The sequence below is a fragment of the Cavia porcellus genome, unplaced genomic scaffold (assembly GCF_034190915.1).
Source record: "Cavia porcellus strain 051 isolate PalLab524CR breed Dunkin Hartley unplaced genomic scaffold, mCavPor4.1 scaffold_1, whole genome shotgun sequence".
In the NCBI taxonomy this organism is placed as follows: domain Eukaryota; kingdom Metazoa; phylum Chordata; class Mammalia; order Rodentia; family Caviidae; genus Cavia; species Cavia porcellus.
In genome coordinates this window covers 65265439-65553796 of record NW_026947484.1, presented here as the reverse complement: position 1 = coordinate 65553796, position 288358 = coordinate 65265439, and the positions used below count along the sequence as shown (strand labels likewise).

The 288358-nt window shown below is 43.0% G+C and overlaps 1 protein-coding gene and 1 long non-coding RNA gene across 14 annotated transcripts; one reads left to right on the top strand and one right to left on the bottom strand.

Moving 5' to 3' along the window:
* Positions 1-73753: 73753 nt before the first annotated feature.
* LOC134476191 (uncharacterized) lies at positions 73754-108591 on the bottom strand. The gene is made up of 6 exons (XR_010047749.1): positions 108122-108591; positions 90366-90416; positions 89639-89763; positions 88466-88539; positions 80243-80379; positions 73754-78993 (listed from the first exon to the last, which is right to left on the bottom strand). It is a non-coding gene; the product is annotated as an uncharacterized LOC134476191 (long non-coding RNA).
* Positions 108592-116448: 7857 nt separating this feature from the next.
* On the top strand, positions 116449-256117 carry Tle4 (TLE family member 4, transcriptional corepressor). Of its 13 annotated transcripts, none has more exons than XM_063249486.1 (21): positions 116449-117184; positions 117659-117756; positions 118875-118938; positions 120073-120117; positions 149732-149794; positions 163123-163197; positions 185856-186060; positions 187318-187334; positions 188018-188053; positions 231305-231424; positions 232263-232316; positions 232782-232934; positions 233466-233598; positions 233919-234112; positions 234579-234655; positions 248119-248368; positions 249312-249559; positions 251617-251764; positions 251986-252136; positions 252465-252541; positions 254306-256117. In XM_063249486.1, the coding sequence occupies exons 1-21, from the start codon at positions 117140-117142 to the stop codon at positions 254411-254413; spliced, it is 2361 nt and encodes a 786-aa protein (XP_063105556.1). In that variant the 5' UTR covers positions 116449-117139; the 3' UTR covers positions 254414-256117. The 13 variants fall into 13 exon arrangements, with proteins under 13 accessions (XP_063105556.1, XP_063105577.1, XP_063105576.1 ...); XM_063249488.1 differs by having other exon boundaries at positions 116450-117184; positions 185859-186060; XM_063249490.1 differs by lacking the exon at positions 116449-117184 and adding an exon at positions 117370-117423.
* Positions 256118-288358: the final 32241 nt, after the last annotated feature.

Sequence of the window (288358 nt, the reverse complement as noted above, 5' to 3'; positions counted from 1 at the left end):
TGTAATTTTATACTATAACAGCTATGTAAAGACTTAAAATGACAATTAGTGACTTGTTGTGTACTAAGCAGACAATTCCACTACCTGCAGGTTAAAGAAAGACTCAAAAAGAAACAGAGAAAACACACTGTTCATCAGAAGAATTTAGATACATCTGATTCAAAATATAAGAAAAATTGATGTGTATCTATAGATAATTCATAAAATAAACTAAATTTCTATGAACTAGAAATGGGACTCCACCACTGTGGTCAGAATCAGAATGATCATACCACATAGAGATTTCACTAAAGTGGATTAGAGAATAAATTGTCATCTTTATTAGTATGGCTTTTTCACACTATTCCCCCAAAGTACTCCACCTCTATTACCTTGTCCAAGATGATGGCAGCCTTCAGCCACATGTTTGTTATACTGGGAAATAGTTTGGACATCCCGCCATTCTCGTCAGCTTGCCAAGAGAGACAAAATTTCTTCTACTTTTGACTAGATCTCTGATGCTCAGAGGGGATTCAGAATGTCTCCTCTGCAAAGAGTGTATGAACTCTCAGGCATTATGATGGTTTGTGTTTGGGTGTCCTCCCAAAGCCTCATGTGGCCATGGGGGGGTTGGTCCTTTCAAAGGCAGCTGAGTCTAGCATTTGTGATTGGTTCATTGTCTAGCACTGGGATTGGTTGTGTGACTGCTGCACCTGCTCATGATCGGGGAGCCAGTATACAAGGTGGCAAGGAGGCATGCTCTTCCCTTTTTGCTCCTTTTGCCCTTTTTCACTCCTGTTGCTTGCAGTGGCCATGAACAGCTGCCCCTCAGTTATGCCACCCTGTGTTGGAACCAGCGGAGTATGGACTGAAACCTCCACAAACTGTAAGCTAAATAAACCTTTCCTTCCTTCATTTTAGGGATCAAGTACTTTGTCTCAGCAATGAGAGAAAAGTAACCAAGACAGGTGGTATTTTATTCTACTTTTTGGCTATGAAAAAAATAGTATATTTTTCTAAAACAGTGAGAAGCTGGCTATACAATTCGCCTTGATGGGTTTATCAATAGTCATGGACAGTTATATAAGTAATGTAGGTCCCTCAATTGTACTATTAAATAAGAGGTACTAGGGAGAAAAGTTACTTGCAGCACACTAAACTTTAAAACTGTCTCAAAGCAGAAGGAAGCAGAGCAGCACTTTACTCCCAGCTCTTGCTGCAAGAATTAACACACTTGCTTTTTTCTAAAGCTGAACAGTCTGATTTAATGTGTTTAAACAAAGAAGATTCTGCCAAACATAGCTCATTTGAAGCTACTGTCTGGGTGGCAGTAACAATGGCATCAATTACAGAAATGTTCCTGACAACAAAAACATTCAATTCACCAACAAAGGTCAGCAGTAAATCTCTCTAAAATATGTACAGCTCATAAAAGTAATGGGTGTGCACTGCGATTGAAACAGATGTTCATAAAATCAGCATTTAAACATGAAGACACTGTAAAAATAAATGAAGATGAGATTAATTTAACAAGTTAATTCCAAAGCTGAGTGGGGAAGAAAATTAGCAGACAGGCAGATGACTCAGATAAGCCACAGTGCAGTCAAAGGAAGGACCAAGGCAGAGGCTGACCGAAGGGCCTGGAGTCATTTGAATATACCATACACGGTTCCTTTACTCTGTTCTGAAAGTTGCTTCATGTTGTTAGAAATACACACACACACGCACACGTACACACATGCATTTGATCGGTTTACTTTCTTCTTCAGTTGGAAGGGAGAAGTTTTATCTCGACTCACTCAATTCAGCTAGGGAAGTTTTAAGGCTGGTGCTAGCAAACAGGTGCAGGTAATTAGCCCAGCCTCATAAACAGGTGCCTCTGCGGCCTGTAGTCCTGGGGGAAAGCCTCCCTGCTTGTGTTTTGTTTCCACAATAAAGGGACAGCAGGAGGTCACTTCTGGGGCAGAGAGGCCCTTGCCACTTTCCATATCCACACACCAAGCCTGGCCCTGGACCCCAGACATAGTCCTTTGTGCTCCTGAGCTTGAGGTAAATCGTGAAGGGCTTCTGAAGGATGCTCTCCCCACTCCTGAGCAGTAGGCAGAATTGGGGTGGCCTTGCTGTGTCTTGGTTGCCTACTGTTGGCTGTGATTTCTCTTGTAGAGACTGACAAGGAGCATAAAGGTGACACTGGCTCTAGTCGAAGGACGGCTGTGACTGGAGTCTTGTCTGGCCTGCACATGTAGGTGAAAGGGGACAGAGAAGCGAGTGCTAGGCTGGGTCAATGGACGTGGCTGGTGAGGAGTTTCCTGTCCGTGCAAATACTGTAGATAGATGCTTAAATCAGCTTTTGGGGTCCACCTACGAGTGGCTTCTCCAAAGACTCTAAATCTGGCTCTTGCCAAAATGATGGTTTTGCTTGGGGATCCTTTGTCACAGTTTAATGGACACAGATGCAAACCATCAAACAGTGAGGTGCCCTTCTTGAACAGGAAGTCAGATCTTTGGCCAGACGCTGATAATTCAGCATGCTGAATCCCTCAGTCCTGCATGTTTGATTGGCGTGTTTAAGCATGGTTTCACCATATAGTTGACTTCACCAAGATTGAGCAAAAATATCAAACAGAGTTTTCAGGATAGCAGTCTAAGTCAGGGCAGTAATCAGCGCCTCTCCATGTGTGTGTTGGTTTAGTGCTGTGCACGGTCTGCTGCAATACATCATGGAGAGGCAGAGGGAGGACAGAGCGTTAGTCACTCTTGGCCTTGGAAGCTGCTCCCATAGGTGTGGGAAGAAGGAGAGAATCTACAAATACATGTATATATATATATATATATATATATATATATATATTTGTTAATATTTTAAAAACCGTTTTTAGGCCTGGGATATGCCTGCTTAGTGAAAGAGCACTTTCCAGCACCCACAAGATCCTTCGTTTCATTCCCAGCACCCTCAAAACAAAGCAAAGTTTTCTTCTGATTTTAATGTAGTAGGGCTTGTTGGAAACCATTTGTAATATATAAATACATTAAGAGAAAGAAAATTAAATTACAATACCACCATCAAGAAAAAATATTTTGGTAATGTTGTTAAATAAACTTTTTATTTTAAAAACAGTTTGAGAACCATAAGTAATTGTGAAGGTGATTCTGAAATTGCTCACATAACCCTGGACCTAATTCCCATCTGACTAACATTGTATTAGTACGATGTACTTCTTACAATGAGTGGACTGATACTGTTATATCATTATTAACAAAACTCCGAGCTACATTCAGATTTCCTTAGGTTTAACCTAGTAATGTTTGGCTAGCCTAGACATCTCACCTGAGCCACTGCATTACAGTTACAGATCTTCTTTTTCTAGGCTCCTCTTCCTGTAACACTTTTTGAGATATTCCTTGATTTTGATGACTTTTAAGTTTAAAATTACAGCTCAGGCATTTTGTGCAATGACCTTCAGTTGAAAATTACTTGAAGTTTTTCTCCTGATTACTATTTTGCAAAATAACTATTTTGCAAAAGAAGGCCAAATTGTGTCCAATGTTACTGGTGAGGAGCTGATGAAAATATATATGCAACCAATGTAACTTACTATTTGCTATGGATGGGTTCAGAATGTCCCCCAAGGCCCATGTTTAAGGCTTGGTAACTATGGCACTACTGGGGGAGGGCGGGACCCTTAGAGAGTGACACCCAGCAGAAGGACACCAGGTCATGGACTGGCATAACCTCCAGAGTCCTATACTGCCTGCAATAAAGTATTCAGACTCCTGTACCACACCCTCTTCCCCACCAGGTGCTTACTCACCACAGACCCAAGCAAGAGGACCAAAAATCGTGGACCGAAACCTCTGACACCAAAAACCACGAGCCAAAATAAATCTTTCTTCCTTTTAATTTGGCTTTCTCAGATACTTTGTCACAATAATGGAATGCTAACCAACATATCAGTCTTTTTTTCCTAATGTATCACTCTTGATGTTAACCTTGATTATCATGGGTAACATGTTATTTATCTGTTTTTTCGATTCATGAATTACTCTTTTCAGACTGTACGCTTCCAAAAGAAGCCACCATGATAGCTGCACCTAGAGAATGGGAAGTTATGCCACTCTACCTTGAGGCATTATTTCAAATTATTTTGCATGAAATTAGTTTATAATTTCAAACAAAATCTTTTAACTTGTAAAGTAGAAAGCTTGTTTTGTCACCTTCTCTAGTCCATCTTTGATCACCAAACTTTCTAAATGATTGTTTTAGATTTGCATTCCATTAGGGTTCACTCTGTGTGCTATAAACTTTTCTAAGTTTTAAGTTATATAGAATGCATAATGTCAGCCAGACATGGTGGTGCACTCTTGGAATCCCAGCATTTGTGAGGCTGATGCAGGAGGATCATTGTAAGTTTGAGACTAGCCTGGGCTATGAAGTAAGTTAAAAGCCAGCCTGAGCTGCATAGTGAGAGCCTATCTCAAAAAAAAAAAAAATTCATAATGTCGTGTATCTGCCATTGAAGACTCTGAAATACAAATACTATTGTAAAAAAAACTGCATGTTTCACCCACTCGGCTCCCTCTCCCCTAGCACTGATCTTTTACTCTATAGTTTTTTCCTTTTCTCAATAATCATATAATTGAACTAATAGATTTGTTTTATCATACTGACTTATTACAGGCAGTACGTAGTTAAAATCATTCTGTGATGTTTCTGGTATAGACAGTTAGTGTCTTCTTACCACTGAAAATTATTCCACTGTTGGAACAGTTTGTGTACCCGCGGAACTCACGAATTCAATCACCTGCTCATTTTGGTTGATCCTTGTTTGGGCACACATGAAGAAATCTGAGTGCACATACAGAGTTTTGTTTGATCTAAGTCTTTAACTTAAAGGATGAGCATCTTTCATATCTGTGCCTTCTTTGCTGCAGCACCCTCCAGCATCTCTTCAGTATTTTTCAAACTGCTCTACAGGATTTGCCTTTTCAAAATCAGTTTGTCAGTATCTATGAGAAAAAAACTTAATTCTTGTTGGGATTTCACTGAACTATGGAAGAAATTGGGAAAAAACTTGATATCTCAGTATTTGAGCTTCTGATCTCTGAACATAGATTACCATTCCACTTCATGAGAACCTTTTCTTTCATCATAGTGGAATAGTTTGTAGAAATAGCTTCAAACTGTTTATTTTACATTTTTGTTTACTAGATCGATTATTAAGGGAATGTATTTATTATTTATTTAGGGATTTCATCCACCCACTTGTATCTTTCATGTAAAAATTGCAAATTTATTATCCATTGCCTATCGAATATTTTTTACATATTGATTCATAAAATCTCTCAACATATGCACTGCCATTTTTTTCCAGAAGTTTACCTACATTGCCTGTAAGTTCTTAATTTTATTCATGTGTTTTAGATATACAGTTTTTGTATGTAATCAAAATTATTTTTGCCTTCCTTTTATGCTTAGAAATACTTATATACTTTCAAATATTAGATGTTCATTGTGTTTTTTCTAAACATTTAGTAGTTCCATTTTTAATATTTAATGTATCTGGAATCTATTTTGGTTTAATGTACAATATAAGGTTATAATTTGTTTCCAGTTTTTAGCTAGTTTCCTAAAAAAATTAAATAATCTTTTCTTTTTCTCATGATTTGAAATGGTGACTTTTAGATATAATAGATTCTAATGTATAAATTTTGTTTCTCTGACATCTATTCATTTCTATGACTATATTTGTTCATGCACCAGTACACATTGTTATCATTAACTACACAGTGCTTTTTAACAACTACAAATTTTTCTTCTATATATAAATTTCTTTGCCCTTGTCTATTTATTTCTCTATATTTACTTTAAAATCTAATTCACCATTCTCCAATTTGCCTGGAATTATATTCTTAAACTAGAACAGAAGATCACTCACACACTGTTAAATCTCAGGTCCAGGAACATGAAATGGTGCTTATATTAAACTCTTCTTTACTATTAGAAAACATTTAGTTATAATAGATGATTGACTCAAAAAACAACTTCAAAATTTTAGGCCTGTATTCATAGTAGTGTGTGTCTCCAAGCCACTCTAAGGTAGCCATTAAATTCCAAGGTGTCAATCCCAGATGGTATTAGAATCATTAAGCAGTTTTTAAAAGTAAGAAGGCTTTATTCCCAGGATGATTTCAAAAGGAGCCTTGCAAGTGAAGACGTGGGGAAATTGTAAAAATTTCCACCCATGATACCAAGAAACCAAAGCTAGAAACCACTATCTTAAGTAATTATTATTATCATGTAAAATAGATTAAAATCCTATAGGAAGTCACATTAAAAAGTGGGTAAAATCCTACCCTGAGTGCTCAAGATAGTTGCATGTTAAGCCCCAGGAAAGATAGCCATGTGCCTGAAACGCTGAGCGTTAGACAGGTAGGTGTGCATCCTGAGTTTCACAGGCCCACCTCCAGCTCCAGTAGTTATTTCACGACATTCAGCTGAGTCTTGTTCTTCTCACCTATTGTGTAAGTGGGATGAACTAAATTATCCCTAGCAGAAATGTTAAATTCAATCATTTAAAAACATTGTTTCATTACTGAAGCATAAGAGTAAATAAAATAAACAAAGAAAGAAAGGAAAGGAGGATTGCATGGAGGTATATAAATAATAGTATTCTATGCTGCTCGATGGTGAGCTTCAGTGTAGCCTCAAACCCCAATGCCTGTAGGGGACAAAAAGTCTCACATCCATGTGTGAGACAGCTGGGTCTGAGTGTGGATCTGTGATGAGACTCCTGTAACATCTAAAAGGCGATCAAATTCAATTACATAAATGAGGAGGTCAAAGTAAGGTAAATACAACTAATTAGATACATCAAATGATCCGTGGGGCTTCAATAAAGTAATAAGCTTCATTAATATATATTATGTTTGTAAAGAATAATGTAAGTTTGTCAGCTAAAATATTATATTGGTAAAGAATGTGCAAAACTTTTTCGCTAGTTTAATACATGGTCTTAAAAAAGTGTTCATGCACTATTAATATAGACCAGATTGTGTGTCCTTCAGGAAGCCATGGTCAATTCTCTGATGGTCAATTTCCTCAACTACCAAATGGAAATTCCCAAGATAAATGTAATTATTATGTATCAGAATCATTGTCTTAGTTGCTTTCTTCACTGTTGGAACAAAATACCCGACATTCACAACTTAAAGCAGGATAAGTTTATCCTGACTTATTCAGAAGTTTCAGTTCTTTGGGAGCTGGCACTTTCAACGGCAAAGAAGAATGGTGGAGGAGAGGTTCCCTGCACACAGGAGACGGGAAACAGAAAGAGAAGGGACGGGCGGGGGTGGGGGAATTTGGCCTTTCAGTCCCCCCACCCCACCCCAGTGACACTCTCATTCCCACCAAATCCACTCCTAGTGGCAAGTCAGCAATAATCCAGTCATCTTCCAAAATCCCCACCTGTGAGAACACAGGCTGTTGGGGAACATTTAGATATAAACTGTAACACATACACATAAAAGATAAAATTGTATCATTGTTACAGTTAATTAATATCCAAATTAACTATGCTGTGACCTACTAACATTATTTTTATCTGGCCTTCTTGGTTCAGATCCCTCTGCCAACTTGAGATTGTTAATGTAATTATTTTTCTAGGACATAGTCTAAACATATTATCCTGCTTAACACACTTGTTCATACACTCACATATGTACATGTATGCACAGATCACTGATTTCTTCCTCATTGTCTGGAGAAAAAACTCAGTAGCTAACTCAGCAGTCAAGACTGCTTTCAAGCTAGCTGTGAAATTTATATCCCTTTGTTTATTTCTTTGGGGAATCCCCCCTTGTGACTGGTAATTCTGATAGATCAATTTCATTGGATTAAAAAACACCTAGTAGATTAGAAAGCCACACCCCTGGATATACTAGGGTAGGTGACAGAGAATGGCCTTGGGTGTGCTACCTAGGCCTGAACCCATTCTTCTCTAGCTCTGCTCTCATGCTCTGATCCTCAGCCACCACAAACTAAGTCCCTTTTCTCCCCCAGAGGAGCCATCATGGTGTTTCTGCTCTAGAGCTAGCTAATTATGGACTGAACCCACCAAAATCCTGAGCTCAACTAAACAAGAGATGGAAGAAGAGGAAAGGAAAAAAAGATTGTAAAAATAATTAAAAGTGTACATGCACGAAATCTTCATGATAAGTATATTCATTATGCACTAAGAATATGTCCTAACAAATAAAAAATATCCTCTAGACTGCAGAAGGCAGATATTTTGTCCAACAAGAAAACTAACACAGAACATTGTTACCAGAGAAGATAAGGGACTGGTGGTGATATGGTTTCAAAGCTTTTAAAATAGATGTGTGGGATAAATTTGGACAGGTTTGCAGCTGTAGGTTAGAGAAGTTCCAGAATGTTGTGACCTGATGCTGCTGGCTGTTGTGGTCAGACCTCAGAAGAGCAAATGCCATTAGGAATGTGGACAACAGAGGCCAGGCTCAGGCTGCTTCAGTTGGGAATGAGGATTGCATCGGCAGTTGAACTAGAGGCCATGGGTGTAAGACTTGGCAGAAAATTCCTCTGCATTTTGCTTCTGTACTAAGCCTCTACTAGATACTAAGGTTAAGTGTGGGGGACTAACTAACCTACCCGAGAAAATTCTAAGATACCATGAGACTCAAGCTGTGGCAAGAGGACTGTGGAAATCTTTTAGCCAGTTTTATAGTGAGAATTGGGGAGGGGACAACAGAAAAGTCTAAAAAACTTCAATTTTGGTTCAGTATGAACCACATGTAAAATGAGGCTAAAAGAGGAGTGGCTGCTGAGGAAATTAGTGCCATTACAGAGAAATTGAATGCTTTGTTCAGAAACAAGATGTCTTCCTCTCAGGAATCAACAAGATGCCACCCATTGCCTGCCCAACAGTGCAAAAGTGTAAACTTTTTATTTAAGGAAATCCCTGGGGTGCTTGCTGGAGATAGGTCTACTGTGCATTTGGTTCTCCTGGATTCATTTCACTGAGTTCAGCTATCTAGTGAGCTTGATATTTATTGTGAAAATCAGAAGGAGGTAGAGCTAGTCTCAAGAGAAAGAGAAATAATAGGGAGGCAAATAAAATAGAGGAGGACCACAATGCCCATTAAAATAAAAGGATTGGAGACCACATGTTGGACAGTGAGGTATGGGGTGGTCCTGCAGGCACTTGGTGATTCTTGGTCTTTCCTTCTCTTACAATGTCTGGGAGCTATAATCAAAAATATGTGAGATCCAGGATTTAACATTCTACCATTCCCTGTTTACAAACACAAAAATATGTTTACATTTACACTGTTCAATTATAATGTATGCATGTGTGTTTAATCATAGAATTCACAGGAAAACATTGTACATCCTTTATACTTGGAGCACAGGGAACCCTCTACACTGATCTAAATAAAATAAGTGCCATTTGAATGTCTGAGCAAAGGTAAAGCAATTACCCTCATACTGAAGAAAGAAATAGATATTGCAGATGATAGGTTTTCCTGGTTCACCTTTTCACCTCTTCTGTTTCTCAGTGGCACTGAGGTTTGAATTTGGATTAGATTCCCTTATGTGAGGACACACAGGAGTTTCTTCATTTACATAGTGACTGTGTTACTTTTAAGAGGCCATTCAAGAACCACATTCTATAAAATAAATGATTTGAAGTAAATCCCAAACCATCCGTGTGCACAGGAAAACTGAGAGGAATTTCTTCATGAAGTAAGGAATCATTTGGTGAGGAAAAGATACTTGTCAGTGTCTGAATGATAAAAGTATATAAAAATCAGAATAACCAATTATACAAGTAATAATTAATTAAATAATTTAATGACATAAATAATTGATTAAATAATTAAATAATAATCTATATAAACTACTAAGAAAATCATAACAGTTCAAAAAACACAACCATCTAAATCTATATGCTCTGTCCTTTATGGTAGCCACCAGCTATATGAAGCTATTGATCCTGGAAATAAAACTCACACAATTTTTTTATTTTAAAGAGAAAAACCAATAATAATAATACAAAACTTCAAAACAAGATAGTAAGAGAGTAATGATAGTTACAACATTGCATGTTATTATCTTCAAAGTAGTTGCTCATATTACAAGATATAGTCATGAAAAACTAAGCAAACAATAAAGGCATAAACCTTTCTTTGCAATGAATTAATAGAAATTAGTGGTATAACTATCTTTTGATATATTGTTAAGTGTAATATAGGCTTTCAAAGACAACGTCAAAGAAAATAAATTCACATGAGTAATTTTTATATTATATCTCAAAATTATACTTTTATATAGTGGGTAATAAAATACATTATTAAAATTAATTTTATATCTTATGATTTTTTCAATGTAGCCACTAGAAAATTTGAAATTATATATATGGCTTGCTTTACAGTTCTATGGAAAATGTTCATTTAACTAAAGACCTTAAAAACAGTTTACCTGGAGTAGACCATGTGTCTCTATGTGTGTGTTCACTGTAGACACAGGAAGCTATCAGTGGAAGCTATCGATTCTGAGTGATTTATTTTCCTATCATTTGTCAACTATTTCAAAGTGAATATCCAATTTGGAATAGATTTCCCCTGATGACATTAAAAAAAAAACACATCTCTTTCTATGTGATTAAGACAAAAAAATGTTGTCAGCAATGTTAAAAGCCTTCTTCATTAAAAGACTTTCTAGCTCTGCTTCATCTGAGCTTGCTACAGCCTGCTTAGGAAAGGAAGTGCTTGAAGTAACAGAAGATGCAAAAACAGATATGGAAAACATAGATGTGGCTTCAGTTAATAGACAATACTTTCCTGCTTCTGAAGTCAGAATGCTCACACTATATATTGCATGTCTAGAGGTAGGACTCTTAATCTGGCCCACAAATATTTCCTTTCATTGGAAACAAACAAACTTTCTCTAGAAAAGCTCTGAGCCTGTTGCTTAAGAAATTATCTAGTTTAACTTAAATGTATAAATTATTCAAGGGCATTAATATTCTTTTGTGCAACACTTTTGAAGTGGGACAAATACAAAAATACATAAGGCTAAAAGTTTTAAATCACTGAGATTTTTTTTTTCCAAAAAGCCCTGGATCTGTAACTAATTTAAAATCAGACATGTCTACAGAGTCAGGTTCACAATAAAATCGTCCCAATGGCGAAGACATTTTGAAGACAAAACTTTGTTTTTCTTTTTTCCTGTTGTTTCCTTTAATGTCTGGTAATAAAACAGAAGGAAATACATTTTAGCCCTAAGACACATCTGGAAACAATATTTCAGATAATTCTCCTGTGGTTCTCTCAGAATGGAGTTCAAGCACCCTGGTGACCCACTTCCGTTACCTCTGGAAACTCTCTAAATGAAATCAGGAGATTATTGGCAGGACTGTGATTTCCTTGAGATCCAGGGAGAATAAATACACATTCCTTGCCTTTAAAACTCAGCAGTAGCTACACCCATTTTAATCATAGCACTATTTACAGTAGCCAAAGGTGGAAGCAACCCAAGTATCTATCAATGGATGAGAGGTTACATAAAATGTAGGGTGTATGCACAATGGAATCACACTCAGGAAGGAAATCTTGACCCATGCTGTAACTTAAATGAACCTTGAAGACATCACGCTAAGAAAATAAGTCAGCCACCAGAAAGACAAATAATGTATGATTCTACTTACATAATGTTTAGGATTAATCAGTTCATAGTACCAGAAAACAGAATTGTGTTTCCCAGGATCCGGGGTAGAAAGGGAAATGAGGAATTCTCAGTTACTCACGGTGAAACAGTTCCAGACATGGATTGCACAAATGCGTGATTTTAGTTAACACTACTGAACTGTGCTCTTAGAGTCAAGAAGGCAAACTTGATTATATGTCTTTCAACCATAATTTTTTTAAAAATTGTGAATTAAAGCAAAAAATCTCCAGCAGTAGTACTTTCTTGCTTCAATCCAGCTCTTTGGCTGTTTGAATTAATGATACTTGTGGTATTCAGAAGACAGCAAAAATCCACGGTGGAAGGAAAGTTAATGAAGTATTTGATGTTAGAATCAAGGGCCTTAGAAATAGCCCGTCCACAGTTGCACAAGTGAGGAAAAGTGAGGCTCAGGGTGGCAAAGACCCATGCTGTAACTTAAATGAACTCAGGGTGACCCAAGACCATGTGGTCTCCTGGCCGTTCACTCAGGATGCAAAGCTAAATCCCTGTGTATCACAATATTCTGTCCTCCCACACCTCTCTAAGACTTAGCAAATCATCCTGAACATGCTGTCATGAAACCTGCTCTGAAAAACCAACTTAGGTGTTAGCCACTAATGAAGTCTTACTTTGGCAAAGTGATGGCTTGTACCAAAATTCTTCAGAGAACGTGAAAAAGAGTGACCTAGAGAAATGATGTGGTCTTATTAGCATACACCTTCTCTGAAGGCCTGGACTTCCCTAATTCAGTTTTTATGATATGGATCTTCTTCACCACAGTGTGAACAGCTATTCAATCATTTGTTCAGAGAGCCTCAGAAGGCTGGGATAGAGCGTGGTGAGGTCCACGTGGCCAGCATGCTCAGAAGCACAAGGTCTGTAGGACTTGTGGTTGACCATAGTGATTTCTACATACCATGCCGAGTGTGTCCCACTAAAGCTTCTACCTGGTTACTTAGACCTTCCTGAAATGTATCTCTGTTTTGAAGCTTCTAGGGCGGCTCTCCAGCGTTCCCCATTCAGCCCTCCAGAAGCCATCACGGATGTGACTCTGCAGCTCCATCTGTATCACTGAGAACCACAGCACAGCGCCCCGCATCCATGGCACACACTTTCTCTCTCTTGTCTAACTGTGCTGTGATTCTGAGAACACACTCCAAGCAGCTTTCCTTTTAATGTGGCCTGGCTCTTGAGTACAGTATCTTGATGATACTGTTATATTTGCTCAGAGATAACAGCATTACAACTCTCAGAACCACAACTCCCAACCTGTCCCCAAGCAGCCTGTGTGTGCTGCTGTGAGCTCAGAGGATAGCCCCAGCCACTCACAGAACCCAACAGTTTCTCAGCCATAGTCAGTTCAGATCCAAGGGATGTGACTAGGTCTGGGGATTGAGTAGCTTTATCATTAAATGAAACTAAATTTCTTTGAAAACATCAGATTTTTGTGTAGCTGAGTATTTGGCAGCTGATGTACCATGAATTAAATGCTGTGCAAAAATTAACATGGGCCAAGAAGTGAGGGTATCATCGGTGTTTATTGTAATTCCAACACTCAGGGGGTGGGGGTAGTGTGCAATGGGGTATGTCTATCCCATAAGTAAGTCACTGTACCTACTTATAAATGAAAGTAATATTTTTATTTCAATATATGTATTATTTTTTCAAATGGTTATTAAAGTTGCTACAACATAAATATATGTTGACTTGTTTAGTTTAAATATTCAATAATAATTTTAGGTGGTTTCTGTTGCTGTTTGTGTGTGTGTGTGTGTGTGTGTGTGTGTGTGTGTGTGTGTTTTCTCTGCCCTGGGAACACCATGAAAAAATTTTATAATGAATGGACAAAATCTGGGAGTGTCTGCTATACCAGATCCTAGCGTGGATACTGTGGCTATTAAAAGTGATTTGAATGGCTGCTATGGAATGTCTGCTTGCTTTGTGCCAAATTATTAATACTCAACATTTCTTTTAAAAATGATGCCAAGGAAGAATCATATTACAAGAAAAAATTGGGCAAAAGCAGGGAATTTAAATTTACTCGGAAATACTGATGCTAAGTAACTGATGATGTCCCTCCAAATTGAAAGCTGAATAAATTTCTTTGTATAAACGATGCTTCTAAGCCATGCTGAAGAGTCAACTATCAGTTGCTCCCTTTCTTGCCATATACTGAGTCATTCTCATGCTATTTTAGAGTAAAAAAATGCACAAGAGCCCTACACAAAATTCCCTATAACCTTGACATTCCCTCGCAAATGCATCAAGGGATGGATGTCCCTGGTCCACCTGCACCAACTGTCTGTTGCTGAGGCTCTCTGGGGGTAGGGGAACTCAGATAACAATTCTCATTGCCAGTTAGTTTCTGCGAGCAGAATCGTGGTTATCAGAAACTAGGAAACGTAGGGGAGGAGAGGATAGGGAGTACACAGTGGCTACTGAAATAGAGTCAATTAGATTCTAGTATTCTACACTAGAACTGAAATGGCTACAGTTTACAGCAATGTGTTACACATTTTATGAAGAATTAGGAAAAAGAACTTTGAAAACTTTAATCACAAAGAAATGATATATGTTTAAGGAGGTGGAAATGCTAAGTATTCTGGTTTCATCAGTACACATTGTATATATGTACTGAGTTATCACACATTTATTATATGTCCACTTGAAAATTAATTTTAAAAATAATTGTCATTACCTTATACTTTTGTTTTCCAGCATCCCAAATTTGATTACAAGTTTATGGTGAAAATCATACAAAGAAGTCATGCACAGATTTCATAAATTATTATGAAAAGCAAAAAGTAAGTGATTTTCACTTTCTATATACAATATTATTAAGTATTCTCTTGATTTGAGATAAACTTGTTTGTTGGAAATGCCCCTGATTTGAGTTTAAATGCCACCTGTTTCAGTCACAGTTTTCTACCAGTTGGTGGCAGTGTGATGGGCTTCAGACAGTTACCACTTCTGGCCACATGTAAGTTTTGTTTTTCTAGTCCAATTTTACTAGAAATCACATAAAATACCTAGGAAAATAGTGAAATGATGCATTCTAGTAAAAAAAAAAAATTATTGTGAAACTTATTGTTGTTTCCTGGAAGCAGCTTTGCCAGAGTAGTTGGTTTCTTATCATTCAGCACATCCCTACATGCTCAGCAATAAGCCGATTTATGGGGCAACTTTTGGAGACTTGTCTTAATTACCTTCATCCATAATTAACTAATGACCAACAGACAAATAAGTATGCATCCTAGATGTCCCTTTGCCTCTATCTGGTGTTAATTCATTGCACCCTAAGAGACTTTCCTTGTTAAGAGCCATGTGGCTGGAACAGATGGTCAGCATGTGTCACCAGCATCTTTATCAGAACCGAGGAGAGTTCTGTCCACGTGACTTGACAGTAGAAGAATCTTCAGGAGTCTCTACAGCCATCTGGCTTTGATTTTTCAACTACAACCCCTGAGGTTTCATGAGTGTCTCAACATGAAGGAAGTAATAAGTCTCTGGCCATGGCAATTGCTAAGCTGAGTGACCAGAAAATTCCTTGCCTGCTAATGTAATGCCAAAATGATCTTGAAAAAGAAGAAATCTCCTTTATAGTCAAAATACCATGCAGTTCAGCTCAGAGCTCGTATTGTTTGGCAGACATGCAAATTCAAAGCTAAGTAAAATCATAGCCCTGGAACTTAGCACCAGTGAAAGCCTAAATCACAAATCCCTTTGACTTCAGTTTCCTTGTGTGTAAAATGGGAATAAAATTAACCCCTAAATCACAAGTGATTGCTTTGCCAATCTGCCAAGGGGACTTTTGCTCAATTTAAGGCAGAAATCACAAAATGATCAAAGCTTAGCTCTTTGTTTTAATGTTATCATCTCATTTTTGTGTTACCAGTACTTGATGTTACCAGTTTAACCTTGGGTTCTTTTCCTTAATTTGAGATAGAAATCATAAAGAGGTACAGGGCATGATGTACACACTTGGAATTCTGGAATTCTAGGAGGCTGAAGCAGGAACATTCCAAGTTCAAACCCAGCCTGAGTGGCTCTGGAAACTAGCAAGACTGCCTGAAAATAAAAATAAAAGCTAAGCCTGGAGATATAGCTCAAAGTGAAGGCTCTCCTGGGTTCGATCCCAGGAGAGAGAGAGAGAGAGAGAGAGAGAGAGAGAGAGAGAGAGAGAGAGGAAAGACAGAAAAACCAACAGACAATCTGAATAAGGCTTTATTGTGCCTTATGCTAGAAGGGGGATAGATAAGGTAGCATTTCCGGACTGGCTCTCTGAGGACACAGGAGTAAAGATTATACAGATAGGGGCACACACTTGGACAGGGGCGTACTCAGCTGTGGCACATGATCTCAAGGGTCTTTGCTCTCAGCCTGAGTTTGTACTTGACACTGAGTGTGCTCATATGCATCAGGTGTCTACCCTTGGACTGCAGAAGATGGAGGGGTATGTGCTACTGTGAACCCCAGATGAGCATGTATCAGTGAATTCGGCAGATCTGTTCATGCAGAGCTTGCCAGGAAGTTTGAGGGAGGAGACAGAAAGTCCTGAACTGTCACCAAGGCCAGCAGTATTTTGAAAGTCACTGGTGTTAGGTGAAATACCTGGAGGGGCAGTCAGCCCCTCCCCCTCTGTCTCAGGAGAGGAAACAGAGTGACCCTAGAATAAGTTACCATCATTATACAGCGTAAAACTGTTACAAATGCAGTGGGTTTGAGAAACTCAATTTTAGCATTTTTTTTTTTTTTTGGTTTGAACTTTTTGTTAGAATTTTATTGATTGTGAGTTTCTGTTATTCTTGGTGGCTCAAGAATGTTTTGCGGTGATAACGTGCCTCTGTCAGTGTGGGTCTGTTTACAACCATTTCAGTGTAACAGGTGAGCCCCTGCACACCGGTACTGTTAGCATAAGCCTAGGGGTCCAGGTAGCACCAGTATCATATTTTCTTTTAACCCTGGAAATCAACCATCTAGAAAACTTTAATCTAAATTCTTAATTTGCAGTCTAAATTCTCTCTCAAAAGCAGTGTATATTTCCTAGATTTATTTTTCTTTGGTTGCTCTTAATTGGGTGTCATGAGTAGAACATTCTTTAAAAATCACACAAAAACAAAGAAAGAAGCCTTCTGAGGGCTCAGCATTTCCCTCTCCACTTGCATTCCTGTGACACACCACTCCCGGGCAGGCCCTGGCCTTAAACATTTCCAGTGGGAACTATCCAGTCCTGGCTTTGGCTTGGCTTGGTGTGGTTTGGTTTTAGACTCAGGTCTGAGTGAGTCTGAGGCCCACTTTGGATGCCACAGCTGATCATTCTGCTCCTGTCAGGATCTGGAGAAAAGAGGGTTTTCCCCTCCTTACAGTTAATCCACCTCATTTACATGACCTCCTTCCCAGCTCCTGACAGCACCCAGCAGTTGAAAGACAGGGATGAGGCCTGATTCCCCACAGGTGAATGAAACCAAGAAGCTTCCTCACGTTGACAGCAGTGTAAACTCACAGCAACATTCGACTTAGTCTTAATGAATGCTTTCTTTCTTATGCCTAGTCCCAGATCACTTAATCTATCTTTTTAATTTTAAATTTTCATTTATAAAGAATAGCCTGACAATGCTTCTACTGGCCAACTACTGAGCAATTATTAAGGCAAGCTATACACAAAATTGAAAATCTTTCCCCCACATGCTGACTGGAACACTGCTGGGTTAACAGCTTGACTTGTTTGCTTGGGGCTACCTCACTTTCAGCCCTGAAAGACCAGCCTCCCAAGAAACTCCCACTCCCAAGCAAACTAGGATAGTTAGTCATCTTAGCACACTGAACAGTACAATTATATTGGCCGAAATTTCCCTCCTCAGAACCATAGCTTGCTCTGAGATCATTTTTGCACAAAGGCCCTATTATAGATACGAGATCTGCACTAAACAAGTTCAACTTGTTTAATAGTGACTTGAGGTCAGAGAACTCTTTGCAAGGGTGCCCTTCATTTATGAAACACTTTCTTTCTTCTAATTCCTAGCATCCTAATTTTATCCCTTTTCTCTTTGTATTCATGTGCAGCCTTTGGAGGATTTTATAAAATGTGAACATTTGAACTTTGTTTTTATGAATTACTTTGGTTGGTTTTAACTTAGGCAGTAAGTTCAAAGAAAAATACTGAATAATGCGATTTAAAATACTAACGAGGGACTCAGAGTACAGCACTGGGTGGTTTTATGCTCTTCTTCCTAAACCTCACTCTGCTTGTGTTACTTTTTTACAGAACAAATTTTTTAAAAGTAAATATACACAAGATTTTCAATCATTTCAGTTAAGTAAAATTTGTAATGTTCACAAAAGGAACTTGTTAGAAACTCATTGGTTCTTCTCAAGGATGTCCACGGGGGCACAATTCAGAAATTACCAAGATATTCTGCCCAAAATATTAGATTAGATAAAGCCAGGATACAAGAAACAGAACAGGAAAGCTGGCGAATTCTGGAGTGAGTCAGCCATGGGACAAACTGACGAGGTCTGTGGAAGAGAGAATGCGGTACAGGAATACGTGTGTAATATTTGTTAAAATGAAAAGTGCTGTGGCTAAAAATACTCTAAAATAGAGAGATGCAAGACAGGGTGCGCAGAGCTGGAATCTCGAGGTGAAGGGAAGTGAAGGAAGGGTTGCATAGCAAAAGGGATTCAGAACGGTGTCTGAAGTCTGACACGTAGATTATTAGATCGAACATTAATACCAACTGGACCTGATCAGTTTGAACCTACTTTCCTCCAAATACATCTGTTCCTATTTGTCTTTCCTACATAATGGAGAACAAGGCCTGGTGTGAGCAGTTCACTGAACATGATAGCAGGGAGCTCCTGAAAAGTGACTGTCCGCAGACATCATGGAGCAAACCGTTTCCATCATGAGCTGCGATGAGATAAATCAGCACTTCCCCACTGAAGCAGACCCACGGGAGAGATTTCTGTGCTTTACTTTTAGTTTATTAGCCCATGTCTGCAGTGCATAATGATCACACTCATCCTGGGGGTGTGCACATGTATGTAACGCATCCTAATTCTGTTCTGACTTCCCTTCCCTTCCTCTCCCTTGATTTCTTCTTCCCTTCCCCATGTACAAAAGATCCATGCCCACCTCTTCTTTCAACTCTTTTTTTCTCTAAATCTCTTTCCCCTACCCTCCCTCCCCTCTCATCCCATCTCTTGTTCAGTTTCCATGTGAAAACATCTTGCTTCCTAATATATGGCCCGCATTTTGCTCTTTATTTGTATTTTGGGTTTCTCACACAAGTAACATAATGTAATATTTAGACTTGTGGGCCTGATACACTGCATTTAAGACTAAGGTGCAGCCATTTATCTAAGAATGCCCTGAGTTGATCCTTCTTTGTGGTAGTATAGTATTCCACTGTGTATAAATAGCATGTTTTCTTTATTCATTCATCTGTTGGACATATGGACAGCCTCCAGGACTTAGCTATTATAAATACTACTGCTCTCACCATGGGTGTGCATGTATCCCTGAGTTATGATGACTTTAACTCTTTTGGGAAGATATTGAGAAAGAAATCACTAGGTGAACTAAATCTCTAATTTTAGTTTTTTGAGGCAGCTCCACACTGATTTCGATAGGGTTTATGCCAGTTTACACTCCCACCAGGAATAGAGAAGCACACTTTTCCCCAGTCTCACCAGCATTTACTGGTTAATTTCTTGATCTTGGCCATTCTTTGTGGGAGTGAGGGAATCTCAGTGTTGTTTTAATTTGCATTTTTGAATGACCAGTAATGCTGAGCATTTTAGCATGTTATTTATCGAGAGTCTGGACTTCTTCACGTGAGAAATATTTATTTATTTCAGATGGTCATTTTCAGATTGTGTCTGTAAATTGGCAGGATCTATTCCTTTCTTTCTCTCTCTCTTTCTTTTGTTTTCTTTCTTTCTTTCTTTCTCATTGTTTATATAGTCTATATATTAGTCCCCTATGAAAAGGGTAACTGACAAAATCTTTTTCTGTTCTATAGGTGTGTCTTCACTCTGTTGGTAGTTTCTTTTGTCATGCAGAAGCTTTTTAATTTGATGTGACACCATGTGTTGATTCTTTGTAATATTTTCTATGAAACAAGGGCTTTGTCAATAAAATCTTTGCCTGTACCTTTATCTTCAAGGAGTTTGCCTATTAAGTCTCACGGAGGAGTGTTTTGGTTTTAAATATTTAGATCTTTGACCCATGTTGATTTTCTGTTAGTGCATGGTGAGAGATCAGATCCAAGCTCAATTCTCTGTGTGCAGAACCAGCTTTCCAAACAGCATTTGTTACAGAGGCTGTCTTTCCTCTAGCAAAGGTGTTTGGCCTCTTGTCAAAGATAAGGTGGATGGATGCTCCTGGAGCTGTTTCTGCATCCTGTATTCTGTTTCACTGTTCCACAGGTTTGTTTTTCCATATTGTGCTATTTTCATCATGGTACCTTTGCACCATAACTTGAAGTGTAGGGATGTGATGCCCCTTCCTTGTCCTTTTTGCCCACAGTTGACTTTGCTATTCTAGGACTATCTTGGCTCCCTACGAATGTTGGTGTTGTTTTCTCTAGTTCTATGAGGAATGCTGTTGGTTTGGGATGATTTTGACTCCTTTGCATTTATTTAAGCATTCTCTGTGTGTACTATGTGATCTATTTTAGAGAAAGCTCCATGTGCTGCTGAGAATGTGCATCCTGCTGTTATTAAGTGGAACACTCTGTAAATATCTATTAAGGTCATTTTTTCAAAGGCTTGGTTAAACTCTGATATTTATTTGTTGACTCTTTGCCTAGTTGATTTGACTATTTGTGACAGAAGATATTAGAAAATGTAAAGATAGCCCCTCTCTATGGATAGGCAGGATGAATATAGTGAAAATGACCATACTTCCAAAACATATATATTACAAAACTTCAGTACCCATCAATAGTCTGTATGTTTGAAGTTTTTGTTCAACTATAATATATATTTGTTGATTATTTTATGTAGTTGCTGTCTATTTGTGATAGTGGAATATTTATGTCCCTCATTACAATTGTCTTGATGTTTATCTGATTTTTCATGTCCATTAGTGTTTATTTTATGAAGTTACATACATCAGTATTTGGTGAATATGTATTTATGATTAGTATCTATTCCTGTTAAATTGTTTCTTTGACCAGTATGTACTATCTTTTTTTTCTTCTGATCAATCTTAGCTTGAAATCCACTTTGTGATTAGAATAGCTACTGTTGCTTTTTTCTGGGCTCCTTTTGTGTGAGGCATTGTTTTCCATTTTTTTATTCTCTGCCTTTTGGGATCACATGTGTTTCTTCTTTGTAGCCTATTATTGACTCTTGTTTCTTGATGGATATTGCTAATATGTGCTTTTGATTGGTGAGTTGAGATCATTGACATTGACAGTTATAATCAAAAGGCATGACTCATCCTTCTCACTATATTTTTCCTGCTGTTCGTTGATCCTTCCCCTTTGTTTAATTGCATGCCTTGCCTAGTAGATTAATTCTGTTGGGCTTCTTGGAATTGTTATTTTTGTTGTCTCTTTCCAGGGTATACTTGAGAGGCTTTTGCAGAATTGGTTTGGTGGTGAAGAATTTTTTAGATGCTCTTTACTAAGGAAGTATCTCATTTTTCCATCATTTTAAAAGATAACTTTGTGGGATACATCAATATAGGATGAAAGTTGTCCACATTCTCCTTGACTTTAGGGTTTGTTTGGAGAAGTCTGATGTAATTCTGATATATTTTTCTCTTTAGATGATTTTTTTTCTTTTGTTTTTTCTTTAACAGCTCTTAACATCATATTTTTGGGTTAAATATCTGAAATATTAAGTGTTACATATCTTGGTATAGTTTTCTTCTGACTATGACTGTCTGGGATTCAATGTACGCCTCACTTATCTGCATGTCAAATTCTTTTTTGCATGTTTGGAAAGTTTTCACTTTTATTTGTGTAAACAGGTTTTTCATGCCATTTGTTGTATCTTCTGATTGGTCCCAGTTAATCTTACATTAGCTTTTTTTGTATCCTCTAGCACCTGCTGGGTTGATTTTTCATGTTCCCTGATATTTTTAAGGCATTTATCACTATCTGATCATCAATCACAGCTCTGTCTTTTAGGTCTGATACTCTGTCCTCTCATCATCGATTCTGCTGTGTATACTTCCAAAAGTTTTTAATCTCTTGATTACTGTTTTAAATTGTTTATTTAACGGTCTCAAGTTCGTCTCTGTGTTTGACATTCATGGTCTGCATAGCTTTTTTAGCTTCCTTATTTATTACATTAAGTCCCAAACTTATGAGTTCCATTCCCGGAAAACATTTGTAAGTCAGATTCTTCTGAGAGCCCAACAAAGCGAGCTTTACACACCTGTGGCACAAATATCCAGTGTCTGTTGCTGTTCACGTCCTAATGGTCCCTCCACATCACCACTGCTTTTCCTCTGGCATCCAGACAGCCTGCCCTCTGACTGAGCACTGTACAGCAGCATAGCTGTGACAGTGTCCAGCAGACACATGATCTCCTTCTGTGACTCGTTTGCACCTGCAAATGTTCATAACAGTAGGTCCATTTGTACTTGTGAACATTCACAACTTGAATATCCATAAGTCAGGGACTCACTGTGGTATCTTCTCTAGACTCACTAATCATTTGTTTTATTGGGTGAGTGTTAAATCTTTAATAATCTCTGCAATTACTTTTCTGATTTTACCACCAACTGTTTTGTTGATCTGTTTTGTTACCTTTACTGGTGCCATTTCAGATATTTCAGCTCTGTGGCTTCTGACTTGTTCCCACACGATTCCTCCCTAGATTTGCTTTGGGTGAGTTGGGAGCTCTTGGGGACATTGTGCTTTCATGTTTTCTCATTTTTTTGGTGGGTACTGTTATCACTATTTTCAAGACCTCTTTAGGCAATGACTAATTTTCAAATTATGTCCTATAGGCTGTTAACTATGGGCCTTTGGGTCTGTCCCAGGATCCAACCACTTCCATTTATTGGGATGTAGATTTACAGTTTTACAATCCAGTAATCTGTTCTTTCATAATGGGATGCAGTATTGTTTTGAATCCCAGTTAATCTAAATAGTGACATAAACAGAAAGCCAATTTGATAGCAACAACTAAGCTACCTTGACAAAAGAAGTAAAATCAGCAACAACAGTATCAAATACAAATTGGAAAAGGACAGTTCATGATCCTAACACTGAGCCTCCTTTAACTATAGGAAAAAGTCCCATACTTATAGTATGATTAGCTACTGATGCATAGTAACTATCCAACCGTCACTTCACCTCCACTCGTAACAGAACCATGTTTAATGATAGTAAAATAAGATTAACTACATACAGATTCCTAAGGGTAGGTGATTGTACTGGTACAGGTAAAGTGTGGGCATGGGAGGGTGGAGAAAAAAATAGACTTTGAAAAACTTAAGCAGTGGAAGAGGAAGATGGGAAGAAAGTAATAAAATTGATACAAAAGATCCTTTTAAAGAATAACAGAAAGTTAATAGTATTGTCTAACAGTAACACAGAAAATCAACAAAGAAAGAGAAATATAATACAGAATGAAGATTAAACTAGTGGAGAGAAGAAATACAATAATAAAGAAATTAAAATAAAGGCAGCAAGAAGAGAGGGGAGCTAGTCAAACGAATTAAACCAAGTAACATAAAAAGAAGAAACAAGAAAATGGATGACAGAGCGCCAAACTCCACCAAAAAGAGTAATTCAAAAAAAAAAAAAAAATAGCAAGTTAAGAGGAAAAAAATGTAAGTAGGTTAGCAGCTGGGCAAGGTATAGAGGAGTCAAAGACCTCCAGGGCAGGATGGAGGGCTGATAAAGGAGAGTCAGGTGACTGAGACAGGAGGCAAATTAGAAACAGGAAGTCTGGCACTGTTAATATTCTCTCTGAAGAAGAATTAAGACATTTGCTGTGGGAGCTTGGGGTGGAAAATTTTGGAGAGAGACGAGGGACAGAAACTAGACAAAAAAAAATAAAAATAAAAAATAAACAAAAAATTGTTTTAAAAATTAAAAAGCTTAAAAAGCCAAACCAAACAAAACGATACAACCCCTAAAATCCACACTTCGGGAGGTGCACAACAGGAATTCAGTGTGCTTCCACCGGAGCGCACACACGTGATTGACAGGCGCGCCAGCCAGGGGAGGTCGGTGGCTGCTGGGCCGCACTGGGAGCCTTCGCAGGGTCTGCGCCCAGCTGGAGCGCGGCCCCCTGCCCGGCTGTGGGGTGTGCACCCCGGATGTGGGGTGATTGGGTGCTGGAGTGGGACGGTCAGGTCTGTGGGGCTGCAGCTGAAGGGCCAGGCCCTGCTGCAGGCTCTGAGAGTGCCTGGGCTGGGTCCCGAGCCTGCTGTCCTCTGGGCCTGCAGCTGTGGACCCTACCCCCACCCCTACCCCGCCCCTCCGCTAACAGAGGCCACGTGGCTGCACGTGGCACTGCCCAGAACTGCGGAGCCCGGAGGAAACCACGCGTGCAAAATTAGAGTAATTTCCTGTTCCGTTTGCTTGTTTTGCTTTTGGTGTGTAGCTGTTGTTTTTGTTTACCTGTGTAGATTTTTTGTTTCTTTTGTGTACATTGTTTTTAAGTTTGGGTTTTCTCCTTTCTCTTTTCCTTCCTGTTTCCCTCTTCAGTGGGGCTTTGGGAATTTTTCTTTGACCTTCATACTTGTTTCTTGTTGTTATTTGCTTTTTTTTTTTTCTTCTTTATTTTTTCTTTTCCTTCCTTTCAATTTTTCCCCTTTTAATTTTTCTCTTATTTTTATGTCCTATATAGTTGCTTCTTTTTCTCTATCTTTTTCTTTTATTTTTCTATTTCTGTTCAGTTCTTTCTCTCACCTTTACCTAATTCTGTAAATAACCTTATAGGCCCCATGTAGAGTCCTTGTACCACTTCTCTCTTCCTGCATTCCCCCACTCCCAAACCCTGTCTTTAATAGAAAAACCACAAACGTTTGTTAATATTTTGGTAGTTAAATCTCTAAAATTACTGTTGAGTTACTTTTTACCACTAGTGGAGACATAACCAAAGCATTTAGTACACATTAGGTGTGAGTCAATACTTGCATTGTATTAATGTTTACACCATAATCATGGATTTCTACTCTAGGGTTAAAAGTGGTACACAAATGGTTCTTATGGGATGCTAATATCCAGTGTGTCTTAAATGATACTTCTTTATCTGATGTGCTGGATGTTATCAGAGTTGCATCATGGTCGCTATTGCTCTGTAAGATAACACTCAATTTCTTTTGTGACATGAACAGCATTAGAGAACATTTCAAGAGTACTTTGTTGTTGGGATAACACTGCATCTTTTCCTCCCAAATTAACAAAGGTCCTCAGATCTTGGGCTGATGTTCAGGACGGTAGTTGCCCAAAATGTATCACTGAAAAGCAGCTAAAGAGATCTCTGTGCTACCAACCACTTCAGCATGAAACAAAACAACAAATGAGCAGCAATGGAAAGGCAGGAAGACAAGACAACAAATGTCTCCCAAGACTCCCTACTCCACTGAAGCCAGTGTTATCTCAGGAATGAAAAAGGTAACAAACACAGAAAGAATAAATACAATAGACATACCCTAGGCGTCTCTTACCACAATGAGGAAAGAAAGAACCCAAATCAATGGAATTAGAAATGAAAAAAGTGAAATCACAATGGATGGATCATCTAGAACTACTTTGAGAACCAGTACTCAAATAAAATGGAAAATTCAGAAGAGATGGATATTTTCCTAGATACATGTGAACTACAAAAGAGGAACCAAAAAAGATATAAAAATGCTGGATAATCCAGTATCAGCCCATGAAATGAAGTAATTAAAAAAAAAAACCTGCTAACCAAGAAAAGCCCAGGTCCCAATGGATTCATTGTGGAATTTTTCAAGAACTTCAGAGAAGATCAAACACTAACACTGCTCAAACTCTTTAGTGAAATCAAAAGTGAAGCATTACCCTCAAAGTTATTCCTGGAAGCAAGATTGTTCCCTAATTCCAAAACACCGAAAAAGACCCAGCCCAACAAAGAGAACTACAGGCCAATTTCTTTAATAAGCATAGATGCAAAAGTCGTCATTAAGATACTGGCAAATAGAATTCAGCAAGACCACAAAAATATCACACACAACAACTGAGTAGGATTTATTCCAGGGCTGGAATGGTTCAACATTTGGAAATCTGTAAATGTAATACAGCATGTATAATGGTTGATTGACTGTGTCAATTTGAGAAGTTTAGAAGCTTAACTAAATTGACTTGGTAGTTTCACACCCTCGGCTGTATAGGACCTCACCTGAGAAGGTTCCCTGCCTGGACACCTCACCTTGGACGTCATCTCCTGGCTTCCAGTATGGACTCTTTTGCATCTGCCTTGCATCCCTCAGTCTTCTGGCATAGACCCATCAGCTTTCTGATACAAACCTACGCGGGACCCCGCGGTGTGCTTCAGACCTTGGACTGACACCTTCAGCCTCCAGCATGCATACGCCCTCTGCAGGTCTATGGCTGGTCTTCACAAGCTGATCTTATAACTTCTTACACATTTGGATACCTCTGGTGATATCTATTTCTCTAGAAAAACCCTGGCAGATGCAGCTCTTGGCACCAGGAGTGGCCCTAGAGAAACAGAATTATAATGATGCAATTCTTTAATGGCTTTAGACTTGCCTGGAGCCTCTCTCTAATTTGATGAGCCTTAAAGACGCCATGGTCTCGCCTTTTATCCTGTGGGGAATACTGATAATCCTCAGCGTGAACTATTTAAACTAATGTTCCATGTAGATCTATTTGATTATCCTAATTCACCACTTGTAAGATGTCAGGAATTTAGTGACTTCAGACATGAAAGTTTTGAAAATCTTTCGGAATAATAAGCACAATGATGCTGGCTAGTCAGTCTTAGCATCCCTCAAAGGGATGTGAAGGAAACAATGACCTCAGAGTATCCACAGAAAGCCTCACATCTTCTGGCTGCGAGAACAAATTAATAAGGGAAAATAAGGAGCTCAGAGATTCCAATTCCCATCTCCAGACACACATAAGAAATTTAAGAGTTTCTAAAAGTGTCCTGAAAGAAAATCTCAATTAGTCACAGGGCCAAGCTTGCGGAAACCCAGACAGGCCCTCAGAGTTCGATGGGCTGAGCTACAGTTTAAGTTTAATGCTCAGCCTCAAAGCTTTTCTGAAGCAGAGTTTAAAGCCCTGATTGGAGAAAAATGGGATCCCATAAACTGTTTTGGAGATGTGTGAGAGGACCCAGAGGAAGCTGAGGATGTCAAGTTTCTCAAGCTGATGAGATTGTTTTTTCAGGGAAAGAGGCATCACCACCTCCACCCCTGCAGTGTCGGCCTCTCCAATCACCTGAGGAAACCAGTCTTATGTTGACCAAGCAGGAGGACGATGCTCCTCAGAACCCAATCTTACTGCTCATTTTTGCCTACAGGCCCACAACCAGAATCAAATCTCTGAAGGCTGCTAAGAGTGACCCATGCAAGGTCCACTATTCTCCCAAGAACTTCCTGACTTTTCTAACTCTCATAATGAGAGGCCTAGTGAACAGGTGTGGGAATGGACCTGGTGGGTGTGGGATAATGGTAGTAAAAATATAAACCTGGACCAGGCTGAGTTTGTTGACATGGCCCATTAAACAGGGATTCTGAGTTTAATGTTGCAGCTCGTGGAGTGAAGAAAAGTGTTGATAGTTTCTTTGGCTGTTTGGCAGAGGTATGGACCAAAAGGTGACCCATGGTGAATGAGTTAGAGATGCCTGATACCCATGGTTTACTACTGATTAGGGGATCCAGAGACTCAGGGAAATGGGAATGCTGGGGTGGATCTGTCAAGTTAAACCTGATCCTCCACACTGGGATGACCCAGAAAATGTGCCCTTCACCAGCACCTTGAGAAACAGATAAATGGTGGACATCAGTACCCCTGAAGAGCCCTGTCATTGCTCTTCTCTGTAGGCCAGACCTTACAGTGGGGACTGTAGTTACTCAGTAGGGACATTTAAGGGCAATGGCTTGATTTGATCCCAGAGTAGCACAGGCCATGTAGCAGCACTCAGTCACCAAAAGCAGGGTCATACTCACCATAGTGGACAGCATGAGTAGAAGAGTGACCAGAATAATCTGATGTGCAAACCTATAGCTTGGCCCCATCAGCCACGATGTTCCCAAAAGTTAAATAAATGAGGAGCCTACAAAATTTTTACTAGATTTATATGATCAAAAAATTTTAAGAACAAATGAACAGAAACCTACTTCAAATCATGTTAACAGGAATCATATTCCCTTACCCTGTTTCTAGATTTAAGCCAGTGTATAGACCCAGAACCCTTCAAATGATGGGGAGGCTAGGTCCCCTGGGAGAAGGACCCTGATACACCAAAAATGTATACAGTCAGTGTTTCTCTCTTCCTTCCCCAGAGGGACCTAACACCTCAGTGACTGTGCCTTGGGGAAAGGACAATGATCAGACATTTCAGGGGCTACTGGACACTGGTTCTAAACTAATGCTGATTCCAGAGATCAAAACATCACTGTGACCCTCCCATAAGAGTAGGGGTCTATGGAGGTCAGGTGTTAATGGAGTTTTACCACAGATCTGGCTTCCAGTGGGCCCAGTGGGTCCTGGAATCCATCCTGTAGTCAATTCCTCAGTTCCAGAATGCAGGTTTGTGACAGATGTACATAATACTTGCAGAATCCTTGTCTTGGCTTGCTACTCTGTAATGGAAGGACTATTATGGTTAGAAAGGCCAAATGGAAGCCATTAGAGTTACGTTTGCCTGTAAAATTGTAAACCAAAAGCAATGCAATATTGGCGGGGGATTGCAGAGATTAGTGACACCATCGAGGACTTGAAGGATGCAGGGATGGTGATCCCCACCACATGTCGATTTAATTCTCTCATTTGACATGTGCAGAAGAGGGACAGGTCTTGGAGAATGACATAGATTACTGTAAACTGAATCAAGTAGTGACTGATTGCAGCTACAGTGCCAGATGTGGTTTCCTTCTTGAGCAGATTAGTACATCTTCTGGCACTAGGTGTGCAGCTATTGATCCAGCAAATGCCCTCTTCTCCATACCTATATCTAAGGGCCATCAGTGACAGGTTTCTTCAGCTGACAAGGCCAGCAATATGCCTTCATATCAGGTCTGTATGAAATCTCAGCCCTGTGGCACAACTTAGTTTGTAGGTGTTATGGTTTATGTCTGCCCACACACAACATCATGCAGTCTTGGGGAGAGTGTTGGAGATAACTGAATCTAGAGATTGTGATTGGTTCATGGTTCAGTGCTAGGATTAAGAATATGAATGCTACACCCACCTTAGGGCAGATAGCAACAGAAAGAGGCTCTGTGGCTCTCTGTCTGTCTGTCTGTCTTTCTCTTGTTCATTTGCTGTCTTCCATCTCTATGAACTATTGCCCCTTTACCGTGGGCCACCCTGCCTTGGAGACAATTGATTATTAACTAAAACCTCTACAAACTGTAAACTAAATAAACCTTTTTGCCTTCAATTTTGGGTGTTGGGTATTTTGTCTAACCAAAGAGATAAGTAATAAAGACAGTAGTAATCCTGATCACCTTTCTCTGCCACAACTCTCCCACAGGTATCACATTGAGTCCGCAGTATGGCATCATTCCCCAGGTGATCAACCTGTGACCTGGTGACAGGTTGCTTGTATTGGACCACTGCCATCATGGGAGGGACTGCACTTTGTCCTCACAGTCATAGACAGTAATGCTTCTGCCACATCTACCATCCATGGACTCACGGAATGCCTTATGCACCATCATAGAATTCCCCATAACATTGCCTCTGACCAAAGAACATATTTTATGGCTATCAAAGTGGAGCAATGGGCTCATGCTCATGGAATTCACTGGTCTTACCATGATGCTCATCATCCAGAAGTAGCTACATCGATAGAAAGGTGGAGTGGCCTTCTGAAGACACAGCCACAGTGCTGGCTAGGTGGCAATAGCTTGCAGGGGTGGGGTAAGGTACTTCAGAAGGGTGTATATGCCTTTGGATCAGCACCCATTGTATGGTACTGTGTCCCATAGACAAGACTTGCAGGTCCGGGAATCAAGGGGTGGAAGTAGGAGTGGCACCACTCACCATCACCCTCAGTGATCCAGTAGGAAAATTTTTGCTTCCTGTTCCCACAGCCTTATGTCCTGCTGGCCTAGCAGTCCACAATGGAGGAAAGGAAGAATATACATGAAGTGTATGAGATCCCTCAGGGAACCTCTTAGTAGTACTGTTACTGAAGCCAGTGGAAAACTAAAACAACCCACTCAGACAAAATAGCAAGTGTTCCAGAGCCTTCAGGAAGGAAGGTATGGGAAAGGAAGTTACCAGGGAAAGAGCCAAAACCTGCTGAGGTGCTTGCTGAAGGCAAGAGAATGTGTAGTGGGAAAAGATAGTTCTACATTCCGGTTATAACCCTGTGATCAGCTACAGAAAAGGGGGCTATAATCATATTATTTCTCTCCTTATATGTTCCCAATGTAATATAATGTTGATAGACTAAAGACTAGTCCTGAAGGATTGTTAAATCTATAATGTTCAAGTTAGTAAATGATAAAAGTAAGTATCACCCAAAGAACACTTGCCATCTATTCTGAGGAAGGAATTAGTGTGTGTTCTTTGTATTCAGGAGAGTTATAACATGTTAGGCACTTAGAAGTGAGTCTCTGTGTCTAGAGACTGGCTTAAATAACTGTGTCTGGATGCCAATTTAAGAAGGGTGGATTGTAATGGCTGATTCATTTGTCAATTTGAGTAGCTTAAAAACTTAACTAAATTATTCAGCAACTCTTCATCATAGGGTATAGAGGACACACCCTAGGATTGCTCATAGCCTAGATGCTATAAAGGGGAAACGAGGAAGGATAAACTTGCTTCTGTTCTGCAGAGGAGCTCTGGTCTTCACCTTCAGTTCAGACGTGGTCTCCTGGCTTCCAGTGCAGACTCTTCCTCTTTCATCTCAGACCCTTCAGTCTCCTGGCACAGAATTGCCTGGGACACTGCAGGGAGCTCCAGACCTTGGCTGGAAAGCCTCAGTGTGCAGGCGCCCTCTGCAAGCTTCCCAACTCTTTGGCTGGTCATCGAGAGTCACAATTTCTTATACATCTGCACATCTTGTGTTATTGCTTTGTCTCTAGTAAAACACTGACTGATACTCCTTTAACAGAAGCAGGGGCAAAATCACATGATGATCTCAACAGATGCAGAGAAAGTATTTGACAAAATCATGCATTCATTCATGATAAAGAAAATAAGTATAGAAGATATTCCCTCAATCTGATAAAAAGCCATCTGTGGTAGCTGGATAACTGGTGGCCAACTTTTAATACCAGCTGAACTGATTTAGCATAGCACTGTGTATGGATGACCCACCTGCGAATTGTTGCCAAGATAGAAATCACTGGAGAGGAAGAGTTTATTGTCATTGCTTCTCCCTAGTGGTGTTGGTTCTCCTGTTCCTACTGGCTTTCCTGGAGGAGCTTGTCAAGCTTCCTCCCTGATATGAATTTAGCTGTTCTCATCATCAGAGGAGCTTAAGACCTTGTTGTTGCTGAGAATGGCTGCAGTTCACTTTGGGGGAGCTCTGGTCCTTACTTTATTGCTTTCTGGCTCCTGAAGGGAAGATGGTGTGCTGTTCAATCTCCAGAAGAAGCTTGTCACGCTGACTTCCTGATATGAATTCGGTTGTTATCGTACGAGGCACTCAGGACCTCTGTGTTGCTGAGGATGGCTGTGGCCCCTCTCAGGGGAGCCCTGGTCCTTATTTTGAGCATCACTTCCTGGCTCAAATGCAGAACCCTCAGCCTCCTGGCACAGATTCTTCTCCCTGCTGGCACAGACTTTCTAGCTTCCACTGCTGATCTTTGGGTCTTCCCAGTACAGATTCATGAAACAGACTTGCATGAGATATTATTGTGGGCTCTAGGTCTCCAGGTGGATAATTGGGGTACACTGTCTTGGGCTGTAGGTCTTCACCTGGACTCATGCAGGTCATTGCCAGGGGATCCACACCCCCAGCTGGATTCCTTCGGTCTCAGTGTGTGAACAGATCTCCTGCACTTTTGATTCTTTGGGTGACTATTTTAAAATAATACCATGAATTATGTGTATTGTATAAATTGTCTTGCTTTCTTTGTAACCACTGACAATACCACCATCTATGATAAACCAATGGCTGACATCATAAAAAATGAAGAGAAGCTGAAAGTTTTCCCTGTAAAATCAGGAATAGGACAAAGATATCTACATACCCCAGTATCATTCAATATAGTTCTTGAAACAATTAGACAAGAGAAAGAAATTAAAGAAATAAAGAAGCTGAGTGGTCATTATTTACAGATGACACGGTCCTCTAAAGACCCACAAAACTTTAAAAGACTAGAATTAATAATCAAATTCAGTAGCACAGAAGGATATAAATTCAACACTCAAAAATCAACAGCATTCCTATTCACCAAGAATAAACTCACTGGGAGAAATTAGGGAACCAATATATTTCACAATAGCATCAAGAAAAATGCAATACTTATAAATTAACCTAACCAAGGAAGTAAAAGAACTTTAGAATGAAAACTACTGTACTCTCACAAAGGAAATCATAAAGGACATCAGAAAATGGAGAATGGAAAGATATCCCCTGATCGTATATTAGCACAACCAACATCAAGATGGCCATATTTCTAAAACTACTGTAAAGACTTAATGCAATCTTAAACAAAATAAAACTAAACAAAATGCAATCCTAAAGTTCATATGGAACCAGAAAAGACCTAGAAGAGCTAAAGCAATTTTGGATAACATGGACAAGGCAAGATCACCATAAACTTGAATTTTAATTTATACTACAAAGCCACTGTGATCAAAACAGCATGACATGGGAAAATGGACTTGTAGATCAATGGAACAGAATAGCGAATGCAGAAAAATCTCCAGGAAATTCAGCCACCTAACTTTGAAAAAGGAACCAAATAACTTCACTGGAGGAAACTAACCTGTTTACCAAAAAGTGTTAGAAAACTGCCTTTCCACATGTTGAAGATTGAACCTAGATTCATCTCCCACCATGCACTAAACTAATCTAAAATAAAAATGAATCACAAAATCTAAATATTGAAACAGAAACAATTTGTTGGAAGGCAAAATAGGTAAAACTCTTGAAAATTATGTGTAGGCAAAGACTTTCTTAACTTACCCCTTCTAAATACCAAGAATCAACAAATGGGGTCACATAAAATCAAAACTCCTGTATAGCAAAGAAAATACCAATGGAGTGGAGACACAGCCTACAGGATGAGAAAAAAGTGTTTGCCAGCTATTCCTCAAAGAACTAATACCTAGAAAACATAAAGAACTCAAAAAACTGAGACCCCAATCCAGAAATGAACATCTGAAATGAATAATCACTTCTCATATGAAGACATATAAACAGCCAATTAGTAGGTGAAAAGTGTTCAATAGCAATAGCCATTGGAGAAATGCAAATTAAAACAATGCAAGCATTCATCTTGCTCTAGAAAGAATAGCTAACATCAAGAAATCAACCAACATCAAGTGCTGCTGAGGCTGTGGAGAAAAGGGAACTACATCTTTATTGTTGGTGTGAATGTAGACTCCTACAACCAGTATGGAAACTTGTATGGAGACTCCTTATAAAACTATAATCAGAAGTTCCATTTGACCCTGCTACTTTCCTCCTAAGTATCTTCCCAAAAGAGTTAAAGTTCTCTTATCACAGTGATATAAACATATCCACATTTATAGCAGCATAATTTATAATAGCTAACTCTTGGAAGAGGCCTACATGTCCATCAACAGATGAATGGATGAAGCACCACTTTACCAAAAAGAAGCGTACACTGTAGTTATTTGTAGGACAATGGATGCACCTTGAGACTGTAATGTTAAATGAGTAAATCAGACACACAACCTCAAATATTACATTGTTTTTCTTGTATGACAAAGTTGATATATGAGTAAAATTCAAAATAAAAGAAAGACCACAGGGAAAAGTAGAAAAGAATTATTTTATCTAAAAGTGTACTTTGATTTAGTACAATTTTTGTGGGTTTTACATGGTTTTGTCCTGTTAGTTTAACTGTTAATCTGTATTTAAAACAATTAACTTGATAAAGACTTGTAAAATAAATAAATAAATAAAGATGAGGGTCACAAATAAATTGAAATGATTTTAAAATATATAGACAAATTAAGTCATTAAGCCAATACTAACAGGAAAGTCCTTTGAGGAGAAATGTTATGTCACCAGTGACCCCCACATCTTATAATGTACTTAAAGTTTCTTCTTTAAAGCATTCAGTCCTGGACTTAGGAAGGATGCAGAAGCACAGGTATCAACAGGCTGTATGAATGCATGCAAGCAGGGCTGACTGTAATCATAACTATACCCACATGCGTTATGAAAACTTAGTCATACATCTTCTGTTTCTCTTTATTAAGAAAACTAAGCTTCCCAGAGGAAAAACATTCTATAAATTTTACTGCTTAAAAATTTCTGTGTTCATTATGAGAAGCTTAATTATGGTCATCTTTTTAAAAAAAACCAAAGTCTTGTCAAAGAATTCACAATAATGAATGTATCTCATTAAAAATTAATGAACAAGTGGCTTATTCTGAAGGAATGAAGTATGTGGAAGATCATAATTTTCCTTTCTTCTTTAAAAGAATTAGTATTCATGTAAATTAGTTTCACATCATGGCAGTTTAGGTGGTTACTTAGTACCACGGACTATGAATTTATTGTTTATCATAGAAACTGATTATATTGGTCAGTACAGGCTAGGCATACAATGATAAACAAACCTTGAAATCTCTGTGCTTTAATAAAACAGTGACTTCTTTCCTGCTCATGCAAAACAATGACCTATGTCGGAGTAGCCATGCTGACTTCTCCCCTCTCCAGTGACACAGCGGACCTCGCTTTCACTTTAAACATTTTCAGCACCCTGGATCACTGCTGTACCAAGGAAGGCAGAAGGCTGTTATCATGTGCTTAATATATAGGAGCTGCTGGAGTTATCTGCATAACATGGGGAGGAGGGAGAAAGAAGAATCATCCAAAACACAGCCCCAAACAACGCAGTGTCTTGAAACCACAGAAAGTGAGTGACAATTCCCATTGCAGCCACATGATCGCCTAGGTACTACCACTGCTCACAGCCTAAGATGGAGCAGAGCATCAGAGCAAAAGACATACTAAGGAATCCTTTTCACTAAGAAAATGAGGGGAAGCAGATGCTTCTGGGTTTGAGAATGCAGGTATCATAGCAAAGCCCTGCTCGTCAGCATGAAGCACTGGTCTCTGAATCCTCAGGAGCGCTGTCTTGTCTGGATGAGTGAGGCAGAGAGACAGCTTTCCTGCAGAGGAGAAGCTCTTCATTCAGAAGTCTTGTTTGCGAACACACACAATTGAACTTCACTTTCTTCTTCATTCCCAGACTAACATAGCAAATAAATGAAATACCAAGTTAATTAAAAGCATTTTTAACAGCATTTATCTGGCATTGATTGGTTGAGGCCACTTACAGTGAAGGATGGAATGGTTAACACAAGTGCTGGCCATGTCCTCGAGGAGGTGACCTCAAGGTTATATACTCATAGCTAGCGGTAATTTATTTAGCTGAAAATGAATATGTTCTCAATTAGCTTCGTCGGGATTATGATAGCACAAGTGGGATTTGTATTTGTTTATGTCATGGCTGCAAGGGCTTCTTGGATTCTTCTGCCTGTATTTAGTACCGTAATTCATGATTCCTCCCAGTAATGCCTGGGAGGTTTCTTTGTGCTGATGAGCAGGGGCCGATCCCACAATGAGATAAAAGCCAAGGCTCACAGTAGATGGCAAAGGAGCAGACACAGCACAGATTCCAGAAGATAGCATCATCTGGTGGGTCCTGCTCTAAAAACCAGTTCTCCCAATAGAGACCCATCAGGATCCTAAATTGGCCATAAACATTGATAATTAACATAAAAACACACCACCACTAGAGCACTTTGGGGGTTTTTACAGGATTTGCCATACTGGAATTCACGCTGTGCACACATCACCTTCTCTATTGGCTGGTCAGGAAAACTGTGATTCGTGGGGCTCTCTCCTAGAATCTGAACTCCTGCCTTTCTTTATTCAGACAGAAGAATGAATGCACTTTTACCACTCCTCAGTGTGAAGGGCCGTTTACCAACTGTACCCACCCATACCTCTGTGGATCTTTCAACCTTTATACACAAACCAAGCCTGCAGTCAGTATTCCATCTGACAAACACAACAGTTATCCGTACTGTCATTTGCAGACATGCATCACATAATGACATTCTAGTCAATAACAGGCTGCACACAGCACAGTGGTCTCACAAGTGTACAGGTGCTCATGATGTCATAGTGCAGACAAGGACATTCTGTGAGATCAGCCTGGTGATAAAACTGCCAAAAGATGCGTTTCTCGAAATACATCCCTGTCCTTAAGCCACACATGACGGCTTGTCCATGGGAAGGCTGGCCAGTGGTGAAGGTCCGTAGAGGCTGATCTAGAAGCTGGGGACTCAGCCTGCACATGTAGGCTCCCTAGGATGCAGTATCCAAGGCCCCTTGGGAGGATGCTGGGTCTCATTATCTAAATATAGTCCGCTTGCTAAATGTATGTTTTTGTCCAAAATTTTAAAGTCTCCGTAATAGGAAATCTGGCACTACCTAGGTTTCAGTTCACACTATCACCTTCAAAACCCAGTCTCCATTTAGGTCACCCAATAGGGTCTCACAGTGCATTCATTCTACCGATGGAGAGAAGATGTTTATTACTCAAGCATAAAAGACAAGCTATAGGCAACCTCGCCTCTACTGAAAAACAGAAATGAATTCTCACATTGCCATCCACTCTGCTGTGCCATGCAGGCTCTCACTGGCACAGATTCACAGGGCTCATGAGTAACAGGGAGGATTTTACTTCTTCTGCCTGTTAAGTGTGTAAGTGACCAAAACTGTGAAACGTGCTGGAGATGAAAACTGTCACCAACTCAAGAAAGGAGGTGTATAGACGTGTACTCCAAAGCAAAGCACAAGTACTATTAACTCATCCTTCTTTTATGTATTCCAACCCAGAAAAGCATTCCCTTCAGGTGCATCCCAGTGTTATCAGGGTCAGATGTGAGAAGTTTGTACTTCAGTGTTGCATAGCCAAATTTCAGCCATGAATACAAGGATGCTTCTAGTTCAGGAAACACCATCCAGCAGACAGAAAGTAGGGCTGGACACTAGCAGCTTGTTACGGCCAGTTCCTCCTTTCATTCTCTCTATGACCTTGGCTTACTTGACATCGCTGATCTTGTTTAGTTTTCTTTGACATGGGAACAATGAAATTTGTTCATCAGGATTTGTTTGATTCACACTTAATGGCTATTTATTATTTTTTTCTTTTCTCATTGATCTAACCAACAGGAAGTCTAAGAAAAATGTGTATATATTTAAATTGAAAATGGAATTGAGGGCCATTTTCAGACTACAAGGGAGAAAAACAAGAAGCCAACAAGAAGCCAAGCCCTCCCTGCGAGTCAGTGCCATGTGCAGGCCCCTGAGGGGAGAACCAGATGCCAGCCCCCTCTGGCACACCGGCAAGGAGACAAGAAGAGGCAAAGTTCTCCCCACCTGCTGTAAGCAACTGGCTGATGCAGAGAAACACAGGCTGTGGTGATAGCTATTAAGGTAAAATGTAATGTAAAACTTATAGCGTTTAGTGTTTCACTGACTTTGCAGGTCTAAAGCTGGTAGTCTGATCATCTATTCAGAGGATAGCAATATGCAGTGTAACACCTAGAGGGATCTCCTTCTGAAGTTGGTGACCATTGTTGATTCCCTATTATCTTGTTTTGAAGTCCTGTATCATTCTTATTGTTTTGTTGGGTTGGGTTTTATTCCATTTTGCCTTGTTTGATTTTATTATATCCCCTGGCATGGGCAGCTACTTCAAAGATAAACAAGATATATTATGGTAGTCATTTTGGATTTATTATTATCTTATTTTTGAAATCCTTTATTGCATTCATTGTTATGTTTTTATTCTGTTCTATTTTGTTCAACTTTTACTATGTCTGACGTTATATATAGCTATTTTGAAGACAACAGGAGATAGTATGGTAACCATTGTTGATTTCCTACAATCTTGTTTTGAAGTCCTGTATCACTTACAGGTTTTTGTTTTGATTGGCTTTATTCTGTTTTATTTTGCTTGGTTTCATTCTTTAAAATAAGACTTGCAAAAAATTACCAAAAAAAGAAAGAAAATGGAATTGAGTAGCTAAAATGAAGCTTCAAGATTCTTAAGAGTACATTAGAGATTTTCACTTACCTTCTTCATTTCACCCTTTCACCCTCTTCATTTCTTTGAACAAGCACACAAGTCCAGAGTCAAAAGGTCAGTGCAGGTTCTATAGGTCAGATTGTTCATGTAAGCTTTGGTATGAAAGCCATTGGTTACTCTATACTATGTAAGTTACCCACTGTGATAGAAGTAGGACTTTTGCCTCAACAAATATGTATTGTCAAAAGCAAAATGGAATAGCTCCTCTAGCCTACCATCCATCATGTGTTCAGTCTTATGCTGACTGAGAACCAGAGTCATATCTGGCTTTATGCTGACAGAAAGAAAGTTCTCAGGTTAAGATCCTGCCTTCTAGTAGATCGCTCCACCCTGAGAGGAGTGTCTCTAGAAGAGTGTCTGCAAGCCAGCCATATGGTTAAACTCAACTGTCTGGATTGAGAAGCTCCTAGAGGGGTGAGTCATGGGGTGCTACAGTCCTCAGTAACCTGCACAGCTGAGCATGCTGTTAGGAGGTGGGACCAGTTGCAGCTGGATCCCCGGGAATCGCTCTTCTAGGAACTGTTCCCCTGCTCTGCTTTTGGGAAAATGTTAACTAAGCAGCTTGGATCATCCAGGCTCCTCCTCTATGAGCTTTCTCCCTTGGAGCCAGCTCTCTGTCTAAGGACTGAATCCTCTGAAACCATGAGCCAAATGAACCTTTCCTCCTTTACATGGAAAATGGCACAGGAAAGCTGCCAGTGAAACAACTGACACATTGGACATTATTTAGAATTTAAAACTTAAATGAGACTCTAAATAAGAGAATTCTCCATGCCTAAGGTAATGACAAGCTTTTACAGGATGTTCTCCAAAAGAAATTATTATAACAGATGGACCTCAGTTGATAAGAGCAAAAAATAAGTGGGCAATAAATGGAAGAAGAAGAGGTAACACATTGTGTACCAAGAATAACAAGGAAAAAAGAAAACGAACTTTTTGGAAGAAGTTGAAAATGTCTCCCTTACTTCACTGTAAAATAAGAAGTATATGGAGGTTGTGAGTACAGAGTACAGAGAACACACAAGTCCTTTATTCTCTGATGGTGCCATCGTCTTCTTGGAGAGCAAGAGGAGGACAGATTGAGTGTAGTCAAGCTTGCTCTAAACCTGAAATCCCAACTACTCAAAAGCCAGAGGCAGGAGGATCACAAGTTTGAGGCTTGTCTGCACAACTAAGAGAGACCCTGTGTTAAAGTAAAAATCTGAGGGGGCTGGGGATTTAGCTCAGCGGCATAAGCACCTGCCTTGTAAGCAGGCAGTCCTGAGTTCGATCCCCGGTACCGATAAAAAAGGAAAAAGACAAAAAAAAAAAAAAAAAAAATAGTAAAGTAAAAATCTGAAGAAAGGGTAACTCTGCCTAGCATGTGTGAGGCCCAAGGTTCCACCCCAGGTACTAGGGGTAAAGATTAACTGTAACTTGCTCCAGATTAAAATGTATCTCAATCCAGTCTTTAGTGAGCTTCTTCAGTGCTGACTCAGGATCTCTGTGTTGACTTCCAGAGTGCTTTTCCTTGTCTCCAGTTCATTCTTCTCCAACCCGCTCTTCCAGGATCCCTGTACTATACCACAAAAAACTTGCGACAGTGTCTCCTGTCTCTTCTACAGAAAACCAAACTTTGCAATGTATCCAGAAAACCTCTAAAGACAGGAGAACCAGGAACTATTTCGATGACCTCCCAACTGCTTCAGGCTCCTCTCTCCCCCTCGCAAAACACTGGTCAAAAAAAAAAAAAAGCCCTGCCTGAGCAAGTCAGATTGTTTTCTTTTATAGAACAACATCCCATTCTTCCTTAAGTATATGTGTTTACAAGACAGAGTGGGACAACCCATCAAGGAAACCAAGAGATCATTCAAAAATATACATGTTTCTGATTTTAATCATAACTACAAAACAAAAAATAGAAATGATACAGAATTTCAAAAAATAGGAAATTAACACTAGTTAATATATTGCATACTGTTATCTTAGAAGGAGTTGCTCAGGTTACAAGATATAGGCGTGAAAAAAGTGGCCGAACAATCGAACAATGAGACAGTGAGAGCACAGGCTGCTCTTTTTGATGAATGTACAGAGAATAGCAGTATAGTTCTGTGTCTTGTACACACACACGTATATGTGTTTACCTATATACATATGATCTTTGCCCTTTTTCCTTTTCTGCTTTCCCCTATCCCAGTTGTTCTTTCTTTTTGAGCACATTCTTTTCCTTTTACTTTCATAGTTTCTATTGTGCATTTTGGGTATTTTTATTCTTTCAGGTTTTCTTTTTACACTAGGAAGACAATACTATATCTATACGTGTGAGTTTTATTTATGTCACTTATGAGTATGGTCTTAAGTTGCATCCATTTAGGTATAAAAACCTCAAGTTTACCTTTTAGAGCTGAGGAATACTCCACTGTTTAAATGCCACATCTTTTTTTGTTATCCATTCCGTAGTTGATGGGCATTTGGGTTGTTTCCAAGCTCTAGCTTTTCCAAACAGTGCTGGTATAAACATGGGTGTACATATACTACTGTGGCATGATGTATTTTTTAAAAAAGACTAAACTAAATAACACTGCTAGGTGTCAATACTGCAGTCATTTGTGGGCAGATGGTGTGAGAGGCACTGGCAGGGGATAAGGGAGCTTTCTGAGGTCCAGGGAGTGGTGCCGCCTAATTCATGGACATATCCATTTATGCTTTAAGTATTTATTTGTGATTCTTAAATTAGACAACATTTAAAAAATTCAAATAGTTTTTAAGGAATCTTACAGTTCTAAGAATAAAATTTTCTTCAGGGTCTCAAAAAATATTATATATGTTTCAAAATTATGCAAATAAAACAAAGTTCTGACATGTGTGACTTCAGAGTACTTTTTTAAATTCCTCTTTGCACACTACAGAGGGACTTCCATCAAGGTTCCATCTCTTTTGCAGTTTAGATAATCAACCAAAACGTAAGATCCCTCCACTCTCATTGTGTCATGGGTTTGACTCCAGAACAACATCTACAAAGAGGCTAATTTTACATAGAAACATTTTTCTTTTCTGCAGTGGCAGGATGACCATGTGAAATTCACACCTGATGCAGTGAAGATGCTACCTGCCGTTTTAATCCACTACACACTAAGGCTGTCTCTCAAGATTCAGCTGAGAATGTGTAAGAGTAGGTAAAACAGGCTCATCTTACCCCAGGCACTCAGAATAGTACCACTTTTTTTTTTTTTTAAGTTTCCAAGAGAGAAAAGCATTGAGGTGCACGTGACTCTGAAGCCCTTGTACTTTGTGTCTGTAATTGCTCTGCTCTGGAGAGAGCCAGAAACTCTGTGGAGCTCTGTTGAGCCTGGATCACAGCACTCATGGAGCCCCAAGCAGAGGAGGGGCTTCCCGAGGAAGAGAAGAGGCACCATGTCCTGCAGCTGTGTTAGAAGAGCCTGGGATAAACCTCATGGACAAGACAAGGCAGACGTGCAAAGTCAACATAACCGAACTCCATCTAGGGATTTTCTTGTAGCCGCTCTCTTTGCTCTTCTTGTGCATGTTTTGACTCTGTAACAGTCATGAGAGCTAAGGAAGACAACTTTTTGGCCAGTCTTCTTACTTTCCCTCCAATTTTTCTACAGTGATTGGTGTTTGGGCAAGGCAAAGCATGTAAGAAATAATAATGATATTTGCAAATGTTTCTAGGTCTTAGATTTTTGCCAAACATGTTTCTATAATGTGGTCAGTGAGCCTGGAACTGATAAATCTGGGTAGAGGTTGTAAATTGGCCTTTTGGAAAAGCAACCGAGGGTGGTTGTGAAATATTTCTTTTCTAGCATAGCAAGTTTGAATATTTCTACCTTCAAAATCATTGCCCACTTAAGGACTTTTAATGGTCATGCACTGTTTGGAACTTGCTAGGATACAAGGGGGAAAACTGTCAAGAAATATCTATTATTCAAATACAGGATATCTATGAAAGTCTGGAAACTGGTGAATTATGTGTAATGCCACAAAGGACATCTCTAAACTGTAAGAAGAATAAAATAACATATCTCTGCAAATGCCAGTAAATCTTATAATACTAATAAAAAATACGACTTTTTTCACTTATTTTTATGGACGCCTGTATAATATAATCCCAAACATACTTACAATTGTGTATAGTATATGAACATATTTAAAACACCAGAAAATTACACAGCAAAATATTAACAGTGATTTTCTCTGTAAAACAAGGTTGTATCATTTATTTTCTTTTGTGTTTCACTGATTTTGCCAGTGTTTCAGTGTGTGTTGCCCTTACGTTGATAAAATTTTAAAATAAAAAATAATGGATTAGGGCCTGGCCAGGGCCAGGCCCTGCCTGGCAAGCATAAGGTCATGTGTTTGATCCCCAATACCCAAAATTATAATAATAATAATAATAATAATAATAAAATGTATATCCACATCACCACTATGAAACACAAGATAGATAAGATATGCTCTATAGAGCATATTTAACTACTTGGAATAGGGGTAAAGAGACACACATTTAAAAGATGAATTGCATATTTCAAAAATTCAGATGTGAAAGAAATGAAGGATAAAGAGGAGTGAAATCAGAGAAACACATATCTGTCTCTTAGGGCATTTATAGTACCCTCTGTTCAATAATTTTCTTCCAAAGTCAGAGCTCTCAGAGAAGAGACAAAATGTGATAAAGTGATTTCTTCACCTTCATTTTTGTATCCCCCTAAGTACCAAAAATCTTCTAGAAACACAGTTAAAGCTCCCTAAATGTTTGTTACTTGAAAAATTATGTAAACTGTGCTTTTGAGAGGCAACCAGAAAGAGTAGCATGTATTTATGCGTGTATGAGGTATTTTCAAATATAAAAGGGGGTTCGTTCATGCAGTAACAGAAACAAATTGTGACTGAGATTCCTGAAGATTAACAGAAGGGAAGCCACTTGTGCTCGTCTGTAACCAGCCCTTTTGCCTAGTGTGAGAGTGCTGAGGTGGAAAAACCATAGTGACTTTCAGCAGCCTTAGCCTGAGCTCCTGCCTCTGACACAGTGCTGGTGACACGGGGCCACGGCAGGCGGTGTGCACCACTGAGCAAAGGTTTGCATCACTGCTTCGCCAGAAGACTGATTGATTACACAACTGGGTAACTTCAGGAAAATCTCTGCCGTGAACCTGAATGTGTTCGGCGATTTTTCTGTGGTTCAGGCTGCTCATAGGTTGTTTTAGCTGACACAATTTCCATGGCTTTACAAAATTCCTTGTGCACTCCACCTGTAGATGTGAAACTTCCCCTGTGAGGAAACCCACAGCTTCCCATAACTTTAATGACAGAATGTAGTTTACTGTTCTCTAATCTTTGTGGACTATTTCTAAGACCACATTCACAATACGACCCAGGACAAAACCAAAGTTCTGCAGGGATGCAGAGAAGGACATCCATTCCATCGCAGAGCGCAGACTTTATGTCTCAGGGGCAGATGCTTCTCCTGGTTTCATTAAGATGACTTGCAGGCTGTTAAAAGGACAGTTTTCATTCCGTAGCGCTGGCACTGGCACTGGCACATAAAGTCCTAACTGCCCCCCCACACACACCAGAAAATTCCCCAAAACCAAAAATACACCATAGAAAACATCCCTCCCTTTACCCACCTGTGTCTGAATTGCAAGAATGCCACATACGGTGTCACCAGCTACCTCGGTACAGTTTTAATAAAAATTCTTCCACCTCGATCAATCCATGCTCTTCAATTTAGAGCAAAGATTAATTTTCCAAGACATATTACGGTACAGTACTAACACTTGAAGTCATCTTATCACGGCTTGCTTTCATATTTGGCATAACTATTGTAGCACCTTAGAAACCACTTCTATTGACCTTTAGATTAAAAATATGTTGGATTATCATGATTGACACTTTTAAAATGACTCATGCTTGCCAAACACAGCATAACAACCTTTAACACCCCCGTCCTCTACAGCTACCTCCACTTTCATTATGTGGAATACGGCTGGATTGTACACCGCCTCTCGCTGCCTAACATGCCCTTTTTTTCTTCAGATTTCAGGAAGATTTACATTTGGAGCTAAATGTTTCAGTGATTGCTCTGTTGGGTTTCATTATACTGGAGTAGTTAATCAAAGCAAGCCTGGCCTTGCTGCCATGATTCATTGTATGGTTTTTTGAACTTCATCATTTACACAGAATGAATATACACATTATCACCAGGGCTGGATTTCTTTAACAGCCTGCATGACACGGTACTGCAAAGCCTTTGTCAACTGCTGGCTCCCAAGACTCCACCTCGCTTGCATTTTTGTTCAGACATTTCATTGATGAGCCTTTGGTTAGAAAACAGGCAAAGAGGAAGCCCCTCAGCAGAGCTGCGAAGAGCAGAGGAGGTGCCCACTGATTCTCCTTATCTCTGGTTTGGGCTGACTGGAGCCTTTCATTTGTACATAGTGTTTCTTTTCATAGCGTGTGTGGCCTCCACAATCCTAATTAACAAGTAACCTTTCTTCACTCTCATTCCTAATCCCATCAAAAATTACTGCCTGTTGGCATCTGGGTGGGGTTTGGCAGACCTTAGATTTTAAGGACTGCCTAAGGGAACTATGAGATTGTTGTTTTAAACTGAAGAAGCTAATTGTAGAAATAGTAACATATGTGAACCTGGCCTAGCAAGCCTTGTTACGGCGGAGCTAACAGCTGTGCCCCTGAAGCAACAAACTGCTGGACAAAACAGGGTTCACAGTCAACTGGAATTCAACTGTGGATTATTCAGGAATTTTACAAGTTGTGGGTAAATATCTATGATTTAAAATCAAAGGACATAACCTTTCGATTTAATAAATCACAATTCTTTTCTTTTTGGTATCAGGAATTGCACTCAAGACCTGTGCCACTGAGGTATATCCCCGGCTTATAAATCGCATTTTTAAAAGATCATGCATTCTTGAAACTGATCACTTCCTCAGATATCACTGGAATTTGCTGTTGTCTATCAGGTTGAAGGTATCGTCCCTGTGAGATGAAAATCCCATGAGATGATACACCAGGCTCGCACATCTGGTCCTCCTCTACCTCTGGGAGTCTTGTTTTGCCTGCACTAAGGTGGATGTCACAAGGGCTGTGAGGCAGGGCTCAATCTGATGTTCTGCATCCTCCTCATGCATGAGGGAAGTGTATGTGATTCCCACATCTCCAAGCTGGGTGTCTGTAGGTTCAGCCAGCCCCACTGTACACCATGTAATTATACCTGCAAAGGCTAGGTCTGTCTGGCACGAGTGTAGATGCTGGTGCCCGTCACTATTCCCTAACCTAACCAGTAGACAGCTGTTGACACAGCACTCACCTGCACTGGGTTTACTTAGTCATCAGGGGATGACTTAGACTAGAGAAGAGGCAGGTAGGTTACCTGCAAATCCAGCACCACCTTCTGCAAGGGGCTGGAACATGGGGGTGGTAGGTCCCGCCTTGGGGAAGCCCCACCTATGAGAACACTGCATCTCAGAGAAGTTCTTTATATTGGCTTGGTCAGGGCTCTTTGAACTTTGAAATATATTCCTTTGAGTCCTGGGTTCCGTAGCTACCCTTTGGTGGCCTTTCTTCCCACGGCTGCACGGCCACTAACAGAAACTCTCAGTGGCCCTAACTAGTGTTTGGTTGCTATTCCCTTGGAGTGGCATAGAATCTCAGTACATTTAAGCACACACCCTTCCCTGAAGAGTTACCAAAATGTTTCCTGGCGCTTTGCTCTCTAGACCTCCAGATGGGAGCCACGCGGGAAAGGCCAGTCATGGGGCAGTGCCCTTAGCATTTGGCCTCCACAGCCCCACTGCCCATCTTCAGTGCCACATCATAACACATTGAAAAATGTTTCTCAGAAAACATTTTATTTCTGGTCCTAAAAATATCCCAATCACTAGAACATACGAATTGTCAACCCTTGCTCCTCTTTTCCTACCATTCCATAAGTAAGAGAGATTTCACAGACTCCAGCTTTTGTTCTGACACCTCCCCAAATGTTCTTTTTGTTATTCAAACACACAACACAAAGGCTCAGAAGCAGCAAGTGAAAAGGAAACAGCTACACAGACAGGAAAGGAAGGGTCAGCCCAGCAGCCCAGCCTTAGGATTTACCTTGTGGGGCACAGGGTACAATCTCTCCTAAGGAAACCTAAAGTAATTCTTCAAGGACTGTACTCTGATGCGGGATGAAAGAAATGCATGGTTTAGCGGCTGAGAAACGGGCGGGGTGGGGTGGGGGGTGGTACAGGTCTGGGGAAATCAGGCAGGGCCTGCAGACATCTGTTTCAGATTTCCTTGGTACTCTTTATGAGGCTGCAGGAACAAGCAGTGGGAAGTCACTGCGTGTGCACGTGTGTGTGTGTGGGGGGGGTGACTGTGGGTATGTTTAACACCTTGCCAGCTTCGTCTGATATGCAGATTTTGTGTGGTGGTAAGAATGGAAGAGACCCACACTTTAATGGCACACCCCCAATGGGTTACTTCTCCCTGCCTTCTCCCAGAGTTCTTCAGATGGTGATCCAGAACTCTCACGTCCGACACACTTTAGTCTTTTTGTTTCATGTTGGTATCAAACAGGCAGTAAGAATTGCCTTCTGCTTTGTGCACATAAAGTCAAAACTGCCTCACAGATGTGACCCCGTGGTACCAAGTTTGTTCCTTGAAAACTATACTTATCATGTGGGCTCCATCATCAGTGTTTGTGTCTATTTAGTAACTTCTGATGGAAAGAAAGGACAAGTTTCTGCCTCACTGTTTATTGGAGATTGTTCCACAGTTAGATACAAAGTTTGCAGTTAGATACAAACACTAACTTCCCATGAAACTTTACTACTAAATGAAAAGAAAGAGAAAAAGAAAAGAAAAATAACAAAAGTTGTTTCAGCAGTTACAAAATTTCTATGCAAAAGTGGTATCAAAGAAAGTAACAGAATTATTTAACTAAAAATTAAAGGACTGAAGACAAGATGGGTGAGGTGCCGCACACCTGGGATTTCAGGTATGCAGGAAGGTAAAGAAGGAGGATCACAAATTCAAGGCCAGCCTGAACAATGTAGCAAGAACTTGTCTCAAAATAAAAAATAAATTAATCCGTGAACGGGACTGGGGATATGGCTCAGTGCTAGAGTGGCCCTGGGTTCTATCCTGAGGGTTAAAGCACAAAACAAAACAAAACCAGAACCAAAGCCCCAGCAGGCTGTCAGTCAGGTTTGTCAGTTGTTGAGATTCCCCTTCTGTCTCTTATTAAGCATGCACATGGGTAACTTTTCAGCCTTTACCGTGCAGGCTGTAGGGCTGAAAGTGCTCCTCTGCTAGCTGGTGGGATTCTACAAAATGACTCATTAAGCAGCTGCTCCCACCTCAGAGTTTGTCCTATTAACACATAGGTTTGGTGGTGCTAAGCTCCTCTGGTATTTAAAGGCAGCACGTCAGACTTCTAGTCTGTCAACATGAAACTGGGAACACAGGTAAGATGTCTGGAGATTTGACCTCTGCGTTGTTTTATAAAGGAAAGTTTCTAGTTCACTTTCTTTGAGGCTGAGTTGGAAGAAAAAATAATAATCAGTGATTGCATGCTGTAAATCTTTAGGAGAAAAAAAATTAACAATGTGCTTGGGTGTAATTCAGTTTAGTTGAATGAGCAATTTCCATTCTGGGGTTTGGCTTTAGACTGCAGATGAATTTTGTGACTTTGGCCAAGTGACTTTAACTCATTCACTATCAAATTTATGAGAAGTAGGAAATAACCCTTGGTAGAGATTTTTCCCAGAGTTCCAGAGGGTGAAAATTCTGTCCTTGATATCTACAGGTGCTCAGAGGGCTTGCCTAGGAGGTTCCAGCTCATTCCTGGTGGGGCATCGATGGGGGAAGTTATTCTGAAGAAGAGACACAGGCACAGAAAGCAGAGTTCTCCCCACACAAGGCATCCCAGCCTCATGAGGGTCTGAAACCCTCCAGTTCACTGGACACAGATGAGCCAGACAACTACCTACGTCTATGCACTGATCTGTGTGCTAGGGTTTCACATGTGAATTATTGTGTACCATTTCCTTTACCCTAATCCATCTGCTAAGGTTTTTTTCCTGCAGTGCAGAAAGAATCTGAAAAAGAAATGTGGCTTTAACTGAGAAGAGAGTAACAGCATGACATAGTTAGCACCACCTGCACTAAGAAAGACTCAAGATGGTATTTGTCAAATATTGGAAGATGTGTGTCTGCTAGCTGAGGGATAACGGGATGTTTTCAGAGACTGTTTTAAAGTACTATGGCCAAGAAAAAAATGCTGCGTTTGCTTCTCATAATAGTGGTTATCATTCCCCTTGTGAAATGTTTGTCTACTGATGATCTCACTACAGCTTCCTTTGGATTGTCTTCTCATTTTATTTTCTCTCACTACAGAAAGCAAACATCTTGGTTCTTGTCTCTTTCTATTATAAGTCCTAAGCATGTGCAGAGTTAAAACAAAGGCTGTACATTTCGAAGGTACTGAATAAGTGCAGTCAAGAGGATTCTGAGGGGAGTGGCGTCATGGTTTGGGCAGCACTTAAAACCAAGGCTTGCTGATTCTAGAAGAGGTGGAAAGAGAGGATGGAGACTGGGAGGAAGAGTGTGGAAATGAGAGAGAATAAAATACACAGAAAGGTGTAGTTTCTGAGGTGGGTTCACAAAACATGACTCAGAACAACTCGGAGCGCATCAAAGATCCTTATTTATATCTCATACTTAAACGTTGTCTGCTGAAGTCAGCTGGTCTGCAGGCAAGAATACATGAAATTATATATATATATATATATATATATATATATATATATATGAGTATTTTAAGTTGTTAGTCTGCAGATTTGTTATTCAGAGGTATTGAGATATACTTGCATCAAAATATTGTATTTTGAGCTTTGCCAAAGTATTTTTGTAGCTTCATTTTTCTTTTACTCATATTAAATATACCATGACAGTAATGGAACCATGTTGCTAAAATTTTGTAAATTAGAGAAAATAGGGACAGAAAAGTCCAAAAGGTAACCCACCACTGTCATAAAAATGTGGACATATGCCTTTGCCTTCCTTGTGCTTCTCTTTTTGTTTTGTATTGCTACATAATTATAATTATTTATTACAAATTCAATGCTTTATCCTAGTTTCTATAACATTATGTATTTGTTGTTCTTATGCACTATATTTTAAAGTGAAATTTAATGATTGCATATTATTTTCATGTAGATTAAAATTTATCCTGACACTAACTCCTTAATTTTGGGGGGGTGGCGGTACCAGGAATCAAACTCAGGACCTCGTGCTTGCCAGGCAGTCGCTTGGGCCACTGAGCTATATCCCTAGCCTCAATATTAATAAATGTTACCTCAGAACCCAAGATTCAAAAGGAAATAGTTGGGAAAGGTTCATTATGTTATTTGCTACCTCTACCTAGCTGGGAAGAGTTCACAGAGTCACTTTATGATGACAGTCCTCCCACACTGGTATGCACCACGAGGTCCAGGGCAGGTGCTCATGGGGCTATTTTCCTTACACCCAGTGAAACAAGGGATGGCTTTCACCAGAAGCCTTGTACAACATTGCTGCTCTCCACAACACACTTTGCAAAACAATGGCTTAATCATTTCCTTCTTCTTGGATAGCTAGAGTGTCATGGTTTATGTCAGTGGTCCCCAAGCCTTATGCAATTATGGTCTTCTGACTGGTTCATTTTCTAGTGCTCTGATTGGTGGTGTGAGTGCTATACCCGCCCAGGGGTGGAGCCAGAATATGATGTATTGGTGAGAAGAAGGTGTGTCTCTTTCTTGGTGGCTGGCAACTTGCTGTTTGTGGCATCCATGAATGGCTGTCCCATCATGCCACACTACCTCGGAGCCAACTGAGTGTGGACTGAAGCCTCCAAGAACTGTAAGAAATAAACCTTTCCTTCCCTAGGTTTGGACATCAGGTATTTTGTCTCAGCAACAACTAAAAAGTAACTAAGACACAGAGTCATAGGCAAACAGATCTCTTCCATACTGTTCACCTCCTGAGGTAGACACCTTTTGATTTGGGGATTTTATAAGCTTCAAAGCGCAACAGCTTGGTCCCCAACAGTTTCATGTGCTAGATCTTGATTGCAGGGTAAGGATGCTCAGAGTACAGCCTAGAGACAGGTTACCAGGTCACAAAGATGTGCTCTCCCGAGTGAATGAATGCAAATCTTGCAGAATTCATTCGCATGAGTGTAAAGTGTTATAAAGCAAAGCCACACTGGGTCCCAGGTTCCTTCTGCCATGGCTTTTCCCTTTACATTTTTCTGCTCTTTTAGGACATAGCCATGAAGGCCTTACCAGGACATCGGCCCCATACTATTCGGACCTCAGAGCTACCACAATTATGAACCAAATCCACCTCTTTGCTTTAGGAGTTTCTCAGCTTCAGGTATTTGTTGTGGCAACAAAAAATGAACTACAGTAGTAAGCTCCCTACTTTTAACTATCATGTGCTCAAATTTTAGATGAAGATCATTTTCCACTAGCCATAACGAGGTTGGTGGTTGTAGAGGAAGTGTCTCACTTATACTAATCATATAATCACTAGCAACTCTTTACAGAATGAAGGGATGATGGGAAGCCTGAATGCATGCACACGGTGGGCCAGAGCTCGAGGCACTTGGAAATGCTGACTGAAGGAATAGATTGGAGATGCATGCTCTGTGACCGCCTAGACTTCTGAGTTTCAACTCTTCACGATCACGATGCTCTTTCCTGTGTGACTAGAACCTCAAGTAAAGAAAAAAGCACTTTCAAAAGTTAATGCCTTGCTTAAAATACAAGCTATAATTATTGCTACTTTTACCACCTCCACAGTAGTTAAACCAAACAGTGAGGAAGGGTATAGAAAGGAAGACTCCAGAAAGAACTGTTAGAGGTTTATAAATTAAAAAGAAAAGATTATGGAAGTGCTAGGCATTCCTTTTCCCTTGGGTGGCAGGTCCCAAGAGATGGCCAGTGTTTTCCTAGAACAAAAGTCTTCTCCTTCACCAGGGACTCTGGACTTTAGAAGTTGCTAGATGTAGTAAATCTTGTCGTACTTTGTTGACTTAAAAAATATTTTGTTGATGACTGAGATTGTACAGTGTCTCTTTTTCCTAATTCTAGTTTTATTGGAGTTTAATCAGTGTTATTTTGTAAAATTCCTTGAGCCCTAAAATAAAAGCCACACAAATAAATGGGAGGGGAAAATAACAGCAGTGCAGTAGATCTATTAACAGACTGGTAAACATGTCAGAATAATTACGCAGGCTCTGGACATTCAGGAGGCAGACAGACAGAGACCTTCAGAGTCCCAGACTTGAGTGATTTTCTAATTCCACATAGAGTTCATGATAGTCTTGTCTCTGTTATTTACTTTCAGTTACTAACAGATATTATAATCATAGTTTCTCAAAACTCTTAGTTATTAACAGAGTCCATTATTATTTATTTTTATGACTTTTCTGAGGTGTAATCAACATACAAATAGTTGCACATATTTTAATATACACAATTAGATAGGTTGAAACATGTATATCCCCAGTGGTCGTATCCATGATTACCACAATCAAAGTAATAAAAATATCCATCAAGGTCTAAGGTAATTTTATATCCCTTAGCTTTGGGTAAGAAGAACGTTTAACATAAGATTCGCTCTCTCAACCCACTTTTAAGTGCATGTGTCGTATTATTAACGTAGGCCCTGTTGTGCAGCTGATGTCTAGAACTTAGCTATCCTGTACACCTCGCTTTGTGCTCCTTGAAAAACCCCCGTCTCTATCCACCACCCTCGGCAGCTATCACTTACTTCCTGCTTCTGGATGCAGAGTTTCATCTGCTCCATAAACCTCACTCTCATGGGGAAGACCTCACTGTTTCTGCATTCTTTTTCCTCTCTTGCTCCCTTCTCCTGCTCCTCCCCTCTCTCCTACAACCCTTAGAGCAGTAACAGCACTGTCATGTACGCCACCAATATTTGCTGAATTTTCTCTTGCACTCCTCACTCTCATACCAGTACTGATAGTCCTCAGGGGACAGTCGTTTTTCCTTAAGGACGTATACGAGTTTAGTTTTACTTATTTCTTGACAGTTACTGTATGTTACCCTTACTTCCGATATCTCTTTCTTTGTGGAGAACTCTCGTGAAATAGCAACACGTTTGGCAGTTCCTTTTTAATCCAGGGCAGAGCTTCTCAATCAGAAGTGACTTTCGCCATGTCAGGTACCAGGAGATACCCGCAGCATGCAGGAGGACCTGGGAGGGATACTGTTCACATCTAGATGCTAAGGATGCTAGCAAATACCTTACAGTGCATGGCACAGCCCCACAAACCATGAAGAACAGTCAGACCTGAATGATCAACAGTGTCCAGGAGGAGAAACCCTGCTGGAAGGAGAAGTAGCGTGATAGCATGCTGAGGAGTAAGTGGAGAATTTATCAGCCAATTTCTCCTCTCCTTTTCCCCCTTAAGATTCACCCTCCGGCAGAGGACCTGCTTTTGTCAGCTTGCACTGTTCTGTGGGGTGAGCATCTAAGGGCAGGATCTGCCACCCACCAGGAGAACTAGGCTTGAGGGCTGGGCGTGAGTTCCATTCAGAAGAGTGTCAGCCTGTGCGTACTTCGGCTCACCCTCAGCCTGGTCAGGAAAATCTTATTAGACTACGTAGACACTCCCTGTGCTGCAGTACTGGTTCTCCCTCCACCCCACTCTAGCACGGGCAGGATGGTTACAATTCCTTTGGATCCTCAAGCTTCATAATTATGTATAATGCTGACAACATGAACCATAAATTCTTGAGGACCAGATGGGCTTAAGGATGAGCTAAAGATCTCCCTCCTCCATGCCAGATCTGCTAGTGAACAGCCACAAATGCTGAAGGTTTGAGGTTGGGAGGGCTAAGGTGCCACAGAGGCAGAGAAAGCAGAGTCATTGACTTTGAAATGGGAAACTGCTGTGAATAGAACAGAATATACACATGGTGCCCACTTGGGACATACCTACTGCTGTGCCTGTCCCCAGCAAGGGCAGTAGATAGGACGCGAGTCATCTTTGTCTGTGCAGAACAGAATGTTGTCTTTTCAGTGGAGTACTTACATTTCCCTGGATAATCACCTTGCTAATGCTCTTGGCCTATGTAGCCTGACTCCTCCCCTGGCTCCGGGGCCAGGCATGAAACACAGACACTGTCTGAGACCACCTCAGCTAGCCTGGGTCTCAGAATGGGTCCGCAACTGCCAGGAGCCCTAATCACAGCCATCAACATTGGGTTTCACTGAAATGAGCTAGGTAGAAACCTTCTGCAGTCTGCTGGACTTGAAGCTGTGAGGATATTGGCCTGAATGGCTGTAAACATGCCACATGAAATAGCAATGAACATACAGAATTTTTAAAAAGCCAGGAGATATACACACTGTCTTGATATGTTTGATGCTATAGTATATGAAGTTATACACAAATAATTCAAGGAAAGAGACACTATGGTGACTACTATTATGTCAGGTTATCTGGTGGTGAAACACTATGATGCTTAAATTGTTCGGTTCTGACCTGTGTTGTTCTGTTAGTATGTCCTCGTTTATCTCAATCTCCCCCCTTCTTTTCCCTTTTTTTATAATTTTTTTCCTTATTTTTTTTTTACTTAAGGGAAAACTAAATTAAAAATTAGTGGGATATATTATAGTAACTTTTTTGTTTTCCTATTAACCTGATTTGAACCCCAGTATTGCTCTCCCCATCTTGTTCTGTCTGATTTTACTATATTCTGTTTTGTTTGATAGTATCAAGTTTAGGGTATAGGAAACTACTTTGAAGGCAATAAGATTTACTGTGATGCCCAGTGGCATTATCTTCTTTTGAAGTCCTGTAAGGTGTCCAGTGTAGGTTTTATTGGTCTTGTTCTGTACTATTTTGTTCAATTCTGAAGATATAGGCAACTCTTTTTAAGATAGCAAGAGGCATAGTGGTAACCATTTTTGATCACCTGGTATTCTGTTTTTGTATCATGTACTATGTCCATCCTTCTGTTCTGACTCTGTCTTGCTTTGTCACACTTGGTTTTTTTTCTTTTTATTTCCCTTTTTTTTTTTCTCTTCAGAAAAAAAAATGTTATAAGAACTGTGGGAGTAATAAAACCCAAAAAGTGTAAATGTTATTGTAAAAAAGAGAGGAAAAGAAAGTGGTCTAAAGGATATAACTGCATGTATATTTAAGTGTGTAGGATAGAAAACCATATTACTGAGTTTTTGTTGGATCATTGAACAGAACTGTCTGCAATCTCACAGTATGAATGTCCACTTTGTGTGCTTTAATTTTGTAATTTGGACAACTATTTCTAAGATGACAGTGTGTAATCTATTAACTAATGATTTCTTACTATATATTTTTTTCTTGAAATTCTGTATTATTGTACCCTTTTACTGCTTTTTTTTCTCTTTAAATAAAAAAAAAGCCAGGAGATATAAAGAGAGACTCCAGATCTTCATGGCATGATTTGATCCAGTCATGTCTAAATCTTGGGTTTCTCGGTCACATGAGCCAATAAATTCCACCCCCATCATGCTTTCTTAAACAAAGGTGGAACTAAAAATGGTGAAGTAGAGAATGACAGCAAAATACAGCCTCTCCAGGTCCTAGAACCAAGTCAGCTGGATGAGAAAAAGAAAGAAACAGATTGCCAGAAATCGAAGGGAGCTGACAGGAAACTGCAGAGAGGTTTGAGAAATGAGACGGGATGGGGAGAACAGAACAAAGCCCTGTCACTGGCTCCCTCTGCGCCCAGGAGGCTGTGGGCACCAGAACCTGAAGATGCCCAGCTTCTAGTGTCACCAGGTTTCCCATAACCTGCTCTTACTGTCCCATTCACTTGAAGACCCCTTGTAACCATTACTACAATGGAAAGACCTATGAATAGTTACTAAATACATGCTTTGGGGAATGCTAAGAAGCAGTCTGTGATCAGCACAGATAATTTTCTTCTTCTTTTTGAGTCCATGGTTGGGGTCCTGCAGATAGAGAGACAGGCTGTATTTACACTCAACGTGCTCTGTGTTCCCTCAGTGGATGCCCCCTGCCCCATGTAGTCTGTATTTTCCCGCCTTACAGAACAACAAAGTTCAACAATCCACAGAGAAAGGAAGCAAAGAGGAACTGGCTCTCCTGAGAACTGGGGGACTCCACACCCTGCGGCCTCCGCCTGTTTTCTCCCACGTACCAGGAGTGCTCCTGGAGCTGTCCTCACAGCACGGTTTCACAGCAGCCCAGGACCAGCAACGGTGGTAGATACTTTCACTCATCTTTTTCATGACCTTCATTTGCAAAATGATTCCTCTTTGGCAACTATAATGAAGTAATTTTAAGACAAAAGAGTTATAGAGGAAAAAATAGCAGCAACATGGCACCCACATAAAGATGCAGGGATGAGGACCCTTACAGTGACCAGTATGCAAACTTCATGACTGACCCCTCCCTAAGTCTGTTTGCCCCGCTGCATGCAGAAAAGGAGACTGGGGGGAGGATGACGACTGTGACCTCCAGGGACTGCCGAGTCGGTGTACAGCCCTTTCCTCCCACTGGCTTTAAGAAACCCCTGAGTCTCAGCAATACAAGCCTTCTTCAATTACAGACTCGTTAGAATTCAATTGGTTCGGGAAAGGACGTGAGATCATACGAAAATACAACTTTTTGAGAGAGTGTGATTAAAACTTCGGAGTAATGCAGCCTGCAGAAAGCTGATTTTTACTTCAGGGCAGCGTTGTTCGCACTTGGCAAGCCTGCACCCCACAGCCACTACCTTGTCCTGGGGTGGCAACGGTGCATTTGGTGTAAGAAACAAAATGCTCAAGACCCAGCTCTCCGAGGCCCCCACTCACCCTTCTGTCTGAACCAGTCGCCCTGCTGACACCCACATGGGTGGTAAGAAGCTGGAGCATTCTGTGTATATGCAGAGTTCCCACCAAAGGTTGGGAAAGGCCTGTACGACTCAGGGAAAATGAGGTTCCTCAGCAGCAAACTGCCCATTAGGGGAAAAGAAGGGAAATTCCAGAGGAGAGGAAGAAAAATAAGTAAATAAATACTCCAGCTCCTCCTCCCAGTTATCATGAAAACAAGGGCAGAAATGGCTCAGAGTCTTCTTCCAACTGATGTTCTCTGTATCCATTTGGTTTTCTTTAATTATCCCGGGCCGCCCACGTGACTGTCATCCGTGGACATCTTCGGTAAGACTGAGGCGCCTGGCTCTGTCCTGCTGTTGTAGTTGGTGGCCTGACTGGATCAAGTGTTGCTTTGATCACTGGAACATGAAAGCACTTTTTACTGCAAATTGTCCTGGAATGATTTGAAAACCAAACAAACTAAGAGGACATGTTCAATTTATTCTTTATTATTTAAAAGAACACATAGACTCCCCCGAATCTGAGTACATTTAGAACATGATTTTGAAATCACCTTCTCTTTTAACATTTGGGGCAAAATTCCGTGGAAGGGTGCCCTGAGAAAGGACCCACAGTGTGGCAATCTGGGCATAGAAAAGCACTTTTCTGTGCCCACATCCCAAAGAAATCAAGCTCAGCTATTCACAGCATATGAGTGACAGAATTCAGAAACAAACTATGTTCTTTTGCTTTAGAATTCACCTCCTATTTTCTTCATATAATAAAATCATGTCAGTGAAAACTGTGCCTCCTTTGCACACATGTGTCTTCACAAGTCCCTTATCTCCCCCATTAGAGAGTCAACACAAAGTCCTTCATATAAAGACGTTCTAAAGCTGTCATCTTCCTTGTCTTACTTTTTTATTAAAATGTCTCTTAATTAAATGATACTATCAGGAAGATGAATTGAGAGGCAATGGTTTCCAGCCACTGCTGCATCGGGAGTATCACTGGCTGCCCTAGCCTTCCTTGTCTTTTCGATCAACAGTAGCGATAGCCTTATCGTCCTGGTGCTCCAGTCATGAGGTTATTAAAAGGGACCAAACACCCTAACAGCCTTGTATCTTTGATTTTCTGCCATACTCTCAAGTTAATGAGTAAGAGGGTCAAGGGAATTTATTCCTGTGCTTTAGGAAATCTACAAACAATATTAAAAGAGAAGTTGGTGGCAGATTAAGGAACTTTTAATAACCTTGTGCAAACCTTCCAGACACTCATTACTCAGCTTCAGTTAGCACATATAGGTGATTGAAATATGCAATTTCAAACCATGCTGTGGGAGTTAGGAAAGAGCCACTGGCTGCCACAGAGGTAGTTTGGGCAAGAAAAAAGAGGTTTCAGGGCCAAGGAGTTCAGTGAAAGTGTCAGTTCCATTTTTTAAATTTTGGGGCTGTATTTTTACCAGGAGGGCTTTTGGAAGCCCTGAAGGATCTTGTATGCATATCATTCTGAAAGCTACTGACTAAAGCCTCTGGCTGATTTATCTGAAGCATATTTGCTTTGCTTAAGAGATTCTCATTCTCTCTGTCTCTCTGTCTCTGTCTCTCTGTCTCTCTGTCTCTGTCTCTCTCTCTCTCTCTCTCTCTCTCTCTCTCTCTCTCTCTCTCTCTCATTTGGTCTCATTCTCCTCCTTTCTCTGTCTTCTTTTTCTTAGACAATGTTCAGCAAATAGCTTCCAAACTGCTTTGTGAGGAATAGGGATTTCAGGATATTCTCCTATTGCTCTTCGGATAAGAATTTATCTTCCCAATGCTGCCTCTCAGAGCCAGCTGTGAATTTATGCACAGACTGAAATTATCAGCCATGCACCAACTCTGTCCTTAGCTCTTTCGGGGTAAGTGTGCTGGCTAACAGCGGTTGAATGCAGAGTGCATTGTGAATTACATCCATGCATGACGGATAACAATCTGAGGCTCAGAAAGTTTAAAAGATGCAACCAAAGTCACAAGCAATTGAGTGAAATTTTGAATATTTGACTCAGATTAAAGTCTTGAATATGTGCTGCACTCTGGCCTCAGTTTCCTCCTTATAAAATCACTATTGTCTTCGTCATGGCCTCAGTCTTTTTCTCTAAGAATTTTTTAGATGAACTAATTTGCACAAGTGTTTTATAAAGCCATCATAGCATTTAACAAATGTAAGAGATTCAAGGATTAGAAACAGGTCAGTCACAGTGCAAGGACCCACGTGGTCAGCAGCGTGGAGGAAGAGCATTGTAGCTTCTAACCTGTGGCCGAGATGGCACTGCCCACAGTGCAGATTCACGTGACAGAGCAGAGGTAAGGAAACTCTTTCTATACAGGGCCAGGGAGTAAATGCCACAGGTTTTGCTGCCTGTCTGTTGCATTTCAAATGCAGAACTCAGCGTGAAAGCAGCCTTTATCAATACATAAATGAAAGCACAAATAATTATTCCAATAAAACTTTACTTATGGGCACTGACATGGATATATCATATTGTTTTCATGGGTAGAAAGGATTCTTCTGATTTCTATTTGTTTTTGTTTTGGATACTGGGGATCAAACTCAAGACCTCACACTTGCTAAGCAGGTGTTTGTGCCACTGAACTAAACCCCAACCCTGATTTCTATTTTTAATCACCAGAAATTGTAAAAAAAAAAAAAACAAAAAAACCAAAAAAAAACAACATTCTAAACTTGGAGGCCATCCCCAAACAATTTGGCTCAAAGTTCATAGTTCATAGACCCTTGCTCTGGGCCAATAAAAAGTGACAAGATGCCTGATTCATTTGGACAACATGTGATAGGCACCATGATGTCAGGACAGCTCACTAGCAAGAAGAATCCAGGACTTTATTAGTGTAGAGTGCTTTGGGCTACAAGAGACCTTAGCGGGCCCTAAAGACATTCATGGTTTGAATCTAGAAGTTTCAGGGATCATTGAGAAGCTTAAACACCATGAGAGACCACTCCTCCATCCTCAGCACGTGGCCTCTCTGCATGGCCTGAGCATGGCCAACATAGCTCCAAGTCTCATGGCTCCCAGTAGCATCCTCAATATGGAGGACGGGGAGGACAGGGAGGACTCCTCACTGACACCCTCTTCCCCCTATATTCTTGGTTTTATCAGGAAGCAAACGCTTTCTCAGAAGCCCCAGCCAGACTGCTCCTTTGCTAAAATTGGGCCACAATGTCATAGCTTGTGTTGCAAAGGAAACTTAAATTTTTGTGATGGGCTTTCACCAATCATAAGTTGCTGGGGTTCCGGGAGCAAGGTGGACGTGGGTCAGTGGTTACCGGAAGGCCACCAAGAGGATCTGCAAGCAGCACTCCACAGGAAGTGGAGCTGGAGGCCAAGTGGAGCTTGGATGAAGTCTTTATATTCACGCACGAGGCTCCATACAAGGAAAATATCAGTTCAACTTCTGTCTTATTAATAGATCAAAAGACTGTAAAGGCCAGGTCTGTATCTCATTTATCAAGGCACCCCCTATCTGGCACAGACATGCAATTCTTGAGGCATGCGAGACACTCAACAAGTTGGAAGGTTTAGGACATGGAGGCAGCATCAAGTCTTCTGCTTTAAAACAAAAAGAGAGGGTTAAGAAAGAGGGGGAGAGACAGAAAGAGAGAAGGGGGAGCCTGACTGGAGAGCAAGAATATCTGAGGGGAAGGAAGAAGAGGTCAGTTAACAGACTGAAGCCCACATGACCTTAGCTCATTTTCCCTGTGGGGAGGACTGACGCTCACTAGAACAGTGCGCTCCTGGGCCTCCTAGTGTTGTTGCTTGGGAAATGATGGATTGAGGCTTTTTGTACTATGTGAACTAATCACAAAATAGTTGTGTCCCATGGTGTCATGGTTTATGTTGGTGGCCCCCAGGCCTCATGTATTTGCATTGTGCATTTGTGATTGGTTCATTGTCTAACGCTTGGATTGATGGTGTCAGTGGTACACCCGCCTAGGGGTGGAGCCAGCATGCAATGTAATGACAGGAAGAAAACATGTCTCTCTCTCTCTCTTTCTTGCCAGTTTCTGCCTTGCTGTTTGCAGCTGCCATGAACTGTGGCCCCGCCATGCCACCCTGGCTTGGCGCCAACTACGTATGGACTGAAAGCTCCAAAAACTATAAGAAATAAATCTTTCCGTTCCCAACTTTGGGCATCAGTTATTTTGTCTCAGTGAGGAGTGAAAAGTAAGTAAGATACATGACAAATGAGCTAAGGAAAATCTTAGTCTATTCAAAAGGAAATTTCAGAACAAATGAGAAGACTTGTGGAATCTTACATGCAGCTGTAGTGCATGCTATTGAAAACTGCAGGCTCTGCCTTCTGTTCTGTTTTATAAGAATGTGTTGCTGTCTCTTCCGATTTGCAAGATGGTGGCCTTGAACTCTGTGCTAATGGCAACACCCAGTGAGTAAGGAAAACAAAGCTTTGTCAGGACCAAATAAAGAGAACTATAAATGCCTTTTGGGTCTACCTTTTGAGATCATGTATTGTGAGTTCAATGTTATCATTAAATAAGATATGTAATCAAACTATGTTATCCATAGTATGCTTGTTATTTGTCACACTGCATGGTAAGAAGGTAAAGAGATGAAATAGTTCATATGCATGGTTATATTTATGATTACCTTTATGTAGGAAAGTCAAAATTTCATAATTTATCTTTATTAATTTACCATTACCTATACCATGTCAATATTTATTATATTTTGTCTCCTTTTATCCCTGCCACATGCAAGGACATGTGTGCCTATACATGCATCACACGTATCAAGAATCACATGATTAGAGACAAATTTCTAAGTCTGCTAGCTTTATAGCACAGCGCCCTTCGGGTTTTGTCCTCCTGTCCCCAAGGCTAAGGTCTTTATTTCCCTTGCCCTTCATGTCTTCAGTGGCTTCCTTGACCCCTCTCAGTCTTTCCTACTTCCCGTCACCTCAGAGACAGATACAATGGTGTATTCTCTGGAAGACCAATTCCAACTGAGCAGTACTGGTTTCTGGAGAAGCTACACTGAGGGCAGTTGGGAGGACTTGCACCATGGGTCTGGGATGTGCAGAGAACCAGTGGCTCTTAGAAGTCATTACCTGATCCTTCTAAAACAGAGGAGACCGGCCTAGCCCAGTGTCACAGCCAGGGAGAACTTCCGACAGCAGGAAGGGGAGAGCAGCAAACTGGCCAGCAAAACGTCTTTGCAGTCTGGAGAGACAGAGACAGACAGAGCAAAGAATGGGCTGAAATCAAGAGGCAGGAAAACAGACACTAAAATACTGAGCTTGCAAGAAAAGTCAGTAAAAAGAAAGCATGAGGAAACATTTTTCTGGGGAAACTGTTTCCAGGCATGATGTCTTTTGATTGCAAAATCTACTTCCCATGCCTATTATCTTCACAGAAACAGCTGTTAAATAAGGAAGGCATGCAGAAAGGCCTATCACACATAGAGACACACATGGGGACACACATGGACCTATGTGTGCCGTAAGTCACCAAAACACACCCACAGCTGTGCTTGGTCTTCTTCTGTCACCACTCATTTTTTTGGCTTGGATCTTTACACCTCTCAGAAGCTACATCCTTCTCCTGGGTTCCCTTGTCACCTGGAGTCATCGATTCTTTTTGCCCTGGCTTCAGTATGCAGGCCTGGAGAAATATTTCCATCTGGGGAGCCTGGTTGCTAGGAGAATTCAGTGGGCAGCAGATCACAAAGCCAGGCTTTAGGCAGTGGTTATGGAGGTTTAGTGCCACCGTGCTGGTGCTCAGCTGACCGAGAATACTGCTGTGACCGTGAGGAGCTAGAAATTTGCTAGTGAAAACAGGAGCCCCCACGATGGTGGGCGACTCCAAAAGGCTGTGTCAAAGTCTCCAGGGAACTGATTTGCAAGACTGCATTCAAATTTAAGGCTCTACGCTTGAAATTAACTCCGGTATCGATAAAAAAGAAATTAACCCTGTGCATCGCTGGCATTGACAGCATTGCCCTCCTCCTAAGTCTCCCTCAGGGCTGCCCTCCCTCTTTCCAGCCCCCTCCCAGCTCCCCTCCACTGGGGCAAAAACTGATCCCTGGGGAACTTCTTGTGCAATGTAGGCCACATCCACAGGTCACATGTCACGAGTTAGGTCTAGGTGTTTGGGGAGATAACTTGTGCTTGCTTAAAAGGGTTTGCAATCTGGAAAATTAGAAGAAAAAAGTAATAAATCAAAAAGAAGAGTAGCATCCTGAGACTAGCACTAAGCTGCTTATTGGTAGTTTTTAAGCAATTTTGATTAAAATTTGGGATAGAATTAAACAAAAAATTCTTCTTTTTCTGTGTGTTTTTGTTTTTGTTTGTTTGTTTTTTGAAACAGGGTCTTGCTTTGTCATTCAGGCTGGCCTTCACCTTACTCTGTAGCCAAGGCTGGCCTCAAACTTGTGGTGACCCTCCTCCCTCAGTCTCCTGAATGCTGGGATTACAGGCACGTGCCACCACACCAGGCTGCAATCATTTTAAAACTGAAGTTCAATCCTGAATATCCTATCTTTGCTGAGTTTTAAGTGTTTGCTATGTAATCTCAACTCTTACAATATTATGACATAGTTCTCTTTCTACACTCTTACTAAATGACTTCTATGTGATTAAATGACTCTGTGATTATTTGCTAATGAGCATTTTAATGGTTCTTTCAGGGTATGTATGTGTGTGGTACTCTGAATTGAAACTAGGACCCTCTACCATTGATCTACATCCCAGTTCTTTTGTTATTTTTCGTTTAGAACAAGGTCTTGCTAAGTCGCCAATGCAGCATTCAAACTTATGACCTCTTGCTTCAGCCTCCCAAGTGTCGGGATTGCAGTTGTGCGTCATCACTCCTGCTCCAAGTAAAATCTGTCTCAGAGGATAGGTTGGGTCACCATAGGTTTTTGGGGGGGTCATGTGTATTGCGTAGAAAAATATCCGGAGCATCATAAGAACTCTGTAGATGTTCTGTGGGCAATGTGTCTTGTCATGCTTGGTGCTATATTGACAAACTGGAGACTTTGCCATGTATCATCTCATCTTTAATGTTCACAAGACCAAGCTATCGCAGTGGATTAAAATAGCTTGGCTGTGAAAGTCACAGACAGAAACAACAAAAAAAAATCATCCACGAAGCAACACAAATGTTTACTTACTTCTCTCTCATGTGAAAAACAGGCTGGAGGGCTTTGGGGAAGATGGCAGAATGGAGAGCAGCAGAGTAAACAGCCTCTCTGAGAGATACCATCCAGATGTTGGAAAAGAGCATCATGGGGAAAACAAGGAGAGAAGTGGGTCCCCTGGACCCAGGAAGATCTGAAGTGAGAACTGAAGGACATTTTAGAGAGATAAAAAAGACCACAGCAGCAGAGGGGGTCATCCAGTGGGGCAGACAATAAATGGAGGGAAAAAAGTAAGCAACCAACAGCAGGAAAATAGCATGGCAGAGACGAGGCAGTACATGGTGACCATAACCATTAATGTAGATGATCTCAGTTCACCAATAAAAAGAAACACAAGCATCATGGATCAGGAGAGAGGGAGGGTCCATCAATATGCTTCATATGAAAAACACACTTAACCCCAAAGGGGGTTCATAGCCTGAAAGTCAAAGGAGAGAAAACAATGCTCTATGGGACAAGGAACCAGAAAGAAGTGGGGGTAACTTGCCTATCAGCTGCAGAGTTAACAAGAAGCTACTCATCTGTAAAGAAAGATAACCTTGAAGCTCTTGTAGGTAAATGGATACAACTTGAGATCATGCTCGCGGTTGAAATGGATCAGACTCATGTGGGTGAATATTGTGTTGTCTCCCTAGTATAAAAAAACTAAACAGGTTACTGGAATCCAAAGTGCACAAAACGTATTTTGAAAGTGAAAGGGGAGGAAGTGCCTAAAAAAGGGAAGGCAGTGGCTATTGTTAATCTAGCTTCATGATTTGAAATCTGTATTGCTTTCATTGTTTTATTTCGATTGATTTTGTTCTATTTTGTTTTATCTTATTGTATTGTCTGATGGTATAGGCAACTATTTTGAATATAACAATAGGCATTATGGTAGCCACTGTTGTTTTCCTAGTATCTTGTTTTGAAGTCTGTATTGTTTCCATTGTTTTGTTTTATTTTGTACTATTTTGTTTGATTTTATTAAGCCTGATGGATGGGTAGTTATTTTGAACATAACAAGAGGCATTGTGGTAGCCATTATTGACTTCCTTTTATCTTGTTTTGAAGTCAAGTACCATGTTCATTGTTTTGTTTTGATTGACTCTATTCTGTTCTTTTTGTTTAGTTTCATTCTCTTCAAAATTGAAAAGCAAAACGGGCTGGAGAACTAACGGCAGAGCTGGTACAGAAGAGACCCAAACCTTTTCTAACTTTTCATGCTATCCCTAGGATGTGGGGTTCATCTTTGTGTTCCAACTGGCTGCTGGAGACCCAGGCCTCGTGTATATATTCTGTTAAACAACAGGGCAGAAGAGGAAGAGAAAGGCTCACTTCCCACCATAAAAACACTCTCTGACCCATCGTGTCACTAGCAAACATATCTGGCCATGCACACCAGCAAGCATGGTTGACAATCGTGGCCGACAATCGTGGCTGTTACTCCAGGGAGAAGCGTGGCACCCAGCTGACAGCTTATTACAGCAGAGCCAGAGCCTGCTGAGGAGTGGGCACTGACACAGCTCTCTGGGCCTCCATCACTGACCCCGTCACTGCTCCCATTCCTAGCCCTCATTCTGAGAATTCTTGGGAAGTGACGACTGGAGAAACCCAGCCTGTGTCACAACTGTTCCAGTGCTTGTTGTATATCACAGATGCTACCTCCCTCTCCAGTCTTCTCAGATTCTTCGTCTCTCTGATCAATCCACACTCACGAACCATCCCAACACCCAGGCGGACACCGTTTTTGCCTTGCAGTATCTTTATCTTGTGTGATTTTTCATTTTCTCCACCAGACTGCCAATCTCCCGAAGACAGGTTCAGTTTTGCTGCCACGCCTGCATTCTGCTGGTGTCCAGGTGTCCAGATACACTGCACATTCCAGTTTCGTTTCGTGGGTAAGTGATGGCAGCAGATGTGGGACGGAAATGACAACCCAGCACAGGCCCGGGGCACACAAGGGAGATGCCAGCATTATCTTTAACGGCTGCAGAGATAACGCATGGTGGAGATTATTTCATTTTGTTAAGCGGATTTGGTAAAAGGGGTAAATGGGTTTGTTCGGGGTCTACAGGGAGCTTTTTAATGTAACTGATGTGAGCATCTCAAGATTTGGGACAAAATCCTACCCTGGCCGGCTCAGGAAAGTCGAGAGTCTGCAAAATTCGCCGTCACTGAATGGCACGGTGCAGAAAGGCTAATGCCACACAGCCAGTGTAATGAAGAAACAGGAGGCTTAGGCCTGGGAAACCGCAGCTCCAGCAGAAGGAGCTGAGGAGATAGAGATAAGATTAGTGACATATGTAAAGGCCCAGATACTGTGTGACAAAGTCTACCCAGCTGAATAGGCTGAAGCCAGAAGTAATAGGAAGGCCATGTTCTCCCTAATCCTCCAAGATAAGCTGTTCCATCCAGAATTATCAGCCAACAATCTTCAGGGTATCAGGCTGAAAATGAAGTTTCAGACTGCTTTGATTCCTCATCCATAAATGAGAAAGTGCCTGAAGGATCTTTATTTATTCTCACTCCCACCGAAACGCTCTTCAAAAAGTGCCAATATACCAGCAACAGACGCAGAAAGCCTGCCTCCCTCTGATTGACAGAACATGATATAAGGCAACCCCCACTTGACATTCAGCTTCATAAGGCTCCAGCAGGGGCGGGAGAAAGAAATCTTGAGAAAAGTCACTGGAAAATAAAGAGGATTTATGCAAACTCACACAAATGTTTTTGGAATTGAACTTAACAGTTTTATTTCTCTGCAGCCTTTATTTGATATTTGGGGTGACAGATGAAGAACTTCAGCATGAGTAATTTCAGTGATGTGCTTATTAATGTTTATGGCTTATTAAAACAAAGTACTTACATGTTAATGTTTGTTGATTGCTGTATGTTTAAGTTGCTTAGTTACAAATGATTGGATATTCACTGTAGGAAGGAGATGTTTAATTTGGTGTTGTGTGTGCTTTAATTTAGATTTCAAAATAAGTAATTGAAAGAGAAAATGTCATCCACACCTTTGCATTTCAGTTTTGAAAGGTCATCCTGTGGTTAGTTTGTACATTTTCAAATCCTTGTCACATTGCTCAGTGAGATATTAAAGCCAACAGCAGCCTTCTACATATTTCTTGCAATTGATATATAAATGTTCAGTTTAAAATGAGTGAGTTTCATAACTATAGACTCAAGAAAGAAGGGTTGAAGACTCTTTCAGATGATCCCTGAAGAGTCTAATTTTTTGTTCCACCAAAGGCATTTCTTTATATTTAATTTCCAAGCTTTTTATTTCACAGGTTTTCTGGAGTTGGGGTTGCTCACACGCCATGGAAACCCAGTGTACTAGAAATCCAGCATCGTCCTGACAAATGCCAGAGCGTCTCTGGACTCTGAGGTCTACTGTCACTCAGAGTGCATTTCAGACAGTAAGCTGGTCTACAGAGAAAAGTGGGGGGACAAAGAACAAGAGAAATACAGCAACCTTTTGTAACAGAACAAAACTCAGCTAGAGAAAATCAGATTTATTGCAGATTTACTTACCTGCATACCTTCCTGTTTGAGTCACCTTCCAAGAGCCTGACCAGTAGAGGGAAAATCAGTATTGTTCATATTTTGGTTTGGTTTGTTGCAGTGATGTGGTGGTACTGGTGGTGGTGGCAGTAGGGTTGGCCGCCACCTTGGCCATTTTATCGGGAGAAGGTAAAAGCTTGAGGAAAAAGTGAAGTGAGTGTTTCTAATATAGCACTTCTGCCAGCAGAGAAATGCTTTCAGAGGAACTGCAGACTGGTTATTGAGTTGTCCCTCTCCTGCCAGGTTTTCTGGGGGGATGACAGATTGCTAAAATGTTTCTGGTTCTTACTAACTAGTCAGGGGCCTGGAAGACTCATTTATAGGAAGCAGTTTCACTTATGTGCCGACTTTCCATCCCTGTGACAAAACACCTGAAGAAAATGACTTACAGGAAGAAAGTTTATTTTAACTTCAGTCGGTGATCCACTGGCTCCATCCCTTCAGGCTGGAGTGAAGCAGAATGCAGTGGCAGAGGGAGGTTGTGGAGCAGGAGACTGCTAACCTCATAACAGCTGGAAAGAGAGAGAACCAACAGGAAGTGGCTGGAGACACGATATGGTCCTCAAGAACACGGCTCCATGGCCTACCGCCCCTGCAACTGGGCTGTCACCTCCCAATAAAGCCATCAAATTATAAGCCCATTCAAGATGAACCCCATGATCAAATGAGGGTCCTTGTGGTCCAGTCTCTTCCCCAGGTCTCCACCTCTAACTGCGGTATTGCAGAGTAAGCCTAAAACATGTGAACCTGGGGAGGGATTTTAGATTCAAACCACAACACCGTGGAAGAGGTGTCAGTCACTTTGTCACTAGGACAAAATACGCAACACCCACCACCAAGGAGGAGATGTTTCAGTGCATAATCGATCAGTTTGAAAAACAACAGCATAGCCACGGGGCGTAGCAGAGGCAAGACTGCTGGAGCACAGCATCAGGAGGCAGAGAAGGAAGGACCCGGAAGGTCAGCAGCCTGCTCTTCCAGCCAGGACTCCCCTCCTGACAGTAGGTTGCCTTGGTGCCCCATCATCAGCCACCTTCTAAGAGCCCAGCTGCTGAGTGGAGGCTCGGGGAGGAAGCCGGACAACCTATGCCACCAGAAGAGAGAACCTTGTCTGAATCATTAGAGCAGGAAAGGAGAATGAGATTAAAAATGAACAGAGTGCATGCAGGCAGAAGCATTCACATGAATTTAGAGCTCATTGTAAGGATAGACTTGCATCCCTTTCATTTAGCACTACAGTGTCCCTTGTGTTACACAGTACGGGCGACACACATCAAAAGCGTGTAGATGGTGGAACCCAGGCATCTGCACAAGGAGGCGATTTGCCCGCCCTCTGGTAAGCACCTCCCTCCGACACAAGCCAAGAGGAGACCCAGTCTGTGGCTCCTACCAGTGAGCCTACCAGAGCGAATCAAGCATCCCAACCCTCCCCACTACGCCCTGTTAGCAACTGGGGAAGAGGTCCAAGCATCTCTTTGGAGGATGACCGTATACAATACAGCAAATATGGGGATTTCCTTCTATCTTCTATTTGAAGGCAAAGGTGTTTTTTTCAGTTTTGTTTCATTATGATTAGTTGTTTTATTCTATTCAATATTCTCTTTCAAATGGTTTTATAATGTTCTGTTTTTGATTTGATTTTGCTATATCTGATTGAATGGACAACTATGGTGAAGATAATGAGATATACTATCATACCTATTACTGCTATCCCAGTATCTGGCTCTGAAGTTCGGTAGAAATGTCACTGCATTGTCTTGATTGGCTTTGTTCTGTCTTGTTCTGTTTTCACTAACTTCAAAATTTTAAAAAAGAGGGATATGAGGCCATGACTGCTCCGCATGTCTATTCAACCCCAGACCTTGAGTCAAAATAAATGGCTGCAGTTTAAAACATACATAAAACTGGATCCTGAGAAGCTCAAGGCTTGACTGCCCCGGACATGGATGGGGAGTCTACCCTGACAACTGCAGTTCTAAACGCCTCCTTCCCCTTCACTCTACACCGTCAGTGCACCCGGGAACCCAATAACTTAGCACACTGAAACTCCACTGCACCTCAGAGACACTAAGAAGGCACAGGCTCAGGGAAGTGCGGGGGCCGCAGGAGCGCCCGGCTCTCTGGGAGACATGAGCATGTCCTGCTGTGTTCCAACAGTCTGTTACCAGAGCCAGACCTTAAGCAGGGAAACATGCTCAAAAGCAGCAGACAGTACTGAGATAAATTTGGCTGGTATGGAAGTCGCTGCTGAAATCTAAGAGTTCTCCTTTTAAATTTTTTTAAAACTTTCTGTATGCACACTCTAAAACTTTTGTTTTCATTAGTACCCCATGGCAGGGCATAACAATTGTATTCCCCATGGGGAGTCATTACATGGACATAACACATTTTAATTCTTTTTACTTCCACTTCTTCTTCCCTCCCAAAAGTCCTCTTTTCAATGCTTAAGGGAACCTAATTGCATACTTCACCTCTTGGTAACATCACAGTGACCCTAGGAGATGAGTAATATTGTAATCCTCATTTTACATAGAAAGAAGTAGAGGTTTCTTTCTGAGCTAAACAAGCATGGTTAGGTAAGTGCCCAGGCCACAGAGATAGTAAGCAGATATCCAGTGGGCTGCCTGACTGCAAGCCCACACTGAGGCCACCATTTAATATTGATAGCCTCTGACCCTTTTCTTTGGGAGTCCATCTACATATCTTTTCCACACACATACCCACATATTTAGCACTGTAATTAAAAAAAAAAACAAATCTATTTATTGTAAGATCTCTATGTCATCACAAATGGTGTACACAAGTGTGCCCAGAACTTCTACAATATGACTTTATGCTATCAATTATTGCAGTGTGTATGTGTGTGTGTGCACATTTAATAGAGTATTCCTTCATTCTAAAATATAACTTCCATGCAAAAGAATACATGGTTTGCTAAGAGCAACATGTCAGAATGACAACTTTAAAATTTCCGGGTAAGCACAAATTAAGTCTACCATTTAGAATGGATAAACTTCAAATATACAGATTCCAAAAATGGCCATTTACAGAGAACTGCTGAATAATTCATGATGCGCCATAGAAGCAAAGCTTGTACTCAGTTGGCGTTGGCACAAGTCACGTATCAGACGATGTACTCCTGTTACTATTTACTGCCCGAATTACTTACAAATGCATAAAGCTGTTAGAGAGTGATTAGATAAAAATGGAAGAATTCAGTCGAGATTCCCTTCCTTTTCTATCCGATCTTCTGCTCAAGTCAGGAATAGGTGGTGTTTACAAATAAAAACTATACTGTTTTAAAGATAAATATAGGCATTTCCTCATCAGTGCAGAATCGCATCTCTGAAAAGGTGAATTCTAATGAACCAGCTCCTTAGACACAGCTCTGCAAGGCAAATGTTCCATCATTAACAGTGCCCAACATAGTCCCTGTTCAAAAGCAGGCACTCAATAAATATTTGTTGGATGCATGAGTGGGTCACCCGTTATTCCAGCTCTCCGGAAGCTCCTACTTGCCTTGGACCTTATCTCCTTTGCTCTGGCCACACCTGTGTGGTCCATCCCATTTCTGCAGGGACATCGGTCTTCTACTTACCCCTGCTGTGGCCTGGTTTTTACCGTTTCTTCACCTGCATGCTTCCCCTTAAGACATTGTATGCCCCCATTCCACTTAAATTTTAAAACTCTGTTTGACAATCCATCTGACAAATTGCAGATTTGCCCTGTCTCCTTCTGCCCACTTTTTGCCTGCTGCTAAAACTAAAGGTTTTTCAACTTCAGAAGCAACAACAGAACTAATGACTCAGGAGAGTAAATACACTCACTGGCTGCCAGGCTTGGTGACACACACCCATAATCTCAGTGCTCAGGAAGCTGACGAGAAGAATCGCTGCAAGTTTGAGGCCAGCTTGGGCTGCATGGTAAACTCAAGGCCAACCTGAACTCTACAGCAGAACCATGTCTCAAAAAACAACAAAACAACACAATGCAAACTCACCGGCAAATGCACTTCAGGTAGAGGAATGCACCCTGTGATCTGTTTCCATGCGTGGCAGCACAGAATTCCCAAGCTCTCACCTTCTGCATCAGTCACCTTGTCACACAGGAATCATGAATTAATTATACTACTTGGTATGTGGATCTTTCATACAGTGACTTCCGAGACAAAGAGCAACGTAACAACTCAGGAATAAGGAGTTCTAAACGCCTGCATTCTAGAGTATAAGAAAGATGCTTTATTGTCTTCTTACCACCCAATGTAGGAGTCTGAAATATGTTTCAGTGACCTTTAAAAAGTGACACAGTCACCATACAACCCAGATAGTGAAGATTACCAGCACACGCGAAGCCTCCCACGCACCCTCTTAGTAACACTTGGCAGCATTTCCAATAGTCCCAAGAGCTCTATGTTTAGCGTGTGAAAGAGAGTAGTGTGGGTATCTAGTGAGTGTAGGGAGGGATCCATGGTGAGGACAGTGTCCATCCAATTATCTGGTGTCCTGTAGACCTACACAGAGCGTGTTCCATTTTAATTGGAAAATTTCACAGCCTCTTGTTTAGAGAACAAGGGATAAAAAAGCAGGCATCCTTAAGTGAAATAAAAATAGGACCAACTCCTCAATTTTAATTTGCTCAATCTTTTCCTTGAAATGCTGCCTATGGGTCTCTCCACCCAGTTATTCTGCACCAGGACCACTTGGCCACTGTCCCAGATGGTCAAGCCTGGACCAGTCTCCATCAGACTCAGTGACTCCACACCCTGGTCTGCTCCTCCACCGGGGGCACGCTAGCCCCATCAGATTTTAGTTTAATTCTGACTTTCATTGACAAAAGTAAAGTAATAAGGTGCCAACCAGAAGAGATCAATTACGGAGTGAAAATTTTCTGAAATTTTACTTTTTAAAAGCTAACTTCATTTTTTGGTCATTCCAAAGAAAAGACACTTTCTCTTTGTAAAATCCTATATATTTCATTCAGTAACTATAATGCAACTAGTCTTCCTTACTAAGAAGTAAAAAACAAACAAACAAAAAGAATCCCACTAAATTTTTAATATTTTTATAGTAAAAAGCAGATATTTTAAATTGACAGATCCTGGTAGACCCTACCATAGCCTTGTTCAAGGTGGTATAATCTAAGAAAAATTTGTGCTTCTACCATATTTTGCAAGCAGAAATTATCACCTTACTCTAAGAATCCTTCTGTTTGAATTAACGTGAGACTGTAAATATGCCTGTGTAGTTTTCTACAAAGTAGCATGTACCAAAGGACTTTACACTTTCAGTTTGTATATTGTTATTAGAATAAGTGAAGGAAGTAAAGTAAAATATGATCTCTTTAAATAAAAGCTATTGACAGTATTAATTCTGAATCCCCTTCTGCCAACCTGTAAGAGTGTCTTACTGAATTAACAGCCTGCTTTTCTTGACTAGGTGAACATTTCCTAACTGACTCTTTGGAGTACAAGTACCATCAAATAGTCCATCTGGAACTCGAAGCCTCTTTTGTTTAAAGACATTTAAGTTCTTGGATAATTATTAATCTATTTGAGAAAGATTCTTTATCAGTAAAGTTTTACAACATTAATTCCCCTCACTACCCAAGCACTAACACAAACATAAAGGCTTACGGATCTTATGAGAGACAATAAGGGAGCAGTATCACTTTGCTTATAATCCTTTACATTAATTTCTCTGAGTGCAATGATATTTTCTCCAGAGCTCTTAGATAGACAATAGGATCTTGGACTTTTGGGAAAAAAATTAAAACACAAGAAATCAATCACTGTAATAACAAATTCACAATAATTGTAGTTTCTGTTTTTAGGGCTCAATGTAGTTAAGCAAATTTGACTGGAGAAATGCCATTCAGTGAATATGAGGATGTGGGATCAGATTGAAACAGTTTGCTGGCAGTTAAAAAAAGACTCCCTGACGTGGCATGATGAAACAATTTTAATATGATTTTTATCAAGAACTCTGAATACACCAATGAAATTTTGTCCACAGAGTGTTGTAAAATTCTCCATAAAGTACTCATTTGTGAGTTGAGCGAACTCTCCTACAGTCTCAACGTTCGAGAGACTGAGGCAGGAGGATTGCTGCCACTTTGAGGTTAGCTTAGGCTACATAGTGAGACCTTGTCCCTAAAACAATAAACAAATATAAATAAATAAAGTAGTCATTTACATGGAGGTCCTTGCTAATCTTCCTAAGTTTTTAGCATATTACTACAATGATCTGGAAATGGGGGAAGGTCTGTATGGATTAGGTAATGTGTAATATGATGCTTTATTCACCAAAACTTGTATGCCTCACTTTCGTTTCCCTTATTGTAGCACTTTAAAATGAAAAAATAGCAAGGGAAAAAAAGTGAAAATGCTTTTCCTTCTTAAAGAGGGTAACATCTGCAGCAAACACAACTTTTAAAATACCTCAGCCCTTGGCAGAGATAGAGGAGAAAGAAGAGGAAAGGAAGAGTGAAAGAGAAGAAAGAAGAACAGAAGATAGAAGGAAGAGGAAGAGGAGGAGGAGAGAAGAAAAGAGGAGGAGAGGGGCAAGGAAGAGAAGCAAGAGGAATGTGCTGCAGATACACCGGCAGCACAGATGTCCCAAGAAGACAGTGCTCACCGTTATGTGCATGATGGTCAGAAAGACAGCTTCTGAACAAGTATGGGATTCCAGGTATCAGGATGCAGGTACCTTGCTTTAGAGAAGGAGAAGGAACCAAGCGATTTCAACAGAGGGTCCGCGACCTGGGAAGGCAGGGGCACGAAGCCTGCCCAGTCATTTCCAATAACCCTCTCATAGGTTTTTCCCAAATGTGATCATCCATCATCATGAGGATAACTTGGATTATGCAATTATTGGAACAGCTAACTGTATTTACATTGCCATTTGTGCCGCTGATACAGATTCATGTACCTGTAGACTCGTATGATACTCTTTATTAACGGGAGAATTGTGCTTAGCATAAGTCAGGTGAAATGTGTGGTCTCACATGGCTATCTCAAGTGACAGAACATTTTAAACAGAATTTCAGTCTTTTATTTCACTATGCCATTTCTACACGATGTTGTAACATTTGATGGTAGTTCAGTCACCAAAATATGCAATATTAATAATAAATTATAACCTATTGACTAAAAACAGGATTCTGAGTCATTATTTGTACAGATGGTAGGTAAAAAGGATGGAGAAATAGATAGATCTACCTTATAATACAATAACAATATGAAAGAAAGGACAGATTTTATGAAATCAAAATTTTCAATCACTGTATCAGTCAGGGTTTACTAAAGAAACAGACATAGCATGAGATATTCAAATGGATAAGAAATTACAAGATTGGCTTATGATGGTCAGCCAGAGCTGGATGAGGAAGCTTGCAGACGGTGTCGCACACTGGAGACTGAAGGTCTTAGTCCAAGGTCTGGAGCTCACTGCAGTGTCTATGCACGTCCATGTCAGGAGGCTGACAGGTCTGCGAGGGGAGGCTGAAGAGTGTCCCAGAAGGCTGAAGGATCTGATATAGAACCGGAAGAGTCTGGACTGGAGGAAAGGAGAGGTGAAGGCGAAGTCTGGAGCTCCTCTGAAGAACAGAAGTGAGTCCATCCTTCCTCATTTCCTGGTTCTACCATCCAGGGGAGCTGGGCCAGGGTGGTTCCCCTACACCCCAGAATTGCTGAGTCAAGTTAGTTAAGTTTTTAAACTACTGGAGTTGACACAATCCATTACAAACATCATGAACAACAGTTGTGCAAAGAGTCTCTCTCCCCATCCCACACCCCAAGATTCGAACTGAACCATCAGCTGGCACACTGAGGGATGCCAGGGTGGTTAGCATCATTAGATAGGAGAAAAGACCTGTAAAGTCAGGATGCTGTTTATGTTGAGCAAATGAACAGCTCAATTAATAAAGAAATATTAGGAAGTAATTTTCTCACTTTTGGAGAAAGAGTTACAAAGGGAAAGGGCAAATGGTAGTAGTTACCTTGTAGTACTGAATTGGGATTGGGGTTAGTAGTGCAGAGCCATGAGTTTTAAACCTAATTAAACACAAACGGATGGAGTCGCAGGTCGGGTACATCCATCCGGGTGTATTTCCCGATTCTGTTTGCACAAAGGGTCTTGATGTGACAACACTACGATATCAACAAGTATCAAGCTATTCAGGCCTTGAATTCAAAGTCGCATTCTGCACTAAAGGAAACCTAGGGACTAAACTCTGAGTGGGCAAGGAAATAGATTAGCCTAGAATGCCTTGTACAAGAAAGTAAGCAAATGTTTGAGAAATCAAGACAGGTCAGGAAGAGCCCAGCATGATGGGGCTTTTATTGGCAAAGCCTGGGATATTCCGGTCATCAAACTATAGAACAATAGTATAAGTAATAACAATAATAACAACAAATTATAACCCACTGTCTAAAACAGGATTCTGAGTCAGTATTTGTATATATAGCTAAAGTCATCAAAGGTGATAAAATTTGTAGGTAAAAGCACGAAGAGGAATAATATATAATAGTCTCAAAGTGTTCCTCATAAATTGTTTAAATTTTAATAGGAACAAAACACCCATTAAGTAACCTTACAATGAAGAAACTTGCAAAATATCAAAACTAAGTGATAAAAATTAAATAGCATCAAGCATGAAACATTTTGACATCATGTGCCTACAGAAATGATACACTGAAAAGAACACAACATCACTTCCGGGTACTTCTGCCAAAAGTGCAAAAATCTGAAGAAAAGATGAGATGAACCTCTATTTGAGGACATTCTACAAAATAGTTTTAAAAATGCCAAGGCTATAAAGACAAGAAATGTCTAGGGAACTGTTCCATGCTGAAGAAGACTGAGGAAACAGAACTGCTAAATGTAACGTGTGATCTTGTTTTGGGTCATTGGACCTTGGATTGAATCCTGGACTTCCTGGAAGATATTACATTAGGACCACTAGCAAAATTTGAATAGAATTTAAACGTGGATTAACTGGTAATGTTTTAATTGCTAACTCCTCAGTTTTAACAATTTGAGTGTAAATATGTAAGACAATGTCCTTGCTCCACTACATAAACTGTACATTGAAGAATTAAGAGATAATAAGATCTCGGGGCTGGGGATTTAGCTCAGCGGCATGAGCGCCTGCTTTGTAAGCAGGCAGTCGTGAGTTCGATCCCTAGTACCGATAAAAATGAAAAAGACAAAAAAAAAAAAAAGATAATAAGATCTCTAATGTGTCAGGAAAAATCCATAGTATTATGTATATTGTATGTGTGCATATTATGTATATTACGGTAACATGTTATAAGTATACATACACATATTACTACATATATGTGTGCATACTTGTTTGTATATATATGAAAAACATGAACTGAATGGCAATACAATACACACAGTCTAAAGTGCCAATCATTTGGGAACCTCACTGCGGGAGTTATGGTTTGGATGCTGTTTGTTCCCTCTAAACTCATGTGGAAATTTGATTGCTACTGCAGCAATGTTAGAAAATGGAGTTTTCAGAGGTGATGAGGTCATTAGGTGGGATTAATGCCTGTATAAGGCCACTAGACCAGTTACTGCGAGAGCAGGTTGTCATAAAGCAAAACTGCATCTTGAATGTGATTTTCAGTTTGGTTGCATGGCACGATGAGCATATGGCCCTTGTCAGATGCAGCCAGCTAACCCTGGACTTCCAGCCTCTAGAAAAGTAAGCTACACAAGTCTCCAGCCTCTATAAGCTATCAAGCAGCAGGTATTCTATTACAGAAGCAGAAAGCAGATGAAGATAAAGGGCTGTCACAGATAACTATATTGTTAGACTCCTTTTCTGTAAATTTAAAATCATTTCAAAACAAAAAGTTAACTCAAAAACTTAATCTCTCTACCTCTTAAGAATGAGAAACTATATTTATAAAAAAGCAAACACACACACACACAAATATGAAAAACAAGAGCCCCGAATGTCTACCAAGAATAATTGTGCTAAAGTATTAAAGTATCACAAAGAAAAATTCTTGTCTGTTTCACACTGCTCTGTCTCGGAAGTGATGGATCTCAAACTTTGGGTTCCAAATTTACGTCCACTTTTCTCTATTTCAATTTATTGATTTTCAGTTCCTCAGAGTATCATTTTGGCAGATTGCATCCTTTTCCAATATTTCTCACCAAGGCCAGCTTCCAAATGCTCTGTCTACAGCTTTATGAATGTCGCCAACATCACTACACATATCTCTCCCATGTAGGAACAGAGAGATTTTTTAAAATCCCATACAATTCCTAGACAATATGTAGCATTTTAATTTTGAGTTATTGTGCCTAGAAATGATCTCTTTTCCCCTTCAGCATCTGGACTTAAAGGACAAAGCCTTTAGATAGCAAATGGAGAAGAGAAAAAATGTTGAAGATGTTTCTTTTCTGGACAGGAATTTTATAATACAGTCTCCGAGATTCTAATTACGCACACTGCATTTCCTAGTTGAAATTTAAGCATTTTTCTAGACACTACCTTTCTAAGAAAAGGTAACTCAGTCTCATTTATTGGAGGCATGAACTGCAATAAGCAACTCTGTCACTCTAATTTTTAATATTCTTAATAAATTAACAATTGTGTCTTAGGAAGTTGACATTTTCTCCCCCAGAGGATACTCCATACTGTGTTGGGACAATAAAATAATTGAGTCTGGGTAGAAATCTAGAGTTTAGAGACATTTCATTTAGGTTCGAGGAGACAATGATGATGATGATGATGATGATGATGGTGGTGAGGAGGAGGGTGGTGATGGTCACAATGATGATGACAGGGATAATCATGAAAATGGGTGAAGGGTAAGATAAAAGCATGATAACAATGATTACATATGTTAGCTTCTGAGGACTTCTTTGAGCTCTGAGTGATCCACATGCTCTTAGTATATTAATCATTTAGATATTGCCATTATGCTCACTTCACAAATGAAGGAACTGCTTTCCAGAGAAGAGAGGTGAGTTGTCAAACCTCAGAGAACAAACGGAGCCAAAGGCAAGCTGCCAGCCCGGGTCAGGGCGCCTCTCTTGCATGATACGCTGAAGCAGGAGTGGCCTTGTTTTCCCTGGCCCTCTACCCACACAAACCTCCTGGATTCACAAATTCTCATAGGACCCAGAAGTTGAGTGGAAAGGAATTTTAATCCTGTTTACTGCTGTCCAAATACATGCAGACCTGTCTGTCCTGCTTGCAGGGCAAGGTAGGAGAACCATGGAAGCAAAATTATAAGATGCAATCAGCTAGCCTTTCAGGTGTGGGGGGAGGGCGGGAAAAAGAAACAGGAAGAGGAAGAGACAGACAATGAGCTCTCATCCCTGGGACTCAGTGCAAAGCAGAAAGCAATGCCCATGAAGGCTCAAGTCACTCTGAGCAGCCCTACCCCGCTCCGTTGCAACTGAGCAAAGGGACACTAGAGAGAGAAGGCCTTACTTAGGCATGGTGGGGACAGCGGCCACCTCAGGCCGGGCATGTTCACCGTGGAGAAGGGGTCAGCACCTGTCAGTGAGCCCGAGATGACAAGGGCAGCCCACTGACATCTGCACACCCAGCATGCGGCCACCAGTGAAATGGGCAGAGTGAGAGCAGGGGCCAAGGCAGGCAGAAGCACAGAGAGCCTTTCACCCCAGGAGCCCTTCCTCGGAAACCTGACAGGAGACCATGAAAACTTGAGGCTTGAGTAACTCCACGGAGGGCTTCGAGCTCTGGAGTCCGTTCTAGACATAAAGCCTCAGCGGAATCTGCTGTCAGTTCTGCACATCGTCAACACGCGAGATTAGCTTTAATACAGAAAAGACCACTCCGTGGTCAGTAAATACTTAAATCTGCTTCCTGTTTCTGGGTTCTTAAGATCCTTGCTTGTACTGCAAAACTTTCTGCTGTAAAAGATGAACTTTTTAAAAAAAACTATGATTCTGTGCATTTTCTTGACAAACCATCCAAGCATCTAAATGTGCAAACTGCTGATTTGCTGTCTTTCCTGCTGGTCCACCCACACGCTGGGGAAAGCTTAGTTAGAGGGATCTGGTCCACCATGACTTCACTCATTCACTCATCCGGCAAGTATTCGCTGGGCACAGCTCTGCCAATTACTTGATCCATACGCAGTGAGCTCAGCAACGATTCCCCATGCTCGTGGACTTCATTCTGTGGGAGCAAAGAAAGATCATGAATGCAGTACAGGATTGGTAAGTTAATCATCTGGGATGTTAGAAGGGTCCAGTTCCATGGAGAGAAGAAAATGGAAGCGCATTAAAGCACATCCAGAGGGGCCCACAGTGGTTGAAACATCCATGCTGGCACTCTAGACGGTCTGAATAGTTTCAGCATTTTGTAAGGGAACCTTTCCAAACTGTCCCTTCGAAGCCACTCCCAGACTGCAGTGCACTGCCAATGAAACATTGGTCCAGATGATCGTTTCCAGGAGGGATAACTTAACTAGAATAATCTAAATTATTAAATGTAATCATGTAATCTTGCTTATGATGACATTATTGAACTGTGTAGTTTTGGAAATGAAAAAGGTCTAATTAGAGAATGCTTGTTCCTCAATTCCATAGATAAGAGGATTGGACCTGGAGAGTTTAAGGGACTTGCCCCAAATCACTGAGCCAGTAAATGACATTAAAAAACTAAAATAAAATTTCATCAAAATTTTTTCTTTTGTAAGCACAATTTTTGATAACAAGTTTACTCCTATTTTCTGTTCACTTTTTATTCTTCATTATCACTCAATTCCCAATTTACCCTGTTCCTCCCTGCCCTACTCCAAGGTAGATGTGTGTATAGGTGTCCTTTGGATATATTACTACAAAAATAGAACTATATTACTTGTTCCCCTTTAAACACAAAAGTCAGATGCAGACACCACTCTCTGCTGTTTACTTAGTTGCCTTCTGAAAGAAATCCCTCACTCATTCCTCTAAACTCTCCAGTTTCTATCTTGCAGTGAAGGATACAGTATTAACAATGATCTTTTCTTAGTGGAGATTGGGAACGTGGGGTAGGCTCCTTTAATCAGGGTTTCAGTTAGAAAGGATACAGCTTGCAGATAACAGAAACCTGACTTACAGAGCCTCAAACAAATAGGCATTTGATTCTTCTCTAACAGAAGCTGGGAGGTAGGTGGTTGCTGGCGTTGAGTCAGCAGTTCCGTGATGAATCAGGGACCTGGATCTTGTTTCTTCGTGTGCCCATTCCTGAAAGTTGGCACTTCTCCTCCTGTTGTTGCCCTGCCATTGTGAGGGGCCATTAGACTTCAGGCATCATCTGTTTGGGTGAGCAGTTAAAGGAGCAATGCTGGGAGGAGCGGGATGAAAGACTCCCCTCTTTGGGTAGCTTTGCAGCATTGCTTTAGGAAACAGAGACCTGCTCCCTACCCTCCCAGGATACCCACCTTAGACAAGCCACGTGCCACTTGTACACCAATCGCAGGCCAAGAGGAATAATATTTTGGCTCATAAAATCAATCAGCCTCGGGGATCAGAGTCAAAATCCTATCCTCTCCAAGATGCAGGGATCCTTGCCCTCTACCTGAGCAAAAAAAAAAAAAAAAAATTAATTTTCTGTACAATAATTGCTAAGCAGACAACAGTCAACATCTGCTAAAAGCTATGAAGAGTCATGTCTACTATATGGATAATAAAACTGCACGTTTTGAGAAGTGTGAGGCTCCATCAGCTGAAGGCACCAACCCAGTGCTACCTTACTGTGTAAGTCAGCTTACTGCGACTCTGAGGTAAGGAAGAGGTGAGCTTTACTCTGCCTCATGGTTTCAGAGGCTTCAGTCCATGGTTTTTGGCCCTGCTGCTCTGGGCTCATAGTGAGACAGCACATCATGCTGGGCGGACACAGTAAAGCGAACTGTGGACCTCATGTCAGCCAAAAAGCAGAGATAGTGAATCTGGGACCCAGTGTCCCCCACAAAGCCACAACCCCACATGACTAAAGACTTCCAATCAGGTCCCACCTCTTCAAGGTTCCAATACCTCCCACAGCACCACAGGGCAGAGTCCAAGCCTCATTACATGGGCCTTCAGGGACATTTATCCAGCCACTGCAATCAGGTTTTAAAGGCAAATGTTAAATTTAAATAGGAGAAGAAGATACATGAAACACATAAGTTAAAGGGGGATGTTAACCTTTTAGATATCATACATGAAACAAAGAAAGCAAGAGCTTCTACAGAAGCTAGATTTTTAAAATAAGTCAGAATACAATATGCAATTTACTAGGACTGTCCCAAACCATCCCACAAATACACAATCCCCAACTCTGCTCTTAATACTGTTTCCTCATTTCAAAGGCACTAATAATAACCTCCAGAGGAGAAACCTGGCGGGAACCTCCAGAATCAAGGGATCAAAGTAAGATGACCTGTAATGAGATAAACTGAAACCAGGCACCATTGCATAAACTGAAAAGAATGTTTTCCCAAGTGCAAATAATCTGACCTGAGCATGAGGAAACACGAGACAAACCCAAATGTGGGGCATTCTGCAAAATAAATGATCTGCAACTATCAAAAGTGCCAAGATCACACAGGTAAGGAAAGACAGGAATGGTTCCAGGGTGAGTGAGAAAGTAAAACTCACGACACAAAGGTGATGTATTATTCTGAACTGATCGCTGTTAGTATCAAGAACATGATTGGGATAATTACCGTAACTCTACAGGAGTGTCAGAACTAGATCGCAAGAACTTACTGATTGGTAGTCTCCAGTGTTTGGTGTTCAGAAGCTGATTTGGGGGCTACATAGGAGAATGGCCTTTTTAAAGGAAATACTAAAGGGTTCAGAGGCAATGAAGCAACATAACCACTGTTCACTAAAAAGTGACTCAGGAGAAGACTTTGCATTCTTCCTGCAGGTTTTCTGTATGTTTGAGTCTGTTTCAAAACAAAAACACACTTTCACTGTTCACTTACAGACAGACAGGGGTGCTGATCCTTTGTGTTGGCTTCCAGGTATTTCACTGGATCAAAGTAAGTAGCTGCCTCTTGATAGAACATTAGAATGCTTTCAATCTTATGCTGCAATGAATTTTTAGGAACTTCTGCTGTTTTACAAATGTGCTACTTCATACAATGATTTTCTAGGACTGGAAATTATTTTAACCAGAAAATGGCTGTGGTTTTTAATGTGTCTCCCCAAACTCATGTGTGAACATGGACTACAGTGAGCTGGTGCTGAGAGACAGGTCCCACTCAGGATTCTGGGGCCATGGGGATGTCCCTGGATTACAGGAATGAGTGCCTAATCTTGGAAGAGGATTCCCTATAAGGGAACAGTAGCTCTTCTTTTGCTTTCTCTTGGCCTCTCTTGGGCTTTCTGTCATGAGGTGATCTTGGAAGAAGGTCCCGGCTAGACTGTGGCCCCTTGCTCTAAATTAGGTATCAATACATTTCTGTTCATTATAAATTACCTAATCTCTGGTATTCTGTTGTAGGTACAAAACTGAATTAAGACAGAAACCATGTTCCAAGATATATAGTACACAGGGTAAGTAGCAAGATACCATATTTACTATCAGTAATTTTAGGTTGATTGATCTAGTTTAATTTTGTCTTTATTCATTGATTTAACAAATTTTGTTTGTTACTGTAAAGCAAGCTTGGTATTCATTCTGGGAATACAGCTATAATCTTTGCCTTGAAATGACATAAATGTTTAAGAGATTGAGCAGGTTGAAATTAATTAAGTTTTTCAATATAAAATATGTTTTACTATCGATCACTTTTAAGTGGAGGCAAACAAATTTAACAGTGCTTTTTTCCATAAAGTGCCTACAAACATTTTCAAAGTGAAAAGGAAATGCCTTCAAAAGTGTTAGATACCTTTCTAAACACTTACCTACCTTAGCGTTGCTATTAAGACATTAGTGTTATCTTTGTTATGGTGATTTCAAATAAGCCTGATCTTCAGGTTGCAGCTTGACACTGATTCCTCTGTTTTTATCCTACACTTTGAGCTGTCACTGTGCATCATTGGATATAAGTTTTTGTCAACCCATTCCTCACAAAACAATAGCCCAGCTCTTTTCTTACTGTGCAAAAGCTTTTGTGACAGTTTCTGTGTGATAAGGGTTTTGTTCATAAAGTCTTTGCCTACATCCATGTCAACAAGAGTTCTACCGGTTCTATCTTCTAGCAGATGTAATGTTTCCATTTGAATATTTAAATCTTTGGTCAGTTTCGACTTTAGTGCATGGTGAAAGGTATGGGTCCAGTTTTAATCTTTAGCATGTGCAAAGCCAGTTTTCCCAGCATCATTTATTAAAGAGCCTATCTTTCTTCCAGTGAGTGTATGTGGCACATTTGTCAGAAATAAGGTGAATAGCCCGTCTCTTAAACAAAGACTATTTCTGGTTTTACATATTTTTCCAAAAAAAAAAAAAAATCAAAAGCAAAAACATAAAACAATTTTAAACATAAGTGGAGGCTACTAAAGACATTCACCCCAGGAAATTGATACTTAGAGCACTGACAAATTGCCTAAATGGCCTTTTATGGATATTGATACCAGCTGTGCAGACAGAGGAGACTCTTCACTAAGGATTTATCAAGTAGATCCATGAAATAAATGATTGTGCAAATCTCAGACTATGCCTACCTGCATTGTCAAGGAATAAACAATAACAAATCATTAGGATACTAATTACAGGGAAGCGAATCATTTAAGATAAAAAAAATTCCTCTAAATTGAAGAACTTCACAAAAAGCTTCTGAGCTAGGCCTACAGCTATCATGGAAGTTCGGGGACACTTTGGCTCTCACAGGGCCCATCAAAGCTCTTGCTGCAGTGTAGTGGGTGGGAATACAGCAGTAGCTTTGTACCCCAGCCTTCGTCCTGTATCATGGAATCATCCCAGGAACCAATGATTTAGCTTCTCATAGGCTCGGTCTACTTCTTAGGTCTCAGTCTGCTCAGCTATTTAATGGGATTGTGCACTTACTTTTAGCCAAGAATCTCAGGTAACTACTGGACAGTGTGCAACGTAGTGTGTTGCGGTTTGTGTGTGTGAGCAGGCTGGCTTTTGTTGTGCTTGGTTGGTGCTACATTAAATACATTCCTGAGCTGCCCGCAGCCTGTATTTGTAGCCTCACTTATTTTTATACCTTGTCTGGTAAACAGCATTTTATGAAAAATTCCCACAGAGCCCCACCGTAGTTTTCCACGCTGCTCCTTTCGGCTGGAACACCATCGCTGTTGTCTTCACCGTTGGCCCCACAGGAGCATCCACCGAGAAGCTTTGCCCTGCTTGCCGTGGGTGAGTCATGCACCTGTGCGCTGCATGCCCTGGGAGCTCGTGCTTGTGTGCTGTGTGTGCTGGGAGTGGGTAAATGGTGGGGACAGGGGCTGAATTCAGGAAATGAGAGAGGAGGTCCAGAAGTCCTTTGGGGCCAGATTCCAAAAGTCTGACATGTTATATGAAGGAGTTAGGTGCAATCTTATGAACAAGGTCTTGTGGAGGCTAAGGAGAGTTTCAGTAGAGGAGAGGGTGCCAGATATATATATTTTTTTAATCTAGGAAATGATCTGCGTGGGTGAGGAGGACCACGTGGCAATGTCAAAACTCCAAATGGTAACAGCCTGATGATGAGAAAAACTCTCTTGCAAGCTTTCTTCTCTGCTCCTTGGGGTTTCCAAGACTTGATGGCTTTCTCCATGGGCCAGAAGGGTGGTTTAACAAGAACCATGGAGACTCTCGAAGCATCGTGGGTTGAGTGTCAAGGTCCTTGAAGGGTGCATCTGTGACAACTCAGCTTCTCCCCAAGGTCTGTCTCAACCCTATTACCCACAACAGAAAAGAGAAGACAAAAAGCAACCCTGAAATAAGGAAAGAGTGGGGACTTAGAGGAGGCAGCAAAGGAAGGAAAAGCATGCAGTCCCCACCTGCACATGCTGGCTCCCGCCACAGCTCCTCCTACTTCAGCAGTTCCCAGACTTTAGCATCCGTGGTGGTGCACCGGAAGCTCTCACTCATTCTGGTTTCTGGTAGGTTTGGGGTGGGGCTTATCATTTGTATTTCTGACAAGAACCCTAGAGAAGCTGCTGCTGTTGCTGCTGCTGGCCCGGGGACCGCACTGTGAGAACCTCTGGCCCATTTCATGTTATTTGAGCCTCTCCATTACCCTGCAAGATGGCATTGGTTCAACAAAAGGAGAAACCATTATGGAGCATTAAGTAACCTGCCCTCTGACCTAGATAATGAATGAGTAGGAACCAAAGCTTCAGTGCCAGGTTCTGTCGGGCTTGGAGGCCTCTGGTGATTCCACTTCCCGCTCCCCTTCCTCCTCGGCTGCCTAGGGAAGCGGGAAGACAGTGGAGCTGCCAGCTTCTTCCTTCCTGTCAGTGTCCAAACTGCCCACATCTCCTGGGGGTGGGATGGATTCTGAAGGGGTATCTTGACCCTCTGAGCATTTGTTTTTCTCCAGAAACAGTGTCCATGTTTCCAGCTGCAGTGCCTCTGCCCAGCTTCCCGGGGATGTCCAGACACGTCACGTGCAATTGATCATACAACATTGCCTCTGCTAAGGCTCAACATGAATGACCATTTCCACGCGTGACCTCTTGTGTGGGAGTGTGATGAGCCGTGCCTTCCCCAGTGAGGACGGCCTCCTCCTCCACGTGTGCCCTTCCAGGCAGTTCTATATGGAAATGCTTCAGTGTGGACCCTGCCCGTCTCTCCTTCTTCTCATAAATATTTCCAAATGTTCTGTGTTGTATTTCCAAATCCTGCTTGGAACTTTGGATCATGTGTTTGTGTCTTTACTTTGTCTACTTCAGAAAAGAAAGAAGGAAGGAATGAAGGAAGGAAGGCCAGCAGGGAGGCAGAGAGACAAAACAAGGAAGGCATTCATTTTAAATATATCCGTGCTTTGAAATTAATTATTACTCTATAGGCAATAAGCACATATATAGAAAGCCACAATGTCTGTTTTTGACCTAAGTAAACATCTTAACCCAATATTTCATTTTTGTTGTCTTGAAAAAAGCACAACGTTTAATCTATAAAGTGAGAAAAGTTTGCTGGAGGAGTTTCATAGAGTTTGCGTTACCTAACAATATCGATGTTCCCGTACGGCAGTACAGTAATCGAAAGAAGGTGTCTTCATCCCATTCTGCCACTAAGAGGATGATGCTGCACACTGGGTAAGTCACGAGAGGAGGTTTATTTAGGTGCACCGTCCTGGTCAGCTTGAAGGCTACACCTGGTGGTGGCTTTCTTGCTGGCAGAGACCTGTGGTGGCACAGGCGTCACGTGGCCAGAGACAGGAAGCCCACAAGACCCACAAGACAAGAGCCAAACTGGACTCTGTGGAAGACCCGCTCTCTGCAGATGGCTTGTGAGCCCACGGTGCACTCACCACACGAGGGAAGCACACTTGTCCTCTTTCAAAGCTTCTATCTTGTCCAGCTGCTTAATATTTCATAACTGGGGTTAAATTTCATGGATTTTTTGAGACAGCAAACCACATTCAAAATATAGCAGCAAGTTCCCTTGAGAGTTGCTTTCTGTGCTAGAATTGCTGGTTTTGCTTTGTTGTCAAACAGGATGATAATAAGCTGCACAGTAAACGTTGCCCCCTCCATGTCCCCTGCAGCAAGACTTTATAGTTTCTCTACACTTTCCTTTATTTAACACTATTTTAAACATTCACTTTTAATTGACAATAATTATATATATTCATGGAATACAACATGGTGTTTCAGTATGTTTACAATATGGAAAGATTAAATCAAGCTAATTGGAAAATCCATCACATCATATACTTAACAATTTTTGTGTTGAAAACGTTTAAAATCTATCTTTTTGTGATTTTGAAATACACAGTGTATTACTCAGTGCAGTTACATTCTGTGCCGTAGATCACGAAAGCACATTGCAGTGATCTAAGCTGAAACTCTGCTCTCTACCCAACAGCCCTCTTCCGCATTCACCTCTCTCCTAGCTCAGGTAGCTATCGCTACACCCGATGTTTATGAGTCCAGCTGTTTTAGATTTCACACATAAAGTCAGATCGGGCAGTATTTGTATCTCTGTGCATGCTTTATTGTATGGAGCACAGTGTCCTCTGGGTTGGTCCACACTGTTGCTGACCAGGACTTCCTCTTCATAAGGCTGAGTAAATTTCACTGTGCACATGCATGGCATTCTCTTTACCTGTATATCCATTGACGGGCATTTTGGTTGCTTCCATGTATTAGCTATCATGAAAACTTACTTTTTGTTATTTATTTTGCTGCTTTGAAAGTTTTATGTCACAAACTAATATTACCTGCATTAGAAAATATATTTTAAATATTTAAGCATTAAAAAAATAGAACCAGACTCTATTAAAATCAGAATATTAGAAGTACCAGGTTATATAGAGAATTCTTAAAACAAATTCCTGAATTTGAGATGGTATAATCAAAGACTAGAGAAGTTAAGTGACCCTCAAGTTCACAAAATCAAGCAGTGTGTTCCATCTGGAAGAAAATGTGATCTATTTGCAAATCTTGATTCTATCACATGGCAACTTAGTGCCTTGGGCAGGCCAAAGCCTCATTGGACCTGGGCTCTGGAAAGAGGCGGTTGTGGAGGAGACAGAGGCACTCCTTGGGAGAACTGAGATGAGAGGAGTCCACAGCCATCCCCTCTCATGGTCACTTAAAGAATTGGGGTGGAAAGTCGACTGATAAAGAGGACACAGAACTTCCTTCACAGAGCCATGGTAAGAATTAACCACATAATCACAGCCCACACATGCTAGGTAAGTGCTCCATAAATGCTAGCTATTGTTGTATGGGGGGAAAAAAGCTTTGTTCGATCATAAAATGCTATACAAATATTTATACTGGGTAATTTTTTAAGCACCATCATGATTAGATCCTGGTACTTAGGACTCACAATACAGACCTCTTCGCAGCCAGCTCTGCTTATTTCACGCACTATTACTTTAAATTGAGCTCTTTTTCAATAAACTACATCACATGCACTTGTTCATAAACAATATTTTTGTGCATGGGTACTGTGTATCTTTCAGATATTTCCATAATATACACACAAAATGTAACATAGAAACAAATTTTTCCTTTAAAGACCAAAGCTTCCGCAGTTTCTTTTGCATTTTATTCCGTCATTTGACTACATTATATTTCTGATGTTCAATTTGCACTGAGTACATTATGGACTTCTCTAGGGAATAGAAAGAATGTTTTAAAGTAAACATAAAATGCTTTGATAAATCAAAACATATGAGTAAGATTTCTGTTAAAAAAATCTGTTTTGAGACTTGAGATTTAAAAATCCAATCTGTTTTGAGACTTGAAATTAAGCTTGATGTTTAACATAATAAAACCTATTAACCTACAGACAACAAAACCATAACTTATTTTTTGTAAAAGTAATGCATAGGATATATTTTAAAAGCTTAATTAGATAAAATACAAAGGCACTGTTGCTCTAAAATTATTGTGAAGAAATCTAGAAGCACCGAAGTTTACTCCCTGATTTAGACTGATGAAGTATATAAATTGCCTGGAATCCGTAATTAATAGTTTACACCATAAACTAGCCATAAGGTCTGGCAGCCTGAAAAATCAACCAGGTTCTGTGTAACACATAATCTCACCTGGGGTTAGCTGTATAGGGTGGGTACTTCTCCTGGTTCGTTTGCAGCTGTCTTCCCAGAAGCTAGAACAGTACCTGTCATAGTAGGATCAATAAGTATTTTATAAATACAATGTAGACAGTCAGTGACTTAAGAAATCCCAATAGCCACAATTAAAAAGAAAAAAATTCCCAGGTAGAGGGAATGATACTTGAAATTACAAAATGGTCCCGTGAGCTTGTAAGCCTGTGAATGGTCAGAGTGGAGAGAAGTGGCGATCTGATCATCTCAGCCAGCTAACTAACTAGCTCTGACTAGTAAGCCACATGACCATGACGTTTAAGGTCTCTAAATTTCGGTTTTCTCACCACTTAAATGACTCAGGGTCGTGTAATTGGCTGGAAGTAATGATTCCAAAGGCCTTTCTAGTTCTGAAAGTCAGCAGCGCTGCGGAATTCAAAGCTCCGCCTCTAGGCATTTATGCTTATTCATTTTTATTTAAAATGAAAGCAGAAAAGTTGCAGCTAAATTAGGACAGCGGCAAAGTGGCAGAGACTATCCAGTGTCCTCAAAACCTGCTCCCTCTTCTGGCCGCATGCACAGGTAGGGTTTCCCATCCTCCTTTGCAACAAGCAGAAGTCAGACATCTGTCACTTCAGGGGCAGGGAGTGAAATGTTAGCAAGTGGGACGCCTTGCTTCCAAGCATGACTCGTTAAACTTTCATGGACGTTCCTCCAGACTCTTGCCCTTCCAGTTGTACCTTCCCTCTGAATCATCCCAGGAAAGCTAGGGGACACTGCTCTCTCAGACTCTCCCCAAGGACATTTGTATGATAAACAGCCTTGGAAGACAGTCTTCGTTAGAAGCAAAGGGCAAGTTTGTTTATTGTCCAGTATAATAAAGACAACGATTCCTTCTGGGTCAAAGGGTAAGCTTGCTGGTATTTGATTATAAAATTTCTGGGTTCCTCAAGCTTACTCAAACTCACTCCATGAGCAGGAACACTTCATAGCACCCCCTGGGACTTGCAGGACATCGGGACCTAACACAAATAAACTCACTTTTTAATGAGTAATAAAATCACTTGTCTCTGACCAAGGCGGTTCATGTCTTCTACCAGTTTCTGGTCTGCGAACTGGCAAGTGAAATAAGATCTTAGACACTTGCAGTCTTGACATCCGCTCACTTCCTACCTCAGAGAAATGCCGGCTTCTCTGTGAGCAAGCTGTCACACTTGGGCTTCCTTTTCATAAGCAGGACAGCAGCCCCAGTGCCATTTCCATTGAAAAGCCGGTTTAAAAAAATTACAGGAAATTACCTATGTTGGTCAAAGAAGATGAAAAAAATAAAGAATATAAACTAATTGAAGTAATTAAACAAACATCTCCCAAGATGTACGAAAGAGTAGTGCTATGATTGGAATATATTTATCCTTCTCAAGTTTATGTTGAAATTCAACCCATATCAGTATAAAGAGGAAGGGCCTTTCCAGGGCATTGGATCATCAGGATTCACTCTCACCAAGGAGATTCCTGACTTTACGGAAGAGTGGATGGAGCCTGAGGAACCCTTCTGTCCTTCTGCTCCCGTGGCATGCGAGGACAGTGCAATGTGGCAGCATCTTGGAAGCAGAGTACTCCCGTCAGATGCTAAATCTGCTCATGCCTTGGTCTTGGGCTTCTCGGCTTCCACAAAAGTAAGAAATAAATCTCTACTACTCATAAATCATCCAGTCTTTGGTATTTTGTTGGAGCAGCCAGAATGGACCAGAATAAATACAAGAGTTATAAAAGATTCCGGTGAAAATAATGCCTCATAGTCAGAGCTTTTAAGTATGTCCACTGTTCACATCTCCATCCTATTTCCTGGAGGGTCAACGTGCACATCGGTTCATTAGCAGCAGAGAAACATCTGCCTTACCTGGCCGTAGCACTCCCTGAACCTCTCTTGCCAATCTGGGAGACAAGTGTTCTGTGCAACACAAAGGAGGAGATGCAGAGTTAGATCTCTGAAATCTTTTATGACTCAGTGTATAAAACATGTAAGAAACACATTTTGTCTCATACTAGACCAATGTGAGTACATCAGATGCTTCTCAAACTTTAACGTATGAACGGGTCATCGGGGAATCTAGTTAGAAATCAGATTCTGATCCATAAAAAGCTGTGCACGCCCTGACAGCCTGCACTCCTAATGAATTCTCCGGCCAAGGCAATGCTGTAGGTCCGCAGACCATTCTCAGACACCAAGGGTCCAGACCGTGCAAGATGCAGGAGGCGATTGCTGTTTTAATGCATTTTGCAAATGGCTAGAGATATGTTACCGCAAATGAGTTTTAATAGGATGAAGAAAGGACCCAACTTGTTGCCTCATGGCAACATGTATGTATCACCCCTATGTAACTAGTGGGTGATTCAGGGTTTATCAGTGTTGGCTGCTGAACTCAGGAGCACTTTTAGTTAGTAGAAAAATGCTGGGAACCAGTTTGGGATTCTGCACCACCATGAAGCTGACTCAGAAGTTTACAGAGACGGAATCTGGATAGCAGCACTGACCAGTGGCCTGAGAGCCAGCCCAGCAGAAGGGATTAATTTAGCCATCTTGTTTCTCACATACTCTGAACTAAAAATGACTCCAATTCTTTCTCTCCAGAAGAAAACAATTCTTTTTTTCTTTCTTTTGTTGTCTCCTAGCTCAGTCTTGAACTTCTCTGGTCTTTGTTCCAAGCAGCATCTCCACTTTGCTCTAACAGTTCTACAGAAGAATTTTTTTTTCAGAACACAAGGCATGTGAGGTCAGGTGGAAAGGCTGTAAGCGGGTGAGCTTCCGGGATGGCAGGAACTCACTACCAAGGACAATAAAAGCGAGAGGAAGTTTGGCATGTGCTAATTAAGGAGTCTGATATGTGTGAATTTGTTTCCAATTATGAGATCTGAGTCTCATAATGAATTCTTTAAACCTGTTTCCAAAGTAACATACTTGGTCCTAGAATAAAATTTCATACCAAGCCCTAAATAAAAATAATTTGCAACCTTCACATTACGTGAGAGGAAAAATGTCAGAGGTACACTGCATGCCCTCAATGAAAAAACAATTTAATACATTTAAAGTTTTAAGCAGCTGGGGAAAATTTGTGATATAACATTGCTAAAATAAGAGAAAGTCTTTCCCTATAAGTAGATAAGAAGAAAATAAAAGAAGCTTAGTATATGGGGTCATAAAATCAAGGGGATTTCCCTTTCACTTATATTTCTCTTAGTGTAATTTTCACTACTAGTAGAAATTTATGTTAATTAAGTTTCATCTTTTTTCTCTTTTTTGTCTTTTTGAAACAGGGTCCCGCTATGCAGTGCAGGCTGGCCTTCAGCTTGCTTTGTAGCCCAGCCTAGTCTTGAACTTACAATGATCCTCCTGCCTCAGCCTCCCCTGTGCTGGGATTACAGGCATGCAATACCATGCCCAGCCTAAAGTAAATTTATTAAAACAGCTCTTTCTAAGGAAGCTGCAAAAACAGTACTTGAGTCATGTTAATGGGTCTTGGAAAAACACCACATTTTAAAAAATGCATCAAAGTAGAAGACATTGATTGATCAGAACTTCATCAATGTAGTGTAGGTGACTAATCTGAACCCAGGGAACAGGTAATCTCGGTAGAAAACAGCCTACCCAAAGCGAAGAGCGCAGGGGAGCTGAGTAACCATTCCCAAAGGTGTGGGAAGGATTTAGGGAAATCAGCAAGCAGTGAGGCTTCCCAGGCACAGTGCTAGGCAGTAGAGAGACACGTCACGCTTGGACCTCGGAAGCGATGGGTGCAGACCGAGGTACTCAAGAGAAAAGTCCACTGCAGGGAGGGGGCCCCACTGACATTCCTCCACACAGGGCCCATGGGGTAGAAACACAGATGGGCACCCACCACAGCCGTAGGTCAGCCTCTGGGGCACCGAACACGGAGAGAGGAGTGGAATGTGGAAGCAGAGGGCCATGCGAGACAGAGCAGCAGAAGGGGTGCACAGCGGGGCGAGGACAGGGCTTGTGCCTTGCACACAGATCACAGAAGACTCCCGAGGACTTCAGAGCATTGCTGATGAAGAGAAGCGTCTCTCTGGGCATTTACTCCTCCTTATGCACAACTGTCTGCCCCCTGTGTTCCCTTGGGTAAAATACAATGTTCTTGGACATCCCGCACCCTCCTTCCCATGAAGAGGAAATGCTAATGAATCTTAAAATAAAAAGAATTTTAGATTTTTATGCAAAAGTCTCTCCTGATCCCACTTTCCTGTGGCACATTTTATGCAGGTGTAATCACTAAATCACAATGATTTTCTTGACTTCCAAATTTTGCCAAAATACACTTTTTTGTAGACACATAAATTGTTGATGATGATAACCTTGATGAGTACAGCTATTGCCATAGTGATGATTGAATGTTTATTATGTGCCACAACTCCTAAAAGACAGGTAATATTATTTTCTCCATTTCATTACAATAATCTTATTATTTTTCCCATTTAACATCAGAAAACTAAGGATAAAGAAAATCCAATAGCTTCTTCAAGTCAGGTTACCAAACATGATTGGCAGTTTTGGAGGCAGTCAATGTACAGAGTGCACAATTTTAAGTATCCCCATGCCTTTCTGTCTAGGAAACAGTAGATTATACATTTAATTTTAATATTAAGAAAGCTGATGGTTGATTTGCAAAACTTTTGCTTGAAAGCTAATCATATAAAACGTAAAAGTACTAAAAGTGGTGGAAAAACAAGAAAAAAGACACTAGAGACAAAGTGTACCGGACAGAGAGATTCTAAACTGCTTTTAGTCCACTCCAGCCATCCATGAGAGCTCTGCTCTGTGTCTCCAATTGGACTGGAGACCTGCCCTGCTCATTTCTAAGTGACTGCTGTGTACTCTTAGGAGGTAAATTTGATAACTTTGCTGTATCTGAATCGAACGGTTTTGCCACGGGCAAAACTTATCCCACTTCAGCTCCATTCAATGAAATTTTAAGAAATGTGATGCAATTTTGTAACAGGTATTAGCCGTTTTGTTTCTGTCAGTGTAAACCTGTTATACGCTCATGTTAAGATAATTTTGGTGAAACATAATGATCAAACACAGGTGTTATCTACCCAGACTTCAATACTGAAAACATTATAAAGCAATAATTCACAATCCTCACTCGACTTGAAACTATCAAAGGATACATACATGATTTGGCCTTCTCTCCAGAAGATACTAGTCTTGCGCTGGCCTGTGTGGCTTTTCCATGAGAGACCAAATAATATGGAGAAGCAGAACCTTTCAGTCACCTCATGTGACAACTGGTAACAGCTTGGATAAAAAGGTTGGGGATGAGATCAAACCATTGATGTTAAATGACGCATTAGTTTAATGATAGGACTCAGCTACCCATGAGCTTCACTAACACGAAGGCTGAGAAGTCGGTATAAGTCTCCTCAAGACAGCCCTATAGTTTACACCACACTTAGCAGAAGAGGTATGGAAGAATCCATGGGCCTGCAGTGGGTCTGATTTGCCCAGTGGTGGTGGGACAGTCTGTCTTGGCACAGATGCATGAACCGCAGGTTGTTGAAGACAATTCTGTTACATATTTCATCTTCACCATATGCTGGGCCAGGCCTGGACTTCTGAAATAGCTTCTTGTTGTGGTCACTTGTCGCTTTCTACTTCTTTGTCATCCATTCTCTTTTTTCCCTAGGTTACCATACTTCAGATTTCCTTTGGGAAGCCACTCTACCCCCAATCTCAGATCATGTGGTTCCAGGTGGATCATGTGATCCATGCTTAGGCTACTAAAGCACTGAATTTCCTTAGCCAGATCAGCTGTTCAAAGATGGGCATATGAGCCAGGCATACCTAGCAACAATGGTCCACACATCTGGAGTTGTTCATTTGCTTAGAAGCAGGCATGCATGCACAGTAATGCAATCATAGTTAATTCTGAGTCTTGAGAAGGTACACCAGTAAAAGAATCTTCTCTGTTAGGATGACTAACACTGCCATTGACGACATCTTAGAGCTAAAGGGCACCCACAGAGTTCAAGAATGAAGCCCATGAGTGTAATACAGAGAAAGCCAAGAGGCTTATGCCTGATAACATCATTTGAGCCCCTGATTCAAACGCTGGCTGAAGATACGCATGTTGAACTTTTCGTGATAGTAGCTGATTATCCATCTATTCACTTACACAAGTTTGAACTGGGTTTTCTGTCACCTACAATAAGAGAGTTCTAAATAATCTATTTCCTAACTCCTTTAGTCTCACCTTCTAGTCCTAGAAAAACATCTTATTGATCTCCTTTTCAATCTAGCACTCTCCTATTAAAGAAAATGTAATTATAAATTTTACTGTTGACCTGAGAGGTACAATCTGGCCACTGCCTCACCTTAGCTGCTCAGCACTAGAGTTCATCAGTGTGAGGCTAAGACTGGGGAGAAAAAAGAACCCTCAGATGGAAAGTGGCAAGGACGCTACTGCCTGCTTAGGAGGGACAGCTGTGCTGTCCGGTGGCCATTTCCTAGATCAGGAGTAAGACAAACATAGAAGATGAGAGATTGCAAATAAGTATCTCAATGACATCATTCGGAGAGATCTGGATTATCACAAAAGTGGAGGCACTGCAGGGAAGGCGAGCTTCCCTCTGTTCTTGGTTATTGAAGCTGGCAGCAGGCAGGCAGTCAGCCATGCGGTCAGGCCTTCAGGTACCCTTGGGAGAGCAACCATGCTAAGCCCCCCTGACAAGGGGGAAGAGGTCACGGCCAAATGCACTGACCCTGTTGATGTTGACTCAAGAAAGCAGATGGTCCTGAGCCCAAGCCCATGAGCCCTTTGGGAGCTTCAGCTGAGCAAGACACAAGCTGGGGAAAGCAAGGTCATTGGCAACAGGTACAGCCTACCTGTTAGCCCCAGGTGAGGTTTTACGCATCGCTGTGGAGACCAGAGAAGGGCTGGGTGTAACCCAGATTCTATCACTAGCGAGTCCCAAACCTGAAGCAAATATTCAGGTAATCCATGCCTCAGTCTTTTCCTCTCTCATACCATAAATGTGAAATTTAAATGACAAATGTGTGTTTAAGGGTTAGCACAGAGTAGGTACTCAATAGATGCTGTTTCAACCCTACTCTGCACCCCTACTGAAAATAAGTGGGATGCACCATTTCCTACAGAGGCCCAGTGTTTTCTGTCTTTCCATGTTCTATTTTCTCCTTTTATGTTTCTCTGCCCAAATTGTAGCACCCTTTTATATTTAGCTTAAAAGTCATTGCTTTCAGGGCTGGAGATTTAGCTCAGCGGCATAAGCGCTTGCCTTGCAAGCAGGCAGTCGTGAGTTCAATCCCCGGTACCGATAAAAAGACAAAAAAAAAAAAAAAAAAAAAAAAAAAGTCATTGCTTTCACAACACCTTCCCCCCAGTTCGATGGACTTCCCTTCAGCTCTAGCACTGTACCACACACAGAAATCACATCCAGGGCAGCATTTCTTAATCCTGGCTGCATATTAGAACCACTTGGAAATCTATTAAAAATATTGATTCCCGGGCTGCACTCCCAGAAATTCTTATTTAATTGGTCTAGGGTGAGGCTCAAGCATCAGTAGATTTCAAAAGCTCCCTGCGTGATTCTACCGCATAGCCAAGATTCAGAGCTACTGACGGGTGAACGAGTTTGTTCTCAAATAACGTTTAGCAACAATTTCTAGCTAAGACATTAATGTCTTTTAAAGTTTTAATAGACTAATCTTTAGAATACTTACAAAGCTAAATAAGAATTTTAAAATATGTAACCTAGAGGAAGGGATCACAATTTAACTAGAGATACAGATACAGCTGTGAGCATAGAATTCAGTGCTTGAGGTAAGCCCCAGAAACGTGTGTGAAGTGTGTGAGGCTCACAAAGAGGAAAAGCTCAGTCACGTGGAAGTGGTGGGAAAGAGAAAGCAAAAGGAGTTCAAGCTGAATGACACTGAGGAAAGGGCTGAAGGTGGTGTTAAAGTGCACGGCTCATTCCAGTTCCTGTACCTTCTGTCCAGTTACTTCTCTCCTGACAGGGACCTAAGTGCCCACAAGGTGAAGGTGGAAAGGTTGGCTGGATCCAATGCAATGTAGTACAGGAGGAGAGAAACAGCTCCTGTATGGCAGGCAGGAAGCAGACCCCGAAATCAAGGAACAGACTGGGAGACAAACCACCCTGACCACACCCTCAGTGTCCTCCCTCTCCAGCCAGGCTTCACCTCCCAAATAACATTTAGCTATAAACTCACCTCACCAGTGGGCTAATTCACAAATGAGCATCATGCCCTGATGACCTAACTGCCTCCCCAAGGCCCCATCTATGCACACAGGAGGTTTTAGGGAGGTCCTCTAGTTATAAACCATAACACCTTCCTAGTGCAAAGAATGACCTGCTAATAGAAGCAGTGTCTTGAAGCAGGAGAGCTATTTCTCAAATCACAACAAAATTACTTTCATTGTAGTAAACTAACTCCTAGCTTATGTTATTAGAGACAGACAGGCAGACAGACAGACAGAGACAGAGACAGAGTTACCTCTAAAATCAGTTTACGGAAAGAACATGTGTGATACAGGTTGGGGATAACTGTACCAGAAACTAGAATGATTCAAACAATCTATTCTCACTTTGTCCAAGGAATACTTCTCTCTGGATGTCAATTTCATTTTATTACAGACTTGCTTTAACCATGGTGTCATGGTTGATGTCAGTCCCTGTACTCACAGATTCTCTTATCTCCCACTTGGAGATAAGAAGGCATTTTGAGTGCCCCTAATCAGACTTCTCCACTTCTTGATCAAGCATCAAACAAGGTATGCAGTAAATTATAAGACAGCTGATTGACCTAGGTTGGGACAGGTACCATCTTGGACAATCACTATGGCCAAGGAAGTAGTTTTTGAAAGTTTTCTACTCTATTCAAGTAAGTCTTGTGATTAAAGTAAGTATTGCTTAGAAGAGACGAGGTATGTGCTGCTGGTGAAGAATGGAAGAATATCAAAAGGTCTTAGAGATAAATTTCAATCAGTAACCATCTCTTGGTCAGCCAGCTCTGCCATGCACCCTCTTCTTATTTAAACAACTTTTCAAATGACTTTTTTGGTGGGTTCATTACAAACATATCTCCAAATGTCTACATTGTCCTCTGTCTACACCCTTTGTGGTATGATTTTGCAAGACCTTCCATCAAGAGTCCACTGAAATTTACTCCCCCACATCCCTTGTGACTTGATACAGACAAAAGAATGGGACAGAGAGATTGTGTGCCAGTTCTGGGCCTAGGCTTCAAGAGGCCCTGTATGCTTCTGCTCTTCTTTTAAAGCTCTTCCATCAATATCAGAACAAGCATGGGCTAGTCCGTGAAGATGAAAGATACTGTAGGCAGAGTCAGATAGTTCTAGGTGGGTACACTGCACACAAGACAGCCACCAGCCAAACCACCAGCTGAGTCACACACCAATGAGTAAGATCAGTCAAGCCTAGCCAAGACTACAAAAGCTGTCCAAACAAGCCACAAGCTCATGAACAAAATAAATGGTTGTTGCTTTAAGCTTCTGGATTTTGCAGTTGCATGTTAACAAAATTTTTGTGGAAATAGATAACCAACATAGCTACTAGTTACAAAATACAATAACCCCACACACAACCAGAGATATAATCAGCCCACCTCAACACCACTAGCTTAATACCCAGTATCAAGGGTGACATCTGATGTCTGTGACTTTTCTGACACTAATATTGAATGCTAGCAAAAAATTAAGATAACACCAATCAAATTTCTCATTTAGAAACAGGAAAAAGAGATGCTACATGCAGGGGCAAATGCTATTGATCCATGCTATTGATCCTCGCCCCTGAGTGCTCTAAGTTCCTTTGAGAATTCCGCTTGGGCATTGTATGCGTGTGTGTGTGTACACAGGTCCTTGGCAGGAGGGTGATTTCAGCCACCCCCATACACACACACACACACACACACACACACACACACACCTTGCTAGACAAGGAGAATAAGATAAATGATAACTTTAGCAGGCCTCATTGACATCTGTGTGGTTGAATCATTTTCCTGGCAATATATTGAATTCTTTAATTGGCCAATCTGGTAGCTCAGTTTCTGCCAGCTGGGTGCTTTTCCCTGTCCATTTACTCTAGTTGCAACCCTAAGAAAAGAGAAAGAGACTTTGGGACGTTTGAGCACTGTAAACTTCCAGCTTACCTAGTTGATGCAGGAAACCTTTGAGGGCTAGCAATTTCCTTGGGGCTTACACAATCACTGGATCCTGTGTTCTTGCAACATTATGATCATGTAGTTATCATCACCAAAAATGTGATCCAGAAAGACATTTGAACTAAACATCATCCTCACTTTTATTTATCCTAACCTCTGTCTATTTAGGTTTTAATTTAAAGACTTAGACCTCAGCATGTCTTATCGAGAAAGTAGGTAGGCAAAGCTAACCTTGCCCCTAATCCCTGGTTTTTTAATTACTTTCTCATTGCTGGGACAAAACATCTGACACCCACAAAATTAAAGAAGGAAAGTTTATTTGGCTCACAGTTTGTAGAGGATTCAGTCCCTGTTCAACTGGCTCCAAGGCAGGGCAGCATGGCAAGGTGGTATGGTGCTAATCCAATTATTGCACATCTTTGATACAGAATCACATACCTGTGATCCAGCCACCTCCCAAAAGTCCCATGTATGAGTGCACGTGGATTTTAGGGGACCTCTAGATACAAGCCATGACACCCAGTGTCTGGGAGATCTGATTTTCTTATTCTACCGAGTTTTTCTTAGTATCCTACTTTGTCTTGGGTTGAGAAATAAATTTTTGTAGTTTGCCTGTGCATGAATGTCAGACCGTCGGCAGCACAGGACCATGCCAAAAGATAGGGGGGAAAAGAAACTCATTTAACAAACCAATCTCTTCCTAAAACCTGCCTGTTTTCTGCATGGGCAACACACATCCTCCTCTTGTAGCACTCTCATGAATGCTCTAACCCCCACTCTACTATCATGACATTTTGTTTTTACCACATCCTCTAAAACTTTAGCCTTGATAGACATGTGGTTTGACTTCCATGAGATCATGGGCTACAATTTAACCAGTAGTTTCTAATCTGTGTAACCACTGAGGATTTGAACCAAAAACTCGGAAGACTATTTCTGGAAGGTGGGTGCTTTTTCTCAGAGCATCAACATTCTGGGAAAGACAAACAAATTCTTGACCACTGTAATTCTATATGGAATACTTCTCTAAGACTGCCAGCTCTGAGTGTGTAGGAGAAGTTGCATACAGCGCTGCATTAGGAGGAATCCCGAAGCCTTGTCTGGATTCTGTGCAAAAGAATGCCCCGATTAATCAGTCCTATCTCCTAAGGTTAAGAGATAGGAGATTAGCTGGGCTTGGTGGTGCATGTTTGTAATCCCAGTACTCAGAAGATTGAGGCAGGAGGATCTCTGTGAGTTTGAGGGCAGCCAGGGGAGTTCAAAGCCACCCTGGAATACATAGTGAGACCCTGGTTTAACAACACAACAAAAAAGGATAAAGATTAGCAGCATATACCAATTCAGCTTACGATCATGTTTGCCAGTCTGTTAGATGGCTTTTCTTTGTGAAATAAGAATTTGAGAGTCTAACAAGAACTTAAGATAAAAAGTCTAACATGGAAAGCAAGCCTTTTACTTTCCAAATAGAATACCTTCACTTTTGCGAAACTAGTTCACTTGTATATATAAATCAACACTGTTCACAGATTTTGTTTGCATCTCAAATATGTCATAGCCAACCCCAATTGAAATTCTACATAAAGTTACACATCTCTTTCCCTTTACATAAAAATTCAAGTAGTAACAAAACACCTTATATTCCATAACTATAACCTCAACTTTTCAAGGCTCAGATGCAACGCCTCCTCTGTCTACACCTCAATTTTGTGAAGATAAAATGTACTTTGAAGCATTAAAATACTATATAGGAGTTATGTTTATTGTTTTGGGCTTTTGAAAACTGTAGCACTCTAGGAAAATTGTTCTTGCCATCATGCACTTTTCTGTTTTCATTTTGCTGTCATCCACCCTTCCTCCCAGGTCCTCCAGTCTCTTTCAGGGATTTCCCTCCGGTGTTGTGAACGTCACCTTGGTAGAATGTGATCTTAGTACCCTTGTCCATTGAAGCGAAGACTAGGGCAGAAGCACCAGGTACTGTTTGCGCTGATCCTCTGAAATCACTGTGCAGCATCTGAGATGGCCCAGCAGAATGTGACACTGCTACCAATACTCTGGCTTGAGCATGCCAACAATCAGCAGCGGCAGCAGATGGGGAGGTCACAGACTTAGTAGGGGCAGGGATGGTGGCTGTGTCCTGACTCTAACCTGACCATCCCTGGGGTGACCAGGCCTACAGCTCAGGATGCCCAGCTTCCTAGTCTTCTGCCTGTTTGCCAAGTCAGAGTTCTTAGTCTGCATCTCTTGATGTCCAGCATCTTTCACAAATCACCTTTCCCACCTTATTTTCTGCTTAGCTTCCTTTTTCTCTCTTTGCTTAAATCAGTAGTACTTTGTATTACACACAGGAGCTCGGAGTAACATGATGCTTATTAGGAGTGAAGAAGATGGCCACGTGTTCCTGTCTTGTGCATTGAGCTAAAAGGTAGCAGTTGCTCAATAAATACTTTCTGCATAAATGTAAGCAAGACATCCACCTGGTTAGAACCAGCCTGTGTAGAACCAGACAACGTATTCCAGTTTAAGGCCATAAGAATCACATGACTGAATAATTCTCTTTGATGAAGGTGGTCCAATCTTTAACAGAAACCATCACCCAGAAATCTCTGGCTTGCTGCTGTGTGAGCCCTTGCTGCTGCGGTAGAATTTGGGAAATCATGTTTCTCCCCAGGGGCTGGGTCCTTCGTTGCCACAAACAGATATGAAATTTTATGAGTAAGGAAGAAGTAGACTGCAACTCTATTGAGTAGACAGCTGTCTTAGTTATCTTTTACTCATTGTTGAGACAAAATACCTGACGCCCAAAGTTAGGGAAGGAAAGATTTATTTCTTACAGTTCTTGGAGGTTTCAGTCCACACTCAGCTGGCTCCAAGGCAGGGTGGCATGGCAGGGCCACCATTCATGGTGGCTGCAAACAGCAAGGCACTAACTGGCAAGAGAGACAGACATACCTTCTTCCCACCATATACCATATCCTGTCTCCACTCCTGGGCGGATGAAACACTCACACCGCCAATCCAAGCCCTAGACAATGAACCAATCACAAACACTAGATTTGGTTGGGTCCATAATTGCCTAAGGCTTAGGTGCCACTGACATAAACAACTAATGATGTGTACAAGAAAAAAAAAAAGATTAATACAAACTAGACACTAATTCTGAGTTAGAGACCATAGCATCTGGACCACTAAAGAAGCAAGTGTCTTTCCTGAGGAACATGAGTTCTGGTCCCTCTGCATGTCCAGCATAGATGTTACTGCACAAACTCAGTTAAGTTTAAGGATGAGGCCCTATATTCAGATACAAACATGCAACCTCTGGCTGGGGAGAATGCATTTACTCTGAGGAATCAGAATTACATAGCTGACAAAGGTCTACAGGTTTCTACCTGAAGGTAGAATTGGGCCTAAACTGTCCCAGAGGAAAGGCTCAAGTCCATAATGTATTTCAGTGATGCGGCTCTTCTGAACAAGCATTCCCAGTGCTGCCAAGGGGCCTGGCGACTCCTTGACTAACTCCCTTCCCTGACCTAGCCCTGCCCTGCCCTTTCAGCGTGGATGGTCCCAGGAGAGCCCAGCAGCCCACCAACAAGCCCGCCCCTAACCTTTCCCTGTTTCTGACCACAAGAACTAAACAGTCCCATCCTCTGTCCTATGAAGGCTCCAAACACTGGGCCTGAGGAACAGCTAATTGGTTTTTTATAAGCCAAAAATAATCTAGGCATTTAAATATTGATGTTCATTCTGGGTAGCTATAAACACAAATGGGGTGGGGGTACATGTTTAACTGCTTCCCTTCATTCTGTCTCACAGTGATAATGGCCTGAGCCAATAAGTGAAGATTTATAAAGAGGGGGAGGCTTTTTTGAACTGAAAGGGATGATCCAGTGCACTGTCTCAGGAAGACAGAATGGTCAGCTACTCGATGTCACCTTCCGTTCACCCAGCATCCCCCTCACATACATTTTAAGATAAAAGGAAGCTTATATGCATCCTGAATCCTGGGCTAAAGGAAGAACAACAAACTAAACTCAGCCCCGAAAGAAACATTTCCCAGTAACTGGTAACACTGGGCAATCAATTCTGGATCAGGTCCTTAACGCATGGCTTCAGCTGGGTGGGGCACACGGGTATGTACTTAAAATGCTGGGGAAGACTGCTGAGATGACATGGCCAAGAAAAAACCAGTGCCATTTCTAGTCCTCTGGCAATCTGTCTATATCCTGTAATACCAATGCAGTCTTTCTATGTTTGATACACTTTTCCATGCTGTTATGGTTTGTGCCTGGATATCCCCCAAAGCTTCATGAAGTCATGTGGGGTGGGGTTTTCAGGAGTGGCTGAATCCAGAGTTTGTGAATGATTCATGGTCTGGTGCTGGGATCAAGGGTGTGAGTGCTACACCTGCCCTAGGGTGGGTGACCTGCATATGATATAAGGGACAGAGTCTTCTCTCCTCTCTTTTTGCTTTTACTGTCTTCTGCCATGACAGTTGCCCCTCTGCCATGTGCCCACCTTGCCTTGAAGCCAGTAAATTATGCACTAAAACCTCTACAAACTGTGAGCTAAATATACCTTTCTTCCTTTTAACTTTGAACAGCAGATGTTTGGGCTCATTAAGGAAATAAGTAACTAAGACACATATGTCCCTAACATCTTATTTTTTCCTTCTACTGTTGTATGTAATTTCTTGAAATGACCCATCAAAAAGCAGACAATAACTTATCCCAGTGTTCATACTTTGGCTTTCACATGTATCTGATTGTTGCCATTAAAGGGTTATAATCTACCCATAAAACCTGCTTCCTTTCTAAACAAGGATCAGAGGACAGCATTAAGATGTGGTATCAATAACAGCAGCATCTCTTGGGTCAGGGTAAACACCATTAATATTATAATGCAGGTCATAGGATCACAATTTGCTGATTTATGCATGAAAGTTGACCTGGTCTATCTCTCACAGACTCTTATGTTAATGGTGCCTCATATTGTATTTATGAACGTTCTCATATGATCCGTCTTCAGCTTTTAGACAACTTGAGGGCAGTTACTTCATTAATCTGGAGTCCAAGAGTCAACATTCATTTGCATTTCAATCACATATTGATAGAATTTTGAGTTTCTTTAATTTTTTTCTAATAACTGATAAAATACCTAACTGGGCAGCAAAGACAAAACCCTGAATGTATTGTGATAATGTAGGAAATTTCATCTTGTTCACTTAATTTTAATTATTCTACTTAAACACTTTGCCTGTTTGGAAAAAATGTTCAGTCTTGGGTTTCTGTTTTTGTTTCATTTTTCTACAACATAGCCTCTGGGTTCAGTGGAAGAGGTGAGACTTGGATGGTTTTTGTAGTCGTTCAAGGGGTGCAGGACAGCAGATTTATGATGGCTGAGGGGGTCCAGGATGCAGGTAGTTGAGGGGATCATGGCCCAGGACAGCAGAGTTCACTTTAGCCTTGTGGATCTACTGCAAAAGACCCCTGGGGGAGGGAACTAGAGGCCATGGAAGGTGTGATGGCTCTCCCTCCAGGAGGTTCTGCTGGAGCTCATCCTGGAGCCTGGGCTTGTGTAGGGAATGGCCAGTTTTCTCTTTCAGTTTGAACTGGAGTTATAATGACTTGGTCTCACATTTTTCTTTGATGTTGATGAGGAATCCCAATAGATCCTAGTGGGATGGTCTCCCTGGAATCTTTGATGGCTACCCTCTTTCTAGAAAGCTCTCACCAGAATCTCCTTAGAAAGTCTAGGTCTCATTCATACCTCAGACAATCAAACAGGAAGGAGCCACTCAAGAGTCTGCTGCTGGCCTCTCGCTAGGCTACGTGGGAGCTTACTTTTATCTGGCTTTTTCTGATTGCTGAGTTAGTTGACAACTCATGGAAATCCTTTCTCTTCCTTTTCTGTTCTTCATACATTTCACTGAATATAAAACACCATTGATTTTAACACCTACCATCTCAAGCACCACTGAGAAAGAAAATAATGCTAAGGACACTCTGACATACCCTGACTCATCCTGAATTCAGGGATAGAAAATATAAAAGTACAAGCACATGAAATTAGTGGAACAGTTTACACATCTATCATGGGTTCCTGCCCAAGAGAAGCAGGTGACCTGACCACCACCAACCTTCCCATTTTCCCTACACCCAAATCCCACGGACAAAGACGAACAGGCTTCAGGGTTTTTGATTCTCATTGTTACATCTTCCTGCTACCTCCAAACAAACTTCCCTGGCAGGTTACCACGGAAGAAAACTTAGCCCGCAATGCCTCGCTCTGGGTGTGATACAAGGAATCTTTCCTATTCTGACAAAACCTGGTTGTTAAGACAACTTTGATTTGTGATGACAAAGTCCTCTTCTGGATATCAGAAATTGAATGCTAGCTTTTTTTTTCCTGAACCATTTCTGTAATAACCTTCAACTTCTCTGAAGTACACTTTTTGGGTGCCTCTGGCAAAATGGGAAGGAATTCAGTTTTTAAAAAATATGAAGCAAAAAAAAAGGTTAAAGTACATTAATATATTACAAAAACATACCTGTTTCATGTGCATCTTCCTGTGAGGCCTAGCATGAAGCAATGGGCAAGATGGACATATAGAAAAGTCCACTCACCAAAGGAAGGAGAAAATATTTCTACTTGCCCCCTTAGTCTCTCTTGGTGAGTAATTTGAAATGCAGAATTTGTAACATTGATTTGTTGGTAATTTTTCAAGCTACCAAAGAAGTTAAATGAGGTCTTATTTTCAAAGGACCTACCATGGATGTTGACTTCAAAGTTGGCCCCTTTGCTATTTCCAAATTGATAATCTCTCCCACCAAAAGTAGTTCTGACTTCTGTATTTTTTGTTCTGTAATCTTCAGATGTGGGGTGAACAGTTTCTTCTTTTTTGCTATCTATGTATTAATATCCCACAGGTTAGAAAAGAGGTTACATGTGAAAATTGATATTATTACCCATGTAATTTTTTAGTTTTATTTTGGAGCAAGCCAAAAGAAGTAAAAAATAAAAATTCCAGAATGTATCTGATAATGTAGAGGTTCTGTCTGCTACTGAAGGTTTTGTTTTGTTTTGTTTTGCTTTTTATTCCTGGCTTCCTTTCAAAACAAATTCTACTGAGATAGAGAAGTAACAGGAATAGTTTCTTGGCCACAACTTCGCTGCCTGCATGAGGGACAACCATCTCATAAGGCTCTAGCTTTCTGATAAGATGTTCCAAGACACAAACAACAAAATCCAAAGATTATTCGGATGCTATTGGAAGGACAAGGGTTGATAGCACTATAAGTGCTCAAGAGAGGTAACTAGATAATTGCATTGATTTGCAAATAAATAGTAAGTAAAACTTTCAAATACATTTTCACTCACCGAAAATTTATGCTTTCCCATATTTTCAGCTGTGACATTTTAATAATATCATTGTGGTTTAAAACATCACTGGAAAATATCATACATGTTTACCTATTTGAAAGCATGATCAGTACTGTTTTTCAAGGCAAAATTGTGTACATACACGAAAGTAAGTCTCTAGCAAGCCTGAGTTTCAAGTGAAAGTTGTCAAGGATGGAACTGAGCAAATATTGCTGACATTCACTTGAGAGACATTGCTGTTGGCTACTGATGGTGAGACAAGGTATTATTAATTTTGCATACTGTTATTTAGGATCCTAAAATAAATTACAAGTTGTAGTTCAAAGATGTTCATCCCTATTGGAAAGATTATAGAAGAGAAACATTTCTTTTTGTAGTAACTGTTAATGGTTTTGTACAAATGCAAGTATGATCCAGTGCTCCCTCATCAGTTTTTCCCTCTGCTTGCAATAGTTCTGGAGCCTCACTCTGAGCAGTGCTTCTCACGGGCAGGTTAATAGGATGCAGCACACCAAGAGGGCAGTGAATCTGTTTGTTACAGTCTACTTACTAAGGCTATGGCTACAATACACCAGTGCTGAAGTCAGGGGAAAGGCAACATCCAAACACAATCCAAGGAAAATGCAAGCTGATACAGCACAAAGATGCTTTGTGTAAGAATGGCAGAAATTTCCAGCAACTATCAGGAAAAAAAAATATGCAGGATGGGAGGGAATGTAACCAAATAACAAAACAAACCCAAAGTAAAAGAGTATCTTTATAAACCAGCACAAGGACACTTTGTTTTTAAGTGCACACAATGAATTTTAAGGATCTTTGTTCAGAAGGGAAATAAAGAATTATGAAGCACTGACATATTTGATGGATGGATGGTTTCTGAAAAACCACATTATCAATTACTTTGTCCTTGTTTGGCTCCAGTCCAGTAATTTTTATTTGAACAAGCCACATGCTAGCAGGGCTTGATTGCAGGAAGCTACTGTTTGTTGTTCAAGCATACTATTTCGCTGATGGGCTTATCTCTTCCTCCCCCTCCCCTTGCTGATGGGACCCTGACATGAAAGGCACAGCTTCAACTGTGATAAACAGAGTCCTGGATTGTCTGATGGACCCACCCTCTGTGGTACAATCCAGACAGTGAGTTCCGAATTACACACTTGAATTCAGCTTATTTCTGTCCTCAACTTTGATATGAAATGTTGATTTCTCATGTTTGTGCTTCTCATAAATCTAAATGTGTTAGCAAAAACCAAGGATGAATATTATATTTTAAAAATATTGCCAAAAGATAATCTCAAGTGAACCTTGCTGGGACAAAAAGGATCTTTAGGAAACAGTCAATTAAAAATGTATCAAGGATCTACTCAATACAGTGCCTTGTCATAGCTTTCCTGGTTTTTGTTTTTGCTTTCTTATCTTACTGCAACAAGTACATTTGAATATTGTTTATTACTGCAAATGTAAGAAATATAGCTGACTAAGCTGTATTTATTAAGTGCTATCAGCTTTTCTCCATAATTAAAGAAAGATTCTAGAGCAGTCATCATTGGGCAGGAAATTATCAATGAAATCAACTGCTGGTTCTCATAGGGCATCTGTGTCAATATCTGCTATTCATAACTTAGCTTATGATTTTATTTTTTTCTGGGTTATCCCGACTAAAACTGAAAATATTTCTAAATTCTCAAAGTATCATGGAAACTCTAGTTTTAGATAATGTGTCTCCTCATTTTGAACGTTAAACACTAACTTTAATGACTATTCCTCTGCTAAGAATGAAAAAACAAAACCATGGGCTTAAACAATGGCCATTTGATTACTTATGAGAACCCAAAAATAATTTGAGTGGATTATAATTAATCATCTTTAGTGGAGGAGATATAAATTTAGCAACCATTTAATGACTCCTTGTTTTATATAAAAATTCTCCCGAAGAAGATTTCATACCATAGATATATGAAATGTTTTATCAACCACAATTTAGTCCCTGAAAAGCTTTTTTTTTTTAATCATGATTTTGTGTCTAAATATTTTATTCTTACCTGGCCTGGAAGACAGAGGCTTGGAAAGCTGCAAAACACATCTCTTCACAAAGAATCTTAGGTTTAAGAAATTTGCTGGCTTGCTGCAGTTGGGCGGGAATAGGAAACCTGCTGGGGTTCCACGCATTCACTTGTAAAATGAAAATGGAGAGAAATTAAGGCATCCTGTTCACTACTCAATAAATGTTAGCTACCAATGGGGTGACATATTCGGGGAAAAAAATCCAGGTCCTAGAGCTCAGGGAGGCAAGGTTCGTAACAGAAAGTAGGACCTTTCATTACTCTTAAGTTTTCATACTTAAAATGTCAAAAACAAAATTACATGTTCCTTCTTATCACTGTTTAAATGTCCCAGTGAAAGAGTAGGTGGTACTTTCTTGGCAACCCTTTGTCCCTAAATTAACCTTGTATGTTTGACTTTTTATATATTTGGTATGAATAATTAGTAAAGTTCTAATTGTGTATGCAGCAGATTTATAAATAATAAAAATTTAATTAGAGTTACTTTGATGCAACTTTGATTATAAAATTTCCTAAGCATTGCATAAATAATTCAATAATGAATGTGACTAACATACTTTATTTGCCAAAATTCTAAAATTTTCTCAAATTTTCAAAAGCTAAGTGTTAAAAGGGGGGCTGTTTATGTTAGGTTAGTGTAAAAATCCTACTCGCAAACTGATAGAAATGTACAGTATGCACACCCTGTGCAAGTAGTGTTTTTATAGATTAGGTCTCTAAATCTGACTAATCTTTATGTTTACTGTTTTCAGAATAAGTCATTAGAAAGCAATCATTTCTGCAATATAGTACATTATAAAATGTTTCTAAATTCAACTTGCAAGACAGATCTGACAATTCTCTTCAATTTTCAATTTACTATCAAAATACATTCTACATGACAGTCACTATCATAATAAATAACTTTCCAAATGATTAATTATATTCTAAACATCTCAAAGAATACAAGAGACTCTAAGGATTTAAAAAGAAACGGTTTCCTTTCAAGAAAGCATAAATACCAAATTTCTTAAGCTTGTAAAGGAAAATGTGTCTATATAGTTTCACTGTTTAAATCGTTGCTGCATGTCATTCCTGAAGATTATAAGATTACTTTCAGCATGACTTTCTTCTTAAAGGCCCTCTTTAAATTCTCACCAGATAAATTATTAAAGGTGCCTTGTTTTGAATACAAATCTAGAATGGGAAGTGAGTAAGCTATTTTTGCAACTTTCTCTTTCACATAGGTGCTGCTAAAAGCAGGCAGATCGAGAAATCTACCTAAGCTATAACAATGCTGTGCAGTATCAACTGTACCAGAGCAAAGTGTGCCAGTTGTGCTAATTGTAGATTTTCTATGAGATAGACTAGACAACGGAAGGAGAGCTGTTAAACTGTGCAGTTATCTGCATTGATCACGTCAAAGAGGTGAGGATGACAAAATGCAGGGATATTTAATATCACAGGTTCAGGGCATGTCCTCTGCCTCTTGATGCCTCCTACTCCACACAGTGTTCATCGCACATCCGAAGAGTAAAGGATGTCCAGAATAGTTGCCTGGGGTAGAAAATGGACAGATAAGCAAGAAGCCTTCAATGCAAACAAGCTTTCATCAGAAACAAGAGATCACAGCCAGCAATGATTCATAGAAACCGAGGCCTCCCAGAATTCCTGAAGCTACTAGGAAGGGTATTGGGTTTCTGATCAAACATGGGTTGGTGGTGAATCATTCTTGTTTAAAGCTATGAAAACAAGAAATCCAGCAGGCTGGAAGAGGCAGACATCCAATTAGCCGACATACAGCTTACACTGATAAAATGTTCCCATATATTTTCTAACTGTAAATATATTTACATTTTAAATCATACTTATTCCACAAGGCTTACATAAGAAATTTAAATTGTAGAGCTGATACATACCTGTATTTATGCACACTCACAAGACAGGGCTATGAGCATCCTCTGTGTCAGCTTTCACTTCTATAAAATGGTCTGCTTTTCTTGCCTAACATGAGTCTGTAAAGCCAAGGCACCATGTAGGCCACAAGGCATTACACTTATTTGACATTAAAAGACAGCACTGGTGGGATAGAAAGAAGTAAATTTTGAAAGCTCAAGTTTGATTCCCAAATTGTTTGCAAACTAATTGTATAGTCAATGTTTTTATCGAACCTCAGTTTTCTAGTCTATAAAATGAGGATTATCAATCTGTCGATGCAATCTGTCCATCTGTTGATGCATTCGTATATTAGCAGAAGTAATAGGAGTGATATGTAAGTGCTTATGGTCTAGAAAGAAACAAGTTCTCTCCTGAGGACATATTTATTAAAAAATGTATAATGAAAACATTTAAATTTTTTCTGTATAAAACAAAGCAGTAGAGGTAGAAGGTGTTTCTATGAATGACCGTCTCCCGAAATATCAGTCTTTTCTAAAAGTAGCCCCACAGTGGACTCGTTACCACACTGCAAATGATGCCTCGTTCATACTATCATGCAAGGGTTGCTATTAAAGGGAGTCTTGAGATCCCCCAGAATCCAAGTGATAAAATATTATACCAAGGCTACGTACTGAACTGAATAGTGGCAGTGGAGCCCACACTGTACTAGCATTAAGATTATATACTCTTACAGTTTAGATCACTTTATAAAACAACTAGTCTAGTGAATATCAACAAAAAGTGTTGGCAGCCTCTTTCTCCAAAGCAGCCTGCCTTTCGAGAGGTCATTTTTAGGGAAGTTTTAAAAAAGTGGGAAGAAAATATAATCAATTATTTTTCTCACATAGAGCAATACAGTATTTAGCTGTATTTCCCTACACCTACCCCCTCTCCATATGCCCTGATTTCGAGTAAATACATAGCCTTGCCCCTGTAACATCTGCCCTGCAAGCTCTCTGGTAGCCAGCAAGAGTGCAATCGGGCAAGCAGGCACAGCAACCCCAGCTGTGTGGAGGAAGGGGTGTTTGCAGACAGGAAGTGCACTGGAGCTTCAGCTCTGCTCAGCCCCCTGCCCTTCACTTACCACACCTTCAGATGCTCGTGCAGGGGGGTGAGGTCTGTGGCTGAGGGAACCCTCAATGGTCAGCCTCTGCCCAGAGGTAGCTGCAACACAGCCATTCCTCCTCAATTCACCCAGATACCACCACTTCAGCAATAAAGCATCTGCCGAAAAGAAGTAAAACAGAAAAGAATCTTGAGTTGCACTTAAATTACCTACTTTTGTTGAATACTAAGTGTGGAATTTGGGTTTACTCAAGGTACAAAACAAGAAATTAAGAGACAATCTCCCCTTCGGTACTTTCAAGCCACAAAACCTCAGATGATGTACTTCTTTCTGAGCCTCAATTGATTAATCTTTAAAGTGGAAACAATTTGTTTAAAAGCAGGAGGATGGAACAAAATCTTTTCAAGTTCCTTTCTAGATTGCAAAAAAGGAAAGGTACGGTGAGCTTTGCTCAGGGAAAGCGGTTTTATCTAACAATGTATCCCTTAGAAATGATGTGCTTGATCAGCACACAGCATAAATTAACTAACATTTCTTTTTAACTATTCAAGACAATTGGTCAGATTAGCAGAAAGTTTAAGAGTCCTTTAACCTCTCAGAGCTACTGCTGACATGGTATAGGACCATTAATGACAGGGAGGCTTCATTGACCTTTACAACCACACATATCCCCTTAGTGCTAAGTGACTAAGCTAGAGGGGATCTCTGTCTTGGACCAAGAATTCTTTTGGAATGAGAAAGACTTATACTTCTGCCTCCATATCACCGCTAGTAAGCCAGGGTCCCTGGTCCCTTTGCTTGCTCCAAGTGACTTCCAGACCATCCTTCCCCACATTCATGACACTTTGCCTGCACACCAGTCCCTGAGAGGGAAGAGAGAGGACTGTGTTCCTCTCTACCAGAAGACTTAACCAAGGACAACCTCTAGGGATTAAAAAACTGCAGCATTTCCATGAAGAAGGTTTTCTCCCAGAAATCTCCTGACACAAATCTGTCTACCACATGTCAAACCGATTCCCTACACCTCAAAGGTGATGAGGGCCTCTTATCTTGTATCTGCTAAACGAAGAAGGATCACCTGAACGCAAAGATGGCACACAGAAACAACTGGCAAAGATAGCGCTCTCTCTTGCCAGGTCTAGAAAACTGACAATATTTGGAGATCGATGTATTAAATGTGCTAGTAAAGGGTACAGTGCCCAGTTATCTCCGCGTCATTACAGAGGAGCGTGGTGGTTGACCAGGGATGGGGCAAATCTTTTGCTGATCTAGAAAAGGATCCGTATGCACTTGATATTCTGTGACTACTGGTGCTCTGGCTGTCTATTCACAGCAGAGCTTGGCACTCCCTACTTGTGTGGGTTACCTCTACCCTTGAGTAACATTGCCCGTCACTCATCAGTGGGGTAGAACTATACAGAGCCAGGCATGTGTGTGGGTGGAAAGGGTGGGTGTGTGCCTCTGAACAGATCAATGCCTCCAAAATACATTTAGTCTTTTATGTCAAGAATGAATGTGGGTACCTTGCGACCATTTTGATACCTGTAATGATCCCTTCACTCCCTGGCTACAGACCTTTTCTCCTCCCACGACATCTTTCCACTATATTCAAAATAGAAAACAACTACCATAACTGGCAATAGTGGCACACACCTATAATCTCACCTACTCAGGAAGCCAAAGCAGGAGGACCCAAGTTCAAGGTCAGCCTGGGAAATTAAGCAAAAGCCTGCCTCAAAATAAGATTTAAAATAGACTGGGAATGTAGCCCAAAGTTATGGAGTTTGCCTACCATGTGCAAGGGATGGAGTCAATCTCCAGTGTTACAAAAGGACATCTACAAATGTCTTTATCAGCTGTGAGAAGCTCCAGGTGATCAAGACCCACAGATGTGGACATGACTTAGCCATATTACTATTCCCATGGAACACACTGGTCTTTTAAAAATTCTCATAGTTACCAGGACTTCCTGAAATGGGACCTTTGCAGCATCTGAAACTTGTTTCTCAGTGATGCTTTCTACGATTGACTCTCTCTCTCTTGGCGTTCAGGCATCTGCGTACATGTCCCCTCCACTGAGAAGCCTCCCACTACCTTCTCTACGAAGCAGTTTCATCACTCTGCTGACTGCTACCCCGGGGCTTTATCTACTCTTGTAACACTTCTCACTCTGTCTCTATGGGAGTGTAACCCTGGGCTTATGTTGTTTACTCCACCCATCTGGGTGCAATATGGAGAGAATATAATTTGAACAAGTTCTAACTACAAGATTATTATTTATAATAATAGGTGTGAGAGCAGGGAGGAGTTGGTAAGAAGAAAACTCTAGAACATACAGAAATAGCAGATGTAAGGAGCAGTAACCACCACTAGGACTGAGACAGAGTATTCATAAAAGAGTTGCCCCAGATCGTAGGGCTGAGCTCTTCTGGACCTTGCTAAAGAGAGCACATCAGCTCTCTGAATAACAGGTGGACTGCTCTGAAGACCTGTCTTCTGGATTGTGCCAGACACTCAGCCTCCAGATCCTGCTAGAGGTCCATCCACTAGAGTGTCAAGAGAAATCTCTTCAGTGATGCTCACTCCAAAAGCATTAAAGGGAGGTTCTGGAGGAAGCTGAAAGGTACTACTGCTTGCTACTTGTGCCTAAGGTACTCATCCAGCATGCATACCAGAACCAACAACCAAATCATTCCTCTGCAATGTCTCACTGGTGTTCTTTATTGACAAAGCTTTTGCAGCCACTAGAAAATGTTTAAAGGGGACCAGATCCGTTTTCACTGAGCAGACAAACATGGTTAGTTTAGATTTAAGAAGCAAGAAATGACTAATAGCCATATTTGTTAAATTCCATATTTTGGTACATATCAGGCATTCAATAAATATTTGATGAAGTAATAAATGGCTTGCAACATCTAAACTGACAGAAAAGTGTTCCTGCTTGGTGTGTATCACTTCCGTTTGGACTCCCACCCTCACCCAGGCCTATGTTTCAACAGGAATAGCGACTGCCATGCCCTTCCCATGTGAAAACTCTGGACACCACGTTGCCCAGGTCTGTGGTAGGAATAAGACAAGTCTCCAGATAACTTCACAAGTGAGTCAAGAGTTTGTAACAAGTATAATGAGAGAAGCACAGGCAGATAGCAGAAGACACAAAAGCAGCCATGAGACCCACCACTTCCTGATTTGGGTAAGGGCTGGACCACTGGCCATCTTCCTGGGACACTGCTGTGGACTATTCAGGGCTGCCCCATGGCCAAATAGGAACCCTATCCAAAGGCTATCATTTACTACTGTACTTGAAAAAATAAAGAAACACCCTGATGTTTTTAGTCTCCCTTCTGTTGACATAACCTTTCAGAAAGTATTAGGAGAAAGCTACACTAAGCTATGGGATCCAAACAGAACAAAGTATCTTTGTTCACTGACCCTCTGCTCTTTAGGTTCTACAATTAGAATTCTTATTTCCTATCCTGGGAATTAACTGCACAGAACTTCAATAAATATGGCCCGAATGACGCAGAAGCTTTTTATATTGATATAAGGTGGCACTTATTCATTAATGTGGTTAGCAAATATTTACTAAGCACCAACTATGGGTCGGTCATCATTCTGGGCATTTGGAGTGCAGCCTTATATACAACCAACTCCCTATTCTTACAGATCTAGCTAACATTCTGACTAAAGTAGACAACATGGAACTTCCCACACAAGCATTATAGTGATTTAACAGAGCTGAAAATTTCCAGTAAGAGCAAATAACCAACCTCAGAATAAAATGAGATCGTTGTTCTTAGAAAGCTCACTGTCCTAGAGTCTCATGTAATCTAACTTTCGATTCTTGGGAATATCTCAGAATAGTGCTGTCCCATAGAAATATCTGAGCATATAGAGCAATTTTAAATTTTCTAGCAGCCAGCTTAGAAAAGTAAAAAGAAAAGAGACAAAATGATTTTAAAATGTATTTAACTAATACGTCAAAAATGTAGTTTGTATGGAATCATCATAAGTTGTTGAATTACCTCATTTTTTCTTACTAATTCTTCAACATTACGTGTACTCAAAGGCATCTCATTTAGGGCTGGCCATATTTCAACAGTCACGGTCCTAGGTAGGGCCGTGAGGGTGCAGAAAACTTCCAGAGGACTCCTCAAACTTAGTACTTTGTGGTCAGAGGAGAAACAGTTTGCAGGATTGAAATACTTGGCGGTACAGGTTCTTAGCTTCCAGTGAGACTGGGACAGAAGACCTGGCAGCCAGGCTCTATAGAAGTCCTCCTCCATGGCGGGCTCGCAGGGAGTCCAAGGATGCGCCTGGTTGAACACTGAATCATTAGTTCTCGCACCAAGAAAAGGGCATCGTTACAATAACGAATGTTTTTTCATTTTTTTCAGCACAACCAAGATCTCAAGCAGAAAAGGATGCTCAGAAATGAACGTCTGCACCCACTCATACTAGCTAATTCCCTACTGCACTTTTTTCGGGTTCTTCTGAGCGCAAAGGCGAGAGGGTCTGGAGGGGAGCGGGGTCCAGTGGAGTGTCGGACCCCGGCGCCGGGCCTGGCAGGCTTGAAGGCCGCGCCTCCCGAGTCGAGAGAGGGCGATCCCGGGCGCCTCCTCTGGCCGGGCCGCCCGCGCCCGCTCCCGCTCGGAGTCCAGGCCGCGGCCTCCGGCCCCGGGGTCTTGGCGGCTGCGGCCCCGCCGAGCCCCGGGAGACCAGGCGGGGAGGTGCAGCAGGACTACACCGGCAGGCTCCGGACCTAGTGCCTCCGCCCTCTCCCCGCCGCTGCCGCCTAGCTCTGAAGATGCGTCCGGGGCAGCAGCAGAGGCAGCCGCCCTGCTCCGGGGCCCACGTTACTTTGATTGACAGCTGAACAAATGTTTCCCAGGTTCGAACGCTCGCGCTAAGCAACGTCAACCAAGGCTAAGCTCCGCCTTGGGCGGGCCGTCTCCGCCCCGCCCCCGCCAACCCATTTGTTTCCGTTCATTGGTCGGAGCCACACTCGACGCCCGGCCCCCACGTGGGTTCCAGCCGCTCGGCTCCTCCCTCCAGGCTTACAATTTGTCAGCAGTGAAATGATGGGCAGTAACACAGAACGACGATTAATGTTCATCCACCTCTGATTGGTTGCTGCAAGCGCCTACCACGCCTGGGGAGGGCGGGGCGTTTGGAGAGCGCGCCGGAGTGGTCGCTTGGCCGGCCGGTGGTTGTAGTCAATCTGGCGGCCGGTTCAGCCGCGGTCGCTCGGGGAGGACTACATCTCCCGGGATGCTCCGCGGTCTCCCGGACGCCGGTGGTGAATATGTATCAGAATGTTAATGATTAGCTGCTGCTAAATTTGGTCAAAGAAGTCACCTACACAGAGCGTGTTGTGAGAGCTGTTCGAGCGGGTGTTTGGGCTGTTGGCTGCTTTCTTCCCCCCCTTACACACTTGCAGATTATTTTGAGGTGGTGTTCGCGGAGTTTGAAAGGAGAGACTTCAAAAAAAAAAAAAAAAGCCGCAAGCGTTTCACTCATTTTTACAATTCCCTTCAATTGGGGTTACCAGCAAAGAAAAAAAAAAAAAAAAGACAAGAAAACAGGAAGGAAGAAAAATAAGGAAATGAGATGTGGCACAAGAAGCGCAAAGGTGCCCTGTAGACGACCGTCGCCGTGAGCGAGAGACCTGCAGAGCCCCGGAGCCCGGCGGGAACCTCGGCGCGCGGAGTTTGTGTGCTGCGGCGCCGAGCGGCGGACCTCCGTGTGGAGCCGCGGCGCCGGTTCAAAGACGAAGCAAGAAAGTTTGGCGCTGCGCGGCGGGCCGGGCGAGCGCGGCGGGCCGGGCGGACGGAGCGGGGCGGCAGGAGACCCTGCCCGCGGCGGGCCCGTGACGCCGCCGCCGCCGCCCGCACCGCGTCCCCTGCGAGCGCGCCGCCTCCCCGCCGGCCCCGGCCGTCCTCGCTCCCGCCGCCCGGGCCGCCCAGGCCAATGCGCCGCGCGCCCTGCCGGGCGCAGCCAGCTGAACGGCGTGGATGATCCGCGAGCTGAGCAAGATGTACCCGCAGACCCGGCACCCGGTGAGCACGGGCGGCGCGGACTTGGAGCCATTTTCTCATTGTTGTCGCGGAGCCCCAGGCCGCGGCCGCGGGGGCGCGGGGCGCAGGCGGAGGCGGGGGCGGAGGCGCGGTCGCCAGGGAGGGCGGGGAGGCGGCGGCGGCGGCGGCGGCGCTGGGAGCGGGCGCTGCGCCCTCGGCCGGGTTGAGCGCGGCCCGACGCCATGGCGCGGGCACCCCCGACGGGCCGGCTGCGGCTGCGGGTGGGCAGCGCTGCCCACTGCCCGTTCCCCGTTGCTCGCTCCCCGCTCCCCATTGCGCGTTCCCCGCTCCCCACTGCTCACTGCCCGCTCCCCGCTCCCCGCTGCTCGCTGCCCGCTCCCGGCTGCCCGCTCCCCGCTGCCCGCTCCCCGCCCCCGCCCCTGGCCCCGCCGCCTGCGCCCTCGCCCTGCCTGGCTGCTCTGTGGGCTAATGAAATATTTTATTGTTGTTCTTTAGGCACCGCATCAGCCTGCTCAACCCTTTAAATTTACCATTTCCGAGTCCTGCGATCGGATTAAGGAAGAGTTTCAGTTTTTGCAGGCTCAGTACCACAGGTAACGATGTTGACTTTAGCTGATCTTTCTGTTTGCTGAGCTCTTGTCGCCTGCCCCCCACAAACACACAAACATCCACCTCTTTTTTTTTTTTTTTTTTTGCTACCGCAAAGGTATTAGTATTATTATTTTTTTCCTGTGGGCCAAAAGGGAAAGTCAAGGCCTGTTTCCCTTAGGCAGGTGTAAAGAAATGAAGCGTTTCTTTCTTCTCCCGTAAATAAAAACCGAGGCAGAACAATCGAAACTGGGGAGACTTGGAAAACGCTGAGGCCAAACTTTCGATATTGATTTATTGGGGCCGGAGAACAGGAGGTCAGGAAGATTCTAGGGCCTCTGGACTTCTTGGTTCTTTATTACTCTAGGCTTGATTTCTTACTTCTCTCTGCCGGTCCGCTGGCTAGCTGAGAGCCTTGGGAAGTATCGGAGTGAGCGATTTCATTACTTTATTCTGGAAAAAAAATTGTTTTCATCTTCAAGGCGATTATGAGACTTAGAGTGCCTTTGAAACGTTTTTCTTGTGTGTGCTTTTATAATGATGCGTAATTCTTATTTCATAAACGCAAGAGGCGAAACAAGCCTCGGAACCGATCACCACTTTGCCCCTGGGTGGTGGTATTCAACTTGTCTGTGTGTTTTAGAATAAAAAACAAGACATCATTCATAAGTCTGCTTGATTCGAGTTTTCATTAATCTCCGTGGAACATTAAAGGAAAAAAAAAAAAAAAGAACGCCCTTGTGACATTTTGGGGGACTTGTGCTTGTATATGTAGTTATTATTTGATGTTTAGTTTGTTGTTCCTTTATTAGGTGAGTTTAATGAATATTCAATTCTGGATGCAGTCCCAGAATTAAATGTATTAGCTGGTTTGTTTCTTTAAAAACTTACCTTAAAAAAGCCAGAACCTCCGAATACCCGCTGTTTGGTCCATATCCAAGGGGCAAGTCCAGGCCGGTTCTAGTTGCCTTCCCTAGTTCCCCCTGCCTTTCCTTAATGAGGTGGTGGAGACTGATGATTTGGTGTTGGTAGGTGATGCTTTGCAGGAGGAAGTGTGTGTTTGCTTTTGGAGGGTGTAAGCTAAGCTCTGCACTGTACTCAGATTATGCTGTGTCTTGGACAGTCTGAAGCTGGAATGTGAGAAGCTTGCCAGTGAGAAGACCGAGATGCAGCGGCACTATGTCATGGTAAGAGAACCGTGGCACCAGCTCCAAGCGCCGGTTAGCTTGAAATCCCCGGAGCAGCCAGCATTCAGATTGCTGGAGGCTGAGGGCAGGGTTGATCCCTCGTCCTGCCAGGGCTGTCTGGGTTGCTGGAATGTGTTCATTAGCAACCTGTAATGCTAGGGTGTTATTATAACTTGCCTTTGACAACCAGCTTTCATTTGAATTTTCAAAGTTCGACTGCATGGGGTATAATTTTCTGTGCTACATTTTTGCAGACTGGGAAAAAAAATAACAAAAACCAAGTTGATGGTTTGTTTAGTCACAAGCAAAATGTTTTTGTTAGTGGTTTTCTTTGTTGTTTTATTACTCTTGCACCAAACCATTTTAAGCAGCTTTTCAATATACTCTTAAATTTTTAATGTCTTCTTTTAAAAGATGACAGAGACACCAAACCTCTTTTCAATTTTTTCTCATTATGTTACTACTATACTTGTATTTGTATGTGTATTTTTAATTTCTATGGTGTTACATTGGTTTGAGGAATGTTGATTTTGTTCTACTAGAATTTCTATATAAATTCCAGTTATACTAAAAGTACAAAAAAAGTAGGTCTGCTTTAGAAGTGTCATGCAGCGTACTTTTATGATTGCTCAAGACTGTGGGATAATTCACTGGTTCATTTGCTATCAAGTGTTTTACTTTGAATGTGTGACTAAGAGCAGTGTACTAAAAACGAGAAACTAAACTCTTAACCTAGCATCACCTTTTCAACCTTTCTTTCCAAGCACTGAGTTTCAAGGCAAATTTCCATTGTGTCTAGGAATTAGAGAATTGTGGTACTGAATTTTCATTTTTTTTTATTCATTTGTTAGTGGTATGTTAAGACAACTGGAGATGTTAAGAACACCTATTTGAACATAATTTTTCTGAGTTTTGTGAGTTATTTTCAGAGTCTTAGTCCGTAAATGGTTTTTAGTATATTAATCCAAAGATTTTATTTGAATATTCCTCTTGATTTCTTAACATAGGTATTATGATTATTTAGTTTAGATCAGGCTCTTATGTTTGTTTCAAATATACTTGAAGCATTTAGAATAAATTAGGGAGATTATTTAATGAAAAGCAGAAATTTAATTATGTTTCTTTCTTTGACAGTATTATGAAATGTCCTATGGGTTGAATATAGAAATGCACAAGCAGGTAAGTTATTATGTTTTTATGACTATTTTAAATGAGCATAATATTGGTATATTTTGAAAGGAAAATTATATATTTTATAGTTTTCTTTTGTGCATCATTGTGGCTGCCTGTATTTTAAAGACTGGGTATTAGAGCACTATTTTTTCACAGGTGGTTCCTCACATTTCATCTGTGTTATCCTAAATTCAATCATTTAAAATGTTATTTTAAAACATTTGAATGCATATTAAACTCTGACACTTTCAAAAGCTGGATAACTAAATTTTAAAATATAGCTGGCTTTTGTTTTGTAGGAGTTGCTCTGTGTGGTTTGGACATTAAAACTTGTTTTGTGAAAGAGCTTTTCTTAGAAAGTCTTAAAAATTGTGCAAATGTATGGCTTTTGTTGGCTCGGTGTGAAAGAATGGAGAGAGGGTGAGCTGATAGAAGTGAAATGAAATCTGTGAGCTGCACAAGAAACTGATGTCAAATCCCTGCACAGGTCCCACAGGCTACTTAGTTGGGTCTTACACAAACTCTAACCATCACTATTTCTAAAATTTGTTCAGAGCAAATGAACCTGATAGAAGGGAAGCTGGGGCTTGAAATCAAGCAATTAATTCAGAAGGGGAAAAAAAAAAAGGTCATGATTACTCAGAGAGTACTGAGAGGTATGATTCAAGCAGGCTTTTTTTTTTTTTTTGCAAGCAACTAAATGAAGTGATTTGGCTTAAGTTTCATAGACAGAAAAGATAGCACATGTGTATAAAAGGCATAAATATAAAATACTGTCTGGCAATTCTAATTCCTCTTGGAAGCATTTATTTTTAATGATCTCTTAGAAATGCTTCCGATCTGAACAACCGTTTCACAATAGGTGTATATGTGCTTGCCTGCTGGGAAAAAGGCAAAGGAAACCTTCCTGATTTTCACATCTTATTTATGACCAAGATGGATGATACCATCCTGTAGGCTTAGAAAATCCGAACTAATCACACAGTATTAGACTTTTACTATTTATAGATTCCTTTTTCTGTGTAGAATTATTCACCACTTGCTCAGAACATGCCTACGTACATAATTGATCTTTGAAAAATGCTTGTTAGATCATAAAGGCAAACAGAGAAGACAAAAAGTTGGGGAGAAAGAAAAGTCCTTCCGCTGAGGACTTGTAATTTCAGACACTGTTTTACCCCGTGTACTGCTGGATATGCCAGTGCAGTAGAGCCTGCAGGCCGTGTGTTACATTCAATACCACATAGAAAATTAAACCCTTATTTTGGCAGCCTTGCTATTTCTGTTTAGTAATCTACGTGTCTCCTGCTTAGACAAAACCTATTTAAACTTAGGTATACCTTATAGAAATAAATTACATGAAAGATACTGTTGTTAATTATCTTCATTATGCATATTTTTAGGTCTGGATTTCGTTTATGTCATTTTTCTTCCTTTTATTTTGTTTTTGGTCCTTATCCCTGGGCCCCGCCACTCCAACAAAATTAATGTTTTAGAAAGATTGGCTCAGATGATTAATGCCCCTTTATTTCTGTTTCTGTGTTCCTAGTTTCCAGATCTTGTGCCGTCTACATTTTTGTGCACGACACATAGTTTGTGGGCCTGTGTTTTTCATGTGGAAACACAGTATGGGGGGCACGTGAGATTCCTTAATTTTACGCATTTTCTATCTCAATAATTCTGTCAGCTTCTTGTCCAGCTGGCCTCAAATGCTGCCCATTTAAAACTGAGAAGAGTACATTTTCCTTTTTTTTCTCTTGCTTTTAAATTCAATCACATCGAGAATCCTGAGGGCAGTTTATCACATTATGAAATACAGACAGCCCTGCAAACCACCTACTTATTATATTTTCTTTCTTTCTCCCCCTTACGCAGAGAGGCCTATCTGTCTTTATTTGCTTTCCTGGGCAGGCAGCCTTGTTGCTCTCAGCTTCCCTTCCAGATGCGCCGGCTGGATCCCCTTGTAAATGGGAAGCAGCGGTAATGCAGAGGAGTCATCAGCCTGGGTTAGAGTTCCTCTTCTCCAGATCGGGTTAGGCTTCCTCACTATTAGATTTGTGTCTTGAAGGGTTCAAGAGCAGGAGTCCCAGGAGCCCTTGGAAGTGCCCTACTAATCAGTGGCTCTGATATTTGAGACCTTTGTGTGTTTTTTAGTTAACACCTCTGTTCTTCCTGGCCGGAGCCAGCTATAGAGAATGCATTTGTAGAGAAATTCTTCACTGGAACAGAGTGTAGTGGTTGTGATGGAGCCATGACTCTGTGACTTAGCGGATTGCCAGAAGGGGAGGGTGTGAAGCAGCCACAGAGTGGAGTCCTGTTCGCCCCTAACCTCTGCTCCTGTGATGCTTGCTCATCCTGGTCACCCTGTGTTGATTCTGATAGAGAGCTATAAAGTGAAACCTATGGGGAATTTGTCATTCTGAAATGAAAGCTAATGTAATTAGTACCAATTAAAGTACATTTAGTAAATTGGATTTAATCTTAATTAAGCCTGCATAATGTTGCCAATTTTTAACAATTATGTTTGAGAACATAATTAATTTAAATTTTGGTAACTGAGTAAATAGCATTAGTGTGGTAGAATTAGTGGTGTTTTTTTTTTTTTTTTAAGGGGCACTTGTGACACGACCCTGGACCAGAGCATAAAATGTGGATCTAATGCCGGCTAATCTTTATGGCATTGATGGAGCTGAGCAGATGAAGCTGGGAGGAAACCCCAGGGCAGTTAGGGTCGGTGTGCTGGAGGGTACAGGGAAGATTAGTACCTGGCCACTGTCTTGAGGTTTAGTGTGAAACCGAAGATGACCATCAGGGCTTGGCTAAAAGTGGTACAGGTCTCACTGGGATGTCAATGGAATTTTTCAAAATGAAGAAACATTGGCCTTTGTTCCCCAGGGGTTCCCTAAGTATTTTATAGGATTTTTTTTTTTTCTTTCTGGATGGGACAGTTAGCCCTGGGTTTAGTTGTTACATTCTCATGCGGAGTGTTCTTTGTAAGTGTACTGTGCCTTCCCTATGGGTCAGGGATCCTGGGCAGATGGGCTACCAGTCAATGCCTCCGCCTAGGAGATCTAAAGACATTTTTTGTGGAGGGAATCTCTCTCTAGCCAAGAGCACCGCTCTAAGAAACGAATGTCAGATGTGAGTTAGAAACCATAGCTGTGTGGATTCAACACATAGAAACTCAGGGGAGGGCCAGAGCAGACTCTGAAAAGCAAAACCTGAGAGTGCTTCCCATCTAGCTTATAGGGAATATCCTGTAATCGGAATGTTTCTTTGCTTGTAATTCTTTTCGCTTAATACTTGAATTCTAGGAATCATTGAGAAGTTTTAGAAATCTCTAATGAGTAGGCTCCGTTAAGTGATTGCTACACATTTACATATAAATATTTGTGTATATGTTCATATGTGTATGTTGTTTTTTAAAAATCAAGGCCAGAAAACTCCAAGCCATGTAAATTTCATTATGAGACTTGGGCCACAACCCTTTGAGTGCTGCTAAAATATTAATTGAATAGAAATGAAAGGGCCTTGCCAACTGATAGGATATCATAATCATAGCCTCTCTGGTCGATAGTAAATGATGATAAATGACATTAGGAACCTTTTAGCAAACTGTAATAACTACAAGGAGGGAAGCAGTATGGATTTGCATTATATCTGATACCCTCTAGTACCAAGTGGATTGCCAATACTGCTTGTTTAGCATTTTCTAAGGGCAATAGGATATTGATTTCTGACTTACAAGGAACAGCTCTATTTTCACCATTGAAAAGTATTGCAGGTTGTTAAGAAGAAATTGACTTGAAGAGGCCGACTGCTGCCCATCATGGAGCAAATAAAGCACAACTACCGAAGCATGGTGGAGCAGAGAGACGGGCCCTCAGCAATTTGTTGCTATTAATTTACCATGCTCGACAGTAAATCAATCGGCATCTACTTCATCTGCTGGAGAAAATGCTGTCCAGGGCAGATAAAAGGCTCGGCACGGTACAGAGATAGACTGGATTGGCCAAGAGAAGGCTGCAGTTAATGTGTAAATAAGCGAAATCAAGGCCTGCCTTGCAGGGCAAGCTGCTGTTAATTAGGTTGGTGCTTTTTAGTGAACTATTTTAGAAAGCAGGCTGGGGTTGGGAGACCAAGAAGAGATTTATTGAGGTCGAAGTAATATATGACTTACATGATATTCCAGCCTTCGGTCTAGTGCAGTAAATTTATTTGGGGAAAGTACTTGGAGTGGAAATCAGTTCCTTTAAAGTTGTGTTTTGAAGGAATTTCACGTAAGGTAACGTTTTCTGGTGGGGAATATAGCAGCGTCTTACAGATCTCCTTGCTTAGATTTGGCAGAGTACATAGAGAAGCGGGAAGAAATGTGTTTTTACATGGTGCTCACTTTCTTTTTCAAAAATAGGGGCGATTCTGTTGTGAACTAATGAGAGGGAACCATCATCTCTACCTAATCAGCTAATAAATCTAAGAAAATATTACTGAAATAACTTTTTTTTGCTTTGTAAACATTAAGATAATCTAGAAGGGGTGAACAAGTGGATACTACTGGACTGGAAAATCTCAGAGACACACAAGGTTTAAAGCCACCTTTTCTAATTTCAGATTACTTTCCTCTGATAATATTTCACAGTTTATAGTAAACAAATGGAAGTTATTGATAGTGTTAGGGTTAGTTCTTTTTTCCCCTTTTATTTGCACATTTTGCAGTAGGGAGCCAGTTGTATTCTGGTTTAACAAGTTTAGTGTAGGTAAAGTATAACTAATATTTTTCCCTAAACCATCAGAGGCACCTGAATTGGGGCACTTAACACCAGACAGGGCCCAGTGAGCATCTTGTTTGTCAAAATCCTACAAGAGAAGAAGGTCAGGAGACGAGATTTAACCCATTGCAGAGTGTGGATGGGTTAGGTGGAGTATTTTCCCAATGCTATGGGTTTCCTCCTCTTCCTTGTTTGCGTGGTAGACGGTTGATTGTGTTTTTCTTGAGGTACTGCAGGAGAACAGAGGTTATACATCTAAAGCAGTGATTTTTGGGTGGAATTAGAGCTCCCTTCCAGTGGAAGTAAACATTATACATCTAGTGTGTGCTCACCACAGACCTGGGCACACTGCCAACATTCTTCCCTTTAATTCTCCCAGTGATCCTCAGAAAGGGATTACGGCCAATCAGAAGGTGATTAAACAGGCCCAGATCTACAGATGGTGGTATAACCCAGGTGATGTAGACTCAGAACTCATGAATGTACCTGGAGGGTACTTTCTTGGAGGTAGTTTGTCAGGAAATAGACTTTCAGCCCAGCCATGTGTATTGCTGAAATGTTGAGCCCTGAAGAGCCCTAGGCAGAGGTTTTGTACTTGGGCACCTAAATTCTGGGCTTCTTCCCAGAAACGCTTGAGTGTGGGTACATTCGCCACGGGTATCTGGAGTCCAGGACTGGTGGGCCCAGGCTGCTCTCCGCGGGTCAGAGGTGAGGGTCCCATACATGTGGTCTCCCACATGTGAGCCGAGAGAGTTGCGTGCTCATCAGGAGGTCAGTTTGCCTTCACCCCGGGCACCCTATTTCTCATTTGTTTACAAACTTGTTCTTCCCTTAACTTTTATCTTTTCCTTGTGGCTCCTAAAACTACGTCTATAAGAGCCTGTTTGTTAATCATCATCTTGTGGGTTTAAAGGGGGAAGTTGGAAGGGGAAAATGTGATGCTTTGTGGCCTCTTCAGAGTTTAGAAAGAGGTTCTGGATCTTAGATGCAGGAAATCACACACAACTCAAGCTTTTAAATGAAGGCATGTGGCTTGTTTTTACTGATAAATGGAGCTTTTGGTAGCATGCAGACAGGGTTTCTTCCCTTTTCACTGTCCATTCATCTGTGCTGCACATTGCTTGCTTCTGCTCCCTTGCCATTGTGACTGGCAGAGTTCTGTTATCTAGATAGCATCGCCCTGAGCCTGGCTGGACTAGTAGCTAAGAATGATGGCTGCCTCTTTGGGTGCTTCTGTAGCCGTGGTGAAGCTCACAGTTTTTTACCATCTTCACTTCCTGTCTCCTTTCTTAGAAATTTACCTTTTTCAAAATTCCTCCCTATACCAGGTGAAGACAGTTGGGAATTAAATGCTGGAAATGTATGTTTCAAGGATGTGTTTTTAATGAGAACATTTTTACTGCCTTTGATGTTCCTTGGTAGCTGTTTGTTGTCTATGTCAGTGTTTGATGGCTAGAGAGTAGAGGAAATGCGATTTCTAGAAGGTTCTTCCCTTGTACCCTCCCCATCATCTCTTCAGAAAAGCTCTGCAGAACTGTGGCATCCATGGCATGGTCTTGTAAAGGCTGAGCTATGAGCTATGGATGTGCACAAGGGGCTGCTGGAGGAGAAGCAGAGCACAGGCCACTGTCTCCCTTGATGAGGACAGCCTGTAAGGCTGAGGACTTAAGTGCACTGCAAACAGTGTCTGAGATTATTATTCAGATGGAGGAGGGGCCTCGGGCTTTAGTCAAAGTGAAAGTTACAGGTGTTTTGACTTGGCCTTAGGACCAGCTGTCAGTGGTAGCTGTTTCCTGTCTGTAAGGAGGGATTTAGCTGGTGTTTTTCACCACAAACCTGTATGCCCTCTCTGTTTTTATTGGAATTGACCCAGCAGTGATACCAGGCTCTTGCTACCTTATGTCACTGAGCCAAACTGTTGCTCAGAGAGTTGCAGCCTGTTCTCCGAGTAGGGGGACAGACACCCAAGGTGTGGGTTTTCTCAGCTGCTCTTCAAAGAAGCAGCAGGGCATCGTGACTCCAGGGCACTCTTTAGGTGCGTATCCTTTGTTGAGAGCGTCATCTGTCATCCTTCTTAAACAATTTTGCTCACAGATACTGTGAGGTGTGTCTAATCCAGGGGGTTCTGTGTCTCCTGGAGTGAAGGACTGACTTCTTGGGAGGCTGTCTCCCCCGGGGCTGACCCTGGTGCGTTGGGTGGGACTTCAGGGTCCTGTGGCAGCTGCCTAGGCCAGTGAGAAACTCGGGAGGGATGAGGGTTATCTGCCAATTTTCAGCAGGCTTAGCTCCCTTGGTTGTAACTGGGATTTTGTCCGTTCTTCTTTTTCTAGCTATGTGTTTTTGCTCCTGACTTTTGGGTTTTGTTGGTTACAGACATTGGAAAGGCAAAGAAATGGAACTGGAAAGGATAGTGGTAGAAATTCTAAGCACCAGTACTCTCTGACACTCTTTCTTTGCAGAGAGCTTATGGTGTTTTATGTGTTCTTAATCTTCCTGATGTTCCTGTAAAGCAGGTAGCAAGCTTGGATCCGTGTACGTATTTAAATAGCTCCTGTCAGTGGAGTACCCGACAGTTTGCCAAGCAGCGTCATTCCATTGGCCTCCTTTAACAGATGACATTGAGGCTTAAAGGCTTAAGAGACTAGCCCAGTGTCACAGTCAGGGAAGCTCAGCACACAGGCAGGCGGGAAGAGCAGAGTTCACACAGGTCACCAAATGTGCCTGAGGTCTCCTGGTGAGACCTGCCGAGAGAGGAGATCGTGGACTTCTTGTCTTCCTTCCCTGATCATGCTGTTTCCAAACTGCAAGTTGTGTACTTGTTTTGGAGATGTTCTGGACTTTCTGCAGCATGAGGAACAGGATAATGTGACTTGGCACGCTGAGAGTCCATCCTTTCGTCATGAGTGAGAGATTGCTGTGTGTGATTTGTGTTTGAAGTACAGCTCCTCCCTTTGCTCCCTGTTACGATCCCGTGTCAGTGCCCTCCTCACAGGGAGTCTGGGATCTGCAAATCGAGGTACAAAGCCAGGGTCCAAACAGCAGAGCACTTACTAAAGCTGGCTGCTCCCACCTGCTACACTGTGCCACGTGGAAAGGCAGACACCAATTGGTTTACCGAGGCACCAATTGGTTTACTGCCTGTCTTCCATCTCTACCTGGAATGTGAGCTCCAGGAGAGCAGGGATTTAGTTATCATGTTCTGCTGTATATCTGATGCTGAAAAGTGTGTGTGTGTGCTTGTGCACATCACGAAGCTGTTGGTGGTCATGAAGTATTTAGTGATAGGAGGATACCTGTATTCAGGTATAGCTAACCAAGTATCTTGAGTAACTTAATATTTTTAAGGGTGTGTTAGGATTGCAGGGTGATCAATATCAAACCTTTACACATGCGTAGGCCTGTGCTGCCTACCAGTTAAGTTGTGGAAACATGACATGGGAAAGAAGAAATAAAGGGGACCCAATTTGGGAATGAGGGGTGTATGCATTGGGCACGCTGAGTCTGCCTTTCAGTAGAGAACATGAGTCCTTCCAAACTGAAGTTTCAATGCGGTGTGAAAGTCCCTGTATCACTACAGTCAGTATGGAGGGTGTCCGAAGAGTTGTCCTGCTGTTAGTAGGCGTGTGGTTTGAATGGGTGCGCGGTCATATTGATCTTAAACTGCGCTGTGGCTCCTTCAGCTTTCTTTGGGATCAGTAACAATGTGAGCTTCTACTTCTTTGAAAAAGGGACAAGGAAATTGGAAGACACCAAAGTTAGAGGAGATGGGCGTGTAATCAATTTTAGAGAGTTTATTTTGCAAGTACTATTGCACCAGTCTTATGAAATTATTACTTATTTCGACTATGCATACAAGGAGCCTGAGGTAGAGAACTTAACTTGCTGGAGATCAGCCAGCCAGTAACATAGATCCTGGATATGGCTCAAGGTCAGAATGCTGGTATGACAGGTATTTCTGCCCTGTTTCCATCTCTGTGCCTGCTGCCTTCCCAGGAGTGCCATAGTGAGGAGCCCCAGATCTCAGTGCTGATTTGCCAGTTATAAACTGTGCAGTCCTACAGAGTACCTAGACTTCTCAGGACCGCACTTTCCCCAGCCTTGAATTTGAGTGTGGGTGAATGCTCAGATCTCTCCGCTCATTTAGTCTTAAAGTGACCATCTGGGCTTGGTTTGTGGCTCTCTGTGACCCTGTGAACAGTAGTTCAGACTCTACATCCATTCTCTTTAGTCTCAGAAAGTTCTTTTTAAATTTTTTTCAGTTTTAAATTCCATAATCATCTAATGCAACTCGAAGTAGAAATATGCATGTATATGCTACTTTTTAACAAACTATTTTCTCATCCTTTTTTCACTCAAGTTTCAGTAAAATTGATCAGGCATTTCCAGCCTGTGGATGATAAAATGAGATGCAGCTGTTAACATGAGAAAGTTCCATAATTAGTTAGCAGGTGATTTAGAATACACGGGTTCTCTCAGGGTTTGCACTCAGCCTGTAGCTGATGTAAAACTAGAACAGTTATTGTGAAATGTGTAATATAAAATAACATCTGACACCAGTGAAGAGTGAGATTGTTTTCCTTGGGTCGTGCAGCTTTGGAATGACAGCGCGGTGTGATCATCTTCTTCTGAAGATGTACTGCTGAGCGGATGAGTGCGCATGGTTCACCTGCTGCGTAGGGAGTTCCTGAGATGAGCTTCCCTTCCAGAATCCAGTGCAGGTGCTGGTTTCTCTGGTGAAGGTGTCTCGTGGCCCTTGGTAGGAAACATGTCTCTAACTGTAGCTCACGGTGGGCTTGATGGCTCAGACCCTCAGGGTTTTCATACCTTCTCTGGTCAGGAATCCTCTGTTTAGGGAAGCTTTAGGCTTTTTAGCTTGGGTTATAGTGAGTTACCATAAATAAATGACTTACGGGTGAGTAAAAGAATGAGAGATGATGTAATCTTGGTCTTATAAAGCAAGGATGTAGAGATCAGATTCCTTCGCGAAACGGCAGTACACACCCCCCAAAGGAGAAATGTTTCATTGGCTACCCTACCTATAGCATTTAAAATGGTGCCTTGAACATAGCAGAGAAGAGGACTGAGCAAATGATGGAACAGTTAAGAGAATTGTTTTCATTCTCCCGTATACTTTACATCATCCCACATTGTGAATTCTCAGCCGTCTCTGTGCGTTTTCAGCGTTTTCTGATCTCATAGGACGGACTTGGGTTTGTGCAGAACAGAAAGGCCTAGCTGGGTGGTTAGCAGTCGGTCAGGGGATCTCACTCCAGCTCTGCTGCAGGTCCTTGCCCTAATGCTTGGCGTTTTGAAGATGTAGGTTAGATGCATGGCCAGCTGGTTTATTTCTAAGGTGTCTTTCATCTCTCACAATTGGATGATTTAAGAATGCAAAGCATGTTTGGAAAAGCACCCTTTATCCCCTTGCTTGACATGGGAGGCATGCTGTTGAAGTTACGGTTGTTTAAGATAACATTACATGTGAGGATGTACAGTTTGTTTCTGGCAGAACTTCGTTAGGGACAGTGTTAGACTGTCACAGACAGTAAATAATGCTGGTAACCCCAATGTTTCACTACCTAGAATCATCTCACAATGCTTTTGTTCTTGAGTTCTTTTCCAGTTTTGACCACATCTTGCCAGACTTTTTCTAGGGTAGGAGTTTACTAGTAACTACGTAAGTTGGTGGGTTTTTTCCCGTGTGTCTCTCTGATTTAGTGAGTATCTATTGGGTACCAGCTGATGCACACAGTGCTTTAGATACACTGATTCCATTCATAACCTTTTTGAGGACAGGATCTTGCTACTCTTGTTGTATGTGTGGAACTAAGTTAAAGAGGTAAGGTAAGGAGCTTGCTCAGGATTGTACCATGTGTTGCAGACTAGGGATTCAAGCTCAAGCAGTCTGGCTTGGGAGCCTAAAATCTGAAACACTGGCAGTGCCTGCATCGTAAGTGACCGTTTTAATGCATGAAGTTTTGTTCTTTGTGTATTAAATGTACCTGAATAGTCCGCTGTTGTGTTCGGGGCACAGTGAGCATAATGTGAAGTAATAATGAGTCCTTGGTTTGTGTATGCATGTATTTATTTATCGGCATAAACAGATACACCAGATTAACAGGCCCATTGGTTGGTCCAATCCTTTATCTCAGATTCTGCTGATGATTATTTGCCTGGTGATCAAAGGCCTCAGATATTTTTGTTCTTCTGACTAACAGGCACAGTATCTTCTTTTTTAACCACATAGGAATGTCCAGACAAGTATAGGGCTTTCAAGTGCCTGCCCGGAGTGAGGATTGGATGGGCTCTTGGCTGGTTTAGAGCTTCTTAAACGTATTTGCACACTTGGGTGCCTTTTTCGGAGGAAGCAGGACCCATGGTACCTACGGACTCAGTGGGAGAACTGAGATCCACACAAGTTTGGGAGTCACTGTACTAGGTAGCAGTGCTTTCTAACTGGGCCATTTCCTTTCCCCGGGCACATTTGGCACTGCTGGAGGATATTTGTGGTTGTCACAGCTTGGAAGTGTTGCTGGCTTGTGGTAGGGAGAGGCTTGGATGCCGCTGGACGTCCTGCAACCAGTGTCCAGGGCAGCCTCCTAAAACAGAGATACTGGGTCTAAAATAGTGCCAAGGCTGAGAAGCCCCAGTATTGAGAGAGGGAAGTATTGTCATCTTTATTGCCTTTTTGTTGCCAGGAGAGTTCTAGGTGTGGGGCATTGTAGCAGTTTTGAGTAGAGCAGACTGAGAATCAGTGATTCTCTGGTTAAGTCAGTATGAGAGAATCCTTCCTGCAATGCTCATCTTTTCAGTTTTTGGATACATAGAATGGGGTTGGTAGTAGATATGTCTGAATGGGGGGCCTTACATGGTCTTTTAAAATCATGTTTCTAAAAAAGGGAACTTGATAAAACTTTTAGGGCATATCGTTTACTTTTCAGTTCAGCTTCTCATTGTGTGCTTGATTTCCACCAAAAACATGTAGGTACTTGTAATGCTGCTTTGATTTGCAGAGCAGAACACTTTCTGGGAGTGCTGGAAGAATCGGATTGGCAAGCGTGTCTTTATGCAAAGCCCACGGAAGGCAGCAGGGTTAGTTTTTTACTCATACTGCCCCGCTCTAGCCTTTCTTCTCCGTACCGAACATTTCCAGTAATTTCAGCCATTCTCCTAGGACACCACTCTGGTTTGAACCAAGACATATATCATAGATTGATTGGACCATCGGAGAATTCAACACAACACGCTGGCCAGATCTGTTCCAGCTGAGGGTCAAGGTCCAGCCTGCTGCAAAATAGCAGTTCTACTCTCTTGACTGAGGCTCTTGCTTCAGGCAGAGTAAATTGTACTTGTTTTCCCATAGCTCTGATCACATTATAGTAGACAAAATAAGGCCTTGAGTTTATAGGTACCTGAGTTCAAAACATGGATTTATTTTTGAGGGCATGGATACTGCTCAGTGAACCTATTTTTTTTTTTTCCCCCCCTTGGCTCATTTTTCCCCCCCTGTAAATTCCACTGTGCTATGAATGTGGGTGACTGTTTTAAAGAGTTTTGACTTTCTCGGGACATAGATCTGTTTTAGAATGTGGCTTTTGCCTCTAAGTATGTCTACCTTGGTTAACCTCAAAAAAAATTACAGTTAACTTAAAAGTGGCCAATAAAAAGCATGGGGCAATTCCACAGTGAGTTGGTTGGACGTTTTTAGGGTTAGTTGTGGAAGACAAAATGCTTCATAGGCTTCCTTGCGGAGAAACTGTGCCCTGAAAATTGCTGAGTATCCTTCTGAAGCTTTCCTCTACTGTAGGTTCAGGCAATATGGAGGTGATATGTTGGCAGTTCCCCTTCCTTGTATAATTTGTTCTTCTGTTTAAGAGGTGTCAGATTCAAGAGAGGCTGGGCCAGGCATAGTACATTGATGTACAAAACATTTTTGTAACATGGGAACTCATTTCTGATTGGTTGATATACCTGGGTGGGTGGTTCCTGGTAAGGACCTGGTTAACTAAACCTAAGCAGGACTGATAGGAAGATTTTCATGGGCTCTAAACAAGAATTCATAGGGTATTTTCCACCAACATAGGATGCATGCTCACAAGATGATACTCATGCCTGCTTCCCAGATTAGATTTATAAATCCCACTCTTTGAGATCACGCTTTTGCCATTTTCTTTTTATTTGAGACTCACCCCAAAAAATAACATACTAAATGAAAATAGCTTCTCAAGTTGAAATATCTAGGTCTGGATCTACAAAGATTAGTAGGATGGTAATATAAAATGTTACCATGAAGATAGACCTCGTCTTGGCAAGGTGTTTAATTCCTCCCTGGGAGTGTTATTTGTTAAGAGCTGCTAGTGCTGGGCATCTCAGAGGGAGGACGTAGCCACCTTGGCTTTCATTTTTTAATTCAACAAATGCTGATTATCCTGCGAAGACCATGAAGTTTATGAGGAGAAGGATGCTTCCCTCTCCAATGAACCTCATCTTTTTGTGCCATTTGGACCATTGTGAGCACTGCAGGGTGTTACATAGTGATGCCAGCGCTGTGCTATAAGCAGAAGAGAAGGGAGCGTCTGGCTGTGGGGTGAGGAGGGTGCCATTATGGAGGAGGTAGGAGGGTAGTTTAGTAAAATCACGGAGGAGAAGAGATTGGAGAATTCCAGATGGCAGCCACAGAGATCAGAAAGTGATGTGCGGGTTCAGAATGTGGGTAGCGCTTTCAGCTCTGTTGTAGAGACGAGGGTAGTTGCAAAGGCGGTTTGGGGTGTGTTATAAAAGGCCTTGAGTGCTTGGTGTAGCACTTGAGCTGTTGAAGAAACAGCAAAGGGAGGATATAGCAGATACCAGGGCCCGGCTGTCTTGCTAATTCACTGTGTTCTCAGCATTAACCATTGGGCCTACGAACACGTTTGGCGAGTGTTGCGTACAGTGATTTGAGTGGTAGGGGGCACACAGGGATGGTGTTGAGGAGGTGGAGTCTGAAGTGGGCAGGATCAAAGCTGTGGAAATGGAAAGGGGGAGCCCGTGACCTACCGTTCACCAGGTCAGAGTTATGGAGATTCCTAGGAAGGAGGTGCAGACGCTGACCTCTGCAGCTTGGCAGAATCATGGATGCTTATGAGGAGAAGAGTCAGGGGATGACGGGCCGCATCAGTTACACTGAGCGAGGAAGAGGAGGAAAGGCATGAGTTGGCTGCTTGTTTCACCTTCCTATCATGGCCTTCTCATCTCTCCTGCCAGATCTGCTCTCTTGCCAAGAATCTCCACGATCCTTTTCAACAGGACCTCTGTTTGTATCTGCATTTTATACCCAGACCACAGCAGATTTTGGCAGGCAGTCGTTTGTGGGCAGTGGTTTCTGGAACAGTTCACTGTAAGGAAGGCATTGAGTGTGAGTGTGAAAGGGTTTCTGTGAAGCCTGCTGCCTCCTTTTATGTCGGGCCTCGAAATGATTGGAGTGTTGGCTTTTTTCTCTTTAAGGGATTTTCAACGTCCAACCCAGGCGCAGAATTCTCTTAAATTATTCAGCAGTCACTTCAGCTCTTTGCTCCAGTCATTCTTCGTCCTGTTCATTTTTAATTCTTCTATCAGAGTTTGCCAAGTCTGGGATAGGTTAGGGATCCCATATCATTTTTGTTTTGAGAAATTTCTTGTAAACGTAAGTCTGTGTCTGTAATTGTCCTGCGAAACTTCCATGTTTCAAAAGAAATAATTCCTCCAGTTGTTCCTCATGTCCATGAGGAGCTAGCATGGAAATGACAGTAGACAAGCTGGTGTGAACTACCTGCTTGTGACCCCCACCGGCAGGAGGCTCCTTCTGTACTTTAAAGCATGGCTCTACTGTTCTTTCAGACACTTGTCTTAAGCTGCTGTCCTTGAGTGAGAGCAGCAGTGATCGTAAGGAAAGTTAAGTAAACATGAAATTAAAAAGACCATAGCGTACATTTTGGTAAACCAAAATATCGCTTGGCGGCATAAAGCCACAGATCCAGGCCAAGAGAGAAAAGAAAAAAAAAAGAAGGAAAGAAAACATGCGGAAATGTGGTTTGACTGTCTGTCCTGCAGTCTGTTTAAACTGTCAGAAACATACGTTGCTTTATGGGGTGTTTTTTTTTTCTCCTCTGACCGCAGTTTTTAATCTCCTTCATTCTCACCCCTCCCGCTGTACCCCCTGTATCTTGCACTAATTTATGAGTCCTTTGAATGTGGTGACACAATCACCAACCAGCAGGGCCAACACTCGGGGCAGCAGTTTCTTTCTGAAGCATGCTGTCTGCGGGTGCTGTGCTTTTGCAAACTTTTAGAGTGGGAACCTGACAGCTGTAGCTGTCCTTGTCTGAGACTTTACAGCCCAATTCAGATCGAAGTCTTCTCTGAAGGTGACTTTTGAGTGCTTTGTTTCTCTAAAAAAGTGATACTAAAGAAAAACCTTAAAGAAATTTTAGAAAGAAAAGGAAGGAAGGAAGGAAGGAAGGAAAGAAAGAAAGAAAGAAAGAAAGAAAGAAAGAAAGAGAGTCATCCAAGGTCCTAACCCTGTGGCCCAACTCCTGACCAGGCAGAGGTCAGAGGCAGATGTGACCCAGAGTCCTTACCACCCATGTGTGGCTGACAGAGATGGTGTCTCCTTCATTTACAAGAACTGGTCTGGATTAAAGGGTAACTTACTGAACAACTAGTGTGTTTTTACTTCCTTTTAAAATACCAGAAATGGGTAGGATTAATTGAAATCCTAGGTTTTGACTTCTTTGGTCACTAATGGTTTCTTTAGCTCTTTACAGTCAGCAGCATTGTAAATATGTTTTAGGATCCAGTCCTAGTTCAAAGACTCACTTCTTGTATTCTGGAGAAAGTATTTAAGTTTTCTGAGTCTCAGTTCCATGTCAGAGAGTAGGTGCCTGTATGTCTTATAAAATGCTGGTTCCAGAGCCTCCTAACCTGAGATGTGAGCACTGGAAGTTCCTAAAAGGTCCAGATGCAACATCAGCGTCACAGACCTGTAACGTGAATGGTGCTTCTCACGCTTCCACGTGCCCACTCCCAGAACTCGTGCTGGAATAGAGGTCTAGTCCTGCAGGTCTGAGCTGGTACCTGCTCGTCCCAGTCTGACAAAGGCTCAGATGAGGCTGAAGTCCACTGACCTCTGCCTGCAATGTGGCATTACCAGAAGCCAAAATAGGTCCTCAGTTTCTTCTGCTTCTCTGGTACAGCTTGTGTCATTCTGGGGGGCCTGGGCACTGTTAGAATGAGACCCTAGAATGAGGATGTGGAGATGGTGGTATGGTGTCTGCACCATCTCCCATTGTTTACATTCCAGCTCATGCTTCTTCGAACGTTTCTTCAAAGTCATTGGTACAGTCTGCCCTTAGTATGCAGGGGGCCCACATGTGAGGATTCAGTCAATCTGATCCAGATCACTCCAGAAAAATAGGGTGTTTGCATTGGTAATGCACATATTCCGGCCAGTATTCCCTGAACAATCAAAAAGAACAATTATTTATATGGCATTTACCTTGCAGTAGGTATTGTAAGTAACCTAGAGGTAACTTACAGTACCTTGGAGGCTCTGCATAGGTTACATGGGCATACCAGGCCATTATGTGAGGAGCTGCAGACTTTGGTAACCACTAGGGATCCTGGGGCCAATGTCCCATGGATACAAAGGGATGACTGGACTTGTATTAGCTGGTAACTGGTGGTGGTTACGATGCTGCAGTGGTAGGTTCTTTTCGCCTCTTGTTTGCTGAGACCCTGCTTTAGAGGTTACTTACAATTTCAAAATGTTTTCCTTCTCATGCTTTGCCAGGTGCGCCACTCACATTGTCTTGTATTGACAGGTACCCTCCTACAGGCGTTTTGAGGCAGATAGACAAGGTGGATCATGAAATATATCTTGCTTTATTTTCTTAGGTGAGCACATTCTCTGGAACTTGCTTAAACATGAGTTAAAGCAAAGGCTCCAATTTAATTGTATATTTCATGGAGAACAGCAACATTTCACGTGCTGCTCTCTAACCCTATCATTTGAAGTGTTTGGTGATTGATTTTAGAACTAAGAGATACCATTGATCATTTGTGGTCCTTTGGTTTTGTTTACATATCCAGGAGTGGCAGGCAGCATGACCCAGAGCGAAGAACTGTAAATGGTGCTCTGGAGATATGATTGCTAGCGTGTCATCCACCCATTCCTTAAGTAACTTCATAAATGTGATCATTTAGCTTCTCCTAGTTAAGCTAGGGAGGAAGTTAAGGGATGCGTGATTTACTAGGGCTGTGTTGGAGAGTTTCATCGCCTCAAAGGATGACAAAATCTAAGCATAAAATCTAAGGCAGTAAAGTTTGGAGTTCAGGAGTATGGCTGGGCAGTGGGCCTCTCAGTGTGTGTGTCACCCACAGACTGGCACATCTCTGTGAGTTATTAAAGATGGGCAATGCGCTTGTGCCAGACTACACACTATTTCTTCATGAACAAGACAAGGGAGCCCACGTTGCCACAAGAAACAATAGTTGATTGACGTCTTGGCCTGAGCCTTTTCCTTCTTGCTGATTTTGGAGACTGGCGACGTTCTGTAGAATGACTTTCTGATACTTACCCAGAAGGTCATCAGGGTTACTGTAAGTCAGGAATAACTGCTGAGATTAATGTTCATAAAGTGTAACTTAAAAAGTAGAAAGCACAAGAGCCAGTGAGGATGAAGAGAGGGTTGAATTCCTTTTGGTCCGGGTGCAGTTGGCTGTGAAACAGTCCACACAGATCCACAGGTTGTGCTCTGGTTAACATAAAACGCATTTAGAGTCTTCCAAGTACTTCAGAATTCTCTTTTCAGAGAGAACTTCTGTTTTTCTCTCTTTCTTTTCTTTTCTTTCTTTTTTTTTTTTTTTTTTTTTTGCCATCTACCCAATAGAAAGAACTTCCCTTTATGGCTACATGCAAAATTTCCTGCATCCAGGGCAAGTGTCTGTACTGAAAAAGAGGAAGAGAAACCCTTTGCCAGTTGGGAAACAAATACCCAGACTATCTTTTCTGGGTCACAGTGCAAGAAAATAGAGGAGTGGCCAGTTTTCCAGGGCCAGGCTGGTGATCATATGCATTCCAGTCAGTGAAAAGATACTGTCTTGTGTCATCGTACCAGGGAGTCTGGGCTCCCTCTGTGCCTTACATGGGTCTGCAGTCTCCTCCAGGGCCCCACAGCCCCTCTCCTGTGTAGTATGAATAGTGGGGAACGCTATCTTCATTGAGAGAAGGAGCCCTAAGATTGATCAATACCTCACGATACAGCCACTCAATTTGTGGCATCTAATCTCAGTTCTGTCTTAAAACAGAACTGCTTATACCTTAAGGGATTTTATTCAGGCATTTGCTCTTGTAAATATTTCTGCCAACCAGATCTGTTGCGGCTCTTCTTTGCATTTCATGGTTGTAGAAATGGAGTTTGGAATCATTTGGGGATTCACTTAAATCGAGGCTTAGATTAGTCATTAGAGTTGCCCTGGGGTTTGGGATTGCACAGTTGGATGGTTGGGATATCTGCTGTGTTTTCAGAAGGGTCTGTCTCTTGAATCTGAATTCTGTTGATGCTTTTCCAAAACTTCCCCAAACAAACTTTGACGTGAGCGTAACCTGTTGAGGGCGCTGTGTTCAGGCTTTCCATCTGGAGCTGTGGATTCCTTGCTCCTCTGTGTCTCCTCTTCCTGACTGTCGCCACGTCACCTCCACTGTCCTATGAGACCCTTGTGCTTGAGGCTCTGTTGGGCCCCTCTGACTGTCTTTTCACCATAGCCTTCGCTGCCTTCTCTGTATCTTTGGTACTGGTTGAATTTATAGGGCCCTTCTTTACCCAGAATCCTCCCACAGTGGCTTTGTCCTTCTCTGCACATTGTACCCTTTTACTTAGCTGATCTCATCGACTCTTTAAGTTGATAAATCCCTTGCTTCCCCCCTGTAGCCCGGACCTCTTCTTGGAGGCTGTTCTGTGTCATTCACCTTGACTAGTCGTCTCCTAGGTCCTTACACTCAGCTGGTCCTGAGTCCTGTCTGTGGAGAGGCCTGCCCCAGCCACACCTGGATCCTCAAGCTAGTGGACTCTCATTTAGGTGAGTGGCTGTTGCCCGTCCTTCTTGAGCATCAGCTGCATGTTGTCAGGTATCTTGAAATCTGCTGTCACGCCTGCGTGTTTGCTTCTCTGCAGAGACCTGGCTGAGCATGGTGACTAACTTGACACTGTTCTTCTTCGGCTGTATTACAAAATGGAAGAGGAATCTTCTTAAAATTGCTCTGAGCATGAAGGGATTCTGGCCCAGAGCAGGCTCTCCAGGAATGTAAGGATGCTTGTTATGATCCTGATGATACCCTTTGCCACCATATTTAAATGATGAGTAATGCGATAGTCTTCTAACTGATCTGCCCAAGTGGGCATAATCCTGGCCACTGAGCTCTTCTGGAGTCACTTCTCCAGCCTCGTCTCTCTTCTGTTCTCAGGTCCTGTGCAGGCGCAGCTGACTGACCCGTTTTCCCCACCCTTCTGTCTGTGTGTCCCACCTAAAGTACTTAGCCCCATGGTTCCTAGTATTGTTTCTATTTCTTATTGGTCGTTTCTCTTACTGGGTTATAAAATGCCTCCCAGGTCTAGATCATTTCTGCATTGGTGGCCCTTTCTGCCATAGCCTGTTTAGTGCAGAATCTAGTAACTCTCGAATTTCCTACTTCTGGGATGTCTTGGGATTTCATTTTGTTTCTATTCTGAGATTATCTTTCATCCCTCGCCTTTCCTCCTATGGTGTGTTTTGTGGTTATAAATCTCTTCTTTCCTTCCATGGCCATTTAAACACAATCCATGGTGAGAAGGGGCAGAAGGCGGAGATGCACTGAAGTATCTTGCCCATTTCAGTGTTAGCACAGCTTCTCTAGGAATAGGTCTTTGGCGCCTTCCAAGTTGGGTTTATACATCTTAGGGTGACATTCAGGACTCACCACAGTCTAACCCCAGTGGGCCCTTTCTGGCCTTATTTTTCACTCTGCTTTTTATTGCGTGCATCCTGTGTTCCAGCTTAATGGTTTTTAATCCAGCCTGCACATTAGCATCACCTGGGGAGTGTTAGTGGGGCATGCTGTAGCCCGGGTCCCCCCACTTGGACATTGTGAGTAATGGCTCTTGGTGAGGGCCTGATATCCCTCACTGTTAAAGGTCTGCTGATAATGCTGATGGAAAGTCAGAGTTGGAAACCACTGACCACTTTTTTTTTTTTTCCTACAGAATCTTATCTCCTCTGAGAGCCTGGAGGAGAAAAAGTTCCATAGTCGAGGAAGTTTGACCAGTATTGCCGTAGATGTGTCTCTTTTCATAGCTGTGGAACTCACACTATCAGATGAAAGACTGTCTTGATTACCTATTTCTCATAACTGGGACAAACTACTGACACACAAAGTTAAAGGAGGAAAGGTTTTTTAACTCACGGTTTGTGGAGGTTTCAGTCCTCAGTCAGCTGGCTCCAAGGCAGGGTGGCCTGGTACAGGGGCAGCAGTTCAAGGCAGCAGAAGACTGCAAAAGCAACAAAAGCAAAAAGAGGGAAAGTGTCTCCTTTCCTTCCTCATTTTGCATTCGGGTTGCCTGCCCTTGGGTGGGAGTGTCACTCATACCATCTCCCTACCCTCTTCTTGCATAGGATGAGCATGTTTACAAAGGATGGACTGGGTCCCTGCTAAGACACTCCGTTAAACTACTGAGCTTCTCAAGTTGACACAGTGAACACCCTGCTAGAGGAAGGGCATGTCCTTCTACACCTTAGGGTGTAGAACTGCTGAGTTACTTAGTTAAACCTATGCCTCCAGACTTCTCAAGTTGATATAGGATATCAGCATCACCAAGGCTTTATGCCCAACAGGAAACAGTTGTTTAAGCAGAGTAAGGTCATCCAATCAGAATCCATTATTTTTATAGTTCTTATTAATAACCTCTGCAAAAAATGATATGGAGCATGCTTTGGGAGCTGATATTTTTGCAACATCTCAACTTCTGTTTTTTGTGTTTTCGGAGACAGGGTTCAACTCGTCTATAGTCCAGGGTAACCTCTAATTTGGGTTCCTCCTGCCTCAGCCTTCTAAGTGTGAGGATTACAGGCTTATGTCTTCGTGCCTGGCCAGAGTGACTTCTTTGTCTTTCCCTGGTAGTTTCATCTTAACCAGTCCTGGCTCGTCCCTAGGCTTCCTTCTCAGCCATCTCCTCTTCATTTTACGGTCTTTCTGGTGCTGTGCGGAACCCGAAGTTCCTCTTCACACATACTCAGCCGCTTGCCTCTGCCTCCTTCCTCTGTGCCGTGGGCTTCCTGGCACTGGGATCTGCTTGGCTTCTTCTTTTCACCCTGTGTCTGCAGTCAGTGCCTAAAGAGTCCGAACAATACAGCAGGCAGGTAGTAGATATTTGTTGAACCAATGGCAGTAAAATGGACAAAACAGCATAAGACCTTTGTGAGTTGTGCCTTCTCTAAAGCATGTGTGTTTCAGGACCTTAAACTACCTGCATAATTCAGTTTAAAAAGGATCTGAAGTACAGTCGTTTCTTTGTGCTAGGGGTTTCCTATCTGCAGATTCTACCAACTGTGGATCAAAATGTTTCAGGAAAAATTGTGTCTGTATTAAATACATACAGACTTTCTTCTTGTCATTAGTTACATAATAGCATTTACACTGTGTCAGAACCAACCCCCAGGAATGCTGGGGGACCACTGTACAACCCAAAAGGAAGAGGGAGGAAGGAAAGGAAAAGAGAGAGTGAGAGAGAGGAAGAGAAAAGATGGAAATACTGTAAAATTTGAAAATGGGGAGGGGAAGATGAGTTGGAGAGAGGGAGAGGATGCGTAGGGGACAGTGTAAGAGAATTCAGATGTGTTATGGACAAACTGTAAGTGTGATCATTATGTGCTGCAATCGTGTTCTAATGAAAGGAAGAATACAGAGCACAGATAGATCACAGCACTTTCTTTTAATTCTTTCAGCTTGCCTGCTGGAGTATTAAAAAGAAGAAAATAAGCAGTAGTCAGTCTAAGCCTAATCCAGGGGAAGTGCTGTTCTGATTGTGGACAGTGTTTAGCCTGGCATAGACTCAGGGCAGCCGAGTGCCCAGCCTCCCTAGTGTCCTAGCCGGCCTGCTCTTGCTGCTTTCCCTCACCCAGGGTTAGCTTTGTGTGTCCCTGGAGGGTGCTGAGATAGGGAGTTGGTGAAGGGTGGCCCACGTATGTGCAGGTGCCTCACCCTAACAAAAAAAAAAAGGCAAGAAATTAGTTGACTGCTGGTAAAAGGGCATTCAGATGGTTTTATCGAGAACACAAAGGAGGCGGTTTTGCATCCCAGTCCAGATGCATGGACTCAGCTCAGGTTACCTGCTGTCTACAGTTGAAGCTACAAGCTGGGATTCCAGGGGCCTCCCATCTGCAGGGATCCTTATGCTGTGGCTGTGTCCTGGGACCTCAGGCTTGGCCCACTGGGTCTTGGTTTCAAGCTGGCAGATGAGTGTGGTGAACTGGGTCTGCTGCAGGTGCCGCAGCATGTGTGGTTCCAGAGACCCACTGCACCTGGAGGGCTTTGGAACCAGGCTTTGACTTCTGAGCCTGATGATGCCCGGGCTCCGCCAGCGCCTTCCCATGGGTTGTTCCGGTGGTCACAGTGGCTTGTCCTAAGTATTTTTCTAGAGATTTGTTCTTGAACTCTGCATATAAAGTACATTTCGAATTCCAGTGAGTCAGGTGATCAGTAATCTGGTGTAATTTTAGGACGGAGGTTTAGCTGTGGCTCCTGGATTATATTTCTTTTTTTTTTTTTGTCTTTTTCATTTTTATCGGTACCGGAGATCGAACTCACGACCACCTGCTTGCAAGACAGGTGCTTATGCCGCTGAGCTAAACCTCCAGCCCCCTGGATTATATTTCTAAAACAGTCTTTTAAAACATATTCTACCAGGGACTGAAAATGGAAACTTCAATCATTTGCTCGCCATTCAGGAACCATCTAGAATGAATTTGCATGCCCTCTTGCTACCCAGTAGACTATTTCTTATTTTTGAACAACAGTGTCTCCTGAGTGCTAGAAAATGTGTGTGATAGGAAGTGAAACAAACCAAGTGAGAATGTAGGCAGTCTTGCAGGTGGGCCTGGCGATGATGGAGGAAGGGTGGTTCCAGGTAGAGGGAATGGCAGGTGCAGAGGCTGAGAGGAGGGACTCTTACCTCTGCACTTGTGTTCCTTTGTTTGGAGCTAGGTTGTGGCTAGTTTTACTTGCCGCTGAGCCTGGAGTTGCAAGTGTAGTGAAATGTGTGGCAGAGTGCTCTCTAGGCAAGCGGGAAAAGGGAAAAGAGCAAAACCGTGGTGCTTCTAGCAGCTGGCTGCTCAGCTGCTGCTGGTGGGAAGGAGGGAACCGTGACCTGTCAGTGATGGCTGCAAACAGGTGAAGTTTTATCTGATTGGAGGGAGGGAAAGAAAGCTGCCAGAAGCTGTGCTCCAATTGGAAAGAGAGAAACAGAGACACTGAGAAACGTGGCTGTTGATGGATTTTTATTGAAAAATGGACAGGAAGTAAACAAAGGAGGCTTTAGTTTAGCCCAAGGAGAAAAAGATAAAAAAAATCTGACATGGCTATCAGTGTATGAAAGGCGGCTTGTTGCCCCCTGCAGATCAGTACGGATCAATACAGATGCACCTGAGGAGAACTGGGTAAGCCCTGTGAGCCTGTTCTGTTTTTACTCCTCTGTCCAGAGTTCTCCACTGGAAGGTACTTTTCACATGATTCTGATTGCATGGGTCATGTTAGAAGAATCAGGATGAATGACCTCCATCTGCTGTGGACACATATAGAGTGTCCACATCTCTGTGCTAAATACGAAAATGTTTCATTATAAATCAGTATTCAAAGACATCTGTATGTTTCAGGAGCGGGGAAGAGGAAGAAGGGAGGGAGAGAGAGGAAAGGAAAAAAGGAGGGAGGTGGAGAGAAACGAGAGAGCGGAGAGACCAGAGAAGGAAGCTTGGAGTGCTGGCTGTGACACAGGCAGCGGAGTGCTGAGGGGAGTGGCCTTTGCAGAAAGTGGAGGCCTCAGTGAACTTGGTAATTGGGGTCTTTGACCCATTGCACCTGATTATTTGAAGATGAAGGTTAAATTCAGAGTTTTCTTTCCCTGCTCAATACCCTACCTTACATCTCATCTGTTTTCCATTTTTCCTGCTCCCCCTTCTGCTGGAGCTATTGTAGCCAGGATCACATTTGTTTCCATGTTTTTTCAAACTTGATAACCAAAGTGATTTGACACTGTGTGAGTAATTTGAGGTCTGGCCCAATAATCATTATTGGCAACTTTGATAATAGGTACTGTTCTCTGATCATGCTCAGCTCTGAAGCACTGCTAAAACATACTACTCAGAGCTCATGTGTGTGTGGGGTAATGGACTTGCCTTAAATAATTTTCTGAAAGCTCAGATGGTAAGTGGAAGCTACGCTGGTTTTTAATCATTATAAAAAGTTCTGCTTTACCTTTGAGGAAAGACTGGTAGTGTCATGCAGGGTAGGGATACTGTGCGTCTTCAGGAAGGAGGCTGGCCTGCATCCAAGCCCTAGTGTTGTATCTCTTGTTAGGGTGAACAGTTGTAGCCCTTGCTCATATTCAGTTTACTGAGTGCCACAGTGGGTGCTTTATAGCACACTTAATGTGCAGTAAAATGACGTAGAGTCAGAAACACAGAAAGACCTAAGATGTGTTATGTACATGCACCAACTCCCCATGATGAATGTAATCATGTCCTGCAAATGTGTACTATAAAGAAAACTAAAAATTTCCTGCAGAGTCACTAATTCCTGGCAATGATTTCTTTACTGTATGTCAAACACAAAGCCGCCTCGGTTCTCCTTAAAAAATAGTCTCCTATATTAAAAAAAATGTTCAGAAAAGCTTTTCTAATTTATACATTGTTTTTTTCCTTTTCCAATTTCTGTACAGTGCTTTGTTCTAGAAAAGAGATCACTAGCCTAGACTACATTCTAATTGTTTTTCCTTTAGTGTGGGCAGTCTGCTTTATTTTGTGCATAAAATTTGTTTTTAGCCATTACATGTTCTTACCCCTTTTGCGAAATTGAATTGTGATGTTATGATAAACATTGGATTGTCACTCGTATTAGTCATCTTTCCGTTGTAACAAACACTGAGTAACTCAAAAGAGGAAGGGATTTTTGGCTTATGGTATTGGAGGTTCAGTCCTTGGTTGGTTTACACTGTGGCACGGCAGCACGTTGTGCTGGGGAGCACATGGTGGAGCAGGACTGCTCCCCCCGGTGGCAGCTGGAAAGCCCCAAAGAGCAGAGCCTGGAATCCCCGTGTCCCCTTGAAGGGCACCCCAGATAGTCTCACTTGCTTCCACTAGGACCCCTTCTGACTTTTGCTGTACGTCCCAGGCCTGCAGATGCGCCTGTACCACACAGCCGCTCGGGAACACTTAGGTAACCTCAGCATCGTCTAGAGGCGTGCCTTTCCTTGAATTTAGTCTGGATTTTTATTGCTCCTCAGATTTTTAACTCTAGAATCAGCAAGATATCTATTTTAGAAGTTGTACAGTTTTTTTCAGAAAATTTTGAACAAATAAAATTTGAAATTAAAGAACAGAATTAGTCTTGTTTCCCTAGTGATGAAATATGGCAAGGTTGTAACATTTGTGTTTATTGTGAAAAAGAGTTCAGGCAGAGAAAAGTAGACATTTTCCATCACTCTAAATGTTTGCATATATTGCATAAAGGTATGGTCTATCCATTTAATAAAGTAAATAGGTTCACTGGTTGAAGTTGTTGGCAAAGTCCCACCTGTAGAATGTACCAAGTTGTTAGTGAAATGTTGCTGAAATCCTAATTGATGTGGTTTCTTTCTTTCTTTTTTTTTTTTTTTGTAAGTTGGCTGCTGAAATGGTTTGCTAATAATGCTTTATTATACCGTTGTTTCACAATGTTTTTATTTTGATTGGGGCTGAAAACTCTAGAAAACAGTTTTTAAATCAACAATTGCTTTTCATACACCTCTTTGACCACTGAAATAAAAGTATCATGTATTCTGTCAAGTCAATTATGTTAAAGTACTTTTTTATGAAAGCATGGAGAAATAATATAAATAAATGTTAGATTTTCATTCTGTCGGATCCATTTAAGGGAATGTAAGTGAACTAAGGCATTGGATTAACTGGGTTTTTTCCTTGTCTTTTATAAATATGCGTATGATACTGTGTGTATTTGTTGTCATTTATCATTTGTTACTTGGTTACTTTGAACCTGCTGAGCTGTGCCATTTTTTAAGTTGGGATGTTTGTTTTTCATGAAAGTTTCCAACTGTTTTTTTTTTTGTTTTGTTTTGTTTTCCCCTGCTGTTCCTGAGTGGTTGGATTGTGAAGATAAAGGGGTTCAGGAGACTTCAGTGTCCTGTGTCATTACTGCCTGGTCCTGCTGGGCCTCCCTCCTGTGCCCACGTGCACGGGGTTGGTGGGGTTGGGGTGGGGGTGGGGTTAGGCTGCAAGCCTTCACCTGGCAGGTGTGTCATGCCTGGCAGGGAGATTTTCATAGAATGCCTGTCTTGTCACCTGTTTTCCTAAGGCACTTTGTCCACATGGGGTCCCTCGTTCAGTTAGTTGAGCAGGGATAGTCCTGAGTTGGAGGATGATGTGAAGATGGGAAGCTAGAGAGAAGGACTAGAGTGGCGGTGAGTTCCAGGTACAGAAATCTGCGTGCAACTTAATTTATTTTTAATATCCTGAGAGATACGGGAATGTATAATAGAATTGTCAAGTGCTAATGTTTTTGGCAAAGTGCTGCTGCCAAAATTATCTTTTTGTTGTATTTAGACATAAGCAGGTGTCCTTTTATTGGGGCCATTAGTACCCTTTGAATATCATGACTATCTAAAGGCAGTAGTGTAGCTGTGTCCATCACAGCCTGATTCCGTGGTAACGCCCAGTGACCCCCAGCAGGGATCCAGAAGCTCTGCCTGCTTAAGTGGGCGAGCTGTGACTGCACTTGCTCAGGGATGCATGACCCACATCACCTATAAATTTGATTGGAAGCTCTGGAGCCGGCATAGGCTGATGGATAGCAGATTAGAGCCCTGATCAACCATGTGATTCGGAGACTGGGAGTGTATTGTCTAAGCAAGATTCATCAGATGCAATCAGCATTTCAAGTGGTCAGATGAAATTCAAATGTGTATTGTGGCTTTTCCTCCCCTACTGCTTTTCCTTCTAAGTTGCAGGGTTTTTTTCTCCCTCCTCTTTCCCCAAAGCTGAAAAATACTTCTTTGATGAATCTGCTCCTTACCCTAAAGCTGTCTGTCTGTTATTCATCAGAAAGCAGGTCGCAGTTCAGTGAGCAGAAGAAAAGATTTTAATAGAAGCTGTGCCAAGGGCTGTAATGCATCATTTCAGGGCCCTAATTACATTACAATGACAAATATCAATGGTGACAACAGCAATAACCTACATCCTTTAATGGCTGTGCGGGAAGAGGAGTTTGGGCCCCACGCCATCAGATTAGACTCAGTTTCAAAACACAGCCATTAGGAGTGCAGTCCACACTATTATGGGCTGATCGCTGGAGCCCGCTGGAAGGGCCTGTAAGTAAATGATGCCTCCCTAGAGCTGGGCCCTGTGGGACAAAAGAGGAGGCAGAATTAGATGACCATGGGTGCGCAGTGTTTCCGAGGCAACTTTAGCTTTCAAAGTGAGGAATGACCCGCTTAATTTTATGAAATCACACACAAATCCCACCCCTCCCGCTGCCAATTAGCCCGTCTGTGAAAATCCATTGGCATGACAACCTCAAGAAATTAAGAAGTCTTTTAAACAAAAGGAGACCTTTAAAGGGAAAGTTAGGTTTCTGTCTTCCTTTTTCTGTGATGTGTGTGTTGCCATCCATGATTCACTCTCTGGGCATTCCTGCTTTTTACATTTGTTTTTTGTTAAGATACACGGAGTGTTTTTCTTTGAAGAGTTGCTGAGACCAAAAATGATGTAGGTCCCAACTTGAGGAACCAAATAACTTTTGGACTTTATTTTGCCAAATGAGTAAGCTTCCCTCGTGGTTTGTATTGCCTAGATTGTGTAGGCAAACTACAGAGCTGAGTTTTGTTCTGTGCCCACACGTTTTTCAGCCCTCCTAGCAAGGGACTATTTTATTTATGTAAACAACATAATGAGGCAAATATGCTTGGCAGATGGCTCTGAGCCTTAGACTCGGCAGACTGGTTTGCCCCAAAGTGTCTCATTATCTTTATTCTTCCCCCTCCGCCTCCCTCTGCAGAAAGCTTAACAATCAAATGCCTTTGAGCCGCTCTGAGCTTTCAGCCTCCTGAATGCTACTCTGTTTTCTTGGCTCATCCTGGAATTTCACCCCATAACACTGTGGTGTGTTCCTCCAGGTGTAGAGTGATTTGGTGATTCCCTTTGCAGACTTTCATGGTGGTTTAAGCGTTCTTAAGGGTAGCTGAGTGCTCTGAGGGGCCAGTGCCGTGATAAATTAAATCAGGTCAGCACGGTTGGGTCCTTACTTGGCTGCCTGTCCCTGCTCAGTGCAGGCTGGAACAGAAAGCTTAGGTTTGGAACTTCCAAGTTGAAGTGGTGTTTTCTGTGGGTTAGCAAAGTTTTTAAGGTGTTGGCGTTTAAAAGACCTCATAGCTCCAAAGTCAAAAAGGTCACTGATGAAAAAGCAGGAAGGCCAGATTTCATAAGGAGTGTCACTGTATAACATACAAAGAAAAAGAACATTTTTGGTCTCTTACCTAAGGAGCCACTGACCTTGGATGGAGTTTAAGAACAACTTGGGAAGAGTAATTATGTTTTCTGCCTTTTAATACTTCTTACCTCTTCTTTCCCCACCAGTCATTAAAATATAAGCTACTTTGTGTGTGTGCTTGTGTACGAAAGTATGTTTACTTATCTTGAGGTATATAACCCACCATTTGAAAATAAAAATTAAAGTGAACATTAGTAAAGCTCTGGGTAGCTTTTGAGAGAAAACATCTAGTGATTATGTTTTTCTTGCTCTGTTTTTTAAATGTAGTGATCATATCCTATTAGCATAAGATTTCTACACTTGCAAAAATTATTAGAGAATAAATTTTGTCTTCTGACATTGTGGGGACTTTTGCAGAGCTATGGTAAACTATAATGTTCTCAAGAATGATCTCCAGATAGACTTAGATTGCTTTCTGGTAAACATAGTAAGATTTTACCATGTCCCAAATGTCTATACACTGTGTGCCCTGATGGGCCACATTTGGAAAGCTTTATGGTTGAGAACGTCCCACTGGTCACCAGCTTGTAACTTGCAAGAATCTGAGCACATCAACTTCTTTGGCTGACTAAGTTCTGTGTTTTCAGGTTGGAAAGTTATGTGTGAAGTCCTGGTGATATATATAAAGGAAAGACTATAGCATAGAAATCCAGGGAGTCAGTAATGGAAGGAGTTAGGATGTAGGGAAGAAAAATGCCTGTTTAACCTCAGGGCTTAGGATTTTATGAAAAACAACATTACAATGGGCAGGCATCCTGATGAAGGCTTTTGGAAGCTGACTTCCACTTTGAAAGTCAAATTCCTTTTTATATTATCCTAGTGCTTGAAGGTTAACTTTTTAAAGACGCATGCTGCCTAATAAATTGTGCTATTAATGCGGCACTGTTGTCAGGGCTCCCAAAATGGGCTTGCTGATGAGATAGTGTTCCCCTTCCTTAGGAAGCACACCACCCAGAATACAAAGTGTGTTTTCATATCATCCTGTTAATATCGCGGAAACCTGTAACCAGCTGATGGTTCGCTTATTGCTTTCCTCTCTTTTTTTTTCCAGGCAGAGATTGTCAAGAGGCTCAATGCTATCTGCGCACAAGTCATTCCTTTCCTGTCCCAAGAGGTAAGGCAGTTCATTTCAGACTCTGGGCTGGAAGTCGCCATGCTAGTGCTACAGAGAAAAGAGATTGTGGGCTTGACTCTGGCCTTGGTGTTTATGTTTCAGGTTTCCAATATACAGTGGTCTTGTTCCAACTTCTACACCTTCTTAGCGATCAGTGTCATGCACTTTGAGTGTGTTTATGTAATGGAATATTTTTCTAATGTGCTAAGCAAAACTCAATTGTTAAAATGTTGTGCTGTCGTGATATGATGTAGAGCTGCTGAGAATTATGCTGTTTGTCATGGTGACATCTAATAGGAGAGACAGAAAGACTGCCAGGGAGACAGGAGCTTGTTCTGCACTCGTGTTAGTGGGCTTTGAGAGTCAGAAGAAGGAGCGAGAGAAGGACCTTCCCCAGCAAAGGAGCTAACACAACTTCCGGCTGGCTGCTTTTCCAAAGTTACTTGTTCTTACCTGATTAAGTCCTTATGCTGCCTTTGCATTTGGGAAAAGAAATGAAAGCTGGACTCAATGGGCCCGTTTCTCTGAGTGCCATTTCTCTCGGAACGAGGCTTCGTGGACAGGGCCTCACAGCTGCCCTGGGCGGGCACGGGGTGCCGTCAGCAGAGGAACGTGGGTCGGAATGAAGACCTGCGTTTCCAGGGTTGATGGCTATCCCGGGGCTTCCTTTTCCTCTCTGCCTGCCGCCCTTGGTAATCATGCAGTTTAGGGAGAATACTGACTAGAGATGGGTTTCCGCTTCTGGATTTCTGAATCGCTTGCTTGGATGTGATTGGCTGTTGAGAAAAGACTCCCATCACTGCTGCACTCCCCACATGTCTTGCAGGCACAGTGCTGTGTGTGGTGAGACCAGAAGGCACCGAGGTGCTGCCTCCCTCCTTTGCAGTTCTGTGTCTGGCCCAGTGCTGCCTTTTGGGAGCACTATCACCCAGCTGCATAGCAGTGGGCATGCGAGGGCACACCCAGTATTGGAGCATGCGTGTGTATTCCAGATATGCAGATTGCTGTCTGTGACTTCCTCTGTGGTCTGAGCTGTGGTAGGCTTGACTACCCGTGGGTGCCCTTAATTGATCATATCCTAGGGAACGGCATATTTCATATTCACACGCTTAATTTACATGCTCTGCTGGCTCACAAAAAAACCAAAGCTCTTTCCTCCTTTCAGCTGTGCCTACCAAGCCCCCACCCCTCTCATCCCTATTTGCCTATTTTTACTTAGGATTTGCTTGCCTCTGGATTAGATGGTATGGGAGTGAGAGTGTCAATGGACGCGTTTGCATTTCTGTAGGGAGCCCTGCTGACCTTTGCCTGGTCCAGACCAGTGTGTGTTTCTTACTTTAAGCAGCTCCTCTGCTGTGAGGAGCTGGAGAATGGGAAGAATGTGGGAGAGCGGAGCTTCAGTTAACCCAGCTAGGATGTCACATTGCAAGGTAACAGGAAGAAGTTAGAATTCTCCCGGGTGGTGTTAGACTTTGCGCGTTTGTAGGCCCAGAACTCTCTCTAATTATTGTGACAGCTGTGTCCCCACAACTCATCTAGAGGATCTGTGGGTGACACTCAAGAGTGGAAGGAGGTCTCTGGGGTGTAAGCAGAGCTGATTGCCCATAAGTCCTTGTGTCTCCCGCCACCCCCCAGTTAATGTTGTTGTGTGAGCACGCCCAGTAGGAGTGGCATGCACCATGGTGGTGCTGAGCACAGTGAAACTGGAATTCACTGGCTGAGGAAGTTGGCCCTTTAGAGGAGAGCCTGGGGACCTGCTGGCCACTCCCGGTGCTTCTGGCTGGACGGGTCTGTTGTGTGCCATCACGTAAGCGTTTATCTCCCTAACACTTGGACATTTCTCAGCAAAATCTGGATTCACATAGAGTGACTTGCGTCAAAGCTTCCTAATATGTGCTCACTCTGGGTGTATTTTTTTTCCGCCTGTTACTCTGGATTTAATTGGCTTTTCTTTTCCAAAGTCCCTAGGATGTGTGTCTTTTCATATGTGGGCCACACATGTGTCTGTGGCAGTCAAATCCTGACCTTTCTGAGGTTTTGTGTCTCTGCACGGTGTCCGCTTGGTTCCTCTTCAGGGCTTTCTGTTAGCATCCCTGAGGCCAGATGGGCTGCGATGTGGAGGGCGGGGAGGAGGCAGGTTATTAGAGGAAGATGAATTCCATTTCCTGTCCCTTCAGAGGCAGAGGAAATCACTCTTGCATGGCTGTGTGTCTCGCGGTGCCAGGACTCAAGGTTCTTAATCTGATCTTTTAAGACCAGCACTCAGTGTGACGGTCTCTCTGCCAGAAGGGCAGCTGTAGCATTAGAATTGATTTTAAGATGCTTTTATTTAAAATGAAATGATCATATTTAGAAAAAGGAAAAAAATACTGTCTGAGGACTTGGACATAAGCTATAGGACAGTGATTGGAGGAAACTTGAGCATCTGAAAGCCAAGCGTTTTGGAGTTTTCGACAGAAACAAGGTAAACTTACATATGTCTAGATGAAGTAGAGTTTTAAATTTAGACCCTATGTGCAGATTAGTGTGCCTGCTTAGTATTATTTATGTGTGATTGGCTGCATTTTCCTGACTTAAAAATTCCCATATAATACTGAATGAGAGTGATTAAATTTTTAACTGTACAGCTTTTTCCTTTAGGAAATAAGTTACGTAATTGTAGCTCAAATGAATCTCAAGGATCCCTTATCTGTGTATAAAAACCACACGGAAAAGTTTTAAATTTTTCAATCACTTTAGAGCACAAGTATATTTTAATGATGTGCTGTTGCACTTGCATGCAGTATGTCTGTCTCCAAGGTCTTAGGCATTAGAGAAGAAACAAATCACCGCTACTTGAAGTGCTTAGAATTTCACAGGATCCCTACTGTCAGCTTTCATCTGTCTGAGGCTATTTTTTGCCCTCACTTGTTTTTGGCGGCTAGAAATTGGTAAGAGTGGTCTGTATTCTCCTATCACAGCTCTTCAAAAAGCACAACTCAGGAGTAGTCCTGTGGGTGACTCTGCTGTCTCCCAAACTGGGTCTCATTTACAGCAGAACTGTGGAGCCCACTCGGAGTTGGCAGTTCTGTAAACAAAAGAGGCCAGGACACTGGCAGCGAGGTTTGGGTCGAGTTTTTGCTTCGCTCTTACAGATTGTTCCGCTTGCTCTAACCGAGCTGGCTGCATGCCTTTTAGTGAGATCTTTGTTTCTTGAAGCCTTAATTTCCTCAACTGTGGGATGGAATTAAGAATAGCATTGAATGAGGATTACTCTGGATTATACCTGGGCGCTTCAGCACATAGTAGGTACCCTCTGCTGCTGACTGGTAGTCCTAGCTGGGGCAGCCTCATCTTCTTTGGGGAGGACCTGGAACTTACTCTACCGTCCCCTTTTAATTTGCCTTTTGGAAAAATATAAATTTGTTGTCTTTCTTTCAAATGTTCTCCTAGAGGAAAAATGTGAATTAAACTGAACCTAGAGCTCTGAGCTAGCTGGTTTTCATCATCAGGCTTTGACTTGTATCCTGAGTCCTTATGGGTGCTCAGCAGAATTGAAGGATGCCATTAGAAGCTGCCTCTGCACCCCAATGCCAGGAGCACAGCCTTTTAAGGTGAATCTAATGCAGTGGGAAATGCTGTACCACTCTTACACGCTGGCATTTCTGCTGATTTGACATTGGGTTAGCGCTGCTTCTCTGCTGGCTTTGTGTTGGAAGGTTGATCTCTGAGCCTTGGTGTTGCTGTAGAGTGAGAAAAATAACTGTCTTTATACTGTGTGTTCGTATGTATTGTATGCAAAGTAGCTGGCATAATAAATGCCCTTTCTTCTTCCCTCCCTTGCTATTATACTTAAAAAAGGTCATATTCCAGGTTAATTTAGTCCTGAGACATCCGGAGAGAAAGAGCTCAGTGAAAGGTAGGCAGAGTTGAAGGGAATGTCTCGGAATGGGCTGGCTAGTGGACCTCTCCCTGGGCACTCCAACAGTGGGCAGTTAGCTCTGCACGGTTACCTTTCAGAAAGATGGGATTTTAAATTTTTTTTTTTGTAAGTCAGTATGTGTGTTAATCTGTTAGGTTAAGTGTTAGATTTCAGATGCTAGGTTCTGGGTGTGATCTAGCGTGGGGAGCACTTGTGCAGTATCATGGAGATTATTCCCTCCCCAGAAGGGTCATTTTGGAGACAGGCAGCGTTATATATGCTTTGCAGTAACCAGTAAGGTGTTCCAAAGACTTCTGAGAACTTTAGACTCCTAGTAGGCTGCAGATCGATAGGGGAAATTTTTACTACAATTTTTAATTGAAAAATCTCTCCTCTGCACAGTTGTATTGCTTTTAGAAACCCATGACTGTGATAAGGAGCAGAGCTCATTGGGAGAGTCCCATGAGACACAGGGTGGGGAGAGGAGCCTGCAGCCAGCCAGGTCCACAGCCACGTCTTGGAGCAGCCCCGTGCTCCTTTAGCGTTGAGCAGCACAATTTCCTTCCCTGAGGGCCTTCGCCGGTGGATGGTGGTGCCAGGGTTCATGGTCAGGTAAAGGACCTAGCTGGACATTCGACTGGACTGGCAGCGATCAGTGAAGCAGCAGTTTAATTAGGATGAGAACTTGCTTCTCCCTCACACGCTGACCTAGAGAAGCTGTGCTGGTTTAGTGCCTTCCCCGGTACTGTGTGGATGTTTGTGGTATCTCAGACCATCCTGTTTCACCCCAGCTGGCAGGAAGGAGAAAGGAGAGGACATGATCTCTCCTGCTCAGGGGATGACACTGAAGTGCTATGTTCTTGCCCCCTTTGCAGTGTCTGCCCCCTGCTAACTGCGGGAGACTTGGAGATGCAGTCTTAGCTGAGTGACCAGCATGCCCACCTAAAGCTTGGGTAAAACGGGTCATGTCAGGAAACAGCTGGTCATCATGTCTGTAGTGCTATGTGTGGAAGCAAATGGCTGTTGTTACTGTCATTGCAAAGCTGTGTCTTTACATGACTGTGTAGTCCCTCTGACTGTGTAGTTAACCAGCTCACAGTTCATTTCCTGAAATGCAAAGTAATGCCTGGTTCTTAGAGTCTTCTTCACGGCTCAGAGTTTGGAGAGGCGTCACCCACTGGGAGTTACTTAATCATGCTTACCTTCCCAGAGGAGTGAAAGGAGTCCACATGGGCCTGTGGGCTGTCTAAATACCCCACAAAGGCCGTAACCACTCATAGTAGTGGATTTGCTGGAAGGAAGGTGATTCTTTAGTGTATAAATGTTTCCTGAAAAAGTTTTTGAGGAAATCTTTATTCTTCCCTCACAGTGCCTTATTTTGTAGCTGTAGAGATTGTATTTTCACTAGATACGGTGGGATTCAAATTTGACATTTTCCCTTCCCCAAAAATCATGGCAGATACATTGGCAGGTCACTCTTGGTTTATGGAGTTTTACAACAATTCAAAAAATAGCTTAGGCTTGTGGTTTAATAAGCCTAAAATAGATTAGGCTTATTGTTTAACTCTTAGGCACAGTTAAGTTGATCCACTTTAATGGTTTGAACTGCAAACTATTTCTAAACGACAACCTGAAATAACTAGAAATGTGTGTGTTTATTTTACTGGAGAGAGTTAGGACAGAAGTAGTTCCATAGGACCAATGGTTTTCTAATTCCTGTTTCTTAAATCCATAACCCTTGTTTACTTTGGAGAAATGGTCATTTTTAATTTTGTCATCAACAGGTTGCCACAACTTTTGTGAGTCATTTACTACTGAGGAGGATAGACACATGCTTCCCACCCCCGTCCTATAATTCCATTTCTAGAATTTTTTTTTTTTTTCTTGTGTTACTTAAAACCAAAGCAGAAGTCTTTGGAGACTCTTGTGGGAACTCACTTGGGGTCTTACAAGTGAACAGAGCTATTTTTCTGTACATCTGTTATTTTAAATAAATAATAGTTCAATATGTAAAAACTTAAAAACAAAAGCCTCTACCAGACGGTCCCTGATCATTAGGATTTTTAGAGTATAAGAGAGAAATTAGTGAAAAATTTTAGCCACCTATATTTATCCCAATGCATAACCTAGGGAAAAGGTCCCATTCTGGCTTGACTGTTTTCTGGTACAGATTTCACTTAGACTTGGTCTTCTTACCCTGCTGTTGGCTTTGGTTTGTGGTATTTGGAATCCTGCCCACATCCTTCACACTGCTTTCAGTTTTTATTTTGAAACAGACTGTTAGTGTGTTACTTGTGTGCCCGGGATGGGCAGTTAGCCTTCCTTGTGCCCTTTGCAAAGTGCTGCTGGGATGACAGATGTGTGACACATTCCCTGACCCCACTCCTTTTTTGTCTTTTTGAGATGGGGTTTTGCTGTGTAGTGCAGGCTGGCCTCGAACTCACAGTGATTCTCGTGCCTCAACCTCCTGAACGCTGGGATGACAGGCGTGTGCCACTGCGCCCTGCTCCCCATTAGCTTTTTTAATGAGTAGTACCAAGTCTGGTTTTTTCCAGAATTCCGTACATGTATTTGGGTCTTGCCCATTGCATTACGTGTTAGAAAATAATATGCAATCATATAATTGTGGTAATATGAATTTATATAAATTACTATGCCATTAAGCTAGAGTAGATAGTCATTTCAAATGATTTCTAAATTTGTGTTTTGGAAAAGCCATAAATTTGGTGCTTATAATTTGATGGGAAACAGACACTTCCCTGCATTATGAAACAGAAGCGTAGCTCAGACGCTGTTTGTTCGGACCTGTGGGTTGATATGTACTGACCTTGTCTGAACCACATAGTGCACCTAGAGAATAATTGGCACGTGGAAGTTGAAAATGTCATCAGTCCCTTGCTTGTAGTGCCCAGGGGAGGAAATGAACAGAACACAGGGTTCTGTGTCCCTGTGGGAGCATTACTAGCTCCTCATGGCACCAAGCTCACACTCTTACTGCACGTTGACTGTGAGGAGCCAGTGGCTCCTGCTAATGCGGTGGCTGTAGACAGATGGGGCTGACAGCACCGAGATGCCCTGGCAGGCACGCAGTGACCCCCCAGCCCACACGGAGGTGGTGCACAGCGACGGGGGATTCATGGATTTGAACCCTGTTTTTGATCTTCATATTAGGTGTAGGCATGGGCTGTGTTATCTCTGACTTAAATATTTTACCTCCTACTACTAAATGAGCCATCGGAGGACAAATTTCTGTCACATTTCTGGTTGACTAATCGATGTCCTCTACCTGAACAAAAGTTTTTACAGCAGGTGGGTTTTTGGCAGGTTGCTATGGTAGTGTTATAGTTTGCGTAACTTTAGGAAGTATAAAACGTGATTCTCAGGAGGTGGAATTTTTTTTTCTACTTCACATTTAAATGTAGGCCTCCCATCCAAAGCCAGCAATGCCACCTTATCTGCAAGTGTGTCAAAAAGTTGCATGAATGAGAAACCAACCCATTTCTTTGACTTTCATTTAGGTAGAGTAGTTGAAGCATTACGACTGGTGTTAACTTTTGAAGTACTTTGAATAGAACTTCAGTAGAGGCTATGTAAATTTAAATTAAAATTAAAGTTTAAGGCTGGTAATGTAGCTCAGCAGTACAGTATCTAACCAGTAAGTGCAAAGTCCCGAGTTTGATTTCCAATACCAAAAGTAAAAAAAATAAATAAATTCAGTACAGTTAAAGTTTACTTTCTCAGTCACACTTGCCACACTCAACGGTGGCACTCATACATGGCTCCCAGATTAAAAACACAGGTACAGAACTTTTTCAGCAGTGCAGAAGATTCTGTTTCGTAGCACTGAACTTGAAGAGTTGCTGGACCCATCAGTGCAAAATGCAGTGTCCACATAAGCATGCAGCAGGCGAGGCCAAGGATCAGTAGGGAAAAGGCCTGGACATCGCATCCTCAGCTGAGTTTCTGAAAAGCTTGCAGCCCAGGTTGCGTGGCCAGGATGGTTTGGGACCCTCACACACATTCGGAGCTTGTGAGAGGTCCTCAGGGTCCCAGGAGTTTTCCACATCAACCTTGTATATGCTGATGTCCTTGTTTTATAGCATCTTTTTTTTTTTTTTTTTTTTTTTTTTTTGGTGAGACTAATGTTTCTCATAACACAGGCCAGGGCAGGCTGACTTGGGAATTTGAGTTGAACTGAAAGCTGATTTATGCCAGTAAACATAATAGAGTTGCTGCAGAGGACATAGCGCTGGGGTTTTAGCCTGACTTACCAGGCAAGGAGTGACACTTTCATTTGGATTTGACTCGCTCAGCTGTACCTGGAATTGTGTTCTAATCACGTGAATGTGACCCATGGAGTAGCCTGGAGGAACAGTGCCCTCAAGGCTGATGACACCAAGAAAAGTGACGAGTGACCTGGGGGTGTTTAACCTGGAAGACAGGCAGTGGAAAAGATGCATTAATACCACTTTCAGAATCTTGCAGCATTATCGTATGAAGCAATATAGAGACAAAACTGGATCCAGGGGGAAGAAGCTATACAAAGGTGAATTACAATTCAGCATTGGGAATCATTAAACTAATTTGGAGAAACACAAAACAGAAAACACCCCGCCTGCCCATGAGTTGTGCCCACATTGCTGAGGGAGAGCTGGTTAGTGGAGGGGCCTCTGCTGGGTTGGTGCCACAGTTCTGATCCCCAGGACCCATCCTCCCAGGCAGCGGTGGGAAGATAGAGCATTTTGGTTGCTTGGTTGGTTGCTAACAAGGCCTGACTTTCTAGTGGTATCTGGTCTTGTGCTCCCTACGGGCCCTTTCCGGTTCTGCCTTTTTGTCCGTGAGTGAGTGGTTCCACATGCCTGCAGCGCCTGATACCTGTTAGCAGGAAGGCTGTTGGGTCCAGGTTGAGGCCGAAGTGTTGTTTAGCCTGCAGTATTGTGCCCTCTTCGGTCCTATCACCAGACTCATCTTACTGAAATTCAGAATTGAGAGCACTCAGCTGTTTAAACATTTCTAATAATGTCTCATGTTCTGCCAGGATGGATTCCAGCTTGTTGTGTGTGTCATAAAAACCCTTGGGGCTGGGGATTTAGCTCAGTGGCATAAGCGCCTGCCTTGCAAGCAGGCAGTCGTGAGTTCGATCCCTGGTACCGATAAAAATGAAAAAGACAAAAAAAACCCCCAAAAAACCCCAAAAAACCCCTTCACCCTCTGGCTTCCCCCTGCCTTGCCAGATTTCATTTCTTGCTAATCCTCGGTTCTGCCGCACTTCTGCCCAGCATGCCTTTGTCTTTGCTGTTCTTGGATCCCTTCCGCTTTAAAGAGCTGCTGCGTTTTACCCCAAGAAGAGCCTACAACTTCTCCCCTGCCTCCGTTCTTGTGGTTCCCTGAGAGGGAGGCAGACTTCTTTCTCCTTTAGGCCCCTCCCTGTCACCCTTCTGCCTGAAGTGCTACTCTCCATCCGCAGAACTCTTGTGGATCCTTTAGGTCTCTAAGTCAGGTCAGCTTCCTTAGGGAATCCTTCCCTGACCCAAGATTAGATTAAGATATTTCCTTGGTAAATGATTACATGGCATCCTGTAATTTTCTGATGGAAATGGTCCTCCAGTTGTAATTACGGAGCCTTTTGAGTATTATTAATTCACTGATTGTATCTTTGATACAGTTCGCATTCTGGGAGATCTGTGGTCCTTCTTGTTCAGCATGCTAACCTCAGGCTCTGCCTGAATGACTGGGACACAGCAGGGGCCACATAAACATTAGCTGAATGGATGGGGAACAAACCCCTGGTGCCCTGAAACTGTGCTTGTGTTCCTGCCAGCAGCCTCTCATGAGTTTTATATTCTCTATCCCTGTGTTACAGAAACGTGCCCTCTGCCTTTGAGTTCACTGAGAAGCAAGCCTGGTGTGTCTTACTGTTTGTGTCTGCTCACATTTAAGGATCCTGGCTGACTTTTCTATCTCTGCCCTCATTACCCATCCTTCATTACACACGTCAGTAGGATGCAAGTATTTTTTAATCTCACGTTGTAATGCAGAATTTCCCTAGATTTTTATTAGAAGCACTGTAACTGTTGTCATGCTTTAAACTTTAGGGCTAAACTGTTGATGTGTTGTTGTTATTATAAATCCTCACATACATTAAACACCTGCTGCATTCAGCTTGGTTTATTAAGGTCTTTTTTAGTGGGTTTTGTTGGACTTACCATATTCTTCCATGATTTTAATCTCATAAAAAATTCAATATATATATATTGAACAAATGCTAAAGATAGTTTTATGATGGGGCAAGGAAGCGGGGTAGTGATTTCATCTGTAGAGTTTTATTTCACTGCCCCTTTCCCAGTCATGCTTACAGTCCTTAGAGTGTTCTTTTAAAAAGTCAGTTTTGCTAGGATACAACTTATATACCATAAGTCCCTGCCACCATCCCCTGGCCACTGTGATGTGTCCTCCGTGGCATTTTGTATGGTGGTGCCAGTGGTGGAACGTGCAGAGGGTAAGTATGTCACAGTGAGCAGTGTGAGCATGGGGAAGGCGATGGAGGGTCACCTTATCTGGCTGGCCTGGGGCCAGCATGTGTGGCTGTCCCTGCTCGCTCAGTGGTGGAGGGGATGAGTGGCAAGTGGATGGGGCATGAGAGGAGGTGGGCGGGAGGACAGGAAGCAGCGCCCAGGAGATGGCGGGCATCAGGACATGTCACTGGGGTCCTAAGAAGATGGGAAACACGTGATGAGCTTTCTGGCTCAGAGGCCTTCTGAGTGTGGGAGGATTGGAGGAAGTGTCTCCTGGGTCAGCTGTGGAAGGAGTGCTCCGGGCCTTTTCCTGCACTGTTCCTTTTCTCTCTTGTCATCTTGTGCCTCTTTCTTATTCCTGAATTTCCATTTTCAGCCTTACCTGGGGGACAGGTTCTTCCTTAGTTGCAGGTGTGTTGTGTTTTCCTGGGGGAAGGAATGTCTTAGCACACATGGGAGGTAGGAGATGGCATTGTTAGCCTGAGGGAGATTCTGTTCAAAAGGTTCTTGGATTGTGAGCCATTCACTGCCTGTGAGCAGAAATGGGCAAGCAGCATTTTGAACTAAAGTGACTGATACTGTGTTCCCCTTTGACTTCTGTTATCAAAGGAGGAGCTGCATTAGGCCTTCCATTTTCTTTTTCAGCTTTTTTGCAAGTTTCTATAGAAGTTTTTGATGTCAGAGTTACGGGTCATTGGAGTAAATTTCTAGGTTTCTCAAAAAATGCCATACTTGGTTTCAGTGTGGAGCCAGAAAGATGCTCCCAGTGCCTACAGGTGGTGGCTTCCCACATCTCAGCCACTGGAAGCCAGTTTAGGAGGCGGGGTTGAACGGTCCTCATGGTAGAGAAGCCCTACCTAGATGTGTTTTCTGTGTGTCTTTCTTATGGAACTTTGGAGAATACTAATGAAAGGTAAATATTTCTGTTGTCGTAACATGGAGAAATGGCAGCGCAGAAGCACAAAAAGGGTTTTTTTTTTTTTTTTTTTTTTTTTTTGATAACTGAACAGAAATATAAATCGAATGTGGTAGATAAATAAATAGATGTATTGGGTCTGAGGAAGCCTGATCCTTTATTTCTTCCGAGATTTAAGCAGCCATTGTTGAAGGTCAGAAAGTAAAAGTTGAAAAATCCTTATCAAATTCTGTCCAACTCTCTCTTTAAATGCTAAGTAAATCCCAAGAGTTCCATATGTTGCCGTTTTCGTTTTTCAAGTCCAATCATTTCCCCCTTCTTCCAAGAACAAGCCTGGGTCTGTGCCAAGATCTCAGCATGGGTTCTGTGCCAGGCACCTAGAAAGTGCTCATTTAACATTGAAGGTGCTACGGCTGGCTGCAGAGGAAACTAAAGTTAATATTTCTGTCCATTGGATTCACAGCTCCTCTGTTCCTTCTAGTTTTCTTTACAGGATTTTCACTTCTGAGGAAGAGAAATTGAATTATGTCACTTAAGTAGACATTAAAGAGTGAGAGTGGACAGACATATCTGGAAAGCCTGGGATCGCTTTGTCAGCCTCTGTTTTGAAACTAAAACTCCCACAATTTAAAAAAAAAAGCACAGTTTAACATTTAGAGTCTGTTAAGTGCCTAAAATGCAGCAATCTATTATTCAACATTTTCTTTCTAGTAATCCTAAGCGCAAAGCGTGTGTTTCTGTTGGGAAGGCTGTGTGAATAGGCCACAGTGCCCGTAACTAAGGCAGCTCCCTTTTCCACATTGCCCTCACACTGCCTACCTCACCCGTGCAGCAAACGTGGTCACCCTGATATCTGTAAATACACATGTGAGGGTTTTGGAGTGGAGACCAAGTACTTCAAGCGAAACTCGAAATTCAGTGGATCACCCTTTTTTGTGCATTAAGCTGCATGACAGCTGGACTTCGCATTCGCTTCAAACAGGTGAAAAACTTGGCTTCATTTCCTGACTGGGATAAACTTAACCAGGCTCTATACAGCTGATTTCACTCTTTGGTTCTTAATTCACTAAATCTAGTTGCGAGAAGCCCGGAGGGAGGTATTTAGGTCTAATTTTAGTCTTTAGCCACTAGTGTTCACGTGCACAGGGTGGGGACAGTTCACCTTTTAGAGGTCTGTGGGTAAATTGTGTGTGTCTGGAGGTGAGAGACCGCCCCCCTGTAGAGACGTCTGTGCTGCTTACTTTCCCACTGCTTGTTACCAAACATTTCCAATACTTAGTTCTTGCCCATTCTCTCTAGAAGTGAGTTGTGGCTGGAGGGATTTTTCTATACTATCAATCCTAGTTTTCCTAAAGAAAATCAGCTTAACTCTTCAGTGAACGTATTGCATGTAACTGGGATACTTGAGTCCCTATTGCTTTTAATCTTTTATATGCAGCATTTCATGACAGGAATTAACACATGATCATTTTCCCATTTCCAGAAGCAAATGTTGAAATCTCAATGACTTTCCTTCCAGTATCCACTGTAATTAATATCAGTAGAAAATTTTAAAAACAAGGACTTGTAGGAAATAACTTTAAAAAATGTCTTTTTCTTCACACTGGATGTGTGCCATCTGATCTTTCACAGATGGCAAAGAGAAAAGAGAAGGCATGGAAGCTAGGATGATTTGGGTTTTGCTTTTTTAGGAGACATTGGTCAAAGTATACCAGATGATGTACAGTTGACCCCTAGTCTACCCAGTGTACAAGGCGTCCTTCCAGAGGCCCCCATGTGGTCCCCTCACATGGATGCCAGGGACCCCGCCCCACTGCAGACCCACTGTCCCTAGGCACAAACCCAGGCGTCTACTGCCTGGGGCTCGAATTTGGCAATCTGAAGGACCCCCCCCCCCAATGCTTTGTGCATGTGATTGAAGTTAGAGGTCGTGTTAGGAAAAGCTGTTCTGAGTAGAAGACAATAATTGTGTTCTGTTTCTGATCTTCATTTATAGCACCAGCAACAGGTGGTGCAGGCTGTGGAACGGGCCAAGCAGGTGACCATGGCAGAACTGAACGCCATCATTGGGGTACGTGGTCTTTCCGTTTTGGCTCTGATCTTAGTGTGTGTCGTCAGCTCTCGCGCGCTCTCTTTAGAAAGTTTGTTCCCCCAGAGGGACAGAGCACCACAGATGACCCAGAAGTGAAGTTAAGCACTTGTCTTCAGTCTCCTACGAAACCCATGGCTGCCTCAGACTTTGGATCCTCTTCCACAAAATAACACGGGTGTTTCTGGGAAGTCTCAGGAGCCGATAGCTTTGATTTTTCCGTGGTTGTTCCCTCTATGACCAGCTTCGGTCGCTAATCTAGGTTAGAGAAAATGATAACTGTTGCCCTGATATTAAAATAACTCTTTTGTCTGATGAAAGAGTTACCCTTATACCATCTTCCATCAAATGTTTTCCCATCTTCCCTGCTACATTTTGTCCCGTGATTAGTGTTTTCCCACGAGGCATCGTCCAATTGTAGTAGGAATAACAGATAAACTGCATTTGAGGCAGCGTCCATTTGTAGTAGGAATAACAGATAAACTGCATTTTTTTGAAAATTCACTGACCCTCTTAGAAAATCCTTCCTAGCCATAGTATTAACCGTGAATAGAAATTATGCCGAAATTCATGGGTTTGGGCAGTCACTTCAACTCCGCTTGTTTTGTCACATTAGGGTAACAAGTAATAAAATAACGTGCTAAAACAGGAATAATTGTCCAGGTCAGGGATCTGGGCTGACCACCTTGCGGGTGGTCCAGGCAGTTCCTTCGAATGTTCCGATGGAGACTCTAGCTGTGCTTTCCTCCTTCTGCCCCTCCTAACGTACACTTCCTTTTGTGTATAGATAGTACACACAGGTCTTTTCTCCTGTTGCCCATTCATGTATCAAACACACTTTGAAATGCTAATTACCCATCTACTTTCTTAAAATTCAGATTGCTGAATGTAGTCTAGATAAGGGTCTCTGATAATCCATCAGAAGAGAGGGTGCTGCTTCATCCATGCCTCTGTCTTCTAACAAGGACATCAGGACCCAGGCCCACTGCCTGTCCTGGGGACGCAGTCCTCAGATCATACTTGGGTTTTTAATGGGCTGTTTGGAATTCTGTTCTCTGACCACCGGAAAGAATGATCGTAAATTAGCAGACATGCTAAATGGAAGAGAGTAGGAATACTTATTGGAAAGAAGAGGCTGAGTCAGAACAAGCCAGATGGAGTTGGAAATAACATTTGCCATAATTTTCTGTGCTAGGCAGGACCAAAGAGGTACTGGAGATAAGTGCATTTCACAATTAGCTATTTCCCAAAAAGTATATTATTTTTGTTGTTTTTTAAAGTTGAGAGTGCATCAGTTTTAGAAGTTAAGAGTCTATGCATGTAGCAGCCCTGGTTGCCTTGCAGAGGAGGAGAGGGAGAGGGAGAGGGAGAGAGGGAGAGAGAGAGAGAAAGGGAGGGAGAGAGGGAGGGAGAGAGGGAGGGAAGGAGGGAGAGAGGGAGAGAGAGAGGGAGAGGAAGGGGGGGAGAGAGAGAGGGAGAGAGAGAGAGAGAGATTCATCAGGGCATGGTTTGGATTTTTGTTACTAAATCTCCTGCAGGTCAAGGGAATGGTACCCACATCTCTCATCTGCTGTATGTCTGGTCTTTATAGAGAGGAAGTCCAGTGGTGCCTAGTAAGAAGCACCAGCAAGCTCCTGCCCAGCCTAGAGTTTATCTTTGTATGAATGGCATGGAGCCAGGCAACCACCTTACCTTAAGTTGGGTGGCATTTTTCCTAGGAAAGTGGAACACTTTTTTTTTTTTCCTTTTTCTTCTTTTTATCAGTTTTTAGTGACCATAGTGGAAAGATTAAAGTGAACCAAAATTACATGGTTTTGTGTTGGAAGTTGTGTAAAAATATGATGAAAGGTAGAAAATCTAGACAAATTCCCTTCCCTTCCTTCATCACATCAATTTTTTTTTTTTTTGTGTGTGTACCAGGGTCAAACCTAGGACCTTGCGCTTGCATGGCAGGTGCTGTGTCCCCAGTCCACATCAAATGCATTTTTAATATTGTTTTGTATATGTTTCACTTCTGCAGAACTTGCAATGGATGGGATGACAGATTGCCTTTTCTCAGGGAAATGATTTATTAGATTAGAGCCAACAGACATTGTGTGTATCTGGATTTAATTATTCAAATAAGTCTAAGTCTCTGATCTGAAAACTGACTTGAACTCAGTAGACCTGATCTTATGCCAGCAGCAGATGCTGTGTGTGGCTTGTGGACCTCTAAAAATCACCTGGTCTGACTATTCCGAGAAATAGAGGGCCGAAGTAAAAACACAAACCCTGCAGTTTTAGGGAACCACAACCGCAGTGAGGAGGAGGAGCCAATTCCTTGGTCCATGAAGACTCTCTGCTGGCTGCTGCTTTGGTCTGCCCAGCCTGGGGACACCTGCTGTCTCCCGTGGTCTCTGGAATTGTACCGTGGTGGAATTTCAGATGCACGTGTGTGTGCTCTGGGGTGTGCGCCTGTGGTGAAGGGGATGGCATTCCTGACTTGCTACCAAAAATGAGGAGGGCTCAAGCCTCTGCATTTTCATTCCTTTTTTAAAAATTCGTGGTACTAGGAATCAAACTCAGGACCTCACGCTTGCCAGGCAGGCGCAGAGGTATATCCTGGGCCCTGCTCCTTGCTTTAAAGAACGTGCCTGACAGTGACCTTCTGTGCAGAGACCCACCCTGGTCCCTGCAGAGCTTTGTTATTTACCACTACACATGTGTCTGTTTTGGATGTATGTGCACCATCCAGACAGGAGCCAAGTTCCCAGATTTAATGAAATCTGATGAAGCACCTTTTTAACTGTGCAATATTATTCTATCCTCACTGGTAAATGAGCCAGATCAGTGATCCATGCAGCTGAAATGCAGAGGGCTGACATGAGCCCGGAACCTGGAGAGGCGGCTTTCTCCTGAAAATAAGCGAGTTGTGTTTAATGGGATGAAACACAGTCATAATGATTTCTTTCACAGGTCATGTTCAGTTTAAAACTGTTGAGAGATTTGAAATATGTTAAATAGCATTTATCTTTTATTTATAAGGAAGAAAAGCAGGAGAATTCCTGAGTTGTATTTCATAGTTAATTTTTGTATTTCTATTGCACGTTTTCTTGAGGCTGTCCCCAAGTTCCCCTAAGCGGGCTGAGGGATGTGATATATCCACCTGGATCTTGTCATGGGTCCTACGAGCCGCTGTGTTTTTAAATTGGCATCTCTGCGAGATAACACTGTGGGAACAACACAGAAATTGTAGTTTTAAATCAGTAATATGATCTAATTAGAAATGATGTTTTCATTTCCTGTATTATTGAATTAGTCACCTGACTCTGAAAACGTTTTGGGAATCCACTGCACCGGCTGGGCAGCACATGCCCTGTGCCTTTGGCAGTGATGAACAAGGCATCAGAGTGAGAAAACCACCATTGAGAAGCAAAAGTTGTGTTAGTGTGAACGTCAGAAACCAACGTGTTTGGCTTGTAAAATTAAAAGTGTTGTTCTTTTGGAATTCTTCTTACCACATTTTTGACTCTCAATCTTTGAGAAGAAAAAAAAAATTAGAAACATATACATTAAAATCCAGAGCCCCCCACCGGAGTCCCTGAAGAACAGGTATGCTAGGTTGCTGCAGGGAAGTGCAGTTTAGCACTAGAAATGCTGAACCTCAATTTTTAGCAGTGACATTTTAATGATAGGAAGTCTGCAAAATTATTTGCCATCAATTGTGAAGGCAATAACAAGCCTTGGTGGTTTTTCACACACTCCGTGTTAAGTGCTTTCAAAATGACAGCGTAAACTGTGTTAGAGAACTCCGAGGAAGTAAAACTGATTAAAATGTTCATGCTTGAATGGTGCTGATGGAATAATTCATTTGGACTTTCTCTACCTCCTGCAGCTCAAGCTGAAATATTAAAATTCAGTGGATTTAAATCTCTCTCCTCTCAGCTCAGGAAAAAAACATTACATTTTAATAGGTTTTAAACCCATAATTCATTGGTTTGGAGCAGCACTATTAGATCTATTTAAATATTACTTGTAATACTAAGGAAATGATTTAAATGACTTTGCCTTTGCCTCTTGTGAGTTTGAGTTTAAAAAAAGAAAGACAATACCTCCGAAGGGTGTTTCCCTCACCTGTAGCTTTTTGTTTTATTGTCCTTGTTGTAGGGTCATCTTTGCATACCTGTGTGTGTCCATTCATTCATTGTAGATGTTCTAACAGGAGGGTCTTGCAGTATGAAAATTTAAAGCTGTGTATCCCTCCTTTTCCATTACAGATTTCAGAATTGCCATTCTAACGGTCAGAGGCATTTGGATGAGCCATTGTGGTAATTTCCACCAATTAGCTGTTAGGTAGAGCCCGGAAAGGTACAGAAGCCTCTTGATACACAAAGCCAGGGAGTGTCATCTCCTCCCTCACGCTGGAAGCCCATGCTGTAGACACCCCTGTGAGTGCACAGCCACCAGGAACACAAAACTTGAAATAAAATTTAAAGTACTACTTTCTTAACAAAACCAAAAATGGATAAGTACCCAAGAGCAGTGTTTTCATTCCTTTGTGCTTGTCCATAAAGAGCTTCCAAAGGCTCTGTTCCTGTTGTACTTCTGACTGCAGCCGTAGAGCTGGAGCAGTGGCGTCCTCCATGGGCCTCCTTTCTACCCACTGCTCAGTCCTTTGCTCTTGCTGTTGACCCGGCAGCGTAAGTCCCAAGACCTGCAGAACAGACTGGAAGTCCTGCTTCCCTCAGTAGGTTTTGGAGATGGCAGGTATTTGGTGCAGACCACCCTTCAAAGTTCCCAGCAAGGTGAAATTGGAGTGTGTAGTTGCAAGACAGACTCAAGAAAGCCGCCCACTTTGAACTGGTCTTGTGCCTTGCTTCACTTTCCCTAGCCCCCTCGTCTTCTGGTCATTTTGAAAGTGCCTGTAGCCAAACCCTGGCCATCCATGGAGTGGAGGAACAGAGACGCTGGATTCGTCTTCACTGGCCTCATGCTCTTTCAGGGGCTTTTGGATGTAGACAGGCAGCAGTGTGCACATGCTGGAACACAGTTCCTTTTCCAGCGTGAGGTCTGTGTGTGAGACATGAGCCAGCAGCACCTCAGCCTGGACCACTCAGTGTTCACATTTTTAAAATCTGTTTTTCAGGAACTTTACTGGTGAGCTTATCTCTGTTCTTCTCTCAGCTCATCACTATTGCTAGTTCTTAAACATAAGTACTGCAGAATGTATTTTCAAACAAGCTATTAAATTGATCTGTGTTTCCTCTGATTTCACCTTTGTTGCTTTCTTTACTGAGCGCTTCCTGGGCTACACTGGCTGCAGGCTGTCCTACAGTAAGCTGGAGGCTGGTTTGAAACTGTCTTCCTGTTCTTGTTCTTGTAGACTCTCAGCTCTCCTGACTCACTAAGCTGTGCCTGCCCTAATGCCAGAGGGCTGTGGCCTCCCAGCCTTGGTTATCTGCTGTTCCTTTGCCTTTACCGAGCCCCTCTTGGCTGGTTCATGGAGCAGAGGCTGAGTTGTTGAGTGAAGTACTCTAATCTAATCTTGCTGCAGTTCGAAAGAGGCTCTGAGAGGCAGTGGGTGCCCTTCTCTCATGACAAAGTCTCCTGTATTCAAACAATTTCAGCTCCCACTTCAGAAACTCCCCCTCCCCCAGAAGAAAGCTGGTAAGGACAGAGAATATTCATCTGATGCTTGTGGTATGCACTTAGTTCCTCTGACTCGCAAACGGTACTGACCCAGATTGCTGTGCTCTTTCCTTGACGTCAGGGAGGACCTCCCTTCTCTTTCTCCACCTCAGCTCAAGGTTTCGGGGTGTAATAGGGCGCCAGGGTTAGCAGGATTGCAGAGTTGGTGGGAGTGGCGGAGACAGCCAGGGCTCCAAGGTGTGGGTCCCTGCTGAGCTGGGGCAACAGGACCTGGCAGGAGGAAACTAGAAGCTGGGTACTGAGTCTTTTCTGGGCACAGGGCAGGGGGTCCTTCCGCTAGGCCTCGTCCAGTGACCTCTTCCCTGTAGAGGACCACCCCTCATCCCTGGTCTCCTGGTCAAGACCTTTTTCCTTGTGGGTCAGCTCTCCTGAGCCCCTCCAGGTGGAGAGAGGAAAGCCTGGGCACCAGGGCGACTGAAGACTCAGGGACCGACTGCCTTTTACTTAGCAGGCAGGGCAAAGTTTTGAGGACTTTTCTTTGTATCTTGGGGTTGCCCAGTGGTCTTAGTGTTCTGGTCAGGGCCTTTCTGAAAGGTTACACCTTTTGATTGAATGAATAGTAAGTGTGACCTATTCCTCCATTTGGCAAAAATTCTACTGCCTTCACCAAATCCTTTTAACATGTTGACAGTGAGGCTGTATTTTGTAGCAGTTTGTCGGGTGGTTTGAACCTCTTCTGGTGGTGCATGGGTAACTGAGCTGTCAGGCAGCTTTTTATTAATTTTATTAGTAAAATGACTGACAGTGATTAGGTCTGTTTGTACCACCAGTAGTACAAGCTGCACACTGGAGGAGCTCTGCGGGGACCTGTTAAAGGGACACATTTTGTTTTCATTTTGAATGATGTTGTAAAATGTTTTCTGAAACCCTCAAAGTATATTTAAATCACCTTACATATTTAGATATAGCTTTTTGGCTTTACATTTTACTGCCCGTAATCAAATTTTGATTTACATATTCTAATTTTTGTAAAACTTTGGACTCCTAGGGTGTGAGAATAAAGAAAACTCAGATGAAAAGTAGTAAAAACGAGGCTGCAGACATTTACAAATTTGTGTGTTTTTTATCTTTGCAGATGTATTTTTAGGTGCTTGGCGTTAGGGATCCCGAAATGCATATTCAGCATTGACACTTTAATCAGGTTTATTAAAGCGTGATGTACATGAAACTGACCCTGTTAGTGTACAGTCCTGGGTTTGACAGATGCATGGAGCCACGTGACTGTCACCACTGTCACGATGCAGAGCAGTGTCCTCCTGCCTCAGTTCCTCTGTCTACCTTTGTAGACACTTCTTTTCCTGACTCCAGCCCCTGGTCACCACTAAAATGTTTCGCCCTCCCAAAGTGACCCTTTTCTAGGTTGACCTATGGATGGGTATACGCACACGTGGCCTGGGTTTTCTTTGCACATAGGGCTGCTGTGGTTTGTACCTGTGGTTGCCCGCTGTGATATTTGTGTATTTGTACTGCACAGTGGTGTTCTATTGGGGTAGCATGCCAGTTTTACATCATTTGGTTTTGTTTTTGAATTTTATTCACTCCTGGAAGGACGGTGGAGGTGATCTCCAGTTTTGAGTGATTCTGAATCATGTCACAAGAAATAGTCACATACAGGCTTTGGAAAGTGAATCTAAATTCTGGCTTCTTTTGGATGATTACCTAGAAATGAGGTTGCTGAGGAAGTGAAAGTGTATATTTAATGTGTTGAGTAGCAAACATACTGTTTTCCTAAGTGGCCATACTGTGTTATAGTCTCATGTATTACAAAGTCTTTGCATTGTGTCCTCTGGAGCACTTGAGATTGTATGTTTTTGAGATTTTTTAGCCATTTTAATAGGTACATAGTGAATCTTATTATGGTTTTGTTTTTCTGCAAATAATGATATTAAATGTCTTTTAGTGTATTTATTTCTACTTATGCATCTTCCATGATAAAAGTATCTGTTCAAATCTTTCTCTTTTTTGTTGTCAGGTTTTTGCAAATATATGTAACTGCTTCATATCTTCACTTTTTAATCCTGGCGGTGGAAGAGCTTACCCTTTTACCAAGGATGAGTGCCAGTTTATCCATCATGCTTTCAATGTTGTCTTTGCCTAACTCAAGACTACACAGATTTTTTACTTGAGTATTTTTTGAGAAGTTTTATGATCGGGCCTGTGATCTAGTTTAATGTCTGTTTACAGTCTGAGAAGCTGGTAGAGTCTGTGTTTTCAGGTGGACGTCCAGCTGCACCATTCGGCCTCATTGGTGCAGGCTAATCCATTTCCATTCAGTTCTTTGCACCATTTTGGACAAATCAGTTAACCACATGCATGGGATTCTGTCTATTCTTAAATTCTGTCATCTTCCTCAAACTCTCATCTCCTCCTCTCCTGTGCCACCCCCTCCTGGGCACCTCCTTTCCCTTCGATCCCCCCTTCCCTTTTGCATTCCTTCTTTCCATTTCCTCCTGCCCTTGACAGTATCGTGCTCCTCAGAACTGTAGGTCTCTATTGTCAGCGTCCTACAGACGAGTGATGAACGAAGGGAAGTATCCACGTCCATCATAAGAATGCTGATCACACCTGTCCTCTGTTCTGCCCCTGAAATGTTAGTCCCCCCCCCCCCAGCCTACTCCTGGGTGCGGTTTTTGGTTTCTGTTTGTCTTCTCCGCTCTGGTGAGCAGTGATCACCAGAGCGATCTGCTTCTAAGATACCAATTGCATTTTAATGGTCCTGTGCCTAAAACTTCACAGTGGTCACTGTCTCTGCTTAGAGAAAAGCCATGAGTCTCTCACCACGGCTTCCAGTCTCAGTAGGAGCTGACCTCTGTCCACTCTCCTGACTTCACATAGGGGTCACGCTTTTTGGGTGCTCACAAGCCACATTGGCTTTTCTCCTGCCACGGCTCACCCCCAGCATGCTCATGTCCGGGTGTGGACACCCTTCTCCAGGTCCTGACGTGGTCTTCCTCATGCCCTTCTTCCAGGTACAGTGCCTGTGTCCTGTCTTCAGGAAGGGTTTCCTGCCTCAGCCCTTTGCATATGCGGTTTCATCGAGTGCCTTCTCTGCCGTGCTAGCCTGTCTTGTTTTGTCCTTAGCACTTGGCTCCAGGAGCACCTACAGCCATATATAGCTCTTCATTTTCAGTGAACATCGGTATAATAAATGTTAAGTAACCATGCGATAATTTGTTTACGATGCTGTTGAATAATTATTTGTTAAATGAACAAGTACTGTGTCTTGCTATTTGCTTCTTTGGAGTCAAGATTGAGAGGAAGCACACAGGCCAGTAGAAGATACACCTCCACTCATAAACCTGGTTCTTTCCACGAATCCACTCAACACGTAATAGGATGAGAACCAAATCAGATTTCCCCATAAGGTCCTCCTCAAACTTAACCCTTGAATTTGATTCAGTTCTCATCTAATTCAATTTGGGAGCACAATTGTGGAAAGAGTTAACTTTGAAAACCGAGGAACTGCTGTGGTGACCGTGGTGTGTGACTTGGGAATGCAACCTGTCATTTGACTTTTGGATTCGTATGTTCTCCTCTGTGAAGGCTGCTTCTGACGTCATGACAGTGGTGGCGAACCTCTGGCATGCCTATCGCTGGTTTGCTTTTAAGGCAGAAGATGTCAGTGTGTGAGTTATCACTGAGGTTTGACTGCAGTGTTATCACCTGTGGTAAATGAGTTTTGGCTGCGGTTTGGGTGCTTGTCTCTAAGGTCTGCCATCACTGGTCCTGTCTAACATAATATGATTTTCAGATTTTAACGTGTTTGTTTTGATAACTGTAGAATTTTAATTTTAAAATGTGGGGCCCTTTTGTATTGCTTATTTCTCTAGATTTATCTTGTCTCTCAGCTTGTATTATTTTCCTTAAAAGGGTAGCCCAAGAACCAGTATTCATTGGGAATTGCTCTGTTTTCCGCATTCCTGCATGTGCATGCATTATTTTGTTTAATCTGCACAGTTACCCTGCGAAAGGAAATATTATCCTGACTTTACAGACAGTAGGACCAGTGCTCTGAAGGGGGAAGGAGTTTTGTGAAGGCTGCCCAGTAACTGGAACCCTCTTCCCCTGAGTTCGAGAGCTTCCACACTTAATGGTTAGGCTGCTCTTGTTCAAGTCTGTAGTCTTCTTTCTGTTACCTCGAGATCATATTCTCTTTGTATCCTGAGTCCACTGTTAGGATTGGCCATGGCTCAGTGGTGGGGGGAAGTGGAAATTAGCTGTGCCTGATAACATGCCAACTGGTTAGCTGAAATTGGCTGCCTTCTATGAGTTCTGTAGATTGCTTAGGTACTTTTGACTCATAGTGTGCTTCTGACTGTGTTGTATCTTACACGTAGGTATAAGACTCAGAAGTTGTCATATTCAGAAGTTGTCATATGCGCCTCTGCTAAGCAGAGGCTTTAAAGCCAAGCCCCGGGGGCTAGGACAGTGATGGTGAACCTTTTAAAGACCAAGTGCCAAACTGCAACCAAAGCCCCCGTATTTATCACCAGTAGCCCACACTGCAATTAAACTAGAATACTGAGGTTTTAGTTTAGAAACAACAACAACTCAATTTTAACATCTTTTGTCCTAAAAGAAAAGTACATGGGCTCATCATCACTGGTCTAGGATTTCATGCTCGGGTATTGGGCTACCAATTAGGTCTCTGTAATGTTTACAAAAATATGTAATGGGAGAGTGTGCATCGTGGAAGTAAGTTTGCGAGTTACAGGTTCAAAAAGTCCCATGATGCCAAAAAAAGTTTAATCCTATGCCTTATGAGATTAGGATTGTGTGAGATCCACTATTTCACAGGAAATAGTGAAATGTTTTGTAGACAGAAAGTATTTGTCTATAGAAATACAAGGAAGTGTTTCTGAATGTTGTTCAGAAACCTGGAAATCAGAATTTACAAAGAATTTGTTTCTAAATGGTGTTTGGGGTATGGAAGGATCCCTGGATTCAGAGCTGTGGGGAAGAAAGCTACCTACAGCCTGCAGAGTTTGAAGGAGGGAAGGAGATGGACCGAAGAGAACACAGATGAGTAGACGGGCAGGAGCATTAGAAGCTAGAAACTCTAGAATTGCTCTTAGGTTTTGGGGAGTTGCATCTTTTTAAATTTACTTCATTGCTTTATAATAAACTGTATTCTTTTTCACTGCCTATTTCTCCATTTTATCCAACTATTTTGCCCAACAGTAATACTGCAAAATTAAAAAAATGATTAGCTGAAAAAATGATAGCTGAATAAACAAGTTTTCACTAAAACTTGGTTTTACCACATAGTACCCCACACACCTCTCTTAAGAAAAATGACACGTGCTCCATTCTTGAACCCTTTCTAAGGCAGTGCCATGGTTGTTAAATTTGTCATTGTCTCTGTCTGTCTGTCTGTCTCTGTCACAGATTCATAAAGAAGGATGCATTTATCTGGCCCCACATTTTCTCCCTGATTGACAGAGCCCCTGTGTTCCCAGAGCAAAACGGCAGTCATTTCGTTTTTTTCTTTCTTCTTTTTTTTAAATTTCCCCAGGGTATTTCTGGGTTGACTCAAAGCAATTTGTAGACACAGCTCTGCTCAAATTAATATCTGGGAGAAGAACTGTTGAGGGCAAGAAAAGAAATAATTTAAGCTGCTGTCTGCTTGAATTGAAAGCCCAGAAGTTGTTCCTGTGTTTCTCCTGGCGCCCAGTGTCAGGGTGCACCATGTACCCCGGCAGACCAGGCAGGCTTTGCTGTGTGAGACCTGGCTTGGAGGGTGCCACGTTCTACATGACTGTCCAGCTTCCTGATGGACCAGTGGAAGGCAGGGAGCCTGGTGGATGAGACTCAAGGAGATGGGTTTGGGTACCTCACAGGAAGATCAGCAGAGAGAGGTTTCTTCCCTTTGGCGTGTTAGCGGTCCTGTGAGGGTCTGAGGCCCTGGAGTGCTTTGCCAGGCCTCTGTTGAAGAGTTAAGGGGGCACATGAGGGTGGCAATGAGGGCTGGAAGTTAGCCCAGACCCCTGCCCCTCCCTGGCCTTACTACCTGAGAAATAAAATCCCTTACTGTTCAGACCACTTTTATTTGGATGTTCTCTAGCTTGAAAAAGAACTCCGTTAACGTAAGTATGTGTAAATAATGTACTTATATTTATTATATAAATATAAAACAAATTGAATTTTTATTTTAATATATGTATTTATAATGTAATGCTGTGCTGTCTGTCCTTACACACTTACGAAAATAATCTTTGTAATGACTAGAGACCCCTTAAGTGAACATTTATATCTTGTGATCTCCAAAGTGTTACTTAGTTATGGGGAAATGTTCTTTTTGATTTTTTTTTTTAAGACAGGGTCTCACTATGCAGTTCAGGCCGGCCTTGGACTCATGTTGTAGCCCATGCTGGTCTCAAACTTGCAACAATCCTCCTGTCTCAGCCTCCCGAGTGCTGGGATTATAGGTGTGCTCTACCATGCCTGGCTAGGGAGAAATGATACATACTAAGAGGTAAAAGAAGGACCAGACTAAGCTATAAAATAGCTCAATGTCATTTTCATGTAAAAATGCTTATATATACATTGAAAGACCTCTACATAGATCCCCCCAGGTTCTGTCAGTGTATTCTTTGGTTGGTAGAATTACATTTGACTTTAAATTTCTTTCTACTCTCTTGTGTTTCACAGAACTTTGCTAATTTGAGGAAAAAAGTTCCCAGACAGAATTGTATTTCTGCAGCCATTCCTCTTCTCTGCTGGCCGTCTGCCTCCTTACCTGATGGCCAGCCCACCTGGGCAGGGCTGCTGAGCCCTTTGTTATTCTGGCGCCCCTTCTCCCTGCATAGCCAGGCCTTTGCCATGGTTGCAGTATTTCAGCTCCTCCTCTCCAAAGCCTGTAACGGCACAGCTCTCACCTGTTGGTCATCACACTTTTTGGGGGAGAGGGAGTACCAAGGATGGAACTCATGGCCTTGCGCTTGACGGGCAGGCTTGTGCCACGGGGCTAAATCCCCAGTGCTCCTCAGGTTTTGCTTTGAACCCTTGCCTTTCCTGGGAGCTGGCTGCTTACCTTTCCTTCTCTCCATCCTCAGATCTAGTCTACACGTCACTCAGACCTTTGAAAACATCTAGGTTTTTCAGTTTCCTCACTTAAGCTGGTTTTACACACTTGAAAAGTAATCTAGCTCCAGCTATTTTCTACACTGTAGCTTAAAATCTGTTTGTCACTCTGAAGTGAAAGGGGGACTCCCATATGTCCACGTAGGTCGGCAGGGAGGAAGTCAGATGCCTGTACCACTGTACTTGTGGGAAGATGGAAGTTGGGTTTATAGATCTCACTGTATGCAGAAGTCCATCCTGGAAGCTTTAACCCCCTCCCCGATGTGCCTAGTTTAAAACTTCCCCTCTACCCAATAAAATCCAGGGAAAATCTTTTTTATCTCAAGATAGATTAGGGTTTTCTAAGTGGATCCCAGAAAGCTCAAGATGTTTTAAAAAAAAAAAAAAATCACAGTGTTTGTGTTTGTTACTTGGTTGCAGTGAGTAAGACCTGTTCCTAAAACATGCAGAAAAGACGAGGCAGAAACGGGAAAAGGAATTTGTAGCCTGTACAACCAACAGACATTGTGATCCAGGTTGGAACAGTTAAAGAGCAACTGAAAGGTCACCTTAAAAAACCAAACCTCTTGAAGCAGACCACAGCCAGAGCTCGTGGTGCTCGTTGGATGGTGGTTATAAATGGAAGTTGTGGTTCCAACCGAATTCCCGGTGTGCATGCAGAGTCTTTCCCGGCTCACACTTGGCCTCCGGGGTTTCCCTTTTCCCCCGTCCTAGGCCCATCTTGGTGTGCTCTTCCTGCTGGGTTTTGGTGGCAGCTTTTCTGTTTGTTTTCTTAGATGCAAGGTTCTCTCATCACCGTTCTGCAGGTGTCACTTCCACGGTCTCCTCTCCAGAGGGCCTGCCTCAGTTTACTCCTATGAGTGAGTGGGTCAGCAGGTGTGTCGCCGGGCTGGGTGATGGGCCTTGTGTCCATCCTTGGTGCTGATGACACCTCCCTGAGACATCCTGGTTCTTTCTGCCTCTGCGTTGTTCACATGTCACCCTGAGAGACGCGGTGAAATCAAACCCTAGCTATAGTCAGCATGCACATAAAACAGAAGGAAAACATTAAATATTAGAGGACGCTCCACGTAGTCACATTAGGTGTTGTGAATTACTTTTCCCTGTAAGTGTGCACACATGTAGATAGCCGACGTGTCACAGAGCCGCTCATCTAGGTGATATCTGAGCTTCCTTCTGTCGCCTGAGTCCTAGGATCAAATTCTGGGCTTTACCAATCCCGCGGAAAGGCTTTTCCTGAGTATAGTTCCTTGGCTGGATGACTTTAGTGACTCGGTTTCAGCAAGACAGTAAGATTCCTAAAATTTTTCTTGAGTTTAAACAAGCCTCCAGGAAATTGTATTTCTGTTACTAATATGCCTGGGTGTCCGTTTTCCACTGAACTTTAGATCAACTCAGAAAAAACAAAACTAATAGGATCACTCATGGTAAGTTAGTAAATCGGGTGTTTCGGATTTTTCCCCTTCATCTTTGGCTTCATTGTTTGGTGAGTGAAGTTACAAGTTGGGATAGTGAGCCATTGGCACAGGTCTTACGAGGTTTGCTTGCTTCGCGTATTATTTGTCCTGCTTTCACGACCTGACCCTGCATCTTGAGAGCTGCAGAGCCCTGCGGTTTGTTTAGCGTGAGGAATTTCTTCTTTCAGGAATAATCTTTCACGGGCTGCTCTGTGTGTTGTTTTCCTGCAGTAAAGCCCATGTTCTAAGCCATCAGGAACGAGTTATAATGAGTTCAGTTTGAAAAGTTCCTCCTTTGTTCTTTTTCTCTTGCTTCTCTCCACATACTCACTTTGAGCTTTTGGCAGCAGTGTTTGTTGAAAGCGGAGAGCTCTGGTCTGACGGCAAGAAGGGCTGGTCTTATTCTTCCGCCCTGCGCAGCTACAGGGAATTTGAACAGTAGAACAAACACTGTGTACTGATCTCTAGATCTACCAGTTGACATTTTCTCACTTTATCTCTGTTCTCACGTACTTTTCTAAGAGCTGAACTGTTCTAAAGAGGCCGTCATAACACTTGACCCAACCAGCACTGCAGTATCAAGGACGCCTTCCTGCACACATGAGTGTGATAGTTTGTACCTTCCTACTCCAGAGGGGTTGTTCTCAGTCCCTTTTCTCCAGTTGTCCAAAGAAGATTCTTGATGCATCTTTCCATGCCAAGCCGTTTTCCCTCCATCCCGGGATTTACACACAGATTCATTACCATCTCTCTTTAGTCTCCCTTAATCCAAGTCTCAAAGCCATTTTGCATTGTTAGCATTGGCATTTGGAAGATTCCACCCCAGGCCTTTGACTTATCCACAGTAGGGGTGTTTGTCTGATTGCTTTGTATTGTTTTCTCAAATTTAGATTCAGGTTGAGTATTTTTAATAGGAACACTACCTAAACAATACTGTGTGCTTGCAGTTGTGTTTTATGGTTAGTGGAACTATACAGTCTATGGGGTGATATTTTGACTATGCAAATGACCTGTTATTTCCCAGTGCTTTTGGCACCTGTGTTGGGTTGGTCAGTAACTTGGAATGGTGAAGTAGCAAATTTTAGGATATTTCTTTTAAGTATTATCGTGTAGAGCCTTTTTTGTACTCTGTCTCCCTATGTATCTTTTCCTAGTCATAGCACATCTCCTATCATTCTCCCAGCAACTTGGAGAGGTGGGGTTTAGTAGCTATTCTTGCTTTCTGTGGAGAACCAGACTCAGGAGCGTTGTTTGACAGGCACTTGCTCACACAGATGGTAAGGAATCCCGCTGCGTGGCTGTGGTGGCTGCTCTGTGATGCTTCTTGAACATCATCAGCAAGGTCTTCCTTTTTCAGATCAGCAACCACAAACAGAAACTATCTTTAGTAGATTTGCCTATATCAAATGGTGTCTTCATAAGCCAGGGGGTGCACATACCAGCCCAGTCTTCAGCTTGCTGCTCCATTTGAGAGCCTGTCGCCTTCCTGCAGCTCGCCTCAAGGGCTGCTCTCTTACCTGTTGCTCTCTTGAAAAGGCACTTCCCAGTGGGATCGAGCCATATGGGTCCAGTGTACCCAGCCTAGCTGGCTGGTGGAGCACACTGAGTGTCGGGAGCCAGGCCTGCCCTGAAAGCACTCTTCTCCTTAGCCTCAGAATGCCCACAGGTCCATGTTTCCTCTGGTCCTATGGTCTCCATTCTTGGAAGCTTTTTCTTAAAAAAAGAAAAGTGTAATCCAATTCACTCTTTTATGATGCTGGGAAATTGTGTAATGGTTTGGCATTGGGGGCTGCTTGAGTTTGCTTGTGCCCTTTTAACATGACCCTTTAGTTTTGTTGTTGTTTTGCTTTTAAAGGGAGTAGAATAGAACAATAAATCAAAACAAAACTGTGAGAACCCAGTATTGGATTTAAAGCAGGAGGGATACCCACCATAGTTACTATGTTACATATTGTTACCTCCATATAGTTAGGGCCCCTTAGTTACTATGTTGCATATTGTTACCCCCCCCCCCACATAGTTGGCTCTCCTTAGTTACCATATTGCCTATTGTTACCCTCCACATAGTTAGGGCCCCTTAGTTACTAGGTTGCCTATTGTTACTTCCACATAGTTAGGGCCCCTTAGTTACTATGTTGCCTATTGTTATCCTCCACATAGTTAGGGCTCCTTAGTTACTATGTTGCCTATTGTTACCTCCACATAGTTGAGGCCCCTTAGTTACTGTGTTGCATATTGTTACTCTCCTTATAGTTAAGGCCCTTTAGTTACTATGTTGCATATTGGTTTGTTTTTTTTTTTTTTTTTTGTCATTCTCTCCAGCTCCCATCTGCTTCCAGTCAGTGAGTGGCCATTGATTAGGCATTTGGGAGACCCTTCCATTAAAAGGTGCTTTTCATTTTACTAACAGAGAGACAACATTTCACTAACAGAAAGACAACATTTCAAAAGAAATTGTGTGTGTGTGTGTGTGTGTGTGTGTGTGCGTGTGAATTTGAATGGTTTACTGCTTTCTGCCAAATTTAAAGCTGCAAGAAAATCATTCTTTGTTACAGAAAATCCAGTACAAAGCCATTAACAAAATTGGAGCTGTGTCTAGTGCCTCACTGCTGTATATTTGCAGACATAATTACTGCTGTTTTTCAGAATTAAATTAATTATCTTATTGGAGGACTTACTTGCCCGAGTTTGAAGTTTGTTTCATTTTAATGTTTACTCTCTTGAATGGTCCATCAAGAGAACAGAAGAAAGTTTGATTTGTATTGTGGTTTGAGGTAATAGTGTATGGCTTTTGGTTTTTCTTTTTAATGAATAAAGTATCAGAAAATGGTAATGGCCGAAAGAAGGTTGTTGAGAGGAATTTTGCTGAGACACCTATTTTTCTCGTAAGTTTTCCCCAGTTATGGTTATGCAGCATGGAGTACTTTTATTCTAGTGTTTAATTGGTTCTGCACTTCATGGAATCCTGATTCTTTGGCTTGGTTGGCTTTTTTGCTCCATCTAAAGTCAGTGTGTAGGGGCTGGGGATTTAGCTCAGTGGCATAAGTGCCTGCCTTGCAAGCAGGCAGTTGTGAGTTCGATCCCTGGTACCGATAAAAACAAAACAAAACAAAACAAAACAAAAAAGTCAGTGTGTATTTAATCTGGTGGTTTGTAGTTATCTAGAATTTGATTTATATTTTTAACAACAAATGTATGTTGAACTACATACTTGTCCAGTTGCCTTCCCTTGGTCTCTGAAGGAGAGAGGTTTTGTGTTTAGGAGTGTGATGATGTTGTAAAGTAGGGAGCCTTGCAGACTAATTGCTCAGTAGTTCGCACAGAGGGGCAGAGATCAGAGGACTGTGACCTCCAGGCTTCCACCCCAGTGCCTGGAAGTGCTGTCCAGAGAAACCAGACTCCTTCCCTGGGGAATCGTTGTTGAGTTTCCCTCTGTTGACAAGAAGATTTATTCTTCATTTTACTTAATTCTTCAGTATTACTTGAAAGTTGATAAATGTAAAATGTTTTTAGTGAAGAAAGGGGTTCACATTCAGCTGTGCCATCGTGGCTCATTGCTTTGTTTATAAAGGTGGCCTGAAATGTCTCGTTGGCAAATCATTGTCAACTCCTAGTACTTCCACACTCTAGTTACAGTTTCTGAGATGAGGAATTAACAGAGCAGTTTATTTTAGTAACTAAACGCAGAAACAAGTTGGTTTTAGTGATTATAAGCATTTTAAAGCAGTTGTAACGTTCCAATTTGTGTAATGTTTCATGTCTGTATTTTTCCCGCATACCTTTTAGGGCAATTGCATCTCAAACTTACAGCTTTATATTTTATCCCATTTATGCCAAAGACTGCTGGTTTAAAAAAAAAAATTGCATGAAATTTGTATATGTTACCTAGAACAATTTAAGAAGCAAAGATTTGAAGAGAAAAATTTTATTAAGTTTTGGTTTATGGGTTCCCAAAAAATGGAGCACTAGGCATACAAGGATTTAAAGGACTTAATGTCCCCTTCTGCAGGATGCCATACCAAAGATGATGTTTTGTTTGATTTTTGTGTGTGTAAGGGGTGACTTGTGACATGGGTTTGTGATAATACCTTTACTGTCTTTTCCCTAAATTCAAGGCATATTCTGTTCAGCTGTGACTGTACTTTGGTTGTTGCCACCCTAAGATCTTTGAAAGGACTTTTGATACAATAAGTGAAAAATCAAAACCTCTGTATGTAATATTTGGCTTTGAATTCTGGGAAACAAAAACTTAACTAGGGGAAGCTGAATGCAGTCTTCAGCGTGACTAATAGTAATAATGTGCTTATGTTAGTTTCTTAGTCTTGATAAATTCTCTGGGTGAGTAGAAGCAAGAGACTAAGTCTGTGGGAACTCAGCTGCAGGCACGTAACTCAGGAACCCCTGTAAATATATGAATATATAACTAAATAGTTGGAGTTCATTAATTTAGGGAAAGATTAGCGACAGTTGTATTTGAACCGATTTATACTTTGTAATATTAAGAATTAAAAGTCAACGGAAACACATTTTTCACATGGAGGTACCAAGCTCTAAGTTTGATCACTAGGATATCTGCTCATTTTAAGTTGTTGCAGTTTGCTTTTAAATTTTCCAAATGAAAGCTTATTGTAGAAAAAGCTAACATCTTCATTTGTTCAGCTTCATTTTAAATTCTGAAGAGAAAAGCATCACCTATAAGAAAACAGTCAGATATGAATTCATTGTGTGTGAAGATATAGACAACTATTTATAAAAAAAAACAAGAGATGTTATGGTGGCCACTGTAGATCTCCTGTTGACTTGCTCGCTTACATTGTTTTGTTCTGACCTGCTTTTTTCTGTTTTGTTCTATTTTACCTTTTAAAAAATGAAATAAAAAATATAACTCAACAATAAAAAAAAGATAAAAGACAACAGAGTGAAAATTCATCAGTTTAGAGTCTGTGCTGACATTAGGTTTGAACACATACCAAGAATAAAAAATACTCACTCTGGGATGATAAAGCATAATAATTTTATCTCTGTTACTGCCCTGGGTTTAGAGGATCATACAGAGGGCGTGGCCTTGTGTCCTCAGTGCTGCAGGCCATGACAGGGATTTCCTTGCTTGAGCCATGATGATTAGGGATTTTTTTCTGGTTATTGTGTTGCACACCAATGTTCAAAGTCAGGCTGACGCTGGTTTACAGAAGGTCTTGAATGCTAAGAAACTTGAACTTTTAGTTTTAGATGAGGAGTAGTCTGTTGCTTCTGGAAGGAAGGAGTAATCTTTGTAAGACAAGGCTTGTCAACAAGTGATAACAAGAGTCCTGTGAGGTAACTGAGAGGGTGTTTGAAAGGCCCTGTAAAACATGAGCCTGCTGAGATAAGTGAGTGAAATTTAGATAAGTCCTGTGGGGGTTTTCTGAAACACAGGAATGACATGAATTTAGGGCAAAAACAACGAACAGATAAACACACAAAACACTCCCTGCTCTTGGAGATGCAGCACAGGCTCCGTGGGACTGAAGTAAGTTAGAGGGTCAGCCCTAACTCTAAGTCTTAAAACCCATGTGTGGGTGAGTCAGGGCTCCTCACAGGAGGAATCGATCCAGAATTCTCCGGGCTCCACGGCTGTGGATCTGGGGAGAGTAGTAGATGGTGACTGATAACCTGACCCGCTGTGTGCTGCCTATGCTGGATCACATATTTCCACTTTCAGGGATGCTCTGGCGAGGAGTTAGGTTAAGAGTGGGGAAGCTGGTTTGCACAGAGGCGCACATGGCTGTGGGAGGCAGAGGACCAAGTTGAGAAAGGCCCTCAGCACCCCAGCAGGGAGCTTTAGGGTGCAGCCAGGCTGGCCGTGGCGATCCTGGGTGTCTGAAACCCAAGGGTTTTATTCATCTATGACTGCAGAGAGGTCACAGGTAAAACTGGAATCCTGCCTCCGTCCATGTGAGTGGCCCTCGGTTTCCTGAGAACAGTGGGTCCAGAGACAGGTCATGCAGTGCGTGGTAGAGTTGTGTGAGGAAGTGTGGGTGGCTGTGTACTGACTGAAGATGGCAAAGCGAGGTTATTTCTGTGAAAATTAATCAACTATTTATCAAATACCTGTTGTGCATAAGCACCGTGTGGTGCACGAGAAAGCGACTGAGACACAGCCAGCTGCCTCTGCCCTGAATCCGCACTGCCTCAGCCTCCCTGGATCCAGCATGGGTGCGACCTCCTCAGGATGCTTGGTACCCTGGTACCAAGCTTGGAAGCAGGAGGAGGCAGTTAGTGACAGGACATCCTGGAGATGTGAGGAGAGAGGTGAAGAATGTCAGGAGTCCTGGGACAGAGCGGGGAAGGAGCGCGTGGCTGCACAGGCAGGACAGGATTAGGACTGGACAGAGAGAGGCTGCTTCTCCTGTGAGCGTGGGGCTGGGGGAGACCAGGTCCTCCGAGATAGGATGAATCAGGGGTCTCAGGGAATCTGTGATGATGCCATGTGCAGAGCAGGCTGGGGTGTTGTTTCTGCCTCTGAAAAGGACCTGATCGAATGGAAAAATGAGGTCGTTTTGGCTTCATTGTATCCTGTGAGAGAATAAATGCAGAACACATTGAATCATTGAAGGCATTGGTTTTAGCTAAGAGGCTGTTCCTTAATGGTCTGATGAAGAGTCTGTTGGTATACCAAGTACGGTGTGAATGTTGGGGTGTCTGCAGTTAGCTGAGGTTAGTTTGTATCTGATGAAGCCCAAGGGTTTAGGATCTAGAAAGGGGAAGTAGAGAGACCTGTAGGCACTTGGAAATTTCTGCCAGGCGAACTCAGAGATAGAAAGCACATGTGAAATATCTATCAGGAGAATTTAGAGAACAGAAGAGTGAGAACCATTTCCTGCCAGGAAGTTGAACCAGGTTTTGGAACAGATTTGCCACGTGTTTGGTGTTCTTGCTTTCTGCAATTTAGAAAATATAATTGTGGGCTCATATTTTGTGGCCATAGCTACGCTAACAGTAAAGAAGCACAAGGACAGTTCTGTCCGTCAGATGAGGAGCTGTGTAACTCTGAGACCCCCAGGGAGGGCTGTGAGTGGAGGGCTCTGGCAGGTTGGTGGTTGGGGAGCAGAGCTGCTTCCATTCGCAGTTCAGTGTTTGTTAACGCAACTTGACTTCATTTTCCTTCATTTTAAGGGCACGCAAGTCAGGAAATTGGTGTAGGTAAATAGGAGAAAAGAACTAGTTAATGCTGTGCTTTTCCTACCATGGTCAAACATGGTAGGAAAAAAAAAGTTATTTGGAGAAAAGTTCACTATTTTCTTTGAAAGATTTTAAAGACATTTTAAAATCCTTCTTGTAATAATTTTAGGGGCGATTTTGTGAAATCCTGCTTTAGAGGGAAAAACTATAGCAAGAACTTTGGCTGTGTTAGGTTAGACCTAAAGTGATTTATTTAAAGGCAGAAATTAATATTTAAACACTACAAATGTTAGTCTGAGAATTACCCGGTGCTTTTTGTGGTGGATGTTGTCAGCAGGGTTTGCAGCCCAAGGGATTCCTGCGGAGGGGGAGGGCATACCGAACTGCCCCCACCTTTGCCAGCTTCCCTGCAGCAGGGCGGAGGCAGCCGGGCTGGCTGAGGTCAGGCACTCCCATCCCAGCCTCTCCAGGGCTTTCTCTGTGTTGCCAGCGTGCTGGTAAAAATGACTCTAAACTCTTTGTCAGCGTGGTTACTGGTGCATGCATCACAGTGCCACGCAGATAAACCTGTCACAGCGCAGAGCTGCCGCCGAGAAGGCTGCGAGGCCAGGCCTCCAGCTTTTCATTCGAGCATCACTAAACGTGCGCAGAGTGCCCAATTATTTCAGCGTTATTGAGCAAGCCGACGGGAGGACCCAAGCCTTGCTACATTAGATTTTCTTTAGTAATTTACTCAAGTACCGCTGAGGACACTTAAAGGGCTTAAAACGGTGGCTGCAACCAGTTCCCTTTTCTGGGTTGTTAATTCAGGTTTTCTCTCTCAAATTAACTCTGGCTGCACGCTGTGCAGCGGTTCTGGGAGAACTGTTTAACACTAATTTTCTCAATTTTCGGCTTTTTTTTGTTTAACATAACTGCTTTAACAGTTATTCATGTATATGTTTTGATTAGAAATGTATGATAGCTAGGCCTTTTTTTTTTAAAGAACAAAATACAGGGATTTAAAAAAAAATCTCTGATTTTCAGCTCTTAAGAGTTATTTATACCAGGTGTTCAGAATCCCCAAATACAAGCAAAAAAGGTAACCTTCATTGACTGCATGCCTCTCCCTAGGTTTCCCAAAAATGCACACCTGGGTTAAGTGTTCCCCTCTGGAGCTACAGGGCTCCCATTCTCCAAGTACCGCTCCCTTTCAGGCGATGAGGGGTGAATATGGGGGACAAATTCAATATCTGGTCTGATTGTTCACAGCAGCAACAGCTCCAGGCCCAGCATCTGTCACATGGACATGGCCTGCCGGTGCCTCTGACGCCGCACCCTTCGGGGCTTCAGCCTCCTGCCATCCCGCCCATCGGCAGCAGCGCCGGGCTGCTGGCCCTCTCCAGTGCCCTGGGAGGTCAGTCCCATCTTCCAATAAAAGATGAGAAGAAACACCACGACAACGATCACCAAAGAGGTGAGCCACGTGCTTGGGGTGTCAGGCTGGAGCTCCCCCATGCTGAGGGGTTCGTTCCAGATGTCATTGGTTTGGGTTCAATCTCTGAGTTCAGTTTTGCCAGTGCCCACGCAGTGGGTCTCTGCTCTAAGGCAGAGTCCTGATTGGGAGTAGTCGTTTTCCAGAGGACACTTTGGCAGTAGTCAGGCATACGTGTGTCCCCAGAGGCAGAGAGGTCTGTATGCAGCCTTTGATGCCTTGCTGCTCACTACCCTTTCCCAAGGCAGAATTGGTAGCAAAGTCCTGGCGTGTCCTGTGGCTGGAGTAGTAATGTCTAATTGTAACCGGACTGACTTTGGGGAAAGACTTGCTAACAAAGGATCGTTCGAGTTTTGACCAGGCTAATTATTATAAATCTAGCAAACCTACATAGGACCATAAAAATGTCACAGATAAGAAAACAGTTCTGTTAGTCTGGGTAATTGAGAATGCAGAAGATGAATTAATGAAGTCAGTTGTCTTAACTACCTCTCTTACCTAGTTTGTTTAGAAGCATTACAGATACCTATCTTAATTTCTTCCAACAAGGATAGCATAATTATGTATGCCATTAATTGATGTAAAGGCCAGTTGTATGTCCTCTAGTTTCGCTTCCTGTCTTCCCTAAGGAAGATGATGGAGCAGAGAAATTTTGAAGTGACTCTACGTTTGCATGCTCATTATGAACACTTTCTAATAGCTAATGACAAAAATAAATGCAAAATCACCTTGCAGCACTGCTCTGTGGAATGAGCCACGTGGGTAGCTCATTGGTCTGCAGGGCATGGCTCATAACTAGTTTTGTGTCTGCTTGTGTTTCAGTGTTGTTACTATGCATTATAATCTTGGGTAAATTATTTTATCACATAAGCATAAGTTCCCCATGTCTTATGTTAGAAACACTGTAATATTTGCCTTCTAGTTATCTTAATGCTATGGTACAGAGTTGACTCACGAATGTAAATACTTTTATAAGTGGAAAAATCAATAAGATACACAAATAATAAGATCCAGCTTTGGTCCCTGTGAAATTGTGTCAAAGGTAGATTGGTTCTTTGTGAAATCTGGTAGAGTCATATTAATAATTAACTTCGTAGCACAGTTGACATCTGTGCCATTTATTATTTAGCAGAGATCAAGTTTGATAAATGCATGATTTTGTGTAAACTAACTGGTACTTTTCTTTTTTCCTTCTTCCCTCCACTTTATCTGCTTGTATTGCTGCTGTTTTGCCTATAGACAGAGACTCCATCAAGGTAGGACTTGAAATGCTACACAGATAAAGAAATGCTTGAAAGGGCTCTGAATGATGGAAGTAAATCAAATAATAGTTTTGAGGTTTAGAGATTAATATGGTGAGCTTTTACCAAATAGTAGTTAACTGACTTTCCAGCATTTGGATGGTATTTTTGAAAATATTGTCCAGTTTCTCTATCAGAATTGTGAATGGTAAGATTAGGTTTGTACTGCTCATTTTATGTCTTGTGTGAAAAAGTAACTCCTTTTCTCACTTGAGCTTTGGCTGTGAGATAATGACAAGAGGAGTAAATAAACTGATTCATAAGGAAACGCATACCAATTTCATTTTGAAACAATTCCATTCTATAAAATCCATCGCCAGAATATTTGTTTGGATGACCTGTAGTTCAGTGGATACAGTTCAGTTTGGGCGTGGCATGTGTGAGAGCCCTGGTGTAATCCCTAGCACCCCAAAAGAGATTTTTTAAAAATACCATTTGTTTAAAAGCATTGCTATTTATCAGAAAGCTTTTTCCTTCTCTTTTTAACATCTTGGTTCTCACCGTGGTGGTGAATTCTCTCCTTTGCCTCTGCCTTACCTGCTTTCCATAGGGAAGCAGGGTGGGTGTTCAGGGTGTCGTGGGCTGTATCAGCTTAGGTAAGGTCAGATGTGCTAAGATTCTTGAATTTCTTTACTAAGCCAACGCGGAAACCCGCCTGCTGTCACAGGAAGGAGGTGAGGTGTGCACGTTGAAAGTTTCTTTGATCACTTTTGAGCCAGGTACAGTTAAATATGCAGTTGTGTTGTGCATGGTTGTTACACGTGTCATTGAATGACTTATTGATTACAAGAATGACAGTTTTCAAGTATTGGCCAAAGGACAGACTCTGTCAGCTCTCTTTTTTTGTATTTTACAATATTCGAACACTGTGGAGTGTAGTTAAATCTCTTGCAGTTTTTAATGCAGCTGTGACTATGAAGGCGAAAATCTTTCCCTGCAACGACCTGGGCAGTGGATTTGAATGTTTCTTTATTCCTTGTCCAGCATTTCTAAGTTTTTTCAGGCAGTTTTCTTCCCCTACAAATAATGGAAAATATAAATTGAGTGTATGTATTTTACTCTTTTAAGAATCTTTATTAGTTTGAAAGATCACTTGCAATTGCATATAAATACCAGCATTTAGAGTTGAAACTGTGTATTACATGATTTTATTATGCATTTTTAGTTTTATATTTTGTTGTATAATATGTTTATCAGTACCTAGGTTTTAAAAAACACTTGTAAATGTTGCACACATGTGTGCTTTGCAATAGTGAGTGAAGGCAGTGACCAGAATAACTGAGAGCAGCACCAGGCAAGCATGTCTGTGATGATTCTGAGGCTGTGATATAAACTCGCCTCTGGTTTCTTGTGATCCATACCTTTAAGCGGGCCGTGAGCTACACAAAAGCCTCCTCTCATGCCTCATGCCAAGCCTACTGAAAATATTTATTTTCAGTACACACGGTTATGGCAGCTACATTTTCTGTCCTCCTTGCAGGAGTTGGGTAGATTCTGAAGTCATCTGCAATCACTGACCGGGAAGTCCGCTGTGCCCCCTCAAAGCCAAGTGACAAACAGGGATTAGAAGTGGATAGTTTTGCCTTGATTTGTTAGAGAAGGGTGACTATGCAGAGAGGGGCGTTCTGGAACTCCAAGTTGTGTTTCTCAGGTCTGGGGCTGTGTTACTGTGGTTCAGTAGTTCGCTGGTTTCTTAAATGTGGTCCGTGAGGCTCAAAAAAAGCAGTGTATTGCTTGTTCCGTTGATCATCCCTGTCCTCCGCTGAGTGATTCCTGGTGAAGAGGGTGAAAGGGGACTTTTATGGCTGTCGGCTTGTGATTCAGGCGGGTTTTGTCAGTCAGAGCGAGCCAGTTGCCTCCAGCTGGAATCCGGCTTGTATGAAGTAATTTATTCACACAGGATAATGCTCCTTAACATTTCACAGGTAATGAACGGGACATAAATTTCCTTTTGCTTCTGATTTTTCCCTTTCCTCTTCTAATGTGCAAACAGGCAGCTCTGGTACTCTAAATAATAAGTAATTTTTGGCCATCTGTCAAAAGGAAATTTCAATACAAATTTAAATTAATGGTGCCTGAAATTTTTTATAGCTCCTCTAAAAGCTTCTAATGTGCAGAAAATTCTGAATCTGCTGGTAGTAATTAGTGTTGCATGTAATGAGGAGGTGGGCGGTGTTATGCAGGCCCATTGTAACGTTTTGATATGGTAGCAAAATTTTGAGTTATGCCAGCTTGTGGATGAGTTTAATTGTGGGAGACACTTGAAAATGTTTTCTTGATTTTCCAGATTATTAAACAGGGCAGACTTCAGAATAGCTTATAAAATACAAATTTAAACTTACTGTAATGATCAGGTAATTAAACTGCTTTACCTTCAGGTGCCAAGTGAAATGAAAGAAATCGCTTGTTAAATTGTTGGACCTTTTTTCTCCTTTTCTTTTCTCTTCTTGAAAGTTCTGTGTCCACTGAATCACATGCTATTGGCTTTATTGATCTTGTTTTCTGTAACTCCAGTAGCCAAGTTCATTCCTAAGCCTGTTATTTACAGACTTCTACCTGAAGTTTTTCAACAAGGGTAGAGAATGTAAATATGAACCTAAAGGAGAAAGCTCCACAGGAGTCCAAGACTCTGTTTCCTTGGTGATGGGAGAGTAGACCGGTGTTTGGAGCAGGCTGTTGGAGTAAGGGCCTCAACCCCCGTGTTCTCGCTTATCTGTCACTGACGGCCTAGCATCCCCGTGTGCCCACTGGTGAGTCTCACAGTTGAGCTCTGAAAATAGTGGGAAATGGTGGTCCACCCTTGATGGCAGGGAGAAGCCCAGGTGTGGCTCCCGGGCAAGCCTGCAGGCTGGGTTCCTCATCTGAGTGGGGCTTGCTCTTGGAACTGACAGCCTGAGGCCCATCCTTCCTACTGAGAGGACAGTCTGACTCCAGAATGTCCTCCAGAGCTGCCAGGAGCCCTCAGGTCGCCGGGAGAGTTACCTCTGCCAGTCGTCAGGTCTCAGATTCCTCTCCAGGTTTCATCCCAGAGAGGCTGAAGTGAGTGTCATGATTCAGAGCAGTGAAGGCCAGATTGCCCAAGACTTGGTAGGAGAAATAGTGTTGTTGCCGCCCCCTAACCTCCAGTGCCCTCATGGTTCTCATACAGGCCCTAAATCGAGACCCAACTGAGATTCAAGCAACAGAATTCACAGTCCGCAAACACAGACCAGCCCACGATGCCTGCTGGCTTGCTGAGCTGCACATTTTTGTCACCATCACTTCCTACCCCCGTGGTCTTCTGATGTTTTCTCTCCGAGGCCTCGACCTTCTCTGATTTGACTTGTGCATTCCCAAATTGATGTCCAAAACCTCTGTCCCCATTAAGAATGCCAGCTGTGTTGGAGTGTGCGGTCGGGCCGTGTACCAGCATCGAACTTCATGGTGTTTGGGATCTTTGCTAGTATAATTATTCTGGATGGTGTACTTTTTAAAAATTTGCATGTAATTTTCAAACTAAATGTTTTTTTTCTGTGGGTGTGTGTGTCCTGTATTCTCTGAATCCTGAATTCTTGTTGTCATTCTTGTTGTCGAAAGGCTTTCCTTGTGTGTTCTCAAGGCAGTCCCTGTTTCTTCTGCTCTGTATTTTGGTGTTTGCCCTGGGCGGATGACTCAAGCATTGCATGCTGCATTTGTGGTTTCTCTCAATTATTCTCTGTTAGTGATAAAGATTTATCAGTGGAAAATTAGAAGGAGGTTATTTTTGTGTGCAGATTGAAGTGTATGATTCAGACCAAGAAAGCACTTTTGCCTCATTAGTTGGGTGTTAACAGGTGAAAGTCGGTTGTTACCCCGAATTAGAATCATTACTTCTCTTTGCCAGCTCACTTTGCACAATAAAACTTAATGGTCAAGGTGCTTTGCCAAGGTCTTGTGTAACCTGTGTGCCCTGCCCTTCATGCCACACCTGCTTTTCCTGTCTCGAAGAGGAGCTGCCTGTGTATCCTGTTTAACCCTCTGCAGTGCTCCGCCGGCATAGTGCAAAGGCGAGGCCACTTTGAGGAGAAAGGGGGGCAAGGAGGGAAGAGTGGCCCAGGAAGCTTTGTTTTTAACACCACCTTCTCCCCATGTCTCCTCTTAAGTAAGGAATATTTTCCCCTAGGTGAAAGCTTCCTAAGATAAGTTTGCATTTCTGCAAACTGAAAAGACACATTGCAAAAACAACAATGAGATAAAATTACGGAAGACTAAATTTCAAAGGGAGGAACAGAAGAAATCAGTAGGTCAGCGTAAGCAGACAGGCCAACTGTAGTGGACATGGGTTTCACACTTATTTCCCTTCAGTCTACGGTAATTGAAGTTATTTGATGAGGAGCTGTGACTTGGACCCTCCGTCCTACCCATGTTTAGGGACCCCTAGTGTCCACTTGATTACGCAGGTCTTGTCTAAGACCTCCCCTCCAGCACATACACACACACTGCGTGTGTAACTTGGAGTTCAGATTTTACCTACTAATTGGTGTTCCGCTTACTGTATTTCACCCCGGTGAAGTTTTAAAGGTGTGAAGGCCTCACCCAAGGTCAATAGCTGGTGTCCTTCTCAAAGGACAGCTCTTCACGTAATTCAGTCCTTTTCTTTATTAAAAGAAGCATGATTATGAAGTGCCGATGCAGTACAAATATACACACATATATAAATATTCTATAGATTTATAAAAATGTTTCTGTCTAGCCAGTAATGCAAAGGTCTCCCATGCACTCAGTATCTGTGTGTGGGAGCTGTGGTGTTTCACCGAGTTTTCATCTGTTCCTTTTTCTCACTGAAGGGTGAGATGTGATCATGACATACACTAAGCATGCAGAATTTACAGGTGTATTACAATAAGGGACCTATGGCCACCACTGCCCTTCAGGACCCTTTCCTGGCTGGGGCCATGCTCACCCATCATTCTGCCACCTTCTGAGAAGTTCTGTAAGAAGTTCTCTTCCGTGTCTTCATTGTGCTGCCCGTAGCTGCTTCGGTCTCCTGATCCGATCCATATGCTTACCTTTCTTGGTCTCCTCATCTCTGGGGAAGAGCCAGGAACCCCAGTGCTAGCTCCGGAGAATGAGCCGGTGGAGAACCTACCATCGTATTCTTCCCAGCCTGCCTGCCCGGTGGGTGACCCTGGGCTGCAGCAGGTACCATGGTTAAAGTCGCAGATGAAGACTTTTAGAACCGCTTCAGAAAGTGGCAGGAACAAAGAGATAAGTGTTCGTAATGAAAGAGAGAGCATTTGGAAGGCCATTGATGACAGCGCTTAAGAAGTATTTTATTGTAATAATTACTTTTAAAGTAAACATTCACTGTACTTTTGATCACACCTTATTTCTAAAGCAAATCCCAGGTAAGTATGCACTTTGCCCTCAAGTACTTTACTATGTAAAACAAATATTTATCTGACTAATGGTCATATAGTTTAGATTACCGTAATGCCCTTAATCTCTTAGTAAAAACAGTGTGATATCTCCTATGTCTAGCCAGTAATTCAACTCTGATTATTTCAAGTAATTAACATGGGGCCAGGTATGTAACTCACAGGTACAGTGTTCACCTAGCTTGCTAAGGGCCCTGGGCTTCATCCTCAGCACAGAGGGCCAGTGATCTGATTAGGTGAGATCCAGACAAAGTCACTTCCATTTTGTTGGGATATTTCTCAGCTCCCCATTCATCTGAGGCCAGCCTTTTAGAATATTTGTGATACTGTCTAATTCAATAATTCCCTTCTCAAACTAATCCTTGCTTTTCTTCTTACACCTTTCTACAAAGAAGATTAAGATTCTTGCCTTCAGGAAGCTAGAAATTTAGTGAGGAGAGAATTCCTGTTGGAGTATGAGAAATCAAGGGTATACCCATAAGGAGATAACAGTATTTAAGATATGTTAGAAGTCTTATTTAAAAATAAACTTTAAAAAGCCAACCTTAAGCAATGCTTATATTTGAGCATTGTTTTAAAATTTCAGACACATTATAATCTATATGTAAAGCATGAAGGACACAGACAAGACTCGTAATGTACGTGCATTCCCAGTTCACCTTTCGATGACTGGTAAAACTTACTCTCCATCCCTAGCACATACATACACACCTGGATGGGGTTCTTTTACCCTGTTCTTCCATCTCAGGAAGTGATTCAGGTGTTCTTTGATGCCATGAAGAAGTTGGGATGATTTCATTTGATCCTATCCTACAAATGAATTCTGAAGGAAAAATCTTAACGCCATATGGTAAATTTCATCAGTAAAATTGGCCATGTAATTAGACAAACCCAGTGGTCATTGTGTTTCATTTTAGGAGTTGGGTGGTATTGCGATTTTTCTTCCGGTAATGTGGATTAAACCTGGAGCCTTACACGTGCTCAGCAAGTGCTCTACCACTAATCTCCATCCTCAGCATCAGTTTAATGTATTAAAGTCTGCTTTGCAAGGATTTAAGACAACATCTTCTAAAACACATTGGTAATTTGAAATTAAAATACAGTGGTTGAAATCAGGTATTTTAACATTGCAGGTTTTTTTTCTTTGAAAGCCAGTGTTTGTTTCTACCTTTTTTTTTTTTTTTTACTATTTATTGTTACCTTATCAAAGAACAATCAGGGACTTTTGTCCAATTGGTTTATGATGCAGAAATTTGTTCAGTATTAATGGACCCTTTCCTGGCTGGGGCCATGCTCGTGTGTAAGCTCTGTTAAGTGTAACAGGTGCTCTAATTCCGGAAAGTGTATCATGATTGTTTATTTGTGAAACAGATGAGGGAATGTCTTCCAGGCATAGCTGAAAGCCCTCAGGTGGTAACCATGATGGGATTGCTGGTGTGACTGGGGGAAGGCACTGATTTCGTAGCTCCCTCCTCCACCAGCTGCCAAAGCAGAACCAGTGCTACTAATTAACAGGGCCGGGCTGATTGTCAGGTCCGTTTGTCCCCAGCCCTGTGTGGCAAAGGTGACCTCATTCTTGTCTCCTAGAACTCAGTTACTAGACATTTTCATCCTAATGTTTATTGCCTTTGATCTTTTCAATTAGGATGCATTTTATGTCTTATAAATTAATATTGTTAAGTTTGTGTTTTGACATTTAAAAAACTTTTAGAGAGGCCAAGATTTATTTAACTGGCACAGGAATTTCAAAACATTTGTTTTTCAAAGTGTAAATAATTCCTCCAGTAAAAATATTCCCCCAAATTATCATCTCTTCTTAAACATATTTTTATAATCATACTGACCCACTGTGGAAAAGAATCATGAAAGGCATCCCATTTTTTGTTTTCTCTTTGTTGAAGATCTGCAACACAGAATGTCTAATTTTTCTTACTGCTGAGACAAAGTACCTGACCCCCGGAGTTTGAGGAGGAAAGGTTTATCAAAAGGCTCAGAGTGGGTATCGGTTTCAGTCCAGTCAGCTGGCTGCAAGCAGGGTGGCTCAGGGCAGAGGAGAAATGGGTCATGGCAAGCAGAGGGCAGCAAAGTAGCAGCAAGTGAAGGACTCTGTGTCCTTTTATTTCTTTGGGGCTGCCCGCCCTGAGGTATCACATCGCATACTTACTCCCATGGTCCCACATCCTACGCTGGCCACCTGAACAGCTTCCCCTGTGGCCACCGCTGGAGACAAGCCATGACCCCTAGGTCTTATCTCTTACTTTGTTCTGTGATGTTATGAATGACATATCTTCTGGGTTCAAACACTTTATGCACTTGAGGGCCACCACTGAAAGGGTCTTAGTTTTGGAGTTGGGAAGTCACGCCTAATTATTAATGTGGCAGTTGCCTACTGGCAGCTGAACAGAATTTCTCTTTAGGCCCCCTGAAGGAAGTGCTGTCAGGAAGTTTGCTGAGGGTTGAGTAGTACTTTTTTAAAAGAGTTTTTGATTCCTTTATGTTTGCTTTTAAATGGGATCAGTAAAATGATTTCAAGACTGATGCTGCTTTTAGACAATCTAAAACTTTGTGTTACAATTAGCTAGTTGTTTTTGATTCTAAATGCTGATACGTCATATTCCTTTATCAAATTGTCGATTAATTAGAACTGATCCAGTTATTTCCACTTGTAATAAATTGCTTTGCCTTAAAACCTATTTTAGGCTGCAACTACTGTTTCTGCTTTAAGAAGCGTCTGTTTATTTGGAGGCCATGTCTTTGATGGCTTGTAGTACCCTCTACCCTGTGCTCTGTGGTCCTAGCTAGCATTGGTCACTGCAACCCAGAACAGCACCCAGGCCCACAGTGCGCTCTGAGCCACCCGCCTCTCCAAGGTTCAGCATTTCATCCTCGACAGCCACCAATGCCAAAGGCTTGCACTTTCCTCTCCCCACCATGCTGCAGTTCACTAAATCACGGGCATTGAGGTAGGAGTTAAAATGTCTGAAGTGCTCCTGGTGTACGAGAACTTCCGAAAACACGATGGTGAAGTGAACGTGAGGAGCTTGTTTTGGTGTGGAATAGTCTTATTACTTAATTGTATCATATTCTAAAGGATTCTTGAATCGTTTTAAAATTAGTACTTGTTGGGTTTCTGGCTTTTGGGATTTGAGGGAAAGAAGGATGAATGGAGGGAGGGGACATAAGTTAGTGATGCCACCCAGTGAGAGAGGTTCTGGGCAGCCTCAGAACGCCTTGCTTTCTTTTTATTCCTCCTTATGGACACTTTTATCTGGAAAATTTTGAGAATTCTATTTAGCTTTTCTAAAACTTCTGGTTTTTTTTGAGCAACATTTGGCCTTTTGAACAACAAAATAAAATTGGAAATGCTAATGTTTTGAGCCAACCAAAGGAGGGAAATAAAAATGTCACCATGGTAACAAAGCTGCTTTCTAGATGGTTTCCTAAGATATGCCTGAGCCAGAAGCAGATGTCTGATTTGAGAATCTTGCCTCCTTCAATGTAAACAAATAACTTCTGGGCAGGTGTTGGAAATAATATGGAAATCCTATTAAGGGGCCTGGGTTCCTGTCAGTCAGGAAGCCCATGCCACAAAAGGGCTGTGTGTTGCATAAAGGAGCAGAGTAAATTCTCATTAGGCCTGGGCTTTTCCCAGGAAATGATTGTCGCGGTGTGTTCTTCTCCTGTGAATCTGAATGTAAGCTGTTGCTTCTATTGATCTATTCAGTGGCTTTATTTCCCCCCTCTTCATTCCAGATTGCCCCCATTGTCATGGTTGCCTGCCTTGTATCTCCTCCCCCACCCCTTCCCTTTAGATTAACACTTGATCTGTGCTGCTGCCTTGAGAGTTGTGACATTTGTGATTTTAACCTCTCAACCTGGGTGGGGATGGAGGTGGGGTGTGTGTGTGTGTGTGTGTGTGTTAGTCTTGCTCCCCCGGCCTCATTAACTGACTGGATGATTGGGCCTGATGCAGAGGGCTTGGTGTCCAGCGCAGTGATTGAGACCCTCTGGTGGACTTTTACATCAAGTTACATTTTTATAAGTTAAGCAGAAGCACGAAAAAGCAGCTTTGTAGCAACTTTTAAAAACCTTAGTTTTCTGGTGAGCTGCTAAAGACTGTGCTGCCTAAAGTGGTAGCTGTTAGCCCCGGAGACTTTTTAAAGATTAATTAGTTAACGTGAAATAAAATCTAAATCCTAGCCTTGCAGTTGCACCGGCCACCTCTCAGGCAGCCAGCAGCCCTGTGTCACAGGTGAACCTCTAATGGTGGTGGAGATGGAATCTCTTCCTGTCCTCATAGGACGTCCGTCCTCAGGGATGGCTCTGTAAGACCCTGGCCTGGGAGGCCTGCTGGACCTGCTGTTCCATCATGTTAAAGCTGACTGCCTGGTAGCAGGACCTAGCTTCTCCGTGTTCAGAAAGTAAGGAGCATATGTGTTTCTCAGCTTTGTGGTTTCAGTATGGCCCCAGGGGTGGGTGGCATGGCCCATTGCACTAATATAGTGATCTCTAAATAGTTCTGAGTCTTTTGTTTTCCCTCTTGTCCTGTGACTGGTTGAGCAGTTTAACATCATTTCCCCAAAATGGACCTCTAGAGTATGCATTTGAGTGTTTCCAGGGGAAGGCTGTGGCATGACAGTGGAGGTAGGGGTGGGGCGGGAGGCTGTATGTAATGGTGCTCTTTAGAATACTCCGAAGGTTAAACGTGGATAAACAAAAAACAAGGCTTCAGCAAAGCCCTGCTATTGTTATGCAGCATTTCTCGGACTACAGTCCCTGAGATGTACTTCATAAAGCCAATAAAGTACGCACTGGTGGTCTCTGGTTGCCCTGGCAACAGGCCACAGGGCACAGTGTATGTGAAATGCATGAACATCTGTGAATTAATCTTTTTTAGCTTGTTCTTTTCTTGGCACCCATTGGGCCAGTCGGGCTGGTGCCTGTGACACTGTGTGTGTGTAGGGTGAGCTGGTGCCGTCCCCAGGGCCTTCCTCTAAAGTGTTGGTGGCCTGGAAATCGAAGGGAGGTTTGTCCTGGTTGTGTAGCCAGAGGCGGAGGGGTTGGCTCGACAGCACTCCAGCTGGGTGTTGCTGGCTTACTTTCTGGAGCATGGGAAAATGAATGAAATTTTTTCTGAATTTTGAACATTATTGGGTTTGTTAAGGGTTGCCCTAAAAAAATAATCTGCAGCAAAAATTGAAATAATCACGTTTGTACGACAGTCATGAGCACTTGAAAGCTCTCTGAGTGATTCCACGCCCGTGGCCAGCCTCTTCCCTGGAGGTTATAACCAAACCACATTGAACTGTCACTGGGCTGAGATTCCTGGATGGAATGCTAAGGCTGGACTCTGTTTTAATAATAAAATTTGGTCATAACTGAGTCTGACCTTAGGAGACTTAAGCTCATGATATTTTTGCTCTTGGGAGGCAACATGGGCTTGGTTGAGGTTGGTGATTTGCTGCACCTAAGAGAAGGACTTCCTCCTTCCTTTTGTGTTGCCCCTTCCTTCCGGCAGTGTCTGTGCTGTGTTGTCTGCTGTGTCCAGCTCCTGTCAGTGGAAGGTGCTCACTCATCACTTTTAGTTCCCTTCTCTGCTCTGTCTCCCCGTACCCCACTAACATTCCTTGTGACTTAGTACTGTCTGCTTCCTGGGAAAGAAGAAATGAAAAATACTACATGTAAAATACTTCACAATGGCTGTAGTCTATTTGTTTAATAGTGAAAGTGAAAATTCTATTTGATACGTGCATTAAGACAAAAAGGATGATTTGATTTGCTTTGATCGCCTTTAGTACTGAATAGCATTTGAGTAGGGATAATTACTTACTTTGTTTTCCTTTGGATATCATAAAAGTAGAAGAGAGTTTGCCAGGCTTTATGTGATGCATGTCTGTAATCCCAGTGCCTGGAGACTAAGTCAGGTTAGACTACATGGAGAGAACCCTGTCTCAAAAACAATAATAGCAACAGCAAATAGTTCAGTAGTTCTGTAGCTGAGAGAAGTTCTTGATGTGTCTGCTAGACAATTAACCAAAAATGATGTTTGTGGTTCCTGACTTTGAAACCTGTTCTCATTAACAGAGGAACTTGAAAATTGGGCCTTGCAGTCTAAATGAAATATTGAGGGTTAGTGGGTGTCACCCTGGGAGCTGCAGGCAAACAGGCCTGATTCACGTCAGTGGGTGCATGGAGAATAATGGATATAATCCTCTGCAAATAATTTCCTGTTAAGGGGTAGCACTGAGATCAGCAGCTTGCAGGGTAGAATGAAGCACATTACTGAATCTTTCCTCTTCTCTGAGTGTCTTACGAGTCCTGAGTTCTTTGGAAAGTGTGCATATAAACTCCTCTATGATGATTGGAGGCCTAGCCCTGAAGGCAGTCTTTCCAGAATACCACCAGGGCTGCTGTGCAAATACATGCAAGTATGGACCTTCACCAGCGCTGATGGTGGTGCTCGGCGTGACACTCTGTAGACTCCCACTCCATGTGTGCATTTTATTCTGATTCAGAAAGTGTTTCTCAGGAATCAGCAAAACAAGTGGACTATGAGGCCGCACATACACCAGAAACCAAAACCCAGCCATCCAGTTGGTCTATTTGAACACTCCCACCCCCCACCCCTGCTTGCTTTTCAGGTAGTTTCTCTGATTTGAAGAAAAAAAAAAGTTGCATTGATTCTCTCATTCAGCTCAGATGGTATTTCTCCTTTCAAAAGTCTTTTTTCAAGTTGGCAACTTTTGGTTGTTACTTGAAGCCAGCTTCAGAAATAGAACAGTTCCTGGGAACATTAGAGACCGTTAGAAGGAAGCAGGGTTTTCAAGATATATTTTTCATGTCTTGCACTACTGTTTGTTTATAGAAAGCACTGTTCTCTATGCCATGAACTGAAAATTCATAGACCCTCATAGTGAGGGAAAAAATCACGGCTTTAAGTAGCAGTGATCGTGATCGAGCATGGAGAGGGAGAGGAAGGCAGTGCGAGTGGCTGTGAGTCTGTCCTGTCCCTTGAGCTGCATGGAGAGGGTGTCATAGAAGTGGTGGGGTTGTGTATGGACATTCAAAGGCTAGAAAAGGCGAGCACAAATAATTTAGAAGAAAAACGTCTCGGGCACTCACGTAGTTTTGTCACTACTGTATATAATAACTTGGCAAAGAGCAGTAATTCTTGAGTTTTATTTTTAACTGTTTTGAAAGTAGTTACAGAAGTGAAATCAGCACTTTAATTACTGTGGACATGTAATCAATAAAAGTGAAAGCACTTGAGAGGGGAAAATTCTCATGTGGTTTCAACGTTTTAAGATGGTGCTACTGAAACCGCCTGCTGAGTGTCCTGTCCAGCATACATCCTGCGTCCATAGGGCCAGGGCGAGAGTCCAGATGGAGGTGATCGTACTGTGTGTCCTGGTCTCTGCCTATCCAGTTAACTGCTGTACCTGCAGCAGCATCTAAAAGACCGGATTTTATTCTCAGCCTGTTAGCCCCCCAGGTATGTTTGTGCAGAGGTGTAATCTCAGCAGTCTGGGAGCCCAAGGCAGAGGGATTGGAAGTTCCAGACCAGCCTGGTAGTGTGGTGATTTCATGAGACCCTGACTCAGAATCAAAAAGGGCGGGAGACATACCTGATGAGATGGCTCTCAGTACCACCAGGAAATATGGTTTTTAATTTTTATTTATTTATTTTCATTTTTATCAGTACCAGGGATCGAACTCACGACCGCCTGCTTGCAAGGCAGGTGCTTATGCCGCTGAGCTAAATCCCCAGCCCTGTTTTTTAGTTTTTTGCCAGGCACTTCAGAGCCCATTGCTGGGTCCAGCTAGACACTGCTGTTGGCTTGCAGGCACCCTGGTTCTTAGGTCCGAACTTCATTGCACCCTAAGGGCAGCCCTCAAGTCTAGGCACCCTCAAAGATGCAACTTTGTCCACCTAGAGAAGGCCCCAGAAGAGGCCAATAAAAATTAGTCCAGTTCTAAAATATATGAAGTATCATTAGGAATAGGTACCTTTCAGGTGTAATTTATAGTTTATGTCTAACTGTGCTTTTAAAATACTCCATTAAAAACTCCAGTCAGTTATTGTACCCATCAGAAGTGCAGAGTTGGGGGGGACCTGAAAGTCTATCAGGCTCAAGCTGCTGGTCTGTCCTGAGCTTGAGGTTAATGGCTTTCTACTCAGCACCCCCAGGTGGCCCCCAGTGAGGCTTGGGCAGTAGTGAAAATGCCCAGCAAAGGTTGGCCCTAAAGGGATTAGTCATGAAGACCAAGTGACTTCTGCCGGGAATTAATCACTGGGCACTAACCCGGTCATGGTTTCTCTTTTCATCTGCCTTTGTTCCCTTCTTGCTCTTCTGCAGTTGGACAGCTGGAAGTACGGCAGAAATATTTGAAGAGCTCTGTTTAGTGGCTTACAAGGAAAGTCGTTGAATAATTCACATAACAAGTGATTAGACAAGGACTTGTCCATCTGACTGAATTACTCCACATGTTTGCCGAAGCAGCAGAGGAGGTGAAGCGGGTTCCTCCTCCACAGGGTCTACAGTGGCAGTATTGACCCATCTAGTTATTGGGTTTCAGCCTTCTGTTGACATTGTTGTAAGTGAAAGCAGCCCAGAGGATCTCCAGCAGCTGGGCTGGATAATTGTGAAGGATTCATGCTTGTTGCTGTTACCCCTAGTGTTTGCAGTGAGTTGTTTGCTTTGACTTTTGTTGAACTGTTGACAAAAGCATTAGATACAAATGGGAACAAATAAAGTGGTGAGATGCCAGGAGGGCTTGGCAGGAGCAGTGGTTTTCATTCTGGCTTAAATGCAGGATGGTGAAACTTATCTGGAAGGGAAGTGGAAGGTGTATTTAATGTGTGCATGGAAGTGGGGGCTGTTTTCTTCTCAGAGAACAGCCTGGAAAGAACTTCAGCTCGCAGTGGTGAGCGAATCCAGGAGGTCACCATGTCCCAACCTTTAAAAAACCTGCTCTACTTAGGATTGTCAGATATGTTGATATAAAAATGTTTCTGGGTGGCCTCTGCTTGACTTAAATAATAAATACATTTTGGATGGGGAAGGTGACAGGCCTGATGTAAGGTATGGAGAATTAAGAACAGTATAGCTAGCACAATGTCATTTACCGGACAGCTTTTAATTTGGTTTAAACAAAATACACTTTTGTATATTCAAATGGGAACGGAGCAGCCCAGCTATTGTGAAGCCAGGAAATTAATGGTATTTTGGGTGCAGTAGCAAAACCATGTCAACAACATAGCTGTAGATAGTAACTAACGCTGGTGTTTTATTCATGAGAACTTATCAGTGCAGGTTACCGGACAGCACAGTGTGACTGAAAATGATTGAGTGTCCGAGAAACTTCAGTCCTCCAGCTCCAAGATGTCATTTTGCATTTAGACTTCCTCAGGCTTCTTTTGTGCCTGTATTTTCCCTATCACAATCCAAAATAGAGTCTTCTTGGCTGAAGATAGCATGCATATTTCTCCCTTTCAAATGTCTCCAAGTGAGAGTTCCCGGTGAAGGCTGAGTCAGAAGCGGGAGAGTTTGTTTTCTGTGCACAGATGGTCAGTGGAGGTGGGTTAGCTCCAGAGAAAGCGTCCTGAAGAACTCATCTAAGTAGCTCTGCTGCTAGTTGTCCAAAAGATTTGATCAGCAAAACTTATCACAGTGCAATAAGTGAAGACTGTCACAGCGTTTGGTTTCCCTAGAAAGTAAAGGATTTGAAATGAGTAGTGAGGCCAGACATGGGTTTGTAAGACATGAGCAAGAACAGAAGGGAACTCTATTTAGGTCGTTAAAATGCCCTCTGGGAGAGAGTATTTCAGTGATGATAATCAGAAAGTTTACTAAAAGTGCATTTGTAAAATTAAGCCATGGGTTTGCTATTGGTCTCCAGTTTTGGTTCAGAGCACTGTGGCTTCATTACTAAGATCTTTTGCTGTTACTAATCACTGTGTCAGAGGTAGCAAACGGCTGGGGTTCCCCCCCCTGCTATCAGAGAATGAGTTACATCTTTGTGTCATTGGTTTTGGGTCACCTAATTTGAGGGACCAAATCCTAAGGAACTGTCATCAGATAGGATAGGACTTCAAGAGAGATTGGGTTGTTTTGTACTCTTTGGTTTTGTTTTGTTTTTTGGCACTGGGGATTGAACTCAGCGACCTGGCTCTTACCAGTCGAACCCTTCACTCGCTAAGTCCCCGGCTCTTCTTTTGCACTCTGTGTAGTCCCAGAGGCCGATCATCAGCTGGAAGGCCAGGGCCTCACTGGAAGTGGGGCTATGCATTTTGGGGAGTTCACTCACAGTTGCTAAGGGGAAATGCAGCACGAGTGCCCCAGGGTTCCAGTCCCCAGGCAGAGGTACTGTGCTTGTTCCCGAGCTAGGTAGTAAAGCGTGGGGTGCTACATCTAACCTTCCTGTACCGAGTGGGAATAATTTGTGATTAAGGAGTTGATAATTCTTTCTGAGTTTAACACTCAAAGGAGAGATGGGGAAATCATGCAATTTAGAAAACTTGAAGATGAGGCAAGAAGTTTATCACCCTTCACAAGCTAAATGAAAAGAGAAAGAATGAGAACTTACATACGAGATGCAGTACGACTCCCAAATTAGGAGAGACCCTGGGCAGACGCACAGGCTTGTGAGTAAAAGAGGGTGTTCAGAGACATTGACTTAGGCTAAGATGAGTAAATTAGCTCTTGGTACCCTCAGGCACTGCCGGGGCTGCCAGAGCAAGCATATTTTGGAAGCAGCTGATGGTCAGACAGGCCTGCCTGCATCTTCCTCCCACCCCAGCAGGCGAATTCATGTTTACTGTGCTCTTAAGCTAAAGTCAGTCCCTTGTAAAGGACCATTCAAGGCAGCTCCCTGTGCCTTTTTGAAGATTAGGGAGGTGACATATGCTGTGTCGTGCTGTGAACTCTGGCAGAGGGCAGCAAGGGGTGCTGGTTAAGTCAGGGGGCAGATGGCCTGAGTCCCACCTCCTGCCACCTACAGCTAGGGACTCAGGGCAGGCTCCTTGTCTGTGTTCTTCCTGTAACACGGGAATGGCGAAGTGCTCTGTGCTTGTGAGGTGCTTACTGTGAACAAGTTCTTAGTGTACATGGTAGATTATCCAAAAATGGCTCTCAGTTCCCTTCACTTTGGGCGGATTAGTATTTTAGTTAACTTGTGCTCCTTGTGAGCAAACACAAGACTGACAGCAAAAAAGAAACTAGAAATGGGCCAAGTTGTGGGGTAAATTATTCTGGGATTAAAAAATTTTTCAGTAAAAAAAAAAAAATCTACAAAATGGATGTTGTGTGTGCAGATGGTTGAGAATTAACTTTTGCTGAATCTGAGCACGTATATAATTCCGAAGAGGATTTTGTATTTCGGGATAGCTCGGCCTTGGCCAAGGCCTTTATGTATTTTACACAAAACCACATGCCCTTGTATAACAGATGAAATCCCACACCAAGTAGGGAGAACCTTGTGGGTTCCTGTCTGTCTACACCTTGGTTTAAGAGACGTTCGCCTGCTGTGCTCGTGCCCTGGGTGCTTCCAGTGGCTTGGGAAGCTGATGACTCACCACCCGTGCCAGCCCTGGACTAGTGGCCTGAGGACCGTGGGGTCTTGCCTCTACCTTACATTTAGCAGAGAGCTTCTTCTATTTCTGTGTGGGTTATTTGTGGATGGGCTCACCCCTCCAGTGCTATGCACGGTGACAGTGCCAGTGTTCCCCTAATAGCATGTGGAGGGAGTGTGCCTGGCAGCAGGAGAGACTCTGGCTGCTTCTCCTTACTTCACTGCTCACATACCTAATCCCTGTCAGCAAGGCTGGCTGTGTGGGGGAAGAGCACACATGTCCCTGCCCTGCAGAGCTGATGTGTTTGCGGCTCCTCTGCTTTGGGTAGAGTTCCCACAGGACTCTTAGGGGCACAGAATCAGGCGAGGTGTGGGCTTTGGCAGGAGAGGAGAAGGGTTCAGGGCAGTCAGGTTGCTGGGAATTGGCAGAGTGGAGGACCGTGCCCTCCCGTTGGCGAGGAGGTCACTGCTTTTTTGTGTGATGCCTAACTTCCGTGGAAGGGCTTCTTTTCTCCAGCAGAAGCCCGCGCTATGGATTTTACGTGGCCTGTGCACTGAAAGCCATTGAAATGCTGTCTTGCCTTTCTTTGTGTACTTGTTTCTTTCTGTGCACCCTTTCAGTGATGAGAGGGCTCTGTTAAATAGCTGTTTAACAATTTTTTTTAAAGATTTTTTTTTTTTTTTTTTAATGAGGGAGTCCTCCAATTATAGGGAGAAGGTGGTGAGAATGTAAATTGGTGTTGCTGGGAATCAGACCAAGCAGGGCTTCAGCAGATTCCACATTTGTCCACTGGGAGTGAGGAAGAAGCCAGAGTTCCAGGAAGCGAGTTGCACCCTGCTCCTGGAGCAGCCTTTGTCCTTGAGGGGAGAGTGCAAGAGCTCCCTAGTAGAGGAGGTTTGTGCTTTGACCTGGGCTGGGGCTCTTCTGTGAAGGTGTAGGAGTCATCTTCCAAGGTGCCCTGTTGTCTGAGGAGTTACCTCATCTGGGTGTGGACAGCCAGCTTCCCAGGCAAGCTCTCTCTGACACCAAAGAGCACGAACCCTTAGGCCCTTTGTAGAGCAGGCCGTTGGTACCAGCAGCTGGACCTTTGGAGGTAGAGGAGTACAGAGTATCTCTACCATCCACACAGCCTTTGTGGGGTCAACCGTGCTTTAGAATTCTTGGTCTTCCTCACTGTCAGCTTCCTACCTCCCTATGTGCTGGATTCTGTGCATGCCTAGGTCAAGTTTTGGAATTTGAGGCATTCAGATGTCTGTAGTTGTAAATACTAGAGACCAGCTTTACTTCTTAGAAACTTTGTTTTTATTTAAAAAGATAAGGGAAAGTAACATACATTTCTTTAGTCAAAATCCTGGACTCTTAAGTAGAAACTTTCTACAGCCACAATTAGAGTTCTGTTAAAGAAATAAGTACAAGTGAGGGCAGGTAGGGCACAGAAAACACTCAGCCCAGGGACTCAATTAAAAATGCTTTTAAAATGTGATTCCAATCAATTTGGGTAGTCTTAGAACACTGCAAAAAGTGTGAAAGCATGCTTTAAATGCCAGCAACCAGTGAAAAGGGCATAGTTTCAGAAACCCTGTTATAAATTATATGCCTTGGCTTTCAAGAACATGGAGAATAAATATCAGAGAGAATTGTACAGTCTTTTCATATGACAAGGAGTGAAATTTTTTGAAGAGCTGGTTTTGTTTGGCTTTAGATCCTGGAAATTTCTTTTATGATTGTCACAGCATTTACTTTGGGAAGTATACCAATCAGATCTAATTATAAGAGATACTGGTGCAACAGAAAATATCCCTCAGACCTCAGCTAATGGTTCACTACTGAAAACAATGTTTACTATAACCCAATTCCATTCAAGTGCAAAAAAAGAAAAGACAGTGTGGGAGATTTTTCTTTTGGGATTTTATTCAAGTGGATTGCCAGACACATGATTCCAAAAATGTGTGTTTACCTTTGGAGTGTATGCTATGTGATTTTTAAAAAAAGGAATGTACCTTTCAGATTATTTCTGCAGAGGTCCATATTGAAGTATTTTTATATACTTCTGGAGGAAGAACCTACTGCAAACAAAATGCTGCTGATTCTTTTTTTTTCATGTTCTAGGTTCTCAGATTTCTTTTTCACCTAGAAAGTTTTCATATATTTATAAAATGTCTGTCTTCTAACAAGTATTAAAGTAGTAGGATTTATGTTTTACTCCTTGTCAGCCATCCAAATCAAAGGCCACAACTTGCTCAAATGCACTATATCTGAAATGAACCACAGGCTGTGGTAGGGTGAATATTCCTTGCCGTGTGTGAGTGGCTTGTCTCCAGCTCCTGGTGGCGCTTCTCTCCCACTGTGCCCATGCATGCCTGGCTCACTGGGTGACTTCATAGGTCAGTTCTGCTTTGTGCTTCCTGCCCCCACCTGGTCCACTGGTCCGTCATCCTGGTCTTCTCTTAAGTCACCTTTGCCTTTTGTAGACCTGATGCCTCAGCCTTTCCTCCCCTGTGAGAAAACCCTCCCAGCTCAAACAATTAGGAGGTAGTGGCATAGTACTTTTCCTAATGTGTGTGTTCTAGAAGTCTGCTGTAGTAGACAGGATAAAGTGTGCACCCTGTGGCCACTGCAGTGCCCCTTAGGGACAGCTCTGCCGCCTGCAGGGTAACCTTGGACAACCGCAGTATTCATGAGTCCTGTGGATGCGTTGTCACTGCTGGCCAGGCTCTTACAGCTGTCATTACAGCTGTCATTCAGAACGGTCCTTTAAGATGGGATTCGAGATTACCTTTGTGTTGCAGATAAGGAGTCGTCAGACACAGTGAGACCAGGTAATGTATTCGCGGTCACTTGAGTGTAAGTGACGAGCTGATCCAAACCCACTTTTTCTCCCGAGCTTGTCGTTGTCTCTGCTTTGGGCTCAGTTTTAGGGTGGGTGGTGTACCCCACTCGGCGTAGATGAAGTGAGCGTTAGAAACACAAGGAGGCCCAGCCAAGTGGCTGCCACATGGAAAGGCACCTGTTCCGTGTCACATGATCTTTTCTTCTGTGCCTGACAAATCCACAGACTAAAGGGCTGGTGATGTTGTGTCTGCGTAATTATGCGTTGTGATGCGTTCTTTTGTGTGACTTACACTCTTAGATTGTAAACTCGTCTTGTGGGCGTACGGGTGTTTAATACTTCATAAGTTAGGGACCTTCAGAATGGTGAATTTGGGCCAGTTTTCCTTCACAGCATTTCAGAATGTCATCATACAGTCCTGTGTGTTTTTGTGTTAAATTTCTCATATCCAGCAGATGTATCCTCCTCCTCTTACAGCTTAGAATCTGTTATCTGATTAATTAAAATTTATGCAGATGAAAAAAATCTGACAAGGAACTTAACTTGTAGTTTTGTCAGTTAGTTGGAGGTTAATAGGAATATTCTTACAGTAATAGAATTCCCTGTTTGGATTTTACAGTTGGATGCTATTTTCATTTCATGGGCGAGCAAATGTTGTGTTGTTTTGTTTTGCTTTGCTTTCTTTAAACCACTAACTAGCTTAGCAATAATACTTCACAACTTAAATGTCTGTAGTAACTCACAATTTTAAAAATGTGTTCCATCTCTGCACTTCTTTAATTGAGCAAGTACTGTCCTGGGTACTGTTCCTGTCAGCTGGTTTGCAGATTTAGGGCATGGACCCGAGTAGGATCCACTTTGTGTATTATTCTGTTGTGAATTTTTCTTTCCAGTCTTGTAATTACCTCCTCCAGCCTCTCTGTCCTTTTTCCCCTCCGAGAAAGGGCATCTTAATACATTTAGCATAGAACAGGTGTGATAGTTGGGGAGCAGGTGTAGAGGAATGCTCGAGGGTGCCCTAAGGAATTAAGCTGAAGGCTGCATATGGCAGTGAATTCTACATTTAGAGTACCAACTTGCAGGCCCAAGTCTTGACACACACATTTATATGTTGATTCCCTGAAAAGAATTATGACATGGGAATTAAACTTCACTGATTCACTTAACCAGCCGCTATTATTTTTAAGCTGGAGATCAGCCTATGTGCTAAGTCTGAGATGTAGTGATCGGTAACAGTCACGTGTGACCGCTTCTGAGATCTCTGTCCCACTCACCACACATGGTCAGGGCCACTCAGATATCCCTTTCTCTTTCCATTCTCAGCTTTGCATGAGGAGCCACATGAATGAGAGATGATGTCTTAGGGTTCTGTGCACACCACCTGTCGTGGAAAGTAGGCAACAGGGCAGATGCTCCAAGCCAGCCCGCCTGGTTCAGGGCAGCAGGGAGTGTTGTGTTGTGCTCCTTTTGCACTACTGCCACATCTGGTGGCCCATTAATCACCACTGGTTTGTTTTAGATATTCTAATTAATGGGAGTCTTCACTGCTTTGGCTCCCTGGGTCTTTCTGGCAAGAGGCACAACAGAGTCAATAACTTACTGTTTTTGTTGCCACTGACACTGTTTTGGTTCGGTACTCTCAACTCATTGAGTGTATTTACTTTCCTAAAATATATAAAAAGAAGAAAACCAACCAAAAATGTAGACAGAGTGCCCAGTGAGTGTTCTGGGGATCTAGCATCAGCCTGAGCTGGTTCTCTCTGAGGCTTTATAAGTGAGGAGCCCAGACTGTGTAACATCTTGGGTTCTTCCACATACAGAGTTTATGATGCAGTATATAAGGAATCCTATTAAGTATTTTGTTTATTTAACAGTGGTACTTAACTATGCAAAAGTCCCAGTGTATTAGTTCGAATGAGATTTTTTCTGTATATTCAGGGATCCGAATGAAATGTTGGTGATTCATCAGATACATATATCAAAGATTCTTTTTGCTGTTTTAATTTGTCATACAAGTTGAGTGGGGCATTCCCTCACTTCAGATTACATGAGAATGATGGCTTTAGCCAGAAATAAAAACTGCTCTTGTGGGAGATGGAATGGCATAATACCCACTCTTGGTAGGACTCCACAGTCTTCCATAGAGTGGACGTAGGTAACTTAGCAAGTTAGGCAGTTCTCTTAGATTATGACGACAATAGCGATGCCTATCTTATTGGGTTCTTGTAAGATTGAGACAGTGTATGTAAAGTACCTTGTACAATACCCAATTTTATAATTGGTTTTCAGTAAATGCTATCATCATATATGTAAAACAGTATTTTGACAAATCCAAACACTTTGCATGCTGAAAGTTTTAGTACCCAGCGTGAATTCAGAGGATTGGTATTTCATGATTTTGTGTCCTTTTGAAAATACATCCATGATAGAAGAAATGGTAATAGGGTGCGAGAACCTTCTGAGCCCTTCCTGCGGGTCATGCAGTGGATTGTGTGCTTTCTGTCCTTTGCCTCATTCCAGCCCTCTGTCCCTTTTTCTTCAGAATTATCATTTTAATAGCTGTAAGTTCCAGATGTGGTAATAGCAGTGAGAAAATGGCATGAGGGAAACTTCTTTCTTCATTGATAATCATGGACCCCAATCACTTTTTGTATAGTTGGTAAAAATAAGCTTTAGAGAAGCACTTACGTATCTTAAAATAATAGAGATAAATTTAATTTTTTTCTTCTTGTGCCTCTATTGTCCAAGAAGCTTTATGCTGCGAGGATGTAGCGTTCCCACTACTGCTCAGAGTGGGAGAGTTTTGGAGACCTTCAGAGTTTTGGAGACCTGTCATTTTTCATACTGCTACCCAGATACGGTTACTTTGTGGTACCCTGCTACTTTATAATCACATCTGGCAGCATTAGACATTCTTTTTACTTTTAAAATTAAGAAATTTTAGAGGGAGGATTACTGACAGGGTATCCTGATATAACTGAATGCCTGTTTGTGTATGTAGTAAGTATCCGATTAGCAGCTTGTTTGCAAACCAAAGTGGTAGGTGGTACAGTAGCTAAACAAATTTGTAGAATAATTTTGTAGTCTATGCAGACTGTGTCTGTTATGGAAATAAGATGTATGAACTATATTGAGAAATATATGAAACAAGGCCATAAAGAAAGTACACAATTTTGTCAAACTCAGGATGCGAAACTACACAGGATGGACTTCATCAAGTGACGTGTGGGACTCTGTCTCTTCAATAATTAGTGAGGCTGCTTCCTCCTAATCCTGACTCCATGATGAGCTTAATGCTCTGAGGTCAAAAATAATATACAGACTTTAATCTGTGTGCACTGTGTGAAGCAGATGGCCTTGCTCTGGAATCTGGAGAGTTCTATTGCACACACGAGTTGTAAAACCACATATAGTCTTAGACCTGCCTTTACCTTCTTAGCTCTAGGACTGTGGACACGTTCTTGCCCCTCCAAGGTAGTTGCATTGAGTATTCTGGGTGTTCTCTATTTAGGCTCTTTATACATCTAAAACTTAAGGCTTAATCTGGGCAAAATTATATTTGGTAAATGAGAATAATTCTTGGATCTGCTACTCATCAGTCATCATAAAGAAAGTCATCCTCAGTCAGATCAGTGAACAGTGCACTCCATCTAATGTATACACATAAAAATGGGGGTGCACATTTCTTAGGTTTTGATACAGAGGGCTTGTTTCCTGTGGCGAGGTGTTTCACCTATGATTCTGCCGCAGAAGCAGAGGTCAGTAGGGCATGGAAGTTTCCTCCTAGAGGGATGTGGCCTTTGCACCAAAGTCAGATCTCTGGTTTCCTGTTCTGTTAGTCTGTGTTGGGATGTTTTTCCAGGAGCTGAGGGTCTGATGTCCCTGCCAAGGTGAAACACATACATATTAACTTTTCTGGCCGCTTCAGTGTAGAGTCCCTTGATTGTCCCCATGCATACCCCCCGTTTCCCTCAGTAACAAACTGAACCTGGCCTGAACTGGCCATCGAAATATTAATGTTTGACTATAGGCTGTTATTCCAGATGACACTGCTACAATAAACGTCTCATATTGCCTCTTTCAAGTGCCCAGAGTACTGTATTCAAAATCTTGTATTACCCCGAGGGATTTCCTGACATACCTTCTCCTAGTCTTGCCTCAGAATTTATCTCCAGCTCTTTCACTAAAGAGGCAAAGAGGGCGAAGCTCTTGTCCTTTTCAGCTTTTAACATTCCTGTATTCCTCCGAGGAGTTGCTGTAACCATAGTCATTTGTTACACACTTAACTAAATCATCAAAGGGAGGGAGCAGTGTTCAGGCAGCTGCTTCAAGCAAGTCAGCCAGCAATTTCCTGTCTAGCATCCTAGGCGTAAATGAAGCCGTGAAACATCAGCTGTCTAATAGGTAAAATTGTTGGACAGCAATTTTCAAAGCAGATCCTTTACATTTAAAATGCTCAAAATGCTCGAGCATCTTGGTGTGGTACAGTGTCTTAGTAGGAGTTGACCATTATGCCGTGCCCACAACCATAGATCATTTCACCTCTCTCGGGTCCTACTGAGGCATCCTGAGCACACAGGGTTGGAAACAGTGGTGGTCGGAGCGGTGCATACATGAACACGCTCCGTTGTGCTTCACGTGTATGAACAGGAGGTGAGTCAGCAAACCGTGGCTCATAGGCCAAGTCTTCCGCGTTCTTCTTTTGTGTGATCTGTGAGGGAAAAATGATTTCTACAATTTTAAAGCAGTGTAAGCAAATAAATGAAGAGCAGAGAATGTGCAGACCTTATGTGGCTTCCAGAGTGTTACGTGATTACTCTCAAGCCTCTTACAGAAAAATGAGTCCACTTTTGATACAGACCATTAATTTAACTCCCACCCTTCCTCCGTCATTTGTAAGATTCTGTGCTTCTCCCGTTCCTGTTCTCCATCGTCTGTCAGTTGTCTTCTGGCTGCGGTCATTTTTAGAGGACTTATATGGTACTTTTTAAAAAGAAATAATAACCCTACAGGACACTTTACATTTCCTTTTAAAACTGTGCTTAGGAAAAAAACAAATGAAATGAGACATCACAGTAATGTGAGCACAGACATGAAGTTGAGTTATTTTTATAGCAGCTGTGGAGGGAACCAACAAAACAGCATCGTTGTTGCCTGTCTTGACTAATGTGTAAAAATACTGGTACGACTCCTTTATCTTAAATTTCCTGGATTCACAAAGTTTTTGTACAAATTTCAAATACTGAGAAGTATTTCTGAAATAGGAAAATACTACTTTTAAGAGAAATGATATTTTTATAATGGTATATATCAAATTATGTATTTCTGGAAAACAAATATAAGTTAAGAATCCTACTGTGAGCCATTGTTTCTAACTTCAGTTATATTGATACTTTATGGTCAGTGAAAGTCATCTGAGGTCTAGAATCAGAAACCCTGTATTCTAATTCTCGGGCACTGCTCCCTAGTTTTGTTTGCTTGTTTGTGGTGACTGTAACACCATCCTGGTTGTTTTTGGAGGCTACATATGGTGAGAAATGCAGAGCCGGTGTTGATGAAGCAGCAATGAATGTGTTAGGATGTTGATCACTTACACAAATACCGATTCATGTCTTAAAACATCAGGTCATCATTCCACAGAGAAGCACAGAACCAGAAAGGGACTGCTTTTTAATTTATATTATAGTCATCTGTTCCTAATGCGGGCGTCCTAGGAAGGTAGAGGGACACACATGCCCTCAGTTCAGTGACTGTGTGGTATTAGGTGCAGTAACTCACCGAAGGCAGAGGGGTAACACCAAGGGTGTGGGCTGTCACAGAAGTCTGTGTTGGCCACAGGCCAAGCTCTCATCAGGTTCTGTGGCTTTTGCTGGTGTAGCTGTAGATAGCAGGGTCTTTAAGACCAGTGACCGGGCTCTCATGTCACTGGAGTCCCACCGAGCCAGCCAGAAAAGCCTTGTTTCTCTTAGGGGTTCACAGAGTCCAGGGGATCCTCTTTTCCCATCAGGTTTACTTTGGGGCCATTCATTGGCCAAAGAGAGTGATACAGCCTAGCTTAACATCAGCCGGAGAGGTTAGTGTTGGGTGTGAAACCTCGGAGACACACTGTTGTCCAGCGTTTCAGAGGACAGTCTGCGCAGTGGGGAACCTCGCTGCAGCTTGGCACACGAGCCACGGAGGCCCCATCCGAGCGGATGTCTTGGGACCTTGCCGTGCCTGTGCCGTCCTTCTCAGTGCGCTTCGCCATCTGACTGCTTTGCAAGAAATAACCCACGCCCAAATGTGTACCTCTTGTGTTTGAAATAACACAAAAGAATATTGTTTCCAAGACAACTTTGATGAAATGTCAGCTTTTTCTGGGTTTTAAGCCCGTGTGAGAAGCATTGTTATCCTCACTCCTGCTGGGTAATTTGTACACTGCAGTACTTTGTTTGGAAACATGCCTGTTGTTCTTTAAAATACGCTTAATGCTAGATTAGAGAACAGATTTTTTTTTTTCCTGTTTATACAAGCTCATTTCTAAAGCATTTAAAATAAAGAGCTTGGGCATGTATGGTATTTAAAAACCCTTCACATGATGTTTTTAAAACAGATCAATTTCAGCATTAAAATGTTAGGAATTCAGCCAAGGAAAATTCAACTTGGATTGTATAGCTGTAATGATAATGTATTATAACCATCTTCTTTGAGAGTGATTGTAGCAGCAGAGCTGAACCTGGTGAATTACATAATTTAAGAGTGTTTGCCAGAACACTGTTGTAGGGGATTATTCAAGCCTTTCCTAAACCAAAGCAAAATGAAAGATGGATTTTATTATGAGGTACTTAAATCACAAGAATAGTCATCACAGAATATCTAAAGATAACTCACTTGAATTGAACAGAAGGTCATATGTCTGAATGTCAGTTATCGTGCCTAACTACTTGGCAGAATATTACAATGTAAGAGAGCATGATTTCTGTTTTTCAGCTACTTTGGCTTGAATTAAAAATGTCTTTATTTTGCAAAACTTATTGCCCCCAAAATATTCTGAAATTGAACATAATTTTGTGGTTGAGATTGTTGATTTCATACAATGATTCTGTCTTACCTTTTTGTTGTGGGAACAAAATACCTGACACCTGTGAAGTTATTTAGGCTTCCAACGTTCATTCTGATTGGCAGGTTCTAAGACAGAACCATCATGGCAGAGGTGAGCTGTTCAGTGCAGGGTGGGATTGAGGGGAGCAGGGGCCGAATCCCAGATAGGGGACTTACAGGATTTACAGTCTCCAGGGTCACATCTTTGTGACCCGCAGAAGTGTGCTTTACTAATCTAGTTTCTCTTAATCCTGTCAGTTGACAATCAGATTAACTGTCACAGCTGAACGTGGTGGTGGGTACCTGTAATCCCAGCATGTGGGCAGCTGAGGCAAAAGTAGTTGCAAGTTTGAGGCCAGTCTGGGTGATATAGCGAGACTGTCTCAAAAATAGGAAAAGAAAAGAAAAATGGGACCATCACATCATACAATTAAGAAAATGTATGTATCAGTGCCATCATTTAGACACACCCTTAATCTTTTGTGAACTTTGCTCTTTCTAAGGAAGTGCTTGCTCTTGCTTCTTCCTCATCCTGATGGCCCTGTCTCCAGAGACCATCTGTTGCATGCACCAGTTTTTGTGGGTTCCTTGTATCCAGCCTGCTTGCATCTTTCCTCAGTCATGATTTTGGGCCAGAAAACCTTTTACTGGGTCAGGTGGATAATTTTATAATAAAACTGTATTTTGAAGAAATGCTAATTGTGTTAGTGTTTCCAAAGGATCAATGAGTTGAGACCCCTCTGGAGGAAGGAGCGGGAGCTTGAGGAGTGAGTTCCAGCTCGAAGCCGTTGCCTCTAGCATCTGTAATGTTGGCTTCCATGTGGACTGAATTGTGTCTCTCAAAAGACGTGGTACAGGAGTTCGGGATCCCTGGGGTCCGTGGATTTGGCCTTACTTGAAACCAAGGTCTTGGGAGGTGTGGTTGGTTAACACTGGAGCAGGGTGTTGGTGCTCAGAACTGTGAGAGAATGTCTTCTGTTGTTCTAAGCCAGCCTAGCGTGGGCCACTCTTCCTGGCAGCCATCAGAGACTCTGGGCTCCTAGGAGTGACACTGACCAGGTCCTGTTTGTTTCTACATTAGTGTAGGAGCCTTGCAGACTGCAGTGAACATCCACAGGTGACAGACCACAGAACTGTTCCATGTGGAGCATGTGGGCACTGTGCTTAGGCTTCCAGAACCTCGTGGTGAAAAGATGAACCGCTTGTCCCTATGGAGCTCTCACTTCGCTGGGGAAGGACATCCACTGTCCATGTATCAGTTCCCGTGTAGCCTCAGTTTGCTTCTGTGTATCCTGCATGTCTGTTTTCTCTCACATCCTGGTCTTCTTGGATGGACTGGAGCTGGCCTGCCTGTGTTCCTGGAGTGCTGCAGCCCACAATGCTCTTTGGTCATCTGGGGTTACTTTAAAGATTACCAGACTTCTTTTCTCCTTCTCCAAAAAGGAAAACCATCTCTGAGTTTTGTTATCATTGTTAACCTTGTATGGTATCTTCCATCTTTGATATTTACAGAACTTACAAGTTTTCACTTTAGATGTGCTCAATAAAGATCTTGGTCCCAAGACCCATATATTCGAAGTCGTATCTATCCGCCCTAATAAAGCACTCACCTGGAATTCCCTTGACCCTGTGTCTGTCCTGTTCTCTTGGTGTCACCTGGCTGTTGTAGGTATAGGTGGAATTCTTTCCACAATTTGCAGGCATCATTTCCTTTGCATCGTACAGAGTCCTCGCAGTCAGAGAATCCACTTCTGGTGTCAGCCTTTTGTAACCTTGGGTGACTGACTTCATCTCTCTGAATTCAGGTTTCTTTCTATACAAAACGAGGTCAGAGTAGACAAGTGCTTTTCAGACTTTTAATGAGTGTTAAGTATGCACGTGCCTTGATTACAACACGGATCCTGATTCAGTAGGTCTGAGAGGGCAAGGCTGAGAATCTGCCTCTCTGACACACTCAGGAGATGCTGCTATTGCTACATTGCGCACCACACTATTGAGTAGCAAAGAATTAGATTTGCCGGCTGCCTGTGGCTGAACGAGAAACCTAGCCTCCCTCATCCAGCATGAGTCCATGCACGTTGGCACCACCCAACTTTCAGATGCTAGTGTCCCAACAGCCTCCGCCATGTGCAAAGGGAAGGTCAGACTCCACCCGGTGCCTTCTGATGGCACTGGGCAAGGCCAGCTCTTTCCAGAGCGAGCTCCGTAGCTTTTGGTTTCTTTTCTGCAGGTTGTTGCTCCACACCCCGCCCCAAGCTATTACCTAATGCATAACTGGAATTAAAACTCAAATTACACCACTCTGGTAGCTGTTTGCCTTAGGTTTTCTCATTCCTTCATCTCACAGAAACAGTAGATTTACAGTCACGCTCAAAGCTGTGGTTAAATGTCCCAATCCTTTTGCTTTATGTGGCGTTCTCGGCCAGTGAATCACACTACTGTAAGTGGCATGTTGCTGCTGTCAGGATAGTCGGATGGCACTGTGGGTGGCAGCTTCGGATTATTTTGAAAAACGTTCCTATCGTACAGTTTGAGCTTGTAAGTAGAAGTGCTGAGCATGCATAAATGTGTTTTAAGAAATTATTTCTTTATTACTGTTAGCTGAACCGATGGTGACCCTAAACATCAAGACTTTGATGTTTTATATGGCATTCTTCCCCATTAATTAACTGCACTAATGAAGTTAATTAGTGGGGAAGAATGCCATATAAAACATCAAAGTCATTTGATGTTTAATCACAACTTAAAAAGAAGTTTTACACTCTTCAATTGCCAAGCACATTCCAATTAGCTGAAAGAAGGTCGGAAATTCTGTTTTCCCCCTTCTGGTCTTCAAAGCTATTCCAGACTCTTCTGGTTGGCTATTGGTTACTTGCATTTGTGTTAATGTAGACAGACCAAAAGTGGAGGGCAGAGCTTTTCCATGAGCAGTAAGCCACCTAACTGAGAAACTCAGTGTCTGCAAATGGCAGTGGTGATATCCGTGATACCCTGATGGAAAATGCATGTGATTGGCAGAGGAATGCATTATGTTAGCTTGTTTTCTGATCCTGTAACAAAATGTGGCAGTCCGGGTATTTTACAAAGAAAAGAGATTAGGATCATGCTGTCAGAGGCTGAAAGTCCTAGCTGGGCCAGATCCCTCTCTTGGTCTCTGTTAAGGGATTCATAAGGAATGGCATCACAGTGATAGAAGCGTGTGTGGAATGCTTCATGTGGTGGGACAGAAAGCCAGAGGGACTTGGGGTAGGGTAGCTGTTTCTTATTAACTCACTCTTGCAAGAACCACCCTAACCCTTCCTAAGGGAGGACTGCACCTGGCCCTAAGCCTCACCCCTCAGAACAGCTTTACTAGTGTTCTGCATTGGAGGGACATTCAGGATCCTTTGGGGCATCTCAGCTGTCTGCAGCCCCTAGCACAGTACTTGTTTTTCCCCTGAACTAATGTTGGTTTAGAGCCTCTTCCTTTTCCGTGCTTACCATGTGTCGTCTCTGAGCCGCTTCCAACGTCTGCTAGTTTCCCTCCTGTCTCCTTACCGAGCCAAGGAACCGTGTGTGTTTTGAGGCGTTGAAGATAAAGGAGGGCTCTGCAGAGTGGGTTTTAGTTGAGCAACAAGAACAACAAGAAAGCCTTCTCAGGTCGTTTCCCTGTGGTATGTGTTCTATTAATTGTTTTAATCAGGCGGGGTTTACAATAGCAATAATGTGATTCAGATAAGCAATTATTGTAATTGACCCAATGATGAGTGTCCTTGGCTTTTATCACAGTTTGCTTAAATCCTGGGGATGGCCAATTATCTCATAATGCCCACTTTATGGAGATTATTGTTTTAATTGTGGCACGCAATGTATGGCTGTGTCAGCCTGGTGCTGTCATGCACGGGAACGCCACCTTCAGGCCGGCAGAAACGTGTCACGGGTCCAGCCTCCTTTTACAAGGAGCTTGCACTGAGTTTTTCTTCCTCTCAGCCCCAACTACGAAGGTTGTGAAAACTCTTCTTTCTTACCGGTTGATCAGCATGCCAGGGTCAGCTGCAGGGGTCTCCCACGCTGAGTTCCCTCTGCTCTCAGGGCTTTGGGGTGACCTGGGGCTAGGAGGTGAACAAGTCTAACTGGTGAGCAGTCTGAGCGAATGGCAGTGACGACAGTTGGCGGGTTATGGAGGGTCGCCTCGGGCTGAGGTTGTCAGCCTTGGCGTCACCTGGCCACATCCAGCCTGTGCTGCTCCTTACCCTCACTGAAGTGACTGAATCCTTCCAGGGTGGTGGTGGGGGGTCCTCTTCCCTGCCCTCCCCTCCTCCCTCTCCTCTCCTGTCCTTTCCTGTCCTTAGCTTCCTCTCCCCTTTCTTCTCCTCTCTCCTCCCCCTTCCTGTCCTCTTCCCTCCCCTCCCCTCCTAGCCCTCCCCTAACCCTCCCTCCTCACCTATCCTCTCCTCTCTTGTCTTTTTACCTCCCCTTCTCGCCCCCTCCCCCCCCAGTCCCTGTGTCCCTGTCTCCTGCCTTCCCTCCTCCAACCCTGCTTTGCAGGCCACAGCTGAGACCTGCTTACTCCTTGCAGGTTGTGTCTCCCTGCCAGGACCCCATCCCAGGAGACAGACCATGGGGGGGGCTGTGCTTCTCCACCTCTTACTGTCACTGTTTCTGCTCCTCCTCAGCCCCCTGCCTCCAGGCCCGCAGTGGCCTCACTCCAGGGTTGAGTTCCCGGGGCTGCTCCTCACTTGACAGGTTGAGTATCGGGTCTGCCTCACCCTTGACAATCTTAGTGGATAAATTCTACACCAGCAGGGACCCCACAGCACCGTTGCTTACAAGGTTCACTGTGCTCTTAGAATTCATGTTTTTCTGTTCATTGAATACGTTTATTGTCCTTTTGTTTTATCCTTTTATTATCCTTTCCCCTTTTCTGAGACTTTTAGAATAGGCATCAGCATTTAGTCTTCAGCATCTTAAAATGCCTGATACTCTAATCCTCGCTAATTAAAGCAGAGTTACACCTCCCAGGTGTTTTGTCTGCCAACAGGGGACACCTAGGACTCTGGTCCCTTTCAGATGGAAAACCTGTGTCATGTGACAAAGGCATGAGGATGGCATTGCTGTTGGCAAAACTGAATCATTTTGCACACACACCCATCTGTGAGTGAACCTCCCCTCTTACACCTCTGACCCAGACCTGCCATCTTCACTGTGTCCACCTCTGTCCAGTCTGCCCCCTCCACTCGCCCTGGACCTGTGTAGTAGCCCCCAGCCAGCACCTGGCTTCTGCGGGTGCCGACAGCTCAGCCTGGATCGTCTGATGCGGAAGTTTGCTATCATACTTCAGAACAGGTGCCAGGTCTCCACTGTGTTATTTTTCATTGTAAAGTGTGGCAATAAGCGGGTAATCTGTTCCTAGGACTTGTAAAATTCTTACACTAACTTTCCTGCCTGTGACTTAGAACTTCTCAGAGGTCCCAGTGATTTTTTTTTCTTTAGGACACGAGTGTCCTGTGTCTTTGTAAGGCAGGGCCTCAGCCCCGGGTGCTGGGACTACGTTCACACTCTGCCATGCTGGGGTGTTATACGTGAAGGTCACTGCGTCGCTGCCTTTTAGAAGCACTTAGTGCAAAACACACAAGCCCATGTGCTGCGGGCAGCTCACACTGGCCTCCTCTGCTCATTTCTCCGGGCGCCTAGGAGATTCGAACTCCGCTACAGCTCTCCGCCTCAGCTCTGCGAGCTGCGGCTGGCACAGGCCCGGCCGTCACCTCTAGGTCAACCCTGAGAAGAGAGTGTGAAGGGAAGATGGCATGACCATCTTGGTCCTTTTGGGTGCTGTAACAGAGTGCTGTAAACTGGGTATTTTCTTTGTGTTTTGTCCATTTGTTTTTTGAGACAGGGTCAGACTGTGCAGTTCAAGCTGGCCTTGAACTTCTGTGTACCCAGACCAGCCTCCTGAGTGCTGGAATTACAGGCATGTGCCACATATCTGTGCCCAGTTAAAGAAGAGAAATGTTTTTCCTCTGAGTTGTAAAGGCTGAGAAGTAGAAACCCATGATGAAGGTGCCTCTGGTGAGATGTCTGGAGCAGCCCACTTCCTGGTGGGCTGGTGGAGCTCCCTGTGTCCTCTTGTGGGTAGAAGGGGCAGACAGGCTTCCTCTGGTCTCTTTCCTAAGCACACTGACTCCACTGACCTGTAGCTTCCAGATACCATCACCGAGGGCACTGGGTTTCAACATGCAAAGGGTGATGGGACACAGACATTTAGACCACAGCAGTGACAGTCCTAAAGAGGTGAAAATGGAGGCCGTGGGGGATTAACTGGCCGGAGTTTCCCAACTGATAAATGCTAGAGCTAAGCCAGAGATATCTCACTCTAGAGCATGCTTTTGTCCTGTCCTCCCCTCCCTGCAGACTCCAGACGGCTGCAGAGCTGACCCAGTGTCTGCCTCAGGAGTCTAGTGCAATATCTTGCACACAGTTTAAACTGTAGCATTGACTGACGGCAGCACAGCACAGCTGCAGGGCCTGGATTATTTTTCAGGTGGAGGGGCTGACTTCCCGCTGGACTCTCAGGTGGTACTGAAAGCACTTAACAGTGATCTCTCGCACCCCAGTCTCGCCAAGGTTGCTGCTGACCGCTCTGACCTACTCTTTACTCCAAGAGGAGGAAAGTGAGTGGGTGTCTCCCTTAGCAGATTTTGTTGGTGGCTCAGACATCCGTGACGTGACATCCCATCAGCCCTGGGCTCCTGGATGCTTTGTGGAACGCAGTAGATTGTGGAGTCTTCTGCTCCCTGCATACCTACTGCGGGTTACGCAGCGGCATGAGCAGAGGGCTGTCTTTCTACATGAGGTCGGACGCATGTGTGGATGTGGGTGCAGACAGGTCAGGTTTTGGGTCCTGACTGTGCTTTGAACTATATTTATCTTCATTCATTTGTTCCACATAGGCTTCCTGCATCTCCCTGTACTGCAAACAGAAGAGGTGTCCATTGAGCCATGTGCAGTATGTAGTAACAGAAGTTCACCAGTCTGTAAAATTTTCAGTAAAACTGCCATGATCAGGTGGTGCTCACCTCTGTTCTCTGCATGTTGCGTGAGTGCCTGACCGCTCCGTCCATCTTCAGTGTACCGCCACCACTCCTCCACTTAGCCCGATGCCGGGCTGCAGTGGGTACCCTTCAGTTCTGTTTATGGAGTGGCGCTGGAGTGATTAAATGTCACCAGGTATACTGCGTGTACAGCAGTAATTAACCTGAAAGGGCGTGATAGAGTAAGGGTCAACAGCCTCTCTAGCCTGCAGCGCCACCAACAAGACAGAGTGCAAGACAGAGCTGCTGCCAGCAGGCCTGGGACTCCAGGGTAGCAGGTAGGGGGCAGGACAGGGGGCAGGCAGCAGAAGGAAGCACGAGAGGGCCACACAGCGGGAGGGAGAGGCTCAGGTCTGGAGACCTAAGAGGCCAGTACTTGTGCTTGGCTGGGGCAGCCAGAGGAACAGGGCTGTGGGGTATTTTTACCGCCCCTTGTGACCTAGCTGTGGCCTGCAGTTGTTTGGGGTGCGATTGCAAGGTTAGAAAGCTGCCGGCTCCCCAGCTGCAGCGTTTCAGCCCTGTTCTGCAGAGTGGTGATTTTGGCACATGTGTGATGAGAGCCCTGTTCTTCCAGTGCTTTGTGTGTTTTGTCAGACTCTCACATCCTTAGCACTGATGTCATGAAAGCCACTGCTTGAAACTGTTTCTTTAGAATGATTTGAAATATCATTTGTTTTCATTCCTCAGTATGCTAAAGTTATCGTGAGTCACAACTGGCATTAAAGCTTTATGGTGCTTTCTGTGCTAAAATTTTGCATAAAACTCTAGGCAGTCTGTGACTCAAAAATCAACCAATGTAAACCACTTTTTCATTTTAAAACAGGTATATTTGTCTGTCCTGTACAGTATTTGGTTTTTTCTTCCATCATCTGAACGTATTGATTTAACTCCCGCCCCCGGCATGGGAATACTAAGGAGTTTTTTTACTTTTTGCCTCCTTTATCCCCTCCTTGGGGGATACACTTTTTGAGGGAGCCCTCAGGGGTCGCTCTTCTCTAAATGAGCACCACAGACAAGCTGCTGACTGCTTCATGCTTCCAGTAATGCATCTGTCAGGTTCGACCCCTGCAAATCACACCTTTGCGTGATCAGGCTTTTCAGAAAGGTTCTTTCTTCCTGCCCACAGACAGCTGATGAGTGCAACCTGGAGACAGAAAAAGGGGGTCACTAGTTGTAAACGATCTCTGTTATGCTAAAGATTTATCTCTTTTTCAAATCATGAAGGAAAAAAATAATGGCCTTGGTTCACCAGCTCAGCCCCAGGTCCTGATTCGTACCCTGCTGCTGACCCCGGAGGGGGCTGTACCCTTGTTTGGTGCAGAGCCAACAGGAACAGAGCATCTTGGGGTCTTCTCCCTGTACTATCTTACTCCGTGTCACTTTATGTTTTTGCGTTTCATTTCAGCATAGATCTAAGACACATTTCTTTGCAGTAGAGCTCTGGAAATCGCTTTGCCACCTTCTCACTTTCAAAACCACTGTCTTTGACAGCATCCTCCTTTTGGTGTCCTGCACAGAATAGGTGTACACACACACACATACACATACAACATAGGACTGTTGTGCTTGTCGTCAGTGAGTGCCAGGGACACAGAGAAGTAAGAACGCCCGCACGTGCCCTTTAGGAGCGTGTGCACTCCAATTCAGTATCGTGAAAGTAACCCAGGGACAGGTTCGATCCTGCTTGGTGCTCTTGTTCAGCAGCCATTCATTGAGGCCCTAAACAGACTGCTGGGTCTCCATGGTGATTGGAACAGGTGTGGTCCCTGCCTCGCAGAACTTCAGTCAAGTAGAGGAGGCAGGCAGCCAGTCAGAACAGTGACAGTGGCAGACGCCAGGAAAGGAAGGGGCACACGAGTCTGTGACGGGCTTCCCAGGACGGACCTCAGTGAGCAGCGTCACAAATGGGATCTTTGTGAGACTGAGACATCTGAGAAGTGTACCTGTGAGAGGGAAATGGCTAGCCACTCAGGCAGAGACTTGCACGAAGGCCCTGCAGGTGAAAAGGGTCGGGGCACCTCTTCTGAGAAAGAGCGCTTTCGGGTGAGGTTGGAGAAAGCGGGCAGGAACCAGTGTGTAAAGCCAGGTCCTGTAATCACAGTATGATTTTGCCAAGACTCTGAGGACTTCAGGACCTGTGTTGTGTAGTGGTGGCCTCAAGCCACGTGCAGCTTTTGAACAAGAGATGTGTCTGGTCCAAATTGAGATGCGGTGTGACTACAGAATGTCCTCCAGCTGAAGATTTGGCAGTGAAAGCTAAATGAATGTAAACTGTCTCCGTACTTTTGATATTTTTTTGTATTATTGACATGGCATTTTTGATACATTTGATTATATATGCTTAAAATTTTATGTTTCTTTTACATGTTTAAAGATCTTGCTGCTAGAAAAATGCAAAATAAATGTGCAGTTGACATCCATTTCTGTTTGTCAATACTGTTCTCACTTTAATGTTGTATTGAAAGACCTTGCAACCAGATCACTAACCAATCACAGAGAACCATTTCGTGGCGGTGTAAAGACCCACCGTTCCTGATCGGCAGCCTCCCTCTAAGTTGATAGATGGTTATTTCCATCTTTGTGTGTGTTGCATTAGCCTCGGATGCTTTGTAAAGTATATTTGCATACATAATACATAAGAATATATATGAGTTCTCTGGAATTAACACTCTCTGGAAGAAGAAATGTTTAGCATTTCAAGTAGATGAAAACAGTTTACTGGAAAAAATAGCAGCATGCAAAGACTTTCTTTCCCAATAAATTTTAGTAGTTACTAAAATGAGGCTTCTGGCCCATTAAGACAGAGCTTCCAGGACTTAAAACTCGGTCACTTGTTCTCTCTGAGCCACTCCCCTAGTGCAGCCTTTTTCAGAAGAGCTTCTGGAACAGGTGAGCTGGAGCTACTTTACCTGCTCTGAACATTCAGGGAGGAAGTTTCCACTTCTGTTCCTCTTGGGGCAAATCCGTGCACCCCATGACACTTACCACTGGCTTCAAGGGAGACGAAGAAGGGCCATAGGACATGTCTTGTAGGTGCTAGACAAAAAATAATCCTAGATTATTTTTAATAATCCTAGCCAGCCCATGCAACCAGAATTTATATAGTCAGTATACAAGATTTGTCTGTATTCATGAGGGCAGGGCATTCTTTTTTTTTTTTAATCTTTTTTTTGGTACCAGGAATCGAACTCATGACCGTGCACTTGCAAGGCCAGTGCTTATGCTGTTGAGCTAAATCCCCAGCCCCTTTTATCATCTTTTTCATTTTTTAAAATTTTATTTTAAGAGCAGGGAATTCTTGATGGGTGACTTAAAAAGCACATCAAAATGTTAGGATTTGCAAGTTCTGCGGAGTCCGTCAGTGTGAAGGGCGTGACCTGTCTCTGAGGTAGTGCGCTAACTTAGAAGCATGTATGTAATAACTAGGTGTGTACGTGGCAGTTTCTTCACTGTGGTAGGCTGTTAGCACGAAGCTATCTGTGATAGTGGGAATGAGATGACTTGGTGGATTCAGCGTTGCTGTGGGTTTTCGTCTGCATCAGGGATAAGAGGGCATCCCCACTTACCCTCATCTCCCTGGATCTTGCTCCTGTGACCACAGCCTGGGTCTCTGTAGGCTTTGACGGCAAAGGCAGGCTCAGCACCCACTGTGTGTCTGCATCCCCAGACACCGAGCTTGCCAGCGAAAGGAACTGTGTTTAATGAAATTTCTGGGGTGGAGCCAATTGCTTTATTCCAGGAAGAGGAAATAGCACTCAAGAAACCCCAAGAGGACATTAAGATAATGTTCTAATTTAAAATCAATTTTATTGATACCTTATAAGTTATTAGGGCATTTTATCCTGACCAAGTAATACATAATGGTGTGGCCACAGAAACAAGAGACGAGTGACTGAATTTTTTTAAAATTTTATTTAAAGAAAGATGAAACAAAACAGAAAATAGGCAGAAGTAGTACATATTTTCAAAGAAAAGGAATAAACAGTAATAAATCACTAGTTGATGTATACATATTGTCCCTCCACAAATAGTTGTTCAAGATACAAAAGTGGAACATATAAATGGGAATTCAACCAGGGAGACTACAAACAGTTCTGTTCAACTATCCAAAAAAACCTAAGTATTATGGCTATCAATCCTGTACACTTAGATATGTACAGATTTATCCATATCCTCATTTAAGTTGAGACCTAATAAAACTTAGTAGATTAAAATCATTATGAACTAAGATTAATAATATTGCTGGATTTCACATCATAACACTCCCGAATCAGCACTAGGTACTGCAGTGCCCCCTTTTTTCCTTCAAAGTATTTGTTCATTTCATCATGTGTCATAAAATCATTGAAGGCTGTCTCCCACTGCCTGAGAGAGAAGTAGGTCAGACTTTCATTCTAAGTATTTTGACTCCTCGGGAGGGCAAAGGGTAGGTTCTGTTCACCTGGGTGCTTCTTTGGTATTTTGTTCCAGGTTGAACAGCCAGTGGTGCATGCTGGTTCTGAGCCTGGCACTGCCTCTGTGCCCACGGGAGGAGGGTTGTGGTGCTGCCCCTTTCCCAGTCTTTCCTCAGACTGTCAGTTCCTGCGCTTCCATGATATGATTATCTGTAAGCTAAATTAATTTTGACCCAAATTTCTCTCATCACAAGAGACGCAGAAAAACAAAGACAACAGTAGAATCTTTTTAAGACTGTGGTTCTTCATGAAGTGAAATGTTACAGAAGGTGAAATGTTTTCAAAGAACAGGCTCATTATTCTCTGTGGAAATTGTATTGAATCTGCCTTTAATGAGGACAGGTCTTCAGAAAGTCCTATCGGTTTTGAAGGTGAGTTTAGATTTATGTTAATTTGAGAAAAGCAAGTTCTGTGAGGGTTACATACAGATTGTGCTTTTAATGACTTCTCTAATCAAGCAGGTTACCAAAAAAAAAAAAAAAAAGTCTAGTATAATGAGCAGTAAGCTGACAGAGACTGGCTCAGAGCCCTGCCCATTCCACCTTCTCACCAGCAGTGTGCTAGGAAATTGAGATTAATTTTCATGAACCAGTGTGTGTTGTTAGTATGTGAGACTTACGCATTTTGACCATTTTCATTTTGAAGCTTTCTTATTCTTCAAAACAGGATTATTGTCATCATCTGTCCGGGGTGTTTCCTTATAAATAGATTAAAATGTTTTATAGGCCGTAAGAAGCTGTGTGAGTAGCAGTGGAGCCCTTTCATGCAGTCCTGTGTAATAAAATCTCAGTCAGAAACGCCGGGGGGAGAAGGTGCTGGATCCCTTGGTATACAGAGTTTATTAAGGCTGTGACCTTTAGGACTCACTTTCAGCATTCCTAACATAGGTGCCCTGTTCTGGGGACTCTGGATGACAAGAGATATAGACTTTGTCCTCTTAGAGTAGTGGTGGCAAGTGCTTAGAGCTTTCGGTGACACAGCCCTCCTGCTGGGGCTCACATGTCATAGGTTCATCATGCTGTCGAAGTTATTACACTCAGAAGAAGGAGTTCCTTCAGTCTCTGCTTCCCTGCCACAGTGCCTTGCCCTTCCTGAGCTCCAAGATGCCACCTGTGTTTACTTCTGGTCTGGACCTCGGTCTCTGGTTTCCTGAGGGGTCACAGAGAAATCTGTGTCTGAGGGTCTGGCAGTGATGTCAGTGAAGAACCTACAGGGCTCTCGCACCTTCTGTGTTCTTCCTCGTACCCTGAGGCTCAGGTGAATTTCCAAGAATTCCTGTCCAGAGGGGCTCTGAGTAACTGATCCATCACCCAAACTGGCCTGTTGTGGAGACGGAAGGGAAGCCTAGACAGTGAAGGGCAAAGCAATAGCTGTGGCCACCCTGGCCAGATTTTCATGGTGCCTTCTGCACCTGGGCTACCCTGTCTTTCTGATAACCAGTACCTGTTCTTACTAAGGAGAGAGGATTGAACCCAGAACCTTCTCACCAAACTGAATCTCAGGCCCTGTTTAGCTTTGTACTTCAAGACAGGGTCTTGCTAAGTCACTAAGTTGCTCAGATTGGGCTTGAACCTGAGATCCTCTTGCCTCAGCCTTCCAGAGTGCTGGGAGTATAGGCCTCTGCCTCCAGAGCCAGCTGGAGGAGGCTTTTGAATACCATCGCTAATGAGCAGACAAGCCATAGTGATTGAGTTTTAGGGCTCTTGATGATACTGGTTGTCTACTGAACCTTTAATTGATCATTTATGCTTGTAACCCTGCAAGATGATGTGGAGCTGTGCACCTGAGCATTGGCCGTGTGGATGGAAAGTGGACTGGGCTTTGGAATCAAATTAGACAGTCCCTTGTGGAGATTATTTATAACCCTGTCTCAGTGCAGTATTGAACCAAACCCTTACTGTGATTGTTGGAAGGAGATGTGCTTGGTTAATAGCAGCCTATTGAAACCCTATCATTATGGACCATCTGAATATCTTTGCCAAGGGGAAATACTACACGAATGCCTTGAATAGTCCTCACAAGAGGTTTAAAATAGAACATTCACGCTCCTTCCCCCTCTCAGTTTGTGTAGTAAATAGAAACAGCTGGATGGCAGTGTGCAGTGAAAGTTCCAGAGCTGCCCTTGCCGAGGGCCAGGCTGCATGCCTGGGACCAAGACTTGGACTCCGTGTGGCTGTGATTCGAGCCCCAGAAGCAGCCAGGGTAGGTGGGGATAGGAGCCTTAGTCCAGGGCCATGGAGGCTGGGGCTAAGCAGCAGCCCTCGGGCCGCGCTGCTGTTGAGCGCAGTCTACACCAGTAGTCTGATTGCGGGGTCTGACTGCTGCACCTCTCTTTGACCTTCCAGTGGCAGAGGAGGTGTGGGGCCACCCCTTTCAGGTTGTCCGAAGAGTCCATTTACTGGCATACTCAGTCACCATCTCAGTGAAAGCTAGATTTCAAACCAAGTGGAGAGTTGTTCCTTTTTTTGAATTAACCTGATTTGTAGCCCTCAGTGTAACTACCTTTAAAACTTATCTTGTGCTACCAATGAATGCAATTGGTATTTTCGTATAAAATCTTAATTTTTTACATTTTTCCTTCTCTCTTTTATCTTTAATCAAACAAATCTCCTTTTTTTTTCTTTCTTTCTTTTTTTTTTTTTTTTTTTTTTTTACTACTCCAGTAAAAGTACAGACCCTAACTGGAGCGTTACTAAACATTTACACTTAGTGCTGTATTTTGTCCTCTCTGGACTGACTGTTGCTTCTGACCATGACTTTCCATTCATAACAAACCTGCTTACCTCTGTGATCAGCAGAAAGAAAAGTCTTTTGTGAAAAGACTTTTGTTCAGCATTTCTAAATTCATCTCTTGTGTAAGCTGTGGAGGTGACTGACTGAAGTTTTAAAACAATAACTGAAATAAAAAACAAGCTTTTCTGGTAAACATGACTGCATTTATCAGTACTTCCTTAGTTCTTCCCAGGTCACACCCAGGAAAGTGAGGATCCAGGTGACCACTGGGGCCAGCCTTCTCAGATCCCTGAGGAGAGAGCTGTGGCCGGCCAGCTGACTCCAGCTCGGTTCCATTGTTGGAATATTGCTGACTGCCCAGCTGGGCCTATGCATGCTGGTGATAATCAACTACTTAATGATTTTACTAGCAGCCTCCGAAGTATAGCACTGCTCTGCAGTGAAATCCAGTAATAAAATGCTCTCTGTACAACCTGAAGCAGCCAGCTTAAAAATAAAGGTGTTGATTGTGCATGTGTGCCTGTAAGTACGCGGTAAGATTTAAATAGGCATCCACTTTTAGTATTGGTTTTTAAGAAGCTGTTTGACTCTCGTGCAGAATTCAGTTTTTTTAGCAGTGTGAAAGTAACTCAACACAGTGTCAGGTAAAAAGGTAGTTGTTACTGATGTGCTTAGTCTTCCTGTAAAATATCAAACTGGCTGAGATCGAGGAACCTGGACAGGTAAAGGCGTAAAGACAGGGGATTGAGGGAAGTTTCCATGGGGACCTCTGAAATCAGTTGGTGATTTTTAGATGAAGATGGAGGTTTATATGCAGAGGAGGCTAAGCCTGGCTGTTCTGTTCAAACACATTCCTGAGCAGTCTCTGCTGTGCTCAGGAAAGCCACGACCTGTGAGATGACAGCAGTGCTTTTATTGTCTTTGCTGTACCCACTGGATGAACAAAATGCTAAGGCAGCGGCAAGGAACCAGGGATGGGTGCTGCGGACGGCGTCTGAGGGAGGTCCAAGAGTTGGTTCTTAGGGACTAAGGATTTCAAAGGCTAGAGTCTGAGTGAAGAGGCATTTCCGGAGGCAGTGGGGTGGGGGAGGCTGCAGATACAATAAAAAACACACAGATGGGGAACACAAGTCCCTAGCATCTGGGCGGGATGCAGCTGAGCTGTGAATTGCACCCAGGAGTGAGGGCCCTGGTGTGGATGGTCCACTGCTGTGGACAGTCGGGAACTGTTCTTTGAGCAGTAGGAATTTTAGCAGTGTTGGGGGTGGGCTGGAAGAACGAACCTGAGAGGGACTCTGGGGTGAAGCAAGTGGGGAGCAGCTTACAGACACTTCTGTGTGCGGGTTCAGTGGTCTTGGAAGTCGCTGGGTTATGGTAGGAGAACAGTGCAGGAGCACAGAGCAAAGCGGTCCCAGAAAGAGTGTGAGGGTTCAGAGGAATGAAGTGGAAGCTGGAGCCACCACTTGCAGTTAGCTTAGAGCCCATGAAAATGCTGCAGGTCTTTCTCAGTGTTAATTACTACTCAGCCTGAGCTAAAGGAAAACTAGTTTCATATAAGACAAGTAAAGTTATAAACTCGGAGGGCTGTACTGGTCTCCTGAGTCTATTGGGAGGCCAGGCAGAGATAATTCTGCTGGTGCTGTACCATTCTGCCTAGAGCTGTTTGCCTTAGATATTTTATCTGCGAGTGTTTTTTCTTGTGCCCTGTAAGATCAGTCCTTTCTCAAGCAAGCAGGGCTAATGTCCCCCTTGGGAATCCTGCCCTGGTCCCATGTGAGGAACTCTGTGACTCACACCTTTGTCATCTCCCTCAGCAGGGATGTCCTGCCCTGGGTCCTCACATGTGTGTAGGTCTTCTCTCTCTAGTGTGTCCGTCACCTAGTCAACGGCCAGTTCTTTTCTTGTTTGGTTTTGCTTTTGGTTGGGTTTGAGACAGGGCCTTGCTCTGTAGTTCAGGCTGGTCTTGAACCCACTATGGAGCCCAGGTTAGCCTGGAACTCATGGTGATCCTCCTGCCTCAGCCTCCCATGCCCCAGGATTAAACCGTGCACCACCACGCCCTATTAGCCAGTTGTTAAGGGTAGCTCCAGTTTTCCCCTCCCCGTCCTGGTTTTAAGCTTTCATACCTTCTAAGAGAGCCCAGTAACCGTGGCCTTTGTGGCGGGCACACATCCTCTGGCCTCACATCTTGTTGCTGGTGCATTTTTCCTGTGTGGGGACTCACAGAATGGATCCTGTTTGGTTTTGTTGATTTTTTTTCCCATTGAAAATTTACTAATTATCTCTTACGTCTAAGGCTACTCTTAATTTCTCTTTATAAGGTTGAAATACTGGCTTCCCCCTAGCCTGCAAACTTAAAGAAAAATCTGCTTTTTGTTCCCTTTCTCTTGTATCTGCTTTTTCCCTCAACATTTTAAAAGTTTTCTGAATGGTGCAAGGTAGACAGACACTTGAGGCCAAAGTCCCTGTCCTCTGAGTTCTCGAACTCACCTGCTGTTCCTTTTTTATCTCTCCTCCCCCGATACTCACTCTCTTTCTCTCTCATTCTCGTGCTCTCGCTGTCTCTGCCTCCTCTTCCTCCGTCTTTTTTTCTCCTATCCCTTTCCCTCTCGTCTTCTCCTCCTACCTCCGCTCACATCTTCTTTCCATCACCCTCCCTCTCCTTTCCCATCTCACTGCTCTGTCAATGTGAGCTACAGAACAAAAGGGGGAAAGTCTCAAGTAATTTGAAAAAGTCCCCAAGTTCGGTGGCAGGTTGTATCTCAGCTCTGCTGCTCTTCCTGATTCCAGAGCTCCTCGGTATCCCCGTCTGCCAGTTTCCGAGGCTCTGAGAAGCACAGAAATTCCACCGACTACTCCTCGGAGAGCAAAAAGCAGAAAACTGAAGAAAAAGAAATTGCAGCTCGCTACGTGAGTCCTTTCCCACTTACTTGCTGTGTATCAGCAACCGCCTTGCCGGTGGTGGTACCCACAGGCTAACTGCATCCTCTGGGAGAAAGCGGTGTCCTTGCGTCCCGCCCGTGGAGGCCCTGTATGTGTGTAGGCGTGCGCCCACAGCGCCTGGCCAGCCCCTGGTGGAGGACTTTGGCTCTGTGTCGTCATTTCCATGGGGCAGAGTCCTTCCCCCTGTGTATTTCTGGATGGCTGGACTTTCTGTGGTTAGCTGGGGATGCTAAGAAGGAGGATAGGGTCAGAGGCCTCTTCAGACATCGGACTAGGCTCCTGTGCTGAGGCGCGCACCAGAGTTTTGTGGGTGGTACCTTTCAGAGCTCTCCAGGTGTCCCTGGCTCACCCTCACCCCCATCCCAAGGTCCTGGGCGGGTCTCCGCAGAAGGAAGCCAGCTGGATGGGAAGTCACATGGTCCCTGCTGGTGCCCTGCAGGGCTACTGTGTCTGCATCTCCACCTCCCCGTCATCATCCTTGCTGCGACTTACTCCAGGCTGTAGAGCAAAGAGTAAGCCACGCCCCTCTGTAGGTGAATCTGGCCTGGGCCCGGCAGTCCAGAGTGATGAGCAGTTTCTTCTTCAGTGTTTCCAGCTAGCAAGTGGAGCCATTGCCCCTAAGGGCATCACGAAGACTAAAGAACTTAGGCTAGGACACCACCGAGAGTTTACCGCTGTTTGACACAGTTGCTTTTCTAAGGCAGTGAGGAGTCAGTCTGGACTCAGAGTGAACGCAGTGGTTTGTGTTTTGTTGTCATTGTGGTTCTGGCTGGTGGAGAACAATGCTTTTCAATTGTCCATGCAGGACAGCGACGGTGAGAAGAGCGATGACAACTTGGTGGTGGACGTTTCCAATGAGGTACGGTGTGTTGATGGCTATTTAACCTCCTCTTACAGGCTCCACCAAACACTGTGTCCAAGCTATCAGTGTCCATTGTTTTCTTAATTTTTAAACGAACACTGTTTTGCACTATAAGTGATGAGTTACTGAGTTTGTGGTTCCTGGTCCTTTTTTGTTACTGTATTTCCTGTGAAGTACCTGTGTCTTTTCTCCTACAACAAACACACATCAGGCCCCTGGTCAGCCAGCAGATATCATGTGCAGCCAGCTTGCAGATGGGTGGACTTTCTTTGCTTTGTTTTAAAGAAATACTGCAGTGTTTTCTTTGGCCCCTACACCAAGTATTTCCTCCGGCAGTTTCAGTGAGCTTTGTGGTCTCTCGCAGGACATTTTATACTCAGCTGTTTGGTGCTTTCCGCTAGAAATTTCCTCGCCCAGGGCCCCAGTGCTGTGAGCCTGACCGCCTGTGATGTCTCTTTGCAGGACCCATCTTCCCCCCGAGGAAGCCCAGCGCATTCCCCGCGTGAGAATGGCCTGGACAAGACTCGCCTGCTTAAGAAGGATGCCCCGATAAGCCCCGCCTCCATCGCATCTTCCAGCAGCACTCCTTCCTCCAAATCCAAAGAACTCAGCCTTGTAAGCAGCACTGCTCGGTCATACTTGGGGCTGCCCATTTCAAGATAGTTGGGTCTTGTGTAAGTGTGTGTGTGTGTGTGTGTGTGTGTGTGTGCGCGCGTGTGTGTGTGGCACCTCCCCTGTTGAGTTTCCCTGAGGACTGAGTCTTGGCTCTTTTCTAATGGGACCTGTTAAACAGAAGGCCACTTGTGGCATGAACAATCCACTAAGAGCCCAAATTAAACCCCAGGCTCTGACACCAGACAGCAGTTAGAACACCATGGCTTCTAAATGTTCTTTACCCTCTAACTGAGCCCAGTTTCCCGGAAATGATCTACTCTGTAAAGTTAGTTTCAACTCGTATGTTCCTGAACTTTGGTCCTTTTTGTTTTTCTTAGTGTCTCTTAATTAATGCATGGAAAAGGCCCTAGCTGAGCAGTCTCTTCTGTGTCTCGTATTCCTTTCCTTTGTGTTTCCTTTACCTTTGAAATGCTGACCTCATTGTTACAACCATGTTCTCATGACTGATGCATTTTTTACCTCTCTTGTTAGAATGAAAAGTCTACTACTCCTGTGTCAAAGTCCAATACCCCTACTCCGCGAACCGACGCGCCCACCCCAGGCAGTAACTCCACTCCCGGACTGAGGCCCGTGTCTGGAAAACCGCCAGGAGTGGACCCCTTGGGTTAGTAAGAACACATTTTCTTTTGTATCACCCATATGCTTCTGCTGTTAAAGTGACTGGGTAGCGTGGTGGCATTAAGAGCCAGCATGGAGAGACAGACTGAAAGATGGCGCGTTTGTCCCAAACCAGGAGGGTGTACTAGGTGTGCACCCTCCACAGGGGATGAAGGAAGCCCTCCGTGGGCTTGAGTGGCTTTGGGGAATATTCAGATATGTCCATTGAACCGTGGTTTGTACTCATTAACTTGACTTGAGCATGATCTCAGTGTGCCTTCCTGTGTTCTCTATTTTTCTCTTCCCTTGCACCATCTTGGTCTGCAGCATCCAGCCTGAGGACCCCAATGGCCGTCCCCTGCCCATATCCAACCCCATTTGGAATTGTGCCCCATGCTGGGATGAATGGCGAGCTGACCAGCCCCGGAGCCGCCTATGCTGGCCTGCACAACATCTCCCCGCAGATGAGCGCGGCTGCCGCTGCTGCTGCTGCCGCCGCCGCCTACGGAAGATCACCAGTGGTACGTTTCTGCAGAGGCATTGGAGAGCTGGAGGGTGGCATCCATTGTGGGATGTAGCTATACAGTAGTGAATTTTTCTGGATGCTTCTGAGTGCATTTGGAAACAAAGTTGTGTGTGCTATCTTGAGATCTATTTTGAAAGCAGGGAAGTTTCTTGTTTGCATCTTGTTTAAGATTAACATTTTTTGAGAAATTTTAAATGCACAGAGTTAGAGGACAGTTACCTTTTTGTTTCTGTCAGGAGCTTTGGTGATCACTGGCACACTTTCGTTCCTGTGCATTCCACCCTTTGTGTGTGCCCATTCATTCCTAAAGTTGCTGCCAGTTTATCAGCGAATACTTGTGTCTGTAGCTCCAGGATTTTTATTTTTAAAGGACGTTTTAAAACAGGCTTTAAGAAGGATGACTGGAGTAAAATAAGTTAATGTAACGCTGGTTTTTGATGTTTTATGTGGGGAAATTTCAGGTGGGCTTTGATCCACACCATCACATGCGTGTGCCCGCGATCCCTCCAAACCTGACTGGCATCCCAGGAGGAAAACCGTGAGTACCTGTGCCTTTTCTCAGGGTGTGGAGCCCCAGCCCCTTTAGTTTCTTCAGCTTCGAACTCTGCTGGGTAGTGCAGGGCTGGAGTTATCCTAGTTTATTCCTGACGAATTATTTTGCATTTTTGCCTAGCACAGGAAAAGAGGCACTAAAGTGAGGCTCTGTGTGTTCAGTTTAAAAATTTCGAGCTTTAGGGGCTGGAGATTTAGCTCAGCGGCATAAGTACCTGCCTTGCAAGCAGGTGGTCATAAGTTGGATCCCCGGTACCGATAAAAATGAAAAAAATTTCGAGCTTTAATGTGGAAATTAAATTGCACATGCAGCCCCAGCAACCAGGCCTTTTCCGTGTCTGTCACTGATTTTCAGGTCGTTCTTTATTCACAGAGTCCCACAACTGCATGCAAACCTGGGTGCTTGAAATTTAAACATATAGGAGAGGGATACGCCAAACTTCAAAAGCAGAAAAGAAGAGAGAGCAGTGCCATGCTCAGTCTGCTTCTGGGCAGTGCGCCTTGCTCAGCTGGCTTCTTATACCGATCGGGCATTTGGACTTGGAGTTCACAGATTCCCTGAATCACATGACACGAAACACACCAGTTTTTCCAGCTTCTCTTACATGTTCTGACCTCTTGTCTCTCAGCCCATGTTCTTCATCTCACTGTGATGCCTATCTTTTTATCATTACCAGTTCTCTGATCAGCTTCAGCATCCTAGATGCGGGACCTTACCGTGAAGTGGCGCTGGCTCTGCCTTTAAAATCCCAGCCGGTTCCCTTCTCTTTTGTAAAGCCCCTCCAGCGAGCCTTCCTTGCCTTTGTTACCACATGTACGTGTTTATTCTCGTTCCATCATCAGCAGGTGTCACTGTACACATCTTACATCGCCACCTTCCCAAGCTCATCTCTGCTGTCCAGGTGTGAGCCCAGTAGCTGCCAGAGTACCCTTCCCCGCAGGCAGCGTGTTGCCTATGGCTCATGTCAGGTGACATCGGGTCACTTGTCCTGGAACCTCTCTCAGAATGCCAGCCTCTCTCCTTTCCTATTGCTCCTCGCTATCTAGTCCCTTATCTTTCTTACTTTTATTTGTAATGTTGTCTCTTCCCAGGGCAGGACTTTCGGATACTGAGTTGTAGACGTAACTTCAGTGCCCTGAGAGGCGCCTGGTTCGTAGTTCATGCTCACAGTCTGAGCGTGAGCGGGTGAATATGTACTGCCCGTTCCTTACCGCCCTCCCTTATTTCTTCTCTTGGTTACCCCCCGGTAGTTCCTGGGTCCTCCCGTGCTCTCTAGCTTGCCTGCCCTTGCAGCATTGAGCATGCCTCCTTTGAACCTTTCTTTACTTGCAATCCAACAAGTGAGAATCTTGGCTCTTCCACCTGTGATTGCCTACCCTGCAGACACTACCTTAATCTTCCCTACCTCATCAGACTCGATGTGAGCTCCATAGCCCAGTTACTCAGTAAATATTTGGCTGACTAATAAGAGAAACAAGGCAAATGAGACTTTGAGTTCCTTGAGAATTGGAGGTATAAACATCAATTATCAATTATAAAACTGTGTACCTGTGTGTTCTGCAAGTCCTTGTTGACTGACGGACAAATCTTGTTGACCAAGAACTCTGATGTATTTGAAGGTGAAAGTTTGTTCTCTTTCAAGCAGTGACTAAATAACAAGGTCATAGGATCAATCCAGTAACAACCGAGTGACTACAGATTCCTTGTGAACTGGTGCCATGTGTGGCCGAAGCAGAGGGGCTCCTTTAGGTGGCGGGGAGGGGGGGGGTACAGTGCTTTTTTCCAGGTGCTGCTTGGTTGCTACTTAGGGAACCAGTAGTTGCACCCAGTGCTGCAGTGTATCTGCTGCCATGGATGGGAAAGCTTCTTGCTTGTCTTTGCTTAGGGGATTCCATAAGGGTGTTGCGTGCATCTGAATAAACAGCAGCAGCCTTGTTTGGGGGCTTGGAGTCACATCCAACTGTGGAGCTTCTAAGCTAGGCTGCCCTTCTAATTGACTCTGTGTATATAAAATATTTACTGTCATTTTGGGAAGATCAATGAATTGGAGAGTTTTTAAGAAATGTTCCTAGGAATGATGGAGTCACTACCTAATGCATTTGGCAAATGACTCTACCAGAAAGCACAGAAAGCATGTGACATGGTTGATGACACTGACCGTGTGAATTTGTAACAGCAAGCAGAAACACTGAAATGATACTCAGGATTTGGAGGCAGGTTTATTTGTGTCAGTGGTCTCTGATCAAGATCATTCCCAGAATGTCAGGCTCTGATGTCTCGTGGTCTAGGGCTTATGTGGGATAAGCAAGCAGGAAGTACAGAGACAGAATGTCAGTTGGGGGCTGGTTCTTACAACATGTGTCACAGTGACCAGCTGTTTCTAAGAAACAGAAGCAACCAGAACTGGAACAGGAACTGTTGGCTGGTCAGCTGAGGTATACTGGAGGGGAAATGGGGCAGGGTGACATTTTCTGTTACCCTGTTTTAGTTTTAGTTTTAGTTTTTCTGAAAAATTTATTGAGCATATTAATGTGATTTGGGGGGGGCGGGGGGGATAAGGCCCAACTAAAAAGTACTAACATTAGAGTTGTCATTGATCCTAGGATGGGCCTTAGCCAAATCCCCATGATTGTCTTATTGTAGAGTTTTTTTTAAAAATTGTTTTTAGGGAGAGACATAATTTAGGTCTGTTTGTTTTGTAACAGTACCCTGGCAGGGGGTGGGGAGGTTAATCTGGTCTAGGAGGGGGAGTGCCCCGGGTGCTCATCAAATCTTAGCTATTGAACTGATTGTTCTGTTTTTGGGGGGCAACTGTCTATAGAGTTTCAGGCAAAAAACACAGCTAACAGGGCGGAGAAGCAAGGACTGGGGCAGAGAAATCAAGGGGAAATAGATATGGGGCAGTCTTTCGAATGATGTCTGTAGGTTTCAGCTGTGCGTGGACTGGTCATTGACTAGAGTAGGGCTTTGGGCATGTTGTCTCTTTAGAGCAAGCTTTCTGATAAGGTTTTTAGCGGTTCTAAACCTGGATTTTTTAAACATGTGGAAGTTAATATGTACCTGAGTTATGTATGTGAGTTATAGGTCATTTTTTAAAACTTTCTTAGAGCTTGGTGGCATGTATGTTATATGTAGTTTTTCAGCCACTTTTGTTACAAATGTACACCCATTGATCAGTGATCAAGGTTAGGCCACATTAGGGATGAGTTTTTGCAGTAGGGCCTTACACACTTTGTTGTTTTTTTCTATGTGGATCGGGAATGGGAGGGCGGGGGCCAGTGACACAGACACTGAAGCCTGAGCTGGCTGCAGGGTTACAGATGCCAGGGCAGCAGCTTGAGCATGCAGAAGATAATGACCCTAACCGTAACCTAATGATGGGGGCAGATGTGGTGGTTGGGGTTGATGTTTGAATCAGTCAGATCCCCAGAGGGATTTAGGCCTCTGGATTGGATGATTTTGTGTCAGTGGCAGGTTTCTAAACAGCAGTAGGACCTCTTTGGCCAAGATAGCTTTGTCTAAGGTGACCACAGCGGGTCTGGCCTGTCTGACCTGATTTCTAACAATACTGTTTTCATCTGTGAATAGGGTGCACTCAGCATCTGTCGGGGGCTCAGTTTTCAGTTATGGGCTGTTGGTAGGTCCAGTTTGGTGGCAGGTATGTAGCTGGATGGGGTGGTCTACAGTTATTTAGGAGGTCCCCTTACAGCATGTGGCACCTGAACAGTTAGGTGTTGGCCCAAAGTGACCTTGTCAACTTTTTTTAATCAGAAGGACAGTGGCTGTTAGAGCTGGATGCAAAGAGGAGAGGCAGCCTTTAGTGACAGGATGTAAGTATTTGGACAGTTGGGCCACTGAGTGCTCCCAGGGGCTGACAGTCTGAATAAGCATCATTGTTTTTGTGAACCCAAGGATCTAGATTTTGTAGAAGCCAGCAGTTCCAAGAAATTTGTGGAGAGTTTGGTTTGGTTTGATTTGGTTTGGGTTGTTTTTTTGTAACCAGTTTCTGCCAGATACTGTAGCAGAGCTTTTATGTCTTTTTAGCAGGCAGCTTGAATGTCATTAATCAGAATTCTTTTTTAAGAGGAAACAAGTATTTGAACCTCTGAGAGGTTGAGTCCAGATCAGTTAACCTTTGAGTTAGATCCAGGGTGTTTATGAAGAGAGCTGGCTGACAGGAACTAACTGAAGACATAAAAAGACGTTTTTAGTCCAGACAGGTTATACCACCAGACTGTGGGTGGCAGAAGACTGAGGCGGCATACACAGAGGGCAGTCGTGGCAGCATTGGCAGCTTGGAGATCTTGAATTGGCTTTACAGGCAGAAGAGGTATATTTCAGCAGTTTGATAGTCTATAACCATTTTTCCGTTTTGAAACCTCTGGATTTGTGATTGAATTTCTAGCCAAATCTCTTGTGAAACGTTTGATGCAGGTAGGGGTTGCTCCTGGATGGAGTCTACAATCAGAGGTTGGTGGTCCATGGCCCAATCTCAGGGAGCAGGGGCCAGTGATAAAATTGTGGAGCTGGAAGGGCTAAAGAAACAGGCTGTCTCAGAGTGGCTAAATCTGTTGTGAGAGCCTCCCTGAAAGTAGTAAAGAGTTCCCAAACCCTTATGGTAATTAAGTAACAGTCCAGAAAGGATGTGTGGGTTGGGAACTGCAAAATGTGTATGATGTTGATGTCTATGTTGTCTATGATGTCTATGTTGTTGATGACATGGAGATCTTGCCCAAGGTGATGAACAGTTCATCAGGCTGACATGTGTTTGGGTGTCTGTTTGTGATTTTTGTGACATATGACAGCAACAAAGGTTGTGGTGAGGTGAATTATGGTTATGTGTCTCAGGCTGATGTAGTCATCATCTTTTTCTTGGGGAACAGTCCAGAGTTGAAGGTGCAGGGTTAAATGAGAAAGAGGCTGACTGGCTTGGTACACAGGAAGTGGTCACTTTTAACGTGTAGAAGTGATATGTGGAATGAGTGACACAGGAAGTGTCCTCTTGGGATTTAAGTTTGTGCCTGGTAGAAGGCATGAGAGGCAAGAGTCTTAGTTGCCTTGATGATGGTACTATGTGTTCCCAGTGACCCAGCTGAAGAAGGGAGCCCAGTCTGGCCTAATCTGAGCCTGTCAGACTAACGAAAGGGTTGTCATCTGATCCAAGTTGAAGGTTTTGAAAGTTTTTATCTTTAATCTGAGCATTTAGTGTGAGTGTCTACAGTCCTTACATCAGGCTTTTGGGTAACAGTAGCAACTTTTGACATATTGTTGGGCTTTTTGCCCCTTTCTTTGATGAAGAGAGGCATCCTAGGGGTGGGGCAGCTCATTTATTCAGGGCTATTTAATTTTTTCTGTTAGAATTTGGAACTCAGAAGAAATTGCTGACAGTCATCTCAGGTGGGCCTTAGATGCTGCTGTCTGACCAGGATGGGGTACTTTGAAGCAGAAGGCTCAGCAGGAGGGCCTTTATGGCCAAGTGCAGGTAGTAGCTAGCTGGAACGAGTTCAATTGGCTGGAAGTAGATGAGTCAGGAGCAGGGGCACGGGGGTGATATGAATCTGTTGGCAGCAACTTGGCGGCTGACAAAGATACCAAAGCAGAATACGACTGATTTTTTTTTTTTTTTTTTTTTTTTTGTCGTCGTCATCCTCGTCCTCGTCGCGGTCATCGTCCTGATCGTCGTCTTCTTCCTCCTCTTCCTCCTCCTCTTCTTCCTCTTCTTCCCCTTCTTCTTCTTCCTCTTATTCCTCCTTCTCCTCTTCCTCCTCTTCCTCCTCCTCTTCCTCTTCTTCTTTTTTGAGATGCAGGGGTCAGTTTGGTTTATTTTTAATTCCATAAAAAGATCTTTTTCCTGCAATAGATTTTGATTAATTCCCACTGCTGATTCCCTATATGTGTATTGAATGATGGCATGAGAGACGAAGGGTGGGTGCTCTCAGACACCATTCAGGTGCCTTCCTGGCTATGCCCCTTGTGGGAACTTAGGTGCAGTTCATCTAAGGATAGTGTAGTTCAGCAGGGCCTCTGTTATGCCATATGTTTCTCACCATGGAACTGCAGGAGAGGGCTCCATCAGCCTCCATGACCAGAATCTCCCAGTTGTGGTGCACAGACGGAGCAGCCAATTATTAATGCTGTTCATGGCATTCATTCACACACTTACTCATCAGGCACTCAGAGGTTTAACATCCCAACCCCTCTTCACTTGAGGGTGGCCTCAACTAACAAGAGTTGAGTAAGTTTTTCTGCTTGAACTGAGCAGGGCTGTCAGACCAACTAGTGCCCCTACAGTTAGGAATCAGGCAGGCAGATAGACAGATTGTGCCCTTTTTTGGAGCAAGTGTGTGATGTGTGCCACTCAAGCAGGGAGCCAAGAATTCTCCTTCAGACCTCCAAGGGGACTTAAGAAATCTTGAGAATATGCCTTTCCTTCAGGACCTGGAGAGGTCCTTGTTCCATCCCTGAGGACCAAAACCAGTGACCAAAGAGGTCAGCATCGTCAGTGTTCCTGGTTGACATATGAGATTCAAGAGTATGCAGAAACCCCAAAGTGACACCCAGGATTTGGAGACAGATCTATTTACATCAGTGGGCATTGATAGGGATCATTCCTGGATAGCAGGCCCTGATCTCTTGTGGTCTAGGGGTTTTATGGAATAAGCAAGCAGGAAGTACAGAGGTGAAATGGTTTGTCATCTGGGGATTGGTTTCTGCAATCATGTTGACCAGCTATGCATCATAGTGACCAGCCGTTTCTAGGAGACAGAAGAGACCAGAACTGCAACAAGAACTGTTAACCTGGGCAACTAAGAAACTGAAATACTCTCAGAGGGGGGTGGTACTTTTGTGTTACAATTTAGAAGTCTGACAAACCCAAGTTTGAATTTTGATTTTGCCCCATGACCAATAGTAAAGAGTGGTATTATCCATAGTTTCTTGGTGAGCTTCATTTGGCTTCTCAGCAGGAAGAATGTGAAAATGAGCATCTTGGTGACCTGCTGCTAATTCAACATGGTTTTTAGTAATGTGGTGGCTGTTTACATACCTCCAGCACCATTTCCTTCTCAGCTGTGGGAGCAAGGTCAGCGTTCTTAAGCACAGAACATACACTGTGTATTTGAAAGCAAAGAGAAATAACAAATTTGGATTGAGTAGTTGGATTCTGTAATTTCTGTCCTTGGTGTTTTTTTTATGAAAAGGGGCATCAAGATACAAATTCCTATTCATTTATGCATATAGATATGACATACTTTTATTATGGATTTTTACAGCAAAAAAAAAAATGAACATAACAGTTACGTGGCATTCTATATCCTATTTACAGAATTCATAGAACGTGGTCTCTGGGTGTCATGGTTTATGTCTGTGTCCCCCAGGCCTCATGAGTTTGCATTGTGTATTTGTGATTGGTTCATTGTCTAGTGCTTGGATTAATGGTGTCAGTGCGCCACCCACATAGGGGTAGAGTGAGGATGTGATGTAATGGCAGAAGAAGGTGTGTCTTGCTCTTTGCTGGTTCGAGCTTGCTGTTTGCAGCCGCCATGAAAGGCGGCCCAGCCATGCCCACCTGCCTTGGAGCCAACTGAGTGTGGACTGAAACCTCCAAAAACTGTAAGAAATAAACCTTTCCTTTCCCACCTTGGGCAATCAGGTATTTTCTCTCAGCGACGAGCATAAATTAACTAAGACACTGGGCATGGTTTTCAACTGAAATCCTTCCAGATTAAAGAACATAAAATACTAAATCACCCAAAGGCCTGCCTACTACATGTACTCACAAAATAATTGCCTTTCTCCAGAAAGACAACAGTTGTACATCTCTGTCTTGGTGATTTTTACAAAATTAATTGCTAGGTATTCTCAAAATTGTAATTAAAAATGCATACTTGAAGCTAATGAACAGAGAAGCATTTATTTGATAATTCATTCTGAGTTTTCTTGCCTACTAGGAATAACTACATAGTTTAATTTTATAAGCCACAAATGGACTTCCTTCTTCATCTACTGCATACGTGAGACTTTTACAAGTAGTGTGTAACTGTTTGATTAAAACAAATTACTAATAACATTCTGAGATTTGGTGTTTCAGTGTAACAAAACAAAAGATGTCAGATTTATGGCCTTCAGACTGCTCACAATTCAGAGATCTTTCTCTAAAGTTGTATTTGTTTATATACAGTAAGACTTTCAAAGTAGGAAAAATATCTGATGCACAGTAAAAACTCTTTAAGTGTGTATGGCTCTGCTGGTGGGTTTATATGCTAAGTTTCCATCACACTTCATGAAGTGTAGCAGTCAGAGCTTTCATTGTGAAGCCAGCCTTTAGTCCTTCCTTGTGGGGTGTTGGAATCTTGAAGACACTATAAAGTCTGAGAGGGCCGAACACGGCATAACAGAACCAGGCTTCTTCAGTGAGGAGAACCGAGGTTGAGGTAGGAAGGCCAAGAACTTTCTTTAAATATGCTTGTTCTTCATCAAAGATGGTGATCCAAATAAAATAACAACTTGAGCACACATACTGGCCCTCAGCGAATGTTTGCGATACAGTCCTGTCTTCATCTCCAGACATAACAATTTCTCAGCCATCATCTTTTTGCTTCCCAGGTCTATTGGAGAACTGCTCTTCTCTCTTGAACTTTTGTTGGTGTGTGCACGCGTGTGTGTACTTGTGGGAGTTGTGGGTCCACCTCTGCACCCTTCCCATCTTGGTCTTACATTTCTAGTTACTTGCTGAATGTCTTAACATCGTGTGCAGTATTGACACCTCAGAGTCACTGCATTCAGAAAGTGCTGTCACCTATTAGTACTTCCTCCCTATTGCATCATAAGTATCCAGTATCCAGTTTCTGATGTCCTGAGTCTGTGAAACCGGTCGTTGTTGGTTCCCCACACATCTTGTTTGTCAGGTCCTCTGGAACTTTCCATCTGCCCTTAGTTCCGCCTTGCCATGCCCACGCTTGCTGCTTCGTGCCCCTGAGTGCTGTCCCCCAGCATAGAGCAGTTGTTTCTCGTCCCCTGTTCGCCTGTGTTAGCTTTCTGTCACTGACAAGATACCCATAGTAATCACGGTGTAAGGAGAGAGGCTTCCTCTTTGGCCCAGTTTGCTATTGAGTGTTAGCTGGCCATGTTGCTTTCTAGACGGCCATAGGGCAGAGGGCAAGTGGCAAAGGAAATTGCTTCCCATGGTAGCCAGAAGGCCTGAGTGGCACGGAGGGAAGGATGTGTAGGCTGGAGCCCCAGCGCTACACCTCTACTCACCTGACCTCATCCCTGGTCCACCGCCCGAAGGCCTCACTGCCTCAAGGCCTCACCGCCTCCATCAGTACCAAGCCTTCATCTAGGCCAGTGGTGGCAACCCCATGGTACATGTGCTGTTTTTCTCTTAAAACAGAAGCTATTAATGGAGAATTGTTGTTTTCTAAACTAAAACCTTGGTGTTCAGGTTCAACTGTAGGGTTGGCACTTTGAGATAAGTAAGTAGGTTTGGCACTCACCTCTAGAAGGTTTGCCATAACTGATCTAGGCCTTTGGAGGGTACTTAAATCCAAACTGTAGTGACATCCTGTTCCTTGAACTGAGTTTGTGTTTTTAATGGTTTCGCCCCAGTAACATCACAGCTTCTCTTTCCTCCCAGAACTCTAACCTCATTTTGATGTTCTCAGGCAGCCTCGAATGTCTTCCCTTTTCTGTAGCTGCCACATTTCGTCACACTGTCCTGATCATCTCCGCCAGACACTCGGGGTCTCTTCTGAATAAATGAATTTGAAAGCGACCCAGGGATTCCCCAGAGTCTTTCATCACCTCCTTTGGAGTCCTTTGTCCCTTCTCTGCTATTCCTGCCTACTGAAGAACTTCTCCCATCTTCCTCCTCCTTGGTGAACTCTGTCCTTTCTTTAAACCTATGACCAGTGCCACGTCTCTCATGAAACAGCAGTTTGAACTTGCTTTTCAGGCCACCACAGAATCGTGCATCCCTTCGGAATGTGCCTGGTGCTGTAATTCGGTAATTTCCTCGCCAGCATTGCTCCGTGATGAGCTGTGTATGGCCACGGCTGCCACCTCAGTGCTTTTTCCTTAGCGGGCAGTTGTCTCACAGCAGGTGGGGAGCTGGTCCTTACTGCACAGGGCGCAGAGGCGTCCACTTTGATAGGGAGAGAGCAACTCTCTGAGCCTGACTCTGTCATTCCTAGAAATGTTCATTTTCTTTACACACTCCAGTACTTTTTGCTACTTGCATATCAGAGCTGGTTAGAATATGCTAAGTGAAGACTAGAGCTTTGATTTCTCAGCCCTGAAGGCTGCATGTCCACTGATGGTGAACAGAGAGCCACACACAGCTGGGCTCTTGTGGTCCGAAGTTCTGTGGACACAGGCGGTACTCACTAGGTGGTTAAGTTGAAGAACCTTCTCTTAAATGCCTTGCTGAAACTGCAAGTCTGGTTTCTTAACTATTTAAATTCTCAACTATATTTAAAAACCATTTCGAGACCCTAGAGGAGAAAGAGCTGTCTCTTCAAGGAAATGATCATTAAGAATGTATAACAGCATCTGAACTTGGAATAACCTTCCTCTCCCTTCCTTTGAGACTTAGTCTTTATGACTCTTAATTGCTAAATCAGTTAGCCTTTCTCTTGGTCATGATCCCTCAGAATCTCGGCTTTTCTTCGTGAACACCTTGCCTGAACTGCAACCCGGCTGTCCCTGGAGCTCCCTCCTTTGTGCGCACCTCCGGGGGTGACTCACAGTTTGGTCAGATCCCACAGTCCACAGGATCGGCAGCAGAGTTGATAAACACTGGTTCCTCTGCTCCCTCTTCCTCAGGCTCAGCCAGAACTAAACGTCTCTGCCCTTGGTGAAAAACCTTGCTTCTTTGCAGACCTATGCAGTTTACCTCCACCCCTCTCTGCCTTACTTAGGTTCCCCCAGTTCATTAAGACTCAAGCACACAGCTTAGTCTTCCCCTGGCCAGCGTAAACCGTGACTGCCGTGTCCACACGGACCATTCCTCCACAAATTCACTTTGGTATTTGGGCTGCCCCATCCAACTTCGGGTACCTGTAATTTCAGGCTGCTGAGAGCTCGTCAGCACCTCTGGCACCTCTGGAACCCGAGCATTGCACCCATCCAGGACTCGGTTTCCAGCCTCCTAACCCCAAGTTTCTGTCCCGTGCTTTGTCTCCTGCAATAGCCCAGGCCAGTTACCCATTCTGATCCTGCCTCCTACAACCCACGTTTCATCTGACACCTGCCACGGGCATTCAGTATCATGACTGAGTCGTGTCCCCAGAGTCCAGTGGCTTGCTTCTGGCCACAGGAATGTCCAGATGTCTCATCACAGCTTTCCAGGCCCTTGCCTCTCCTCAAGCCTATGTCCTCTCACCCTATTGGATGCTTCTTGAGTTCAGGGCATTGACAGTGACTATTCCTCAGCTTGGCGCTTTGTACCGTTTTTCCCTCTGAGCTGTGGGCTGGTGTGAAAATGGACTTTCTCTCCTCTGATTGCCTCCTACCTCACCATGTCTAAAGCACAGGAGGCTGTTGATACATGTGAGCCGAGGGAGCCTGCTCTCTCACCCTTCCCATGTTCCTTCTGGGCATCCTGTCTGGAGATTCCCGTGGTGCCAAGGAGCTGCCACTGCTCACAGCGCTCAGAGTGCTGACCCCTGAGCCGTCTGTAGATGATCACGTGAGCATCTCCCTGATGAGTGTGCTCTCTCCTCAGCCCCCACAGCTGCATGGGAGAATGGGGTGTGTGGGTTTCTTTCTCACTTCATCCTGAGCATAGAGTGCTGCATAAAGGGTACGCAAGAAATATGTTCAGTGGGTGAACGTCACTGTACATTTTCCCGTGACTGGCTGTCTCCTTTGCGTTTATGGTCTCCGTGTATCTGTCTGCCTCTCACTGTTCTTGCTGGGCTTCCTTAACTCCAAGCCTTCTCCTAGGCTGGGTAGCTGATCTCCTTCTGCTGCTCCAGGATTGTTCTTTCTGTCCCCGCTGTTTCAGCGAGCTCTTGTTTGTAGATGGTCGCGCATCGTTTCCAGGCCAGCCTCACTCCTTCATTGAAGATGTTTGAATTTTCATTTGCCTTCACAATCAGCCAAACCAGCTACTCCCATGGGTGCCATCGAGTTAGGCTTCCCTGTCACAGTCACTAGTTCGTGCGTCCACCCTGTCCCTGAGCTCTAAGCTTCAGAGTCCTCCTAACGGTCTTCTCAGGACACACATACATGCAGTGTGGCTCAATCTTGCTGACCTGACCAGAGAACTGGCTTTCTCCCATTGGCCTCTGGCTTCTCACCTCTTCACCCTCCAGAAAGTCTGCATGCTGCTTCCCTCTACAACTCTCTGCAGTCTTCAGAACAAATAAAGGCCTCCGCATCTGCCCTCCACCCCGCACCTCCGCAGTGCTCTGGGTCAGTCTTGTTGGGAACATTCAAATGGCTGGTGAGGGCTCCTCAGCCAGGGTGAACTTTGGAAAAATGTGACCGGCCCATGGATTTTCATGTTAGGAAGCCATAAACTCCCAGTTTGACTCTAAGCTTCCCTGTGGTCTGGTGCCAGCTCCAACCCTTGTGCCCTGCTAAGTGCCCTCCAGCACTCCTTTTGCAAACTTTTCCCCCCAGCAGAGCACATGGCAGAACTTCATTCCGGAGTAGCAGGGTGTTATTTCCCAAGTAGGCGGTGGCCTCTCCAGCTGAGCCAGCTGCCTCTCGCCACCCGGGTCCACTGCGCATGGCACCACCTAACTTGAGCTGCCTTGGAGACCCAGGGCTTTCACTCACTTGTGCGGACTTTTCTGGGTTATGAGGTAGTGATGTCACTGCCAATGGGTGGTCACTCTTGGCCCCAGGCTGCCACTTAGGATCCTTTTCACATCCTCTTGCCATTCAGATTCACTAGGATGTGTGATTATCAAGTCTGAGCAGTGTGCTGAAATGGGACTTTAAGATTTTAACACATCTGCAGTCTCCTCGACTGTGCCTGAAGACTCTGCACTCCCTATGCATCTCCGTCACAGCCCCCTGATTTCCATCAGTTATGTTGCCTGATTGGAATGGGTCATTTGTTAGGCAGAGTCTAATCATAGGCCTCAGAGTCACTGTCAGTAGTAGCAGGCAGTGCAGGTTTATAGCACGCCCTGAAACATAAGGCATTGTCCTTGAGGTTCATTACCTTGTTCTCTGTGAGTTAGGTGCATCCTCTTCTTTAGAGCTCAAAAGTTAGGGAAGTTCAGTGAGGCTTAGTAATTACTGATGCACAGTGGCCAATCACACTTGGCATTCCATCTCAGGTTAGCGGTGTCACTGAAACGTGTTATTTCCAGCGTACTAGGGAACTGGAGTTGTTCTCACATCTCAAGTAGCCCTGAAAATTTCTTTTTTATTGTTAGCTGTAAAGTTTAGTAACATGTTGTGTACAGTCTTCTCTTCCCGTCTTCTCTCTTTAGAGCCTACTCCTTCCACGTCAGTGCAGATGGCCAGATGCAGCCGGTCCCCTTCCCCCCCGATGCCCTCATTGGACCCGGAATCCCCCGCCACGCCCGCCAGATCAACACACTCAACCACGGGGAGGTGGTGTGCGCGGTCACTATCAGCAACCCCACGAGACACGTGTACACGGGCGGCAAGGGCTGTGTCAAGGTGTGGGACATCAGCCACCCCGGCAACAAGAGTCCCGTCTCCCAGCTGGACTGCCTGGTGAGCGAGCGGCCATGCATGGGACCCAGACTCAGCCAGGGTGTGGGCAGAGTGCGGGCAGCTGCCCGGCATGGGCTCCGGGGTCATGGGCATCCCTCAAGCAAGTCTCCTCTGGCTTCCCAAAGGGCAGCTCCAGCGGATGCTATCTGCACAGCCTTTAGTGTGGATTTCCAGCCCTAGAAAGGCAAATCACTTACTTAACTGTCTGATGATGGATTAAGAAAAACTTAAATGTGTTTATACCTGGTTTCTGTAAAAGTGAAGCTAGAAATTGTCCTGTGGCACATGCCCAAAATCCTCTTGGCTGCTACACTGGCATTTGCCCTCGGGCCACGTAGGGCACTGCAGCCTGAGCTTTTTCCTTCTGTCGGGAGAATGTGTTGGTGCTTCAGGAGGCGGAGGCAGTTTGACACTAACCAGACCTTACACCCCTGTCATCTCCTGACATGGGGAGAATTCTTCTCCTGCCCCTTAGTGCTTGATCATGTTTCTCTACTAGCTCCTGCTCCACCCCACACATGGTGCCCCACAGTCATGGAATGTGGAGCCAGGGGGAAAGACTCGAGTTCCAGGCATCGCAGCTGCAGTAGTAGGATCCTCAGCTGCAGTACACAGTGTGCAGGCTCCTGGCCTGGCACTGGAGGAGTGGGAGAGCTGCGTGAGTGTGAGTGAATATCTGTGTGACACGCGTACTCCAGCTAGGTCTGTGCATTATGATGCTAATTAAGATTAAATATCTCAGTACTAAATTTTGTAGATCAAGTTTAAGTACTTCCTTAATTTCATGTAATTTTCTAGCATTAATCTACTTTATCATTGTCATAAGTATAAATGGCTCATTAAACCAGGAGGGAACACAATACTTTTATGGATTTCTGCTCTCGTGTTAATGCTGTTTCCCTTTCCTCATGAGTAATCCACTGATGCGTTTTTGTCTCTACAGAACAGAGATAACTACATCCGCTCCTGCAGATTGCTCCCTGATGGTCGCACCCTCATTGTGGGAGGGGAAGCCAGCACTCTGTCCATCTGGGACCTGGCCGCTCCAACCCCACGCATCAAAGCAGAGCTGACGTCCTCGGCCCCTGCCTGCTATGCCCTGGCCATCAGCCCCGACTCCAAGGTCTGCTTCTCGTGCTGCAGCGACGGCAACATTGCGGTGTGGGACCTGCACAACCAGACGCTGGTGAGGTAGGTCAGCAAGATCTACTTGAAGGAGGAGCGCATGTTCCTCCGTATTGCTGTGTGGGGTGTGCGAGTGTGTGCGTGTGTGTATGTGTGTGTATATGTGTGTGTGTGTGTCTAAATAGATGGATTATAATTATCTTACTAAAAATTTTTCATGGGTCCATTTTGAGATGCTGTTGAAAAAATTAATGTCAAAATCTTTCTAAATTGTACTTCATAAAATGAGTGGTGTGTTTTTCTTTTTTGGCATCACTAATTCAGATTCATTTCATCAGAATTAATCTCTGTAAGGTTCCCATGACCTCACAAGATCAGTAGGTGTCTGTAATTTACATCTATGCCTGCTAACAAGCCATCATTGCTGAGGGTTCTCCACAGAGAAGACACATGGTGCATGGTACAATCCTGAGTGCTGTGAATCTTGATGTATTCACTGTCACCGGCCTACACTGTAGCAGTTCCCATCAGCCCAGGGACTACCTTGAGTACCACACAACCAAAATGCTTCAGGTTATCTGTAATTCGGTAATTCAGGACAGACAGACCCTACACCAGAGTTTATTTGGAAATGAGATTGAGGAGGCCCTGAAGTAATTCTCTGGCTGTCTGCACCTAATGTAACAGGAATGCAAGGGCCATACCGGCTAAAGAGTGTGAGAAGATTGTAGTCAATCCTGGCTTCAAGGCCACATGAGTCTGTAGAGAGAAATAGCCGTTACCTTCTGTCTCTGATTTTGAAGGGCTGAACTCTCTGTGCATTGTGTATCGGTTACTTTTCTCTCATTGCTGAGACACAATACATGACGCCCAAAATGAAGGAAGGAAAGTTTCACTTGGATCACAGTGGAGGTTTCAGTCCATAATCAGCTGGCTCCAAGACAGGGTGGCATGGCAGAAGGGCTATAGGTCATGGCAATGGGAAGACGGCAAAAGCAACAAGAGCAAAAGGGGTGGAGAGAGAGAACGAGCCTCTTATCCTCCCTTATATTGTAAGCAGGCTTCCTGCCCCAGGGCTGGTGCAGCACTTACCCCATAATCACAGCACTGGACCCTGAATCAGTCAATCACAAAGCCTAGAAGCCCACCCCGTGACTGCATGAGGCTTTGAGGGGACTTCTAGACGCAAACCATAACACAGTTCAAAAAACAAAACAGTTGTCAGGCTTGTTTTCTGTAAGGCTTAGTGCTCTGGGGGAGTAAGGAGCTGCTTAGAGCTCCTTCCCTAGCACACTTTGTACATTTACCAGGCAAGAGCCCTGGACTGAGAGTCCCACCAGGAGCCTTCCGTGCACGTTTTGAAAGTGTGACCTTTCTGTTCTGATCCACCATCTACAGATTGCCTCTGCCTGGCAGTGTGTTCTCCCAACCCCTGTGCTATTCTTCCTACTCCTCTTCAGAAGGGAAAACAATCGTCACTGCCTCTTCTACGTCACAGTGACAAGCAGAATTAACTCCATGCAGTCACATGCATATAGCTGTGTGTTTTCTTTTATTCATTTTAGTTGATTTTGTTTAGTGCATCACTTAAAGAGCTTCCTCAGTATTTAAAACTAAAGAGATAGCACAGGAAATTCCTCAGTTGGATTAATCTCCACACCTTCATCCCTTGTATTTGTGGAAGATGGGGTCCAGGATGCCCCAAGGTTACCAAGTCCGGGGATGTTTCCTTATGTGAAATGGCATGATATTCACACAGGAGCTGTGCACTCCTGCCTGCCTGCTTTCAGTCACTTTTAGATGACTTACAACCCCTTGCACAAGTAAGTGGTATGTAGGAAGTTATTCTCTGTTGTTTAGGGAATAGTGTCAAGACAAAGGCTGTATGTGTTGGGTATAGACACTTTGCTTCTGAATATTTTCCATCTGCAATGAGTTGAATCTGCAGATAGAGAGCTGCCTGCACAGGTTTTGTTACTACTTTGAATAATTAGAAAACACACAAAACAAGGAAATCTACAGAGAAGGTAACTTGCTTTGAAACTGACAGCTGAGGAATTCAAAACTGAGTTCAATTATGGACTAACTTCTTGGGGACCATTTCTCCATTTTGACATTTTCAGGCAATTCCAGGGCCACACAGATGGAGCCAGCTGTATTGACATTTCCAACGACGGCACCAAGCTCTGGACAGGTGGCTTGGACAACACCGTCAGGTCCTGGGACCTGCGCGAGGGGCGGCAACTGCAGCAGCACGACTTCACCTCGCAGGTAGGGGCTGCACAGTACCCTGAAGGAAGGGGCCCTTTCCGCCATGGGCTAGTCTGGGTTCATCCATGAGCTTTGGTGTCTTTCTCTGCAGTTCAGATTATCTTGATGCCCTTAGTAATTTACATCCCCAGAAGAGACAGCACCTCCTAGTATTAAAAAAAAAAAAAAAAAAAATGACAAAAGCCTGTCCACTGCAGCTGCGTCCCCTCTTCTGATTCCAGATCTTCTCCCTGGGCTACTGCCCCACCGGGGAGTGGCTTGCCGTGGGGATGGAGAACAGCAACGTGGAGGTCCTGCACGTCACCAAGCCCGACAAGTACCAGCTGCACCTCCACGAAAGCTGCGTGCTATCCCTCAAGTTTGCCCACTGTGGTAAGCAGGCTCCTTTGCTCCTGCAGCTGTCTTGTCCCCAGAGTCCCAGCTGGGTCCTCAGTACCTTTCTATGCACGGCCCTCCCAGAGTTGTGTTAACTGGAGGTGGCCTTGACGCCTGCCTCCCCCATAGCGATAGCCTGTGGCTGGCTTTCTGGTGCTACCCTTCCTCCTCTATATTATAAGTGTGGATGCCTGGAGTCCCGTAGGGGCGACTGAAACAACAGAAGCCCTGCTGCTTACTGTGAGGAGCCTGTGCCCTGTAAGGCACATCTCGGTCCGGGCAGGGTGACGCTTAGGCTCCCTCTTTTGAAACCCTCTTCCCGCAGGCAAGTGGTTTGTGAGCACTGGAAAGGACAACCTTCTGAATGCCTGGAGGACGCCCTATGGGGCCAGCATCTTCCAGGTAACTATAACAAAGCAATGCTCGTGTGTCCAGCAGGTGCTGTGTGCACACTACCGTGGTGGCCTGTCCACAGCCACACTCTGTGCATCCTCTCAGATGCACCTTAGGCCCCCTGTGCAGGGGTGCAGCGTCTGAGTGACCGTGAGCCCTGCTAGGGCTGACCTGTGCCCTGACTCTGCACTCTGCAGCCTGGGATTTGTCCATGTCAGAGGGGCGTTTTAGGTCTTCTGTGAAATGTGTGTGTGTATCATTTTAAAATTCATTTTATTTTAAAACTTGAGTATTTTGCTTAACTATTCTCATTAGTATTTATCAGTTCCTTTTTTCCCAAAGAAGAGTATTACAGAAAAAGTCAGTAAATCTTGATTGATTTTATTTTTCCTATTGTCTTAGTAGAATGTTGTATCCTTTATGAAATTATTTGCAGAAAAGGAATTATGTACACATGTATGCACGCATACACACAGCATATTCTCTTTTACCCGTGAGAATTTCATAGTCAAGTTCCTTACTTTTTAGTCTTCTGTATTTAAGATGCTATTATCTGATGTTCTTCTTTTAGGACTAACACAGGGGATTTGTGGTTGCTTGACCAAGTTCTGTTAAGTTGTCAGAGTAGACTAACTCAGTCGAATCCAAAATGCATCGCATGAAAATACTATGCGATGTAGTCGGTAAGACAGAAGTAGTTGATCGTTGCTGTCCCAGGCTCATGCTTTACTGTGTGCCTTTTCAAATCGTGGATCACAACATTTTAAGTAGTTCTGGCGATGACTTCTTCAAACAAATGATGTAAAAATATTATAGCACATCTTTTGTGATGCTAGTATAAGTACTACAGCTGCTGCGTGTACTGGATTTTGAACTCAAAGTGGTTATTATCAGTTAGAATAAGAAAAACGTCTGGGGCTGGGGATTTAGCTCAGCGGTATAAGCGCCTTCCTTGCAAGTGTGTGATCGTGAGTTCTATCCCTGGTACCGATAAAAACGAAAAAGACAAGAAAAAAGAGAAAGAAAAACGTCTGAGGACCCTGCCGTGTTTGGACAGCTTTCTTGAGTCCTGGTTAAAATCCTGCGGTTTTCGTTTGCTGTCTGATTAATGAGCAGAATGCAGCTGACAGTTTAACACTGAGCCTTTTGTAGTACATCCACGTGTGCACAGCATTTAGGGATGATGTGTTTCTCTTTCTGACTATGAAGTGCTCTCCTCTGTGATATTTGTATTGTATTTTTACTCGATATTAGGCTTTTTACTTGCATTTTTACTTTATTTCAAAAAATCCAGTATTTCCAGTGTTGTTTCCTGTGCATTACTTGAGTGAACTCTGGGATGGCGGGAAGGTGGTGATGCCTGACCCCTTTGCCCTTGAAGGAGCCAGGGGCTCAGACAGGTTGAGAGAGGTGTCTATGAATCCGAGGCTCTGCCTGGATCCAAACCTCGGGTGCATGGGGGGACTTGCATACTATCAGGCCTGACTTCACTGTTTGGGCATAGGGTGAGTGCTCCTACCGCTGCCTCCCAGGGTCCCCCAGGCAGGAGCCTCCTCTGCAGCCTGGCAAGCACCCCCAGTGCTCCTGTCTCCAGGACTGGCTCCAGCCCATCTACTCTTTGAAAGCCTATGTCTGCTTTCCCCAGCAAGACTCCCGTTTCTCCCAAGGGGCGTGTCACCTTTGCGGTTGCTCTGGGTTCTGCAGGCCTGCCTCTCAGTCCTCTAGGATTTTCCTTTAGTGTGTAACATTTTTTATTGCATGCTCCTTTCCTAGTCCAAAGAATCCTCATCGGTGCTGAGCTGCGACATCTCTGTGGACGATAAATACATTGTCACTGGCTCTGGAGATAAGAAGGCCACCGTCTATGAAGTTATTTATTAAGGACAAATCTTCACGCAGACTGGACTCCTCCTCGTAGCACTTTGCGCTCCCATCTTTTGTTTTGTTTTTTGTTTGTTTGTTTTGTTCACTCCCTACCCTTGCATCTAAAACTAAGGATTTCAGATACTAGTTGTGGAGTTTAATTCCTTCCTTCACCCACTGCTCCTTGCTATTGAATTGTGAATACTCTTAGAACCTGTGATACCAAATCTTCAGCTGTCTATTTGGAAGAACATGGAATAAGCATACTTAACAGTGAACGAAATCTTTAATCATGTATTATATTTGTAATATATTTATTTTGTTTAAAGAAGGCTTTCTAACAATGACTGACTAAATAAAGCTGTCTGCTCCTGCATTGATAACAAAGGTGCGTTGTATTTGATACCCTTCCCCCCCTTTTTTTTGGTAAAGGAGGGGAAAGAAAGGTTTAAAATAATTGCTTAAAAATGTCACTAAATGTAGACTATTGACTGTATAGAGATGTGAAATGTATAATTACACACAGAAGCAATATGTTGCTGTGTTACTAGGTTTTTTTGTTTGTTTCTGTTTTCTACTTATTTTAAAGATACTTGGAAATCTGGCTAAACGATTAAAACATGACAGGCCAAGTCATATTCATTTGAGTCTCTTTGGACAACTTTAATCAATATGCCTATAGCTTTAGATGATACTCGATACCAGTAATTGGACATTTTCTGTTTCCTTCTTTCAACTTGTTGACAAGTGTCTTTGTAATATGTTTTTAATTCCCTTTTTAAAATTGTATTATAGACAGATGAACGTGTTACATTGGGCCTCAAAGAGAGAACTTAATCCCTCCTGGATATTTTTGCCACCTTTCTTTGCAAAGGGAGATGTGTATCTTTGTGCAGTTTTGTTGTTCTGAGAAATTACAGGCTGTTTTGTGGCGTGCTCTTTGGGAGCTGCACAGATACAGGAAGGATACCTACCGCTGTGCAAGTCAAGTCTTTCACAAAACAAGGACAGCGGAGGAGGGCTTGCGAGACCTCCCTCCGGAAAACACAAAGGAACGGACTTGGTCTGGGCTGAGGACTGCTTTCTTTACCTCCGGTTCTTTCCACGTCTTAGTTGGATGTCCCTGAAGTGGACACAGGCTGTGCCATTGTGCCAGAAACATTGTGTTATCTTTTATGTTGTTGTTGTTGCTGTTAAACTATAATATGTGACTCCTTTTTTTATTTTTTTTTTTTGTTTGAATGCTTTAAAAAAAAATCTTTTTAAGTCTGTGGATCTGCTGATGTACAGTGCCTTTGCTGCTATGGATCAAAATCAAAAGAACCGTGTAGATAAACTTTATTGTATACGTAGAAAATTAATTTCATACTAGAAATGGATGGAGGCTGCAAGCTAAAATGGACTGTCCATTGCCGTTCCTGATGTGGTAGCAGAAAAAGATGGTGTCTTAAGTGCTTAGTGTTTGATGTCATTAACAGTTTCGTAAAACTCTACAGTGTAGAAAGATTTTGATACTAAACTGTGCATTGTACATAGTTCTAATGCATTGTATTGACCACCAGTACTTCTATAATGGTAGATTGTTTGTGCATTCAGACTTTTAAGCATTAAACATAAATAACTTCTAGTATGCTTATTTTTCTAATTCTTTGTTTTGCTGCTTTTAGTTTATTATCTTGGCTATGTCATTCCCATGTATTAAAAATTACCAGTTGTATTCAAGGCGGATTGGTGTTGAAGTAATGTGGGTTTTGTGTTGTTGCTGTTTTTATTTTGTATTTTCACTCAAGATGAGCTGCAAAGTATAAAACAAGTGACAGTTTGTTGCTAACTTATCACTTTGATTCATAAAAAAATGCTACCCTGAAATTGTCATATCACTCAAAACTTACTCCTTTAGCACTGGTCAGTCCAGTGGATACTGGACCCTTGTAGGAATTTGTCTTACTTTACTCTCGTTGCTGAGACAAAACACCTGACTCCCAAAGTTAGAGAGAGAAAGGTTTATTTAGCTAACAGCTTATGGAGGTTTCAGTCCATAATCAGCTGACTTCAAGGCAGGGTGGTGTGGCATGGTGGGGCTGCCATTCACGGCCACCATGAAAACAGAAAGAGCGAACCTTGCAAAGGAAGAAAAGACACACCTTCTTCCCATGCTTACACACTGTATGTTGGCTCCACCCCTTGGCAGGTGCAGCACCCACACACCAATCCCAGTGCTAGACAATGAACCAATCATGAACCCTGGATTCAGCCATGTCCATGACATCATGAGGCTTGAGGGGGTCATCCGAACACAAACCATAACAGTGTTTAAAATATTAAATTTCAATGCAGCCCAGTGTACTAGTAAACCAAGCACATTTCAGATGCTGAAGAGAGCTGTGTTGAAGCCCTGCTGTCCGAGGCTGGAAGTGTGTAGTGCATTTCCTCACTGTTTACAGATTGGTGGGACAGGCACTGCTTTCAGAGGCAGCCCCCGCAGACTCACTCGCCATTTGGGTTTGGGAAACAGTTTCAGACAACACAACCACCGACAACTTTAGAAGCACCAGGCTACTCAGGTTGCTACGGGTCGGGGGTGCAGAAATTGGACCCAAGAGGAACTTGAAAGAATTTTGTATTTCTGAAACTCGGGTATCTGAGGAGCCCTGAGATAGAGCGCAGGAGGTAGGAGCCTCTTCCAAGGGAGCTGAAACAGTCAGCTGTAGGAGATGACAGCTCCAGGTACTGAGCTAGTGAGAGCTTGGTGGTGCTGGTTCATTAGGATCAGAAGCAGCACTTTCAAGAGTGAGTCCCATGAGACAAGCCTTAGCCTGGGATGGCATCCACCCATCCAAGACATGTCATGAAATTAAAAATTATAGGTAGCTCATGGACTGCTATTGGTCTTCACAGATGTGTCTGTAGGCAGGATGGCGATGTTTTTTTGTTGGGCCCTGTGAAGGGAAAATATTCAGTATCTGTGTGGACAGGCTACTGTACAGGCTTCTATTGCATCTGCTGATCGTGTACCCCTGACAGTCTCAGGTTTCTCATAGCTGGTGGTCCTGTATGGTCCCCAAGATGTTAGGCAGCAGGAAAAGCAAACCTGTGGGCCCTAGAAGGTAATGGGGTGGTGGCCAAGAAAGACACAGAGGCAGACCTGGTTGCAGAGTGACACCACAGGCTTCTGGGTGGCCCTGAGGAGAAGATGGCGGCAGCCCCAGAAAATGGTGACCCCAGCAGGCCTGTGGCCTCCACCAAAGACTTTGTTCCCATCTTAGAGCACCCTAGTCCTCCCCTCCCAGCCCCATACTAGATTCATTGTGATTTATAGAACTGAGTTTAGGAGGAGAGCATATCAAGTGTAAGTTCTTTCCACTGTAAGAGTATACTTTGATGAGTTTGTTGTATCTTAAGGTTTTTTTAGGGAACATGGGAGTAAAACACTGGTACACGAATTGGAATACTCAGTGCATTCACAGTGCAGAAAGAGTGTCCCCTTAGAGGGGTCAGGATCCCTGATTGCTATATGATGGGTCAAGCCTGTGAAACCCCTGGATTCTTTCAAGAATAATCCAGAAATTTGTGTTTGGGATAAAAAAAATTGAGATAATGCATAAATAGACCTAAATTTTTTAAATAAATGGGCATCTATTCCCTCTTTTTGCCAAGGTTTTATCAGATGACATTCCTATGTATTTCAGTCTGAGGCCTGATTTGATGTGCACAGAAGTCTCTCAGTATTGTAATTTATAGGTAATTACTTACAGACCAGGGGTATAACTCATCAGTAGGGTGTAAGTCAGTGTTAGGGTGTGTGCTCAGCATGCAAAAGGCATTTGGTTCATTCCCCAGCCCCAAAGAGAGAAAGGCATTGCTTAAACTCAGTTCTTGGGTTCACCGTAGCTGTGGCTCCAAGTATGGCTTTACAGAATCCAGAGAACAGCAGCAAAAACGGATCACCTGAACCAGGAGAAGCTTAGTTATAATGGAAGAACGAAATGGTATTGGAAGATTGACTTCAGTAAAATGTCCCATCAAGACAGAAGGAAGCCCAAATTAACCTGCTACCAGGTATTACACTGCATGCCTGTAATCCTAGCCACACCAGAGGCTGAGACAGGAGGATTACAATTTTGAAGTCAGCCTGAGCAAATTAGCAAGACCCTGTGTCAGAAAAAAAAATGAGTAAGGCTGAGAATGTAGGTCAATAGTAGAGCAACCCTGGCATGAATACCATAAAAGAAAGGAAAACAAATCATCTGAACCAGATCAAATGGAGAGCGGCAAGCTAAGATTCAGCCTTTACAGGTGTACACTGCACTCTGGGTCATGATTTTGCAAGATGGCTTTGTGGTCAGCGAGCTGTGAAAAATCCAGCTGAAATGGGGCATGTGGAAACCTTGGATGCTGCCAAGAAAGAGCTGCCAAAACTTAGAATTCTGCAACCATGAGATAGCCTGAAACTCGGGTTTCAAACTATCCTACACAATTCCTGGACCCTGCATCTTGAGCAGAAGAAGCTGACTGTCGAGTTGGCGGGGAGTGTTCGGGACAGAGGTCGTCTTTGTGCTCCCCCTTGAGTAGCCCGGCTCTCAGCCGTGTCCTGGGCTGTCCGCTCAGCAACTCCTCCTTCACTTCCACGTGTGCCATTTTGCACTAGGCTGTTCTGAAAACAGTGTGCAACTCAGGATGTCTGTTGGCTGCTATTTCTGGCAGTTGTGAGAAAATGAGTTGAGGTTCCTTATCTGGTATTGAGTAATCACCAAATTATAAAGGTTGAGCCCAAAACAATGCTGTTTCTTCCATCCTCTCCAGTGCTCATTTCTGAAGTGACCTCACTCCTGGACAATGTGCAGTTTCTGAATGATCTCTGGGTCCTTCCCAGCCATTTCTCACTTGGACATCAGCAGTAAAAGAGCAGCTCACCACCGTCTCTACTTGTTTGAGCTAATTGCACGCGTTCATCTTCCAGTTCAAGCATGCAGAGCCCACAGCAGAATTCGTTTTTGATGAAGTGAGCACCTCGCAAAAACTCTCTATTATAGAATCTGAACAGCAGTGCTAACGTAAGGGTGGAAAGACCTCTTTCTTCTTAAGCTGCAGCCTCTCAGTCACTTGGGTTTGAAGACAGGTAGACATTACTTTCAGTGGGGGCCTGAGACATTTGGCCTGCAGATAAGAATTCCCATAGGGCTTCCCACAGTCTGAAGCAAAGCCACAGTGTTTTCACTAAGATCCAGTTAATCTCAAAATACTACAATCAGCTGTAAATTTATACAGAAGAATAAGAAGTATCAAGAGAAAAAGCAATTTCCCCATATTCATCTCCCAAAACTGTCAGGCTGCCTGGAGCTCAGGGCTCCCACCTTGCAGTCCAGGTAACTGCCAAGGATGCAGATGAGAGCAGACACACACAGGGAGGCTTCCATCCCACCGCCCTTTGTCCCTCTGCCTCGAGTGAGTCAGCTGACTGGAAACTTTGGCATCAGCCTCTTGAAAACCCTGTATGTCAATGACTACTTGTCTTTTTAGTTCCTGGGCTATGGGCTGAATGTGGTGCTTGCAGTGCCTATACCCACTCATGTGACCAGACGTCCCGTAAAGAGCACAAGAGCACTGCCCAGCCTTTACCGGACACCTCCTCTGGGCCTTGTGAAACATGCTTCAGTGTTGTGTGGTACAAATCTGATCCTCATTTCCCTCCCAGAAGGCTGGGGCTTTGCAAGAAGGGAACTAAGGCAAGTAAAGTGCTGCAGGTGTTGTGACTGTGAGGATTTCTGGCCACGCTTGTGCCTTTCTTCCCCTGGGCCAGCAGCACAGGGAGCTGCAGGAACAGAGACCTGGGACTGCTGTGCTTTGAGCCAAGATTTTCATAGCATAATTTTCATTGTCTGAAGAACTCAGACACCTCTTTGCCCCAGAGAAGTTTTGCTTAAACCTTTATTCCCCTAACACCTACAGGATGAGACCAGTTTCACTAACAGTGAACCAAATGCAAAGATGCCTGGTACTTGGGGAGTAAAGCACGGCCCCTGAAAGTCTATTTGTCCTCAAGTACTAAGTGAGAACAATGCTTGGTTTCTGGAGTCATTGGAGAAGTCAGCTGATAAAGTCTTGTCCTTAGGTCTCCCTCAGGTGTTCAGAGCCTCTTTCATGGCTCCTCTAAGTAGACAATCAGTGGAGTTCCAGGTTTTATGGCTGGGTTGGGAAATGCAGTTGGGGTTTCCACACAGTCAACCACTCTGCATAGATTTTCAGGGATCAGTCTCAGGGGGCTGAAGCTAGAGGATCACGAGTTTAAGCCCAGTTTGGAAATTTATGAGACCCTGTGTTAAACATTTAAAAGGGCTGGGGATGGGGATACGGCTCAATACAAAGTCCCCAAATTCAATGGAAAATCCAATACATTTCAATGTAATATCAATGGAACTATTTGCACAGTGAACAAGAACATTGCTCCAGAGAGAGGGCTGAGAAGGTTATTCGAGAACACAGGACTTGATTCACAGACACCTGTTCTAAGTGTTAGCCTTAAAAACAAAGCACAAAGTGTCACTAATGAGAATGTCAGTGGTGACTCAAGCTGACTAAAAGGGAAACCAGTTAGCCTGGCCCCTGCAGCGCTCTTTCTAACAGTCTCCAGGGCTCCTGAGATGAGAAGCTCAGCCCGAGGCACTGGCCGGGGCTTGGCAGGTACCTGCCTTACATCCAGCATTGATTTTCAATGGGAGCTGCGAACCCCACTGTGTGCTCAGCCCCTGCAGGCTCTGACAGAGGGCTTTCCACCTAGAAGCATTGTGTGTGTGTGCATGCGCATGTGTGTGCATGTGTATGAACATCTTTTATTTCTTCCCCAAGGTTTTTCATGCAAGTTACAGAAGTTGGTGTTACACTATCTTTATATTGTAAGCCCTTAGATTTGTAAGACTCATGTAAACTTCTAACCTGACCCCAGCCACAAGAGAGAATGCGGTAAGACATGTTGGTGTTGTTCAAGCTTTTAGAGGTTTATTTAGATTTTCAAAAATGTTCCTCTTTTTGAAATGAATGATGTAGTTGCCTCCTAACTGAAACTCCATCACCTAGCACGATCAGTGTATTTCCCATTATTTAATTTTCCAGGTAACTGCCAAGTACTCCCTGAAGGACCAAAAGATCTGAAGTGTCCTTTGCTTTGGAAGCCCTTCACAAGACCAAAGTTTCCTGGTGGTGGAAAGTCCTCGTTTGATTGAGTCTGTATCCACCATGCCTCCTGTAATGTTTCTGTACTAGTAAGGCAGGTGTCGTGTTTGTCTCTCACCGTAAGCCAGGCACAGTTCTAAATGCTTTATCCAAGCAGTCTCGTCTTTGTCACCCCTCTAACCTAGAGAAATGAAGGTGCTGGTCCCCTGGATGAAATCAACATCATTAGGGGCTCAAATATCTAGGAATATGCATTGGCTTGGGATCTCAGAAGGATAACGTGATACAGGCAAGGTACATCAGCTCCCACTCATCGCGGCTCCGTTACCAACTGTGATATTCGGGGATCACACCTTGGTTGGCCCTGCTCAGTGCAGTCATGACTATGGTTCAGGTCACCTGTGTCTAAAACCTGTCATTGAGCAACTGTTTTTCTGAGTCGGTATTCTGAAAGCCCAGAGAAGGGCTCTGCAGGCTGCAGCTGTGTGTCTCATTGATCAGATGAACTAGATTGACAGGGAACGTGGCCTGACCCTGGGGAAGTGATGGATGCCTGCTCCGGGACAGAGCCAGCTGGTGTCCCTGGCCTCTGCCCTTTGCCAGTGTGCCCTTGGCCACCAGAGTTCCTTTTCTCTTTTGTGATATCTCATCTCCACGTACAGCATCCACTTGCTTTCTGTGCTCTTCTGACTGGTTACTGGATTTACCTTTTCACTGTGCCCAAGCAAAATTCCATTTTTTCTCTAAGAAAGGCCTGAGCTTTGCTTATGGTTGTGCCCTCCACTCTGAGAACCTTGCATTTTGACTTGTGACTAACATCAAAATCTTTGAGATTCAAATGTCAGATCTTTAGACAAATGGCATTGTTAAAAGCTTATATACTTAATAGTGATAAAAGCAGCCTCAAAAGTGACATCAAAAATACATAGAATTTTCTGATGGAAAATGTCCTGGTTCTGGTTCATTTTTTTTTTTCTTACCCAAACTTAGAATAGGGGTAGCTATTTTTGTTAACTTTGTGTCTGTCTTTTGATAAAATGTGTACTTTGTTCAGGCTTTATTTCTTCTCCATGTTTTTTTTTTTTTTTAAATGTACTTTGTTGCATGTACCATAGTCATGTTTGAGAGCTGGGTCACAGGGGAAGGTTGCTTTGATTACAGTGATGGGTTTTGATTCACGAGCTCATAAAGGCCCTGATATAGCACTTAGCAGAGTTGTTTACTGTCCTGGTAAAGCTGCACTGAGCTAAGAGTAGACCCTGCTCAAAACACTGATGAGCTTCCAGGCAAAGGACACAGGTTGCTTGAAACCCTGAACACCAGTTCCAGCTGCGTGACGGCATTTTGGTCTAGCACCCAAGTTTGGGGAGTGTTGAGGGTTTCATGTCACACGCCTGTGTTAGAGAAGGCTGATCCTCCTTGTGCTGAGAAAGGAACTCTTCGGGAATTCAGAAATGGCTTGGCAGAGTTTTAATTAAGATCCCATCACAGGACGTGGACCAGTTAACTTACTGTCTGAATTGCTTTTCTGTGAAAAACAAGGGCTGCCGAAGCTATGGCAGGAAGCAAAACTATTTAGACAAGTGGCTCCCTGGAGAAGAATTGGGTGGCCACAAGTGTTTTAAGTAGGATCATCTTTAAGGGATGCTGCAAAACCATAATCCTATTCATCTGTGGTCCCTGGGAAACAGCTTTACTGAATTCGGCAGTCGGCAGAGGCATCACGTAGGTCCTGAATTGGCGGCTGACCCCTTGTCCTCTTCAGCCCTCTTGGAGATAATGATGTGCCAGCAGTGGGAACAGCAGGCAGTAATAGATGCTCCCTCTTCCAGATTCATCCCTCTCGGGCTGCTGGATGAGACAGCGTTTGCCACGGATATTTGTTCCAAGGGGGATCATTTGACTAACTTCCAGGGATAGAAGTTGCTGTGTTCAGCGTGGTCCTGATGAAGCAGGTTGGCAACTCTGTTAAAAACCAAAAGATGCACAAATTTTGCAATGCAGATGGGGGAAAGCTTTTTTAAAAGGCAAGTTTTATTTTCATTGTAATGTTTTCCAAGAAAGACTCAGTTTCACATGTACTTTAAGCACCATCCTACAGGTGCAGCTGCCCGTATTACAGCGGATATTAGCTCTGTCTCAGCTAGGACAACTAGGTGGAGGTGGTGGCATCCTCACAGCTGGACAGGGAGTGAGTTTGAAGTGAGGGGTGGCATTAGCACTGACTATGAGACTTACACAGGAAGAGGAATGGGAAGAAAATGGAATTACAGAGGTCAACTAAGCAAGTCACAGAGGCCAAGCATGTCAGTATTCTCCACGGGAGCTCAGGGGAAGTTAGCCCCTGTATCTAAGGGAGGAAACACGTGGCCAAAATCCTGAGGACTGAGTGGATGTATCACCGAAGCTGATCTCTGCTCCGGGCCTTAGCACCTGTGTGCAGTCCCTCCCTGACTGATCTATGAGGCCGATGGAAGGTGGTGGAAGGGATGCCATGTTGGATTACAGAGGACAGCAAAAGGCATGGCAGGTTCTTTTGTTTTCTTATTCTTCTTCACTCAGTCTGAGAAGCCACCGCCATACTGTGAGCCCCCACCATGCTGCATCTGTCTCGATGTTCCCATGATGAAGAACACAGACCTTCAGCCAGCCACCATCCAAGGCAACCCCACCCCCAGGACACACCCTCCACCACAGCCCCTCAGTGAATCTCCTAGAGATAGCAACTTTCACTGTTTAAGCCACTACATTCTGAGGTAATTCACAATACAGCAATAGATAACTAAGCCACAGGTTTCTTGTAATAATTCAGGAAAGTCTTTGCAGAGTTCTTCCCTTGAGTACTAAAGGAAAGTCCATCTGCTGTACTCTTCACAGCCCTTTTTTTTTAGTCTCCCATCAAATTGTTATTGAACAAGTAATGACTTTCAAAACCACTGTGATCGTTTCTAGCCATTCCTATCATTTTTCTCTATTATATTAGTGGACCTAACTGTAATTTGTTGTGATTTTACTGGCTGTTATATATATTTTTTAACACACAAGGAGTAAACTATGCTAAGATTCTTTGGTAATAGTGGAAAAAAGAGAAGACCAGAGAAACTCATCTACTAGAAAGAAGAAGGAAAATTTATCAGAGAAGACACATACCCAGTCTGGACATAGCTGCTGACAGTGTGTGAACTTCTCCTACACACAAAAGGGGTCAGCTCATAACTGGACACTGCATTATTTTGCTCCAAATGGATAAGAAGTCATGTGAAATTTGAAAGTTTTCAAAGATTAAACTTTAAAATTGATATTTCAATTGTGTTCAGATTATTCAATGACATTTAAGAGCAAGTGAGTATCATGGCTTTGGAAAACTTTCCTGAAAGAGCAATTTTAGTACTTCTTAAAAGGAAAATAAAACCAGAGTGAATAGTAATTATTTAACTTGCAGTCCATTCTTAGTAGAAGCATATAGCCACCACGCAAATAATAAAATTACATGAAATCTGCATCACATCTGACAAGCACAGTTTTAATATTATATACAAATGAGTTAAAAATCAGTAGGAAAATGCACCAATTAACAATTGCCAAAGGTGCAAATAGACTTTCAGCAAAGATGGGAATTCAATTATTAATGAATAAATACAGATTGGTATTGATTCAACTCTGTTGATTGTTCTTTGCTGTGAGGAAATTTTTTGTTTGATGTAACCCCATTTGTGGATGCTTGATATTATTTCTTGTGCTTCTGGGGTTCTGTTCGAAAGTCCTTGCCGGCACCTGTGTCTTCAAGAGCCAAGAGTTTTATCTGTCAGCTGGAGATGAGATTTGAAATCTGTAAAATTTTCTGGAGGAGTTTTTGAAACTTGGTTCAGTCTCCTTAATGTGCATAAGCTGTCACCAACTGTACAGGTTTTGTTCTACTCTCAGTGAATATGTGAAGGTATGGTCAAAGGTCTTTTTAGAAAAGTTTTAATTTTTAAAATTTGTTTGTTATTTAACATTTATTAAAATGTTTATTACTCCATGTTTTCAGTACATACTGATTGTATTCTTCACAGAGAATTGGTACATGGCCATAGCATATCTTAATTCTCTTGGTCCCTACCCATTTACAAACTACCTATTTATCTGTTTCCTATTATCTATTTTTATTTTCAACTGTATTTATATTTTGGTTTTGTTATATAAGAGAAACTATGTGATATTAAACTTGTGTGTCCAATTGATTTCAGTTAATGTTATGTTCTCAAATTGTGTTCTTTTAAAATTTTTATTTATTTATTTATTTTGGTTTTTGGTTTTTTGAGACAAGTTCTCCCTGTGTAGTTCGGGATGGCCTCAAATTTGCAGCAATCCTCCTGTCTCAGCCTCCTAAGAACTGGGATTATAGATGTATGGCTCAACACTCAGCTTTATTCATTTTTTTAAATGACTCAGACTTACCATTCTTTATGGCAGAGTAGTATTCCATTGTGCATAAATACTGCATTTTCTTCATCCATTCACTTGCTGATAGGCATGAAATTTGCTTTCAAGATTCAGCTCTTGTGTGTCATGCTGCTATAAACGTGTATGCACGTATCTCTGTAATCTGATGTCTTGAACTCTTTAGGGAGATACCTAGAAGGGGACTAGCTGGGTTGAATGGAATTTTCATTTTTACTTTTCTGAGGAAACTTTGTATTGATTTCCATAGTGATGCATCAGTTTATACTCCCACCAGTAATGTCAAACTGGCGCATCACTATGGAAATAAAAAAAAAAAAAAAGAAAGGAAGAAATAAGTCCATGGAAAACCCTTCCGTGTTTGTAAAAATCCTTCTGTGCTTGTTGTTTTTCTTTCTAGGCTCTGCATTCCTGGAACCCGGCCAGTATGGTGCAGGGATCGTGCATCACTGCTAAGACCTATTTAGCTTCCATGCTTACGGTTTTGTGTGTGAATTCTGAATCCTACCGCACCTTTCCTGCTGGGTGTGGTCTGTCAGGGCTGTCTGCACTAGGCCTGCCCCAACCTGGGTCACTCCAGACCTTCTGTGCACACCACCAGACGGCTTTCTCTGCCTAGTGTTAAAGCCTGTGGGTTTGTCAAGTGCTCTGTCTGCTCCAGAGGGCCCATCTGTCCACACACTCCAGGGCTGAGGCAACCACCCACACTTGGAATGGGGGTAGAATAAACAGCAGTGAGCTCTTTGCTGGATGCAGACAGCAGTGGGGAGTGTGGTTGAAGTCTGCCAGGCTTAGTGCCCAGACTTTCAGACCTGGCCCCTCTGAAAGCCACACTGACTGGCCTGACCTTGTAAAGCAGAGGTCACTGTCCCTGTGACCTTTCCCCAGGAGGTAAATTTCTTGGGGGGGGGGGTTATATCCAGCCCACATCTCGGTGACTCCTTTGCGGCCACTGCCCACCTAGACACTGTGGCCTTGTGACTCCAGAAGGTGAAGCAGTCATTCTGCAGCATAGCCTTGAACAATTAACTCCTTGCTCAGCAGAGAATAATCGGGGTGCCAGTGCTGCCAGCCTGGTCCATGTCTTCCCCAGGGGCTGCTAACCCTCTCTGGACTTTCCTGAGTCAACAGAGATGGGAGGAGCCTGAGCTCCTTTCTGGATGCTTTGCTCTTTTGTTCTGCCTTGGGCTTCGTTTCTCCAGCTCCTCTTTGGTTCTCTCCCTCCTGAATCCCAGAGAGCAGCTTCGTTTCTCTACACCAGGTTGTTTGTAGGTGTCATGATTCCAGGTCCCTAAGAAACCATTCCACCATTCAAAAAAATGAAATATCATTAGAAAAGCAGAAGTGTGACAAAGCAAAGTCAGTTTATTGCCCAGGAGAATGTGGGGGTTCGAAGAACTGAGCTCCAGGAAGGCAGGGATGCAGCTTGGTCTCAGCAACAACCAGAGCTGGGTTTGAATGTTGCCAGATCTTTCTCCCTTCTTCTTATCTTTTGCTCCTTGAGCACTGTTTTGTTTTTTTCAGACAGACTGGCTCTTTCTCGTGGTAGGAAACGTTTCCACTGGTCCAATGGAACAGCAAAAGAAAGACTGACATCTTAAATTCTCTGAGTTCTTGTTCAAAAACAATTCTATGAGAAGAACATGGAGGCCTAGTCTAGGTCAGATGGCTACAGCTGCAGCTGAACTGTTCCCCAGATCCATGTGTTTGAAAGCCTAATCCTCAAATCCACGTGGTCAAGGTATTTGGAAGCCAGGCTTTAGGAAAGTGGTTGGGATCAGGTGAAGGTGAGGCCCCTGTGATGGTTTTAGTGCCTCTGCAATATGAGAGAGTCAAGCCTCTTGCTGTCACGCCACAGGATGCCCACCTCTGTTAACTACAGCAAATTTTCCACCAGCCCTGTGCCACTGGACTTCCTTATCTCCAGATCCTTGAGAAAAATAAGCTTATGTTCTTGTAAGTTACAAAGTCTCGGGCCTTCAGTTAGAGCAACAGAAAATGGGCCAGGCCCATCACTCACAGATGGTCAGTTGTTTTGCTGCTGATGGGCACATACTGGCTGGTAGGTTCACTTCAGATCTGACGGCGGCTCAGGTTGGTGAGGTTACAAGGAAGCGCAGAAATCTTCACCATGGTCGTGTAGTACTATGGGAGAAGGAGAAGAAGAGGGAGAGGAGCTGAGCGGACTGTGTCATTAGCATTGCTCTCTTTCACATTAAAACACCAGTTCTCCAAATCTATAATATGCAGTTATTGAAACTGTGGCAATTGGATGGGAAGTGACAAGCAGGTGGCAGATTCATGGGCGCTAAAGGGTGGTGACTTCAGGTCAGTGGTGGAAGGCAGGTGCCTGGCAGGTCTGTCCCTGAGTCTCAGCCACTTTTCTAAGGCAGACTTACCTCCTGGTCAATGGAAAGGAGGGACAGATGTTTGACTTGCCTGCAGCTTGCCGTCACAGGGGAAGCAGCCTGTACACCTAGTTGCCTAAGTGCGCATCTGAAATCTGATTTCCCTCTGACTTCAGCTTTGTAAGACTGAAGGGACCCACTATACACAAAAGGGCATGAGTGGAGGGCTGAGCAAAGTTATGTCACCCAAAGCCACATGCCTGATTAGCTGCGTGTCAAACCTGACGTACGTGTGTTGGCCCCTTCTGCCCTTACCCTTACTCAGACTGTCCCTGTCCTGGCAGGCGAGGGATCTTCCCTGTCTTTCACCCACCCAGTATTTCATATACTAGTCTGTTTTTGCAGTTGATAAAGTGTGGGCTGATGCAGTTTGATTTTTTTCAGTATAGATTTTAATGCTATTATTTCTGCATATTTACAAAACTTCTCAAAATAATCTGTAATTAAATCTGTCCCAACCAGTGCAAATCCCTTACCTAATATCGCTTTAGCTGCCTTTGGAAGCTGGCTCTTTAGTAAGGCGAGGGAACCTTCTTCCTCCATGTGGGGTCTTTGCCCACTCCTTCATTTTTAAGCCCGTGAAGTTCACTGAGCCTCTGTTGCCTTATTAACTGCTCCTCATTTACCAAGAATCGATTATGAGTGCACGGTGAGACTGTTTGACTGATGGGCATACCGAGGGCCCCAGGGCCATTCATTCTGCTGCCAAATATGACACCAAATATCCCCCACCTCCCCACCTGCTGACACAGTGCGGAACACCGAGAGCTGGGTTTTCAGGAAAGCATTCCAGCAGGTTCCTTCTGGCTGGAAGTAGTCTGCTGAAGAGCATGGCAGAGAGAGTCAGGAGCTTTGTAAAATTCAAGTTTTACTATGTATCTATTTCTCCCCTCTGATCTCGCAGCCCTGTCACCCTGTTTTAGGAAGAAATTAGATAGTTCTGACAAAGACTGTTCTTCCCAAAGCAACGTTGATTGTTACCTAGTATTCTGTGACCCTATGGGTATTTGCAAATTGATTTTTTGATGATTTGTTCTAGTGTTTTCCAGGTATGAAAATGAAACTGACTGCTCTGTGATTTTCAGGGTTGTCCGCTTCTCAGTTTCAAATACAGAACTCTCTGCTTTTCACTGTTTTTCACATCCAAACTGGTCCTTGTCAAATTTTTAAAACTGCTTTCCAGAGATGTTGTTTGCCTTTCTTCAAAGTTCTGTAAGGACTAAAGTGAAATGATGCTTTGAAGTTTTCCAATTAATTTGATTAAAAAAAACCTTGGTAACAAGAAATTGTAATCCAAAATGTTTTATAAATTGGCAGACTCTTGAAAGTTTTCCTAGGCCATCACCTACAGCTTAAAGATTGGCCTGAAACAGTATGCAGAGCTTATGAGTGTCATTCTGGAGAGAGCTTATAAAAATAGGTAAATGTTTAGCAAAATACATAAAGATGTTTAAAGCATATTGATTTAAATATTACTTTCCCTTGGCAAGCTTGCTTCATTTAATTTACACACAGATTATATGATAATATTCACTTTTGCAATGTAGATTTGTTTTGCCCTCCAAGAAGAATAGTCACCAAAGGAGAGCAGCTTGCTTGTTTTTTTCCGTCACTAAGGCAAATTCTGTTTTGGGTTAGAAGCACAGGTGAAATACCCTTCTGACAAACTTTTTACAAAAACACGGTCAGCAACCGGTTGGACTGCAATTCTGTGAAGCATATGTAAGGACAGCACCCTTGACAGCTGCGCTAAACATGCGGTATGAAAATCAGAGTCCTGCGGTGAATCCCCTACCACCTGGGCCAAAACCTGGGTGCATCCACGGATGCGCTCTGGATAGAGAAATAATGGGGTCTTCTTCATTTTCTACTTTCTTTCTTGGCACCGTTGTAGGCTCATTGGTAAACTTAGCTTTGGAATCTAAAAGCAGTAGTTCAGTAAAGAGAGCTTTGCTGCTGCAAGGCAGACAGAACCATTTTTCAACTGCAGAAACACTTAATTCTTTCTCACTTTACGTGTGAAAGCCGTTTGGGTGATAGCCCAGGCGGGTACTGCAGACCAAGAGTGAAAAAACTCTTGGCCTCTGAAGAGAAACAGTAGGGGGAAAATTCGGTTACCATTTACTAAGAGACCAAGAAAAAAACTGCTACACTTAGAAAAACTTGCTTTTGGCATCCGTACTCAAGACACTCAAATTTGGAAGTTAAACATGGGGAAATGTTATAAACGGGCTGTGCCGTATTTGTCTGTCACTCCCTTTCTGAAGTGGCAATCTGGGTGACTGGAAAGGATGAACACAACTCTGCTGCAGCTTGTCGAGAACCACAAGTGACAGAACGAAGCCTGCCTGGCGGGCTGCTGCTTATGAATAGAAGGCATTGGTGCAGGCCATCGGTAGGAAGCTTCTGTTTGATTTTCTGCCTATATGCGCAGGCAACAATGTGTGTCTGACAGGACGGCTTGACTGTGCAAGCCAGTGAGTGGTGAGAGAGGAAGAAAGGGGCCTAGCAAGTAGCCATCCTCCGATGGCATTCTGTGGAGGACTGGGCTGTTTTCTGGGCTGGTGACCCTCACACTCAGGTGGGGACTGCAGGGTGGCCAGCGTCTCCAGGTTCTGCCAGGGAGGCCAGGGGAGTCTTGAAACCTCACAGATCCTCAGAGCAGCCTGTAGAGTTTTAACAATTACTCCTCCTCCCAAATGGTGGACATTCGCTTCCTTTTCTTTTTCCTCTTCCTTCTTGTTTGATAGTCTGGTAAACATTTGGAGAGGTTTATAGGGTGCTCACGTTCAAGCAGAAAAATAATGTTAGAAAAAACAGAGTAGTATAAACATTAAGGAAAATAGTAAGGCAGTCTTCAATAAATGAAAAGCTAACCTATCCAGCAGCCGCACTACTGAGCGTATATGGAAAACAAATGAAACCAGTGTATCAAAGAGATATTTACATGCCTATGTTTATTGACAGACTATTCACAAAAGCCAAGCTAGGGAATCAACCCAAGTGTCCACGGATGTATGACTGTGCTTGTGTGAAAAATATATAAGGACAGAAACCCTTGTAGCTGCACTAAATATACAATATGAATATTTACAAATCCAAAATATACAATCCGAGCCCTGCTCTGAAATCCCCCCACCACCAGGGTAACCTGAAGAAGCTGTGAAATAGATACGGAATGGAATAGCACTTAGCCTCGGAACAAGAGAGCCTCTGTTTATCATCTGCAGCAGAATGGGTAAATGTGGAAGCCAATAAATGGGAGCACAGAAAGACAAGTACTGTGTGATCTGATTTATGGGGGCCCCCTAAAGAGTGGAGCTCATAGAAGGAGCAGAATGATGGTCACTAGGGGCTGGGGTGGGGGTCCTTTGGAGGATGTTGTCCGAAGGGGGAAAATTCAGTTAGGCAGGGAGAAGTTCAAGGGATATGCTGTACAACATGGCAATGATAGTTAATTTTGATGGATTGTCTACCTGAAAATTGTGAAGAGAATAGATTTTGCATGTCCTCACACAAGCACTGAGAGTTATGTGAGATTGTATATATGTTGTGAACTATATTTAACCATTCCTCACTGTATGCAGATAGCAAAACACTATGAACTGTAAATTTATATACTTTTATTCATCAGTTATAAATAATAATTTGAAAAATAAAAAGAAGAAAAGGGATATAATGTCTACTACATAGTTTGCCATATTTACAACTTGTTATTAAATTCCTCATGGTAACCCAGTTACAGCCAGGCACTATGTAATGACACTTGGGTCAGCAGTGGGTCACACAGCTGATGGCGGTCCCACTGAGATTATGTTGCCCAGCATCTTAGTTTGTGTAAGTACGCTCTGTGACATTCACTCCATTGAAGGATGCAGTTTTCAGAGCACATCCTCGTCATGAAGCCACACAGGTGACTACTGACTCCTTTATGCATGGAAATAGATACCAGAAGCAGCAACATGGGGGATAGACCCAGTCTATTGCCAGCAAGTAGCATGATAAGCCTCCAGCTGGAGCTCACCTGTCTGTGATTGGCTGCTTCATCTTTTCCTCCCACAGGGAGATGCACACTGTGAGTTGCACCAAGAACCTGATTACCTGAGGTGACCAAGGAGTCTCTCTGTGCCCGAAGGTCACTCAAACCAGTGGTGGGCCACTCTCTGGCAGTTCTGTTGAGATGCCCATGTTGTAGTTCAGCACCGAGCCTGCTTCACAGAGCAGAGGACTCAGCATTTGCCAACAGTCTGCAAGCCCTTTAGTTGTCAGGGTAAACAAGGGGTCCTTACTCATCCCTCCAGGGATTGCTGTCATTCAGCCATCATTTGGGTTCTTTGAGTGCAGCACTACACTCAACACCTGGCTGTATTTCCCACAGTAATGTGTGTTTCTCCTCCCTCATCTCTGGTTCAAAACAAGATGTGCGGGGCTGGGGGTTTAGCTCAGCAGCATAAGCACCTGCCTTGCAAGCAGGCAGTCGTGAGTTCGATCCCTGGTACCGATAAAAATGAAAAAGACAAACAAAAAAAAAACCCAAAAGACAAACAAACAAACAAAAAAAAAAAAAAAACCAGGATACGTTGCAGTCCCCCTTTTTCTTAATGTTGAAGTAAATTAAATGAAAAGAGTCCTGATGGCTGATGCTTCAGGATCACCACCTTAGGGATGTTTGGGAGCCAATGCAATCAGTCATAGGCAAGGACACCAGGCTTCTCTTTTGGCACAAACTTTCTCATTGGCCATGCTCCAAGCTGCGCTGGTTCAGAGGACATACCTAGATACCAGACCCTAAAAGCTGGACCAAGGAAGCACCAAGGTCCTGAGAAAACTTTTACCAGGTTATGGGAAAAAATAAATAAATAAACATACCAACAAATGAGTAAATCAATTTTTAAAAAACAACCCCACTCACCCGGACAGTCCTTATGTTTTCACACTTGCATTTGTGTACATTGGAAGTGTTTTTTTCATGAATTGATGGAAATATACAGAGTTGTTTGCTTTTGATGACCTGTTTTACTTTCTGACTCTGTGTGGATTCCCAAAATTAACAAAAGAAAAAAAAGTCTACAATTCTGTGAAGTCCTAAATCTGGGAAACTTGATGCTAACTGTGGTATCTGTGGTTGCTGCCATCCTATCCTGCACCCTTAGACTTGTCAGTGGAGAGTTTCTAAGGGTAAAAACAAGAGATCGAGAAAAAAATGATCCTATTTACTACTGAAAAAGGAAAACCAGAAGAGAATGTATATATGTGTGTACATAAATATTTTTATCATATATATGATCAAAATATGTATTAAATATACATTTAACATTTATATAGTCATATCTATATATATAGAAACTCTTTAAGTGCAGTTAAACTGAAGGTTTTCGTGGTTGCTATAGCACTTAGGATGCTTTTAGATGGAAGGTCAGAGGCTTTTCCTTCCTGGAGTGTGCAAGATGTCCGATTCTTACTGGTCCACCGCTCATTTCCCCGCCTCTTCATTCTCCTTCTTCTTCCCCTCAGTGCTAAGCTCAGCCTAGTGATGGGCCCAGCCTTAGCCTCACCCTGGAGAGCTCCATCAACCACCCAGAGACTCTATTCCTTGTTAGGAGATCCTGAGGGCTGCGGCCACCTGGGATTGAGTGTTCAGTGCTACAGTTGTGAAACCCTAAACCCCTTGGTGAACCCCATTCAGGCCCCAGGAAAATATTCCACTGTCTTTGCTTTCTATCCAGATGCCCTGAGGGCAAGGTCAGATTGGAACATGGCTCTAGGTGTGTGAAAGGGTTTGAATGGCAGACATGTTTAGATAGGGAAAAGACACATTAATTAGCCTGATAACATGGGTGCAAGGCTGGGCGCAAGGCAGTCTCAAATGATCAAGAGCCATTTCCTAACGGTGCTCAGCATCCACTATCTTATTTCGCTGTGTGGAGAGTATTTCCAAAGGAGTGTCACAATCAGAACCCAGCATGGAGCCCAAGGAGTGCTTCTAAATTACATGGCCCCAAACTCCCACATCCGAGTAGCCATGGATCCACCATGATGCAAGAAGTCAGTGTTTTTATTTGTTTATTTATGTGGGTTTTTTGTACCGGGAGTCAAACTCAGGACCTCACACTTACCAGGCAGATGCTAACTCCCCAGCAGAAGTCATCAGTTTCTGTACATAGTTCTAAATACTGCTATGATCACAATGATGGCAATCTTTATTTTTAAATTGACACAGAAATAAAAATGTTTCCTAATATTGAAAGTAAGTGTATTACGCTCAATCTACACACGATGTCTGTGTATGATATATAAAGGCTCCTTATTGACAGGACTCTTTGGTACTGCTTTAGCAGAGTAAATACTCTCCGAACAAAATTATGTGGAAAACCCTACCTCAGAATAATATTTTAAGAAAAGAGCCTATTTTGGCGTTTCTGTCAGTAGTATACAAAACACATGAAAGTGCCGATTGCAGCATAAGCAGTGTCTTGCTGAAACAAAGATAAGAGAAATAAGTTTTGTGGATTATACCTGTGAATTACTGAGGATTATTACTTACAGACTTTGTAGGCCCATCAAACAAAATCTCAGACATGCAGACTCAAGTAACCCCAGTTATCTCTGAGAGCTGATTGACCGTCAACATTGCAAAGCAAGAGCACTGAACGGTTGGAGGGGGCAGAAAGCGTTATTCCTGTTTGCTTGGCTCGTTCTGTGTCTCATAATCATTTTGAGCTGTGTTTCACATAGTCATTTGCACATTGTCACATACTGCCTTTGTCCCTTCTTTCCCCTTTTATTTCTGTGGTATGGTTTATTTCTCTTATGCCTCCCTTCTGTCCTCTTTGTTCTTATAAATCTCAAAGGCTTAATAAGTGTAATACATCTTTTTTGTTAAGTCAAATAAAATCCATCCCTTCTGGCCCCATCTCTCTTAGACAGCAAGGAATCCTAGTGTGGTCGTTATGGAGGCAGGCACGAGGGCAGAATCTTTCTTGTCTTCTAGTGCCGTAGAAGAGTCAGAAGCTTTGCCAGTGATTGGGATGGGGCACTTTTGTCTCAGTGCATCAGGCTGAGCAGGGTCGTCTGTGGCCTGGCTGGCTGAAGCTGGAGAAGCCAGTGGTTTCGCTGCAGTAGCAGCGCTGTGAGGCTGGGGCCCCCTGACAGTCCTCGCTGTTGTCTCGGGGCAGGTGGCTGCAGTGTGGACTTTCCTGGATCCCACACCTGTAACTTTCCTCCTGGGTCCTGGGAGAGCTGGTATCTGTTATACTCTTTCTCCCTCTTTCTCATATGAGGGAAATATTCCTGCTGCCTGCAGTTGCCTTTAACACTCTCTGCTCTTTTTATTGCTAGGACAATTTCTTCAGGAATCCCACACCTTTAGAAGAATCAGCCCAGCATGGGTGTCAAATTGTCTAAGGGCAACTTCTACTTTTACAGATCACAAACTCCTCCAAAACGAGGAAGAGGACACAGAAGTTTGGTGTTCTGCTTGGGAAAGAAAAGAAAAACAGAAGCACAGTATTACTGGTATTAAAAACATTATCTCACACACTTGGACTTTGGACCTACAGGGAAGCGGGCAGCATCTGCTCAGCTCTGGAGAGACTGGAGCAGGTCAAGGATAGAAGCAGAGACCCAGCTAATTATGACTGAGTTGAGATGTCCAGGGAAGTTTGAACTCAGGTCCTTTTGACCTGAATAAGTATGGAGACAACTCAAGATGGCACTTCAGGCTAGAAAGATGAAGACAGTGCATTTGGCTAGTTCGTTCCCTGAAGTGTAGCTCCTGGAAATTAGTGTTTTCTACAAAGGCCGACACCTATCTTCTTCCCACGTATGCTGCCCCATATATATTTAACAGAGACGAAGTTAAACATACTCAAAGTTGATTCCTTCTTTCCTCCACATCCACTTACTCAACAGAGATTTGATGAAGGCTTTCTAATCACCAGGACTGTAGCCGAGGCTGGCTGTATGTAGGTGCTTCCCTCTGGAGCTTGCAACCCCAGAGTGGAGGCACTCAACAAGGCCACTTTTATGCTGGAGGCCACTTTTTTGCTGAAAAAGTGAAGAGAGAATGGCCAAGGGGTTGAAAGAATCTAGAACATAGTTTGAGAAAGAACCTAAGAAGATTTTAACTTTCTTTAGGGAAGACTCATAAGAACTTAGCGACATATGAGAAAGTACTTGCTTTTTATTAATCCTAAGGAATTGAACTGGTATCAAAAGTCAAAGTTGGATTCCGAGTGTGTAGCACTTCAAGCTGTGAACGGGTTGTAATGGGTTGTGAGGGGTCAGGCCAGGAGCTCTTTGGATTGAGAACAGCCAACAGTGACGGCTCAGTAACAAAGAGGAACCTACAGAACCATACGGACAGATGTGTAGATGTGTCTCAGAGACATGCTGCCCTGAGGGGAACAGCACATGTTCTGTGATTCCACTTACTCAAAATTCTCAATTAGGCTAAACTAATTAATGAGGAGTCATCAAAAACAGTTACCACCTGGAGCAGGAGCAGGTCTAATGCTGGATTAAGGGAAAAAAGTGGGATAACAACATGTCCTACGCCTTGACAGAAATTTTACTAACATAGGTGTGCAGTGTTAATGCTCAGCCAGTGATTCATTCAGTATGTGTTCTTTTCACTGCCTACTTTACCCAAAAACAAGGAATAAAGGAAGGGAGAGAAGGAGGGAGGAAGGGAAGAAACCAAAGTTAGACTTTGGACGTTAGTTATGACATATGTACTAGAGTTTCTTGGGTAACCTGTACCCATGGCTTCAAATTTAACATACAAGAATTTGATGGATTCAAATTTGATGGCTTCAAATTTAACATACAAGAAAATGTAAGATGAATGGATGAATGTATATATACACAAAAAATTAGAAAAATATAACCAACTGCTAGCAATTGTAGAATCTAGGTAATGGACAAATGGGGTTCCAAGGTAAAATTCTTTAGCCTTATTAATGGTTTCAATTTTTGTTTAATACAATGTTAAACAGAAAATAAGCACTATTTATTTTGGACATACTACAGTTTGTTGGACACTATTGGCTATTTTACAATTTAGGGTAGTTTTTTCTCTTGTAAATTGGTATTTCTAAATTAGGAGTTTGGAGCTAAGGTGTATGTCAAATAACTTGTGTGAGGCCATCTAGTTAAGTGGAATACATGCCTGTTAAAAAATCTCTGTCTGTACTATTCAGGGTGGACATGCTGGCTCTTGTGCATTTGAAATGTAGCTAGCATAACCAAAGAACTAAATTTATATTTCAACTTTATTTAAATTTTAAATTAAAGGATGGATAATTCAAGTATTGGAAAACTCAATGCAGGTAAAGGAATAATTTAAAGTATGTTTGTAAAAACTTGAATAAGTTATTCTGCTTTTTTCAATCATACTTTTTATTTAATCTAAGTATTTATCTAGTATTTCCAGTGATAACTTGGCATCTGGACTGTCATGTATTGTAAGTGTAAAACAAACACATTTTCGTCAGAAAAAATGAAAATTATCACACATAATTTTATTTTGATAAAATGTTGAAATGATAATATTTTGAACATACTGGATAAACTTGAAAATATTAAAACTAGTTTACTTCTTTTTACTTTGAAGGAGTCTTAACACCTATATATTAAGCTAGGTAATTGGTCAGCAAGAGTACAGTATTGCAGGTGAGCACACGAATGGAGGAGTTCCTGGGGAATGCCTCTTTTCCATCCTGGAGAAGGTGGTTCAGCCTCTGTAAGGGCTTGTTCACCCCAGAGGCTGCAGAGAAGCTGATGCAAGCCTTAAACAAATCCCGATTCTCTTCCTACGCAGGCACAAAGGAAGCAAAATGACCACTCTTAGCAGGGGCCATTCATTTCTTTAATGCTGTCTGTTTGAAAGAGAGCATGAATTGGCTGAAGTTCTAGAAATACAACGGAGAAACATAGCTGAGTGGTCAAAAGCCAGTCAAAGGTCTGGGATAGGCAGGCGCTATTAGCTTTCTGTGCTTGATTCAAGCCTTCTCTCTTTTTGGAGTTCAGTACGCGGACCAGTTAGAACTGTGTCTGTCTCCAGCAGGCATTGCAGGCTATGGGATCAAGACCCAGCAAGCACGCTCTGTGTGCTAACCGATTAGTGAATCTTTCAAATGGGAAAACCGAGTGCTTTGTAAATTCAGGAAAATACTATCATAGCATGGGCTCTGTTAGGGTAAAGGGATAATAGAAAGTCCTTAGCAGAATGACAATTATTAACACTTGTGTTCTCCTAAATGCATAGACAAGATCAATGTCTTCAGGTGTTATGCTCTGGAATCACAAGATAAGAAGGTCCAGGTTTGTTAATCACAGCAACGTGTGGTAGGGATTATCTCACACAGTGTGTTCCAGACCATGAGCAGCAGCAGCAGCATCTAGAATGTTCTTAGGCAGAATCATAGGCCTCCATGCAAATCTAAATCAGCAGGATTGCACCTCAAGAATCTGCCTTTGGAAGAGACACCTGTACTTCCTGGTCCCTACAGCCTTGCTGGCAATGGCCAAGTGGGGACTCAGCCATGAGGGGAGTGGACGAGAAGGGAAGGTGTGTGCACACTGTAGAATAATATTCAGCTTTTGACAAGAAGAGAGTCCTTCTTTGCTATTTGCAACAACACAGATGATCCCGAAGGACACTATGTAAAATAAAACAAGCCAGAAGCAGGCAGATGCCACTGCTTGATCTCATTTAGATGTGGAAGTAGGGGACAGAGCAGTGGTTATCAGAGGCCAGGAGGAGGCACAGGAGTGGAAAGTGCTGTACAGAGACAGACAGTGTGACAGCTTTTGATGCTCATTTCTCAGCACGATGATGAAAGTTAATGATAACTTATTTATCCTGGTATGCGATATGGTGCGTACTTCAAAATTGCTACTGGATTGTGTGTCCTCATTTATAAAATGGTGTTTTGTGAGCCAGTGGCTATGCTAATTAGCTTTCCTCATTCCACAGCACAGACATTTATCAAAACATCACATTCTACCCCCTAATTATATACAATTATTACTTTTCAGTTACAAACAAAAAGGATTTGCATTTTAACAAGACCAAAGCCCAGTGCTTCTCAAATCATTTTGTGGAGAGAAGAGGAAATTTTTCTTTCCTTTTTTTAAAAAGCGTGCTCCTGACCTATTCTTTCGTAAAGCATCCTGTTGAGCAGGACAGACCTGGTGATCCTCAGTGCCTTGGTGTAGCGATGCTCAGTTGCACACATTATGAGCTCTCAATCTGTGCACAGTTCTCACTGGAGGCTAAGGAGAAGCTGCAGCCTGCACAGGGCTGCCCCTGCTCAGCAGAGTGGTGCTCCGCTCATGCCTCTCTGGGGCTCTGGGCTCCATGACATAGAAGGGGCATCAATGACCCTCACATAGAGTAAAATGCTGGGAACGCGAGTTAGTCTGAAAACAACTCTTCTATCTAGATTGATCAGGCAGTTACTAAACACACTTCAGCTAAAATAGATCAGGTGAGGCTTTAGCCTTGGGTGGTTCACCTCCCAATGCGTTACAAAGGTTTGCTTTTTACCCCTCAGTGCCGTGGTTCACGAAAATCCTGGTTCCCACACATACGTAGCTATTAGGGAGCCAAACAAATTTATTTCATGTCTCTTTCCTAGTTTATAATTTGAGTTTTTAATTTTCTGCTAAAAGGCCGTATTGCCACGTTTGCCTGATTAGATGACGTTTGGAGTTCATCAAAGTTTAGCTGATGAGTAAACACAAGGAGACTCTTTTTCTCCTGGACTTAAATGATGGAGTTAGCTTTGTCAGAGGAGATGGATGCGTCCTAGAGATATGGCTTTACTCTCTACTCCATTTGGCTGTCCTCCTCCCATAGAGGCTTCTTTAAAATCCTGTTAAAATACATTTGGGCTCAGAATGCCCCTGTTTATACTTGGGATTCACTAGGAGAAGGTGTCAATGATGTAAACATTATATAAAGGAAAGGCTGCGGAGATGGGGACATGCTTAATGGAGCTGCCCTGCGAGTGGAAGTGAGCTCTGACATTAACCAGAACCCACTGAGGCGCCCTCTCCCTTACAGAAAGTGTCAAGCAGCCTTTTAGCAGCCTTGCAAAACAAATCTAGGGTTGTTTATATGAAAGTGTTTCAGGCTCTTCCTTTGCTATAAATTGTGTACAGCCAAGTGGGTGCACGAGGATTTACGCTAAACCTCTTTATCTGGTAAGATAAAAGGGATGTTTATGATTTCTCTGAAATGTATTTGCTTTCACCATGGCTTTTGATAGTACTGTTAATCTCCTGAAAGAAGTCATTTAAGACACAAATATTTAACCTACAGTGCAGACGGTAGCCTAAGCCCTTTGGTATGTTCTAATGTACAAAACATAATTAATAATTGTGCCTTTCCAAATTATTTGGTTTCTTCTCTAAGAAAGGACTCACTCAGTGTAGTTTGTTGGGTTCTTAAGGTACCTATGGCAAGTCAGTTTGAATGGTTTCTTACCATGGCTTCCTGAATTCGTGTGAAGTGAGAATATAGCTTAAACACACTGCAGACTGAAATCACAAAATCACCAATTTATAGCCAGCAGACTAACTAAGGCAAAAAAAGGCTAACATCATTACGTGTTGGCAAGGGTGTCCTGCAAAGTGTCTGCAAAGTGTCCTGCAAATGGGTATCTGTGAGAATTTGGAACACCACTTTGCAGAACAATCTGATCTCATGTAGTGTAGTGTGGGAATACCACACGATCCAGCACTTCCCCTCCTGAGGACACTGTTGAGTACACATAGTGGAATCGATGTAAGAGTCCTATTAGTGCAGTTTCAAGCATCCTAAGCAGGAAGTCTAAATGACCATCTTGGAGAAAACCTAAACTCATAGTTTTCCATCATACCATGGGATCTTATGCTGTAGCAAAAGTGAATGAAATAGAGCTCCGTAAACGGTCATAGATGAATCTTAAAAACAGAGTATTAGATTAAAAAGCAAGTTTCAGAAGAAAACCCATGAGAAGCTTTCATTTGCATAAACAATGTACAAAACTAAGAAATCTGTGAGATGAAATGATTAGGAAATGTAAGTAGCTTATTAACATAAAATAAGAGCATGGCTCTCTTATTGTGAAGGGAGAGTTAGTATCAACACAGGAGAGTTTCATGGAGGGGTTCAGTTTGCAGTTTGAAGAGGGCTGCATGGGCATGTTAAAAAAGCCAGACATGTGTTATATATAATTTGCATGACTTTTTTTATAACAAAATGACAGTAGGCAGTAAAAGGCCTGTGCCCTGTAAAGAGATCCCTGGGGAGCTAAGTCTGTAGGTCGCTCTCCAAGTTCTCAGGGACCAAAAGAAGCAAGGTTTATCTTTCTCTTAGGCTACATATCTAGGGAGATGTGAGGGCCTCTGATGGCTGTGGGACCAGCTGGCAAGGGCTCTCCAGAAGGGAGCTGCTGTAACTACTGCCTATGGGGAAAAATATCACCAGGTCACCCACAGCTGTGAGTAGAGCTCAGGGAAGAAGCCTGAAGAGCCCAGCAGTTGTTCCTTAGGTTTCTGGCTGGAGATAAAGTCACTTCTGCTCACATTTCCTCATCCAAATTAAGCCTCAAGCCTGGCTACCTTCAGAGGCATTTGCAAGGTTCAATCTCACTCTCTGGAACGGGTCTAGGGTTTATGTGTGGTCTTAACAGCCATGTGACCACCACATGGCCACAGCTAAATGCTGAAGTCACTGCGGCTGCTGCTCCAGTCAGAAACCAAAGGTCCACAAGAATACAGAGCAAAGCTATTGTCAGAACTCTGATGGCCAAGCATCTGTGGGTCTCAGAGAGATCTCAGAGGAGAATCCTTCCTGAAGGAAAGATACTCTTATTCCAAACAAAACATCTGGAATGAAATACTTTAATTAAAATAAAGTTTCCTGATTTTTTTTATGGTATTCATGGAGACAGAAACATCACTGTGGGTGTGATGGTGCACACCTGTAATCCCAGCACTCAGGAGGCTGAGGCAGGAGGCTCAGAGTGGGTTCAAACCCAGCTTGAACTGCAGAGTGAGATTCTGTCTTTAAAGAAAAAAAAAAAGCAAAGCAAAGCAAATCAAAGAATCACCATTCTGCTCCCCAAAATCATGGTGGCCTTGGGGATAAGTAGGGATTGGTTGGCAGGGAAACTAGCAAAATCCAAGCTTCTGGGGTACAGGACAACTCAAGGTTGCAGCTCTGGGGCCAAGATCTCCCCTCCTTCTTGTCCTTCAGAAGTGCAGGAGCTTTCCCTTTGCTGGATACAACTCCACCCAGGAAACTGAGGAAGAAAGAAAACACACCCCAACCTTTTGCAGGGTGGGAAAGCTTATGTCTTCTGTCTGTTTGTCTCTGGTCCCACTCTCTTGTCTAGGACATGACAGAAGATGACATTACCCAGAGTCTCTTACCATTAGTTTATGGTCACGGATTCTAGTAAACAGGATATCATGTCCAGAACTGACTGAGAAATGGAAGCAAGTAGCTTGTACTTTCTTATGTCCCTTGCCAACCTGGGCTACCTAACAAGTTCAAAGCCAGCCCTAACCACATAGAGAGACCTTGTCTCCATAGAATAAAATAACCCTTAAAGTGCATAAGTGAGCTTAGCTTTGCCCACAAATTGGAATTGGTATTATAATTTAAGCACACATAAATTCTTCGATTGATTTAAAAATTTTTGTCTGCGTGGACTTTCCAGAAGTCTGGAGTTCTGAATTTTGGCTTATTGTTTCAGGCGGTATAATAAGAACAGGTATTTTTAGTGGAAAGAATGATATATTTTAAAATGGTGCAATAATTCTACAAAACTAGTCAGGCTACTTCTGATATTTCAAGGTAAATTAAGCATAATAAATCCATTGAGTGAAGGAGGAAAAAGATTTTAAATGCCATTTTATGTGTGGAATATAGGGAGAAAAATGGGCAGAGGGAAAAAGGTCAGGGTCCAAAGTAGATAAGCAGACAAAAGTGATGTTCAAGAGGAAAACCCACAAGTGATTCTTTTTGTTTCTCTTTTTTTAGCAATGAGAAGAGATTAAAGGTAGATTGCTGTCACAGTGGGGGAACATGTGAGGTGACATTTTTGTGCCTTGTGTTTATTCTTCCTTACAGAGGAGAAATGAACAAGCTTGCACTTGATCCAGGACACATAGCGACATTGATATCATTGCAATGCCTAGGAGGACTTTTCAAGAGCGGTTAGCTACACACCAGCTAGACATTTAACACAGCCTGTGCTAGCCACACAGAGCCTCACATCCCTCCACCTACAGCACTTCATCAACAAAGCATCTGACTCAAGACTCAGAAACCCAAGCCAGGCCTTTGTTCTAGCTCCTCCAATAGGGAAAGCCCAGGACAGTTTTTCTAGCCCTCAGAGTTTCACTGCTTACTTCTGTGAAGAATTTGGAACATTGGTTTATTTTGTAAATGATATGAGAACTAGGTATTTTGGAAGAAGGTATGAGAGGATTAAGGAGATGCTATAATAAATATACCAACATCTACTTTTTATGCTTCAGGATAGCTAAAGTCCACTGGATAAAAGAGATTTCTATCTTTATCTCTCTCTATCTCTACATCTGTATAATCTATATCTACTCTATATTCTATCTATGTGAAAATCACCACAGAAAAGTCTTGTGTGTTACTAGCATTCAAACTCACTGCTCCATTCATTCTTTGCCTTGTTTGGTACGAAGTTCCTGGAAGGAAGGGATCAGAATGCATTCATTTTGCATTGTTTTATGAACACAGCAACCATCAGGAACACTGCAGGGATAAAGGCACACAGAAAAGGGCTAGTGGTCAGAATTGGGGTAACCATTTGTATTGGTCAGGGTTTACTAGAGAGAACAGTTTAATAGGAGATATACAGATGTAAAAGAAACAAGATTGGTTTATGATGGTCAGCCACAGAGTCCGACGAGGAGATGTGCAGAGGGTGTTTACACACTGGAGACTGAAGGATTCAATCCAAGGTCTGGAGTTCACTCTAGTGTCTCATGCAAGTCCACACCATCAGGCTGATGAGTCTGTGACAGACAGAAGGCTGAAGGCTCTACAATGAAAGGCTGAAGAGTCTACATTGGAATCCAGGAGACAATGTCCAAACCAAAGATAGAGATTGGAGCTTCTCCCAAGAATGGAATGCATTCATCCTTCCTCCTTCCCTTTCTTACCTCTAGGTGATGAGCCATCCTAGGGTGGGTCTTCTACATCCTTGTGGAGTTGCTAAACCCATTTAGTTAAGCTTCTAAATGTCTTAAGTTGACACAATCATTCGACCACTACACCATTGGAGCCAGCCACTTTAAATACTGACCTTTTTGCCTTTATTAAATCTCTCCTGATACGGGTATGTTAGTGTGTAGTTCCCATGGCATCTAACAGAGGACCGAAGGACAGCAACTGAAAAGATAGGAGTTTATTTCTCTCTTGTGCAGAAGACACACTGGTGACAGGACAGGGCTGGCTTGATGGTAGCTCCATTGGGCGATCCAGGAACTCCTCCTCTACTTACATTGCTTTAGCCAGAAATTTTCAGTACAACAGTGACAGGGAACATGATTACCTGATTTTCATTCCAAGAGGGCAGATGTCTTCCATGTTTGCAGCAGAGCAGGTGCAGCAATTTGAAGTTCCTTCCACTACATTTCTTCTACAACACAGCTTAGAAAATTGCTGTACTTATCTGGGACCTGTGCTGGTGCTCTCTGGGACCATGAGGACAGAAATACTTCCCAGGGATGGAGGAACGTCTAGAAGCTTTCTGAGCTGGGATCAATAACAAGTTTCCAGATAATCTTGAATAGCTTGCTATATGTGAGAAAGAAATGCCCGCCTTAGAACCTCTACTGCTTTGGATCTTGTTTGTCTATAACTAAATAAGTGCAGAAGGGCCAATGCCCATGTGTGTTTGGATGCATGTGCATGGGGGAAGCCTCGCCTCTTCTGCTGTGCCATGGCCCACTTGGGAGCAGCTAGCCCTTCTCCCCTGACTGCAGCTGCACAGTCTGGCTGGGAAGCGTTCTCCTTTCCACCCAACTGTGACTTCACTCTGCAAGGCTGAGATGTAAATCAGAGGTGAGTTAATATACTGAATTGTACCCTGGTGGCCTCTAATTTCATCTCTTCTCACTTATAGGGTCAGTCACGGTATACTTATGTTTTATACTAGCAGTGTAAATTGTGCAAGACTCTAAAAAAAACCAAGCCAATGAGAAGTAATACTATGAGAAAGCTCAGTCCTGTTTCACTATAGGAACCTCAGTGTGTGAAAATGCAGATATACCTAGGGTGACAATGCTGCTATATAAAGACTGATCCCTTTATAAAGTAATTCACTTTATACCTCATAATTTGATGAAAACCTAAGTTCTTTAAATAGGTGTATTTCCTCATACATTTGCAGTACATTGCCCAAATTCTTTTCACTTCAAATTTTCCCATAATCCATTTGCTCCGTAAAGTGAGGTAGGTAGGCTCAAATACCCCATCCTGGGTCTGGGTAGGACAGATGCAATGTTATCAGCATAATTTCTTTGATGTTAACAGTCAGTGTGCATAACCTGAAAGAATAGGAAAGAAGCGTTTTCTAAGGAAATAGGGAATTGAAAAGGTGATCCAGTTTTCTGGGTAGCAAATGTTCTGTGTTTTTTCCTTGTTTCACTTTCTCAGAGTTCTGGTAATGTTTTTACTCATCTTAGCATTCATGCCTTGTGTACTTTATAGTTTTATACCTTGTATATTTTTAATGCCATGAAAAAACTCAACAAGACAATTTTCCCTTCTTACTATATAGCTATAACGAGACAGAAGGCTGGTACTAAATAATTATGATTCCTTCAGGAAGAAGCCTCAGCCTTTGAAGGAGGCCAGGATTCCCATCTATAGACTTGAACTTTTAGGAACAGAAAAAAAAAAAATAGAAAAGGATGGTACAGTGAGAAGCCAGCCTCCTGTGTGGCCAACTTTCCATTTCAAGGCCTCAAAAAGGACTGCCTTAATGATCTCCTATCCTGCTTTTCAAATGTAGCATTTGTCTTTGCCTCTTTGCCCATGGATTTATGAGATGTCCACAATTCACGAACAGTTAAGTATCTCCTCAGCTTTGAGGTGCTGGATCCTCTGCAGCTTGGTGCCATTTCATAGAAGAGCTCTGGTACATGCGTCCAGCTCCAAACCGGAGTGTGGGAGGTGGTGGGTCCCACATCCATGGGCTTGTGCCTCCACACATTGATGGTTCAGATCTGCAGTCAGGACCCTGCTTCTGGCTTCCTCCTCTTTCCCAGGAAGGCCTCATCCAACTGGCAGTGATTGGCCAATCCAATCAGTCCTTTAAGTGTGCGTTGCTAGAAAGAAATTCAACTAGCAAAAAGAAAACTGCAGATACAGTAGAAGAGCATCTCGTGTCTGTAGCTGCCCTCCAGTCCATTCTTGGTCTCTGCAGGCAGTGCCACCTCTTCTGGGGGTTCACTGCTGAGGGGGCAGGGAGCTGTGACCTGCCGACATGCTATGACTGCAGCTGGAGTTTTATTTTGGCTTCTGGGTTCTCTGTGTTAGCCACTGAGCTGTGGTACATTCCCTGTGGAGAAAAGAAACTGACAGACCCTCTCAGATTCACGGTTGAAGCTTTGCCTTACTTCAGGTTCTTGCAACCAGGCTGCTGACCCAACCATGGCCTCCATCTCTCTCCAGGCTGGACAAAGCCACTGCTCCATGAATTCACATAGCTGTAGTCTGTGTGTTTTAGAAATGACCAGCGGACTCAATCTAAGGGCAGAAGCCCCTGGCCTGTGTTCATTTGCAGGCCAGGATCTGCTGACCACTTGCTGTTCTGCCCTTTGTTTCTAAAAGAGGTTTGAGCATGATAAAAGAGAGAGAATATAAAGTAAAAACAGCCTTTATCCTAAGAATATGGGGAAGAGTCCATGACCACCATCAACGTGGCTTTCTCTGCCAGAACGTGCAGCATGGGATGTACATATAACCTCTGACTGGGGTGGCATTTAGGGCGGGCATTGCTGACATTTGAGGAGTTGATTGGAGTTTTCTTCATGTGCAAACAGGAAGGGGTGTTGCAATTAAGGCTGAGGAAGAAGCAAAAAGTAGTAGGTATCCCGTTTTGGCCTTCTGCCACGTTAGACCACCACCATAACTGTATAGTAATTTATACTGGGGCAAGAACCTTTCTTTTTTTTTTTTTTTTTTGTCTTTTTTGTTTTTATCGGTACCAGGGATCGAACTCACGACTGCCTGCTTGCAAGGCAGGCGCTTATGCCGCTGAGCTAAATCCCCAGCCCCGCAAGAACCTTTCATTCCCATCTTTTTATTATTAGGAAAAGGGCACAGTCTCTCTCTGACTACTTCCTGCTGAAAGGGGGCACTGTACCAGGGTTCAGGAAAGCTGGCAGGATGATGACTGATGCCCATGTAAAAGCTGGTACCAGGTATTTCAGCCAGGACAGCTTGGTGAATGTCCACACATGTTAGACTGGAAAAACAAAGAGATAAGGTGCTATGAGGAGGCAGGCCACTATCATATTTAAGGACCCAGGAAAAGAAGAAGCAAAGGTGACTTTGATTTAAATATGCTGTTTCATCAGCACCACAGTGAGGTAGAATTCTGAAAAATAAGTGGGGGTTGGGAGGAGTGAAGTTATGAGAAAGATTATTTTTTCAACTGAAAGGGTAGAAGTTTAAAGTGTAGGTAGGTAGGACTTGTCTCTGGTCCAGGAGTTGAGCTGGGAAGAATAAGAGGGGTGGGGATGGCTGTGGCTGTGTCACTATAAGGGAGATAAGAGCCTAAGCCCATAGGGATCTCATGTTTGACTAAAAGCTGAGAGAGAACCAAAGCAGTTGTCACATAGAACAACATAAGACAATCTTATGCATGATGTGGGAGTGTTTAGGAAAGACTGTCAA

Coding starts and splice junctions, on each gene's coding strand:
- Tle4 (XM_063249486.1), top strand. CDS start 117,140: ATGATCCGCGAGCTGAGCAAGATGTACCCGCAGACCCGGCACCCG. Junction 120,118..149,731: donor ATATAGAAATGCACAAGCAG/GTAAGTTATTAT, acceptor TTTTTTTTCCAG/GCAGAGATTGTCAAGAGGCT. Junction 232,935..233,465: donor AATCCAAAGAACTCAGCCTT/GTAAGCAGCACT, acceptor CTCTCTTGTTAG/AATGAAAAGTCTACTACTCC.